The following is a 256986-nucleotide window of genomic DNA, read 5'->3' on the forward strand; positions in this document are numbered from 1 at the left end:
TGATCCCAGGATGAGCTGTATAGCAGAATCACTCTGAGAAAGGGTCAAACACGAACAAAGATTAAGGAGGGAGTTTCAGATTTTACATAAATGAATAAATTCAATCCTGTGTCAGTAGGATGCTGTGTTCCTGTTGCCTCTCACTTTGACTCTGATCAGGTCATTGTAATCAATTGTGCTGCTATTTGTCCATACTGACTTCTCTATTCTATTTCCATCCATAGAAGAAATCATGGACTATGGGAAGGCAAATGGTCACTTTTTCTCAAGTCAGAGCTGACCAGGGTAAATTAGGCAGCCTGTTGCCTACATTGGTCTACCTGCCCTTAACACTGCTCAAGATAGATGGGTTTGCCAAGACAAAGGACTAACACAGGGAGTCAACACATGTGTTGTGATTACTAACACTTTAAAATTTATTCCTGTGCTTTTATGTTATTTTTCCTATTTTTTCAATTTACCCTACCTATTGTTACTGCTCTAACTTTCCTGCCTTTGTATTTTGGATTCATTTTCTTTTTCATTTTTTTACTCTAATAGTTTGGAAAATACACAACCTATTTCCATACTTCTTAAAGTTAACCTTAAATTTTGAAGGAATACCCTTTTTTTTCTTTTCTCATGCAGCATTAATAAAGAAATACAATTTTATTGGCCAAAAGTCTCTCCAGCAGTATCAGTATTTATAACCTTCCCTGCTGGCTACCATCCATTTTACCCCAACACATGTTCTATCATCTGAGGCTTCAGTTCTAGATTGTTAAATCATTTGACTTAATTAATCAACTATTACTTAGACTTAACTATTTTGTTTGACTTGCATTCTTCAACACTATTTCCTGTGCCCATCTCTTCCTTGTCCTTAGACTTCTTTTTTTTACTATTTTATTATTTTTATTTTTGCCTCCTATGTGGTGATAGATTTGTTTTGCAGGAACAAAGTCTCTAATCATTATTCAATAGGAGAAAAATGGAGAACTGGATTTATGATGTCTTCAAATCCAAGTCAGTATGAAAGTCTCACAGATAAGAGATAGGAGATGAGGGCTGTGGGGAAAAAAAATAGATGTCTGTGAAACAAGAAGCTCAGGAACACTGGGAATCAACTGCTTTTTCTTCCCAGAGGATGTGTCCTTGGTAATAATGTCTTTTGGTTAAGAATCAAGAGTCCTAGCACTTATATTTATTTGGAAAAATAAAAAGAATCAAGGCTGGGCACAGTGGCTCACCCCTGTAATCCCAGCACTTTGGGAGGTCGAGGTAGGCAGATCACCTAAGGTCAGGAGTTCAAGACCAGCCTGACCAAAATGGTGAAACCCTGACTCTACTAAAAATACAAAAATTTGCTAGTTGTGGTGTGGTGCACGCCTATAATCCCAGGTACTCGGGAGGCTGAGGCACAGAATTGCTTGAACCCGGGAGGCAAAAGTTGCAGTGAGCAGAGATCGCACCACTGCACTCCAGGCTGGGTGACAGGGTGAGACCCTGTCTCAAGAAAAAACTAAAAAAGGAATCAAGAGAACTTAGTATTTGCTCACACTAATGGAAACACATGGATTAAGTTATTTCTGAATGGTCACCGCAGCCTGAAATATATAAAAGGACAAAAGCTTAGCAAGACTTGAGTTTTCCCACATCCACAGGATCTTGCTCTGGCTGGACAGCATCTCCAGCAGTTATACATCATTAAGAACTAAGGCCAAGGCAGGTGAATCACAAGGTCAGGAAACAGACCATCCCAGCCAACATGATGAAACCTTGTCTCTACTAAAAATACAAAACTTAGCTGCGCGTGGTGGAGTGTGCCTGTAATCCTAGCTACTCAGGGGGCTGATGCAGGAGAATCGCTTAACCCAGGGAAGCAAAGATTGCAGTGAGCCGAGATCATACCACTCAATCCAGCCTGGCAACAAAGTGAAACTTCGTCTCAAAAAAAAACCAAACAAACAAACCTGAAAGCCATGAAAAGATGCACTAAACAGATGCTATTTCAGATCTACTCTGTGTAGTCAACTTATTTGTTGCAACATTTATATCCTTAGTTAGTTAAATCATAAATTTTTAAAATCTTTGCTTAGACAAGGAAGGGAAGGAACATTTCCTACAACCCACATTTCACCTGAAATACCCCATGTGGTAAACTTTAAGGTCTTGCACATCTTTATTTTGCCCTCCCACCTAAATGTTACTTTGGGCATTCTAATTGGTTAAAAAATCATTTTCTTTTCTGTCTTTGAAACTGTTGTTTCATTGCCTGTGAAGATTGTGTTACAGTAAAAGATGTGATTACTTTGTAGACAACCTCTTTTTTTTCTGTCTGAAAGCTTTTGGAATTTTCTCATTATCCTTTGTCTTCTCAAATTTCACCATAATGTATTTAGGTGTAGGCCTTTTATAATTTATTCTACTTCCACTTGATGAATTAGTTCAGTCTGAAGCCTTTTGTCATTTCCAGCTCTAGGAAACTTTTAATTGACTCCTTTATTTCCTCCCTTCCACATCTCATATCTGAAATTCCTATTAGACAAATACTAAATTCCTGAGTCTATATTCCATGTGTCCTTTTTTCTCACCATTTCTAATTTCTTGGTTTTTTCTCTATGTTCTTAAAGGCTTTCACAGCTTACTCTGGCAGTTAATTTCATCTTTGGTTGTATCATTCGGATATTCAGATATTGAGTTCTTCATCTTAATAATTACATTTTTAATTTTCAAGATCTCTGCTTCATAGTCAGGGATGTTACACTGTCAAATCTATGAGAATATGTTTGCTTTAAAATCTTTCTCTGTTTGCTATATTAACTCTGATTTCTCAGTATTAATACTACTATTACTTGAGTTTGGTACTTCTTTTTTCAAGAGATTGATTTCCCTGAAGTATTTGGTGAAACTTGGTAATCCAATCACTTTTTTTTTTTTTTTTTCAGATGGAGTCTCACTCTGTCGCCCAGGCTGGAATGCAGTGGCATGATCTTGGCTCACTGCAACCACCACCTTCCAGGTGATTCTTCTGCCTCAGCCTCCCAAGTAGTTGGGATTACAGGCGCCTGCTACCATACCCCATTAATGTCGGTATTTTTAGCAGAGATGGAGTTTCACAATGTTGGCCAGGCTGGTCACATACTCCTGACTTCAAGTGTTCTGCCCACCTCAGCCTCCCAAAGTGCTGGGATTAAAGGTGTGAGCCACCAAGCCAGGCCTGATCACTTTTTTTAATTAAAAAATTTTTTTGTAGAGATGGGGTCTCCCTGTGTTGCCCAGACTGGTCTCAAACTCCTGGGCTCAAGCAATCTCCCCTACTCAGCCTCCCAAAGTGTTGGGATTACAGTCATAAGCCACTGCATCCAGTACATCACTTCTGTACTTGAGAATTTCTATACTGTGTATTTTAACTGTGACCTGATTCTGATAAATACAGGAGGGGAAGCAGGACATGTGGCACCTATTGGTAGTTGTAAAAGCTTCCCATTTTTTTTTTCTAGAGGACAGTAGCAACTACCTGGAAAAAAATCCCAGGCCCTTTAGCCCCCAATATCCACATTTACAACTTTAGTCAATAAGCCAATGCCAGTGAATTCAATGATATGTGAATTATATCTCAATAAAGTCACTTTTAAAGCCAATGCCACAAACTGAGATCGGGGGAGGGTTTGACATGCTAAACAGCTAAGTATAGTTCCCTTCACAATCCCCCTGAAGATTATCCGAGGCCTCTTTTCCTTTCCTTGTATATGTTGAAACTGAGCCTGGAATTCCCCATATCTAAAACACTCATCTACTGTGACTACTGAGCTATATTTTTCTCCAGATTTTGTTTGGGGGTGGAACATATGTGCCACCTTCTTGATCTAATCTCCCCACCTGCAATCAATTAAGGTAAGACCTAAACTACAATATGGATAAATCTCACGTATATAACATTGACCAAAGGAAGTCAGAGGTAATAGTACATTCTATATTACTACATTTATATTAAAGTTCAAACAGGCAAAACTAACCTATGCTGTTAGAAGTCATGATTGGAATTATCTTTAATAGATAAATAAAATCTTTAATAGATAAAGATTATCTTTAATAGATAAACAGAAGAGGGCACAAGAAGGTCTTTTTGAATCTTGGGAATGTTCTGTTTCTTGCACTGGGAGCTGGTTACATGGGTATACTAACTTTGCGAAATTCATTCAGCCATACACTTATAACTTGTGTACTTGTATTATACTTCAACTACAAAGGTTTTTGTTGTGTGCAAGGGTCTCTTATTTCAGACAAAACAATTTAAAACAGCATGATCACAAATGACAAAGAAAGGCATTACACGGTGATACAAAGTGTTCAGTTCAACAAGAAGACCTAACTATCCTATATACGTATGTACCCAACACTGGAGTATATAAAACAAGTTCAGATTCATAAAACAGATTCATGAAACAAGTTCTTAGAGACCTAAGAAAGAGTCTTAGATAACCACCCAATAACAGTGGGAGACCTCAATACTTCACTGATGGAATTAAACAAATCTTCGAGGCAGAAAACTAACAAAGATGTTTGGGACCTAAACTCGACACCTGACCAAATGAACCTAACAGAAATCCCCAGAACACTTCACCCAACAGCAACAACAGTATATGCATTCTTCCCAGAGGCACACGGCACATACTCTAAACTCAACCACACAATCAGACATAAAGCAATTGTCAACACATTTTTTAAAACCAAAATCTTAACCACACTCTCAGGCCACAGCACTAAAAAAGAAATCAATACCAAGAGCTCTCAGAAATCATATCATTACATGAAAATTAAACAATCTCCTCCTGAATGACTTTTTGGTAAACAATGAAATTAAGGCAGAAATCAAGAAATTCCTTGAAACTGATAAAAACAAAGATACAATGTACCATAATATTTGAGATATAGCTAAAGCAGTGTTAAGAAGAAAGTTTATAACACTAAACACCCACATCAGAAAGTTAGAGCTCATATTAACAACCCAACATCATACTTAAGAGGAACTGGGAAAACAAAAGCAAACCAACCCCAAAGCCAGCAAAAGAAAATAACCAGATAAGAGCCAAGCTTAAGAAAACTGACACACAAAAAGCCATACAAACCAAAAGGTTGTTCTTTGAAAGAATATGATTGATAGACCACTAACTGGAAAAATAAAGAAAAAAACAAAAGACTTAAATAAACACAAGCAGAAACGACAAAGGAGACACTACCACAAACCACAAAGAAAAACAAAATCCCTTAGAAACTATTACAAACACCTCTATGAACACAAACTAGAAAACCTATAAAAAAAAAAAAGTTGATAATTTCCTGGAAACACAACCTCCCAATATCGAGCCAGGAATCAATTGAAACCCTGAACAAACCAAAAACAAGTTCCAAAACTGAATCAGGGACAGGCTCAGTGGCTCACACCAGTAATCCCAGCACTTTGGGAGGCTGAGGTGGGTAGAACACCTTAAGTCAGGAGTTTGAGACTAGCCTGGCGAACATGGCAAAACCTCATCTCTACTAAAAATACAAAAATTAGCCGAGTGTTGTGGCACACACCTGTAATCCTAGGTACTAGGGAGGCTGAGGCAGGAAAATCGCTGGAACCCGGGAGGTGGAGGTTGCAGTGAGCCGAGATTGCGCGATTGCACTCCAGCCTGGGTGACAGAATAAGACTCTATACACCTCCTCAAGAAAAAAAAAAAAAAAAAAAAAAAACTGAATCAGTAATTAAAAAAAAAAACCACCTACCAACAACCATAAGAATCCCTGAACCAGATGGATTCACAGCTGAATTCTACCAGATGTATTAAAGAGAACTGGTACTAATCCTACTGAAACTTTTTTTTTTTTTAATGAGAAGAAAGGACACCTCTGTAACTCATTCTGAGGCCAGTATCATTCTGACACCAAAACTTGGCAAGACATGATGAAAAAAGACAATTCCAGGCCAATATGCCTAATGAACACAGATGCAAAATTCTTCAACCAAACACTACCAAACCAAATCTAGCAGCATATCTGAAAAACTAATCCACCATGATTATGCAAGTTTTGTTCTTGAGATGCAAGGTTGGTTCAATATACACAAGTCAATAAATGTTTTCATCACATAAACAAAACTAAAAAAAAAACCCACAAGATCATTTCAATATACTCAAAAAAGGCTTTTGATAAAATTCAACATCTCTTCATGTTAAAAATCCTCAACAAACTAGGCATTGAAAGAAGATACCTCAAAATAATTACGGTCAATTATTACTAACCTACAGCCAACATCATACTGAATGTGTAAAAGCTTGAAGCATTCCCCTCAAGACCTAGAATAAGACAAGGATGCTCACTCCTACCACTCCTATTTAACACATTTCTGGTAGTCCTAGCCAGAGCAATCAGGCAAGACAAAGAAATAAAAGGCAACCAAAAAGGAAGAGAGAAAGTAAACTATCTTTCTTTATAGATATGATTCTATATCTAGAAAATCTCAGTCTCTGCCCAAAGGCTCCTAGATTTGAGAAACAATATCAACAAAGTTTTAGGTTACAAAAATCAGTAGCATTTCTTTTCTTTTCTTTTACTTTTGAGATAGGGTCTCACTGTGTTGCCCAGGCTGTAGTACTGTAGTCTGAACATGGATCAATGCAGCTTCAACCTCCTGGGCTCAAACAATCCTCCCACCTCAGCCTCACAAGTAACTGAGACCACAGACATATGCCACCATGCCCAGCTAACATTTTTTAAATAGAGATAGGGCTTCAATAAATGGGCCAACGTAACACACCCAAATGAGGAATGTGTTGCCTCCAAAATCCAAATAGGCCCACTAGGGATTGTTCTCCTCCCTTCCCACTAGGCATTGTGCTCCATTCTTTCCACTAGGCATTTCCCTTCCCTCTTCTCCCCTCCCCCCCTCCCCCCTCTTTTTTTCTGAGACAGAGTCACTCTGTCACCCAGGCTGGAGTGCAGTGGCATGATTTCAGCTCACTGCAACCTCCACTTCTTGGGTTCAAATGACTCTCCTACGCATTGTGCTCCTTCCTTCCCTCCTTCCTTCCTTCCTTTTCTCTTTTCTTTCCTCTTCTTTTTTCTGAGACAGATTCTCACTCTGTCACCCAGGCTGAAGTGCAGTGGCATGATTTCAGCTCACTACTACCTCCACCTCTTAAGTTTAAGTGATTCTCCTGCCTCAGCCTCCCCAGTAGCTGGGATTACAGGCATATGCCATCATGCCTGGCTAATTTTTGTATTTTTAGTAGAGGTGGAGTTTCACCATGTTGGCCAGGCTGATCTCGAACTCCTGACCTCAAGTAATCCACCCATCTTGGCCTCCCAAAGTGCTGGGATTACAGGCGTGTGCCACCATGCAGTCTGTGCCTCTTTCTTGGTTGTAGAAGAGGGCAAATACAGCAACCTACCCTTCACCTTAGAAGGACTATCTCAACAGGCCCCACACCACTGGACCCCTAGAAATTTTACAGAGGTAGAAGTTCCCTTAATTGTAGTCAAATTTATTCTCTGGCATGCAAACATCTCACCAATAAGTCCAGTGTGTTTCCTACTTCTTGCTCACTGGACACAATCAGCATAATGTCATCAATGTAATTGACCCGTGTGGTATCTTGAAGAAGCAAAAAGCAATCAAGATCTATCTGAATAAGATTATGACAAAAAGCCAGAAAGTTGATGTACCCCTAAGGTAGGACTGTAAAGGTATATTGCTCTCCTTGCCAGCCGAAGGCAAATTCCTTCTGGTGGGCCTTACAACAAGAATGGAGAAATAGGCATTTGTCAAGTCAATGGCTGCATACCAGATACCAGAAGATGTGTTAATTTGTTCAAGCAATGAAACCACATCTGGTACAGCAGCTGCAATTGGAGTAACTACTTGGTGAAGCGTACAATAATCCACTGTCATTCTCCGAGATCCATCTGTCTTCTGCACAGGTTAAATGGAAGAGTTAAAAGGGGATGTGGAGGGAATCACCACCTCTGTGTCTTTCAAATCTTTGATGGTGGCACTAATCTCAGCAATCACTCCAGGGATGTGATATTGTTTTTTATTTACCATTTTCCTAGGTAGAGGCAGCTTTAATGGCTTCTATTTGACTTTTCCCACCATAATGGCCCTCATCCTACTAGTCGGGGAGCCATTGTGGGTTCTGCCAGCTGCTAAGTATGTCAATGCCAATTATGCATTCTGACACTGGGGAAATGACTACAGGATGAGACCAGAGACCCACTGGACCCACTGTAAGTCAGACCCGAGCTAAAACTCCATTAACTACCTGACTTCCATAAGCCCCTACTTTAACTGGAGGACCACAATGACGTTTTGGGTCCCCTGGAATCAACGTCGGCTCAGAGCCAGTGTCCAGTAGTCCCCAAAATGTCTGATCATTTCCCTTTCCCCAGTGCACAGTTACCCTGTTGAAAGTCCAGAGGTCTCTGTGGGGAAGGATGGGAGAAAGATTAACAGGAGAAATTGTCGGTAGTGTAGTGTCCCATGCCTGTCCTTCCTCAAGGGGACCCGGTCTTCCCTTCATTCAAGGGGTTCTGGGTCTGTAAACTGGCTCAAGTCTGGAAATTAATTGAAGGGCCAAGATTCTCTCTTTTATAATTCAAATTAGTATTTTGTCCATTTAACCTGGAAGTTTTCTGCTTATATAAATTAAGTAGGAATACAGTAGTCTTCCTATCAATTTTACTTCTAGAAATGCCATGATTAATTAGCCAATGCCAGAGCTCTACACAAGTCAGACTATTCTAATTGCTACTTTGCCTCTGCTGTCCATTACAGCAGCTATGACAACCTTGCCTTTGATGACTGAGTGCTGCTACTTGGCCCCTGCCACCTTGGGATCCAATTATTCCATTTTTATTTAAATTATGTAGTTGAGTGACTGCAGTTCCCACTGTATGTCAGATCTAAATCTGACATACAGAGAAGAGCAATTACGGGGCTCTTCAAAGATTCAGGTGCTGCCCTCACAAATCTATTTTGCAAAGCATTGATTAAGGGTATACCTTCTGGAACATCCCAGCTGGGATGAGTAGGTCTAAAGCCACCATCCCAATCTCTCTAAGCCTTGGGATCCCTAAGCCTTGGGATCCTTTCCTCTGCATCAGACCAAGGGAGATCAGGCATTTCCAGCTCACTTGCAGTGGGCCATCTTTTAATCCATATTTCAGCTAACCAAGCAAATAAACTATTAGAATCTTTTTTTTTAAACTCCCTGAATTGCAACATTAAATACAGAATCCCTACTTAGTGGGCCCAAATCAATAAATTCAGCCTGATCCAACTCTATGTTCCTTCCACCGTTATCTCATATCCTTAATATCCATTCCCATGCCTGTTCTCCAGATTTCTGCTTTTATAAAATTAGAAAACTCAAGCAGTTATTTTTGAGTGTAGTGCACCTCTTCATGGGTCATACTCAGAACCTCACTTCTAGGGCCCCACTTTAGTCTAGTTATAGTTGTAGAAGCAAACAACGGTGTTGGGGGATGGCTTCTAAGGAGAATCAACATTATCTTGCCTGGCAACTGTCTCAGAAAGGCCATCACTCTTGCCTCAGGCAGCACAAGGTTTAGCTCCTCAGACTAAGGTGGAAAGGCTGATGGTAGCATGGGTCAGGGAGGGGATGTTGCCTCTACTGGGGATGGGGAAGCTGTTTCTTCTGGGGAAAAAAAAAAAGGTTCATCAGAGTTACAAACTCAGTGTCCCCAGGGATGTGATATTGTTTTTTATTTACTATTTTCCTAGGTAGAGGCAGCTTTAATGGCTTCTATTTGACTTTTCCCACCATCATGGCCCTCATCCTACTAGTCAGGGAGCCAATATGGGTTCTACCAGCTGCTAAGTATGCCATTAAGATCCTCCCACATGTCCCCATTACAAGTTGCAAAGTCCCATTCCTTTTCAATCAATGACCTCACTTTAACAGTAGACACCTGGCGAGGCTGTGTATGCACCTTTCGTTGCAGGTCAGCCACTCACACGGTAAGAGTTTGTGTCTGTTTTTCCACATTTTCAGTTCTTTCTTTATAGGAGATAAGACTCTCATTCAGGGCAATCTTAGCAGATTTGAGGCTCAGGATCTGCTTCTGAAGCTGGCAGGTAGAATCCCTGAGTTCATCATTTTCTTTCATCACTTTGTCCAGTGAACTTAGGAGCAACCAACCAACTTCATTATGTTCCTTGGTTCCACATATAGGCAAAGGTATTATGTATAGAGTCACTAATTTACCTTGCCTCTCATGAGTGGTGAATCAGGAGTGTCAAATGCATTTATCTTGCATAACTCTCTAAACAGTTCATGCCAAGGACTCTCAGTGTTCTCCATACTAATAGAAGTAGTATCCTTAGCATTTTGGGGTCTAATCATATTAAGAAACCAACTCCAGAAATCCTAAAACCAATTAAAGAACTCCATCCTTAATATTCTGTTCCTCTAGAACCACTCCTGGTACCAAAATCTGTATTTGTCAGAGTTTTCTAGAGGGACAGAACTAACTAAGATAGATAGCTAGACAGACAGACAGATAGATAGATAGATAGATAGATAGATAGATAGACAGACAGGATTTTATTAAGTAGCATTAACTCATACATTCACAATGTCCCACAATAGGCCATCTGCAAGCTGAGGAGCAAGGAAGTCAGTCTGAGTCCCAAAGCTAAAGAACTTGGAGTGTGATGTTAGAGGGCAGGAAGCATCCAGCACAGAAAAAAGATGTAGGCTGGGAGGCTAAGTCAATCTAGTCTTTTTACGTTTTGCTGCCTGATTTACATTATAGCCATGCTGACAGCTGATTAGATGGTGCCCACCCAAAGATTAAGGGTGGGTCTGCCTTTCCCAGCCCACTGACTCAAATGTTAATCTCCTTTGGTGACACCCTCACAGACACACCCAGGATTAATACCTTGCACCCTTCAATCCAATAAAGTTGACACTCAGTAACCATCACAATGCCCATCAATGGTGGACTGGATAAAGAAAATGTGGTACATACACACCATGGAATACTATGCAGCCATGAAAACAAAGGAGATCATGTCCTCTCCAGCAACATAGACGAGCTGGAAGCCATTGTCCTATGTGAATTACTACAGGTCCTAAGCGAATTAATGCAGGAGCAGAAAACCAAATACCACATGTTCCCTTTTATAAGGGGGAGTGAAACATTGGGTACACCTGGAAACAAAGAAAGGAACAAGACACACTGGAGCCTACTTTATTGTGAAGGGTGGGAGGAGGGCAAGAATCAAAAAACTTCCTATTGAGTACTACACTTATTACCTGGGTGACAAAATAATCTGTACACCAAAACCTCATGACATTCAATTTTCCCATATTAACAAATCTGCATATGTACTCCCAAACCTAAAATAAATGTTAGGAAAGAAATTTTTAACCTGAATTTAGATTATTTCAAATTCTCCATTCCTCTTATATAAAGAGAGCTATCCATTTGCTTTAACCATAGCTTTAAAAACAGATTATGAGGCCAGGCATGGCAAAAAGAAAGCATTTCAAAATACGAAAAATCAGATCATATAGCAGGTTTACACTTCTGGTAATGGCAGAATGGGTCAGTAAAGCCAGTATTTCTGCTGATCAACTAGACAAATAGAAGAAAATACACAAACATCTCCTTGAAGGTATTGAAGTACTACAAAACACTGAAGACTTAACAGGCCAGAAGCTGGTGAAACACAGAGATCAAAAAGGTAAGCCCTGCATTCAGCAATTCTGGAAGAAGTGACTGAGAAGTGCTTTTGACAGTCTCTTGTGGGTAAGGAAACAGACTGCAGTCCAGAGTCCAAAGAGATCTGTGTTGAGAGAGGAAGCAGGTCAATGGGTGAAACCACTTTGGTTTGGGTTGAGACCTCAAAGGGCTGCAACCTATAAGAGTGACCTAGAAGTGGCTGGGCACTGTGGCTCATGCCTGTACTTTGGGAGGCCAAGGCAAGCAGATCATCTGAGGTCAGGAGTTCAAAGACCAGCCTGGTCAACAAAACACTGTCTCTACTTAAAATACAAAAATTAGCCAGGTGTGGTAGCAGGTGTCTGTAATCCCAGCTACTTGGGAGGCTGAGGCAGAAGAATTGCCTGAACCCAGAAGATGAGGGTTACAGTGAGCCTAGATCACACCACTGCATTCCAGCATGGGCAACAGAACAAGATTCTGCCAAAAAAAAAAAAAAAAAAAAGAGTGTAGACAGATTCTTGAGGAGACCACGTTTATTATAAGAGTAAGCGAGGATGTCTTGGGAACATAGGAGACAGGCAGGTTATCCAAAGGACACATTTAATCTGAGACTTGAGAGAGCAACAGGAGTAAAAATTATCTAAGCCAAAGTTGAAATTGGAGAGGTAAAGGAGGAGATAAGCATTCTAGAGACAGTAGTTATCTATGTAAAGGCTGGAGACAATCTGAAAAACTTGTGCATTAATAGGATAGTGGCATGAAAATATGAGTAGTTGGCTGTAACAAGAGCATAGTTAGGTAGACGGTTAAGAGTTGTTAAGAGGGCCGGGCGCGGTGGCTCAAGCCTATAATCCCAGCACTTTGGGAGGCCGAGGCGGGTGGATCACGAGGCCGAGAGATCGAGACCATCCTGGTCAACATGGTGAAACGCCGTCTCTACTAAAACTACAAAAAATTAGCTGGGTATGGTGGCACGTGCCTGTAATCCCAGCTACTCAGGAGGCTGAGGCAGGAGAATTGCCTGAACCCAGGAGGCGGAGGTTGCGGTGAGCCAAGATCGCGCCATTGCACTCCAGCCTGGGTAACAAGAGCGAAACTCCGTCTCAAAAAAAAAAAAAAAAAAAGACTTCATAAAAAATTAAAAATAAATAAATAAATAAATAAATAAATAAAAAGTTGTTAAGAGATGAAGCTGAATCCGGATGGAAAGAGGTGCTTAATGTAACAGAAGTTAAAAATGTAAAATTATTAAGACTGTAAAATTAGATCAGGTGCAGTGGCTCACGCCTGTAATCCCGGTACTTTGGGAGGCTAAAGCAGGCAGACCACTTGAGGTCAGGAGTTCTAGACCACCCTGGCCAACATGGTGAAACCCCATCTCTACTAAAAATACAAAAAGCCAGTTGTGGTGGCAGACACCTGTAATCCCAGCTACTAGGGGGGCTGAGGCAAGAGAATTGCTTGAACCCAGGAGGAGGAGGTTGCAGTGAGCCAAGGTCGCATCACTGCACTCCAGCTTGGGCGACATGAGCGAAACTCCATCTCAAAAAAAAAAAAAAGACTGCAAAATTAGAGCTATAGTAAAGACAAAGATGGCATCCATGTCTATCTCTAGTGGCTGAACTTCCATACTAGTTTACTTTCGAGATTCAAAGCAAACATGATCTACTTCTCATTATATTTACTTTCATAAGCATAAAGTACTTTAGTTATCTTACCAAAACCAGATCCTAACCTTTTCCTGTTCAAAACCCTTTTCCTGTATAGACTGATTATCTCTTATTCAAAATGCTTAGGGCTGGATGCAGTAGCTCATGCCTGGAATCCCAGCACTTTGGGAGATCAGAGCAGGAGGATTAATTGAGCCCAGAAGATTAAGACCAGTCTGGGCAACATAGCAAGACTCTGTCTCTAAAAAAAATTTTTTTTAATTTCTCAGGCATGGTGGCGCATGCCTGTGGTCCCAGCTTCTCAAGGGACTGAGATGGGAGAATCACTTGAGCCCAGCCAAGGCTTCAGTAAGCAATGATGACACCACTACATTTCAGCCTGGGTGACAGAATAAGACCCTGTCTCAAAAGAAGAAAAATATCTTGGGACCATAAGTGTTTCAGTTTGAATTTTGTTGGATTTTGCAATATTTATATTATACTTATCACTTTAGCATTCCGAGCTAAAAATCCAAAATCTGAAATGCCCTAATGAGCATTTCCTTTGAGCATCATGTCAGCACTCAAAAAGTCTCAGACTTTGAAGCATTTTGGATTTCAGACTTTCGAATTAGATGTACTCAACTTGTACTTACAATAAAACTTTCAACGTCCATAAAACAGTCTCTAAGGATTTGGCTCTCACCTGCCCATCATCATCTTCTCACATCACTTTCCTTCTCACTCAGAACCCTTAAAATTAACATAGCTTTCTTCAATTCTATAAAATGTTCAAGATATTGGTCCCCTCAGGGTATCATATATGATGTTCTTTCTGCCTAAAATTTTAGTTTTCTTCCCCCACTCTTAATCTACTTGTCTTTCAGGTCAACTTAAGTATCATGTTAGTAAACATAACTTACATGAGTCTCTCCTCCCCCAATTTAAGTTAGGTCCCATGGCAATTTTCCACACCCTATTTGTGATTATGTATTTAAGGTTACATATTTGTCTATCTCTTCCTCTAGAGCAAGTTAGGGCACTGACTTTGTCTTTTTGTTTCCTCAGTATGTATCTAGTACCTAGCACAGTGAACAGTGGTGTACAGTAAGTGCCCAAATGTGATCAAAGATTGAATGAATCAATCAATGAACAGGAAGAAGAATAGGTTTGAGGAGAGAAAGATTTCAGGTTTGGATTTTTAAATCCGAAGTGTCTTATACAATATCCAAGAGGAAATGTTAAGCAGATATACATAATTATCTGGATTTCAGGAGAAAGATATGGGAAAGGGTGATTGATATGGGAGTAAACAAGTATACGGTAACTGAAGTTATTCACAGGAATGAGAATATAAAGAAAGAATAAATTTTACAACAGAAAAAAAGAAAATCTAAGACCAAGAAAGAACAATCAAATTCATAGCAGGAAAATAAGCAGTCAAACCACAGTGTGTGATACTATGGCAAAGGTGATTTCAAACAGTTAAAAGGTGCTGAATATGCTGGGCACAGTGCTCATGCCTGTAATCCAAAGCTTTGGGAAGCCAAGGTGGGAAAGTCACTTGAGCCCAGGTGTTTGAAGCTGCAGTGAGCTATGAATGTGCCACTGCACTCCAGCCTGGGCAACAGAGTGAGACACTGTCTTAAAAAAAAAAAAAAAAGTTCCACATGCTACAAAAAAGGTAAAGCTCAGTAAGTAAAAGGAAAAATAGCAGGGTCCAATGGAAAATAAAGAAGTAGAATCCGTCAAGTCAAGGTGTGGTAACAGTGGAATAAGGAAGCTCATCTGACTGAAGGCTAACATCACATATGATTAATTCTCCCAATTGTTGAACCTATCTAAGTATCATACTGTATGTCGATGTTTATATAGTTCATATGTGCATGAACTATATAAACAATTTCCATTTAAAACAGCACTTGATTTATAAGTGTTCTGAGCACATTTAAGGTAGGCTAGGCTAAACTATGATATTCAGGTTAGGTGGATTAATTGTATTTTCAGCTTACAGTACTTTCAACTTACAATGGGTTTATCAGGAGGTAACCCCAATGTTAAGTCCAAGACCGTCTCTATATTGAATAAGGTGTTTTTAAAAAGAAATATACATAAAACAAGTTCTATACTAAGAGGCTGACAAAAATGTTATGACCAGAGGCTCACAGGAACTTAGCCCTGAATTTCCCCTAGAAGTTCAGTATTCACTAATTTGGTGTTCACAGTGCCTTTTCAGAACAAAACCACCCCAAACTAGAATAAACTGTACCCTTTATACATGTAAAATTAACACGACAGGGCAACAGAGTTCATTCATCAGAATAAGTTACCACTTCCCAAAATACAGTATTATTGCATGAGAGTACTCAATAAATAACTAAGTGTCAAACAGTTCAGAATACCAAGTGCTAAAGTTCTATGGAAAAGAGTCCTATAGTTCATTATTCTTCCCCAGCTAGGAGGATAAACCTGTCTTTTGCCATAATTTGGAGCACACTGCCATAATTTGGGCAGACATCAGAAGCCGAAAATACAAAAGTACCCGAGTTAGAGAAGGAAAATGTGAGTTCAAAACTGGCAGCAAAAGCAAGGTCTCACTGAATGCAAGAAATCAGAAGACTGAGGCTGTGTCCCAGTGGGAGTTCACATAAAGGGCCTAGGAACAGGTTTACAACCAGTGAACAGGGAAGGTAGATCTTAAGAAATTGCTAAAACTTTAATTAGCCACTGTGCTCACACATTTAAATTTCAAGGGTATCATCAACCTTTTTCACCCTTTCTCACTCTGAAAAATTATTTTATCCAATTGTGATGGTTAATTTTGTGTCAACTTCGCTAGGCCACAGTTCCCAGGTATTTGGTCAAATACTATTTTAGGTGTTTCTGTGAAGATTGTAAGAGATTAACATTTAAATCGGTAGACCTTGAGTAAAGAAGATAGTCCTCCAAAGAGTAGGTGGACCTCATCGAATCAGTTGGAGGCTTTAAAGACTGGCCTTAACCAAAAAGGGAATTTTGACACAATACTGTCCTCAGACTGGAACTCCAACTCCTCCCTGTGTCTCCCTCCTGCCAGCCTATCCTGCAGATTTTGACCTGCCAGCTTCCACGACCCCGAGCCAATTCCTTAAAACAAACCAATCTCTCTCTCTCCATATATAAATGCATATATATACACATCCTATTTTTTCTCTTTCTATGGAGAACGAACATCATCTAATACATCAATATAAATTTTGAGATAGAAATATAAAATTACTAAAGTAACAAAACATTAGTCCTCTAAAACCTGTAAGCCAAACAAGGAAGGAGTCTATTTTGGGTATACTGACCTCACAAGATACCTGGGCACATCACAGGAATGCAGTATTTGTTGAATGAATGAATATTAGCAAACTTGTAAGTCCTCAAACAATAACTTCTATTTATTATTGACTACTCTGTTTCAGGTACTATGTTGGGAGGTGCTTTATCTTTCTTTGTTCAATGTTTTATTTCCACCACATCCCTTCAAGACGGCAATTTTAAGTCTCCACTACAAAGATAAGGAAATCAAGGCTCAGAGTTAAACTATGTTGTCCATGGTAACAGAATAAACGACAGCTAAGACAGAAAGTTAAAAAATGTGTATGATTCTTCCAACATCACAGATGACCAAGATAATAAAATCATTAAAATAGGAGATGTACTCAATCTTCAAATTGTGAAGTGTAGTCATTTAAATAGGCAACAATAAAATAAGAAAAGATTGTAGTCCTCACAGCAAATGGTGAAGTGTGGCATGGCAGTACTAACAGAACATAAAAACCATTTAGCTAAACTCTTATTACCTCACAGTTGCACACCTAATCTTTTAAGGGTGATATCACCAGATACATTCACTCCCTTACGGTAATACTTAATGTCACTCCCTGAGTCACTAAGTCTGACCTTTCACAGCAGTTCTCAGTAAATTTTCTTTTCTTTTTTTGAGATGGAGTCTCGCTCTTGTTGCCCAGGCTGGAGTGCAATATGATTTTGGCTCACCACAACTTCCACTTATTGGGTTCAAGTGATTCTCCTGCCTCAGCCTCCCGAGTAGCTGGGATCACAGGCGTGGCTTGTTTTGTATTTTTAGTAGAGACAGGATTTCTCCGTATTGGTCAGGCTGGTCTTGAACTCCCTTCTCAGGTGATCCGCCAGCTCAGCCTTCCAAAGTACTGGGATTACAGGCGTGAGCCACCACGCCCAGTGGTTCTTGGTAAATTTTCATCAGCTTCCACGATGTTTAGAAAATAATCTGCACACATATTACCAAGAACGAGTGTTTCGTTTTATTTAGCATTTAAGCAGAACATTTTTGACTATACATCTATATAATGCACAGTACCAAAAAGTGCAAAATATTCAACATAAACATGAGGAAAGTGAATACCACAATGGTTGCATCAACCCAACTAGGTAATTTTGCTCAGTTAAAGACACAGCTTTTTCTGAAAGTTTTTTGGACGTTAACAGCTGCTCAACATCTTCTTCCATCTAGTTCTTTCTGAAATTCTTGATATTGCATAGCACATATAGAGCTGGTGTTAAGAAGGTCGTAAAAAGCAACACAAGTCCAACAGCCATTTCCTGGAAGAGAAGATGACATGTGCTGTTGAGAATGGCTTCCTGGATCAGTGAGTTGCTGCCTAATAAAAACTGCTTAAAAAACATTTTGAGCCTCTAGACCGTTGTCCTAGAAACAGGGGCCTGGTGAAACCTAAAACGCAGACATTCAATTCATGGATCACCTGATTTTTTTTTTTTGTAAATCATTTTTCTAACGGTTCTCCAGTTCCAATCTTCGCACTCTGGAACTTCGATTCGGCCCAGGATATCCACCATTTTATCGAAAATGCTAGATCTTGGCAGTGCTGAGGATGTCCGAGGATGGTAAACCATTTCTCTGAGAAACCACTGCTTCTCCCTCCGGGCCAGGTGCCGGTGAAGGGTAACAACGTAGGAGACTCAAGCCCCGCGCGCTCCTCAGGGTCCCGGGCTTTACACTCCTGCGCCCAACGACGGAGTCCTCCACGCGACCCTGTCCCAGCAACCTCCTCCGACGGCTGCCAAGCCAAAGGCGCCTCCCTAGCGAATCCCGCACACCGTGTCCCCCCTTTCCCCACCAGTCGTGGCGGCCCACCTGGGCCACGCCCTTCCCTCCCGCCCCGGCCGCGCCGCCATGATGGGTGGGCCTCAACTCACCCCGGCAGACACCGGCCGTTGGCTCGGAGGCTCCGAGTGGGCAAAGCGTGGAGCAGGCTGCGGGGCAAGCAGGGCCACGCGGCGGTAGTGGCGGCAGACAGGACAGAGCCTGGGCAGGAGTGGCATAGCGCGTCAGACGAGACAAAGCCAGGCGTGACCAGCGGGACAGCACAATTCAGGTGAAGCCAAGCGGTACGAGCTCCACGGCTGGTGAGGCGGCTGGTTTGCGCAGGCGCCCCAGCCACAAGGAGGCGCTCTGCCCTCGCCCCTGCCCCGCCCCTTCCGCCCAGCTCCTCCTGTTCTGCCCCGCCCCTTCTGCTCAGCACCTCTTGCTATGCACTGCTCTTTCCGCTTAGCACCCCTGCTCTGCCCCACCCCTTCTGCCCAGCACCCCCTTGTTCTGCCCCACCCCTTCCACCCAGCACCTGCTCTTCTGCCGCACCCTTTCCACCCAGCACCCCCTCTTCTGCCCCACCTCTTCTGCCCAGCACCCCCTCTTCTGCCCCACCCCTTCTGCCCAGCACCCCCTGTTCTGACCAGCACCCCCTGTTCTGCCCAGCACCCCCTGTTCTGCCCCACCCTTCTGCCCAGCACCCCCTGTTCTGCCCCACCCCTTCTGTCCAGCACCCCCTGTTCTGTCCCACCCCTTCTGTCCAAGACCCCCTATTCTGCCCCACCCCTTCTGCCTGTTCTGCCCCACCCTTCTGTCCAGCACCCCCTGTTCTGCCCCACCCTTCTGCCCAGCACCCCCTGTTCTGCCCCACCCCTTCTGTCCAGCACCCCCTGTTCTGCCCCACCCCTTCTGTCCAAGACCCCCTGTTCTGCCCCACCCCTTCTGCTCAGCACCCCCTGTTCTGCCCCACCCTTCTGCCCAGCACTCCCTGTTCTTCCCCAGCCCTTCTGTCCAGCACCCCCTGTTCTGCCCCACCCTTCTGCCCAGCACCCCCTGTTCTGCCCCACCCCTTCTGCTCAGCACCCCCTGTTCTGCCCCATCCCTTCTGCTCAGGACCCCCTGTTCTACCCAACCCCTTCTGTCCAAGACCCCCTGTTCTGCCCCACCCCTTCTGCCCAGTATCCCCTGTTCTGCCTCACCCCTTCTGTCTAGCACCCCCTGTTCTGCCCCACCCCTTCTGCCCCCAACCCCCTGTTCTGCCCCACCCCTTCTGCTCAGTAACCCCTGTTCTGCCCCACCCTTTCTGTCCAGCACCCCCTGTTCTGCTCCACCCCTTCTGCCCAGCACCCCCTGTTCTGCTCCACCCCTTCTGCCCAGCACCCCCTGTTCTGCTCCACCCCTTCTGCCCAGCACCCCCTGTCCTGCCCCACCCCTTCTGCTCAGTACTTGTTCTGTACTGCCCTTTCCACTCAGCACCCCCCTTTCTACTCAGTACTCCCCTTTCTGCCCAGCACCCCCTGCTCTGCCCCACCTCTTCCATTCAGCACCCCATGCTCTGCTTCACTCGCTCCATTCAGCACCCCTGCTCTGCCTCACCTTTTCCACTCAGCATCCCCTGCAACTTCCCAGCCCTCATTCACTTCCCTTTCCACCCACGTGTCCTACCCACTCCCAAACTCTCCTGCCACCCTCCCCTGGGCTCCAACCCCACCCCACACTAAGTATCTCTTTTCTGTGGGTAAGGTGAGGGACTGAGCACCCCTACTCCTTCCCTTTGTCTTCTTCTCTACCTATACTCTATATACCTCTTAACATGTCCTGGCATTGGCAGAGTTTATAGCACACTGTTGTCTAATGCAAATTAAATCTTAGATAAAATTTCTATAGGTTAATTCTTAACGATGAAAACCAAGAACAAGTTTTTGTAGTCTGCTGATGTAAAAAATATTCATGGCAGGGTCAAATAGAGTGGATCCAGTAGAGAAGGTGATGTAATTATCTGTCACAGACGCTAAATTCTTTTTTTTTTTTTTTTTTTTTTTTGAGACAGAGTTTCGCTCTTGTTACCCAGGCTGGAGTGCAATGGCACGATCTCGGCTCACTGCAACCTCCGCCTCCTGGGTTCAGGCAATTCTCCTGCCTCAGCCTCCTGAGTATCTGGGATTACAGGCACGCGCCACCATGCCCAGCTAATTTTTTGTATTTTTTTTTTTTAGTAGAGACGGGGTTTCACTATGTTGACCGGGATGGTCTCGATCTCTTGACCTCGTGATCCACCCGCCTCGGCCTCCCAAAGTGCTGGGATTACAGGCTTGAGCCACCGCGCCCGGACTTAATTCTTATTTTTTTTGTAGAGACGGGTCTCACTGTGTCACCCAGGCTGATCTCAAACTCCTGGGCTCAAGCCATCCTCTTGCCTCAGCCTCCCAAAAGATGCCTTTCAAAAATCTCTGAAGGATGGTGATTTTGAGCCTAGAGTTCTATAATCATTCAAATTAGCATTTAAACGGAGAGTAAAATATATATATATTGATTTCCAAGGACTAAGGAAATTTATCACCCACAAACCCTTGCTGAAAGAACTGCTTAAAGATGCAGTACAACAAAATGAAAAGGAATCTAAGAATGAGGGCTCTGTTATTATCTAATTACTTCCCAGAGGCCCTTCCTCTTAACTCTGGGGCATATCTCACCTTGTTGCCCCCGCTGGTCTTGAACTCCTGGCATCAAGATTACAGGCATGGGATTACAGGCATGAGGCATTGTGCCAGCATCTCTTGAAGGAAAAGTAAATATATTGTGATTTTTAAATTTAGTACTGTAGTAAACCTTTATCCACTACAATGATCCCCTGTCTTCATATTATTTCTTTTGGGGGCCTATTGTACAAGGTAACACTAGGATTTCTCTGGATTGCTCTGTTTCTGCAGCCTGGTATCTTCCTCTTTCTTAGATTTATTTTCATTTTGCTGTGTAGTACATCCTTAAGCAGTTCTTTCAGAAAGGGTTTATGGTTGATAAATTTCCTCAGCCCTTAGAAATAAATAGATGAATTTTTTGCTCTCCGTTTAAATGCTAATTTGAATGGTTATAGAACTCTAGGCTCAAAATCATTGTCATTCAGAGATTTTCTATAGGCATTGTTCCTTTCTTTTCCAGCATCTAGTGAACTGATAAAAAATACAATGCCAATATAGTTGTCATTCCTTTGAGTACCCTCTTTTTCCTTTTGGTAATCTTTTAGGCATTCCTTTTTGTCTTTCGAATTGTGAAGTTCCTCCAGGATACTGTTAGATATGGGTATTTTTCCATTCATATGGATTAGCAGTGGGTAAGACTTTCCGTCTGAAGTCATGGTTCTTCAGCTATGGGAGCACTATTCCTATTTATTTACTTCTCTCTGTTTTCTTTGTTCTCAACATAAAATTCTTGTTGATGGATGTTGGACCTTTTTAGTGGGTCTACAACCTTTAGCGGGTCTTTCAACCTTTTTCTCATCAACTTTTTGTCCCTTGTTCTATATTTTGCAAGATTTCCTTGACTTTTCCTTCTAGCGCTTGATTTTTTATTTTAGAATTACAGTTTTAAAATATACTACCTTTTGATTTTACAGTCACCTGCTAGATTTTATAGATGCTATCACTTCAGATTTCTCTCAGAATATTAATCTGAACCTTTAAAAAGTTACCTCTATTCCATTAACTGTGTTTCTTCTAGGGTATGTTGTATTTATTTATTTTGAACCTGCTAGTTTTATTCAATTATCTTATGATCCTTGGTTTTCCTTTCATGCTTATGAATATGAAGAAGCATGTCAGTTACTTTGTTCTTTTCTGTTACTGTCTCAATCTGTTCAGTCTGTTAGAATACAATAGACTGGGTGGCTTATAAATGACAGAAATGTATTTCTTACAGTTCTGAATGCTAGAAATTCAAAATCAAGGTGCTGGTAGATTTGATGTCCAGTGAGGGCCCACTTCCTTGTTCTGGTTGTGTTCTCACATGATGGAAGGAACAAGGTAGCTCTCTGGGGGCTCTCTTATAATTATACTAATCCTATTCATGAGGGTCGTGATATGATCTAATTACTTCCCAGAGGCCCTACCTCCTAACTCTGGGGCACGTCTCACCATGTTGCCCAGGCTGGTCTTGAACTCCTGGCCTCAAGCAAAGCATCCACCTCGGCCTCCCAAAACGTTAGAACTACAAGAGTGAACCACCATGCCCAGCCCATGTTATATTTCCACTGAGCAGTTCTGCTCTGGACTCTTGCCCTAACCAATGAAGGACCTGCATGAACTGTGACTGGCCACCTCCCTAACCTCATCTCCTTGTTTTCAGTCTCCCCTTGGCTCATCCTGCCTAGTCACACCAGGTAAACTCTAATTTTGCCTTAGGCATCCCCAGATAATAATTCGAGCACCACTGGGTTACTTGAGTCCCATAAGAATTGATTTAGTGTGGCCGGGCGTGGTGGCTCACGCCTGTAATCCCAACACTTTGGGAGCCCAAGGCAGGCAGATCATGAGATCAAGAGATCGAGACCATCCTGGCCAACATGGTGAAACCCAGTATCTATTAAAAATACAAAAATTAGCCAGGCGTGGTGGCACGCACCTGTGATCCCAGCTACTCAGGAGGCTGAGGCAGAATTGTTTGAACCCAGGAGGCGGAGGTTGCAGTGAGCCGAGATTGCACCACTGTACTCCAGCCTGGCGACAGAGCAAGACTCTGTCTCAAAAAAAAAAAAAAAAAATTTGATTCAGTGCAGCATTACTCTGCTTCCTGGCCACAGTTGTTACACTACTTGACTCAAGTATTGGACCAAAGAGAGGGCTGGGACCCAGACTGTTGGTTGGGATGAATGTTGTAACTTGGGAGCCATGTTTTTTTCCTACCTAGGAAGAAAGCCGATCCCCAGTGAGTTAATAGTGTAGCCAAGCTGCTCAAAGAACCAGAGATAAGAGCCAGAGGCAAGATCCTGCCTGTGTTCAAAGCCCTGGTTCTCCCTATTCTGAAGTTATGGCACTTTCCTCTCCTTGAGTTCTGGCCCTCTCTTTATATACTTTATGATAAATCCTGCTTTGGGCTTAAAATAGGTGGTGCTGGATTTCTATTGCTAACAAAAGAGGCTTGACAAACATGGTATCAGTGAAGCCTTTTTTCTTTGAGTAATATCCCATTTTTAATTTTTAAAAAGCAACAAAATTCTGAAGTCAACTGAGAAAGAGCTCAATAATAGACAAGCTTGGCTGGTTTAATCCTAATATTGAGAAGTTTAGAACAGAGAGTTCAAGTAAGATTTAAGCATTTTAGGTCTTTCTCTGTGACAAAAGCCTGAAAACACTTTTGACAGTGGTGACTCGCAATTCAGCCACTACACAATTAAGCTCCCTGCTGCCCACCCCTACCCCAGGAGATAGCTTTTTTAGCTGCTCAGATTACCAATATAAACAACATTCCTCAGTTTAATTTCTGCAAGTCACAAAAGACTAGCACTGTTAACTCAAACCTCTACAATATTCAATAAAGGGTTTAGTGGGCCGGGATTCAATGTATTCTCAGTGACCCACAATTGCAAGAACTTCCTTCTGCAGTTATATAAAAGGACTTAATTAGAGCTATAGCCTAGAGATCAGGTTTTCTGAGCCGTATGTACACAATGAAAGAGAAAGACACCCTTGCCCACTTACATTTTTTTAATGTGATTTTTATAAATGCTCATGTTCTAAATAAACTGGTGTTAAGGTTCTAGAACATTATATAATGAATTAAGATTGCACCACCTCAGCCCCAAATAGCTTGAATTCACTCCTCTCTAGTAAAGCATATTTAATTTTTATTCAAGAACCAAAGGCTTCAGAACAAACGTCTCTGAAAAATAGAGGAGAAAAAAAAAGAGCCAAAGGCCTTTGAGAAACAAAGTGCCTCTCTTTGTATTTGTGTCTGTCTTAACAATTGCACGATCTCAATGATAGAGATACTCAGATAAGTAAGCAACAAAAGCAGAAGAGTTGCAAAGGCGGGAAACACATTCAAGTTCTGCAACTGGCAACGTCAGTAACACACTTAAATTGCAAGCACAACAGTAATAGAACATGATACGATATAGTGTCTCACGCCTGTAATCCCAGCACTTTGGGAGGCTGAGGTGAGCCTATGAGGTCAGGAGTTCAAGAGCAGCCTGACCAACATGGACAAACCCCATCTCTAATAAAAATACCAAATTAGCTGGGCATGGTGGCACATGCCTGTAATCCCAGCTACTCAAGAGACTAAGGCAGGAGAAACACTTGAACCCAGGAGGCAGAGGTTGTGGTGAGCTGAGATCACACCACTGCACCCCAGCCTGTGTAACAAGACCAAAACTCCATCTCAAAAAAGAAAAAAAGAAGATATGCCCTTGCTTCTCCTTTGCCTTCCACCATGACTGTAAGTTTGCAGAGGCCTCCCTAGCCATGCAGAACTATGAATCAATTAAAGCTCTTTTCCTTATAAATTGCCCAGTCTCAGATAGTTCTTTGTAGCAGTGTAAAAACAGACTAATACAGAAAGTTGGTAACAGGAGTGGGGTACTGCTATATGGATACCTAAAAATGTGAAGTTGCCCTGGAACTCGGTAATAAGCAGAAGTTGTAACAGTTTGGAGGGCTCAGAAGAAGCAGGAAGATGTGGGAAAGTTTGGAACTTCCTAGAGACTTGTTGAATGGTTTTGACCAAAATGCTGATAGTAATATAGACAATGAAGTCCAGGCTGAGGTAGTCTTAGATGGAGACGAGGAACTTATTGAGAACTAGAACACTCTTGCTATGCCTTAGCAAAGAGACTGGCTGCATTTTGCCCCACCCTAGAGATTAGTGGAAATTTGAACTTGAAAGACATGATTTAGGGTATCTGGCAGAAGAAATTTCCAAGCAGCAAAGCATTCAAGATGTGACCTGGCTTTTTCTGAAAGCATACAGTTATATGTATTCACAAATAGTTGGCCTGAAATTGGAACTTATGCTTAAAACAGAAGCAAAGTATAAACGTTTGGAAAATTTGCAGCCCGACCATGTGGTAGAAAAGAAAAACCCATTTTGTGGGAAGAAATTCAAGCCACTGGCTACAAAAATTTGCATAAGTAAAGAGAAGCCAAATGTTAATCCCCAAGACAATGAGGAAAATGTCTCCAAGGGCATTTGAGAGAGCTTTACAGCATCCCCTCCTATCACAGGCCTAGAGGCCTAGGAGGGAAAAATAGTTTCATGGGCAGGGCCCAGGGCCCTGTTTCTCAGGGCAGCCTCAAGACATGGTGCCCTGTGTCCCAGCCACTTCAGCTCCAGCCATGACTAAAAGGGATCAAGGTACAGCTTGGGTCATTGCTTCAGAGAGCACAAGCCCCAAGACTTGGAAGCTTCCATGTGGTGTTGGTCCTGTGGGTGCACAGAAGACAAGAGTTAAGCTTTGGGAGTCTCTGCCTAGATTTTAGAGGATGTATGGAAACTCCTGGATGTCTTGGCAGAAGTTTGCTACAGGGGCAGAGCCCTCATGGAGAATCTCTACTATAGCAATGCAGAGGGGGAGACACAGGGTTGGAGCCCCTACACAGAGTCTCTACTGGGGCATTGCCTAGTGGAGCTGTGAGAAGAGAGCCACCTGCCTTCGGCACCCAGAATGATAGCTCCACCATCAGTTTGCAACGTGCACCTGGAGAAACCACAGGCACTCAACGCTAGCCTGTGAAAGCAGTCATGGGGCCTGTACCCTGCAGAGCCACAGGGGCAGAACTGCCCAAAGCCTTGGGAGCCCACCTGTTGCATCAGCATGTCCTGGGTGTGAGACATGGAGTCTAAGGAGATTATTTTGGAGCTTTAAGTTTAATGACTGCCCTGTTGGGTTAACTTTGGAATGTCCCTGGCAGAGAGGAGGGGTTTATTTAGATGGTGGGGAAGGCCTTAGAATCTTATTTTTCATTTACATTCACTGCAGCCTTGAACTACTGGATCCAAGCAATCCTCCCACCTCAGCCTCCCAAGTAGGTGGGACCACAGTCATATTCACTATGCCCAGCTAATTTTTTTTTTTAATAGAGATGGGATCTCACAATTTGCCCAGACTGGTGGTCTCAAACTTCTGAGCTCAGCAATCCTCTTGCCTGAGCCTCCCAAAATGCTGGGATTGCAGGCATAAGCTACCAAACCTGGCACCTTTTTCATTTTTAAATTTCACATTCCTCTTCTTTTTCTGAATTACATCCAGATATTCTTCAATGGATCTCTGTTATACTGACATGAAGAGATTGGCATTTGAGGTCCAAAAGATCAAAAGTCAAATCCCAGCACTATCACTTACTAACTATATAGCCTTATGATTAATGTTTTCTGTGACTTGCTTGTCTTTTCTTCCCCAAGACAATGAATATTTTCCAATATTATTTTCTAAAAGCTTTATTAATTTTATTATTTGTTAATTTAATAATTATTAAGCACTTTTTTTTTTTGAGACAGAGTCTCACTCTGTCTCCAAGCTGGAGTGTAGTGGCGTGATCTCAGCTCACTGCAACAGCTGCCTCCCAGGTTCAAGTGATTCCCTTGCCTCAACCTCCCAAGTAGCTGGGACTACAGGCGTGCACCACCACGCCCAGCTAGTTTTTTTGTATTTTAGTAGAGATGGGGTTTCACCATGTTGGCCAGGATGGTCTCAATTTCCTGACCTCATGATTCACCCTCCTTAACCTCCCAAAGTGTTGGGATTACAGGTGTGAGCCACCATGCCCAGCCAAGCACTTCTTATTTAATTAAGCACCTACAAGTTACTTATCACTGTTCTGGGGTTTTCAATCCTCTTCATCTTTTAGACCTCAGGAAATTCCAAAAATATATAAATTTGTCTTTTCTCCTTGATTTCAAAAACCCAGCTTCCATCCTGTATTCCCAGGAAGATGAGTCTGGGAATGGGCTTCAGTGGATGGGTATGTATGGTACAAAAGGGGGTACAAAGGAAGGAAAAGACTGGAGTGATGGAACGTGGACTATACCATGAGATTATTCAGACTTTCAGCATAGATGATTGGGTGGATGGGATGCCACTCACTGATGGAGGGAGTAGAGAAAGGAACAGAACTTAAATTCAGGACCCTTGGTTGCAAACCAAAGAAATTCACTGTTTTTACCCATTTCCAATTAGCTTAAGATAAAAAGAGGTGTTAGGGCAATTTAATGGCTTCTAAAAGTGAAAAGACCAGAGAAGGGTTTGTTTCAGGCCCAGGTTGGCCCAGGTATTCAAATGATGTCATGGCTTCCCTTTCTCTCATTTTGTTTCTCTGTTTGTGGTCTTCCTTCTTTCCTACTGCACATGGCTTTCTCCTCATTGCCAAATGAAGCCAATTTACATGTCCTTTCAAGTCATAATCCCAGAGAAATAGAGTAAGAAAAAACAGCTTCTCTAAGAGTGTGGCAAAAATTTCCAGAAAAGGTTCTGATTGAACTATTTGTGTCATGGCCATCCAGATCTATCTGATTCTAGAACCCATGCTGTTAACCACTACTTAGTACCATCTTAACACTAGACTTTTAAAAAAATGTTTTTCACTCTGTCTTCCTGTTTAGATTCTGAGCTCAAGTACCAAGATCCACTTATTTTTTTTTACCCCTAGCACGTAGTACTGTGCTTGGCACATGGTATTGGATACTTTAAATGTTTGTTGGACTGAACTGAAATAAACATCTAAATTCTCAGTGTGTAAATTGAGTAAATTCAGGATCTCAAAAGTGCAGCTAAATGGTGTAATAAGAAAACACAGTGAATGAATTAAAGGGTAGAAAAAAAGTCATAGATCACCTATATATGCTTTCTAGATCCAAACAGGCTACTAGAAGTCTCCAGCTGTGCAGATGGACTAAAGAACAAGGTGCAACCAGCACACCTTACTTGGCTTTTCAAAAAGCTTTAGCTTTCCACATCAAAGGCTCTTAGAAAGTATTATCCTCAAATTACTTAGATTTCTATTGTTGTGGATATCATTTTAATTTTGTTTTTTAAACTGTGTCTGGGAAATTAAAGTCAAGTAATAAAGGTTAGTAATACATGTAAATAGTGGGGACTGATCTTATTTAACATTTTCATAAATTTCCAACAAGCAGTGTTTACTCACTGCTTTTTAGTTTGCTAATCATAGTTCTTTCAGTTAATGCAATACAGTCATTCACCATATGCTATACACATGGGACTGGTTCCACGACCCACCACATATACCCTAATCTAAGCATACTCAAGTCCCCCTGTCCGCCCCGTGGAAACTCAGTATAAGAAAAGTTGGCCCTCTCAATAGGATGTTTAGAATCCCATGTACCAGGTTACGTTGATTGACCCGCACAGTTCAAACCCATGTTGTTCAAGTGTCAGCTGTATTTAGCAAATGAAGACAAAGGTAAAATGATGGAAAATAATGGTAAGTGACTTGAATTTAGGTAAGGTTCAGTTACCCCTTTAGGGAAGTTTAAATATGTGAAACAAGAGGTGGACACTCAGAGCTAATCATTGGCTCCAATAAGATGGACCGATTTCCTTTCTATTTTCTCACTTTCCCATGCAATTCTTGTTTCTTGCCATGAGGCTGTGTGTTCAACTGAAGTGACCCTCACCATCTAGAGGGGAAATTTCAGGCAAGGGACTGCCACAGCCTCTTCTACAATCTCCAAACCTTCAAGGATTGTGTAAGAGGGTGAAAGGGGTGAGATGGGGAAACAAAATGAACACAAATTGGAAAGAGCTATCCTTTTCAAGGAAGTAAGGTGATAAGGAATGAGGGTGAGAAAAATACAAATCTGAAGAAAGCCCAGAGGAAAAAACAATGATATTCAGTCTCCAACTGAATATGAAAGGCATAACATAATGAAGGATCAAGAGATGGTTAAAAACACATCATAAAATTCCAAATTGCTCTTATCCTTTGAAGCTTAGAGGTGGTTTCAAAACAAACAAAAAAACTGTTAAACAAAACTTGTTTCTCAAACAACCAGTCGAGATTGAAAATACAAATATAATACTTTCTTTTCTTTTTTTTCTTTTTCTTTTTTTTTTTCTTTTTTTTTTTTTGAGATAGGTTCTTGTTGCCCAGGGTAGAGCGCAGTGGCCTGATCTCAGCTCATTGCAACCTCCACCTCACAGGTTCAAGAGATCCTCCTTCCTCAACCTCCCGAGTAGCTGGGACTCGGTGTGTGCCACCATGCCTGGCAAATTTTTGTATTTTTAGTAGAGACGAGGTTTCACAGTGTTGGCCAGGCTGGTCTTGAACTCCTTTGACAGGTTGGGAGGCAGACAATACTGAGCGTTTGATAAAGACCTAGGTAATACGTGCCCCTCAGCCTCCCAGAGTGCTGGGATTGCAGGCGTGAGCCACCATGCCTGGCTGCAAATATAATACTTTCAAATAAATTCCGGAGTTGCTAAGGTCTGAGGACAAGGAGATGTAAGGGTGCCTGGTCACCGGATTCAGAATGCCTGGGTTCTGATCTTGGCTTGTCTACTTGTCGGTATTTCTGAGCCTGTCTGAGGCTGTGAAACAGCGATAAAAACACCTATCCTGACTACCACAAAGAGTGGGGCTTGGCGTTCAAATGAAACCATGTATCTTACAAGTGTTTTGAAAACTACAGTGCCCCATAATTAGAGTGTTCTTGTTACTGCATCGCTGAAATTGCAAACTCCCAAACAAGGGGCATCTAGAGAAAAGCGACTTGGCTCTGCCACTTGGCGACTGTGTTTTCATCAATTTTGCCCTTTGTTTACTGGGGTATCTTGTTAAGGAAAAACTTTCTGGTGTCTTAAAGATTTTTTTTTTTTTAACTTACAAGTAGCAAGGTGATGTCTGTAAAAGTACCATGCAGACAAGTGCTTCCGATAGACAAGTGCTCACTACCAAGAAGCTGCCACCCGAACGCCAGGACCGACAGCAAGGACTTTCCGCGGAAAAGCAGTTCTCTTTGAGAAAGATGCATTCATTGTGTGCGACCACCCGAGGGATGCCAGCGGTCGAACGACAATGTGAATTGGTGGAAATGGCCATCCGGTGACGTAATAGTGACACCGTTCTTAGAATTCTATTCTGATATATTTAATAATGTGTCACAATTCGCTAGACTAAGCAGAATGCTGCCGCGAGCTGCAAACTCCCAGCAACCCGACGCCCAGCTCCCTGCCGACGAGCAAGAATAATGCGCGCGCCCTGGGCTCCCACGGCTCCAGCGAATGGGTGGCCTTCCACGCGGCCCGACGCGCGCGACGACGTCGAGCCACGTGACCCCGAGCGCGACGACGGCAGGGGAGGGCGGGGGCCCTGACCTACTCCGCAGCGCCGCGCAGGCGCCCCAGGGCCGCGCCGAGCCGAACCCCTCCTGCTCTCTCTAGGAGTCAAAATGGCGGCGAGGGGAACCTGGAGCAGTCCTGGAGCCTAAGCCACTGACAGGAGAGGAGAGGGCGGCTGCGGCGGTGGGAGGAGGATGGCTGGGGGTGCTGGCGCTGGTGCGGACGGCGGTGCTGGTGGCGGCGGCGGCGGAGGCGACGGCAGCGGTCCCAGCGGCAGCAGCAGCGGCGGAAGGAGCCTCCGGGGTGAGTGTCCCTCGGTGTCTCTGAGGCTGTGGAGCCGATGCTGTGCCCAGTGTGGCGCGGGGCGTCCCGGCGAGGAAGGGGCAGTTCCTGGGCGTGGGGCGTCTAGGCTGGGGCCGAGCGGCCGCGGGAGGCGCTGGGACGCCGGACAGGGAGGGGCGAGTCTTCCGTCTGGGGCTGAGGCGCGGCGGCGCCGGACTGGCCGGTCCCTGTGCGCTCCGAGGGACTGGCTGGAGCGCGCCACCGTCCCTGGGGCAGGGGCGCTCGGTCGGGGCTCGGGGCGGGGAGACCGGCCCGAGGGAGCCAGCCGCCCGGCTTTGGGCTCCGGGCTCCCAGAGGCGGGACCTGCGGCTCCCAGGACACTGAGAAACCGCTCCCGAGACTAGGGCGCGTGTTTACCTGGCTGCAGGGTTGCGACCGCCAGGGGTGGGCGTGAAAGTGGCCGGCGGGGACTGGGAAGACAGCAGGCCTGTGGACTGCTACTCCCAGGGCAAGTTAGATTGTTCAGGTAAGTGAAAGTTGCGGGATAAACCTGGAATTAAGCTTTGACAGGTTGGGAGGGAGACAATACCAAGTGTTGATGAAGAAGAGAAGACTGTTTGGAGTACTTGAATGGCAAAATGTGTGCATTTTTCAGTACCTTGTCATTTGCACAGTGTTTGCTAGCTTTACCCCAAGGTGAAAACTCTCTCATCGTGTCTGGAGAAACTCCAAGAAGTGTTGTTTCTCTTTTGAACTACAATAGCACTTCTTCACATACCAGCACAGATAATAAGTACTCTGGAGTAGGCCTAATTTACAGAAGCAGTCTTAGTTATCTTTACTAGAGCACTGTTTCCTCTGCGAAGACATCTTACTGTAATGAGAAAATAGACTTTTTTTTTTTTTACTGAATTACTTAGCATTTTCAACTAACAATCGTGTGTGTGTGTGTGTGTGTGTGTGTGTGTGTGTGTGCGTGCGCGCGCGCACGTGTAAATGGAGTCTCGCCCTTTCACCCAGGCTGGAGTACAGTGGCACGATCTCGATCTCGGCTCACTGCAACCTCCACCCCCTAGGTTCGAGCGATTCAGTCAAGTAGCTGGGATTATAGGCCCCTGCCACCACGCCCAGCTAATTTTCGTATTTTTGGGAGAGTCGTGGTTTTCACCATGTTGGCCAGGCTGGTCTTGAACTCCTTACCTCTGGTGATCCACCTGCCTTGGCCTCCTAAAGTGCTGGGATTACCGGCATGAGCCACCGCACCTGGCCTAGTCATCTAACAATCTTTTGTCCCTAATGGCATTTGTTTCCTTTAGATTGCTGAGATGAATTGCTTTCTTCCTGAAATGTGGAAGGACTTGCAGTTGCTTTGTAAGCAGCCGTTATTAGACTTGTCATGGAATTTTGGAGTCAGTAAAACTTTTAGATATCTAAAGGTGTTGACTATCGTTTTAGACCTGGGAAACCAGACCCAGAGAGGCGAGTGACTTGCCATGGGTCCTACAGCTGGCGATGAATTAGACCAAAACTAAGTTGTAAGCCTCTACACCCCATTTAGAGAGCTCGTTTTTACTACACTCCTGAGCTGCTTGTTCTTCATTGATTGCATTTTTTATCATTCACCACGCATCCCTGTCCATAGGTTTTGGTGTAATAAAGTTGAAAGCGAAGATGAGAGGCTCTCACTCATTCTGTCAGCTACTTCAAGTAACTAATGAAGATTTTTTTTTCTGCCCTAACCTGAACTTAATAAAAACAGAGTGATATTTCATTTGGAATTTTCTTAGGCTCATGACACATTTTCACCCAGTTTTAACATGGCTCATTCTTGCATGAATTCAGTAAAACTTATAGGTCAATATTCTTGTCCCACAAAATCTGACTACCGTATTGTGTCCCAGTACCAGCTTTTAAACAAGTTTTTTGTATCAGACTCTGATTTTAGGATTTAAAACGCCTGTGTTGATTTCTAGGATATACTACCTGGTTTCCGTGTATCATCTTGTTGAGTCACAGCATTTTTATTTATAGTGTGTCACAGGTAAACCTTCAGAAGTACAGTAATGCCAAAATGATTCTGATTTCAGATTCTAGTTACTGAAGTTCACACATCCAGAATTATATAGCTGACTGTTGAAGGTCTGATTTTTGTTTTCCATTTTACAAATGATGTGGAAGAAAGGAAAGAAACATAATACTAGGTTGGTGCAAAAGTAACTGCGGTTTTTGCCATTAATATATAGACTTTGCCTTCAAGTTCTTACTGGAAAGATCAAGTGTACAAACATGAGCCTAGAAGACAATCTAGTTAGTTCTGCTAATACAAAGAATACTGCTGGTGTACAGGATGGAGAGAGATGATTGAGGCCTTGGGAGTCCAAAGAACATGGGACACTTTGGATGTGAGCTGGCCCATGAAAGTTTAGATGTATGGAGAGATTGTAGCAATTACTTTGTGAGGGAAAAGCAAGAGTATAAAGCGAAGATTAGCTTAGGGGGAGGGAAATAGAGGGAGACTGGGATGAGCTGACAACTGAATTTCCTGAGGAGAATGTTTTCCTTAGGAAACATTAGTCAGTTGGAAAGCTGTTTGTCTGTAGAAGAGTTTGAGTACTGAATTGAGATTTCTATTTTTATCCTGTTGTGCAAGGTATAGAGAGCCTTTGAAAATTTGGAGGCCAGGGATCAATGTCATAAACCAGCAAGGTAAACAAACTTGTCAGTGATCTACAGGTTGAGTTAGAATGAGGAGAGAATGGAATGAACCAGAGAGGACAGTAGCTGCTGAAGTAATCTGAGTATGAAGAGATCTTAGACCAGGATAAAGTCAGGAGGAAAAGTGGCATAGCATATATCTCTGTGCTTATTGTGGTAAATTACACATAAAATTTACCATCTTAAGCATTTTTAAACTTATAGTTCTGCTGCATTAAGTACATTTACATTGTTGTGCAGCCATCACCACCCTCCATGTAGAATTCTTTCATTTGGAGTTTTCTTAGGCTCATGACTTCATTTTCCTAAGCTGAAACTCTCCATTTTCCCTTACCCTCCAGCCCCTGGCAACTACCAGGGTCTGTCTTTTTAATTTTGACTACTCTAAGTACCACATATAAGTGAAATTATACAGTATTTGTCCTTCTATATCTGGCTTATTTCACTTAATATAATGTCATCAGGGTCCATCCATGTTGTAGGATGTGTCACAATTTGCTTTCTTTTTAAGGCTGAATACCCATTGCGTGTATTTTTACATTTTGTTTATCCATTCATCCATCAATGGACACTTAAGTTGCATCCACATTTTGACTGTTGTGAATAATGCTGCTGTGACCATGGATGTAAAAATATCTGCGTCTTTGCTTTCATTTCTTTTATGTATTTTATATCCAGAAAATTTTACATTCATACCAACAGTGCACAAGGGTTCCAGTTTCTCCACATCCTCAATAATACTTGTTACTTGCTGTTTGGTGTGTTTTGTTGTTGTTGTTGTTTCTTTTCGAATATTCATCCTAATGAGTATGAAGTGGTATTTCATTGTGATTTTGGTTTGCGTTTTTAAAAACTGATTGGTGATGTTAAACGTCTTTTCATGTGGTTATTGGTCTTTTGTATATTTTCTTTGGAAAAATATCTATTCACGTTGTTTCCCTGTTTTCTAATAAGGTTTTTTGTTTTTGTTTTTGAGTTGTGGAAGTTATTTATATATGCTGAATATCAGTCCCTTTTCAGACATAGGATTTGCAAATGTTTTCTCTTACTCTGTAGGCTGCCTTTTCATTTTTTTGGTAGTGTCCTTTGCTGCACACACAGTTTTTAATTTTGATGAAATCTGGCTTATCTAGATTTTCTTTTGTTGCTTGTGCTTTTGATGTCATAGCCAAGAAATCATTATCAAATCCAATGTCAGGAAGATTTTCCCCTATGTTTTCTTTCTTTCTTAATGCCGGGCGCAGTGGCTCATGCCTGTAATCCCAGCACTTTGGGAGGCCGAGACAGGCAGATCACCTGAAGTCAGGAGTTCAAGACCAGCCTGACCAACATGGTGAAACCCTGTCTCTTAAAAAAAAAAAAAGAAAGAAAGAAAGAAGAAATTCATTTGGCCTGGCATGGTGGCTCACGCCTGTAATCCAAGCACTTTGAGGCCAAGGCAGGCCGATCACCTGAGGTCGGGAGTTCAAGACCAGCCTGACCAACATGGTGAAACCCCATTTAAAAAAAAAAAAAAAAAAAAAAAAAAGGACAGGTAGGTTCTTGCCTGATCACCCAGGCTGGAGTGCACCAGTGTGATTATGGCTCACAGTAGTCTTGAACTTGGGGCTCAAACAGTCCTTCCATCTCAGCTTCCCGAATAGCTGGGACTGCAGGTGTGTGCCTACACGCCTGGCTAAGTTTTTAAAATTCTCTGAGGAGAAGGGATCTTACTATGTTCCCTAGGCCAGTCCCAAACTTTTGGACTCAAGTGGTCCTCCCACCTTAGCCCAGGGTGCTGGGATTACAGGCATGAGCCACCGTGCCCAACATTTTTATTTTATTTATTTTAAAAGAATTTTATAGTTCTGGCTCTTACATTTAGGTCTTATGTGTGGATATCCATTACCATATGTGTGGTTTTTCCATTACCATTTGTTGAGAAAACTGTCCTTTTCCCATTAAATGGTCTTGGCACCTTTGTTGAAAATTATTTGACCGTAAGTTTGAGGGTTTACTTCTGGGCTCTGTATTCTATTCTATTGGTCCATACGTTTGTTTTTATGCCAATATCACACTCTTTTAATTATCGTAGCTTTATAGTAACTTTTGAAATCAAGAAATGTGAGACTCCACTTTGTTCTTTTCAAGATTGTTTTGGCTATTTGCGATTCCTTGAGATGCCCTATGAATTTTAGGATGGGTCTTTCTATTTCTTCAAAAAATAGGCTATTGGTATTTTGTTAGGGATTGTATTGAATCTGTAGGTTGCTTTGGGTAATGTTGACTTCTAAATACTGAGTCTTCCAGTTTATGAACATGGAATATCTTTCCATTTATTTGCGTCTTTATTTCAGCAGTGCTTTTTAGTTTTTACTGTAAGAGTCTTTTGTCTCCTTGGCTAGGTTTATTCCTAAATATTTTATTCTTTTTGATGTGATTATAGATAGGATTTTTTCCTTAATTTCTCTTTTGGATTGTTCATTGTTAATGTTTAAGAATGCAACTCATTTTTTTTTTTTTTTTTTTTTGAGACGGAGTTTCGCTCTTGTTACCCAGGCTGGAGTGCAATGGCGCGATCTCGGCTCACCGCAACCTCCGCCTCCTGGGTTCAGGCAATTCTCCTGCCTCAGCCTCCTGAGTAGCTGGGATTACAGGCACGCACCACCATGCCCAGCTATTTTTTTTGTATTTTTAGTAGAGACGGGGTTTCACCATGTTGACCAAGATGGTCTCGATCTCTTGACCTTGTGATCCACCCGCCTCGGCCTCCCAAAGTGCTGGGATTACAGGCTTGAGCCACCGCGCCCGGCCTGCAACTCATTTTTATGTGTTAATTTTGTATCCTACAACTTTACTGAATTTATTAGTTCTAATAGTTTTTTTGTGTGTGTGGAATCTTTTTTTGTGTGATTTTCTATGTATAGGAATATGTCATCTGCAAACAGTTAATTTACTTCTTGCCTTTCAGTTTGGATGCCTTTTAATTTTTCCTTTCCTAATCTGAGCTAGGACTTCTGGTACTGTGTTGACTAGAAGTGGTAAAAGCAGGCATCCTTGACTTGTTCCTGATCTTAAAGGAAAGATTTTCAGTCTTTCCCTGTTGAATATGATATTAACATCAGTTTTTTTACATAAGACCTGTATTATATTCAGATAGTTTCCTTATATTCTTTGTTGAGTGCTTTAACAGGTATGTTTTAAGAGAAGTCATTTGTGGGTGCTGAAAAGAATTTCTAACCTGGTGAGTGAGAGAATTCTGATGTCATTGACAGAGTAATATATTATCATGAAGTTGATGTTTTAGGCATCATCTTTGTACATTTACAGACCTGTTATGGCTGAAGAAAAATAATACTATAGTTATTTAGTGGGGAAGACTGACATTCCTCAAATAATTATGCAGATATATGTCTGTAACTAGACTTACAGTTGTATTCCCAGCATCCGGCACAGTGCATGGCACATGGGTATTCACTTAACTTGCTAATTGAATCAAAAAGCAGAAGACTGATAAAAAACATATTGTTAATTATATAATTTTTAATGAAATATGTTTATTTGTAGCATTTTTTTTTTATTTTCTTGAGACAGAGTCTTACTTTGTCACCAGGCTGAGCACAGTGGTGCAATCACAACTTACTGCTGCCTCGGCTTCCTGGGCTTCAGTAAGCCTCCAGCCTCAGCCTCCCGAGTAGCTGGAACTACAGGCATGCGCCAGCATGCCTGGCTAATTTTTGTTGTTGTGAGAGACAGGGTCTTGCAGTGTTTCCCAGGCTTATTTTTATTTTATTTAAAACCATTTTCCCTGTGAACCCAGTCTTGGTACAATGGTAATAAAGCAAAATCGAACTTCTCCACTCTAGAATTAGACAAATGACTTTTTCTAAAACAGGTACAGTATCATTATTAAAGTGAGGTAACAGTTTTTCTTTCTTTTTCTTTTTTTTCTTCTTGAGATGGAGTCTTGCTCTGTCACCTAGGGTGGAGTGCAATGGCGTGATCCCAGCTCACTACAACTGCCACCTCCCAGGTTCAACCAATTCTCTCCTGCCTCGGCCTCCCAAGTAGTTGGGACTGTAGGTGCGCACTACCACGCCTGACTATGTTTTGTATTTTTAGTAGAGATAGTTTTGTCCTGTTGGCCAGGCTGGTCTCAAACTCCTTACCTAAGGTGATCCACCCACCTTGGCCTCCCAAAGGGCTGGGATTATGGGCGTGAGCCACCATGCCTGGCCCAGTTTTCTTTTTAGGTGAATGCTAGTGGAAGTTAGTTATCAGAATCCAGAATTTCAAAGGGGGGCTTTATTTATTTCATATTTTGTTTTATTTTATTTGTTTTAGACAGGGTCTTGCTCTGTTGCCTAGGCTGCAGTGGTGCAATCATGGCTCACTGCAACTTCAAGTATTGGGCTCACGCAGTCTTCCCACCTCAGCCTCCTGAGCAGCTAAGACTATGGACATGTACCACTATACCACTATACTTGGCTAACTTTTGCACTTTTTGTAGAGATAGGGTTTCACTGTGTTGCTCAGGCTGGTCTCGAACTCCTAGAATCAAGCAGTCCTTCAGCCTTGGCCTCCTAAAATGCTGGGATTATAGGTGTGAACCACCATGCCCAGCTGAGGCATAATTTCAACGAAACATTTAAAGTGCCTGCTGATTCCGGATTTATAATGAAACTCGAACATTCAGCATCTAATTTATTTGCAGAACAAGTTCAAAATTTAAGAACTACCATGCTGTGGTTTTTGTTTTTTTTTTTTTAATTTTAAAATTTTTGTTATTTTGTAAATTTGACATCACAAATTGAGTCTTTTAGATACCCTTACTATTTCAAATAATATAGTAACTTTAGAAACATAATATACTTAGTTTTATAAATTGACATTAAATCCATGTCACTATGTGACATGTGAACATTATAAGATTGAAATAGATGGGGACACTTGGAATAGATAGGAAACACTTTAATCCAATAAATAACATTCTTCAAGTCACAGGATTCAAAACAGTTCTCTTTATATAGCATTGTTGGGGTTTTTAGATATAGTTGTGATATAATAGAACACTGGACTGGAAATCAAGCCTCATTTAGATTCTTAGTTTTATGATCTTAAAGTCACCTAACCCATCTGAAGACTAATTTTCTCATCTATGCTGTCTGTCTTCTATGTATTTTTTTTACTTTTCTTTCCATCTCTATTGCCACTTCCTTATTAGTCTAGACTACTTATTTATTTATATACTTTTTTGAGACAGAGTCTCACTTATTAAACAGCGTACCAGCTAAGTCTCTGCCACTTTTTCTCCCACAGTACCGCTCCATCTCTAGCTATTCTCCGTATTACTATGATAATTAAGTTCTTTAAAAAACAGGCCAGGCACGGTGGCTCACACCTGTAATCCCAGCACTTTGGGAGGCCAAGGTGGGCAGATCGCCTGAGGTCAGGAGTTGGAGACCAGTTTGCCCAACATGGTGAAACCCTGTCTCTACTAAAAATACAAAAATTAGGTCTGGAGCCATTCCTACCACAGGACCTCTCATGATAGATAATTTTCTTAATGTTTCAGACAATTCTTTGGAATTATTTGCCACCAAAAATCTCTGATTCTGTCTCTTTTTATTTATTTTTTATGAGACAGGGTGGTGGCACATGCCTGTAATCCCAGCTGCTTGGAACGCTGAGGCAGGAGAATCGCTTCTATCTAGGAGGCAAAAGTTGCAGTGAACCGAGATCATGCCACTGCACTCCAGCCTGGGTGACAGAGCAAGACTCTACTTCAGCCATGCTGTTTCTTGTTCCCTGTGCCTCTTTGTTCTTTGTGTATTTATCCCATTGCTTGGAGTTCTTACTCTTTGCCTACTCTGTTAGCTGCCCATCTAATGTCTACTTTCCTCTTCTTTCCTAACAGAAATCTGCTTTTCGTGCATGCAGGGGGACTTGGAGAAGCTGATTTGTCACCACCTCCAGTGGTAGATTTCCATTAGTTCAAGCCAGTCAACTCATGGCATTTCCTTGTAAACTGTTACTTGTACCAATCAGATTTAAAGGGAAGTAGACATTCTGTTTGGGGGAGGGGGCGGAGGATTCTTTCCCCTCTTGCATGTGAACAAGGGAACCTAAGCCTCCTGTGGCTACTGACAGCTGTCTTGGGATCACAAGGGATGAAGCATTTTGTGAAGATGGCAGAGCAGAGAGGTAGAAGGAATCTGAATCCTTGGTAATATCATTTAGCCACATATTTTATTGGGTCTGGAGCCATCTCTACCATGGAATTTCTCATGACGGATAATTTTCTTAATGTTTTTGGAGTAATTTGCCATCAAAAATCTCTTGATTCTCTCTCTCTTTTTTTTTGAGACAGGATCTCGCTTTGTCACCCAGGCGGGAGTGCAGTGATGCAATCACAGCTTACTGTAGCCTTGACCTCTTTGGTTCAGCAATCCTCCTGCCTCAGGCTCATAAGAAATAGCCACCACACCTGGCTACTTCTAAAAAATTATTTGTAGAGGTGGGGTCTCTCTATGTTGCCCAGGCATCTCGAACTCCTGGTCTCAAGTGATCCTTTCACCTCAGCCTCCCAAAGTGTTGGGATTACAGGTGTGAACAACTGTACCTGGCACAGAATCTGTTGATTGATACAGTCGTCTTTATTTTTCAAGATCTAATTTTGGGACCTTTACCAATAGTCATACATTCTTTTGGAACTTTGCACAATAGTCTTTTGGAACTTTATGCCTCTCTTTTATCCTTTATTGCCCAGTATTATAATTGCTTGTATGCCTGACTCCCCTACATGACTGTATGTATGTACATGTATGTTTGGTGTGAACCAAAGCATATAGGATGTCACACAATGTCTAATAGTGTCACACAATGAGTAATAGGTATTCAGTAAGTGAGTTGTTAAGATGAAATAATAACATGAAAGAGTGCTTTGTAAGCAATTTTTAGAAGAGTTTCTGCTCTGCTAAATGTAAGCCATTTTTTAAATGAACATGAGATGTGTTGTTGTCTTTAAAGTAAAAATGGAGGCCGGGTGCGGTGGCTCACTCCTGTAATCCCAGCACTTTGGGAGATCAAGGCAGGATTTCAAGACCAGCCTGACCAGCATGGAGAAACCCTATCTCTAGTAAAAACACAAAATTTAGCTGGGCGTGGTGGTGTATGCCTGTAATCCCAGTTACTTGGGAGACTGAGGCAGGAGAATCACTTGAACCTGGGGGGTAGAGGTTGCGGTGAACCGAAATTGTGCCATTGCACTCCAGCCTGGGCAACAAGAGGTAAACTCCATCTCAAAAAAAAAAAAAAAACCCAGTAAGATCAGACATTGTTTTTTGCTTACTCTTCATTATTAACTAGAAATTTTCATTTAGATAAAAACTATGTCAGTCTCCTGGCTATAGTCCCTTATGGAAGGAGCAGTATTACATTTAGGTCTATTTCATCTGGGTTTCATTTTTGAATTATTCTTTAGAGAAGAATTCTATAATATGCTTCATGAGACCCAATTCTTGTCTTCAGACTTGCCCAAAATATTTTTTGCTTGCTTAAGACCAGACATGAGAATTTTCTTGTAAGCAGAAAGCTTTGTGACAGAACTAGATGAGTTTGTAGCGAATGTTAGTAATAGCTTATGACAGAGAAGTCTCATTATAGCCTCAATTACAGAGTCATAGTTCTGTCACATGCTTCAACAATAATGTCTGATAAGGGAGGGAGGGAGGATGGGGAAGAAGAGTTACAATTTACAGACTCTGTATATTTTATTATGTATTGGTTTTGGTCAAATAAATTTCAACATAGTAATGTGTAGAGTTAAAAAATTTTTTTTTCAAGTCATGTTCTTGCTATGTTGCCCAGGCTGGTTCTGAACTCCTCAACTCAAGCGATCTTCCTGCCTCAAGCCTTCCGAGTACCTGAGATGAACATACCCAGCTTTTCAGTATTTGTGTTTTTTTAAGAGACAGGGTACTCAGTCTGTTGCCTAGGCTGAAGTGCAGTGGCCCTGTCATAGCTTACCGCAGCCTCAAACACCTAGGCTCAAGAGATTGTCCCACCTCAACCTGCTGAGTAGCTAGGGCTACAGGCACACGCCATCATGCTCAGCTAATTTTTTAACATTGTTTGTAGTGGTGGGGTCCAACTGTATTGCCCAGGCTGGTCTTGAACTCCTGGCCTCAAGCAGTTCCTTTCATCTTGGCTTGCCAAAGCACTGGAATTATAGGCATGAGTCATATCACCCAGCCTTGTAGTTATTTTTAAAATGAAGATGAGTAATCGAGTATACCTTTAAAAAATATGTGATATAATATATTGGATGATTATGAAAGATATATTTGGCTGTGAAGAGAAACCTTATTGTTTTGATGTCTGGTTGTTAGCTTTTTACTTTACTAAGGACCCAGTTAACTTCCCTGTGCTTTAGTTTCCACAACTGTAAAATTACTTACTTTATTATTTCTCCATCCACTTTGAAAATTAAGTAAATGCTCTTTGGATTTCAACTTTCGATTATTTAAGCCAAGATCTCTCCTTTCGATTATTTAAGCCTAATTCTCTAATTCTCAAGATCTCTCTAATTCTCAAGATCTCTCTAATTCTCAAGATCTCTCTTCTGTATTTTGTATATGTTCTTTATGTCTGTGGGCTTAGTAATTCTTGAATTTAAAAAAATCATTTAAATCAAGCAATAATAATACTATATGTTTACGCATATAGTATATGTTTTTAAAGAAACAAGCAGGCTGGGTTTTAGTGGCTCATGCCTGTAATCCCAACACTATAGGAGGCCAAGGCAAAAGGACTGCTTGAGACCTGGTGGAGTTAAAGACCAGTCTGGGCAACATACCAGGATCACACCTCTACAAGAAAAAAAGTTTAAAAATTAGCCAGGTGTTGTGGCATGTACTTGTAGTTCTTAGCTACTTCGGAGGCTGAGGTGGAAAGATCACTTTAGCCCAGAAATTTGAGGTTACAGTGGGTAGTGATCACCCCACTACACACTCCAGCCTGGTTGACAGAATGAGAACCTGTGTTTAAAAAATGAAAATAGCCGGGCGCGGTGGCTCAAGCCTGTAATCCCAGCACTTTGGGAGGCCGAGGCGGGTGGATCACGAGGTCAAGAGATCGAGACCATCCCGGTCAACACAGTGAAACCCCGTCTCTACTAAAAATACAAAAAATTAGCTGGGCATGGTGGCACGTGCCTGTAATCCCAGCTACTCAGGAGGCTGAGGCAGGAGAATTGCCTGAACCCAGGAGGCGGAGGTTGCGATGAGCCGAGATCGCGCCATTGCACTCCAGCCTGGGTAACAAGAGCAAAATTCTGTCTCAAAAAAAAAAAAAAAAAAAAAAAAAAAAGAAAATAAATAAGCAATAGCATATGTTTTTAAAAAACAGCAAACAACTCTCTTAAGTCTAAACTCCTTTTCAGATCATGTGGCTCATACCTTGCTACTGCCCACTGCACTTTATATAGAAATACTTTTATTTCCTTCATGAACCCAGTTTTGTTCTCTCTGTTGGGCCTTTGAATAGTTAGTTCCCTCTGCTGTTTGGAGCCTTATTTTGGCATTCTTCCCTCTCCTTCCATTATTTTCACCAAGAAAAAGGGAAAGTTCACACTATTTATTGTCAGTCTTAGATATTATCCCAAATGTCACTTTTTCAACAATCCTATAAGATAGACAGTTTTATTATCATCAGACACAAAGAAGATTAAAAAAAAAATTTTCCAAGATCATACAGTTTAGAAATGGCAGAGTCAAATCCAAACTCAGGCAGTTTTGCTCCAGAAGTCTTCATCTCCACTGATTTATGCTTCCCCTATGTTGTAATTGCCTATTTAACAGTTTGCCCCACTATACTTTGATCACCTTTAGGGTGTTTGCTTGCTTGTTTGTGATGGAATCTTGCTCTGTAGTCCAGGCTGGAGTGGTATGGTGTGATCTTGGCTCACTGCAACCACCTCCCAGGTTCAAGCGATTCTTCTGTCTCACCCTCCCGAGTATCTGGATTACAGGCACACACCACCGTGCCTGGCTAATTTTTGTATTTTTAGTAAGACAGGGTTTCACTATTTTGGCCAGACTGGTCTTGAACTCCTGACCTCAAGCAATCCTCCCACCTAGGCCTCCGAAAGTGCTGAGATTACAGGCATGAGCCACTGCCCCCAGCCTTTTAAGCACTTTTGGAAGAAAAATTATGCCTGTCTTATTCAGTGTTATATCCCTATGTATTAAGCACATACTAGGTGCTCAGAAAATATTCAAATGAATGAAAATTCTTACTTGAGAGAGAGAGTGTTTTGAGTAAATTCTTCTCAGTACCTTTCACATAGGGTGGGTGTCAGTAAATACGGTAATGTTTTCATGCCTACTTATTATACAAAGTGAAATTTTTATGATCAAGTTAATTGTGGTTACAAGCTCATGTTTTATAACCTCTCAATTCCTTTTTGCCCAATACTTTATAGCAGTATCACTTTGCAACTGTAAAAACTGGTGTTTTGTAGACCTCTTTCTCATATTATCCCTCTGTGAACTGTTAAAATAGAGATCATTTGTAATTAGTTTCTAAAGGGTATGTAGGAGATTATATGAAATAAAATTATACTAGTAGATGGACTCTGATCATTTATACCAGTTAACCTTTTAACAAATTACAAAGGTGTAATTTCTCTGTGTGTATATTTTTTAAAGTATCCCATATTTTAAACCTTGACTGTATCTCAAAAAAAAAAAAAAGTGGTTTATCTGTATCCAATATTCACATGGTAGATAATGATGTAAGGCATGCACATTGTGTTCGTGTGTTTGTTGGAGAAGTTGAAATGTCAGTATACTTCAATAGACTTTTCAGATTAAAAATCTGAAAGCTACTTCTAGTAATTCTGCTGTAATTCTCAATCAGGTCAGTAGATAGGAAACCAAAAAAGTCTTCCTCCCCTCTGAATGTCCTTGCCTAAAGCTGGCCTCTTTAATCTTTCTTTTCTGTATTCCTTACAGTGTACTACAGGGCTTCTCAACCTTGGCACTTTTGACATTTGGGGCCATGTAATTCTTTGTTGTGGAGGACTGTCCTGTACCTTGTGAAACATTTAGCAGCATCCTCAGCCTCTACCTGTTAGAGGCAAATAGTACTCTTCCCCTTTCCCCTCTCCAGTTGTGGCAATTTAAAATGTCTCCAGACATTGTAAAGTGTGGGGGTTAGGGAGGGTGGAAGGGAAGAATAATCACCCCAGTTGGGAACTACAGCTTTCCTACATCATTCTGTCCACTTACTCATTTGTTTTAGTATCTTCCCTTTTATCTCACACTTAACCTTTTTAGACTTCCACATGCCTCTCTGCTACTTCCTCGCCTCTCTGAACCTTTTTGCAGCCATACTTCTAAAAAAGAATTATTAAACATCTGCTCTCCACAAGTTTCCACTTCCAGTTCAGTTTCCTCTTTTGAATTCTATTGAGACCATGTTTTTTTAGTTTTCCTCTATCTCTGTGGCTGTTCCATTTTTCTCTTCTTTATCAGCTCTACCTAGTTGAACAATGGCATCATCTTTGCCCCTTTCTTTCTTGTTCTCTTTTATCTAATCAACTCTCAAGTCTTCCTTTCTTGCCTGATTTCCTAGTGCTTAATGTTGTCTCTCATATATGTTGTCCTATTCATTCTTACTTAGTTTTTTTGGTAAGAACACAACATGAGATCTACCCTCTTAATATATTTTCAAGTATACATTATTGTTGACTATAGGTAGTGTTTTACAGTAGATCTCTCTAGAGCTTATTCATTTTGTTTAATTGAAACTGTATGCCTGTTGATTAATAAGCCTTCATTTCTCCCTAGCCCCTGACAACCACCATTTCACTCTTTGATTCTTTGAATTTGACTCTTTTAGATACTCACTGATGATTCTAGGTAATGATCAGGCCTAGATAAAGACCTCATGTAAGTGTAATTATGTAGTATTTGTCTTTTTGTGACTGACTTATTTTACTTAGCATAATGTCTTCAAGGTTCTTCCATGTTGTTTGTCACCATATTTCCTTCTTCTTTGAGGCCAAATAGTATTCTGTTTATGTATATGCCACATTTTTTTTTTTTTTTTTTTTTTTTTTTTGCACATCACTCCTTTATTATACTAATCCGGAGAAAGGATTTAGTACGGTTATGCTCAAAGGAACACTGGACCCATGTGGCAGAGCCAAGCAACTAGAACATGATTCAGAAATCAGTGAGACACTTGGACAGGACCAAGAGGCATTTCACTGCCACAAAAGAAAGTGGGGAGGGATTCAGAACCACATAGCAGGAAGCACTCCTGCCCCTCAGAGGTCAAGGAGCTGATCCCATATTGATATGAGGAATAGTTTATATTCTGATGACCATATGTGGTACTATTTCAACCGCCACAAGAAACCCCAAAACGGTTATTGTTTTGTACTATTTACATATACTATACTTTCTTTTTTTAATATAAAAGTAAATGTAACACATAAACTAAATTCAGGATACATCCCACCTTTCTAGAGCCAGCTTCTCTGGGGTCAGGGAGGAAACAGTTGTCACATCACTATGCAGGTTACATTCATCTGCCATTGGAATGAGTAGAACCCCCAGGCAGTGGCCTGACTGCAGACGGGCAGAGGACTGGCTCCTGGGGGTAGACAGGCTCTCTTGCCTCTTTTCATTGGTCACAGCTTAGCATGTTCCTCCCTTCAAGTCCTTAGTAAACAAAGCACTTGCAAAAACCCATCACTACCTTTCAACTCTCTTGGATAAGGGGAGCCTTTCTACAGCTTGTACTGAGAACCTATGCCCTAGAAGTGCAATTCTGACTAAAATTTATGAAGGGAGTGGATACAGGAGACAAAATGGCTAAAATGAAAATGGGAGCCTCCAGTTCCCATCTGCAGCTACAACTCAAGATGTCTACAAGTGAGGTCAGTGTGACATGTGAGGAGGCAGGGTTAGAGGGATGCAACAGGCAGGGAGCGTGCTCCTGGGGCCAGCAGCCTGCCCACTGGCCTTCACTTCTTGGCCTTCCCCTGGGCAGCCACAGCTTCCATGGCTTTACGCACGGTCTCTTCATCCCCCGGGAACTGCGTGGACTTGATGGGTTTCAAATTCTTGTCCAATTCATAGACAATGGAAATACCAGTCGGCAAGTTCAGCTCCATGATAGCCTCTTCAGAGAGACCCTCCAGATGCTTGACAATGCCCCAGAGGCTGTTGCCATGGGCTGCAGTCAGTACCCGTTTTCTCCTCCTTGATCTGGGGAACTATTTCTTGATTCCAGAAGGGCAGAGCTCTAGCAATCGTGTCCTTCAGACTCTCACAGGAGGGTAACTCATCTTCTGTGAGGTCTGCATACTTGCGATCCTTACTGATGTTGCTGTAGAAAGGATGGTCGGGCTCCATCAGAGGTGGTGGGACATCATAGGAGCGCCCCCATATCTTCACCTGGGCCTCACCATGCTGTGCAGCAGTTTCTGCTTTATTGAGACCAATTAGACCCCCATAGTGCCGCTCGTTGAGGCGCCAAGTCCTCACTTATTAAGGGTTCATTATGAGCCAGGCACTCTTTAAGGTCTTTGGACTACATAGTTACTGAAATAAGACACAGTCCCAGTACTCCAAGAATTTCGTCTGTTTGAGGACATGGAAATCTTAATTAATTGCTCTTACAGAGTGATTATGGAAATTGAAGTGTATCCCAAACTTTCTGGTAGCATATAGGAAAGGGGTGGTTTCTTAGTTTGATGTAAACCTCATTCAAGTGCCACTTCTTACATGCAGGCTATCCTGGTCACTACCCCGACTGATTTGTGTTTTTGTATTTTGGTTTACTCAGCTCTCTTTCTTTTCCAGCCTCCAGATCATCAGCATTTCCTATGACTCAACACTTAGCTTTTCATTCTTCTAGATCCTTTTCTTTTAGGAACTGGATTTCGTTTCAAGGGTTCAGCTGAAACTTCAAAATTTGTAATAGGTCCAACAAAACATTGTATTGTGAAGTAATACACATACAAAGTACATTAAATAAATTTAACTTTAAAAAAAAACATTATTTTAAAGCTGACATCATTCTGGTCATGAAATAGAGCACTGTATGCATTCCAAAAGCCCCCTCCCTGCCTCTTCCCAATCATAACCACCTTCTTCCTCCTCTCAAATATTACCGCTATTCCAATTTTTGTGGTAATTTCCTTGCAGATTCTTAAAAATAGCTTTACTCTTGATTACCAGCTGAGTATTTATCCCAAAACAATAGAGTTTCATTTTGGGAGGCCAGAGGACAGTAGAGAAAGACATTTTATCATACCCCATTTTGTGCCTGCGTTGGATCCACAGTATCACCCCCAGTTTTGGTGAGGAGGAAGCACAGGACTATTATAATGTGACTCAGTTAAAAGTTACTACAGCCAAAAAAAAAATACAAAAGAAAATCACAAAGCGAAAATGCCCATGGAGCAGTGTCCAGAGGAAACCAGGCACAAGCTTCAAGAGTCTTATCCCAGTGAAATTGCACAGGATGCATCTGCTTTTAGATGCATGTGCCCATGATTTTTATTGACTTAGTGCCAATGATGTTTATTGGGGTATAATCACATAGGCACCCTCTATCTAGCTTGTACCAAATTCCAAGCTCCCAGAAGGAAAGCAGATATTCAGCATCAACCAAATTGTTTGAACAGTTTAGGCACAGTAAATCACCCTTAAATAGTCAGGGAATTGAGGGAACATTCCCAAAATCCAAGTTCCCAGAGACCTCTGCCAGGACCATCTTTGCATGCAGGCCTTTCTAAGGATAGCAGTCCTAGGCCTGCTATGTTGTCTTTTTGGCATAGTACCTTTCAACGTTTCTCAATTCAAAATTTAAATAAATAAAAAAATCAGTTCTCACATTATGTTACGTTCTTTTTTTCTCCATCTGTTGTTTTCTTTCATAATGTATCAAGTTTAGCTAGGCCTGGTCGTATGTGCCTATAGTCCCAGCTACTTGGGAGGCTAAGGCAGGAGGATCTGTTTAGCCCAGGAGTTCAAAGCTGTAGTGCACAATAATTCCACCTGTGATTAGCCACTGCACTCAACGTGGGCAACATACCAAACCACATTTCTTTTAAAAAAAAAAAAGTATCAGTGCCCAGTGCAAAGGTTGACTACTATAATATGATTGAAAATATGTTCCAGCCAGGCTCAGTGGCTCATGCCTTTAATTCCAGCACTTTGGGAGGCCAAGGCAGGCGGATCACCTGAGGTCACGAGTTTGAGACCACCCTGGCCAACATGGTGAAACCCCATCTCTACTAAACATAAAAAATTAGTCAGGTTTGGTGGCATGTGCCTGTAATCTCAGCTACTCGGGAGGCTGAAGCAGGATAATTGCCTGAACCCAGGAAGTGAAGGTTGCAGTGAGCCGAGATCGTACCACTCCACTCCCATCTTTAGTTATCAGGGTGACGGAGCAAGACTCTGTCTTAAAAAAAAAAAAAAAAAAAGTATGTTTTATGGAACACTGTACATGGCTTATGATTGGTTTTTCTTATGAAGGTTTCTGTGATTAAGTTTAGAAAGGCTAAATTAAACAGATTTCTTAACTGCGGGACTCTTAGCCTTTTCACAGGGATGTGCATGACTTGGCTTCTGCCTACATTTCTGCTTCATCTCTCATTCTTTTCCCTGACCCACTTTGCTTTCTCTGCACTAGATTTAATCTAATACTAAGGATCAAATTACAATCGTCTGTATTACGTGGACATTTTTCAGTTTGCCACAGCAATATTATGATCTCTTTACCATCTTGAATATGAACTGTCCCTCCATCTCTGCTCAATTGCTGTGTCAGAACAAGCAAACATTTTTACTATTTCATTCATACATTCACCAAAATTTGTTGAGCACCTACTATACTTGCCAGACACAGTTCTGGGCACTGGAGATACAACAGTGAATGCAACAGTGAAAAACCTCACCTTATATAGTTTACCTTACAGTGGGGAATGAAAAAGGGAAACAATAATTAAAAATACATGTTAGGTCCAGTACGGTGGCTCACACCTGTAATCCTTAAACATTAAGAGGCCAAGGTGGGAGAATCACTTGAGGCCAGGAGTTCAAGACCAACCTGGGTAATATACCAACACCCCTGTCTCAACAGGAAAAAATTAAAATGGGACCAGGTGTGGTGGCTCATACCTATAACACCAGCACTTTGGGAGGGCAAGGTGGGCTGACCACAAGGTCAGGAATTCGAGACCAGCCTGGCCAACATGGTGAAACCCCATCTTTACTAAGAATACAAAAATTAGCTGGGCATGGTGGTAGGCGCCTATAATCCCAACTACTCGGGAGGCTGAGGCAAGGAGAATCACTTGAATCCAGCAGGCAGAGGTTGTAGTGAGCCAAGATCATGCCACTGCACTTCAGCCTGGGTGACAAAGCAAAACTCTGCCTCAGTAAATAAATAATAAATTAGCTGGGCACAGTGGTACACACTGTGGTCCCAATTACATGGGAGCATAACTTGAGCCCAGGAGTTAGAAGCTATAGTGAGCTGTGATTGTGTCACTGCACTTAATCCCAACATACTCTGGGAGTCCAAAGCCAGAAGATCACCTGAGGTCAGGAGTTCAAGACCAGCCTGGCCAACATGGAGAAACCCTCTCTACTAAAAATCCAAAAAAATTAACCAGACATCTGTAATCCCAACTACTCGGGAGGCTGAGGCAGGAGAATCACTCGAACCCAGGGGGCAGAGGTTGCAGTGAGCCAGGATCACGCCATTGCATTCCAGCCTGGGCAACAAGAGTGACACTCTGTCAAAAAAAAACAAAAAAAAACAAAAAAAAAAAAAACACATTTTACTCCTAAGCATGTACTTAAGAGAAATGGAAATCATGTCCACACAACTTGTACACAAATGTGTGTAACAGCATTCATAATAACCAAAAAATGGAAACAACCCAGATGTTCATCATTGGATGGATGGATGAATGAATGAATAAATGAATAAATCAAATAAAATGTGGTATATCCATACAATGGACTGTTATACAGCAAATAGGAATAAAGAAGTACTGATACATGCTACAATGTGAATGAACCTTGAAAATATGCTATAAAGTGAAAGAAGCCAGTCACAAAAGCCCACATTATTTTTTTTTTTTTTTTTTTTTTTTGAGACGGAGTTTCGCTCTTGTTACCCAGGCTGGAGTGCAATGGCGCGATCTCGGCTCACCGCAACCTCCGCCTCCTGGGTTCAGGCAATTCTCCTGCCTCAGCCTCCTGAGTAGCTGGGATTACAGGCACGCACTACCATGCCCAGCTAATTTTTTGTATTTTTAGTAGAGACGGGGTTTCACCATGTTGACCAGGATGGTCTCGATCTCTTGACCTTGTGATCCACCCGCCTCGGCCTCCCAAAGTGCTGGGATTACAGGCTTGAGCCACCGCGCCCGGCCCCACATTATTATATGATCCCAAAATGTCCAAGATAAGCAAATCAATAGAGACAGAAATTAGATTAGTAGTTGTCTAGGTTTGTGGAATTGAGGTAACATGGAGAGTGGTTGCCAATGGAACTTCTTTGAAGGAGTGATGAAAATGTTCTAGATGTCAGAACCACTGATAGCTGAACAGATGTATCTACAAATAATGGAGAAAGAGCAGTGTCATTTAAGCACAACATTCTCAGGAAATTCAGTGAAAAGTCAAGCCTATTGTTGTACACCTCAGTGACTAACAAAAGCATCCTCCAGTTGTATGGAAAATTTCTCCATCTCTCTTCCCAGCAACAACAGGTAATTGAGTTAGCTTAATACTTAGGATTTAATAAAATTTTACGTACTAATATACCTAATGACTTGAAACAATAATAACTGTGTTGTAAACTCTTAACCTAATGTTAACTTCCTCCCTGATAGAAGAGTATTTACCCACATACTCTGATTTGGAGATTACAACACAAATTGAAAGAACTTTCTCAAATATTGTCCTAATTGCTTATGTATTTATATATGAATTTGCTTTCTGATGGAAAAAGGCAGTAAGAAACAGGAAACACAGAAGTTACAAAGGAAAAGACAGAGTTGTCTATATGAAAAATTTAAACATTTAAGACAAAAGCTGTCATAGTTTTAAAAAGACCATATGAATAATTTCCATTGATTATTTTAATATTAATATAGAAAATGTTGCAAATTACTGAAAAGAATAGCCAAATAGAAAAATGGGCAAAGAATATAAAGCAACATGGGGACTAAGGAATATTGATTTCATTAATAATTTTTAAGAAATTAAAATAGTAATAGTATAATTTTTCCTCCATCAGATTGCAAAGATGAGTAATGTCCAGCATTTTGGATATTTTCATGCAGAGTTGATAGGAGTGTAAATTGCAACTCTTCTGACAACATGACTTCAAATTAGAAACATGTATATCCTTTACCCCAAGAATCTTCTTGAAATTTATTCTGATGATATAATTTAGAGTAGGCAAAGATACATGTAAAAGAATTGCAGTATTATTTATAATACTGAAAAATTAGATATGACCCATACAACACAGTTCTATGTAGGAATTTTTTAAAGGTAAAGTAAAATTTTGTATCTGATGTAAGTGTAAATAGATCGGCTACCAAGATTCAGAATAAGCATTTACTTAATGGCCAGAATATTATACTTTGTTGTTACAGATATGTGAAGTTCGGGAATAATTGCTAGAATGAGAATGGAGAATACCAGCACTGAAATACCTCCTAGTTTGTTAGGGATGGATCATAAGATTGTGTATGCAAACAAAATCCTAGCTTCTTGGGAAACTGGGGAAGGAGGATTGCTTGAGCCCAAGAGTTGGGGCTGCAATGAGCTAAGTACTCTAGCCTAGACCACAGGCCATATTTTTGCATATATTATGAAATGAAAATAATTTTTGATAGAACTGTCACCTGACCAGATTTTGAATTTTGATATGCATATGAATGCATAGTATTTTTCAATTTTAGGATTTAATATAAATTTAGTTTTCATGAATGAGAAAAGATAGTCATATCTACATTTAAAAATTTTTTCTAATAATCGAGTATCTCTTTTAATGATTTCTTCACTGGTTTGGGTTTTTCTATGCCATTCAAGAATGATAATCTGGCCAGGCGTGGTGGCCCACATCTGTAATCCCAGCACTTTGGGAGGCTGAGGCAGGTCACCTGAGGGAGTTCAAGACCAGCCTGACCAACAGGAAGAAACCTTGTCTCTACTAAAAATACAAAATGAGCCGGGTGGGAGTTGGTGGTGCCTGCCTGTAATCCAGCTACTTGGGAGGCTGAGGCAGAAGAATCGCTTGAACCTGGGAGGGGAGGTTGCAGTGAGCCGAGATGGTGCCATTGCATTCCAGCCTGGGCAACAAGAGTGAAACTGTGTCTCAAAAAAAAAAAAAGAATATTAATCTACAAGACTTTTCTAGTGACTATTCCTAGGTTGTTTGTTACTCTGTGGAGATTATGTTTTTAAAATCATTTAAACAGCTAAGAGATAACAAATTTCAGACCATGCTTACTATGCATTTATAGCAGATATTTTATTTAAGAAGTATTTCATAACTAGAAAAACTATAAGAACACTAAGAATATATAGTTTCAGCAGGGTAAGGTGGCTCATGCTTTGTAATCCCAGTGCTCTGCAAAGCTGAGGCAGAAAGATCACTTGAGGCCAGGAATTCAAGACCAGACTTGACAACATAGTGAGACCTTGTCTCTACCCAAAAAAAAAAAAAAATTATTATATGGGCATGCTGGCACACATCTGTAGTCCTAGCTGCTCAGGAGGCTGGGGCAGGAGGATTGCTTAAGCCCAAGAGTTGGAGGCTGCAGTGCACTGTGAGTGAACCACTTTACTCTAGCCTAGACAACAGAGCAAGACTCTGTCTCAAAATAAAATAAATGTGCATATATATGTGTGAGGGGTGTGTGTGTGGTTTCATTTTAGGAGAAGTAAAAAATTCAGTACCTTTCTCTTCACTAGAGTCAAAATTCTAAGAACTGTACTCACCTCATTTCTCTGTATTCTTTTTCTCATTTTCTAGTTTGAAAAATTGTTCTGGTTACATTTAAAAGATTGTTGCATAGATTAGTGGAATGTGATGTACTTTTATATTCTTTTAAAAATGCATTTTTAATGGAGAAAAAGGTATCAGCAGGGGACTGACAGCTGTTTTGAATTATAATAGGTTATATTAGAAAAAAAACCCACATGGCTTAATAAGATTTTCCTAAGAAAACTCTGGCAACTAACTAATCTTCATTTGCAGGAGTGCAATGGAATTTTATAGAAAATGTCAATTTAAGAGATATTTTCTTTTAATATGAATAGAAATGCTTTCTGACTTGACTATTTTTGGTGGTTTTTCCACCAAAAAATAGTCTTCTCTTATCAAAAGGGAAAAGACTATTTTTAACTACAGGTCCACATTCTCTTATTTATAATTTGAAATCTCAAAAGTTCTGAAAACTATTTTGGGGCATTTGAGAGGACTTAATTTGATGGCAAACACTGACATGACCCAGATTGATCTGCCAGCAAAACCGAACCTAAACTAACATAGGTTAGTCTAAATAGTATATTTTACTGCAAAATACTAATTTGTTTGATGTTACAAACAAATCAGGGTGCTGTGCCAAATCTCACGGTAGGGTAGTTATGTAGTATACAGTAAATGTTTGGTATACCATATCATGCCAAACCTCTGTCACTACAGTGGGCATGGCATTAGGTTCAAGAGGCCAAGAAGAGACCCAGAGCCAGCAAAGGAGATGTGGGGTTTTAGAAGAGGGTCCAGTGGCAGTGGGCTGGGCAGAAGAACTACAACTGCTTGCCATAGCATTTCCGCTTAGCACTTCTGCCTAACAACCTCGACGTGGCAATCTTTATTCAACCCAAAACTTGAGACCTCACTCCCCTGTAGGGTTTGTGTTCCATGGGTCAGTTTGGGGGCTCAGATGTCCTTATAGACAAGGAAGGAATCTCTGGGTTGGCTGCTTCTGGATTTTTTAGCTCAGAACACACATTCAGGTGTATCTACTATACAAGGTCATTCTAAGGGTATGCTTAAATTATTGCTGTCAGGTGTGTTTAACCATATTATTTATTTTTGAAAGCAAAGGAAAAAAGTGAATTTTTGAATGTATGTGGCTCCAAAAATTGCTTTTTGGAAAGGAATTGTAGACCTGTATTCTTAACACTTTAATTGACACTTTAAGCTGATGATGATTAAATACATATTTTATTGGTAGAACTAAGACTGGGAATGTATGTAAACACTCTGTAGTTTATAGGTAAAGTTTAGTTTTCAAGAATGTGGGGAGAATATATGAAAAGTAGAGGCCGGGCGCGGTGGCTCAAGCCTGTAATCCCAGCACTTTGGGAGGCCGAGGCGGGTGGATCACGAGGTCAAGAGATCGAGACCATCCTGGTCAACATGGTGAAACCCCGTCTCTACTAAAAATACAAAAAACTAGCTGGGCACGGTGGCGCGTGCCTGTAATCCCAGCTACTCAGGAGGCTGAGGCAGGAGAATTGCCTGAACCCAGGAGGCGGAGGTTGCGGTGAGCCGAGATCGCGCCATTGCACTCCAGCCTGGGTAACAAGAGCGAAACTCCGTCTCAAAAAAAAAAAAAAAAAAAAAAAAAGTAGAATAAACTCACTGGTTATCTATAGATATTCACTGTAAATAAAAATATGTTACTTAAGGCCGGGTACAGTGGCTCATGCCTGTAGTCCCAGCACTTTGGGAGGCCAAGGTGGGCAGATCATGAGGTCAGGAGTTCAAGACCAGCCTGGCCAACATGGCAAAACCCTGTATCTACTAAAAATACAAAAATTAGCCAGACGTTGTGACTAGCGCCTGTAATCCCAACTACTCAAGAGGCTGAGGCAGGAGAATCACTTGAACCCAGAAGGTGGAGGTTGCAGTGAGCCAGGATCGTCCCATTGTGCTCTAGCCTGGGAGATGAGCAAAACTGTCTCAAAAGAGAAAAGATATATATATATATATGACTTAAAATACTGGGGGAGAGACAGGAGAAGGAAGTTACTAACTTAATTTCAGTATTGCTCATAGTAGGACACCAACGGGTAATAGCCAAAAAACAGGGAATGTAAAATGTTCTATAAAGTATAAGTAAAGTTACCTATGGGGCAGGCAGGGACTATAATAGAGCAGACAGGGACAGCTATTCATATTCTTCGGATATATATTATGTTTTTTATTTTAACTTTATACCCACAAATATTTTAAGTAATTATATAACAAAATTAAATTAAAAATGCAATGACTAAAAATCAAAATAAATCTTATAAAGTGCATTTCCAGTTAGTTATATAATCACACAGAAAAAAAACTATTCCAAGTGACTTATATACACAGTCATTTGTAGAATATTCCAATTGGGTATATCCTAAAGGTAAAAAGAATTATAAAAAACAAAATAAAAAGATTTTTGTTTATCATATTGATGATAGTGTTAATATTTTTATTCTCAGGTTGTGTGAATATTTTGTGATAAGCTATTATGTAGGCTGCGTTGAGAATAGAGGGTTTTCGCATGTGAGAGAAGAGAATAGAGGGTTTTCGCATGTGAGAGAAGAGAAATGATATAAGATCAATGAGATTAAGTAAAAACCCTATAAACCTGAATTTGAATTAGAAGCAACAGTATAAACTAATGATAATGTATGTTTATATATCTGTGTACATGTTTATATAGATATGTGTGTATATACTGTCTTAGATCTGCGTACTGAAATGGCATTGAGCATCCCTATTACTGAGATTTTGGTTTCTGAATACCATTTTGCACTAAAAGGAATTAGGGCTTTAAGTAAATGACTGGTTCCAAGTGGAAGGCAAGACAAATATAAGATATGCCTGGAATAAGTTGTAATACCAGAAAGGTAAGGAAGCTCTCGGAGTCAGAGGTTAAGATTATGTCATAAGGTCAGGAACCAATTTGAATTTGTCCAAAGATGGGACAGTTTGAACTTCAATAAGGATAACCACAAAGGATTGAAACCTATCCATAGGTATAAGTTTATGAATTCATAACTTTTAAAACTCACTGATTGTCTTTAAGGATGCTAGGAAGCTGTTACTAATTGTTTTGAAAATTAGTAAACAGAAGTAAAAAATTATTCATTTATTCTGTCCTTTCTACACAGACTGCATCAAGACAACTGAATAGTTGATGAGTTATAGAAATATTCCAGCTAGCAAATAAAGAATGATAGACTATCATATGATCATTTTATAGCCTCCTTAATGGATTGCTCTAGTTGGTGATCATTAATAACTGTTTATATCAAAGAAAGGGAATTCAGTAGACATTTGAACTTACCATCGGAAGTACATACTACCTGCCACCTGTGAAGCAGTCTTGGCAAAAAAAAAAAAAAAAAAAGTGTTTGCTTTGTTTTGTTTATTTGTTTTCAGAAACAGAGTTGGTCTGTTGCCCAGAGTGGAGTGCAGTGGTACTATCTCGGCTCACTGCAACCTCCACCTCCCAGGTTCAAGCAGTTCTTGTGCCTCAGCCTCCAAGTACCTGGGAATACTGATGCGTGCCATCACACCGGCTAATTTTTTGTATTTTAGTAAAGATGTGGTTTCACCATGTTGCCCAGGCTGGTCTGGAACTCCTGAGCCCAGACAATCCAATCCACCCACCTCAGCCTCCCAAAGTGCTAGGATTATAGGCATGAACCACCATGCCTGCTCCCCACCAAAAAAGATTTTAATACAAAAATGATCCTGAATCTGATGAAAGCTCTAGATGTATTTATCAATTTACTGTAAATACAAGAGTCAGAAGAACATATGAAACTACATCATGGTAGTACATTTAGCAGAATCCAAACTATAGGAAACTACCAGGTAACCTGATTTCTTCAACAAAAAAAATTGTAAAGGAGAGGGAACCCATATAAGGAGATTGAAGAGACATAGCCATCCTGTCACAATGGGTAGACCTTATTCAGATCCTGATTCAAACAAAGAAAAAACAATTTGGGAAATGTTAACACTGCCTAGGAGTTTCATATTAAGGAATTAATGTTTCTTTTAGATGTGATAGTTGTACTGTAGTTGCTTTATATACTTCCTTCTAGAGGTAAATAGGGAAATATTTACAGGTGAAATAATATGGTGTCTGATTTGCTTGAAAATAATCTAGAGGAATTGGGTAGATGGTGGACTGGGATATAGTTGATACTTACACCTGTAATTTCAGCACTTTGGGAAGCTGAGGTGGGAGGATCACTTGAGTCCAGGAGTTTGAGGTTGCAGTGAGCTATATTGGTGCCACTGCACCCCAGCCTTGGCAACAGAGCAAGACCCTACTTCTAAACAAAAAACAAAAAACAGCTACAAATTCATAAATGTTGGTTGAAACTTGGCAATGGGTGGAGGTCCATTAACTATTTTCTTTCTTTCTTTCTTTTTTTTTTTTTTTTGAGATGGAGTTTCGCTCTTGTTACCCAGGCTGGAGTGTGCAATGGCACGATCTCGGTTCACCGCAACCTCCGCCTCCTGGGTTCAGACAATTCTCCTGTCTCAGCCTCCTGAGTAGCTGGGATTACAGGCACGCGCCACCATGCCCAGCTAATTTTTTGTATTTTTAGTAGAGACGAGGTTTCACCGTGTTCACCAGGATGGTCTCGATCTCTTGACCTTGTGATCCACCCGCCTTGGCCTCCCAAAGTGCTGGGATTACAGGCTTGAGCCACCGCGCCTGGCCGTTAACTATTTTCTTTACTTTCTAATAGTATATTTTTTCATTTTTATCACAAAAAATTACAAAAGTATCTCCTGCAAAAGAGGGAAAAACAAGTAGTAGGAAGGAATGAGAATAGAGAAACTTAGTCATTTAATTGTCCTTTCTTTGTATTTGAATGCTAGGAGATTTGATGTTTATGGAGTATTAATCACAATCAAGAAATGTTTTACTGTTCAACAATACACAGCACCAGAGAGATTAAGATCTGTCCCTTTACTTCATTTGGGTGATAAAGTGGAAACTAGAGACTTAAGTGTCGAGTAATAAAAACAGCAGTCCAGTGGACACAGAGAAGCATAAGGAAGACGTAGCAGTTTCCTTCAGAAAGGTTGGAATAGGACTGAAGACTTTTGAGATGCTTTCTTGTTTAGCAGAGATGTGGAGTTCGGAGGGTAAGACACATGCTAGATGAGAGATTGAAGGCTTGGCCTTTGGTCTTGGCTTTGCCTTTTTCCTTTTTTTTCTTCCCCCCCCCACCCCCCTTAGAGATGGAGGAGTTTCACTCTTGTCACCCAGGCTGGATCGCAGTGGCGTGATTTCAGGTCACTGCAATCTCCGCCTCCTGAGTTCAGGCAATTCTCCTGGCTCAGCCTCTCAAGTAGCTGGGATTACAGACACCCGCCACCACAGCCAGCTAATTTTTTCTATTTTGAGTAGAGATGGGTTTCACCATGTTGGCCAGGCTAATCTCAAACTCCTGACCTCGGATCCACCCACCTCTGCCTCCCAAAATGCTGGATTTACAGGTGTTAGCAACCACACCTGGCCCATTTTACTATTTGTTTGACTTTGGGTAAGTCACTTTAAAGTCTCTACTTTAATTTCCTCATTCAGAGTATTGAGAATGATGCCTGTCCTGTCTTCATGAAAGTCTTGGTGTGAGCATAAAATGACTTAACACACGAAAAAGCCCTTAGTAAACTATAAATACCCATTCTGATGTGAGATACTCCTTCTACAGTCATTAAAACGAACATGAAGTTGGGGGGAATGTTTAAAAAAGGGAATGAGGAGGGGAAGTATGCCATTGTGTTTCTGTTTTAATGTTTTTGTGGGTTTTTTGCCATTTTTAAAATTGTCGCTTAAAAATATATTTACCATTTTAGCCAGTTCTGAGTGTCTATATGGTTCTGCGACATTAAGTACATTCACATTGGTGTGCAGCCATCACCACCATCCATCTCTAGAACTTTCTCATTTTCCCCAACTGAAACTTTGTACTTATTAAATACTAACTTCCCAGTCCCTGACAACCATCATTCTAATTTCTGTCTCTATGAATTTGATTACTCTAAGTACTTAATATAAGTGGAATCCATGTTTGTCCTTTTGTGACTGACTTATTTCACTTACCATAATGTTATCAAGATTCATCTGTGTTTTAGCATGTGTCAGAATTTCCTTCCTTTTTAAGGCTGAGTAATCCACTCTGTGTATGTACCACATTTTGTTTCTCCATTCATCTGTCTGTGGACACTTGAGTTGCTTCTACCTTTTGGCTATTGTGAATAATGTTCCTATGAACATGGGTGTATACATATCTGTATTGAGGAAGCAGTGTTTTTAAAAATTATTGCTTATGGAAACATCCACAGAGTCATATTTGAGGATATATGTACGCTGTGATCTATGAGGCTTTTTTCTAGGAATTTTTTTGTTTCTGAGTACTAATCCAATCTTCTAAGAGGCTTAGACTGTAAAGGAATATGGATCCCAAGAAATAGTTTTTGGACTCTAAATCTTAAAGAATGATTACAGATAAGGCTTTTCTTACCAAATTTTTCTTTTTTTTTTTTTTTTTAGAGAATTAAATCGTTTATTGATTACACATGATAATGGATGATACACAAGCTTCATTCCCATCTATAATTTTATCTGGTACCATTATTCAATTTAGACATATTGCATAGGATGTGCCAACAATCATCTTTATAACCAATAATTCCATGATTTTGCTTGGGTAATCCCTTTTAATCGTGAACTTCAGGTCACAACAGTAACTATTAGTTCAACTACACCAAGGTTTCTGAAGACAATGGCTTCTCCACCCAAGCAGGTTGTATATAAATTCCAAATAGAAGCTGACATCACCCTGAAGGAATTCTGACTTCACACTGTTGGGGAAATTTACCAAGATGGCTTCAGAGTAGACTAACTTTACACAGCACATTAAAAAAAAAAAAAGACATTTATTCAGTGTCACGATCAGACTATTACATTTAGCAATCAATAGCATGGGTGCAAAAAAAAAAAAAAGAAAAAGAAAAAAATCTACATTAAAACCCTTTGTTGGAATGCTTTACACTTTCCACAGAACAGAAACTAAAATAACCTGTTATACAATTAGTCACAAATACAGTCCTCGAGTTTTTTGCCCATACACATGAGTATTTATCTAAATCATGTCTTCTTTGTAGCAGCTAGGCCCTGCCACCACTGTGCTTGGCTGAGTTCACAAATCTGTTGTAACCTGTAGCTTCCCTGTCACTTCTCTGGCTCTCCTCTCCTGCTAAGCTTTGTTTCCTAATTAAAATCTTCTGCCACTGCCATACATAGCTACTGCTGCTACTGGAACCGCCATAGCCACCTTGGTTTCGTGGTTTGGCAAAGTATTGGCCGCCACCACCACAGGGGCCAGAGCTTCTGCGTCCAAAGTTTCCTCCCTTCATGGGTCCAAAATTTGAAGACTGATTGTTGTAACTGCCAAAATCATTGTAGCTTCCACCACCTCCAAAATTGCCTCCATCGTTACCAAATCCATTATAGCCATCCCCACTGCTACCGTATCCACCACCACCATGGCTGCCACCAAAGCCACCACGACCACTGAAGTTTCCTCCATGACCAAAGTTGCCATTCCCACCAAAACCATCTCCACGACCACCACCAAAGTTTCCAGAACCACCTCGACCTCTTTGGCTGGATGAAGCACTAGCCATCTCTTGCTTTGACAGGGCTTTCCTAACTTCACAGTTGTAGCCATTCACAGTACGGTATTTCTGAATGACAGTCTTATCCACGGAGTCATGTCATCAAAGGTTACAGAGGCGAAGCCCCTTTTCTTGCAACTGCCTCTGTCAGTCATGATTTCAATCACTTCAATTTTTCCATACTGTTGAAAATAATCTTAGGTAATGTTCTTCAGTGTCTTCTTTAATGCCACCAACGAATATTTTTTTCACAGTTAAGTGGGCACGTGGTCTTTGAGAATCCTCTCTTGAGACAGCTCTCTTTGGTTCCACAACTCTTCCATCCACTTTGTGTGGCCTTGCATTCATGGCTGCATCCACCTCCTCCACAGTTGCATGCGTGACGAACCCAAAGCCCCTGGAGCGCTTGGTGTTTGGATCTCTCATTACCACACAGTCTGTGAGCATTCCCTATTGCTCAGAATGGCTCCTCAGGCTCTCATCGGTTGTTTAAAAGCTCAACCCTCCAATGAAGAGCTTCCTCAGCTGTTCCGGCTCTTTAGGAGACTCTGACTTAGACATGATCGCAGGGAGAAGAGAGACTTTAACGATGCTTCTTTGGCAGCGTCCACGGGCAGAAAGGAGCAAACTGATGAACGTATCTCAGTGTTTAATTTTTTTAACTAATTTCATTCAGCAGTTTTCAACTTAATGCCAGGTACTGTATTATGTGGTGAGGATTTAGAGTTGAATAAATGAAATTCAAGTGGTGAAAAGTACTACTGCAAAGAAAACAAACTGAAGAAAAGGAATAATAAATGATGGGATAGCACGTTATTTTATATAGGCTAACCAGGGAAGTCTTCTCTGAGAGGTGGCATTTGATCAAAGACTTCAGTGAAATGAGAATATGAACCATGTGAAGATGTTTCAGAAGAGTGGTACAGGCAAAGGGAAGAGCCCTGAGGTAGGAGCAAGAAATGCTTTTCAAGGAGACAACTCAGGGATCACATGACAGCCTGTCTCGACCAGTATCTTGTACCTGTATGACAAAATCAATTGTTGTGAGGTATCTCTAGGAAGTAAAGTACAGGGCTGGGTGTGCTGGCTTATCCCTGTAATCCCAGCACTTTGGGAGGTCGGGGTAGGAGGACCATTTGAGGCCAAGAGTTCAAGACCAGCCTGGACCACATTAGCGAGACCCCATCTCTACAAAAAAAATTTTTTTTTTTTTAGACGGAGTTTCGCTCTTGTTACCCAGGCTGGAGTGCAATGGTGCCATCTCGGCTCACCGCAACCTCCGCCTCCTGGGTTCAGGCAATTCTCCTGCCTCAGCCTCCCAAGTAGCTGGGATTACAGGCACGCATCACCATGCCCAGCTAATTTTTTGTATTTTTAGTAGAGATGGGTTTTCACCATGTTGACCAGGATGGTCTCGATTTCTTGACCTTGTGATCCACCCGCCTCGGCCTCCCAAAGTGCTGGGATTACAGGCTTGAGCCACCGTGCCCGGCCAAGAAAAATTTTTTAAGTTAGCTGGACGTGGTGACATGCACCTGCCCTAGCTGTTTGGGAGGCTGAAGCTAGAGGATTGCTTGATCTCAGGAATTAGAAGCTGTAATTGTGCCACTGCACTTCAGCCTGGGCAACACAGACTCTGCCTCTTAAAAATAAATAAAAAAGTATAGGAAAACTGAAAATGGGAAAATGATATGGGTAATTTATTTTCATATTCTATTAATGAATCTAGAAAATACTGTATTTGTGCTATGGGGGATGCTGGGAAGATACTAGTGTTGACATGAAATTCCAGTAATGATTATCACATAGAAGACATAACCTTTTCCTCTGAGGTGTTATTTTCTTGGCAGAAGGGCATGTGCAGTGAACCCAAAAGGATATGTTATCATCTGTTCAGGGAAGACAGAATAAGACAAATGGTAAAGAAAATTTGAGTTTTAAGAAATGTCTAAAAATCTTAGATAATAAAATATATTAATAACCAAGTATCTTACTGTTATATATAAGATAATAGTATAGATACATATACTATTAGGAGAACACAGACTCCGATCTTAAGAGAAGTTTGCGATCACTCATATTTTGCTGGGTGCTGTGCAGTACTGTGAAGTTGTGCCAGAAATAACTTTGAGCCTCAAGAAATAAGCACCATTACTTCGTAGACTTTCCATTCATCTTTTTACAAGCATTTATAAGCCATTTATAAATAATATCCTCATTTAAAGATAAATGAATTATCTTGGGAGAATGCTGTATTGTAATACAAGGAATAGTATCTTTAGAAATGAGATATTAGAAAGCTTTTGTTTTTAGACTTCTTTATGTTCTGTTTGAATTGTTTCTTCCTTGTTTATGTCTTTGTTTTTTAAAGAGAGATGGGGTGTTATGTTGCCCAGGCTGGTCTTGAACTCCTGGCCTCAGACAGTCTTCCTTAGCCTCCCATAGTGCTGGGATTACAGGCCTGAGCCACCCTAGCCTTCTTCATAATGTCTTTCTCAGACTTCAAACCCATTACCTTTATCACCCCCAGGGCACCCGTAAATTGCTTCTCCTGTATGTATCTTGGTTCACAGCATTGTAACCACTCATTTATACGAGGTAGAGACCTCAGTAATCGTTTCCTTCTTCCTCTCCACCATCCCCCTTACCAGTTTGGTGAGCATTCTTCACTATGTGTTCTACGATAAGGACCTCATATGTATTATCTTAATTTTTATTATAGATACCTACTATGGTTTGCTGTTCCCCACATTTCATGTGTTGGAAACTTAATCCCCTTTGTATGTCAATTGAACATAGAGCCTTTGGAAAGTAATTAGGATTAGATAAAATCATCAGGGTGGGGGTGTCATAATGGGGCTGGTGTCTTTATAAGAGGAAGAGAGACCTGAGCTGACATGTGTGCTCTTGCCCTCTTGCTATGTGATGCCCTTAGCCATGTTATGGCACAGCAGGAAGGCCCTCAGCAGATACAGTGGTGGTCTTGGACCTCCCACCCTCCAGAACTTTAAGAAATAAATTTCTTTTCTTTTTAAATCACTCAGTTTATGCTATTCTGTTATAGCAACAGAAAACAGACTAAGACAAGATCCTAAACAAATGTAAAATAGTGTTTTAAGAAGCAGACTTGCATTGCCTTAACAAGGCCAAGAATATCTGTTTCATTCTGATATATTTAGGCTGTAATATCCTCTCCTAGTGTTCTGCTACAAGTGGGTAGCACAGGACAAGCAATGGGGTTGAAGAAAAATTATCATAGTTACAAAAAAGTCCTCTAATAATCCTTGTGAGGGTAAGAGTTTTGTCTGGTTTTCTATTTCTCGTTTTTCATAAGAGGCCTTGTTGATGTCTGTTACAGCTGAACATTCTCAAAACTTGTTCATCATCACAACCACTAGTACTTCTTTTACAAGGACCACTATATACAAGATTCTAACTGTAGACTTCAGAAGAAACTCAAGAGGAACACATTTTTCGTTTGACATGCCAACAAAGATTCTTTAAATAGCAGGTATTCTGATGGGCAGGAGCTCATCAGAATGGTCTGAGTAGCCAATATTAAGCCATTATATATAGCTTGTAATTCTTTTTCACTGAAAATTTAAAGTAATGGGTCCCCCACTTCCATATTTATTTAGGCTCTTAGTCTCCATAATGTGAAGAAAAACAGAATTTTACTGTATAAGTACATTCAACTCCTAAGCCATTATATCTTCCTATTTATAAGAATTTGAATAATTCGTAGGGCCATTCACATGCCTATTCCTTTGATTATCTAACAGTTTGGAATTTGAACTGTCTTGGTGAAGACTGCCCTGAGTAAGGAAACCTTTGGGTTTCTGTTTTGTTCTTTGTCCTCCTCTTCTGTCTGTGCAGCCATAGTCTCAGGCTTACTATAGGGTTTACCCAGCATGTTTGCTCATCTCTCCAGCTCTACTAGTGGAACCCACAGTAACTTATCAACAAGAAATATACCCTTCTATTTTTAACATTTGCTAAGTTGGTAACAAAATCTGAATGTTTTGGCTTTGAACGGAATTTAGGAGAAATTGGATTTTTTTTCCTTTAAATTCAGTTTATTTGAATGTATTCTCTGATGTCAGTTCTATTTCTCTTTGCAAATCCTCTTTAAACTCAAATCTAGGCCAGGCGCCATGGCTCACGAATGTAATCCCAGCACTTTTGAGAGGCCAAGGCTGGCGGAACACCAGAGGTCAGGAGTTTGAGACCAGCCTGGCCAATGTGGTGAAACCCTGTCTCTACTAAAAATAAAAAAATTAACCAGGTGTAGGGATGCATGCCTGTAATCCCAGCTACTTTGGGGGCTGAGGCAGAGGAATCGCTTGAACCCGGATGGTGGAAGTCGCAGTGAGCCGAGATCGCACCACTGCCTTCCAGCCTGGGCGACGGCTCAAAAATAAAAATATGTAAGCTCAAATCTAGACTCAGTTTTATCACTGTCTCTAAATCCGGAGTGAACCATCTATCTGTACACTGTCAAGCCAAAAATAAAAACAGTTGTCCCTGACTAGAACAGTGATTTCCTTTGTTCAATCAAATATTGTATGCCTGGCTCAGTGCTTGTTTTCTATATCATAAACACAGAGGCTCTAAATGGCAGGTACCATTACCTATGAAAGTTGATTGGACAAGTTCTACAGTTTATCTTGCAGGACCTCATCATAATTTTTTACCCTCTGCTTATAGGCTATTTTTCCTGGCTTTTGGGGAAAACTTTTCAGGCTCCTTCCAGAGCTACTTCAGTTTTGGGAGATTCTAGCTGCTAGAAGACAACAAAAGTTTTGGGGATGGCCAGGCCAAGGCAGCTTCTGCACTGACTGCTGTAGGCATCACTGCTCAGGTTCTCTGCCAAAGACCCAGATAAGATGAATAAGTGACACCCATTGGCCTAGAGTCAGGCTTCCCTCTGTGCGGCCATTTTCAGCCCTCTAATTCCCATTTTCCATCTATTGCTTCAGGAGGACCTTATTTGAGGTTGTAGGTCAGACTGAAGCATTTTGAGTGTGAGCTCTGAGGTAAAGGTAGCAGAGTGGGAGAGGCCCATTCATGTCATCACAGTGTAGCCACATACATTCTTAACTCACCGCTTTCCAGGAATTGATTCTCTGCTTTAAGTGGCTAGAAACTGAATTTTTTAAAGACTATTTCAACATCTTTAAGATGTAGTTCATCCAGTCCAGGTCAGACCTGGCACAGGCCCAAGTTCCTCAAAAGATTTTTCTTTTCATGGGCTCCTGTTTCTGCTTTCCAAGCGGCAGCCCATATTATCTTTTTTTCTTCTAACTTTTTTTTTTTTTTTTTTAGACACGGGGTCTTGCTATGTTGCCTAGGCTGGTCTCAAACTCCTAAACTCACGCGAGCTGCCTGCCTCAGCCTCCTGAAGTGCCAGCATTACAGGCATGAGTCACCACGCCTGGCCAGCAGTCCATATTATCTTAACTCTTAAAACAACCTTGCAAATTAGGTGTTATTGTATTGTCCCCATTTTAGAGATAAAGCCAGGACTTTATTAACACTTACTTTCCAGGACTATAGCAAGAATCCTCTGACAAGTCTTTCTGCATCGAGCATCTTTTTGTAGATCAAGCATCTTCCAGTAGTCTTTCTATAACAGAAGTATAATGGTTCTGCTTTTCTCCTACTATTCTGTGCTTTGCTCCAGTCGTTCCTCTATTGCAGGCGTCCCCAAACTACGGCCCGCAGCCCCCTGAGGCCATTTATCCGGCCCCCCGCCACACTTCAGGAAGGGGCATCTCTTTCATTGGTGGTCAGTGAGAGGAGCACAGTATGTGGCGGCCCTCCAACGGTCTGAGGGACAGTGAACTGGCCCCCTGTGTAAAAAGTTTGGGGGCGCCTGCTCTGTTGTGTTCGGAACAAAGACCCAATACCTTAGTATGGCATTTGAGACTTTTTTTTTTTTTTTTGAGACAGGATCTTGTTCTGCCTCCTAGACTGCAGTGCACTGGCATGCTCTATAGCTCACTGCAGTTCCTAGGTCTCAAAGGATCCTCTCGCCTCAGCCTCCTGAATAGCTGGGACAACAGGCACACACCACCTCGCCTGGCTAATTGTTGTTTTGTTTTGTTTTTGAAACAGAGTCTCACTCTGTCACCCAGGCTGGAGTGCAGTCATGTGATCTTGGCTTACCACAACCTCCACCTCTTGGATTCAAGAGTTTCTCGTGCCTCAGCCTCCCAAGTAGCTGGGATTACAGGTATATGTACCACCACGCCCAGCTAATTTTTGCATTTTTAGTAGAGACAGTGTTTTGCCGTGTTGGCCAGGCTAGCTGCAAACTCCTGATCCCAAGTGATCCACCTGCCTCAGTGCTGGGATTACAGGTGTGAGCCATTGCAACCAGCCTAATTGTTTTTAGTAGAGACAAGGGCTCACTGTTTTGCCCAGGCTGGCCTTGAACTCCTGGCCTCAAGCTATCCTCCTGCCTCAGCCTCCCAAAGTGTTGAGATTACAGGTGTGAGCCACCGTGCCCAGCCATTTGAGGCTTTTTGATCTAATTCATACCCATACTCAAAACATATGTACCTTTAGGCCTTGGACATGATATTTATCAGCATTCATGATAGTGCTAACATAGATTCATTCAAATACTATATGCTTCGTAGTCTGTGGTGAATGGTAAGGATTCTAAGATCAACAAATGAAATACCTACCCTTGGGAAACTTAAAGTATAATCGAAATGTAAGTAATTATGCTTCAGAATTAGTAGAATAGAGTTGTAGGGTTATGAGAACTGAGAGTGGTACACTAACTGGGACAGGAGTTACTTATGTATCCTGTTGTGTTCCACCTGGCATAACCTATCCTTTTTGTTTGTTTGTTTTTGAGCTCGCTCTGTTGCCCAGGGTAGAGTACAGTGGCATGCAACCTCCACCTGCCAGGTTCAAGTGATTCTTCTGCCTCAGCTTCCTGACTAGCTGGGATTACAGGCACATGCCTGGCTAATTTTTTTTTTTTTTTTTTTTTTGTATTTTTAGTAGAGACAGGGCTTTATCAGGTTGGTCAGGCTGTTCTCAAACTTCTGACCTCATGATCCGCCTGCCTCAGCCTCCTAAAGTGCTGGGATTATAGATGTGAGCTACCATGCCAGGGCAACCTATCCTTTTTTTATTTGACATATTCCAGTTGGTTCTTGAAGCCAGATGGTAGATGGGTGGATGGATGGATGATTGATTAAGCATAACAAAGTGTCATCCTGCCATCAAGGAACATGTAGTCTAGCTGTAAATATTCTGAAAGCCACTTTACTTTTGCTTTGATTTCATATGCTTTCCTTTCGGTTAAGTCATTTTTTGCTCCATGTGAGTGATCGTTTTAAACACAAAAAGTACGCTGTCAGGTGTGTATTCACTTCCCACTTCTGGAGTGGAATTATATTTGTCTACTCTGGACATTTTTCCTTCAAATTTTAGAGAAAAAAATGCAAAGATAAGATTATACATAGATACAAGAAACCGAATTCTAGGCCCACCTCTGCAACTCACTAACTCTGTCTTAATATTTTTAATGGACCATAATTCTTCTTTTCCTTAGTGAGTTGCTGCTGTCTTAAATATTGTTGTTTTATGTCATTGGTATTTTTAGGGTTTTCAGTGCTAGGTGGAGGTCATCTGCCTCTATGTTCAGTGGCTCCAAAGAGACATACTAGCTTGGTTGTGGCTTTCTAAACTCCCCCTCTAGTCTCTTTTTGAAGATACCTTCAAAAGATGGGTTTATTGCTGATTCTGCTTTTGCTTGGTATTCACAGTCTCTTTTTGTCTTGTTGCTCTTGAAATGTAGTCAAGAATAGAACTGAAGTTTTACAAAGAAACAAAGTAATCCTAGCTCTTTGTGACTTTGGGCAAGTTACCAACCTTAGCCCCATCAGTCAAAAAGATACCTACTGGGATAATTAGTTAATACATGTGGAAGCTCTAAGAACAGGCTGACATATAGTAAACTCTCAGTGTTGTTACGTTAAGTAAAACATGATTGGGTATGACAAGGGAAGCCATTTTCTGTTAATTTAGATTTGGTTTTTTTTTCTTTTTAAGAAATTTTATTTATTTTTTAACAGAAACAGGGTCTCACTAGGTTTCCAAGGTTGGTCTTGGAACTCCTGGGCTCAAGTAATCCTCCCACCTCAGCCTCCCAAATTTCTGGGATTACAGGTGTGAGCCACCACACCTAGCCTTCTTTATTTCTTTTAAAACTTTGTTTTATTTCTAAGCTGCTCTGGAAATGTGAGATTTAGCTATAGGTATGACCATTCATCCCACTTTGCCTGCCCAGACCTGGGCCACATGTGTTCTGGCATCCCCTGTGGTATGTACCCCTTTTCACTCTCATGTTTCTTGGTTTGAATAATATATCATATTAAGAACAGAATGGGGATGGGGCCTGGCTTCTGCTCACCCCCACTAGCACTCTTTCGTGCATTTCCACTAATAACAAATCCCACACCACTGCCTCACTGGCACTATACCCACTAATCCCAAGGCTTTAGTCATACAAAGAATATAGCCATTCTTCTGTGCTTTCATAATGTTTAACCATACCTTTTACTTAAAGAACTACAGAAACTGGCCTTAGGAGATCCAAAATTGAACCAAGGTTGCTGAGTGTCTCACCTCTGGAAGGAATGCTGTGCAATTGATTTACAGCCTTGTTTTTGCCAACCAGACCACCAGTTAACCAATATGCAAGATAACCATCACAACCAGCTTTACTAACCTGCATACCCTACCCCTCACATGCTTTGCCCAGCCCGGCCTGCATACCTTACCCATGATGTCAATTCCTGCACTTTGGCTAATAAAAAAATCCTTGGCTCTTTTCAGGGAACCAGCCTCTGTTTCTGTCTCCCTTATGCTCTAGCACAGTAGGACAAGCCTCGAAATAAAAGCTTTGTCTGGGAAATCTGTTTGTCCCTTTGTTAATTTTCATTACATGGGGAGTCCAAATGCCTATGGTCTGTAACAATATTGTTGACAGGATTGAAGTATTAGTATAGTTTTACATTTCTCTTTCATTATGGTTTTTCTTTGGGGTTTTTGTTTTTGTTTTTAAGAAAGTCTCACTCTTTTGCCCAGGCTGGAGTGCAGTTGATATGATCATAGCTCACTGCAGTTTGAACTTCTGGCACAAGCAGTCCTCCTGCCTCAGCCTCCTAAGTAGCTAGGACCATAGGCACGTACCACTACACCTGGCTAATTTTATGTATGCGTGTATATATGTGTAAAAAAAATTTTTTTTGTAAAGATAGGGTTCTACCATGTTGCCCAGGCTGGTCTCTAACTCCTGGCCTCGAGCAGTCCTCCTGCCTCTGTCTCCCAAAGCACTGGGATTATAGGCATGATATAGGCATGAGTCACTGAGCCAGGCCATTAACTTTTATTTATATTCACATTTGCCCCCACATTCCTATCCTATCCCTAAAGTCATACTGAAAGGGAAATATTTTTAAAATGTGAAATTCTGGTGCCTTTTTTTCCCCTCTGTAGATTAACATTTAGTATGGAAATACCTTCCAGCTGGGCACAGTAGCTCACACCTGTATCCCAGGACTTTGGGAGGCCATGAGAGGCAGATCGCTTGAGCTCAGGAGTTCAAGACTAGCCTGGACAACATGACGAAAGCCTATCTCTACCCAAAAAGAAACACACACACACACACACACACACACACACACACACAAACACACACGCAAAAATTAGCTGGGCATGGTGGCACATGCCTGTAGTCCCAGCTACTCAGGAGGCTGAGGTAGGAGGATGGCTTGAGCCCAGGAGGTGGAGGTTGCAGTGAGCTGAGATCACGCCACTGTACTCCAGCCTGGGCAACAGAGCTAGACTGTGTCTCAAAAAAAAGGAAAGAAAGGAAGGGAGGAAGGAGTTCCCTATTCTTATTTTCTAGTGAGCTGTGAACTCCTGCCTGGGCAGCATAGCAAGACCCTGTCTCAAAAAAAGGTGGGGGGTGGGCACAGTGGCTCAGGACTGTAATCCCAGCACTTTAGGAGGCCAAGGTAGGCAGATCATGAGTCAGGAGTTCGAGACCAGCCTCCCTAAACTGGTGAAACCCTGTGTCTATTCAGAATACAAAAATTAGCAGGGCATGGTGGTACATGCCTATAGTCCCAGCTACCTGGGAGGCTGAGGCAGGAGAATAGCTTGAACCTGCGAGGCGGAAGTTGCAGTGAGCTGAGATCACACCACTGCTCTCCAGCCTGGGCAACAGAGTGAGACTCTGTTTCAGAAAAAGAAAAGAAAGGATCTTGCTCCTCTAGCTCTTTCAGTTTTCACGATAGGATGTCGATTTTAGATCTTTCCTTGCTTCTCATGTGGGCATTTATTGCTGTATATTTCCCTCTAGACACTGCTTTAAATGTGTCCCAGAGATTCTGGCATGTTGTGTCTTGGTTCTCATTGGTTTCAAAGAACATCTTTATATCTGCTTTCATTTCATTGTTTATCCAGTCAACATTCAGGAGCCAGTTGTTCAGTTTCCATGAAGCTGTGCAGTTCTGAGTTCGTTTCTGAATTCTGAGTTCTAACTTGATTACACTGTGGTCTGAGAGACTGTAGCAGAATATAAGAAATAACTAAGAGCAGAGCAGAACTGAAGGAGATAGAGACACAAAAAAACCCTTCAAAAAATCAATAAATCCAGGAGCTGGTTTTTTGAAAAGATCAACAAAATAGGCCACTAGCCAGATTAATAAAAAAGAAAAGAGAATAATCAAATAGATGCAATAGAAAACAATAAAGGGGATATCACCAGATTCCACAGAAATACAAACTACCATCAGAGATTATTACAAACAACTCTGCACATAAACTAGTAAACCTGGAAGAAATGGATAAATTCCTAGACAGTTGCATCCTCCCAAGCCTAAACCAGGAAAAAGTTGAAACCCTGAATAGATCCATAGCAAGGGCTGAAGTTGAGGCAGCAATTAATAGACTACCAACCAAAAAAAAGCCCAGGTCCAGATGGGTTCACAGTCGAATTCTACCAAACATACAAAGAGGAGCTGGTACCACTCCTTCTGAAACTATTCCAAACAATCCAAAAAGAGGGAATCCTTCCCAAATCATTTTATGAGACCAACATCATCCTAATAACAAAACCCAGCAGAGACTCAACAAGAAAAGAAAACTTCAGGTCAATATCCATGATGAACATTGATGCAAAAATCTTCAATAAAATACTGGCAAGCCGATTGCAACATCACATCAAAAAGCTTATCGATCACGATCAAGTTGGCTTCATCCCTGGGATACAAGTCTGTTTCAACATACGCAAGTCTATAAACATAGTTCACCAAATAAACAGAGCTGAAGACAAAAACCACGTAATTATCTCAATAGATAGAGAAGGCCTTTGACAAAATTCAACAGCCCTTTATGCTAAAAACTCTCAATAAACTAGATATTGACAGAATGTATCTCAAAATAATAAAAGCTGTTTACGACAAACCTACAGCCAATATCATACTGAATGGGCGAAAACTGGAAGCATTCCCTTTGAAATCTGGCACTAGACAAGGATGCCCTCTCTCACCACTCCTATTCAATATAGTATTGGAAGTTCTAGCAGAGCAATCAGGCAAGAAAAAGAAAGAGTATTAAGTTAGGAAAGGAGGAAGTCAAATTGTTTCTATTTGCAGACAATATCATTGTATATTTATAAGACCCCATCGTCTCAGCCGAAAATCTCCTGAAACTGATAAGCAACTTCAGCGAAGTCTAAGGATATAAAATCAACGTGCAAAAATCACAAGCATTCCTGTACACCAATAACAGACTTAAAGAGAGCCAAATTAAGAACGAACTGCCATTCACAATTCCTACGAAGAGAAAAAAATACCTAGGAATGCAACTAACAAAGAATGTAAAGGATCTCTTCAAGGAGAACTACAAACCACTGTTCAACGACATAAGAGAGGACACAAACAGATGGAGAAACATTCCATGCTCATGGTTAGGAAGAATCAATATCGTGAAGATGGCCGTACTGCTCAAAGTAATTTACAGATTCAATGCTATCCCCATTAAGCTACCAATGACCTTCTTCACAGAACTGGAAAAAAACACCTTATACATCATATGGAACCAAAAGAGAGCCTGCATAGCCAAGTCAATTCTAAGCAAAAAGAACAAAGCTAGAGGCATCACACTACCTGATTTCAAATTATACTACAAGGCTACGGTAATCAAAACAGCATAGTACTGGTACCAAAACAGAGCTATAGACCAAGGGAACAGAACAAAGGCCTTGGAGGCAATGCCACACATCTGCAACCATCTGATCTTTGACAGACCTGACAAAAACAAGCAATGGGGAAAGGATTCCCTGTTTAATAAATGGTGTTGGGAAAAATGGCTAGCCATGTGTAGAAAGCAGAAACTGGACCCCTTCCTGTTACCTTACACTAAAGTTAACTCCAGATGGATTAAAGACTTAGACATAAGACCTAACACCATAAAAACCCTAGAAGAAAATCTAGGCAAAACCGTTCAGGACGTAGGCATAGGCAAGGACTTCATGACTAAAACACCAAAAGCATTGGCAACAAAAGCCAAAATAGACAAATAGGACCTAATCAAACTTCAGAGCTCCTGCACAGCAAAAGAAACAGTCATTAGAGTGAATTGGCAACCAACAGAATGGGAAAAAATTTTTGCAATCTACCCATCTGACAAAGGGCTAATATCCAGAATCTACAAAGAACTAAAACAAATTTTCAAGAAAAAAAAAAACCCATTCAAAGGGGGAGAAGGATATGAACAGACACTTTACAAAGGAGACATATATGAGGCCAATAAACATATGAAAAAATATCATCACTGGTCATTAGAGAAATGCAAATCAAAACTATTGAGATACCATCTCATGCAGTTAGAATGATGATCATTAAAAAATTTGGAGAGGCCGGGTGCGGTGGCTCAAGCCTGTAATCCCAGCACTTTGGGAGGCCGAGGCGGGTGGATCACGAGGTCAAGAGATCGAAACCATCCTGGTCAACATGGTGAAACCCTGTCTCTACTAAAAATACTAAAAATTAGCTGGGCATGGTGGCGTGTGCCTGTAATCCCAGCTACTCAGGAGGCTGAGGCAGGAGAATTGCCTGAACCCAGGAGGCGGAGTTTGCGGTGAGCCAAGATCGCACCATTGCACTCCAGCCTGGGCAACAAGAGCGAAACTCTGTCTCAAAAAAAAAAAAAAAAAAAAAAATCTGGAGACAACAGATGCTGGAGAGGATGTGGAGAAATAGGAACACTTTTGCATTGTTGGTGGGGTGTAAATTAGTTCAGCCATTGTGGAAGACAGTGTGGCAATTCCTCAAGGACCTAGTAGTAGAAATTCCATTTGACCCAGCAATCCCGTTACTGGGTATATATCCAAAGGATTATAAATCATTCTGTTCTAAGGACACATGCACACAAATGTTCATTGCAGCACTGTTAACAATAGCAAAGACTTGGAACCAACCCAAATGCCCATCGATGATACACTGGACAGGGAAAATGTGGCACATATATGCAGCCATCAAAAACGATGAGTTCGTGTCCTTTGTAGGGACATGGGTGAACCTGGAAACCATCATTCTCAGCAAACTGACACGAGCAGAAAATCAAACACCGCATGTTCTCACTCAGAGGCGGTGTTAAACGATGAGAACACATGGACGCAGGGAGGGGAGCATTACACACTGGGGTCTGTTGGGGGGAACTAGGGGAGGGACAGGGAGTGTGGGGAGTTGGGGAGGGATAACATGGGGAGAAATGCCAGATATAGGTGATGGGGAGGAAGGCAGCAAACCACACTGCCATGTGTGTACCTGTGCAGCAGTCTTGCATATTCTTCACATGTACCCCAAAACCTAAAATGCAATAAAATATATATTAAAAATAGAAAAGAAAGGAAGGGAAGGAAGGAGGGGTTCCTCATTCTTATTTCCTAGATTAATAAACCATACAACTTCATTAAATTTTTGGGTTTCTTTTTCAGCACCCTTATTTTACAGATACAGTAACTGAGGCCCATAGATATCACATGTGACATGTCCTACATACATGGTAAATTAGTGACAGAGATAACAGAATCCTAGAAACCTTAATTCCCGCAGTTTTTTCTGTTGCATGAAGCAATAAAAAGTGTAATGGCAAAGATCAGCATTTTCCAGAGTGTGTTATGCAAGTTCATTTATTTATGCTCTATGGGAGCAACAGGGCTTCTTTAGATCATGCTGAATACTCCCTCTTTACAATCAACCTTAGCACTTTAAAAGGTGCTCAGATGTCCTCAAGTAAAGAAACTTGGCTTTGTTTAATTCTACATTTTCTAAATTTTGGGAAAACACTTTGGAAAATGCTGGCCTGGGGCTTTCTTTTTGGGGCTGAGATGCAGGGGGTAGCTTAGAGAGGAGAAAGTTGACTTCTCTTTTTTAAAAAAATGTCTCATAGGGTTGTTTAGTTTCTCTTGCATTCAACGTGATTCCCCACCCCCACCCCACAGTTGGGTCTGCCATGATCACTGGAGTTTGTTTTATTATTTTATTATAAGACAGTCAGCATCATCTGATTGGGACTGATCATGTGCTATTAAGAGGGAGTCCCCCAGAATGGTGATTCTAGAAAAAGGATTCATCAGCCATTTGTGTCTTCTGGGCCTCTCCAAGTCCTGTAGACCTTCTCTCCTCTTCCCTCTCCTTACTCCCCTCTCCTTTACATCATCCAAATATTGGATGTCTGTAGGAGAGAGACCAGCCTTACCTGGAGAGAACACATTGCTGGAGAGATTAGACTGAGACTAGGTCTCATTACCCACATCTAAAAGTAATGGTTTAGATTAAGAAATAAATAACATAATACTCAGTACCATTTGGCATAGGATTTGGTTACCTGAGAAGTAATGAAACTAATCCCTGAATTAATTTTGAGAAGAAATATTGCTGTACTACTAGAACTATAGTCAGGGTTACCCATGAGGCTTTGGAACTGGGGCATATAGGTAGACTCAACTCAAGGGATACATCTGATCCAGGCAGACCTCCCCAACCTCCCTTGGCCTTCTAAGGTCTGTGTTTGTTTTAGTATGTAGAGCTCCAGTAGGATATATGGATGTCCCCAAATCAGTTCATCCTGAAAGGAGTTCCTATTAAGCAGGAGCTACCAGGAAGAGACCTTCCTTAAATCCCAAAAACACTTGTATTTCAGGCCACCTCTCTAAGGCAAAACCCTAGGTCTCCCAGCAGCTACTACTGCTTATTGTAGTCCCAAATGACCAAACATCCTTAGCTCTCAGCCTCTGACTTCCTTTAGTGTTTGCAACTTTTTCTTGTTTCTCCATAGGGGCCATTGATGTTATATAACTCTTGTATAATTGTTTTAGAATATCTAATTGTGCTCATGATAAAATAGAGCTTTTTAAATTTTGTTTTCTTCTTTCTTGGTGTTCTTCCCTTACCAGAGGTTTTTTGTTTTTTTTTTTTTTTTGGTTTGTTTGTTTGTTTTTTTTTTTTTAAGGCATTTTTGACATGGTTTAAGTATTAAACCACTGTAGTACACACTGAGTATTCCTTATCCGAAATGCTTGGAACCAGAAGTGTTTCAGGTTTTGGGATTTTTCCAATTTTGGAATATTTGTGTCTACACAAGATAATAAGATAGATAGTAATAAGATAGCTTGGTAGGGGACCCAGGCCTAAATCCAAAATTCATTTATGGTTCATACACACTTTATAGACATAGCCTGAAGGTAATTTTATACAATATTTTAAATAATATTGTATATGAAACAGTTTATGTACATTGAACCATCAGAAAGCAAAGAAGACAGCTCCAGAATTTTCCACTTGTGGCATCCTCTCAGCACTCAAAAAGTATTGGATTTTGGAGCATTTCAGATTTGGGATTCTCTGATTACATGCTCAACATGTAGCATCCTGAGTCTCTACAAACCATACAAGATTCTCAGATAAAAATAGTAACGTGTGTGCATACATATACGTGTCGTAAAGAGTAGTAAGCTCTTGTCCACTTCTAAAGACGCTTCTGATTTTTCTTCATCCACAGGGAAAGCTGTATTCTTCCTTGTTTTATTTGAACAATTTTGTGCCATAAGCATACTCTGTGCTGTGTTACTGAGTTTACTCTCAGTCAATAGAAATAAAAGAGAGAGAGAGAGAGAAAAAAAAGAAATAATATGGAACTTGAAAGTGAAAAGAGGCCTAGCTATAGGAGTGACACCATGCTGTCTTACCTTTAGAAACACTTCAATATGATTTTCACTATCTCCCATTATACCTGGATTCCAGGTTCATCTTAAAACTCTTTGTCCCACCTTCATTTTAGTAAAGGCTTTTTATTTTGCATAATAGTTTTATTCTAGGCCCAGAGAAATGGCTCACACTTGTAATCCCAGCACTTTGGGAGGCCAAGGCAAGCAGATAACTTGAGGTCAAGAGTTCAAGACCAGCCTGACCAATATGGAGAAACTGAGTCTCTACTAAAAATATAAAATTAGCCAGGCATGATGGCACATGCCTATAATCTCAGCTGAGGGCGGCTGAGGCAGGAGAATCGCTTGAACCCAGGAGGCAGAGGTTGCAGTGGGCTGAGATTACACCATTGCACTCCAGCCTGGGCAACAAGAGCAGAACTCCCGTCTCACAAAAGGCAAAGTTTTCTTCTGTATTTTTGTTAATATATTTTAAACTTTTTTGAGAAAGGATTGTTTGTGCTGTTTTTTGTGTTTTAAATGTAAACCCTTAGTGAGTGAGATTAGGATTTGACCTATAAGTGAGGCCACAAACTTGGCCTTCAGAGGCCCTTATTTTCTTTGAAAGAACTCCTATAAAAAGCCTGATAGGATCTTGAAGCTTCTGTGGAGCTCAGCTTTAAAACCAAGATTTGTTTTACTTAACCGGTGTTTAAGTTTGAAGTGGAATTAATACAGGTAATTTTAGTACCTTTCTTTGCAAAAATTGACAACATTCAAAAACCATTCAGTATAGCTGCAACAGTCTTTTTTTAATTCCCCAAATATTTTCTTCCCCACCCCCTCCCAAATATTTTCAGTCTGCCGTTGGTTGAACTATAGGTGCAGAACCCATGGAATACAAAGGGCAGACTATGTATTAAACCCTTTAGAATCCTTGCTGTGTAGTTTTAGTTCTTACAGAATGTACTGTCTGTGTATCTGGCTACCCACAGCCTTTCTTACTTCCAGTAGTATGCACTGAAGTAAAGTCTAATGGCACTGTTCTTATAGGTAGGTAGATAAGTTTCAAATAGGAAATTTGCTTATATAAGTATATGATTTGATTAGAGTTACTGCTACTTTTCGTAATATCTATATCTAGTTAGTAAGTTTCTCAGTCTTATCCTGAACACTGTAAGTGGTAATTGTATGTTTAGATAAATAAATTTTCATGGCTGGCACAGTGGCTCACATCTATAATCCCATCACTTTGGGAGGCCAAGGAGGGTGGATCACTTGGGACCAGGAGTTCAAGACCAGCCTGGCCAACATGGTGAAACCCCATCTCTACTAAAAATACAAATATTAGCCAGACACGGTGGCACTCACCAGTAGTCCCAGCTACTCAGGAGGCTGAGGCAGGAGAATCGCTTGAACCCAGGAGGCGGAGGTTAAAGTGAGCCAAGATTGCATGACTGCACTCCAGCCTGAGTGCCAGAGCGAGACTGTCTAAATAAGTAATTAATTAATTAGTTTTCATATAAATATAGTCTATAAAAGATTATAGGAAAACACAGATGTTAACAGCAATATTCTTAAACATGAATTCATAAGGTTATGCTTTATCACTAGCAAATGAAAATAAATTCCAAGCATCTTGACACAGTTCTGTTTCTAGCAGGGTTTTTGTGATAATTTGTGTACGTGTTTTTCACTGTATTTGTTGAAACACTTCATTCTTCATTATGAGGCTAGGTTAACTGCCTACTGGTTGGTTTCTTAATTCCAATAATAGATTTTAAATTGTGTTTTCTCTTTTTAAACTGTTACCCCATTTAGTCAAGTAAATTTTATGTATCCAGATGGTGTAAAGATTTAGAAGTATTTCTATTAGTGCTGTTCTCTCTTAGAATTTCTTTTTTGCATACATCTCTTGCTAGCAGCTCTCAGAGTTAAGGTTCCATGTTCAGAATTTAATCTATAATTATTAGAATTGCCATTTACTGCTACTGCCCTATTCGTTTAAATCTTCATATCAGATAATAGAAAGCAGTATTTTTGTTTCAGGGCCTTATGGAGTGGATAGATAAAATTTTTTGTTTCGTGTCTTTTGCCATGTGTATAATAACTTCTTTCAAAATTACCATAGAGCAAGTAGCCTACATATATTTAGCTTTAATTGTTCACCTTTCCTCCTCCCTCTTTTAGTAAAATGCCTAATTATACAGATTAAAAATTTATTTTCAGCAACTTTATTTTAAGGCAGAGAAACAACAAACTGATGAATTATGTGTTCTTTGTACAAGCAGTACTGGTGTTGACCTCTTAAACATTTGTAAACTGCTTACAATGTTAGATAATAATGAATGGTGGTTATCTCTGAGGATTTAAAACATTTATTTTCAGTCCAAATTCTTTTCCCTGTGTTTTGAAATATTATTCCTGTAACTATATATTTAAGTTGGTCTGATATGTTACTTTTTACTGGCTTAGAAAATATATAATTGGTACATTTTATGGCTCAAAATTGCAGCTAACACAGATTGATAATTAAAGCTTAAAGATTTATTTACATTTTATGAAAATTTAACATGTGAATTTGACAACATGTTATTTGTGAAAGAAACCAGTTTTCAGTAGCTTTAAAAAAAAACAACAACTGTGATTTGAGATACACTTGAAAAAATGAATTAAATTATTTTTGTTTCATATCAAGAAATGGATGAAAAGAGGCTGCTGGATCCAGGGTTGAAGGTTCATAAAGGCCTCTGGGATTATGCTCTGAAGAACCAGCAGACGGAATGCCTGAGTGACTGAAGAAAATGGGTGCTAATGCATCTAATTATCCTCATTCATGTTCCCCGAGGGTAGGGGGAAATTCACAGGCCCAACAGACTTTTATAGGTAACTTTCAGTTTTCCTAACTTCATTTTCTTTTGTGACTATAAATAGAATTGTGTTTTCGGTAGTCTCTTCGGACGACAAGAGAAGTGAGCTGTAGTTATTATAATAATTCTGCAGCATCTAGATTTTTTCCCCAACAAATGTAAATCTTAAATCTGGCTTGTATGATTTTTATCCTAAACAAACCGCTTGTAGCACAGTTGAGCTTTTCTGTGTTTTAACCATAATTGCCAGTTAACCTAGGCAAATTAGCAATCTCCATTGGTGTGAAAACAGCAAAGTACATATGTCCCGTTTCATTTATTTTGCCCATACAAATGCAGACTTGTATAATTAAGAAAAAGAAACATTTCACAATTATATACAAGTAATATTCTTAATTTACAACTCTGCCTACTTTTCATTTCCTAAAAAAACCCATGATTGAGATCTATATGTTCTTTGATAGCCAGGGGATGAAAGACTTTTTCTAAAAAAAATTGGACTAATTTGCTCTGTTTGTCCCTATTTCTTATTTAATATAAAAAAATGTAGACTGATCACTGTGGCTTGCTTATACCTGTAATCCCAACACTTTAGGAGGCCAAGGCAGGAAGATTACATGGGGCTAGGACAGGAGTTCAAGACCAGCCTGGGCAATATAAGTGAGACCCTATCTCTACCAAAAAAAAAAAAAAAAGGTGTTTTTTTTGTTTTTTTTTTTTTAATTAGCCAGGCATGGTGACACGCGCCTTACTCCTAGCTACTGGGGAAGCTGAAGTTAGGGAGAATCCCATGGGCCCGGAAGTTTGAGGCTGCAGTGAACTATGATCTTGCCATTGTACTCCAGCCTGGGCAACAGAGTGAGACTCCATTTCTAAAAATTAAATTGAAAACTAAAATGAGTTATTTGAACTTTTTCTTTATACAAAACAAATGCAATTTTGAGTGGTTCAGTAATGTCTGCTTGCAAATTTTTCAGCATGAAAAATGTTCGATGTTAAAAATGAATGTTAAGAAAAAAGAAACAAATTTTCATTTGTTTAATTTTCTTCTTAGGGACATCATCCTATTCTCAGCAAGGCTATGGTTGCGAATCAAAATTGTATAGCCTTGACCATGGCCATGAGAAACCACAAGACAAAAAAAAGAGAACCTCTGGCCTTGCCACCCTCAAAAAGAAGTTTATTAAGCGTCGAAAATCTAATAGGTCTGCCGATCATGCCAAGCAGATGCGAGAACTCCTCTCTGGGTGGGATGTTAGAGATGTCAATGCATTAGTGGAGGAATATGAGGGAACGTCAGCATTAAAGGAGCTTTCTCTACAAGCCAGTTTGGCTAGACCAGAAGCCCGGACATTGCAGAAAGATATGGCTGATCTTTATGAGTACAAGTATTGTACTGATGTAGACTTAATATTTCAAGAAACTTGTTTTCCTGTTCATCGTGCCATTTTGGCAGCAAGATGTCCATTTTTTAAAACACTGCTTTCTTCCTCACCTGAGTATGGGGCAGAGATAATAATGGACATCAATACAGCTGGTATTGATATGCCCATGTTTTCTGCTTTGTTACACTACCTTTATACAGGAGAGTTTGGAATGGAGGACTCAAGGTTTCAAAACGTCGATATCCTTGTTCAGCTTAGTGAAGAATTTGGAACACCAAATTCCCTTGATGTAGATATGCGTGGACTCTTTGATTACATGTGCTATTATGATGTCGTCCTTAGTTTTTCGTCAGACTCTGAACTGGTTGAAGCTTTTGGTGGAAATCAGAACTGTTTAGATGAAGAGCTCAAAGCCCACAAGGCTGTTATTTCTGCACGGTCCCCATTTTTTCGAAATTTATTGCAAAGGAGGATACGAACTGGTGAAGAAATCACAGACCGAACTTTGAGGACTCCCACAAGAATTATATTAGATGAGTCGATTATACCAAAAAAATATGCAAAAGTGATATTACACTGTATGTATACCGACGTGGTGGACCTCTCTGTTTTGCACTGTAGCCCCTCTGTTGGGAGTCTCAGTGAAGTTCAGGCTCTCGTCGCAGGAAAGCCAAACATGACCAGGGCAGAAGAAGCCATGGAACTTTACCACATAGCACTGTTCTTGGAATTTAACATGCTTGCACAAGGTATGAAGTTCTGATTTTTAATTTTGATTTCTAGAATTATCTATTTCTCTTCCAAATTGAAAACACGACTAGTATAGAATGATGGTGGGGCCGGGCGTGGTGGCTCAAGCCTGTAATCCCAGCACTTTGGGAGGCCAAGGCGGGTGGATCATGAGGTCAAGAGATCGAGACCATCCTGGTCAACTTGGTGAAACCCCGTCTCTACTAAAAATACGAAAAATTAGCTGGGCATGGTGGCACATGCCTGTAATCCCAGCTACTCAGAAGGCTGAGGCAGGAGAATTGCCTGAACCCAGGAGGCAGAGGTTGTGGTGAGCCGAGATCACACCATTGCACTCCAGCCTGAGTAACAAGAGTGAAACTCCGTCTCAAAAAAAAAAAAAAAAAATGATGGTTTCAGTGTTTGGGATGTTACAGAGTCAGTTTTTTTGAACCTTCAGTTAAGACATCTGAGAAAGATTGAGGGTCAATAATTATGTGGTTCTTTATTTACTATTAAAATCAAGCATTCAATACTAGTGACTAAGAGCATTAAATGAGACTTGAGGTACTTTCTTCCCTAATGTAAGACGGTAGGTGTGGGAATATATAATTACTAATCTACACCCTCTCCACCTCAGCTTTGAAAGAGCTCAGTTTCCCATATTTTAAGGTTAAAGTCTCATATTTATGTTCAGTACCTTGTTGATGTTTAAAAGTTTGGGTAAGAATAAAAATTCATTACAAAAATGAAGATAGTCGCATTTAGATACAAATTTAGTTAATCAGAATTGGGCAGGGCTTCAGATTTAAATTTTAAAGTATTTCATATCTTATTTTTAGATTCAACTTGTACATCAAGCAACAGCCTACAGCATGTAAAGAACAGTTAGTGCTAGACTCATGTGCCTTCTTCATTTAATTTAAACTAAAACTTTTAAATTAGGACAGCACATTTTTTTGTGTTATAGGCAAACAAATTCATGAAAGTTACGTTAGAAGTATATATTTGTTGGTAAATGTTAGAATCGTAAATATTTCTGAACTGGAGAGAGACCTTTTGTAGGAAAGCAAAGACAATTTGCTGTTTTGACAGAGTGCATTCTTAGCTTTCTGTGACCATATGTTAAAAGAAAATGTATGACACGAGACTACTTGAGAAATTTAATTTAGCTAATGTATATTAGCTAAAAGAATATTAGAAGTTGCCAGTTAGAAGAGAATATTAATGGTTTGGGTAAGAGACATGAATTTAAATAAGGAAGCTAAGTACCAAACTTGAAAATAATATGTATTATATGGTTAAGTCAGCCTATGAATCCGGCTTTGAGAAATTGACAGATAACCCCAGTAAAATAACATCAAGCAGTCTCAGTGGTGTGTGGTTGTTGTTCCATCTACTTGGGAGGCTGAGGCAGGAAGATTGCTTGAGATCAGGAGTTCAGGGCCACATCAAATTGTGATCATACCTGTGACTAGCTACTGCACTCTACTCTGGGCAATACAATGAGAACTCAGCTCTATTTTTTAAAAATCTCAGTAACAAAATGGGAAGTTATATAGAAAAAGGCATTGATAAACATGAGTGAGAAAATGTTGAGATTTCTTTTATATAAAGAATCTTTTAAAAATCTTATTTTGCCATGATCCTTTTATAATGTATGTTTTATTACAACAATCAAAATGTCATTAAAACATTTTATTAGTTTAAAATAAGAATCATGTATCAATAGTAGACTATTTAGATTTCAAACTATAAGAAAAATATGTTATCAAAAATATTATAGCAGTTTAAGCTACTATTCATTTTTTCTGTAAAACCAAATTTATCAGACATTGCTTCTATGAAAAATTTGAAGTTTGCAACATTACCAAAAAGATATAATCATCTCTATTTTCTCAAAATTTTTTATTTCTGATGTCTTTTAATAAGAAACCAAATAATGTATACTTTGTATGAGAAAGCATTCCTTAATATGTGTTTTTTCAGGGGGGGGTGTGTGTGTGTGTGTGTGTGTGTGTGTGTGTGGTTTTTTTTGTTGTTGTATTAAAGGCAAAGTCTTGCTCTTGTTGCCCAGCCTGGAGGGCAGTGGCATGATTTCGGCTCACTGCAACCTCTGCCTCCTGGGTTGAAGTAATTCTTCTGTCTCAGCCTCCAGAGTAGCTGGTATTAAAGACACCTGCCACCACGCCCAACTAATTTTTGTATTTTTAGTAGAGGCGGAGTTTCACCATGTTGGTCAGCTGATCTCAATCTCCTGACCTCAGGTGATCCACCCCCTTTGGCTGCCCAAAGTGCTGAGACTGCTGGCGTGAACCACCACACCCAGCCGGTTTTTTAAATTTTATATGCAAAGTAAAATTGTCAGCCAGCTCTTAGATCTTTGGTAATACTTAATTATTTATCTAGAGTTTAGCTTGAGTTATTTTTTTTTTAGTGTTTAGCATAAAGTTATATTTTATTCAGTGTATTTAAAGATATAAAATAATACTTTTTGCATTACCTAATCTGGTAACTTAAAATTTGCATTACCTAATCTGGTAAGCAAAAAAAATCTTGTGTATAAATGTTCCCTTAAATGTGGGTATACATGCTCTTCTTTTTCCCTTTGTTACTCAAAATAGAGTTTGAGTTATTTTTGTTTTGCTTTTTGTAACCCATGTGGGGCTTATCTTTCCCCCATACCCATGAAATATTCATATTAGGGTTTATAAGAGACCATAATGGTAACATAATTTTTACTTCATTTCTGAAGGAAGAAGAATATTAAGTCACTTGAGGTAGGATTTTATACCATAAAGCTCAAGAGTTCAAGTTCTAGAACCAGATAGACTAAGTTTGAATTCCTGTCTACCATGTCTTAGTTTGACCTTAACCAGGTCACATTGCCTAAGCCCCTCTTTTCTCATTTGTAAAATAAGGATAGTAAACACTATAAATTATGATGATTAAATGAAATAACATATGTTAAATGATCTCAGTAGCACCTGTTACATAGTAAACATTCATTAAATGTTAGCTGCTAAATTATAATAATCACCACAACATATGTCTTTCACTACCACATAGTTTTTTTTTTTTTTTTTAATAACTTATGTTTAAAAAATAATTTTACTAGGCCCCGTGTGGTGGCTCACACCTGTAATCCCAACACTTTGGGAGGCTGAGACAGGAGGATCATTTGAGCCCAAGAGTTTGAGACAGCTTGGGCAATATAGTGAGACCTCGTCTCTACAAAAAAAAAAAAAAAAAACTTAGGCCAGGCACAGTGGCTCATACCTGTAATCCCAGCACTTTGGGAGGCTGAGATGGATGGATAACTTGAGGCCAGGAATTTGAGAGCAGCTTGACCAATATGGTGAAACCCCATCTCTACCAAAAAAATATAAAAATTAGCCAGGCATGGTGGTACACACTTCTAGTCCCAGCTACTCGAGAAGCTGAGGCAGAATTGTTTGAACCTGGGAGGCAGAGGTTGCAGTGAGCTGAGATTGCACCACTGCACTCCAGCCTGGAAGACAGAGCAAGTCTCCATCTCAAAAAATAATAATAATATAAAAATACAAAAAAATTATCTGAGTATGGTGGCACACATCTGTAATCCCAGCTACTTGGGAGGCTGAGGCACAAGAATCACTTGAACCTAGGAGGTGGAAGTTGGAGTGAGCCAAGGTTGCACCACTGCACTCCAGCCTGGGTGATAGAGTGAGACTTTGTCTTAAGAAAATGAAAAAAAAAAAAAGACAGTATAAGCAGACAGCTAGAGTAGTTTGGCAAGTGGGTAAAAGAAAGGATTCTTGGGGCCTAGTACAGTGGCTCAAATGCCTGTAGTTCCATGGAGGCCAAGGCAGTCAGATCACCTGAGGTCAGGGATTCGAGTCCAGCCTGACCAACATGGTGAAACCCCATCTCTACTAAAAGAAACAAAAATTAGCTGGGCGTAGTGATGCATACCTGTAGTCACAGCTACTTGGGAGGCTAAGGCACAAGAATTGCTCGAACCCAGGAGGCGGAAGTTGCAGTAACCCAAAATCGTGCCAGTGAACCCCAAGCCTGGGCAACTGAGTGAGATTCTGTCTCAAAAAAATAAGCCAGGATGGTTGGAGTTCTTGGCCTACACAGAGAATGTGTTTTATACAAGTAGGGAAAAGCAGGCAGTTGGTAATCTCAAGTAGATAATGGAGCCTCAACTTACAGGCCTGGCATTTAGGACCAGATTTAACTTCCCTTGATTTTCCTTTAAACATAACAAATTGAATATGTTTAATTTTATTTCCTTCAGAGCCCTAATATTATAATAAAGGAATAGAACAAATGTAAACTCTCAAGGACAAAGAGACAGAGATACCTAAGAAGAAAACAACAATGAGAAAGAGGATGTAGAAATTTTTGGAATATGGAAAGCAGAGAGAGACCTGATTACTGGCTTAACAGAGGAGCAGCCTGTAATTCTAGATGCTGTAAAAGGGGCTACTGAGGAGAAGGGAGAGAGCTCTGGCATGGCTCAGACTAGGAGGAATGAAGTACTCTGGAAAGAACGGATACGTATAGTGTAAAACTGAAAAGAGAGTTGACTTTAAGACTGAATACTGAGTGATCAGACCCTTTCCCCCACCCCAGAATTCATCTTTATGTATGGTATTAGAAAAGGATGGTTTTGTTCTCCATATAGTTAGCCAAGTACTCTCTACTAAAAAATCCATTTCCCTTCCTGATTTGTGCCGCTCTTAAAGCTCCCATGTGGCCAGGTGTGGTGACTCACACTTGTAATCTCAACATTTACAGAGGCCGAGGTGGGCAGATCACATGAGGTCAGGAGTTCAAGACCAGCGTGACCAATGTGGAGAAACCCCATCTTTACTAAAAATACAAAAAATTAGCCGGGCATAGTGGTACATGCCTGTAATCCCAGCTACTCGGGAGGTAGAGGTTGTGGTGAGCCCAGATCGCGCCACTGCACTCCAGCTTGGGCAACAAGAGCAAAACTCCATCCCCCCTCCCCCCCCCAAAAAAAAAGGCTACCATGTACGCACGGATTGTATTCATACATCAGTACTCAGTTTCCATTTTGTCCCAGTGGTCTTGCATTACTATCAGTGGTGGCAAGCCCTTGTACCTGCCCCCTCAATTCGCCTCTCTGTTACTGCTCCCACAACAAAACACAAGAGACCTGAGATTTTCTAAAATTTTCTGAATTTTCTAAAGAAATTAGAGATTCCAAATCTGGAAATAGCTACAGAGGAGGGTAGGAATGAAGCACTGAGTTTTACTATAATTATGTGAAACCCTATGGTGAAATCACCTACTTTGTTACCTCTGCTGTAATACATCCAGGCAGATATAAGAAGAAATTGGAGTCCTGGAAATGGTGAGCAGCTCAAAAGTATATACACTTACAGATACTGATGTTTTGGATTTCCACAATGAAATTACACTCAGGGGTTACACAGTGAAAAAGCCAGCTTGCCTTCCATTTGTTGTACAGAAGAGACTACAGTCAGCAAGCCTGCCTGTGCAGCAGAGCTTTCAAACAGCTGTTTACTGCCTCTGTCTTACATATGAAAACCTATCCAAGGATAACTGGACATTTGAGGAAAGCTTCCAAATTGAGACAGAGATCAGAGCAAAAAGAACAAAGTCCTAGAGAAAACAGACAATGAAGGGAGCAGAAGAAAACTTCATAGAGTCAAAATATCCTTATATAAAATAACTTTTTATGTAATCAGTGAGACATAGTAGGATCCTATTAAAGTGAAAGCAGGAGCTCTTGGAAATAAGATAGCAGAAATGAAAGATGTAATGGAAGCATTGAAAGGTAAAGTTGAGGAAATCTAGAAAGTAAATAATAAAGAGATGAGGAGACAAGAAAACTAGAGTATTTCTCCTCTAACAAATAGTGGCTTTAGGAATATATACCAGTGAAAAGTGAAGAGAAGACAGTATCTAAGGAGTAATATAAGAAATATTTCCAAAACTAAAGGAATTTCTATATAAAAAGTTTCTTTTTCAGAACACTAGGGGAAAAGAGACAATTTTAAAATGTTGCAGAGAGGAGAAAAATTAGTTTTCATGTAAAGAAATAGGAATCAGATGGTATTGAAATTTTCAGTAGCAACAACTGAATACCACAATATACAGTGAAGTGGTGCCTTCCAAAAGCTGATAGAAAATTACTTTAAACACAAAATCTTATATTTAGCCAAATAGTCAATCAAATGTAAGGCTAAATAAAGGCATTTTTCAGTCATACCTCAAAAAACTGCCTGACTAGGGCTATTTCCCCTGCTTCCCATTCAGGCAGCTGCTAAGCACGTGTTCCACCAAATGAGGAAGCAAACCAAGAACAAAGAAGTGAAGAATCTAGAAAATGGAGTCAACATGGGAAGGAAGCAAAGGGAGATCCCAACCATCAGCCACGCAGTAGGTCTAGTAGGCATTCAGTCTAGCCCAGACCAGGACGGCGAAAGGCTCCAAGGAACGTGGTGTCCAGGAAGAAATAAATTACTTTCAATGTTTGAACATTAAATAGCAAATGACAAAGCTCTTTTGGTGCATTTATGAAGAATTAGCGATAGGTTAATAGAAAATGAAGCAAACAGAAAAAAAATGAATATTTTCAAGATAAATTTAACATTACATATGAAAGAATATATAATTTTAGTACACAGCATGCCTCAGTGGTAAGCACTAATTATAATGTAAACACTGAATATTGATTTAATAAAAATTGTAATATAGAGAGGTAAATACTAGAAGAAAGAGCTAAAGAATTGAGAGTAGTTACCTCTGGGGAGCAGAACTGGAATTGGAAAGGATGTAGGATAGGGTTTTTTGTTTGTTTGTTTTTTGTTTTTTAGGGTTAGCATTGTGTTACTACTAGACTTTTTAAATGATGAGCATATACTACTTTGATTACAAAATTAACTTTTAAAATATAAAGATACGATATCTGTGCCCATAAGAACCAGAGAGACCAAGAGAAGGCCACAGCCCTAAAGAACTGGAGACTATCATATCTTTGAGGGCTGTTAACTAATGAGCTCATGCTTATAACTTCAGTGTACAGAGGGCTGTTACTTATCTCCATTGGTCAACCTGTCAGCCTGTGAATGTGGTGGGGCTCAGAGATTATTAACTAGCCTTTTCCCAGGTTTGGAAGTCATGAAGCCGTAACTCCTACTAGCTCTTCTGACTCCAGGCCCAGGAATTTGGTCATGGTAGGAGAAGGGAGAAATGTGAGACCTAATTTCCAGGGATGAAGGTGTGAGACTTCAACTTGTAGGAGCCTCAGCTATGAGCCCGATTTGTTGCTGAACAACAAATCATTACCGCCGACTTGGGTTGGGGTAATGTGGGCTCAGCTAGGAGGTTTAAAACCATGGGGTCAGCGATCTGGGTCGCTCACTCAAACTTTGCTTCAGAGCACTTAGCCAGAGAACAGGGGCTTTGTACTGTTGCCGCCATTATTTCCTGATTAGATAGCATTCGTCATTTGACTTTTCTGACTGCCTGGTGTTAGGACCTTCTTCCTAGTATCACTGTGTAGGTCTTCCTAGAAGGCAGAGCCCACCTCCCAGGAGAAAAGCCTTAAAGGTCATGTACTTTCTTAAGCCTTTCTGGTCAGGGTTAGTGGTAGTGGTACAGAAAAGCAGGGACCGTAGAGAATTCTTTCTGGAAGCAGAGTGGGGCAGCAACATCTAGTGGAAAAGGAGAGAAGGCCATGGCAGTGGTGCCATTGATGATAGTCACCTTCCAGGGACAGAATGTGAGAGTTTTACTGGGTGGCCAGGTTCCCAGGGCAACTCAGGGTCTTCACGGCTTCCATGTAGTGGAGTCCTCATTCTGCAGCCCTCCTAAGTCCATGTTTACTGAGCTGGGTCTCAGCTTTTCCAACAACACTGTGGATTAACAGTGTCCTTTCAGATAAATTCCTTTTCTCTTTAAGCCAACTAGAGTTGTTTTCTGCTTTTGTAGTGTAAGAAGCCTGATTGGTTGCAGTACCTATTTAAAAGACTAGCATTTAAAATTCCAAAAGAGATGACTAGATTGGAAGAGTTTCAAAAGAAGGACCACATGTTTGATCACTTTGATTTTTTCATAATGACCTTAGCATATGCTGGGTAAACAACTCTGAAAATGTTGAGGAACAGCAAGAGTGTACCATTCATTGGTAATTTTTTGAGGAAAAGTTCATTGTTTAGGAGAACTATAGATTTACTCATGTACTTCAATCATCCTTATCATAAATACTGTTGACCTCAGAGCAGAATAGCCTAGAATTAGCACCAACATCTACATGCATATTTCCAGTGCAAGACATTTTACTGTAGACTTCAAACTGTAGATTTTGTTTTTTCATCTTGATCACAAATGCATAAATACTGTTGACCTCAGAGCAGAATAGCCTAGAATTAGCACCAACATCTACATGCATATTTCCAGTGCAAGACATTTCTCTATAGACTTCAAACTGTGGGTTTTGTTTTTTCATCTTGATCACAAATGCATAAATACTGTTGACCTCAGAGCAGAATAGCCTAGAATTAGCACCACCATCTACATGTATATTTCCAGTGCAAGACATTTTACTGTAGACTTCAAACTGTAGATTTTGTTTTTTCATGTTGATCACAAATGCATAAATACTGTCGACCTCAGAGCAAAATAGCCGAGAATTAGTACCAACACTTTTACCTTACAGTAAAGTAAGTGCAAGACATTTTACTGTAGATTTCAAACTGTAGGTTTTGTTTTTTCATCTTGATCACAAATGCATTTTTCAGTTTTACAATATGAAATTTATTTATAATTTTGGTTCTAAAATGGACTCTGTAATACATTTGCCCATATTTTTAGTCATAATGGATGTGATTATATTTTATTGAATTAAAAACCTAACAGAGAAGCAACTGAAAGCAATGACCTCATTTTTTCCCTTAGCAACTTGGTCGCTTTCCAAGAGTGTGTCGCTTGAAACAAATGCAAAATAGCAAAGACTTACTGTCCCCATTCGCTCATCCATTTTTCCCTCTCCCCAACCTCTGTTGTCTACATATTGACAGTCTTCCCTCTGTCTCAGTTCTGTTGAGCTGGCATTTTATTTTACTTCTGTCTGTAATTGTTTCCCCTGAAGCAAATTTCTGAGTGTACTTCCTAGAGAAGAATGGGGCTGAGCTAAAGACCATTATTGACAGATCAGAGTAGTAAATGCAGGTTTCAGTTAAGCATGCAACACAAATGAAAAGTTAATCTCAGTTTCATGAATGGCAGTTCAAGTGACTCTGAAGTTGCTGTAGATCTCTAATCATAATAAAATATAGCATTTGAAAAATATTACTAAAAATTATGAGTAGAACTCTGAAGTATATTATGTAGGCCAGGCACAGTGTCTCATGCCTGTAATTCCAGCAGTTGGGGTGGCTGAGGCCAGTGGTTTGCTTGAGTCCAGGAGTTCAAGATCAGCCAGGACAAAATTGTAAGACCCCTGTCTCTACACACACACAAAAATTAAAAAATAAAAAATAGACCAGGCACAGTGGCTGACACCTGTAATCCCAGTACTTTGGGAGGCTGAGATGGGCAGATCACATGAGTCTAGGAGTATGAGACCAGCCTGGACAACATGGTGAAACCCTGTCTCCACAAAAAATACAAAAATTAGCTGAGTGTGGTGGCTCACACCTGTAGTCCATAGTAGGTGTGAGCCTACACACGTGTGTAGGCTCACACCTACTCAGGAGGCTGAGATAGGAGGACCTCTTGAGCCCACGAGGTAAGTCTGCAATAAACCAAGACCATGCCACTGCACTGCAGCCAGGGTAACAAGAGTGAGACCCTGTCTCAAAAACAAAAAGTTAAAAATTAAAAAACAAAATATAATATTTAATTACATATTTGTTTTAAAACTTAAATCATTTTTTATATAGACTACAAACTCTTTGCCTCTTACCCTCTGTTCTCACTTTTCATTTGGGGTATCTTTGTCTTTTATCATTAAATGTCCAAATTCTAACCTTTAAGAGTGAACTCACATGCTACTTTCCTTGTTTTGCTTAGCCATTCCAAGTCTAAAGTGCTTTCTACATCCTGAGAATTTCTAAAACACTTTTTATTGTTCTTAGGGTTTTATATCTTCTAACTAGTTTTGAAATTACCTAGGTACTTGTCTCATTTCTTCTGTCACCTAGTGTGTTATATTCTCCCTAAGTTGTATATCAAAATCTTGGTCATTTTTTAATAACCTAAGAAACTAGCACACTGCTTTGCTCTTAGTATACTGTCAGCTACATATTTTGAATTATTTTTAATACCTTTGAAAGCTGAGTAACCTTTTCTTTAAAAAAACGGTGGGTAGGAGATAGTAGGGGCTGTAATAAATTGTATCCCTAGGAGTTGCAAACAAAGTGAAAGCACTTAACCCCAGTATAGGAACAAAATATAAAGTATTATTTATAAAAGTTTAGATATGGTCTAAATGATATAATTCTCTACCATTCAATTCATGGTTTAAGTTTAATATTTGAAAACCTGTCTCATCAACTGTTTACTTGTCAGTTCATTGATTTAAAATAGAGTATCAGTTGAATTTAGAAAATTCTCCAAAGCCAGTTTAATGCTGTTAATCTTTTGAAGCCAAAAAGAAGTTTAATCCAGAGGCAGTCTTTCCTTCTGCACTAATTTATAATTTAGATCAAAGAACTAATTACATATCTAAAATTTAATAAAAATTTATAGTAATAATGAGATTATGGTAAATTATATAACTCAGAATGTTAAGGTAACTTGAAAATTCTTAATCTAAATTAAGCATCTTTTTACTTCTTACTTGTGGATTTATTAAGGGAAAATAAATTTTAAGGAGTTGCTAGTATTCGTCTATTGAAAGCAGAATGTTATTTACCCTTATTTGTATGCTTAAAAGACATTGTATTGGCCTGGTGCAGTGGCTCCTGCCTGTAATCCCAGCACTTTCGGAGGCTGAAGCAGGCAGATCACTTAAGGCCAGGAGTTTGAGACCAACCTAACAAACGTAGTGAAACCCCATCTCTACTAAAAATGCAAAAATTAGCCAGGCATGGTGGCGCACACCTGTAATCCCAGTTACTCTGGTAGCTGAGGCATGAGAACTGCTTGAACCGGGACGCAGAGATTACGTTGAGCTGAGATGGTGCTATATACTTCAGCCTGGGTGACAGAGCAAGAGACTCTGTCTCAAAACCAAACCAAAACAGTGTATATAAATAAATATTATTTATTATAATTTTTAAAATGTAAACATGTATCAAGTCCTTTGTAGCTATAACAAGAAATGTTACCTCTCAAATATTCACTGTTCATCTGTAGTAGAATCCATTAAATGTCTAAATTTATTTTTATTTAAAATAATGCAGAATTTGGCTGGGCACGGTGGCTCACTCCTGTAATCCCAACACTTTGGGAGGCCATGGTGGGCGGATAACTTGAGCTCAGGAGTTCAAGACAAGCCTGGCAACATGGCAAAGCCACATCTCTTAAAAAAAAAATTAGCCAGGTGTGGTGGCATGTGCTTATAGTCTCAGCTCCTCAGGAGGCTGAGGTGGGAGGATAGCTTGAGCCCCAGAGGCAGAGGTTTCAGTGAGCTGAGATTGTACCACTTCCAACCTGGGTGACAGAGCCAGACCATGTCTCAAAACAAACAAACAACAACAACAAAAATTATACAAAGTTTAGTTAGAAGCTTTCTCAACAAACAAGTCCTTTTCTCTAATAATAAAATTCGAAGGATGAAGGGAAAAGGCAAAATATCAGACTTTGTAAACTTACGGCAGCACGTTTGCTTTGAATTATTGAGATATATGTTCTTCACTACACCTTGCACGTATCACCATTTATATATGACTTTCAAAGTAAAATACAGTAATTAACATCAATCAAGGCCAGGTATGGTGCCTTCTGCCACCAAGGAATGCAAAATGAATGGAGGCTAAGATATAAGTGATTTGTTACAAGGAAATAAGACTGAGGAGGAGGGGTTTACTCACTAAAGAGGGAAAATGACAGAAGGAAGGAAGAACCTTTGCATTGTACAAATATCCTGGCTTTTCAAACTCACAATTGAGATAGAGTTGAAGCTTTTGTCTTAAAACCAAGCATAGGCCGGGCACAGTGGCTCACGCCTGTCATCCCAGCACTTTGGGAGGCCAAAGCGGGCAGATCACGAGACCAGGAGTTTAAAAAGAGCCTGGCCAACATGGTGAAACCCCGTCTCTACTAAAAGTATAAAAATTAGCTAGGTGTGATAGTGGGCGCCTGTAGTCCCAGCAACTCAGGACGCTGAGGCAGAAGAATTGCTTGAACCTGGGAGGCAGAGGTTGCAGTGAGCTGAGACTACACCACTGTACTCCAGCCTGGGCAACAGAGCAAGACTCCGTCTCAAAAAAAATAAAACAAGCATTGGTCTTATCTCCTTAAATATCCAGAGGAAGACTGTCACCAGATGTAAGAATTTTGTTTACCTCTAGTTGTAGAAGTGAAAAACTATTTCAAGAATGAAGATAGATTGATAATATTACTTTGCTGTTACTGTGTGAAAAGCACTGTATTAAGCCTTTTTTATGGAATCCTGCACTTAATCTTTACAGTAACTTGTTTGGTAACTGCTATCATGCTTCCGTAATAGAAATGAGGTAACAAATCCTAAATTGCTACCTCTCCAAGGCTACTTCAGCAGATCAAAAGATGAACTTCAAGAATGTATTGAGCACATACTCTACACTCAGTAACCAAGCTTCATGTATACTTTGTACTTCAGCAGACTTTAGATAATACACTTGGTAACATTCATAATAAACCATGTCCTGTAACAACTCTGTGGTAAAACTTTACATCTGAATTAATTCCTTTCAAAAACAGTTCATGCTCATTGCTGGGGGAAAAAAGAAATGATACAGAAACATAGCAGAAAGTGAATTTTCACCTACTACCAATGCTTTTTCCAAATCCTTATTAGTGACTTACTGTGAACAGTTTGATGGTTTTTTCCTTTCAAATTGTTATATGTGTATGCATACCTGTGTGTGTATTTGACGTACATATCTTATTCTGTTGTAATAGCATCACACTATATTACTGGTTTTTTCATATGTAATAAACCTTTCATATGTCGGGAAAATGTTTATGTCAGTATATAGTTTACTTTTAATAAGTGATATTTTTTAAGTTACTGTCTAAAAATATAATAGTTGCACTAATGTCCAGCTAGTCAGATAACACAGGTAATACTTAAAGTGTTTAAAAACCATAAAGTCTCACTCTTGTGATAACTGCTGTCAACAAAAACTACCTTTTGGAGCTGGGTGCAGTGGCTCACACCTGTAATCCCAGCATTTTGGGAAGCCGAGGCGGGTAGATCACCTGAGGTCGGGAGTTTGAGACCAGCCTGACCAACATAGAGAAACCCCGTCTCTATTAAAAATACAAAACTAGCCAGGCATGGTGATCCATGCCTGTAACCCCAGCTACTCTGGAGACTGAGTCAGGAGAATCTGTTGAACCCGGGAGGTAGAGGTTGTGGTGAGCTGAGATTGAGTCATTGCACTCCAGCCTGGGCAACAAGAGCAAAACTCCATCTCAAAAAAAAAAAAAAAAAAAAAAAAAGTACCTTTTGGTCTAGGTGAGGTAGCTCATGCCTGTAATCCCACCACTTTGGGAGGCTGAGGTGAGTGGATCACTTGAGTCCAGGAGTTTGAGACCAGCCTGGGCAACATGGTAAAACTCTCTCTACTGAAAAATACAAAAATTAGGGCACAGTGGCTCTTGCCTGTAATCCTAGTTTTTTAGGAGGCCGAGGCAGGCAGATCGCTTGACTCCAGGAGTTTGAGATCAGCATGGATAACATGGTGAAACCTCATCTCTACAAAAAATAAAAAATAAAATAAAATAAAATAAAGAAATTAGCCAGGCATACTGGCGCACACCTGTTGTCCCAGCTATTCAGGAAGCTGAGGTGGGAGGATCACCTGAGCCCAAGAGGTGGAGGTTGCGGTAAGCTGAGACTGTGTCACTGCACTCCAGCCTGAGTGACAGAGTAAGACCCTGTCTCAAAAACAAAAACAAAAATTAGCTGGGCATGGTGGTGGATGCCTATAATCCCCGCTACTCAGATGGCCAAGATGAGAGGATTGCTTGAGTCCACTGAGGTCGAGGCTACAGTGAACTGTGATTGTACTGCTGTGTTTCAGCCTGGATGACAGAACAAGATGTTTTAAAAACAAAAGTGTTGGGATTATGGGCGTGAGCCACCACACCCAGCCAAAAGGTACGTTATTATAAGTATCTTCAAAGGACCGAGTCTTGGTTCAGAGTATACATATGATGGGACTGCTAAAACTCTCAGTGAATATAAACTGTCCAGAAACTGCTTGGCTTCAACCGTTTTTTCATATATTTGGTCTCTATTGTAAATTAACATGGGCTGGCCTTATTAAATATGTCTCCACAAGGGGATTATTTGATACAGTAAAAGAATTTGAGCTCTGATTCTTTGCACTAAAACATTTTTATTATATCTCATAGTTATTGACATGTTTATGTTTATAAAATTCTGATAAATGTTATTTATACATGTCATGAAATTTAAGGGTGAAATATACATACATCTAAAAGTAGTGCCAAAAAAATCAAAATACATTTGTACGCTTAAATTTCTTTGTTTCTAGCAATATTCATTTTCAACCGTAATAGCCTTTTCTGAAGTGATTTGTTTGTTTTTTGTATAAGGTTTGTTTTTTTTTGTTTTTTTTTTTTTGAGGCGGAGTTTCGCTCTTGTTACCCAGGCTGGAGTGCAATGGCGCGATCTCGGCTCACCGCAACCTCCGCCTCCTGGGTTCAGGCAATTTTCTCCTGCCTCAGCCTCCTGAGTAGCTGCGATTACAGGCATGTGCCACCATGCCCAGCTAATTTTTTGTATTTTTAGTAGAGACGGGGTTTCACCATGTTGACCAGGATGGTCTCGATCTCTCGACCTCGTGATCCACCCGCCTCGGCCTCCCAAAGTGCTGGGATTACAGGCTTGAGCCACCGCGTCCGGCTTGTATAAGGTTTTCATTGTCAATGTTCCTTTCTAATTGAAGGTTACATTGCTTACATTGAAGAACAATGCTGAACTTTGAAACTAATTCACTAAAATATCTCTGGAAAATACATGGGCATTACCTTGTTTTTCTAAATTTTTTGATATCTGAGCTTGTATCTAATGAGCAGTCAGAAATTTTTCTAAGCTAAACTGCGTGATTAGTGGTTATTCTTATGCCTCATCTTAAACCCTAGATTGATAGTTTTTGTTTATAAGTGTGAACACTAAAAATACTAAGAAGCTAAAGTCTTCAGTGGTGTGAGCACCACCTTTAAATTTTGATATGAAATTTTTTAGAGGCAGTATATTAAATAAAATAGATGGATACAGTGTTATAAATCTGATCATCACATTGGGTCTATCTAGTTGAGAGAATAGCTGCTGTCCTAGTTTTCAAGCAAATAAAGGTAAAAATGGGACATTATTGGGGCTAAAAATGATATAGCCTATCAACTCAAATAAGCCCCTTGTTACAGAATTAGCACCGTGATTCCTGTTCTCATTTAACAAACATTTATTGAGCTCTTACTGTGTGCCAGACTCTGAGATTAAAGTAATGAAAATGATAGTCCACCAGCCTAGCCAACATGGTGAAACCCTGTCTCCACAAAAAATACAAAAATTAGCTGGGTGTGGTGTTCGGCCCCTGTAATCCCAGCTGCTAGGGAGGCCGAGGCAGGAGAATCACTTGAACCCAGGAAGCAGAGGTTGCAGTGAGCTGCAGTTATGCCACTGCACTCCATCCTAGGCAACAGAGCAAGACTCTGTCTCAAAAAGGAAAAAGAAAATGATAGTCCAGTGTTAAGTACCAATAGGCAGTTACAGCATGAGTGCCCTAATGGAACAAAGCACTGGATACTGGGGGAGTACCTAGGAGGAAAAGAAGCCCCAGACCCCAATGTGGAAGGGGAGGACAGGAGGACATTATCAAAATTTCCCAGATAATGAGTAGGAGTTAAGTAAAGACTAGAGATGAAAGGGAGCATTATCAGGCAGCAGGAACTGGCCTAGAGATAAATGAGGGCTAGGCATTTTTGGCTGGAGAGGCTGGAGTTGCAAAGATAAGAGAGGTGTGGCAAGAAGTGAGGCAAACAGGCAAACAGGGCTGTATGATAAAGAATTCATTATGCTAAACTGAGACAATCAGCTTTATCCTGACTCTCTTAAATCTTACGGCCTGATGACATTTGTGTTTCTGAAAGCTCTCTGGCTGCAACATACAAAGACTGTAAGAAATGTACTAGAAATAGTGGGAGTTTTTAAAGTATATAACATTCTGCTGTAAGTAGATGAAATCTATAAATTGTATATCAAAATTACTAATTCTTTTTAAAAGCTTTATACTCTAGTCATTTATTCGACAGAAATTGTGGAGCACCTGTTCTTTATCAGGCACTGTGTCAAGCACTTTACTCACATCCTCTATGGTAGGTTTTTCCTCCATTTACAGCCAAATGGAGATTAAAAATACTGTCTTGGCCACCATGTGTGGCCAAGACTATTAAAAGAGACAGAAACTTGAAATATATGCTTCTCTGTGGATAAATAGTCATGTACCACATAATGATGTTTCGGTCAACAGCAGACCACATGTACAGTGGTGTTCCTGTAAGGTATAAAATACTTACTTTTGGCCAGGCGCAGTGGCTCAATGCCTGTAATCCAAGCACTTTGGGAGGCTGAGGCAGGTGGATCGCCTGAGGTCAGGAGTTTGAGACCAGCCTGGCCAACATGGTGAAACCCCATTTCTACTAAAAATTCAAAGATTCGCCAGGTGTGGTGGTAGGCTCCTATAATCCTAGCTACTCAGGAGGCTGAGGCAGGAGAATTGCTTGAACCTAGGAGGCAGAGGTTGCAGTGAGCTGAGATGGTGCCATTGCACTCCAGCCTAGAGGACAAGAGTGAGCCTTCGTCTCAAAATAAAAAAAAAAAGAATGTACTTTCACTGTACCTTTTTAATGTTTAAATGTATCTAGATGAACAAATAGTTACCATTGCATTACCATGTTACAGCTAGAAAGTATTAAGGCCAAGATTTAAATCCTGGTCCTTGTCATTCCAGAGCTGTTCTTCCCCAGGATGGGGAAGAGGGATATGATCTCTGAGAAGAAATCATCTATGAAGTATACTGTTTTGAAGGGTACACATGATCATAATTTTATGAAAAACTTTTTTTTTTTTTTTTCTGATTCAGAGTTTCGTTCTTGTTGCCCAGACTGGAGTGCAATGGTGTGATCTCAGCTCACTGCAACCTCCGCCTCCTGGGTTCAAGCGATTCTCCTGCCTCAATCTCCCAAGTAGCTGGGGTTACAGGCACCTGCCACCACACCCGGCCAATTTTTTGTATTTTTAGTAGAGATGAGGTTTCACCGTGTTGGCCAGGCTGGTCTCAAACTCCACCCGCCTCAGCCTCCCAGAGTGCTGGAATTTACAGGTGCGAGCCATGATACCCAGCTGGAAAACATAATTACATGGCTGTACCCCAAAAGCTTTGGTTTTTCCCTTCATTGATATTCTCAATCCCATTATAATAATTTACTCTTCATTACTAGTGGGATATGGTCTAAAGATAGTAAACAAAGTACAGATATAAATGGCTAGCTTTTAGTTTTAGATAAAGAGGTGTGAGCACTGAGTTTTTCACCTACTGAGTAGGAGGATTGTTTTTATTTAACATCTTACTAAATCTATGACAGGAAATTACACATTTGGGTTGTCACTGTTTCTGTTCTCATTACAGGTCTTTGATTTGCTTCTGCTCTCTTCAGACTACGCTCCCTCCCTTCCCCCTTGCACACCCTGCAAATCCTGTGTTTGCTTTGGTAGTAGAATACATCAATACAGTGGGTACCTTTATTATAGTAATAGCTATCATTCATTTAACATTTACCCTAAGGTAAGGAATGGACTAAGGGTTGTGTGTAATTTAATCCTCAAAGCAACCCCATAGGGTAGATGGTATTAGCCACATTTTTTTTTTTTTTTTTTTTTTTTTTTGAGATAGGGTTTCACTCCTGTTTCCCAGGCTGGAGTGCAATGGAGAGATCTCAGCTCACCACAGCCTCCACCTTCCGGGTTCACACAATTCTGCCTCAGCCTCCCGAGTAGCTGGAATTACAGGCATGTACCACCACGCCCAGCTAATTTTGTATTTTTAGTAGAAATGGGGTTTCTCTATGTTGGTCAGGCTGGTCTCGAACTCCCATCTTCAGATGGTCTGCCTGCTTCAGCCTCCCAAAGTGTTGGTATTACAGTCCTGGCCCTAGCCACATTTTTCAGATAAGGAAACAGGCAAAATTTTCACACGTCACACAGCTAAAGAGAGTTGGAATTGGGTTTCTAGTCAGTCCAACTCTAGTGGTATATCCTTTATCTCTTTTCCAGCAAGATACCTGCATATAAGAATTTGTTCAATTTCAGAGAATTCAGGCATCCTGTAGGTCCCAGAGTTAGCCTCCCCTGCATCATAGTAGAGGGCTTTATGTGGTATCTTTTTGCAGAGAACTGACATCCCCATGAATGCTTTCCCTTTGTTATGCTGTTCTCATTACCCCCAACACACACACTTAAATGTAAACATTTTAAATGCCATATTAGATAACACTAATTTATGAAGTAAACATTAAAGAAATGTCAATCTAGTCAATTAAGTAGCTTAAGAATTACTAATTTGGGCCTGGCACGGTGGCTCATACCTTTAATTCCAGCACCTTTGGAGGCCAAGGCAGTCAGATCACCTGAGGTCATGAGTTCAAGACCAGCTTGGCCAATATGGTGAAACCCCGTCTACTAAAAATACAAAAATTCTTTGAGCGTGGTGGTGCATGCCTGTAATCCCACCTACTTGGGAAGCTGAGGTGAGAGATTTGCTTGAACCTGGAAAATGGAGGTTGCAGTGAGCTGAGATGATGCCACTGCACTCCAGCCTGAACAAGAGTGAGATTCCGTCTCAAAAAAAAAAGACGTGTGTGTGTGTGTGTGTGTGTGTGTGTGTGTGTGTGTGTGTTTCATGGCTTGAAATAAATCATTGTGCTTTTGCCGCCTCTACTAAGTTAGTAAAGTTATTCCCTAAAAGTTTTCAGCTGCTTTTCCATCTTTGTCTGCTTTTGTCTTACACACAACTTGTCAGAATCTGTAAGAAGAAAGAATATAAACATTGTGTACCTATCACACACAAGCACCATGAATCTCAGTGATTGCTACTTTCTCATTAGAAAGGATTAATGTTCTCCAGGTAGGCATTCTTCTCATTTCCTTTCCAATAGTCACTTGGTTTTATAGTCAGTGATTAATTTTTTTACAGAGCACTAAGGGAAGGAACTCCTGGCAGCTTCCATAGCCTGGTGGTACTTTTTAAAAATTTAACTTGTAATAGGTTATACATACACATGGAACAGAATTCAGCAGGATATTCAGTGAAGAGTCCCATGCCCTTCCAGCTTTGTTCCCCAGCCACTTGGTTGCCCTTGACAGATTGCCTCAACAGATCCCTGTGTACCCTTCCAGATAATCCAGATTGTCTCAGAACATATCCTAAAATGTATTGAAAGAGAACATAAAAAGATATTTAGATTGGAAGTATAGTATTAGTAATGCCTAACTGACATTTAGCTCTTGCAGGAAAGTCTTATAAATTTTTTTTGAGGAAAGGTCTTGCTCTGTTGCCCAGGCTGGTGTGTTGCAGTAGCATGACCACAGCTCACTACAACCTTGACCTCCCAAGCACAATCAATTCTCCCACCTCAGCTTCCCAAGTAGCTGGGACTACAGGCATATGCCACTGTGCTTGGCTAATTTTAAAATTTGTTTTTAGAGACAAGGTCTCACTGTGTTGCCCAGGCTGGTTTTAGACTCCTGGGCTCAAGAGTTATGCCCCCGTCTAAGCCTCCCAAAGCACTGGGATTACATGAATGAGCCACCATGCATGGCCAAGACTATTAAAATGGACAGAGACTTGAAAGATACACTTCTTTGTGGGTAAATGGTCATGTACCACATAATGGTGATTCAGTCAACAGCAGACCACATGTACAACAGTGGTCCTATAAGGTCATATAATATGTACTTTCACAGTACCTTTTTAATGTTTAAATGTGTTTCAGTGAACAAATGCTTACCATTGCATTACAGCTGCCTACAGCATTCAATACAGTGACATACTGTACAGGTTTGTAGCCTATGAGTAGTGGAGTATATACCATGTAGCCTACGTGTGTAATAGGCCTTATACCATCTAGGTTTGTATATGTACACTCTGTTTGCACAATGTATGTATACAAACATACACTGTGTTGATGATTAAATTGCTTAACAATGCTTTTCTCGGATCATATTCCTGTTAAGTGACCATTTTTAAGCAACTTTAAGACTTATGCCTTTTTACCTAACAAGGACAATCAAATTCCAAATATTAGCTACAAGGATATGAGACACAAAACACAGAAAAGTTCAACTTTTAAAAAATTCTTGCCAAACTATAATGCATCCTTGCCTGAAATGTAAATTATATTCTTCCTACTCTTCAGAGAAGTGGTAAAGTTAGGTGTGTTCTGAGAAAAGAAAACGGAAGTAGATAAAAGGAATAGGGGTTACAAAGAGCAAACTAAAGTGATTAGGATTGTCCAGTCTGTCAGAAAGGATATTGCTGAGGTGGTCATAAATACATTGCAACAAGGAGACCCTAAGGTGAACCCTAATGATCTCCATTTCCTGGTATTCACACAGTAGAGGGTGATATATAGGTTCTACCCCTTGCCATTCTCTCTCCACCTGAGAATTTAGATAGCCCCCCATTGTGTACTCATAGCCTTTTGTACACCCCTTTCGTAGTACTTACTACATAGAGGTGAGATTGCCTACTTCCTCTTCTACCTCTTCAGTACATTGTTAGCTTCTTGAGATAAAGAGCTTTATTAGTTATCATTGGATCCCTCACATATAGTACAGAGCCTGCACAAAGCTCAATAATTTCATTTTAAATGGAAGTCTAGAAAGGTAACCTGGAATCCAGGGCTGCATGGCCCATGGGTTTGACCAAAATCTAGAGTGGCAATTAAAAATGACATTACTTCTTGTAGACCAGTGTTAAGACTGGAGATTTTTGTATTTGTTTTCTTAGCCTGGGTTCCTTCCAAAAAAGTAAAGCTTAATATGAGGACTTGTATGCAAATAGTTTATTTTGGGAAATTCTACCAGAGAATAGGAGTGAGTGACTGAAGAGAGAAATGGAATGAGAGCAAGCCAATACAAGTATGTATTCTGAACTGATCACTGCTGTGGTCAGTAGGGTATAATTGTACTGGAACTCACTAATGAGCCACATAGAATGTACTTCAGGATTGTCTACCAGAGGGAAAAAAGAGGGGACATTTACCTACCAGCTTCCATCCCTCCATTGGAAAAGTGTTTCCTATAGGGTGTTCACTCTCTTGCATCTCATGGTTTGTATATGGACAGGTGCCTAACAGATTCCCAGAGGTGCTGACTCCAAGGATCAGAATTTCCACAGCAGAAAACAAAGGATGCAAAGGTATGGCTGAGGCAGGGTGCTGTAATTGGGCTGAAAAGCAGAGAGATTGTGAGGTGGGCACAAGAGTTGTTTAATGTAGTCTACTTCTTGCATCACTCAGATCAGTTTGTATGCTCCATTATCACCGAATCTTCAAGATGGTGGCGAGTCACACCTCTGCAAAAGACTCAAATCAGGGAAGAGGATGGGATTAGTCACAGGCTAGCTGCTACAGCTGGCTGGAAGTTTTATCTGATATTCTCATCATAACTCATCCAGGTTCAATCAGGGAAGCTGAGCAACTCTAACTTACAGGATAAGGGAATTATTCTAGGAATTGGACCTTAAACAATTGTAGAAGAAACTAGGGAAGTGAGTACAAAAGGGAGAATAGGATCTAGAGGAGTTACCAGCTAGTCAACCTGAGAAGCCAAGCACATCCAGCCACCAGAGTGGTACTGCAGAGGGCAAGCTCATGGGGAATGGCTATTGTGTCTGGGTTTGCAGCCACGCATCTGGGGGTGAGCACAGGGCCAGTGTTGGTCAGCAAGGCTACAGTGAAAAGAGCTGGACACAGAGCAGAGGAAAAACTAGGGCCCCGTGGCACCTCTGCAACTAGCAGTCACCACATCTAGCTTCAGTGACTTTTAGAGAATAATGGACACTGCCTCATGTCTGACTTCCAAATTTCACACATCTTTAGCCAACTCTTAACTTGGAACCATAGAGGGATGGAGATGGTGGGGAAACAATTCTCAGTGTAGTGTCCTTGTTCCCCACCCAAACTAGATTTTCATCATTCTTTGCCTACTTCAGTAGGCCTAGGCAGCCTACCAGGTGTGATCCAGACCTTGATCCCAGAGGTATTTGAGCTCTTAGTTTCTTTATCAGTAGTTGCTACAATCACTAGGTCTCTGTTATTCCCTCAGTAAAGAAGCACCCGAAGATGCTGCAGTGAATCCCCTGGGTTCTGAATGAACTGCTATTGTATTGCCACAGACCTTGCGCCCTGATCCAGCACAGTCAAGATCCACTTCTACAAGTGTACCTTCAGGACCTGCCAGTGCACATAGGCAGGTCTTATAAATCTTTGGGAGTCTACACTCTTTACTCCCAGAACAGAGACTATATTTTCCCAATCAGACTGTGCTGGGAGCATGCTCCTCATTATTGGTTTGGAGATAGAGAGGGCAGGAACATATCTTAAAAGAGGAAAAGAATTATCGTTTCAGGTACCTGCAGGGTCTCCAGCTGAAAGAGGCTGCTGCTCTCTAGAAAGGAGTTGGGGAAGCTGCTTCTCCTAGCCCAGAAAATTGAGGTAAATCTTGGGGTTTAATATTCTCAGCTAAGCCACCCAAATATCCCCATTCCGGCTTTCTGTGTCCAAGTGTTCCTACCAGGACCAGATTGTATCATAGAACACTTGTCAAGGCTTTCATTTATATCTCCTAGGTAGTTCTGATATCCTTAAAATTAAATCTTGAGCCTGAATTTTGGCAGTCTGCCCTGCAGCTGCAAGAAACAGGGTCTTTTAAGACACTGACCTGAAAGTCTTCAGACTTTGAAGAATGCCTAGATTAAGAGTTGGCTAACCTGAGCCTATCATTCTCTTTGTTCATGGTTCTAAAGCTGTTAATGCAGGCAGCTTCTAAGCCTTATAGTCACTAATGTTTCCATTCCATTCAAGTGCCACCATGATTGGTGATCTGATACTTTACCTTCCACATATACCTCATTTTAATCTGTTCCTGGTATTGTCATGCTACTATATGCAGGGGTTATCACCATGCCACCTACCTGTAGGAATGGGATAGGATACCTTTTGCCATTTGGTCAGTGAGTAAACTAAATCTAGAATCTCCTTCAAGAACATTGTTTTCTAGGGCCATTTCTGTTACTAGCTGTCTTTGCTGGGTGTCTTCTCCCATTTCCCGCAATCCCTGCTGAAAGCACAGCCCAAATCATAGGCTTACATGCAGATCACTTATTAAGTATCCCATGAACAGGAGTGAGGGGGAGCAGTACAAGATTGGGTCATGGAGCTGGTTAGCACTGCAGGCACCTGGATTTAGACTCTTCTTCACAATTGTCCTCCTGAGAAATAGTAGAGAGGAGCATTCATTCAACCAGCTCAGAGTCACAGCATCTAAGGACCAACAGCGGAGAACACTGAGACACAGGTTGATTTGTCTTCTCACCCTTGTAGCTGACTCTCATTTTTTGCTTTGGATCAGGAATTCCTGGTTGCCTTTTAAAAATAGATTTGTAGGTATGATGTGATGATAATGCTGTTTTAGAAAACTTAAACCTTTCAGCAGTGTGCTCTGTATGCGTTGGAATCCTGGATGGAGGGAGACAGTAGGAAGCTTTTCAGTAATTGGTATGTGAGATGCTAAGGATTTGAGCAAAGGTGGTGTTACAGTAGGAATGGTAGAGAGGCTAGTTGAAGGGTGTTCTGAAGGACGAATCTGTAGTTTACAGATTGTAAACATCGACTGGCTAAATAATGAGGTCAAAGGAGGGCAGAAAGGCAGAATAGAAATTTAAGATTTCTGGCTAGAAAAGATTTCTGGGATATTGTATAGTTACATTACTCCCCAATTTCCAGCATAATCCTTAGAACTTTGATGGATTCTTTCGGCTGACATGAGAAAATAAGACAAGATGTAGTTTTCTTTGTTTTGTTTTGTTTTGAGATGGGGTCTCATTCTGTCATTCAAGCTAGAGTACAGTGGCGTGATCTTGGCTCACTGCAACCTCTAACTCCCAGACTCAAGCAATCCTCCCACCTCAGCCTCCTGAGTAGCTGGGACTACAGGCATGCACCACTACACCCAGCTAATTTTTGTATTTTTGTAGAGATGGGGTTTTGCCATATTGCCCAGGCTGGTCTCAAACTCCTGATCCCAAACCATCTATCCATCTTGGCCTCCGAAAATGCTGGGATTATAGGTGTGAGCAACCGCACCCAGACAGGACGTGTTTTAATCTGGCAGAGGCTAAGTGAGAGAGTCAAGAATTAGTGATATAGCTGCCTGAGTTTAAAACTCATGGTCTTTTACTTCCTGCCACACTCATTTCCTTTATTCCTTAATTCCTGTTCTCAGGATTCAGAATCAGTTACATACTGGTTAGTAAGAAAGAATTGAAGCAACTTTTCTTTCAATCCTGTTTGTACTTCAAGTCTTATTTCTAATTCTGGTGCCTCTGAAGAGTCAGCATGCCAAGTCTAAGGCCAGCTCTGCTCTAAACTTATGACCTTGTTTTATGTTGTATGGCAAGCTGTAATCTCCCTGTTCCTTTCTCCTTTCCCCCTTGCCTGTTCCTCCTTCCTCTTTCCACTCCAACCGCAATGTGAATCTGGAAGCTGTTATACATGTCCTGATGGACATGAGCCATTGAAAATGTTTCCCAGAGGTATTGGTGAAACAAGTAGGTGGCATTCTAGGAATAATAAATAAGGGGGAAACAAAGACAGATCCTGACACTGTATTAGAACTGTCAACACTGAGGCTTTTTTTAGTTACCAAAGGAACAAACATGAAGAGAAGAAACAAAAATTGGTAATGAAAACAGAAAGTGATCCTATTTAACATACAGCAGTATAGTCATTTGTGTTACTGAATTTCAAATTTATTTGTTAGCTCTTTTTGTCTCAGCCTTGGTCATTCATTCATATTGGTTATGTGGCTCAACTTTTTGAGGGAAGGTATTTTTGCCTACAGTAAGATTAGAAAGAAAATATCCTGGTAAAAGACAATAGAGGAAAGGATTAAATAAATTGGAGATGGATCTGTAAAAGTGTGGTTATCACACAAGCAACAGAAATTTCAAGAAGTTGACTTTGTACTACCAGCCAGCCTCCCAACAGCATCATTGAAACTCTGCCTGAGCATAATGTATTGGTACCTCTTATCTGTTAAATGCCTTGGCTACAGGTGGAATTTTTCTGTTACGAGGAAATTGTTAATAAAAGCTTTTTTTTTTTTTTTTTTTTTTTTTTGAGACAGCGTCTTGCTCTGTTGCCCAGGCTGGAGTGCAGAGGTGTGATCTCGGCTCACTGTAACCTCTGCCTCCCTGATTCAATTCTCCTACCTCAGCCTCCTGAGTAGGTGGGACTACAGGTGCCCGCCATCATGCTCAGCTAATGTTTGTATTTTTAGTAGAGATAGGGTTTCACCATGTTGGCCAGGCTGATCTCCAACTCCTGACTTCAGGTGATCTACCCACCACAGCATGAGCCACTATGCCTGTCCAAAAAGTTTTATTAACAGCTGGGCGTGGTGGTGGGTGCCTGTAATCCCAGCACTTTGAGAGTCTGAGGTGGACAGATCACCTGAGGTTGACAGATCACCTGAGGTCAGGAGTTTGAGACCAACCTGGCCAACATGACAAAACCCCGTGTCTATTAAAAATACAAAAAAATTAGCCAGTCATGGTGGCAGGCACATGTAATCTCAGCTACTCAAGAGGCTAAGGCTAGAGAATCACTTGAACCCAGATGGCTGAGGTTGCAGTGAGCCGGGATCACCCCACTATACTCCAGCCTGGGCAACAAAAGTGAAACTCTATCTAAAAAAAAATTAAAATAAAAGCTTTTGTGTTCATTTAAAAAGCTAAATGGGGGCCGGGCACGGTGGCTCACGCCTGTAATCCCAGCACTTTGGAAGGCGGAGGCGGTGGATCACGAGGTCAAGAGATCGAGACCATCCTGGTCCACATGGTGAAACCCCGTCTCTACTAAAAATACAAAAAATTAGCTGGGCATGGTGGTACGTGCCTGTAATCCCAGCTACTCAGGAGGCTGAGGCAGGAGAACTACCTGAACCCAGGAGGCGGAGGTTGTGGTGAGCCAAGATCGCGCCGTTGCACTCCAGCCTGGGTAACAAGAACGAAACTCCGTCTCAAAAAAAAAGCTAAATGGTTTTTAGTCAACCACTGCTGTGTAACAACCAGCTTGAGAACTTCAGTGGTGTAACATTTATTTCTCAAAAGGGTTAGGTGGGGCATTTGTGCTTCAGTTTGCAGCAGCTGGGGCCTCTCTGGTTGCCACTGTGGGTCAGCAGGGGTGGCTCTGTTCCCAGTGCTGCTCATTCTCCTCCTGGTTCCAACAAGCTAGTCACAGCATGTTCTTCACATGGTAGGAGGCAAGAAGGCAAGCCCAGTTCCCAAAAGTGGGAATGGACTCTAGACAGAGCAGTACTGTTCAAAGTATGTCGGCAGTGACTGAGATAGTTACAGAAATTCACAGTAACCATTTAGAAACTTTAAACAATGGCCACAATATTCAAGCAGTATTTTTGCCAAATTTTACTAAAGTATTGGTCCACGACACATTGGAAATTTTAAAAGGAAGAAAAAACCATAGCATGACTTGCAATAGTTTGTGAAGTGCTGAGAGAAAATACATGACATTCTGCTCCCTAGAACTGAATCCCTGTGCTGCTCATAAGTAAGCATTCTGATCTGTGTGTGTGTCTTAGGTTTGTGTTAGGATCTCTTTGTCACCAAGAGTCTGACCATCTCTGAGTGTGCTGATGGTTTTGGATCTACAGGACTTGTCCAGAATTTACCAAGGATGTGGCACCATGTGAAACCTCTCAGCACCCACTTGTTGGCCTTTACCTGCCAACATACCTTCTGCCTTGCTGCTGTGTTTACATTTTCATTCCAATGTTGATAACCCTGACAAAGTCGTATTATCACTAATTGAAATCCTTTACCATCATATGAAAACATTAATTTTGACATCATAAGTCTCTTTATACCAACATTCCAGTTTTTTACTTGTCTTCCTTTTACATTTTTTAGTTAATATCACCATGTTTGATATGTTTGTAAGGTGCTTTCTGTTCATGAGAAAAGTAGTTCTAAGTAAGTAGGTTCTAATGAGCATTGATTAGTAAAAGTCCTAAGTTAGGGCCGGGTGCGGTGGCCCACACCTGTAATCCTAGCAGTTTGGGAGGCTGAGGTGGGTGGTTTATCTGACTTCAGGAGTTCAAGACCAGCCTGGCCAACATGGTGAAACCTCATCTCTATAAAATACAAAAAATTAGCTGGACGTGATGGTGGGGGCCTGTAATCCCAGCTATTCGGGCAGCTGAGGCAAGAGAATCACTTGAACCTGGGAGATGGTGGTTGCAGTGAGCTGAGATCGCACCACTGCACTCCATCCTGGACAGCTGAGTGAAACTTCATCTCAAAAAAAAAAAAAAAAAAAAAAAAAAAAAAAAAAAAAGTCCTAAAAAGGAGGAAGGAGGAACTTTTGGGAGGGGAAGGAATAATATGTTTACGTAGGACTTGTCTTCTTCCTAGCTGTATAACCTTGGGTAACATATTTAATCTTTGTGAGTCTTAGTTTTCTCATCTATAAAATGGAGATAATAATAATGGTAATAATAATACAACCTTCTTTGAGAAGAAGTGCTAAAATTAAATATTCTAAAGTAAGCAATTAGCACAGAGCCTGGTACCTATACCTAATAAATTTTCAAGAATGTTAGCTATTGTTTGCTTTTAGTTAATTACTAGGTGCCAGACATTATAGAATTAGGTAAGATGGAACCTTTACCAAAAAGGAGCTTAGTCTGATGGAAGAGTCAGACATGTTATATATATAAGAAAGATGTAGTAGTATGAGAGTTTTGTGCTGTTACAGACAAAAACAGGGTAGAGAAACTTAGGTAGGAGGAACACCCGACCTAAGGCTTTGAGGAGCAGGATCAAAGTAGGCTCGTAAAAGAGGCAGTATCTAAGCTGAGACTTAAACATGCAGAGGAGTTAAGAAAAGAGTTAGCAACATTTCAGAAAAGTGGAACAACATACACAAAAGCCTGGAGGTATGAGCGTTTGGTGGAATTCTGGGTAATTGGAAGGGATGCAGTATGACTGGGGTGTAGAGTATGTGCAGGGATGGGGCTGGGGAGTAGGTAGGTGCCAGATCCTTAAGGGAGATGTAGCTTGGACTTTATCTTGAAATTTGTGGCATAAGCTGTTGAATAATTTGCTAAAGAGGCATATATAATTTACATTTTAAAAGATCATCTGGCAACAGTACAGAGAGCAGATTAGAAGGGGAAAGACTGGAGGTGGGAATTTTTTTAAAGGCTGTTTCAATAATGCAGGGGGAAAGTATCAGGTTCTGTAAAGGAGATGGTATAAATTCAATGGAGAGTCTGTGGAGGGGTTGGCTTTAAAAGAAGAATGAACTGCCTCTGGTGATAGATTGGATATGGGCTTCCGGAGAAGGACCCAATAATAGTACTCAGATCTCTGGCTTTGGTGACTGAGGAGAACCAGATTTCCCAGAGAAAGTGAATTGACTTTGGCATTTAAGATGTCTGTTCAAAATCCATGTGAAAATAAGATGTGACTGGGAGTCAGCTCAGGCTTGGAGTCATCAACTGGGAAGTCAGTAAAATGAGGTGAAGGCATTGGGACAAGTGACATCGCCAGGCAGTGAAAAGAGCTGGGTATTCATGGTACTCGGCTTAGGTACTCCAGACTGCTTGAACAAACGTAAAGTGTCAAGAGTATGGTCTCATTTAAATCCCTTAACAACTCTGTGATGTAAGAAACAGTCTCAGCTTTGCAGATGAGAACATTTCAGACTCTTAAAAGTTAAGTGATTTGCCCAAAGTGATTTTGCTACTGAGTGGCAGAGCTAGGATTTCGAATCCAATCTGTCTGATTGTAAAGCCCTTTTTTTCCCTATTGTATCCTACTTCTTTGTGAACCTCAGCAGTTTAAATAGCTGTGATCATTGAACCTTATTTTTCTTTACCTGTTCCAGCACCCTGGTTTAGTAGGATTGTGACACATCATTTTAAATAACCAGCTTTTCACTCATTTCCCCTGCTTCACTCCCAAACACATCTATGAGATTGCCCGTCCTATCAGATTGACGCATCCCAGTCAATTCTATTCCAACATCCACTTTAAAACAACAGACCAATGGAAGTCCTCCACTCACCACTAAATGAGGTCTGTCCTTCTCAGCTTGGCATTCAAGGCTCAAAGGCTCATCATAAAATGAAGACTGTTGAAACCTTTTCCATATTTCCAACTTCTCATCAGCACGTATTCATGCCTTTGGGTGTCATCTATATGTGGATATAAATGCAGTGGTCTCATTGTGTTCCTTATACTATTTTATTATAGTGCTTATTATTTTAGTGCTTAGAGTAAATCTTTTTTATTTGCCCTGTATCATCTTTATAAAAATGGTTTTGTCTTTGTGATGGAATCAACTTGGATGTCTTCTGACCTTAGTTCCCTTTCCAGCATAAGGGTTCATTATACTCTGTCCCTAATGTGACGAGCCAGCCTCTGCTCTGACACTTTCTAGAGGGATCCTTTTTTTGAGGGGAGAAGAGGATGGAAATTCTAATTGTTAGAAACTTCTTATCATTGAGTCAAAGCCTCCCTTCTTTTAACATCTATTTGTTTCCTAGGAGCAACAGATCAGTGAGTTATTTCTCCTCTGCCTCATGAACAGGCATTTAAACACAGCTTTTATGTCTCGCCTCAGGTTTCTCTTACATAACCCAAATAATCTCTTGCTTGGAGCTTTTCTCCTGTGATAACTGGCAAACTTTACTCTCCACTATTCCCTTGCCCTCCTGAGAATCTTGCAGTTTGGTCAGTGCTCATCCAAAGCACAGGGCATAAAACAGCACAGCACTCCACAGAAAGCAGTACAACATTAGTTCTTTGATTACGGCTTGATGATTGTACCTGAAAAGCCTGAGAGTGCTTCAGATCTATAGCAGATGTGTCACATTTTGCATTCATTCCGTTAAAAAAAAAAAAAAAAAAAAACCCAGATATTATTTTGTATAGTTCCATTTAAGCCAACCATCATCTGCTGTGCAGTTGATTTTCTTTAAATGCAGAACCAATTCTCCTAGTTATATTTCAACTTCATTTTGATTGTTTTTTTTTTTTTTTTTGAGATGGAGTCTCACTCTGTCGCCCACACTGGAGTGCAGCGGCGCTATCTCAGCCCACTGCAACCTCTGCTTCCTAGGTTGAAGTGATTCTCCTGCCTCAACCTCCCAAATAGCTGGGATTACAAGCATGTGACACCACACCCAGCTGATTTTCCTATTTTTAGTAGAGACAGGGTTTCACCATGTTGGCCAAGCTGGTCTCAAACTCCTGACCTCAGGTGATCCACCCACCTCGGCCTTCCAAAGTGCTGGGATTACAGGCACGCACCAGCGTGCCCGGTCCCAAGTTCCTGGTGAAAATGTCAAACACCAACTTCCCACTCCACCCATCAAGTTAATCAGTGCTATTTATGAATGGTTCTGTTAACCACTGTTCTGTCTTCCCATCTCCTGTCTCTTCGTCTTATCTGCAGAGATCTCATTTGTACATACAACACATTTTTATTTAGCACAGGTTTAGCACATGTGCAAGAAGGTGCTAGGAATGAATTGAAGATAGTAGTTGCTATCTTGTGGTGCTAATAGTTTAGCAGCATCATGAAGTATTTTCTAAATGCTTTATGGAAATCAAGTTACACAGTTATCTATGATATTTCTCCTTACCTGGTACCATATCAGAAAAGGGAATGAGTGATTACTTTTTGTAGATTCCATATTGCTACTCATTATCTTCTGTCACTTAAAATTGGGATTCACTCCTTTTGTCTTTACACCTTTCATGGTTTCACAGTTAGCTTTGAATTTTAGAAGTCTCTGGAGTTCATTTGTGCCCTTTTTGTGTAGCCATATTTTTGGTGGTGTTTATTTTTTTATTTTTATTTTTTGAGATGGAGTCTCACTTTGTTGCCCAGGCTGGATTGTAGTGGCATGATCTTGGCTCAGTACTACCTATGCCTTTCAAGTTCAAATGATCCTCCCGCCTCAGCCTCTTGACTAGCTGGGATTACAGGTGCCCACCACCACGCCCAGCTAATTTTTATATTTTTAGTAGAGACTGGGTTTCACCATGCTGGCCAGACTGGTCTCAAACCCTCAATTTCAGGTGATCCACCTGCCTCAGCCTCCCAAAGTGCTGAGATTACAGCTGTGAACCACAGCACCCAGCTTAGTGGTTATATTTAAACACCTGTTTTTCCTTTTCACATTATCAGGATTGTTTTTTGTTTTATAGTAAACTTAACAAAAAATTTCTGTTCACGCATAGCCATTTTCACTCCCCTCATCTTTGTCATTCAGATTTTTACTTATATTTTCAAATGATCTTTCCTAAAGAGGAGAATTGAGTCTCTTTAGGTTTTCTTTTCTTTCTTGAGTTCTTAAAATGCCATAGTTGATTTCTCCAGGATCCTGGTCCTTTTCACTTCCTTCTTTTTAAGTTTGCCAGAATTAAGCTCAGATGAACATAAAACTTTGACATTTTGTCTGTTCTTTTTCTTCTTCTTCTTCTTCTTCTTTTTTGAGACAGAGTCTCACTCTGTTGCCAGGCTGGAGTGCAGTGGCATGATCTCAGTTCACTGCAACCTCCGCCTCGTGGCTGAAGCAATTCTCAGCCTCCCAAGTGGCTGGGACTATAGCACACATCACCACGCCCAGCTAACTTTTGTTTTTTTAGTAAAGACAGGGTTTCACCATGTTAACCGGGATAGTTCCAAACTCCCTACCTCAGGTGATCCGCCCACCTCAGCTCCCAAAGTGCTAGGATTACAGGTATGAGCCACCACACCTGGCCCATGGTTTATCTATTTTCTGAGGGATTAAACTGTCAACAGTGCAGCGTGTTATGTTTTCATACAAAGAGCATCTGCATAGTCGGCAACCCGCCTACCTTATTCTGAGGTGTGCGTTCTCTCATCAGTCAGGTGTCATCCACATTCTTCTTCTAGCTAGTCTCCACCACTGTGGCCTTTTTGCCTGCTCTTCTTTCCCCTTTGGTCCATTGCCTTCCTCTATACTGTCTTACTCACATTATTGGATTTGCACATGGATGTTTGTTATCTTGAACTTGGGAGGATTCTCTGCCTTTTTCTGTAGATGCATCTCTGTAAGGCAGCAGATTTTCTATAGATGCCATAGTCTATTGTTTACCCATCCCACCAAGTCTTGGCAATTTTCATGAGATTTTATTTCTCTCCTTTAGTTCTTTTTTACTATTGTGACTTTTAAATATAGTGCCGAGCACACTAATGTTCAATAAGTAATATTTATGATTAATCTCAAGAAGTATTTGCCTTCTCTTTTAGGCTGTGAGGATATCATTGCTGAGAGCATCTCATTAGATACCTTAATTGCCATCCTCAAGTGGAGCTCTCATCCATATGGCTCTAAATGGGTGCACCGACAAGCTTTACATTTCCTCTGTGAGGAATTTTCCCAGGTCATGACTTCGGATGTTTTTTATGAACTCAGCAAAGACCATCTGCTTACTGCTATCCAGTCTGACTACCTACAGGTAATCATTTAAACACCTCTCAAATTCATTGTCATTCATGTGTACACCAAGAAATCCATCTGTGCTCTATTATTCTTCCACCTAGGGTAGGACAGGGGAAGAGAAATAGGCTGTGATCAAACCACCCAGGACTGCCCTCTTCATAGCTGTACAACAGAAGCCTTCTGTCTCACTGGTTCTTTATGTACACTACTACCATGACTCAACACTGAACAAGCCCAGGTCCCAGCCAAATGCACCAAAAAGAGATTGAGGCAGTAGGCAAGGTCAGAAGCACATCCCAACAGTGATTTTCTTGACTTCTGTTAATGTAGCTTCTCTATAGTGGTTTCTTACTTTTGGTAGAGTATCACATACTTAGATTGTAGACAGTAGCTTCAGCAGCACCAAATAAAATTAATATTTAATTTCTGATCTGCTCAACTGGTTATCAAAACTCAGTGCATGTATTCTTCCAAAGTATGATAGTGTTTTCAACTATTTATGTTTAACCAGAAGTAGTTCTTAGCAAATTCTTGTGTTCTTGACTTAAATGTCAATTTAATTAGGAAATTTAAATTAATAATAGATTTTATATATTACAGAAGTAAATACTTGCAGGCCAAATATATTCAAGCTTAATTTTTTTTTGCATTGGCTGTATGAATGTTATACGAAAAACTGTACAACTGTTTTAATGCTATTGAAGACATAAACCCATTGAGCCACTTCCTATTTCTTTGTATTTGTACTAGAAAATGATAAAAATGCTACTATTTCAGTCAGAAATGCAGTGGAGAGTTAAATAATCCACTCAGCATCTGTGCTTTTCCTTTGTGTGTTGCTTTGATTGCAGTACAGATGTCACACTTGGGCTTGATTTACAAAGATGGAAAATCTTTGTTCATTAACCTGTGTCATTGTCCTGATCAAGACTAGATGCTTTATGTTTGTGTTAGAAGCTGTTAGTTCTCTTAGATTATTGTCTAGGAGCTTTATATTCCTTCTTAGAAAGTAAAGCAAAACAAAACAAAAAACTTGGAGAGCAGCCTAGATTTGCTCTAAGATTTTAAGTAAAACACAAAGAAATGAGGGATACATTATCATTTCACAGATTGCACTTCACCAACCAGTAGAATACCTTGTAGAGATTGTGGTTTCTTCTGCCAAAACAAGTTGACTGACTTGTTTTTCCCGTCCCTCCAGCAGATAGTAGTCACTCTGTGTATACTCTATACTTACACTTTCATTTACTTATCTCTATCTTGTTCCAAAAGAGAATTTAACACAGCTACATAGAAACCACATAGTAAGATAAATTTGAAATAGGAAGTGGGTTGCTTGAGGCCAGAAGTGTGAGACCAGCCTCGGCAACAGGTGAGACCCCATCTCTACAAAAAAATTTTAAAAATTAGCTGGATGTGGTGGCACACACTTGTAGTCCCAGCTGCTCAGAAGGCTTAGGCGGTGAGAATCCCTTGAGCCCAGGAGGTTGAGGCTGTAGGGAGCCATGATGGCACTACTGCACTCCAGCCTGGGCAATAGAGTGCAACCCCGTCTCAAAAGGAAAACCTAAAATGAAAAAATAAAATAAGGGAGCAGATTACAAAAAAAGAAGATAGAAATGAGATTTTAAAATTAGTTGGAGCCAAGAGTGGGGTTACTGGATAAAATATATGTAATGCAGTCTTGTGTATTTCCTGTTGGTGGACCACAGATTTAACACTAAAACTTCAAACAGCCAATGGAAAGAGTGAAACATGTTAAGTTGCATGCTGTATTTACATTATGACCTACGAAAAGTTCTTAATGAAATTAACCACTTATCTAATTTCACTAAAATAAATATAACCCACTTTTTATTATAGGCAAGTGAACAAGATATCCTTAAATATCTGATTAAATGGGGAGAGCATCAGTTGATGAAAAGAATAGCAGATAGAGGTAAGCTCAGAAAATTAGCTTGCACTAGTTACCTTGTATAAATTTTTGGTGGTTCTTATATTCCCAGAAACTTATAGAAATGCATGCCGCACATCAGTCTTGAAAATTGACACTGTTGCTTGGTAAAAATAGAAGTTTTTATGATCAGTAAAATCCTTTAGTAGACAGAGTATAGTTTATTAAACATATCAGAAAGTCTTATTTTGCGGCTTTAAAATAATTTTTATGTTCTTAGGTGCTTAATACATGTTGACTGATTCATGGAAGTATTAGAATGAAAAAGTTCATATAATTTCATATAATGACCAAAGTATTACAAAAGCATAGTGTTGGTAAAAATGTGGAATTAGTGTTGATGGTTGCACAACAATATGAGTATAGAAAGAGGATTGAATTGTATGCTTTAAAGTGTTTTAAATAAATTCTGTTACGTGAATTTTAACCTCAATTTAAAAATACGAGTACAGGCTGACCTGAGGTCAGGAGTTTGAGACCAGCCTGGCCAACATGACAGAACCCCACCTCTACTAAAAATAGAAAAATTAGTGGGAAGTGGTGGCACATGCCTGTACTCCCAACTACCCTGGAAGCTGAGGCATGAGAATCACTTGAGCCTGAAAGGCAGAAGTTGCAGCGAGCCCAGATTGCGCCACTGCACTCCAACTTGAGTGACAGAGCGAGACTTCGTCTCAAAAAAAAAAAAAAAAAAAAAGGCCAGACACGGTGGCTCACGCCTGTAATCCAAACACTTTAGGAGGCCAAGGCAGGTGGATAACCTTAGGTAGGGAATTCAAGACCAGCCTGACAAACATGGAGAAACCCCATCTCTACTGAAAATAAAATTAGCCGGGCATGGTGCCACATGCCTGTAATCCCAGCTACTCTGGAGGCTGAGGCAGGAGAATCACTTGAACTTGGGAAGTGGAGGTTGCAGTGAGCCAAGACTGCTCCAGTTCACTCCAGCCTGGGCAACAAGAGTGAGACTCTGTCTCAAAAAAAGAAAGAAAGTTGTGGAAGGTAAAAGAGAAATAAATAATACTTCTGAATGGCTTCCTAGTGGAGTCACTGCAAAAGAGAAGAAGGAAGCATTATATGTCAAAGACTGGGCTTTCAACTTTAGAAATGTATGATTCTACAGCAGTCTTTTGTTTGTGTCTAGGGTTAGCCCACCCACCTGTCCTCCTTCCCTCAAACATAGTTGACTTCCTTTATATACTGAACCCAAATTTAGAATTTTTAATTAGAAAAATTAAATACAGATTTCCCTTTCCTGTCACCTTTCGATAGCTTTATTTAGATATAATTTACATATCTTAAAGTTCACCAGCTTAAAGTGTTCAAGTCAGTGGATTTTAGTACATTTATAGAATTGTTCTGTTACATTTTTAAATATAAAAAATGTTGTGCTAAACCTGCCTTCAAGCTTTTTATGGTGTTTCTTTAATATGCTACTATCTAAGCTCTAGGAAACAAAAGCAGTCCTTCTATTTTATTTCTCCAAATTTATTTTCTGTGGCTGGCAAAAGCCTTTATCAATTTTCAGATTTGAATTTTTTTTTTATTTTACTGTATTTCGAAGAGCAGCAAAGTTATGGTTTTGTTTTTGTTTTTGTTTTTGTTTTTTGAGATGGAGTCTTACTCTGTCTCGCAGGCTTGAGTACAGTGGTGTGATCCTGGCTCACTGCAACCTCTGCCCGCTGGGTTCAAGCGATTCTCCTGCCTCAGCCTCCCAAGTAGCTGGGACTACAGGCATGTGCCACCACGCCCGGCTAATTTTGGTTTCTTTAGTAGAGACAGGGTTTTGCCATGTTGGCCAGGCTGGTCTTGAACTCCTGACCTCAGGTGATCAGCCTGCCTCAGCCTCCCAAAGTGCTGGGATTACAGGTGTGAGCCACCATGCCTGGTGAGTTATGTGTTTTTTGAAATATGCAAACCATAAAGTTGATTTAGAAAGTTTTTTAAATGCCAGTATACAATCAGTTTTCATTCATAGCTTTTATATTTGTCAACTTACCTAAGTCACCAAAATGTATTTATATCCCCAGAATCAATACTCGTGGTACTTTCACGGTCATTCCTGGACATGCACAGAGTAGCCAAAAGCTTGGTCTCTCAACAAGCACATTCGGCTGAGTTCTAACAAGACAGAGACACTCTACCTTCTTGTTTCAGATCTCCTGCTGTAATCAAGTGTCCTTTCCACAGTCTACCAAGTGCCATATTTTTTATATTTTTATTTTTTTGTGATCTCACTGTTTGAGATGACCACCAGGTGTAGTACTGAAGTGCTGTCTAGTGTTCCTGAGAACAGGAAGGCTGTGGTGTACCTTACAGAGAAAATACATGTATTAGATAAACTTCATTCAAGCCTGAGTTATAGTACTGTTGATCATGAGGTTAGTGTTGATGAAGCAGCCACATACATTAAATAAAGTGTCTTTAAACAGAAACACATAAAACAAAGATCTGTCAGCCATGCATGGTGGCTCATGCCTGTAATCCTAGCACTTTAGGAGGCCAAGGCAGGCGGATCGCCTGAGGTCAGGAGTTCGAGACCGGCTTTGCCAACATGGTGAAACTCCGTCTCTATAAAAAACACAAAAATTAGCCGGGCATGGTGACAGGTACTTTTAATCCCAGCTATTCAGGAGGCTGAGGCAGGAGAATTGCTTGAACCCAGGAGGCGAAGGTTGCAGTAAGCCGAGATCACATCACTGCACTCTACCTTGGGCAACATAACAAGACTTTGTCTTAAAAAAATAAAATAAAATAAAGGTAATTTCCAAACCAGGTTAGAGTGGAAGGTTCTCCTGCAGGGTTAAGAAGGAAATTAAGTAAACTAGGCCATAGCTTTGTTTCAGTCAGTTTTATATGTAAGGATTTTATATATAAGGATTCTGCACTTACCTGTCACATATTGGTGGGTTTCATGTAGGATTTTTATATGAAAACAGGATGCCACTACTTTAAGAAAAACATTTTGAAAAGCAAAATTCCTTAAATAAGTACGAAGCTAAATCATAGATAAGCAAAGGGAGAAAAAGAAAAAAAAAAAAAAAACTCTTTTCTACACAGTTCACAACAGTTTTATTCTGAATTAATCTAGAAAAAACTTAGCTTCTCAGAAACAATCAGTTCTCTCTCTCTTTCTCTCCCTTTCTCTTTCTCTTTTTGTCACACACACACGCGCACGCACACACACACACACACACACACGATTTAAGGAAGATAACAGTTTTCCTACAGAATATTTGAAAAAAAAATCCAGCATTTATATTCATTAATAATAAAGATTTTGGGCCGGGCGCGGTGGCTCAAGCCTGTAATCCCAGCACTTTGGGAGGCCGAGGCGGGTGGATCACGAGGTCAAGAGATCGAGACCATCCCGGTCAACATGGTGAAACCCCGTCTCTACTAAAAATAAAAAAAAATTAGCTGGGCATGGTGGCACGTGCCTGTAATCCCAGCTACTCAGGAGGCTGAGGCAGGAGAATTGCCTGAACCCAGGAGGCGGAGGTTGCGGTGAGCCGAGATTGCGCCATTGCACTCCAGCCTGGGTAACAAAAGCAAAACTCCGTCTCAAAAAAAAAAAAAATAAATAAAAAAAAAAAATAATAATAATAAAGATTTTATTCTGTGTTAATTTTCTTAAGAAAAAAATTACAGGTCCCTAGATTAAAGACATGATTAAAGATTTCCAAAATTAATGTAATTTTTCTTCTCACATCAATATTATAAGCATATATATATTTCAGATTGTCTTTAACTAATGCACCATGAAGAAAACATTCTCTGCTCTGGACAATGGACGTATATTACATGTCAAAGATCAGAGCGTCTACTTTTATGTAGTAACATTCCCATATTGTAGAAATTTGGGAGATTTTCATAAGAATCTTTAAATAAAGAACATTAGGCTTTGCTGCCTCAAACACCAAGTGATTAACATGTTGTTAAATTGCTGTTACACTTATGTAGGCTAATGAGCATACTGATAACCTGCAGTGACCAGAAATAGCATATGCCCTGAAGTGACCTTATAATACTAAAACTGTTAGAAAGCTTTTTAAAAGCCCCTGGTAAAACTAGATTTTAATAGATTGTCATCTTTTCTCTTTGAGTTTGTCTACAGAAAGGAATCCTTTATTCTATACTGTAGAGCAGTGATAAAAGAATGTTACTGTATTGTTGATACCATGCTTTTCCTTTATCCAAGAACATTCCTATTAAACAAACATCTTATGACAGAAAAATAATTGATTTATAACCCTTTTTAAAGCAGAGGCACATAAGTCTATTGAGTGGTCCTGTGAGTGTATGTACTAGAGAACAAAGCAAACCTCTCTTCAGAACATTTGGATTTGGTTGGAAACTTTTCATTTTCTGTCTCGTAGAGCCAAACATACTGAGTGGCACTGCCCATAGTGTGAACAAAAGAGGTGTAAAAAGACGAGACCTGGACATGGAAGAGCTCAGAGAGATCCTTTCTTCTCTCTTACCTTTCGTGCGAATTGAACACATCTTACCTATAAACAGTGAAGTCTTAAGTGATGCAGTAAGTGTTTTTCTCCATGTATTCCTTTCATGAAAAGAAAAATGCCAGGCTTATGTTTTTATTCATTGTAAATAATTTCTCTTACTAACAGAGTATTGTGAAGCTGTAAATTCTATGAGGACAGAGACAGATGTCTATTATGTGCAATGTGTCCCCAGTACAGTTTGTACATAGTACAAATGTCTGTCACATAGTACAGTTCAAATGTTCGTTGAATGAGAGTTGAGTGGGTACATCAGTCTTACTCGTGCAAGAGCATTCTTTCTAGCAGAGTTAATACACTCATTTAAGTGTAGATCAAGTAGACCCTTATTCAAAAAGGAAATGGTAGAAACTGCCTTTGGAGACTCTTCAAGAACAGCAGTGAATCAGAGAGCAGTGGAGTGGAGGGACTGGTTCAATATAAAAAGAATGAATGGACCTGAAAACTATAGAGCTGATCTTGTTACTTTCATAACTTTTTAAACAGTGAGTTTTTTTTTTTTTTTTTAATTAATAGAATTGGCCGGGCACAGTAGCTCACGCTTGTAATCCCAGCACTTTGGGAGGCCAAGGCTGGTGGGTCACCTGAGGTCAGGAGTTTGAGACCAGCCTGGCCAACACAGTGAAACCCCATCTCTACTAAACATACAAAAAGAAGCTGGGCATGGTGGCGGGCACCTGTAATTCCAGCTACTCAGGAGGCTGAGGTGGGAGAATTGCATGAACCTGGAAGATGGAGATTGCAGTGAGCGGAGATTGCACTACTGCACTCCAGCCTGACTCTATCTTTAAAAAAACAAATTGATAGAATTGCTTAAATTCATGGATGGGAAAAATAAACAAAATTAGTTCTTCACCCATTGATTTATAAACTTAATGTAGTGCATAACATCATAATAGTTTTTTAAATGCACAGGAACATTATAAAAGTCATCTGGAAAAAGAACTGATAAGAAATTTTTTAAACTTCTTTTAAAAGGACATAAGGGCCAGGCATGGTGGCTCACGCCTTAATCCCAAAACTTTGGGAGGCTGAGGCGAGCAGATCATGAGGTCAAGAGACCAAGACCATCCTGGCCAACATGGTGAAACACCGTCTCTAATAAAAATACAAAAGTTAGTTAGGTGTGGTGGTGTGTGCCTGTAGTCCCAGCTACTCAGGAGGCTGAGGCAGGAGAATCACCACTCAAGAGGAGGTTGCAGTGAGCCGAGGTTGCTCCTCTGCACTCTAACCTGATGACAGAGCAAGACTCTGTCTCTAAATAAATAAATAAATAAATAAAGACATAAGGGATAACTTCTAAAACATAAAACGTTTTAAATGCTAATATTTTATCAATATGCTAATATTTTATCTGTGATGCTAACATAGGAGACAAAATTGTCAAGAAAAATGTCTTAGTTAATACAAGAATTTAAACAGGATGGGCACGGTGGCTTATGTTTGTAATCCCAGCATTCTAGGAGACCAAAGCGGACAGATCACTTTAGCCCAGGAGTTCAGCATCAGCCTGAGCAACATAGCAAGACCTCATCTCTATAAAAAAATTTTAAACAATTTAGCTGGGTGTGGTGGTGTGTGCCTGTAGTCCCGTCTACTTGGGAGGCTGGGTAGGAGGATCACTTGAGCATGGGAGGTCAAGGCTGCATTGAGCCATAATCAGGCAACAGAGTGAGACTCCGTCTCAAAGAACAAAAAGAAAAAAAAAAAAACAGAAACTATAATAATAAACTATCACAGATCAATGTAGTGCTATATTAACTGATATTAACTGATTACCATAAGACGAAATTCATTGAAAGTTAAACCATTATTTCACTGGCACACAAAATTAATCCTTGTTAGATTGAAAAATTAAATACTAAATTGAAACATGGAAGAACTAGAAGAAAACAATATTGTTTTCAAGAAATATTTATGGGCTACTCTGGGCATACTGCCTGTGGGGTAGCCCTGCTCCATAGGGAGCAGCGATAAAAATAAATAAAATTAAAACTTAGACCAGGCGTAGTGGCTCATGCCTGTAATCCTAGCACTTTGGGAGGCCAAGGCGGTTGGCTCACAAGTTTAGGAGATTGAGACCATCCTGGCTAACACAGTGAAACCCAGTCTGTACAAAATATTAGCCAGATGTGGTGGCATGCGCCTGTAGTTCCGGCTACTCAGGAGGCTGAGGCAGGAGAATCGCTTGAATGTGGGAGACGGAGGTTGCAGTGAGCTGAGACTGCACCACTGTACTCCAGCCTGGGCGATAGAGCAAGACTCTGTCTCAATAATAATAATAATAATAATAATAATAATAATTTATAATAGAAATATTTGTGAACTCTCATTAGAAAAGAAGGTTCAGCCTCACTAATTGCACACACACCCACGAAAGCAAAATAAAATAGTAAGTTATTTTTTCACCTATTAAGGTAGTAGCTATGGTACCACTACACAATGGAATATTTTGCTACCTTGAGCAGCTGTTATAAAGACTATATAATGGCCAGGCGTGGTGGCTTATACCTGTAATCCCAGGACTTTGGGAGGCCGAGGCAGGTGGATCACCTGAGGTCAAGAGTTCAAGACCAGCCTAGCCAACATGGTGAAACCCCATCTCTACTAAAAAATACAAATATTAGCCAGGCATGGTGGTGCACACTATTAATCCCAGCTACTCGGGAGGCTGAGGCATGAGAATCTCTTGAACCCAGAGGCAAGCCACGATTGTGCCACTGCACTCCAGCCTGGGTGACAGAGCAAGACTATCAAAAAAAAAAAAAAAAAGAAGACAAACCAGCCATGGTGGCTCACGCCTGTAATCCCAGCACTTTGGGCGGTGGAGGCAGGTGGATCACCTGAGATCAGGAGTTCAAGACCAGCATGGTCAACATGGTGAAACCCCATCTCTACTAAAAATACAAAAAATTAGCTGGGCATGGTGGCACACACCTACAATCCCAGCTGCTCTGGGGGGCTGAGGCAGGAGAATCGCTTGAACCCAGGAGGTGGAGGTTATGGTGAGCAGAGATTGTGTTATTGTACTCTAGCCTGGGAAACAAAAGTGAAACTCCATCTCAAAAAAAAAAAAAAGGAGAAGAGAAGGATGATATAAAGTATGTATTTTTATGAATTCTCAAATTCATCTATGTAAAAATTCATTTGGAAAAGACTCATCCAGGCTCCTGTAATCCCAACACTTTTGGAGACCAAGGCAGGTGGATTGAGTTCAGGAGTTGGAGACTGACCTGGTCTGCATGGTGAAACCCTGTATCCACCAAAAAATACGAAAATTAGCTAGGCATGGTGGTGTGCACCTGTAGTGCCAGCTACTTGAGAAACTGAGGTGAGCAAATTGCTTGAACCCAGGAGGTGGAGGTTGCAGTGAGCCAAGATCTCGCCACTGCCCTCCAGCCTGGGCAACCGAGTGAGACCTTGTCTCAAAAAAAAAGGAAAGGAAAAGACTGGAAGGAAATATATCAACATTACAGTTGTGATCAGAGTATTGACTTTTTTTTCTTTTCTCTCTTTTCTAAATACTAGGTAATGCTGTATTTTACTAGTTAAAAGTAATTTTAACTAATGCAGCTGTTTATTATATTTAATGAGAGTAATATTGGAGAAACAATTTTTTGGTTTTGTTTAAAACCTGGGACTCAAATCATATTGAACCCTGTATATAGCTTAGAAAAGTATTTTAGAACTTTGGTTAGGAAACACATACCTCTGCCTTTTTTTTTTTTTTTTTTTTTTTTTTTTTTTTTTGAGATGAAGCCTCACTCTCTTGTCTAAGCTGGCGTGGTACATTAGAGTGAGTGACCCAATCTTGGCTCACTGCAACCTCCACCTCCTGGGTTCAAGCAATTCTCCTGCCTCAGCCTCCTGAGTAGCTGGGACTACAGGCGTGTGCCACTATGCCTGGCTAATTTTTTTGTATTTTTTAGTAGAGACGGGGTTTGACTATATTGGCCAGACTGGTCTTGAACTCCTGACCTCAGGTGATCCACCCGCCTCAGCCTCCCAAAGTGCTGGGATTACAGGTGTGAGCCACCATGCCTGGCCTATACCTCTGCTCTTAATTCTGTGCCTAATACAGTCTAAGTCCCCAGTAAAAGTTTGCCAATAATGGCTCTTAACTTTCATGTTCTCTTAGTATGTGCTAAGCACTGTGGCAGGTGCTTTCATCTGTATTACCTTCATTTAATCCTCACACCACCTTAGGAAGTAAAGGTACTTGATGTAGATTCTCCTAGCATCAATCAGGAAACAACAGGGATACCTCATTCAGTTAGTTGTGCACTGCCTTACCTCCAGGGCCATACGGTAACCCTTAAAGTGAGGCCCAGGTAACATAGATGTCCCTGGTCACATGGCTGTTAAATGTGGGAGTTGAAGTTTGAGCTATGTCTGCCTTGCCCCAGAGCCTGTATTGCTAAGCACTGTGCTCGCCTTCCTGTATCCCTGCGCTGTGCATTCAGGCCCATGTCAGTGTTCTTGTTTTGTCTTGGGGAGTTGGGTGGGTACTAAATTTGTTCCTAGATGAGTAAGGAAGAAAGAAAATTGGTTTTCATTAAGAGTTCTGATGTTTATCCAACTTACCACATTTCAATTAATGTGTCTGTTTTTAAAAATACTATTCCTCTATTTAGAGAAAAATGGGAAATTATGATATTTCTATTGCAGAATCTTTTAAATATTATTAAAATGTGAATTTCTAAATTTCACATATATTTCTAAATTTTTATTTAAATGATAAAGTTTGCATATTTTTGTTTACAGTTATAAATATTTTTATCTATCTTAGTAGTATTTGTAGCACTACACAGATTTCTATCTAAAAAAAAATTTTTTTTTAGCTGAAAAGAGGCTTGATTAGTACTCCTCCATCAGATATGCTTCCTACAACAGAAGGTGGGAAGTCAAATGCCTGGTTACGGCAAAAAAATGCTGGCATCTATGTTCGTCCTCGACTCTTCTCTCCCTATGTGGAAGAAGCAAAGGTAATGAAAACCGTTTGAAGATAGTAGACTGCTTTATTACAAACTGTGTGCACAAAGTGGTTTGTTTTAGTGTTATTTAAATATTTCAAAATAACCTGTATTTTCAACAGTAGGGAAAATGAAAGTAAATTCCAGTTTGACTACTCAACAGAATAATTTTCTAAAATGTTTAATTTTAATTAAGCATGTTTTTAAAACTTTGGTTATATTAAAATGTGTTTTATGTTTTTCTCATTTTAGTTGCCTTGCAAATTGTTACCACTTACTGAAAATGGTTGTCTATTTTGTGATCTTGAGGATGGGGGAGATGTTCTGAAAGAAAATTGCCCACATTTTGTCTTTCTTCATAAATTAAAGGAATGCTTCGACCTCTTATAATGTAATTCTGTAATAGCTGACTGTTGGGAATTATGTTTTGTTTTAGAATAAATGCACAAACTAAGAATAAATGTCAGGCCCATTAAGTAAATAGTTGGCATTATGTGTATTGTATGTAACATATAAAGAACTATCCAAGAAAATACAGTAATGTGAAAATGAAACATCTAATTTTTCTCTTTTTTTTTTTTTCATTTTCTTCTTCTTTTTTTTTAAGATGGGGTTTCACCGTGTTGGTCAGGCTGGTCTTGAACTCCCGACCTCAGGTGATCCGCCCATCTTGGCCTCCAAAGTGCTTGGATTACAGGCGTGAGCCACCACACCCGGCCAGAAGCATCTAATTTTTATTAGATGTATTCAACCATAAGAACTTTTGGGGATCCATCCTGGGCAACATGTTAAAACCCCCATCTCTACCAAAAACTAAAAAATTCAGTCAGTTATGGTGGCGTGCACTCTGATTTCTGCTACTCAGAAGGCTGATGTAGGAGGATCACCTGAGCCTGGGAGGCAGAGGTTGTAGTGAGCCATGATTGTGCCACTGCACGCCAGCCTGGGTGACAGAGTAAAACCCTGTCTTCAAAAAAAAAAAAAAAACTTTAAGTAACCTTTTGAGGAGCTGACAGTCTTTGAAAGTAAGAAATCACCATTAAGCTTTCTGAAATAAATTTATCAGATCAAACAGTTTGTATACTCTATACAATCAAGTTGCCTCAAAATGTTTCTCATTTTTAGACCAGATGTGATGGTTCATGCCTGTAATCTCAGCACTTAGGGAGGCTGAAGCAGGAGGATCACTTGAGTCCAGGAGTTCAAGACCAACCTGGGCAACCTATTGATACCCTGTCTCTAATAAAAAAATAAATAATAAATAGCCAGGCATGGTGGTGTGCTCTTGTAGTCCCAGCTACTCAGGAGGCTTGAAGTGGGAAGGTTGCTTGAGCCTGGGAGATCAAGACTGCAGTGAGTGAGCCATGATGCTACCATTCTACTCCAGCCTGGGCAACGTTTTTCTTTTTTCTTCAAAAAAGAAAAATTGGTTTATTTATCAGACTCTTGAGTTGATTATGAATCTTTGGGTTTTTTTGTTTGTTTGTTTTTTAAGATGGAGTTTCGCTCTTGTCACAAAGGCTAGAGTACAGTTGTGAGCTCTTGGCACACTGCAACCTTCTCCCAAGTTCAAGCGATTCTCCTGCCTCAGCCTCCCGAGTAGCTGGGATTACAGGCTCCTGCCACCATATCCAGCTAATTTTTGTATGTTTAGTAGAGACGGGGTTTCACTGTGTTGGCCAGGCTGGTCTTGAATTCCTGATCTCAGGTATCTGCCCACCTCAGCCTCCCAGAGTGCTGGGATTACAGGCGTGAGTCACCACAACCGGCCCTGATTATCAATCTTTAGTATTTTTTATTTTGAGCACTTCGTTGGATTTGTTATTTAGCACATGTATACATTGTTTTCTTTATTATACTATTGTGTGTAATGTAGTTCTGATTAATTTTATATCCTTCTTTCACATTTCAAGTACTTCTAATTAAAAGCAGACTTTTCAAAAGATGGTTATGTCTTTTCAAAGATGCTCCAAAGAGTCTTTAAGTTAAAATGGCAGGGGTACTTTCTTTCACCACTAATACTAACATTTATAAAATAGAAATACATTAATTCCCTTTTTGTTTGATGAAAGTAATAATCTTCCTTCAAATGTGATTTAACACAGAGGAGGGTTGACTGGTTTGTTAATACTGAATGATTATTTCAGTCAGTGCTAGATGAGATGATGGTGGAACAAACAGATCTTGTGCGCTTGCGAATGGTTAGAATGTCCAATGTGCCAGACACACTCTACATGGTCAATAATGCCGTGCCACAGTGTTGTCACATGATCAGCCACCAGCAGATCAGCAGCAACCAGTCAAGCCCTCCTTCAGTTGTGGCCAATGAAATTCCAGGTAAGGCAGTATGTTGGGTGTTTATATTTAAATGAATAATCTTATTATTTTTTGAAATTGCTGATGTTTGAACCCCTCTGTATATGCTAATTATCTCCACATTTCAATACCCATTATGCTTTGTTCTTCTTAAAGAATAAATACTCGGCCGGGCGCGGTGGCTCAGCCTGTAATCCCAGCACTTTGGGAGGCCGAGGCGGGTGGATCACGAGGTCGAGAGATCGAGACCATCCTGGTCAACATAGTGAAACCCCGTCTCTACTAAAAATACAAAAAACTAGCTGGGCGTGGTGGCGCGTGCCTGTAATCCCAGCTACTTAGGAGGCTGAGGCAGGAGAATTGCCTGAGCCCAGGAGGCAGAGGTTGCGGTGAGCCGAGATCACGCCATTGCACTCCAGCCTGGGTAACAAGAGCGAAACTCTGTCTCAAAAAAAAAAAAAAGAATAAATACTTATGGGAGATGGCAGGTTAGGGGAGGGATAGCATTGGGAGAGATACCTAATGTAGATGACGGGTTGATGGGTGCAGCAAACCACCATGGCACAGGTATACCTGTGTAACAAACCTGCATGTTCTGCACATGTATCTCAGAACTTAGAGTATAATTAACAATAAGAAATACTTATAAGCCAAAACTTTTGCTTTATATTTTATTTTATATTACTAAGTATATACAGGTTATCAGTTTACCCTTGAGTTTCTCAGCCTTTGTCTTATTGACATTTGGGGCTGGATTATTCTGTTAATAGAGAGCTGTCCTGTGCTTTGTAGGGTGTTCAGCTGCATCCCTGGCCTTTACTCCCTAAATGCTAGGAGCACATATGTGCATGCACACACACCTTTGTGGAAACCTTTTGGAAACATTTTTATATTTCTAGACATTGCCAGTTGTGCCCTGTGGGACAAAGACACCCATTTTGAGAACCACTGGTTTAGAGAAATTCAGACTTTTTGACCACCATAGGGTATTTCTCAGGTTATAAGACCCTTTGGGAGGGTCATACGCGCTTATTTTACCTTTTAGTCCATGGCCTTCCAAAATGTGATCACTCTGGGTTTCCTAGAGATCCAGTTTCCCAGAGACCCAGTTTCCCAAGTTCTGCTCTGTGAAGTTTACTGTAGCACAGGTTTGTATGTTGTATGACTTTAGGGGAATTGGCCATCAATCAGGGTATAACTGTCATGTCCAAAAACGTTTAAGCATTAGTTAATGTTGACTTCAACCAAAGAAAAAAAAGCAACAGACCGAAAAAACCAACAGTGATCTGGTGGTCAGAAACTTGTAGCACTTGCTAATTGCCGTTGCAAGATTCAAAATCAGCAAACTATAGCAGTGGAACTAGCACTTATTTATTTCTGCTTATAAATGTCTATTATAATTAAAGATGAATGAAAGACAGTGACAGAACTTTTAAGTGAATATTTTATTCTAGAGCTAATGACTTTCTTCACTTGTTACCTTATCAAATTTGGCCACTAGTTGAAATACACATTAGTTGACAACATGAAATATTTCTTTAGCTGATTTATGCAGATTTTGAAGCTTTGCTAATTATCACGGCTTTTTAGGCTTGAGTTAATGCAGTTGAATATCAGCATAATTTAGAACTCGGTCTCAAAAGTCTAGACAGTCTCAAGTATGCTCAGAAAGATAAGACTTGTCTCTCTGTTGTTTGGCTAATGAGGTATGGCCCTATTCTGGTATCATCCTGGGTTCTTCTCACTTCCTTGCCCACCACATTCATGAAAGGATAGCTATCTTGTTCCAGAGGATTAGGGGGCTCATATCCTGGCTCTGTTACTTTGTATGACTTTGGACAAGGTATTAATATTTTCTTTCCCAAACATTAATTTCCTCATCCATGAATTGGGGCTAATACCTTCTTTCTAGAGTTGTGAGGATTTAATGAAGCACTGCAAATAATATGCAGAGGAGTTTGCCTGGCTTAGAGAAAGCACTCAGTAAACGCTAGTCCCTTTTATCCCTAAAAAACAATAATCACTGCTCTAGTCAGTTTCTCTCATAAATATTTATAGACTCCATCCCCTCTCCAACCCTACAGCTACAGCCCTAGTTCAGGTTTGTAAACAGTGTTCCTGCCTCTTATCTTACTCAAAATTCTGTTCTTTACACCAGTGGTCGGCCAACATACTTTTTCGAGAAGGGGCCAGATGATAAATACTTTGGTTTCTGTATGCCATACAGTCTCTGTTCTATCTATCTACCCAACTCCCATACAACAGCCATAGACAGTACCTAAATGAATGGATACAGTTACATTCCAGTAAAACTTTATTTACAAAGGCAGACAGCAAGCTTGACTTAGCCTACCAGCCACAGCATGCCTGCCCATTTTACACCAGCATCAGAGTGCACTTGTTCACAGCTCTGATCCTGTCATCCTCCTGCACAAGTCACTGCCTGTTCTGCACAGGATACAATTTAAATTCTTTATCCATGATCTGCCAGTAGCCATCTTTCTGCCTTCTCTCTTCACACTCCTCCTGCTTATAGCTCTGAACCCTAAGTTCTGCTGGCCATGCCAACCACTTCTGCCAGGCTCTCTCTTACTGCATGTTTTACACATACCCAGTCCTTCTGCTCAGAAAGCTTTTCTTTTCCCCTGTCTGGTTTCCCTTCATTCTTCAAGAATCTGCTCTGTGTACACCTTGAAGCCTTTCTTGTCTGCCCTCACTCTGGCTAGGTGCCCTTCCTCCCAGTCCTTCAGTTCTCTCCATGAGCATTTATGACCCTATATTGTATTGTTTACTTCCGGTTTAGTTTATATCATCAAGCCAGAACCTTTTGAGGAGAGTAATCATGTGTTTCATTCTGTGTACCCTAATATCCAAGTCCAATTTCTGGTGCATAGTTAGGACTCAAAAAATTATTTGAACAAAAAAATTAATATATTTAAAGACTTCTGAAATATCTTGAGATTCAGATGAGAATACATGCAAGTAAAATTATATTTGAACTGTAAACTAAAATAATACAACTCAGGGGCTGTTCAGTATGATCAAGAGCCTTTTGGGCATAGTGAAATTTTAAAACCTTGAAAAATAATTAGAGGTATATAAATTAGTATGTTCCTAGAAAATTAAAATACTATCTAAAAAATATATAAGATTCTGGTATGGGCCGGGTGCGGTGGCTCAAGCCTGTAATCCCAGCACTTTGGGAGGCCGAGGCGGGTGGATCATGAGGTCAAGAGATCGAGACCATCCCGGTCAACATGGTGAAACCCCGTCTCTACTAAAAATACAAAAAATTAGCTAGGCGTGGTGGCGCGTGCCTGTAATCCCAGCTACTCAGGAGGCTGAGGCAGGAGAATTGCCTGAACCCGGGAGGCGGAGGTTGCGGTGAGCCAAGATCGCGCCATTGCACTCCAGCCTGGGTAACAAAAGCAAAACTCCGTCTCAAAAAAAAAAAAAAAAAAAAAAGATTCTGGTATGAAACGTGCTTTTTTCCCTTGGGCTCACAGGGTCGTCTTCTGTGTAGCTCAGGAATTTTTCTTGCCCACTGTTTTTCTCCTTCCAGTTCCTCGTCTCCTCATTATGAAAGACATGGTCAGACGACTGCAGGAGCTGCGGCACACGGAGCAGGTGCAGAGGGCCTATGCGCTGAACTGCGGGGAGGGCGCCACCGTCAGCTATGAAATTCAGATTCGAGTGCTGAGAGAGTTTGGTCTTGCAGATGCTGCTGCAGAGCTCTTGCAGGTAGGAAATGACATTAAACTGTTTAAAATAGGGAGCCTCACAGGCAGTGTTGTAGACATCCTGATGAGCCTTCAGCTTGCTTCCTTTTCTTTGTATGTGCTTTTTCACTGCCTTTGGTTGTCTTTGATAACCTGCAAGTCCCTCCTGGTGAGAGGCCGTGTCATGAAGTGAACTGAGCAGAGGTCCAGAATGAGAACTGGGTTTAGATCCCAGCTCTGTTGCTTACTAGTTGGTTAACTTGGAGTTACTTAACCACCTTGGGCATCAGCTCTTTTACCTGTAAAACAGATCGTTTTGAAGATCCAGATTGCTACTGTACAGCAGCTATATATCTGGTATGTAGCAAGCATACAAATGGCGACTGCTAAAAAAATTCATAGTGTGCATGCCCAGCAGAGATGGCCTGGAAATAGAAGATTCTGAACTTCCACTGCTCTCTCTTCCTCGTTTGGTCACTAGGTTTCAGGTTTGGTCTAATACCATGCTTACACATCTTCCATGTACCCCCTTTTGTTTCTCTCTTCCATCTTATAAGAAATTTTTTCCATGAGGGTTCAAACCCAAACATGAGAATCAAAGAATAAGTGCTTTCTTTTTTAACCTACCAGGAAAAAAGAAAAAACTCATTTCTAGTAATTATTAGATTAAAAGCAATAGCATTGGTTTTACAATTAAGTTAGAATTTGTAAAGTAGTCTGATCACAGCCACTAAATCAGAGCCTTAAATAAAATTTAATTTCATCTGGTCAAGTGATTGATTTTCTTGCTACTAACTCCAAACCCCTTTAATCCTTACCCTTCAAAAGGATAGGATGTGGCTGGGTGCAGTGGCTCATGGCTATAAACCCAGCTCTTAAGGAGGACAAGGTGGATGGATCACCTGAGGTCACGAGTTCAAGACCAGCCTGGCCAACATGGTGAAACCCCGTCTCTACTGAAAATGTAAACATTAGCCAGATGTGGTAGCACAGGCCTGTAGTCCCAGCCTCGAGAGGCTGAGGCAAGAGAATTGCTTGCACCCAGGAGGCAGAGTTTGCTGTGAGCCTCCAAGATTGCTCCACTGCACTCCAACCTGAGCGACAGAACAAGACTCTATCTCAAAAAAAAAAAAGAATAGGCTGGACGCAATGGCTCACACCTGTAATCCCAGCACTTTGGGAGGCCAAGGCGGGCAAATTGCTTGAGCTCAAGTTCAAGACTGGCCTGGACAATATGGCAAAAATCCTATCTCTACAAAAAATATAGTAAATTAGCCAGGCATAGTGAGTGGTATGCACCTGTAGTCCTGGTTCCTCAGGAGGCTTAGGTAGGAAGATCACTTGAACCCAGGAGGTCAGGGCTGCAGTGAGCCATAATTGTATCACTGCACTCCAGCCTGAGCCACAGACTGAGACCCTGTCTTAAAACAATAAGTAAATGAATGAATGGATAGATAAGCGTGGTACAGGGTTCTTCAGCAAGTCAGCAAACTATTTTTAGATTCTTTTTTTCCCCCTGCTTGCCTAATTTTCTACTGAACATTTTTAGGCTCTTGTTTTAGGTTGTTGATTTTCATTTTTTTGCTACAGTTTTTCTTCTTAAAATATATGGTCTGGTTTTCTACTCATTTATTTTCCTTTTGCCATTCTAAATTGTGTCTGAATTTGATATCTTAAATTGCATGAAGTATTCTTTTATAATGTTTACCAAAATATTAATCAAACTTAGTCATAGATAATGGGTGAGGAGTAGTATTTTGTAGTTTTATTTCAGGCAGAGCAGGCACAGATGTTTTGTCAGAAAGTTTCTAGAGCATCCTCAGTTGTATTCCTTTCTTCCTTTGGCATTTAATGCTAATCTCTTAGCAAAGACATGTTTGAGTTTGGGTTTATTACCTGTTTTTGCATTATCACATAATTTTGCAAGACATGACTGACCTGCTTGCTGGAGCATTTAGTCAAGCAGCTTTCTTTGATGGCTGTGTCCTAGGTAGTACTCTGTGCTGTTATACTATAACTAAGGTGATTTTTTTTCTTGGGCTTCTGGCCTAGAAGAATATATTATGCTTTTTATTCTTGCTGACTGTGGTTTTCTTAAGTACCTCACTTAATTCTCTCAGCTTATAAATTTCCATTTATGAAATATGCTAATAAATGTCCTTTTTTTTTTTTTTAATCTTAGAATCCTCACAAATTCTTTCCTGATGAACGTTTTGGGGATGAAAGTCCTCTCTTGACAATGAGACAGCCTGGGAGATGTCGTGTAAACAGTACCCCTCCTGCAGAAACCATGTTTACAGATCTGGACTCTTTTGTGGCCTTCCATCCACCCTTGCCTCCTCCACCACCTCCCTACCACCCCCCAGCTACCCCAATCCATAACCAGCTCAAAGCAGGCTGGAAACAAAGACCTCCCAGTCAGCACCCTTCACGTTCATTTTCTTATCCCTGTAATCATTCGCTGTTCCACTCCAGAACAGCTCCTAAAGCTGGCCCTCCCCCAGTCTACTTGCCAAGTGTTAAAGCAGCGCCTCCTGATTGTACCAGCACTGCAGGACTGAGCAGACAGACGGTGGCTGCCGCCGCCACCACCACCACCCCAACAGCAGCAGCAGCAGCATCTGAGAAGCAAGTGGTAAGTCAACACTTCAGTAACTTGCTTCAGATTCAGTTTATGGACTATTAGAAGCAATTTCCTTGGCCCCAAGAGCTCCACTGAGACTCAGCAGTGCCCAGAGGATTGCTGACAAGCGGAAGGCATAGACTTGAGGGGTATGGAAAAGAGGGAGAAACGCTAACGTACATGAATGAGAAAAGATAGGAGAGAGACCAGAGATGTATATGGAGGAACTGAGTGTCTTCTTATCTTTGTGTTCATTTGCCAGGATTTTTGCCAGGATTAGGAAGGAGTGGGGTTACTGAGCAGTATAAAGGAATATACCATTTTCATGTTCTATTCAAGCACGGGTCTAGAATTTGTCCCTAACTTCTACTATTCTGTAAAATCCACTATTGTACTACATGCTTTAATGGGACAAGAAGCAAGAGCAACTTATAGCTAAGTACAATATACCACCAGGAATAATGTGGAAAAAACTTTTCTTTTTGAAACAGCCTCACTCTGTCGTCCCAGCTGCAGGGCAGTGGTGTGTAATCATAGCTCACTGCAACCTCAACAACCTCCTAGGCTCAAGTGATCCTCCCACCTCAGCTCCATGAGTAGCTAGGACTACAGGAATGTAGTCCTAGCTACATTCAGAAGATGGGCAGAAAATGAGGCCTCAAGCATGCCTCTGCCTCTGAAGCTCATCATCAGAGCCCCCACTTCACTTAGAATCACAGTAGCTAGGGCTGGTAGGTAGTAAATTGGTAGAGGATTCTTTGCTTGATTTTGCATGGCATTAGAGATTTTATATAATACACTTGAAAAAAATAGTAATTTTTTTTTGGGGGGGTCAGGTGCCATGGCTCACATCTCTAATTCCAACACTATAAGAGGCTGAAGGGGGAGGATCACTTGAGCCCAGGAGTTCAGAACCAGCCTAGGAAACGTAGTGAGACCCCGATTCTAACAAATAAATAAACGAATTAGCCAGGTGTGGTAGCACATGCCTGTAGTCCCAGCTACTCATGGGGCTGAGGTGGGAGGATCACTTGAGCCTAGGAGGTTGTTGAGGCTGCAGTGAGCTATGATTACACCACTGCCCTGCAGCCAGGATAACAGAGTGAGATTGTCTCCAAAAAAAAAAAAAAAAATTGATTTTTAAGTCTTCCTATTCAGTCATGTGCTATCAGTAGCAAGTTAGAAGAAAAGATTTACCTATTAGTTCAGGGAAGCTTCGTTAAAATATGGCTTATTGGAACCTGTGGACTAGTATATATCCCTGAGTCAAATTATGATCCTTTCTCAACTTTTCTTTTTAACATAACCTTAAGAATGTATCATCTTCGCAGTGAAACAAAAGATGATGCTTAGAACTGGATCAGTTGTCCCTCTCTCTTATCTTCTCCAGGTTCAGCATGCTTGCATCTCTTAATAGCTAGTATTCTCTTAGATCTGCAGTTGAGCTCAGCACTCAAGCTTCAGCACAATCTTCTTTGTAGTTTTCATCTTTTCCTGGAAAATTGGCCTAGTCTGCCCACCATAGTCACTCCGCTTCCTATCATGCTGCTTTCCCTGGACATACAAAGAATCCTTGCCCTTATTCTACTGTGTCACTTTGTGGGATTAGTGTTTGCCATACTTGTGACAGAAAGTCCAGTGGGTTTTAGGAAGGCTCACCATGTTTGCAGGAGCACTGTTAGCACAGAAAGCCTTTCTCACCTTCTTATACCTCTCTACCTCTTCTACCTGCTTCCCCCACCCCAGAAGAGCGAAGGTCAGTAGTGTTTGATAAACCAGATTTCCATTCTGTTGGCCTGGGCCCTCAGTTCTACAATCACAGAAGTTCTACAACTTTATATTTTAAGTAAAACTCCTTTTAAAGGTAATTTATTTATATATTCATTGCAGTCTTGACTATAGTAATGAAAAATTGGAAACAACCTAAATGTCCAATAGTAGCTGAGTGGTTAAGTCGTGGTTCATCAATACATTGACAGAATTATGTATGTGCTAAATTTTGTAAAAATTAATAAATAGCAAAGGAGAAAAACATAAAAAGAAAGACCTCAAAATGCTAACAGTGATATTTCTGTTCAAAAGATTGCAGTGATTTTTTTTGCCTTTATAGCTTTCTGTATTTTTATATTTCTTAAATATTCAGCACACGTGTTACTTTTATAATTGGGAAACAAAATCGGTGGACATCATTTTTACAGAGGATGGGTCCTTTTCTTTAACCCCCCCCCACCATTTGTTCTCTGTCTGCAGCGAACACAACCTGTGCTGAACGATCTGATGCCAGACATCGCTGTGGGTGTGTCCACACTGTCACTCAAGGACAGGAGGCTTCCAGAGCTTGCTGTAGACACAGAATTAAGCCAGTCAGTTTCTGAAGCAGGACCGGGGCCTCCCCAGCATCTGTCATGTATTCCACAGAGGCATACACACACTTCTCGGAAAAAACACACACTAGAGCAAAAAACAGATGCCAGAGAAAATCCACAGGAATATCCGGATTTCTATGACTTCTCAAATGCTGCTTGCAGACCTTCTACTCCTGCTCCCGGCAGACACACCCCTTCCCCTTCACAAGGTGGATATTTTGGTCCCGATTTGTACAGCCACAGTAAGGCATCACCAAGTGGCTTAAAGTCAGCCTACCTACCTGGCCAGACGTCTCCTAAAAAACAGGAAGAAGCTAGGAGAGAATATCCACTTTCCCCTGACGGGCATCTACACAGACAAAAGAATGAGCCGATACACCTGGACGTCGTCGAGCAGCCTCCCCAGAGGTCAGACTTTCCTTTGGCAGCGCCAGAAAATGCTAGTACCGGTCCAGCCCATGTCAGGGGACGAACCACAGTAGAAACTGACTTGACTTTTGGGCTGACTCCTAACAGACCTTCACTTTCTGCATGTAGCTCTGAAGCTCCTGAAGAGAGATCCAGTAGAAGACTGGCAGACAGTGAGTCCCTGGGCCATGGAGCTCAGAGAAATACAGATTTGGAAAGGGAAGATTCAATAAGCAGAGGAAGGAGGTCACCAAGCAAGCCAGACTTCCTCTACAAAAAATCTGCCCTCTGAGAGCAACCTCCAAGTCGTCTGTGCCTGAGATGTGAAACATCCCATTTTATGATGTAACCCAACAACTTACAGACCAGTTTATCAACGCCAGCTGACAACTCAGTTTCACATTATTTTGGTCTAGTTTTTATGTATATATGTGTTAGACATGGCATGCTAAGGAGGTTTTGTTTTTTTTTTTTAAATGTTGCATCTGTCTAATTTGTGTTTGAACAATTACGTCGGGAAGCATTTTTAAGAGCGAGCAAGCTGGCACTTTTTATTTCTCTTTACAAATGATGGAATTTTTTGCACTTGTACATTTATTTTCTCTGTATTGATTTTATATTAGTATGTTAAACTTTATTGCCACATTTAAAGGACTGTATTTTCATACTTTTTTGCATTTTACCTTTCATCTACCAATCCATTTGCATTGGATTGCACACTAAGATGTATTTTCTTATTAAATAATTCTGTGTTTATTTTTTAATTATAGAAATTCCAAAGAACAGCACATCAGAATGCTCCTCTCTTTTCAGTAATTGTTTCAGTTCAGAAATCTTCCCGCCCAGTCTCCATAAATCTAATGTCTTTTTTTTTTTCTTTTTTTTTTTTTTTAACAAGTCCTGGAAGCTGGGCTTCATTCCTCCAGCGAGAGTCCAGTCAGGGTCCTGAAGTTTGCTGGTTTAGGAAAGAACAGGAAGGAGAAAAGCCTTCTGTGCCCAGGCTGAAGCTGTTCCATTTCCACAGTGTGGATGCAGCCAGAATCCCTGTACATTCTGGTCAGAAGGATTAGAGTATCACCAGAAGAGGCTCTAAGGAGATCGGATCCCTCGGAATTAGAAAGCAGTGGAGATGGGGCACAGTTGCTCACACTTGTGATCGGCACTTTGGGAGGCCGAGGTGGGCAGATCACTTGAACTCAGGAGTTCAGGACTGGCCTGGGCAACATGGTGAAACTCCATTTCTATAAAAAATGAAAAAAAAAAAAAAAAAAAACCTTAGCCGGGTGTGGTGGTGTGCATCTGTAGTCCCAGCTACTTGGGGAGCTGAGGTGGGAGGATCACTTGAGCCCAGGAGGTTGAGAATGCAGTGAGCCAAGATTGTACTACACCACAGCACTCCCGCCTGGGCAACATTGAGACCCTGTCTCAAAAAAGAAAAAAGGGGCAGTGGAAATAGTGAAATAACTTAAAGGTCACACTGACAGTTTCTAGTTCTGAGCGTCAACTCTCCAGTTGCTTGCAATGGGGGAACTGACTGCTCGCTGCCTTTAATTGTCTTGCTCTCTATGGGAAAAAAAAAAAAAAAAAAAGGGCTTCAGTCTTATAGATGTTATTTGGTGTTTGTAAACATATGCTTTCTTTTAAATGATTTTCAAAGTATGTCTAAATTTTGGTGTCCTATAAAACGTTGTTGTATAATGCATAGTGCTTTCTCACCAACAGAAAAAAAGGAAAAAAATTGTTTTCAGTTCAACACTACATGTCCTACTTGAACTCCACTGGGATGCTGGTTTGGCATTTCCTAAACCACTGAGCACATGGGGTCTTTCAGGATCCTCTCCCTTGGAAGGGCAATGTGTGAGCTAAGGACTGTTTTTTTCTTACTCTCCAATGTAAATATATTAGTATTTGAGTTTTTAAATCACTTCAACATTATTTGAGCATTTACTTTGTATTTTTACAAACACATAAACACACAGCCGTAGCACTTAGAAGAAAAGGGGCTTTCTAAACATTCCTTCATCTGTAGGATATTTGGGAGCCTCTTTTTTATGTATGTATATATATAAAAAACTATGACTCACTCACACTCACTCTAAAACTATGCAGGGCTAGGGAGCCTTTACGAGCTACCAGATAAATGAATTACATGCACTTTGAAGTAAATAGGTTTTCTATTGGATGTCAACAACTCTGTTTTCTCCCAAAACTATAAGTTTCTCTTACGCTCTTTTCCTCCTTTACCCTGTGGATATACACTCAGGAATAATCTGACATTTTAGAAAACCCTGACAGTAGATAGTCTCCAAGATGGGAAACATACTGTGTGTCTGCACGCACCGGTGGCAAACTGCCGCCAGTTGCTCTGCTGCCTGACTGGTTAGCCGCTGTGCTGGTGCACGCAGGGATGCGGTGGTTGTACAAGCTCCCAAGCTCCCGGAGTTAACACTAATCTGCAGGTCGGCTGTGCGTCGCATTCGAGCCTCCTCTTTTAAAGAGAAAAACATAGGTCTCTGTTCTCACTTGTTAAAGGTTTGACTCATAATAGACGATAGTGTCTTTTGAAGCCCAGTCTGTCTTCAGAAACAAAAGTGAAGGCCATCATATTCCTTAATGTGTGTTCCTCTTATCACGTATGTATGTTGACATGTTCATGTTTTGATAGTTTTATGTTTCTATTCTGAATCAGACTGTACCGTGCCAGTACTGGAAGGAGGAATCAGTAGACCTAATTTGGATGCGGAGAAAAAGTCTTATCTCTGACCTGTTTTATTCTTTTTTCCCAAATGTTAAACCAGAGCTGTTGATCCCACACATTCATTTTTCTGAAAATTTATGAACTATTCTCATATCCCTGAAATATAATTATAAAAATAGGTGGCCACTATTCTTAAGATTATTTAGTTTATGAAGTTTGCTTTTAATCATACAGTAGCTTACCTGGCTAAACTATGTGTTTAAAGGGAAAACTTGCTTTAATCCATGGGATTTCAGACCGATGTGACTTGCGAAGGTAAACAGGTGTGGGTTTTGTGTGTGTTAGGTTAGGTGTTAGGAAGCTTTTAATGTATCTGGTGAAGTATGGTTACTAGGGCAGGTTGAGGAGCTGTGTGCCTCTGGCTTTCCAACCCATCTAGTAAATCTTTTTTAATGCTGTACTAAGATAAATGTGAAATCTGAGTAAGGTTGCTTTCAGAAGAAAAAAGCATATATGTATAATACAAAATTTAGGCCATGGGAACTGTCATTTTACTTGGTATAGGATTTTAATGAGAACCAAATCACAAAAATAAAAGATCTCCTTTTGAGGTCATGGACAATCAGGCCGTTTGGACAATCACCACTTCCAGTGTCTGCTGTGCGTTGAGGTTAGAGAACTACCATTTACATGCTAGGGCCAAGAGAGGACATTCGAGTTTCTTAAAGATGCTGTTGGTCTTTTTCTTATGTTATTGTTTTAGTTTTGTGATTTTGATGAATAATTTAAGTTCAGAGTCACTGGTGGCTCTTAAGAAAACAACAGCAGCATGAAAGGCAAAAAGTATTTGAAACATAGTTGTGTGAATTTTCCACGCCCATTCTTTAGCTCACATGCGCCCTTTAGCTTTATTTCTGGGAACATGTCCTTAGACCTCAGCTAGCCTGACACTGCAATAACCCGTTAGGCTTTAAGGCTTTTCAGTGAATTCTTGACATTTCAGTGTTCTTATAGAATTCTTTATGAAACCTTACCTAAGTCTTGTTTTTGCTTTCTCAGAAACTTATTACACCTGCCATCCTTCATTGGATTTTTCTTTTGTTTTGTTGTTGCCGTCGTAGCAATGAGCTTAGTCCTTGTACATCTGCATGAAGATGTCGATGCCGAAGGCGAAGCGGAAGCACGTGCCGCGGCAGTGGGGCTCACAGCCAGTGTACATCGTTCTTTAGAGTTGAAAGGATTGACATGTCTCAGTAACTACCCAGCAGAATACGTATTTTCATAATGTTGAATTTGCCTTTTAGAAAAGAAAAATGTTTCATGAAACACTTGTAAGATACTTATCTTGAAATTAACTACAAGGCATTCATGTTTTTAGGACTGAATTCAAAGGGAAATGCTTCTTTGACTTTTTTTCATTGTTCAGTTGACTTTCAGCTTTCTGTACTGACTATTAAAGCAGCAGTGATGGGTGCTATTCCCGGTTCTGCAGTGGTTTACTTTGTCTATTAAGTGATTTACTTTTAAACCTCATTACCGATAATCTTACTGAAAGACTTAACATGCACACTGCTAAAAGGTGTTTTACTGTTTTCCATAACAGTGTTGTATGAGCAATGTTTGGTGACATGTTGTCTCTTTGTCCTGTAGATTGTCATATCTGTTATGTAGCTATCGTATTGGCAAGTCCTTTGCTTTTTTTTCCTCTAGAAAATCCTCAGACTGTCAGTCTTTCATATTCTGAATATTATAATGCTGTGGCCGTTTCTATAGAAAGGTGACCTGCAAGTGTGCGTCTTGAAAATAACTTACTGTGTTTGTGTGTTTGTAAGAGGTCAGATAAGCTCTGGAAGCTTCATTGTCTACCTGCACATGACTCTGTATCTGGGTTACATGGGCAGGCAGCACCAGGTCCTGCTCTTAGATGGGGTGGCTGACAGATAAAGATTCCTGAACTCTGCTTGCTGTGTCTGCACCACATCTGTACACAGAGAGTTGGAAAACCATCTACAACACTGCATTTCTTGTCGTTGTGCTGTTACTGGTATAAAGTCAAGTGCCTTCAATGCTAAAGGCTCAGAAATTTTTCTTAAACTGATTTCATGTCCTATGCAAGTGTTTTCTACAACCTGCATAACCAGTACTTTGTAAAACTTGTTTACGCTTCAATTGTACATAGTGATTTTTAAAGAAATATATAGTATTTTTATTTAGGTACCTCCAAACTTGAATTCGTCTGTGTGAAGCATTGTAAAATACATTTCTCTTTTGAGTACCATTACAGTTGTACAGAGGTTTTCACTGCTTCTATTTTTCTACTGTTACTGATGAGCATGTAACACTGACTTTATCCTACATATAGTTGGCATTTCAAATAAATGGCTTGTATAGAATCTGCTGAGTTGGATACAGTCTGTTTTAGCAGTTAGCATATAGTCTTCAATTATAGAAGTGATTGCACCCCTGGACGGTAGAAGTGGGCGGTTTTCTAGGTTGATTTTCTCTGTTTCTAGAATTTCAGTCATTCAGAGGCATTTATCATCATCATAGTTTTCTTGGAAATCACACATTTTATTCAGAATCATCAGATTCATTATTTTCTATTAATTTATTGAGACATTTCTGAGAAATTTTATTTTGCAAATTTGAGCGAAAAGTTCCGCACAGGGGTCTGTACAGGATGGCAGTAAGCTCAGCCTGGCGCCCATGTGAACCAGGCACCTGGATGTGTCCTGCTCTTCAGGGGCCTTCAAGGGTCTGAGACCTGGCCTAGATTCTGAGCTTGCTTTTGCGCTCACACTCAGGCTCAGTAATATTTTTCTTTTTAAAAAGAAAATGAAATCATGGTCTTGAGTCTAGGATTCTGAAATTTAAAAAGGCTATGCAAAATGGAAAGTTTTCTCATTTCCATTTTTTAAAATTGCTACAAAAGAACTCTTATTTTTTATTTTTGAGACAATGTCTTGCTCTGTCACCCAGGCTGGAGTGCAGTGGTGCAATCACAGCTGACTACAGCCTTGATCTCTCAGGCTCAAATGATCCTCCCACCTCAGCCTCCCGAGTAGCCAGGGCTACAGGTGGCACACCACTATGCCCAGCTAATTTTTTAAAAAATTGTAGAGATAGGGATCTCACTGTGTTGCCTAGGATGGTCTCAAACCCCTGGGCTCAAGTGATGCTCCCACATCAGCCTCCCAAAGTGTTGGGATTATAGGCATGAGCCACTGCATCCAGAGAGCTGTTACTTTAAAATGTTTTTATCATTTCAGCACTAAATTCTGTCCCAGCCTCACACTCTTCATGCCTCACTAACGAGTTACTGCTTTATAGTTTGTAACCATCTTAGGTTTAACAGAAGGGTATCAAGATAAAATCTAAGGTTTCTGTGGGTGAGCTTCTGAAATCTAACAAGAAAATTGAATAAATCAGTGTTCATTTCTGTACTTGTGGATTATTCCTGAAAAAATGAACTCAGGCTAGCTTCCCTAGCCACTTTAGGCTTTACCTTTCCTTAGTCCATTAGGGAATATTTCTTGAATCCACTCCTCCCAGAGTCTGGCAATATGGAACAGCAGACCAAACAGACAGGATCCCCAGTCTCAGACCCTTTCACTTATGGCTGGAAATGACTTGTCCTAAAAACAAAATAAGGCCAGGTGCAGTGGCTCACACCTGTAAACCCAGCACTTTGGGAGGCCAAGGCAGGTGGATCACAAGGTCAGAAGATCAAGACGATCCTGGCCAAATAGTGAAATCCCATCTCTACTAAAAATATAAAAATTATCTGGGCACAGTGGCACACACCTGTAGTCTCAGCTACTCGGGAGGCTGAGAAAGGAGAATTGCTTGAACTCAGAAGGTGGAGGTTGCAGTGAGCCGAGATCATACCACTGCTCTCTAGCCTGGTGAGAGAGTGAGACTCCATCTAAAAAAAAAAAAAAAAACAGGGCAGTTTTCACAGCTAAAGGGAAGACCAGTTTGAAATGGCCCAGGAATGAATGAACAGGAAGAGAAATGCTGGATGCTGCACCGAACAGTGTAATTTTTTTCTAGTCCCTCACTGAGTTAGAAACTCTTTCCTTTGATCCTCTGTGCATTAAGTACTAGTATTTGGCCGGGCGCGGTGGCTCAAGCCTGTAATCCCAGCACTTTGGGAGGCTGAGGCGGGTGGATCACGAGGTCAAGAGAGCGAGACCATCCTGGTCAACAAGGTGAAACCCCGTCTCTACTAAAAACACAAAAAATCAGCTGGGCATGGTGGCGCGTGCCTGTAATCCCAGCTACTCAGGAGGCTGAGGCAGGAGAATCGCCTGAACCCAGGAGCGGAGGTTGCGGTGAGCCAAGATCGCGCCATTGCACTCCAGCCTGGGTAACAAAAGCAAAACTCCGTCTCAAAAAAAAAAAAGTACTAGTATTTGTGCCATTTTACAAAAGAGAAAAGCCGGGAAATACTGACCAAGATCACACAGCTAGAAAGTTGGCCAAGCTTGGGCTCAAACCTGGGCAGTCTGGCCCCAGAACCCAAGCCCTCATCCATCATGCTGTTCTGTACACCAGGAAGTCCAGTGGTGCAGGCGGGGGAATCTAATGTGCAGAAGCTGGGCGCAGGTTCAAGGATGCCATTCATTTGTTCATCCGGTCCGTTTTTCCGGACATTGCTAGATGCTGAGGCAGCAGTCCTGCACAAAACAGTCACAGTCCCCCTCGAGACATTTGTGAGTTTCCAAGAAGAAAAGACACTGAAGAACTACAGAGCTAAAGCTTGATGTCTAACTGGTCCCAGGGATGGGTAGGCTTCATGTGGGAGTGACCTTGAAGGTGCAGGTGAAAGATGAGTCAGGGCAAAAGGGCGAGGAGTGGGGAGGGAGGGCTCCATGGAGAGACAGAGCCTGGACTCAGCACAGGGGAGTGAGAGGGGGTGTGGGACCCTCCAGCAGGGTGAGGCTTCTGGAGTTGGTTACAATGGCAACGGGAAAGCTGCTAGGGTATTGTACGCTGGGGCATGGTTCACTAGGTTTACATGTTCCAAATCACTCTGGCTATCGTGTGAGAAGTGGTTGGAGAGAAGCAGGAGTAGATTGAGAGATCCAGACAGGAGGCTGGCATAGCCATCCAGGGAAGAGCTGCGAGCAGCCAATGAAGAGAATGGATTCAGAATCTGCTGATGGTGCCATGTCTGCATGACTTGGTGCCTGGTCAGTGTGGAAAGGAGGGGGAGCCAGATCTGGGGGAAGACGGAGTTAGCGTTGGTCATGTTGATTTGGGAATGATTGCCAGGCAGCCAACTACAAGGTGGCGATTAGATGTCAGCTGGGAGTCAGAGGAAAGGATTCCAGCTGGAGGCTGTGTGGAGGTTGTCCACGTATATGGGTGGCACAGCCTTGGGAGTGGATGGAGTGATTAGGGGAAAGGTTTGAGGGAAGATGAAAGAGGGCTTGTATGATGAACTAGGAGGAACTCCAACCTTTCCAAGCCAGCTGGAGAGAGTTGCTGGCCAAGGGCAGCCTAGCAGACAGAAAGAAAACCAGCAGAGTGTGCTGCTCAGAGACCAAGCAGGGACAACTTGAGAAGAGAGGGAATGTGATCCTTAGAATACGTGAAGTGAAAGAAGGAATATACAAAATACTGCATCCGTATGCTTCCATTCGGAGAGAAGACAAGGAGAAGAAAATGAATGCAGATGCATAAACATTTCTGTGGCCAGGCACAGTGGCTCGAGCCTGTAACCCTAGTACTTTGGGAGGCCGAGGCAGGTGGATCATTTGAGTTCAGGAGTTCGAGACCAGCCTGGCCAATGTGGTGAAAACCCATCTCTACTAAAAATACAAAAATTAGCCAGGCGTAGTGGCAGGCCTGTAATCCCAGCTACTCCAGAGGCTGAAGCAGGAGAATCACTTGAACTCAGGAAGTGGAGACTACAGTGAGCTGAGATCGCACCACTGCACTCCAGCCTGGGTAATAGAATGATACTCTGTCACAAAACAAACAAAAACATTTCTGCAGGAATCTACAAGGATGTGCACAGATCTGCCTCTGGAGAGAGACGCTGGCAATACCTGCAACTACCAGTTAATGGTCTCCTTTTTGTACTGGCTGAGTGTTTAAATGATATGCAGGTATTACTTTTTCAAGTTAATTAAAGATAAGAGATAAAGGCTCAATTCCACCCCTCCCCAAAAGTTAACCCTGAGGCTGCTGTTCATAGATTTTGGAAGATCAGGCCCCTAAGGTGCATTTGGTCAGCCACAGGGAGAAGGTGTGGGATTGGAAGAGCGGATTGGTGGCAGCTGGAGAGAGAAGCCAGGTGGGGCAGGTGCGAGTCTGAGTGGGAGGTGAGAAGGTGAAGGTGATCCTTGTAGATAGCCTTTTGTGAAGAGGAGGGAAACTGAAGGGGTTGTAAGGTTCGAGATGACCAAGCTGTGGCTGGAAGTAGGGTGGGGTCATCATTACCGTCATCTTGTGGGCCAGTCATGAGAGACCCTGTCACACACGTAGGCTTCCCTCATCCCCCGGGAAGCTGGTTGACTTGTCAACAGGAGGAGGAGGTCGGCCCCATATCATTTATTCTTTTATATGTATATGTATATATATATATATATATATATATATATACACACATATATATATATAGCTCTGGGGTACATGTGCAGAACGTGCAGGTTTGTTACATAGGTATACACATGCCATGGTGGTTTGCTGCACGCATCAACCCATCATCTACATTAGACATTTTTCCTACTGTTATCCCTCCCCCAGCCCCCCGGCCCCCAAAAGGCCCCTGTGATGTTCCCCTTCCTGTGTCCATATGTTCTCATTGTTCAACTCCCACTTATGAGTGAGAACATGCAGTGATTGGTTTTCTGTTCCTGTGTTAGTTTGCTGAGAATGATGGTTTCCATCTTCATCCATGTCCATGCAAAGGACATGAACGTTTTTATGGCTGCATAGTATTTCATGCTGTATATGTACCACATTTTCTTTATCCAGTCTATCATTGATGGGCATTGGGTCACATCATTTGTTCTTTTTTTTTTTTTTTTTTTTTTTTTTTTTTGGAGAGGGAGTTTCGCTCTTGTTGCCCAGTCTGGAGTGCAATGGCGCGATCTCGGCTCACCACAACCTCCGCCTCCTGGGTTCAGGTAATTCTCTTGCCTCAGCCTCCTGAGTAGCTGGGATTACAGGCACATGCCACCATGCCCAACTAATTGTTAGTATTTTTAGTAGAGACGGGGTTTCACCATGTTGACCAGGATGGTCTCGATCTCTTGACCTCGTGATCCACCCGCCTCGGCCTCCCAAAGTGCTGGGATTACAGGCTTGAGCCACCGCACCTGGCTCACATCATTTGTTCTTAAGGACGCCTCACTTTCTACTTGCAGCTCCTCTCTCCGGGTGTTCAGAAATCATTCCATGGTAGCTGCTAGTTTGTTTTAGAAGCCTTTGGGGGACACCCGTCAGGTAACCAGTCCATAGTTTCCAGAATCTACCATCCCCTACCTAAAAGTACAAAAGCCAATGAACTGAGACATTTGGGCGTTTGGGCCCCCACCCCTTTCTCCGTGGTCCTGCCTAGATTTCCCGCAGCCTGCTATAAATTGTTCCCGGGTCACGCCCGCAGGGCCTCCTGGCTCCTTCTAGCTGGCCATGCTCGCTCCGGCTTGTCAGGTTCCAGGCTATCTTCTCAGGAAAAGGGTGGAAGCGAGTCACGTGTTTCCAGCTCCCTGTCATCAGCTAACCCGGCACTAACTGTCCTTGCTCCACACCTGGCTTTATACAGGCCACTAACGGTGTTGTGGTTTCTCACGGGCGTCACCCCAGTCTGGAGTTTAGCTCCATGGCCCACCCAACAGGTCCATCCGTCTCCAAGCCTCTTGCCCGCGGACGCTTTTTTATTCTGTCTCTGAAACCCAGAGCTCACCAGTTTGGTTTCCGCCAGCGCCAGACGGTGCCTTTCCCCCGGCCGGCCGGGACTAACGTGTGCCCCCGGGAGAGAGCTTGCTGCTGCCTTGAGCCTCATTTCACAGAGCCTCGGATTCGGGTTGTCATGCCTTGACTCCAAGCTTTGGGGACTGCTCTTGTGCCCGCCGCTGGCTTGTGGCGGGCCTTCGGAGAGGGTGAGGAGGCACAGCCAGGAAAGCCTGCCTGCGAAGAGGGAGGAAGGCGGGAGGAAGGCCTGCGTGAGCTGGGGGATCCGCGGGAGCGGGGGTGGATGGGGACTGGGCCTGCCTCTGCCACTTCCTGGCTATGGAGCCTGGGGCAAAGCGCCTAACCCTGCCTCCTTATCCTTAAACTGGAGACGATGCGAGGGCACTTCTTGAGCGCTGGCCGCAGACTTCCCATGTCTGACTCGCCATCCTCCAGTCACCCTGTGCAATAGTTGTGTTTTTTTTCCTTTTGAGAAGGAGTCTCGCTCTGTCACCCAGGCTGAAGTGCAGTGGTAAGATCTGGGCTCACTGCAACCTCCGCCTCCTGGGTTCAAGCGATTCTCCTGCCTCAGCCTCCTGAGTAGTTGGGATTACAGGCATGCGCCACCATGCCCAGCTAATTTTTGTATTTTTCGTAGAGTTGGGGTTTCATCATGTTGGCCAGGCTGGTCTCAAACTCCTGACCTCGCGATCCGCCTGCTTCAGCCTCCCAAAGGATAACGAGTCACCGGGCCTGGCCAATAGTGCCTCTCCTCAGGCTCAGGTGAAGAAACTCCTCCTTAATAGCCGCCTTGCAGAGCTGCTGCCGGGTCCTGTGGGCACCTGGTGAGCTTGCATTCTCCTGGAATTCCTCGCCCTTAATCTCACTAGCTCCACAAATATTCTCCATCTCTGGAATCTTCTAGTACAGCTGTCACCAACCCTTTTGGCACCAGGCACCGGTTTCATGGAAGACAATTTTTCCACGGATGGGGTAGGGGGATGGTTTGGGGATGATTCAAGGGCTTTACTTTTTTTTTTTTTTTTTTTTTTTTTGATACCGAGTCTCGCTCTGTCCCCAAGCTGGAGTGCAGTGGTGCAATCTCGGCTCACTGCAACCTCCCGGGTTCAAGCGATTTTCCTGCCTCAGCCTCCTGAGTAGCTGGGATTACAGGTGCCTGCCACCACGCCCGGATAATTTTTGTGTTTTTAGTAGAGATGGGGTTTCACCATGTTGGCCAGACTGGTCTGGAACTCCTGACCTCGTGATCCGCCTGCCTCAGCCTACTAAGGTGCTGGAATTACAGGCGTGAGCCACTGTGCCCGCCCAAGCGCATTACTTTTAGCATTAGTTCTCTCAAGGAGCAGCAACCTGGATCCCTGGCATGCAGAGTTCACAGTAGTCCTCCTGTGAGAATCTAATGCTGCCGCGAATCTAACAGGAGGCGGAGCTCAGGTGTAACACTCATTCGCTGCGCAGCTCCTGCTGTGCGGCACAGATCCTAACCTGCCACGGACAGCACGGTGGGACCCCTGTTCTTGCAGATGCACCATAAATGCCTCCCTGCCCTCTGGAAGAGCAGTTGCTCTTCCCACCTCTCCATGTTCCAACGGACCCACTGAAATCCTGGGGGAGTCCCTGGGAAGTCCAACTGTAAGTGACCCAACAGACCTCAGTGCCTGCAACATCCCACCATTCCCAGGGCTGCAGGGACTGGGTTCTGTGCAGAGTTGCAGTCAGGTGGCCCCTGTGCCTGCCGCTTCTGCTCTCCAGTCATTCACCAGCCCTCTTACTACAGAAGTCCCCCAATCGCACCCAGGTTTGCTCCTTACCCTGGTCAGGTGTCCTCCCTGGCCCCAGTGACAACGTCCTCACACTCCTACGTCTCCTCTCCTGTCTCCTGCCCTGGATGCCCTTCTAGATCCTCTTCATCCACTGAGCCCTCTCCTAGGACATGGGCTCCTCCTCGCCCTTTCCACAGACTCTGGATCAGGAAGGACTGCGGGTGACGTCTCTCTAACACCCCAGCACCTCTCCACCCCCCACTGTCCAGTGTCCAGCTCCCACCCTTGCAGCTGCCACTCCCAGTCACTCCTTTCCTATCCTGAGGGCTTTGGGTCCATCCTTACTATCATCCTCTCCCTCCAAGCCCTGGTGTCATCCTGGTAGCAGCCTAGACCGTCTCCAGCCACCTGTCCATGACACAGCTCTCCCATCCCCAGAAGGGCTCCACCTTTGAAATCCTAACCTCACTCCCTGCTCTCAGGCCAGATCGCCTCCTACCCAGAGCCTCTCCCTGGTCCTCCTCTCAACTGTGGCCTCCTTGCTCCCCCTCCGGGATGGCCCAGCTCCCATAGGTGGCAGCCATCTCACTGTGGCCATGTGACCCTTCCTCTCTGCCCAACTCAACCCATACACAATGTGTCCATCTCCAGTTTTGGGAGCCTGAAGACAGCCATGCCCCCATGGCGCCAGAGGTCCCCAGCCTCTCATGGCTCCGGTGTGCCTGTGTATCTGGGTCCTGTGGGTCAGCCTCCACGTGTTCTCCTGAGGCCGCTTTCCACCCCGCTCCTCCTCTCACCTGAGTCGTCCTCCAGCTCACTGCGCCCTCCCACCTCCCAGGAGAATGGAGGCTGCCAATGGAACTCGCTCAACTTGGGGGCCTCATTCCAACACCCTCACCTGCAACCCACCCCTTACCCCCACCCCCCTGCTCTGAACTTCAACAAGTGACTCCCTGGACTGGCCTGCAGCCGTGCCCTCTCCTTGTCCCCTCACAGTGGTGCCAACTGTGGCCTGTTCTTGTAGCCCACACCCCACCCTCTGCAATCTGGCCTCTACCCGCCACTCGTGGAAACTGCTGTAGCCAAGGTCACCTGCTGGCGACCTTCATCACTAAACTCAGTGGATGCTGTCAGGGCCCCTGGAGAACCCCTCATTTCCCTTCTACCCGGGAGCACTGCTGCCCCCCACCCCTTCACTCTCCTCTGGCCTGCCCGATGCCAAGGCTCTGTCCTGTCTTGGTCCTTCCCCTTCCTCTCTCCTTGGGAACCAACTGCTCAACCAGGACGTTAGCTTTGGAGTGTCATCAACCCACGATGGGGGCTTAGCATGAAGGACCCTGCTTGCTGTGTGGATGGTACCTGCCCTTGGGCCAGCCTACCTCCTGGAGTATAGGCCCAGGGGCCCAAGCAACCACAGACAAGACCACGTTACCCCAAATCAGCTTTACCAGGAATAAGACAGGGGTGGGCATCTGTCTTATTTCTAAGTTGGCTTAGAACCTAAAATCTCGACGGATCCTTTTGCTCTAAGCTGACTTAGCCGCAGAGGCGCCCAGACTTCTGTAACATGGGCTTCTGGCCTCGCCCACCCGCAGGCTGCTCTTCTCAACCTGCACCGCAGCCTTGGCCTTCATGGCCTGCCTTTCAGTGCTGGTGTCCCTGGCACCTGCCCGAGGCTCCCTTTCCTCCTCACTTTTCCTTTATCTCCCTGGAGAAGAGCTCATTCATTTCCATGGCGCCAGTGACTGTGGGTGCTGATCACTCCTAAAGCTCATCCCCAGCCTTTGCTCCTGGACATCACACCCATTTACACAGCAACCCTTTCAAATGCCCAGCAGGCAGCTCCAAGCCACTCAGCACCCCTGTATTCTCCCCTACCCTAGGCTGTGCCTCGACAAAACCATTTGTTGCTCCCTATGTCTTCCCTCTGAAAAAGCCTCCACCTGTGGAAAAGCAGATGCCAGTGCCATGCAGCCTGTAGAACCGTGAGCCAAAATAAACCTCTTCTTTATAAATCACCTAGTCTGTTTTGTTTTGGTTTTTTTTTTTTTTGTTTTGTTTTGTTTTGTTTTGTTTTTTTTTTTTGAGACGGAGTTTCGCTCTTGTTACCCAGGCTGGAGTGCAATGGCGCGATCTCGGCTCACCGCAACCTCCGCTTCCTGGGTTCAGGCAATTCTCCTGCCTCAGCCTCCTGAGTAGCTGGGATTACAGGCATGCGCCACCATGCCCAGCTAATTTTTTGTATTTTTAGTAGAGACGGGGTTTCACCATGTTGACCGGGATGGTCTTGATCTCTCGACCTCGTGATCCACCCGCCTCGGCCTCCCAAAGTGCTGGGATTACAGGCTTGAGCCACCGCGCCCGGCCTTTGTTTTGGTTTTTAAACAGGGTCTCACTCTCACCTAGGCTGGAGTGCAGTGCAGTGACATGACGACAGCTCATTGCAGCCTTAACCTCCCAGGTACATGTGATCCTCCCACCTCAGCCTCCCAAATAGCTGGGACTACAGGTGTGCACCACCACATTTAGCTAATTTTTGTATTTTTTGTAGACACAGGGTTTTGCCATGTTACCCAGGCTGGTCTTGAACTCCTGGACTCAAGTAATTCTCCTACCTTGGCCCCCCAAAGTGTTGGGATTACAGCTGTGAGCCGCTGCACCTAGCCTAGCCTCAGCTGTTTATGGCAACGCAAAAAAGGGATTAACACAGTGATCCAAATGGGATGTGGCCTTACTGGCTCCTGGGAGGTCTGCCAGGTTGGTTTCCTGTACTTCCCAAGTTCCCCAGATGGCAATGACCTTCAACAGGGGCTGGGCCAGGCCGCTTCCTGGTCCTGTAACCATGTGGACTGATCTTTCCATTTCCATTTTCTTCTGCTCCACTGATGCCTTTCAAGGGAGCTGGAAGAACTGCAGTCTTCAGGCATTGTAGAGTTGTCTCTTTTTAGCTTGTAAGCAACTCCAGGACTATAGAGAACACTTCACCCACCACAGTTTAACTCGCCATGGTGATGACCACAAGTCCACATCCAAGGTAGCAGAAGTTGGGAGGAGGCCAAAGATGGGCTACTACAGTGGCTTTTGGGTTCTTTTTATGCTTACTTTGAAATAATGGCTAGTGTCGGGTAGACCTCACGTTTTTCCTCAGGCTGTGGGCTCCAGCCCTCTCTCCCTCTGCACACAGCAGGACCTGAACACTGTGACTGGTCATAGGCCAGCCCATTGCTTTGTTCTGCTGTTCATCTAGACCCCAGTTATTAGAGCCCGGGAGGTACGGTGAAGTTGGGGGATGAAGCAGCTGTGCTCAGGAGACCTCGGATCAGGCTGCGTTTTACAGAATAGCAGGAGAATCATGAACTACCCCATGTCGTGAACAGTCCCTCTGCTTTGAGAGCAGGACCCCAGGGTAGGAAGAGCTGTTAGAATATACTATTATGTTTTTTCTTAAGAGATGAGGTCTCGCTCTGTTGCCCAGGCTGGAGTGCAGTGAGTATCTATTCACAGGTGCAACCATGGCACTCTATAGCCTCCAACTCTTGGGCTCAAGCAATCCTCCTGCATCAGCGTCCCAAGTAGCTGGGACTACAGGCGTGAACCACCGTGTCTGGATATATACATTTTCTTATAACCTGCAGAGGAGGCTTTATAGACTTAAATATGACTAAAAACAATCTGAAAGGCAACTATTTTGTATTGGTTTTATTAAATTTTACAGAAACCTGATCGGAGTTAAGTATGTAATTGTAAGTCCAGTAACAATTTCTACAAAAATGCACATACAATGCCAGAATTCCTTAAAAGCAACTAATATCATATTTGTGTTTTGCATAAAACATGCATTAATATGTTGGCCAAAATCAGTCTCTACAAGAAGAGATGGTCCAATATAGTCAATAAGAAAACTAGTTGTGAATAACAGGTAAAAAAAAAGAGGTTTCCAGTTAATGTGAAAGATGGAATAGTACCTTTCATAAAACGAGCCCTTCAGCACTGGGATAACTGATTGGTACTATTGTGCTGCATGTAACGTTAATGCATCACCTCCAAGACTTGGTCCTGATTGATCATAAGAAGTAAGGGTCTTTCTGGTAGTCACATCAGATATTTGAGAAGATTAAAAACTTCCAGGATGTGATGGTATACTAATAGTGCAACATTGCAGAAAGGGTTCGAAACATGCTCAGACTTGGAAGAGTTCCTAAGCTTGATAAACAATCTCAAAGACACCTGAGCCTTTGAACAGAACCCTCTGCAGAAGGCCAGCTCAGGGCTCACCAGCATGTCCTGTGGCTACAGGACCTTCCAGTTACACATACCACCCTTCGTGAGGATCTGTTATTAGAGACTGTATGCCAGAGAACATGGTTGTATCACTTCTTTGAGGCTTTGACTTTCTGTAAGGCATAGTTCATCTCGTCCAGGGATTGGGCACTCAAATAAATACATGAATGCTGGACACAAAAGGAATATTAATATACATGGGTGGGCCCACAGCCTCAAATGCTTTTGTTAACATACATCAAGGTGTGTCTCCTACTGTTCCTCCAGAGGGAGAGAGAAGCTGAGGTTCTATAGATCACAAGGTGTTTTCCACATAGACTGAGGGGCGTCTCATATTGATAATAAGGGAGGTGTCACATCAACTGAAATGACTACCCCTCAAATGTGGGGCTCTATACAACCTTCCATGAGGATCTTAAAAAAAAACAAATCTCATAGTTGTTAGGGAAGCCGTGGTGTACATTAACATTATATACATAAAACTCATCATTCGTGCAGCCTTGGGCCTTGTTTGGAATCTCTTCCAGTCTGTCTCTTCCAAAACAGAGCTCACTGTCCTGCTTATTACACGTAAGCTAACTCAGGATCGGTTTTCTTCAGCACAGATTCAAGGGGAAAAAATAATTTATTGGAGTTCTAATAACATTTTCATAACAGAATATCAAAATAGGTCCATTTTTGATATATGCTTATGAATATCCCTGATAATATCAAGAAATCCAGAGGACTTCGTAAACCACCAAGATTTCACAGGGGTGAGACCCGGTCTGTTTTCTAGGCAGCAGAAAAGGGACTAGTATACTGGCAAATGTTCTCCAGGAAGCCCTGGGAGCGCTACAGTACTGAAATTCTATTTCTAGTGCCAGTGGAATCGTGAAAGAAAATTTCACTTTAAATGTATTAGTAAAATTCGTAACAAAGGTTTGCTTCCTCAACACTGTCATTCATTAATTTCCCACCTGTGACGGACATCCAGACCAGAAAACCATCAGTCCTGGCTACTCTGGAGGCTGGGCCCAGAGAAAACAAGTTCTAAGATCCTTTCTAAGCTATGACCAAACCTCAGAAAGCAGGGATGTGAAAGAAGGGGCAGACCAGGCGTGAGGAAGCTTTGACCCAAGGCACCACGATCATAGGGGTGAGGGGACCCGTTTAGGTTCTAGGTGACATGAAGAGAGCCTTCTATGATGCCTGCAGAGGAGGTCCTAGAAGGCAACAGCTCTGTGGCAAAACACACACATCGGGGAGTGAAATAACAGATCATTAAACAAGAAACCACTTTGCTTTCTCAAAACCAAATCAAACTTTTAAAAATGTATGCAAATAACCCTGGGTGCACTGGAGTAGGTGTACACTGGAGAAGTCTGTGGAATGAGCTGCATTAGCTAAGTCACAAAGGATGCTGGCTGTGAAGTCAGCATCCACACTGTGGCTACTGCAGCTAAGGAGAACGAAGGGAGCGTGAGGCCTCTCCACACAGAGGACGGAAAGGGGGCCAAATGCGAACCACACCTCTTTTATTATTCCAAGAATAGGAAGCGGCATTTTCATTGGCCTGAATGAGAAAGCTTCACTCTCCACTCTAGCTGCAGTAATACTGCATCCCGTCCACTCTTCTTCTCTTTTTTGACTGAAACTCTTCAAAGAACTGCTGAATGTCCTCTCTCTTAACAACCTATTGATGAAAAGCAAAGATTATGAAAGGGAACTAACAGAATCGCATTACAAGGCCATAGTATTCACAAACAAGTCAAATGATACTGCTAAGAATTATGTTAATGTGCAGTTAATGAGACCATCTCCATTTTCTAGAAGGGATACTCAGGCTCACAGGGCTGACCTACACAGAGCCGCACAGCTGGCCACAGCAGCAGAATGGTTCAAAGCTTGGTGACCCCTACCGCAGTTTCCCTTTAAAAAACGAGACAAAAGCAGCACCTACCCAGCAGGGTCAACTGAAGATCGGATGAGCGACAATGCCCATAAAACACTACCTGGAATGTGGCAAGTTCTCAAGATGAGCTGAAAAGTGGCAGGGCCAGCACACAAACTGAGAACCCCAAGCCCTCCTCAGACCACTGCCCACACCCTCTTACCACAGCTGTGTTTCTGAATGTCCTCCAGCTCTGCAAAAGCACCCACAGAAAACAAAATGTACTATGCTGTGAGACTGTGCTTTCCTGACCAGTAACAGAGGTTTTAAGAAAAAGGAACTAAAAAACCTTTCCGTCTTTGTCACTGATAAAAAAACAAACTTAGAATCAAAAATTAAAGATGTTTGCTATAGTCACAGAAAACTAATTGGGAAAAAAACCCAAACTATAGAAGCAGCACTTTAAGTAAATAAATCCAGCTTATGCAATAAAAACGGGAAATTTGGCTGGGCACAGTGGCTCACGCCTGTAATCCCAGCACTTGGAAGGCCAAGGTGGGCGAATCATGAGGTCAGGAGTTCGAGACCAGCTTGGCCAACATGGTGAAACCTCCATCTCCACTAAAAATATAAAATTTTGCCAGATGTGGCGGCGAGTGCCTGTAATCCCAGCTACTAGGGAGGCTGAGGCAGAAGAATCACTTGAACCTGGGAGGCAGAGGTTGCAGTGAGCCAAGACCACACCATTACACTCCAGCCTAGGTAACGGAATGAGACTCTGTCTCAAAAAAAAAAAAAAAAAAAAAGAAAAAAAATAATAAAGGGAAATTTATCTATTTTATTGGAAAAAGGATTCAGTGCTCCATACAAAGGTATTTATGATATTAGCAAAATAAAATATTACAAATAACAAAATAAGACAAAGGAAAATTACAAATAAAAAAACAAACTGGCCTAGGTATAGTGGCTGCACACCTGTAATCCCAGCACTTTAGGGGCTGAGGCAGGTGGATCACCTGAGGTCAGGAGTTCAAGACCAGACTGGCCAACATGGCAAAACCCCGTCTCTACTAAAAATACAAAAATTATCAGGGCATGGTGGCAGGCACCTGTAATCTCAGCTACTCGGGAGGCTGAGGCACGAGAATTGCTTGAACCCGAGAGGTGGAGGCAGTGAGCTGAGATCACGCCACTACATTCCAGCTTAGGCAACAGAGTGAGACTCCAACTCAAAACAAACAAAAAAGCCAACTGGGACAACCCAGCAGTCCCCGCTCACCCCAACAGTGAATGAGTGCCAACTGATCCAATTGAAAGCTGTGTAATGGCCATCACAAGAAACAAGTTTGTTTATTTTTCGAGACAGAGTCTCCCTCTGCTGCCCAGACTGAGTGCAGTGGCACAATCACAGTTCACTGCAGCCTCAAGTCCACGCTGGTCCAAACTTCTGAGCTCAAATGATCCTCCACCTCTCCCTCCTGGAATGCTGGGATTACAGGTGTGAGCCATAACACCCAGTATGTTTATTTTTATTTATTTATTTTTTTTTTTTGAGACAGAGTTTCGCTCTTGTTACCCAGGCTGGAGTGCAATGGCGCGATCTCGGCTCACCGCAACCTCCGCCTCCTGGGTTCAGGCAATTCTCCTGCCTCAGCCTCCCGAGTAGCTGGGATTACAGGCACGTGCCACTATGCCCAGCTAATTTTTTGTATTTTTAGTAGAGACGGGGTTTCACTATGTTGACCGGGATGGTCTCGATCTCTCGACCTCGTGATCCACCCGCCTCGGCCTCCCAAAGTGCTGGGATTACAGGCTTGAGCCACCGCGCCCGGCCCAGTATGTTTATTTTTTAATAAGGTAACATATGCTTACGGTTAGGAAGGAAGGACAGTGAGACAGGGAGAGTAAAGGAATGAGAAGAACACGTGAATGCATGTGAGCAAAAGGGGAAAGAGATACAGAGAAAGTAAGAAAGAGGGGTATAAAGTGAAAACTGCCCTTTCATTCCCTGGGGTAAGTGCTACTAAAATACTCAAAACGGCAATGCTAACTTGCAATAACTTTGTCAAACCACAGCTGATACACCAGTTTCATAAGCACCAAGAGTAATACTGCTGCTCAACCAGTGAGGAATCTGAACCCCTAACATATTCAGGATGCAGAGGCTGAACACATCCTGAAATGACTGCAGCTCAAAATTCTAATGTACTTGGCTAAATGCCATAGGAATTTACACTTACAAATGCTAACAAATACGATACTTGCAAGTTGCAAAATGAAGGATGTGTCCCTACCTTGGATTACAAACATTAACCACTGAAAGGCCGTAAGTAAAAGGAAATAGTATCTCTAGCAAGGATACTGTAGGAGACCTAACAACAGACAAACCAGACTGTGCAGCTTTTGGTTTCCAGATATCCTCAAATGGTCACAGCCAGTATGCACAGTAGAAATGCTAGTGAATACTTGGGTTCAATAACAAATCAGTTTTTTAATTTGCTTCACAAAATTTGTAGTTTCTAAGTATTATTATTATTGATTTTCAGAGACAGGGTCTTGCTCTGTCACCTAGGCTGGAGTGCACAGGTGTGATCATAGCTCACTGGAGCCTCAAACTCCTGGGCTCAAGCAATCCTCCCATCTTATCCTCCCAAGTAGCTGGGACAACAGGCACAAGTCACATGCCTGGCTAATTTTTTTCTTGTAGAGGCTGGGTATCATCATCTTGCCCAGGCTAGTCTTAAACTCATAGGCTCAAGCAATCCTCTCACCTTAGCCTCCAAAAGTACTGGGATTACAGGCAGGAGCCACTGTGCCCAGCCTGTTTCTTTTTTTATCAGATAAAAACATTAAATAAAAAGTAGTCCATCATCTAAGAACATCTAGAATTTAATATTATCCCTATGGACAAATACAACCAAAGCAGATAAGCTTTAGGGCAACCTGAGGTTTTTGTTTCTTTTTCTGTGAAGATCTGGTTAGTAATGTCATGGAATAAACCACAAAAATATCACATTTTTCTGACCTTTTAAACTATTGGGTCAGATAAAAAATTCTCTCCTCAAGACTGGCTCTACGGCTGGGCACAGTGGCTTATGCTTTAGTTCCAGCACTTTGGGAGGCCAAGGTGGACGGATCACAAGGTCAGGAGTTCGAGACCAGCCTGGCCAATATGGTGAAACCCCATCTCTACTAAAAATACAAAAATTAGCCGGGTGTGGTGGTGGGCACCTGTAGTTCCAGCTACTCAGAAGGCTGAGGCAGGAGAATCACTTGAACTGCGAGGCGGAGGTTTCAGTGAGCCAAGATCACGCCACTGCACTCTGGCCTGGGCGACAGAGCAAGACTCCATCTCAAAAAAAAAAAAAAAGTGGCTCTAGTGACTACAAGGACCCAGATGCTGAAGATACCTGTGAAGACTTTGAGTAAAAGTCTCCAGTGTGCGTGAAAAGAGAATATACCTATTTTTTTCTTTTATGTAATTTTAAGTAATATGTGTGATCAACTGAATAAAGAACACTGACCACAAAGGAGTGGAGGTGCAACAGCACCAGCATCAAGACAGCATGCCTGCACACTATTAGAAACACCTCGAATGTCCATTGACAGTTCAGAGGTTACCACACTGAGGCAGAGTGCTCCATTACACCCATGAACATTCCTAAGTTCTAGTATGAGAGAAACTTGAGTCTATATTAACCAGAAGACAGTCTTTATAACAGAAACAAGAATAACTGCGCGGTGGGGAGGTGGGGAGAGATAGCATGGGGAGAAATGCCAGATATAGGTGAAGGGGAGGAAGGCAGCAAATCACACAGCCATGTGTGTACCTATGCAACAATCTTGCATGTTCTTCACATGTACCCCAAAACCTAAAATGCAATAAAAATAAAAAAACTAAAAAATAAAAATAAAAAAAGAATAACTACATTAAGTTTTAACAACTGTGGGAAAGGAAGAAGTATTCCCAGTGATGGGGAAGAAAAGTCTCTAAAAAATGAGAAAACCATTTAGGAGAAGGCTCTTTTAACTTCTAACTTTACAATTCATTTTGCAGAAAGGCAGCAGGCAGCACTGTGACCCCGTCCAGAAATTCAGGCAGTTAAATGTTCTTCCCACATTTATGAGATAGTAAAAAACAACCTAAAGTAGGTAGGCAGAGATGACATCTTCTAAGAAAGCAGGGCTCAACCAGCTTCCTGAGTGGCTGACAGGAACAAGCCACCATGCCCAGTTTCTTTCTTTTTTTTTTTTTTTTTGAGACGGCATCTCAGTCTGTCACTCAGGCTAGAGTGCAATAGCATGATCTCAGCTCACTGCAACCTCCACCTCCTAGGTTCAAGCGATTCTCCTGTCTCAGCCTCTGGAGTAGCTGGGATTACAGGCACCCGCCCTCATACCCAGCTAATTTTTGTATTTTTGTAGAGACAGGGTTTCACCATGTTGGCCTGGTCTTGAACCCCTGACCTCTGTATGCCTCAGCCTCCCAAAGTGCTTGGATTACAAGAGTAAGCGACCATGCCCAGCCACCATGCCCAGTTTCTATTCTAAACTAAGGAACACAGAATCCCAGAAAATGGGTATGGTGTTCATTTTTCCTGCCCAGTCATTTTCCCCTCTCCCTCCCAAAGATGCATGCTTGAAGGTCAGGATCAGCAGAATTAGTACAGCGGATTCTTTCCAATGACCTTCTGCTCAGCTACAACTACTGTCTCAGAGGCCATGGGACTGCTCCCTCCCATCATTCTTCCTGGCCTAGCTGGGGTGAGTAAGGACTCCCAGTGTGACTCTGGTGTTTCACTACCTCTTAGTGATTTCCCTTAGCCTGACAATATGCATAAATATAGTCCCTGCATTCAACTCTCAAGTACCCATTTAAGTCATAGTCATTTTTATTTTATTTTTGAGATGAAGTATCACTTTGTCACCCAGGCTGGAGTAAAATAACGCAATCTCACAATCTCAGCTCACTGCAACCTCTGCCTCCCAAGTAGCTGGAACTATAGGCACCCGCCACCACACCTAGCTAATTTTTGTATTTTTACTAGAGACGAGATTTCACCATATTGGCCAGGCTGGTCTCAAACTGCTGACCTTGTGATCCACCCACCTCGGCCTCCCAAAGTGCTGAAATTACAGGCCGGAGAGACCCCGCCTGGCCAGTTGAAGTAGTTTTTATCATCAAAGAAAATAAATACTTCATTCAAATCTTACAGGGCTATGATTAGAATTGTTTAACTCAACATACCGTGCCTTCATCAGCAAATCTCTTGAGATAATCTTTAAGTTCAGTCTTCAAATCATTGTATTCTAAATCAAAACCATAAAAGTACTTAAATTTAGATAGACCATTTGCTTTCAAAAACAAAATATTCTTTGTCATTGACACTTGAGTCTGTTAATACTGCAATTTAAAATTTTCTTCAGTAAAGCTGCATAGAAACTCATTCCCGATTTCTCCCAAATTCCCAACACTTCCTCCATGTTAATATCTGAGACCTTTTTCATTAAAAAGTAAAAAGCAAAATTTTTTAAAAAGCAGAGCTATCCTAACTCCCATAAAGATTAACTAAGAATTTTTAAAAGGGCTTCCTATTTCTCTGGAATTCTAGTAGCTGAAATAAGCTTGGACTTGTCAAATATTCATTCATTCATTCAGAGACAGAGTCTCGCTCTGTTGCCCAGGCAAGAGTGCAGTGGCACAATCTCATCTCATTGCAACCTCTGCCTCCTAGGTTCAAGCGATTCTGCCTCAGCCTTCCGAGTAGGTGGGATTACAGGTGCACACCACCACACCCGGCTAATTTTTGTATTTTTAATAGAGACAGGGTTTCACCGTGTTGGCCAGACTGGTCTTGAACTCCTGATCTTGTGATCCACCCACCTCGGCCTCCCAAAGTGCTAGGATTACAGGCGTGAGCCACCGCACCCGACTAACTAACTATCCATCCATCCATCCAACCATTTATTTATTTATTTATTTATTTATTGAGACAGAGTCTCACTCTGTCACCCAGGCTGGAGTGCAGTGGTGTGATCTCGGCTCACTACAACCTCTGCCTCCCAGGTTCAAGCAATTCTCTTGCCTCAGCCTCCCGAGTAGCTGGGATTACAGGTGCCCACCATCATGCCTAGCTACTTTTTTGTATTTTTTACTAGAGACAGGGTTTCACCATGTCTGCCAGGCTGGTCTGAATTCCTGACTTCAGGTGATCTACCTACCTCAGCCTCTCAAAGTGCTAGAATTATAGGCGTGAGCCACCATGTCTATTTTATTGATTGATTGAGATGGAGTCTCACTCTGTCACCCAGGCTGAAGTGCAGTGACATGATCTAGGCTCACTGCAACCTCTGCCTCCCAGGTTCAAAAGATTCTCCTACCTCAGCCTCCTGAGTACCTGGGATTACAGGCACCAAAGTGTTGGGATTACAGGCTTGAGCCACCACGCTCAGCCCAAACATTGTTTTAAAACTGATTCACGGCCGGGCGCGGTGGCTCAAGCCTGTAATCCCGCACTTTGGGAGGCCGAGGCGGGTGGATCACGAGGTCGAAAGATCAAGACCATCCTGGTCAACATGGTGAAACCCCGTCTCTACTAAAAATACAAAAAAACTAGCTGGGCGTGGTGGCGCGTGCCTGTAATCCCAGCTACTCAGGAGGCTGAGGCAGGAGAATTGCCTGAACCCAAGAGGCGGAGGTTGCGGTGAGCCGAGATCGCGCCATTGCACTCCAGCCTGGGTAACAAGAGCGAAACTCCGTCTCAAAAAAAAAAAAAAAAAAAAAAAACTGATTCACTTAACAGTTTGTATTATATACAAGATACCTTGAGGGCTACAAAAATCTTTTAGGTGCAGCCTCTATCCTTAAAACATTTTTACTCTAATAAAGGCAAAAATAAATTAATAGTTATAGATAAAAGACAAGGCTGGGTACAGTGGGTCACATCTGTAATCCCAGCACTCGGCGAGCCCAAGGCAGGTGGATCACCTGAGCTCAGGAGTTCAAGTCCAGCTGGGGTGACATGGAGAAACCCTGTCTCTACTAAAAATAAAAATATTAGTGGGGGCTGGGCACAGTGGCTCATGCCTGTAATCCCAACACTTTGGGAAGCCGAGGTGGATGGATGACCTGAGGTCAGGAGTTCAAGACCAGCTTGATTGACCTGGTAAAACCCTGTCTCTACTAAAAATACAATTAGACGGGTGTGGTGGCAGGTGCCTTTAATCCAGCTACTTGGGAAGCTGAGGCAGGAGAACTGCTTGAACCCAAGAGGCGGAGTTGCAGTGATTGCGCCACTGCATTCCAGCCTGGCAACAGTGTAAGATTCCGTCCCAAAAAAAAAAAAAAAAAAAAAGGCCAGGCTTGGTGGCTCACACCTATAATCCCAGCACTTCAGGGGGCTAAAGTGGGCAGATCATCTGAGGTTGAGAGTTTGAGATCAACCTGACCAAAGTGGAGAAACCCCATCCCTACTAAAAATACAAAATTAGCCAGGTGTGGTGGCGCATGCCTAATTCCAGCTACTCGGGAGGCTGAGGCAAGAGAATTACTTGAACCTGGCAGGCAGAGGTTGCAGTGAGCTGAGATTGTGCCATTGCACCACAGCCTGGGCAAAAAAGAGTGAAATTCTGACTAAAAAAAAAAAAAAGATATATTAGTGGGGCACAGTGGCATGCGCCTGTAGTCCTAGCTACTCAGGAGGCTGAGGCAGGAGAATCACTTGAGCTCGGGAGGCAGAGGTTGCAGTGATCTGAGAATGCACCATTGCACTCCAGCCTGGGCGACAGGGCAAGAACCCTGTCTCAAAATAAATAAAGAATAAAAGACAGAAATGACTGATGCCATAAAAGTGACGTAAAAGTGGTAGCATCAAGTGGAAATGGCTGGGATAGAAATCACTGAAATAAGTTTGGCATGCTGCAGCTGGCTGGTGGGTGGGGATATAAAAGCCTGCAATTTAGGGGTTTGGGAGTATTTTCTCCTCTAGTGGTTTCCTGTGAACCACTGAAGCAACCTCGGGAACTGTCAAAACGGTGACATGCCTTGCTCAAAAAGATGACAGATAATGCTCAGAAAATTGTTTTGATGGATGGAAAATTTTTATTCATCCATCTACCCTGAATCAGAATAGCATATGTTGTGGTTTCTCAAGCATGAAATTATTCTAGCATGTAACTCTGATTCAATGATAACAGCAGCTGAAAACCCAGCGATATGAAAATCAAGCTACTGGCTACAATTCAAGATTTTAATTCTTTGTATTATATTAAAAATATAGGTATTTACTGGCCTCTTCATATTTTTTTACATAGTGAAGGAAGCTTCATGAATTTTCACACACACACACACACACACACACACACACACACAGTATTTACCACAAATGAGTTCCACTTGTTGGACTCTGTTCATGCTGCTAAGCGTGTCCATTAGAGGATCTCTCCTGTCAGTGGCCTGCTCAATCTTGCCTTTGTTTTCATAAGCCAGAACTGTGTCGTATTCATCTGTCAGGAACAAGACATCTAGATCTCCATACATTTTCTTTAGGGAAAAAAAAAGTTTCCCCATTAGAACTGTTTATCATTCTCAGAAAGTCAATTTCATAAGAACAACTAAAAATTTAATTTTTTTATATTAAGACCTAGAAAAACTGGAGCCTCTTAGCATAGAATTGCTAGAAGGATTTACTCTTTTTGCCCAAATTTCTTTCAGAAATCTCCCAATTTCCAGATGTCATATGGTCTATGAGATCTTTATTTAAAAAACATTGATTTACTGTACCTTTTTTTTTTTTTTTGAGATAGAGTTTTGCTCTTGTTGTCCAGGCTAGAGTGCAAGGGCATGATATTGGCTCATTGCAACCTCCGCCTCCTGGGTTCAAGCGATTCTCCTCCCTCAGCCTCCCAAGTAGCTGTGATTATAGGCATGTGCGACCACACCCAGCTAATTTTATATTTTTAGTGCAGACAGGATTTCACCATGTTGATCAGGTTGGTCTTGAACTCCTGACCTCACGCAATCTACCCACCTTGGCCTCCCAAAGTGCTGGGATTACAGGCATAAGGCACCTAACCCAGTGGATTTACTCTAACTTTTAAGCAACATTTCCAAGCAACTTTTTGATATAACAAAGAACTGCTATTTGCCACTAAAATTAAGATTAAAATACTGCATAATTATCAATTTATTCCACAAACATTCCAACCGTAAGTACTATGTCATAAATTTGCTTAATGTAAAATTTTTGAGGGTCTCCTAAACTACATTAATTCCATAAATATATTTTTCAGGTGTTCTGTTCTCTTTTTTATGTTTTTTTATTTTCCTTTCTTCCTCTTGTACAAAAATTGAATTTTTTTCCCAGGTGTTATTTTGGGGCACCAGTACACAAACCATGCTAACGCTGAACTTAATCAGATACTTACCATACAGTCTTGGCAGGTGCACAACTTGCTCCGCCAGTTCAGGGGCCAATAGGTGGCAGTGTCTTTTTTTATAAACTGCTTAGCTTTAAGCTCCTGAAGTCTGCAGCCAGATTTTGATTCTGCGTTGAGGCTTTCATTCTTAAATACTGTCTGAAATAAAATTAAATTTTGAAGCATATTTTTTAAAACTACCACAGTTTTCATAGTTTAGATTTTGTATAAAATTGTTTAGGCAAAGTATAAAATTGAAATCCAAAGCCATAAGTTTACAGAATTAATTCTGCTTTGCTTTTATTTCTTTTCGAGACAGAGTCAGTCTTGTTCTGTCGCCCAGGCTGGAGTGCAGTGGCATGATCTCAGCTCACTGTAACCTTCATCTCCTAGGTTCAAGCAATTCTCCTGCCTCAGCCTCCAGAGTAGCTGGGATTACAGGCATGCACCACCACACCGGCTGATTTCTGTATTTTAGTAGAGATGAGGTCTAACCACGTTGCCAAGGCTGGTCTCGAATTCGTGACCTCAGGTGATCTGCCCACCTCAGCCTCCCAAAGTGCTGGGATTACAGGTGTGAACCACTGTGCCGAGCCCAGTTTTATTTCTTGATGGTTTATACTTTACACATTACCTGGAGATCAGATTCAGAACTAGAGCTAGCACATGGTTCACTGTTCTCTGCTTTAACCTCCTGGACATCCTTTCCCTGTTCTGGAACATCCTCTTTGAGGGTACTATCTTGATGCTCTCCATTTTCAGGTTTAATAACTTCCTGATCACCTATTCCACCAATATTCCGCATCAATCCATCATCCTCAGTGGATAGTTTGGTTACTGTGGGTTCAAAGAAAAAAAAAAACACATACATACATATCTAACAGACAATAAAATCCCAACAGACAATAAAATCACTTCTATTTCTTTCTTTTGAGACAGACTCTCACTCTGTCACCCACATTGGAGTGCAGTAGCATGGTCTTGGCTCACTGCAACCTCCATCTCCCAGGTTCAAGCAATTCTCATGCCTTAGCCTCCCAAGTAGCTGGGACTATAGGTGTGTGCCACCATGACTAGCTAATTTTTTGTACTTTTAGCAGAGACTGGGTTTCACCATGTTGGCCAGGCTGGTCTCGAATGCCTGATGTCAGGTGATCTGCCTGCCTCAGCCTCCCAAAGTGCTGAGATTACAGGTGTGAACCACCATGTCTGGAGTACAGTGGCATGATCTCAGAAAAAACAGCTTTTTCTTTTTTTTTCTGAGAAGAAGTTTCACTCTGGTTGCCCAGGCTGGAGTGCAATGGTGCAATCTTGGCTCACTGCAACCTCTGCCTCCCAGGCTCAGGAGATTCTCCTGCCTCAACCTCCCAAATAGCTGGGATTACAGGCATGCATCACCATGCCTGGCTAATTTTGTATCAACTCTACTGAAAAGTAGAGTTGAGGTTTCTCCATGTTGGTCAGGCTGGTCTCGAACTTCCAACCTTAGGTGATCTGTCCGCCTCAGCCTCCCAAAGTGCTGGGATTACAGACATGAGCCACCATGCCTGGCCCTTTTTTTTTTTTCAGACGGAGATTCACTCTTGTCGCCCAGGCTGGAATGCAATGATGCGATCTTGGCTCACTGCAACCTCACCTTCCCAGCCTCCAGAACAGTGACAAATACATATCTATTGTTTATAAAATACCCAGCCTAAGGTATTCTGTTCTAGCATCCCAGACAGACTAAGACACCAACTCCTCCTCAACCAATACCATGTGTTATAATTAACCACTTATTTCAGTTCCATTTATCTTTCAAAATCCTATTCAAAAACTGCATTCTCCATTTTCTCTAACTCTGGTGTCATCAATACTCTGCATTGTATCATTTAAATATAAATTTGTTCTTGGTAGTATCCCAACCAATCTATGCACCTTGTAGAAGAAGAACATTTACAATATATTTCTTTTGTTTTTTTTTTTTGAGACGGAGTGTCTTTCTGTCACCCAGGTTGGAGTGCAGTGGTGGGATCTCAGCTCATTGCAACCTCCACCTCCTCGGTTCAAGCAATTCTCCTGTCTCAGTCTCCCAATAGCTGGGATTACAGGCACACGCCATGACATCTGGGTAATTTTTGTATTTTTAATAGAAACAGGGTTTTGCCATGTTGGCCAGGCTGGTCTTGAACTCCTGACCTCAGGTGACTCACCCGCCTCAGCCTCCCAAAGTGTTGGGATTACAGGTGTGAACCACTGCACCTGGCCAGAATATATACTATTTTATATGCCACAGAGTCCAGTTAAAAATCGTTGCTAAAAATTCTGAATTGAACATACAAATTTCACAAACACAAGATGGTGGCACACCAACTTCACAAAGATACCTACCTGCCAATTGCGCAGCATAAGCCCACAAGAAAGAACAACGTTTCATGCAGGCCTGGCATACCATCTCTTGAAAATCCCCACTCTCAGGAGGAATAGCACCAAGATGCTGTGAATATAGGAAACCAAATATTTTCCTTGTGATTGCCAAATTGTCCAGAATGTCCATTATTTCATTTATACTGTAATAATACACTGATCATATTGTTGGAATTTATTTTTAGGTTTTTTTTTTTTTTAATTTTATTTTTGAGATAAAGTATCCCTTTGTTGCCTAGGCTGGAATGCAATGGTGCAATCTTGCTTATTGCAACCTCCACCTCCCGGGTTCAAGCAATTCTCCTTCCTCAGCCTCACAATTAGTTGGGATTACAGGCGTGCACCACCCATGCCCAGCTAATTTTTGTATTTCTAGTAGAGACAGGGTTTCACCATGTTGGTTGGCTGGTATCGAACTTCTAATCTCAGGTGATCCTCCTGCCTCAGCCTCCCTAAGTGCTGGGATTACAGGTGTGAGCCACTGCACCTGGCCTTAGAATTTATTTTTAGAAGAGTAATTATAATATAAAATATAACCTTTATCTTTTTGTGAAGACAATGGTTTCAAAAGGTGGAACATTTTTCTTACCCTTCCGTGGAACCAGTCTTCACAGACTACACACTGGATCATCTCATCTGGAATCTAACAGAGAAAAGCAGTTTGTTAAGAATTACACTGAATGCGGGAACATGGAAGTAACCCTGGCACACAGTAGAATAAGATACGAAATATTTGTTCTACATGAACTGGTGTTCCAAAAGCTTACATTGAGATAAAATACTTTACAAACATCTCAAAGCTCTTTCACATCAGTTACTTAATATCTGATTCTCACAAAACTGTACAGACAAGGAAGGCATTCCCAGTTTATATATAAACTCAGCCCCAGGCAAGTAATGTGAGTGGACCAATGCAGACAGTGAAACTGGGACTTTTTTGTGCACCATCCTTTAGGAATAGTATACTCAGTTGTATTACTGTGTAAGGATGTTCACTCTAGCCTTCTATATAATATTGAAAAATTAGACAATGCCTTTCTGCTGCAGAAAAACCATCCTGCCAAGTAAACTGAAAAGTAAATGTTATGAAAAACCCCTTGAGAGGTAACTCCTCTAATTTGAATAAATAATTAAATGCTGGCCCTAGAAAAATAATATACCAAAGGACAAAGACTATTTTGGGGATGAGTTTCTTTTATTCCCAGGCTCTCATAACTACTAATTAACATCCCAGTGTTGTTCTGTCCTATTGCTATTGTGGCTTCTTAAAGCGAAAAAAAGAGCACATATTGTGGAATGAGAGGAGCTATAACACTTTACCACATATCTTAAAATATCCAAGTTTAAGCTTTTATTTTTGTTAACTCAGAGACCTTCAATCTGTCCATCTATATAATTTGGTTCAATAACTATAGTTCCAAGGCAATTAGAAAGCAAGGAAGAAGCAGAAGGCTAATATCTCTAAAGACAAAAGGCACTCTTTCAAATCCGTAAATACCCAAACAAAACCCAAACCAGTCAAAACATGGGCTGAGGATAATAAAGGACAATTCAGGATGTTGAATGAACTCATGAGAAGATGCATAACCTCACTTATGATCAGGGAAAGAAAAAAAATTTTAAGATACCATTCTTCATTTATCAGAACAGCAAAATCTTCAAAAATTGTTAATATGCAGCATTGACAAAAGTGTTGGGGAAAAAACACTATCATATACTGTTGGTGGTTCAATTTTTTTGGCAGATATGATCACAATTTTATTTGATTATTTATTATTATTATTTGATACAGGGTCTCACTCTGTTACCCAGGCTGGACTGCAGTGCCACAATCCCAGCTCACTGCAACCTCTGCCCCATGGGTTCAAGTGATTCTTGTGTCTCAGCCTCCCAAGTAGCCAGGACTACAGGCATAAGCCACCATGCCTGGCCAATCACAATTTTAAATACCACAAATACACTTCGATCTGTTAATTCTACTGATCCATTCTACATAAATACTTGGAGTATACTCAGTTGTATTACTGTATAAGGATGTTCACTCTAGCTTTCTTTATAATATTGAAAAATTAGACAATGACATTCTGCTACAGAAGAACAATTAGGTTGACTAACTTATGGCATGTGAAGTTATAGGATACTCTGCAGCAGTTAGAACAGGGTAAGTGTGTTTTGTTGACATGAAAGAATGTCTATGATACACTGGTGAGAAAAGCCAGTTGCAGAAATGAGTGTACAAAATTTCACCTATGTTAATAGAAAGGAAACTACACACTGAAATACACGTTCACTCAAACACTTTTATGTGCACAGAAAAAGGCCTAAACATACACACACCAAGTGTTAACGTGGTTATGCCTGGGAGATAAGAAGTACAGGAGTAAGGAAGAACTCATTTTGAATTTTGCATATACCTCTCATTGTCATTTTTAAGAGGACACTGTTTGTATACCCTATTTCTTAAAGAGACACCAGAAATTGAAAGCCATTTCTTAGAAAGTGTTTGGGGGCTGGGAGGCAGTCAGGGAAGGAGAGGAAGGAAAAGAAGCTCCGGCTTGGGAAAGTCCTCTCCAGTATTTCATCTCATGATGTAAAAAATGAATAGTTATGGTCCGATTATGGATCCAACCCAGATTCATAAGAAAAGACAAATCTAGAACCCTTTCACCATCCCACACTCTCTCCCGAAGAGCCAGACAGAAGCATGCACATGACAAGAGGTTGAGTCCCAGGTTTTAACCTCCAATTCTCTTACCTCGTCTTCAGGATCAGGATAAGGTCTCTTGCAAATGCAGTACAATCCAAAAAAGTTGTCATTGTACTTATTGCCAGAATTTACCTTTGCTTTGTCCTGAAATATAATATTGACTTCAATAATAATATGGTCTAATTTTAAGTATAATTTCACACATTATAAAATTTATGCATTCAATACATTTTCACATTATTTCCCCAAGAGGCTCATCTTTAATTTTCAAAGGAGAAAAAACTCACTACTACTAAAGGGATACTTTTTTCAGGGTGAAGGGAAGAAATAAAATTTTTTTGTACTTTTTTGTAGTAATTAGGAAAGATTAAATATACATATTCAATAAAGTGGAGATAAAAGTTAATCATAATTATCAACCTATGTGAACTGATATTGGCCTGGAATTTCAAAGTACTTCTTTTCTCTTTTTGATAGAGATGGGGTCTCACTATGTTGCCTCGGCTGGTCTGGGTTTAAGCCATCCACCCACCTTGGCCTCCCAAAGTGTTAGGATTACAGGTGTGAGACACCATCCCCAGCCTTATTTATTTATTTATTTATTTTTGAGGTGGAGTCTTGGTCTGTCGCCCAGGCTGGAGTGCGGTATCATGATCTTGGCTCCCCATAAGCTCCACCTCCTGGGTTCAAGCGATTCTCCTGTCTCAGCCTCCGGAGTAGCTGGGATAACAGGCGCGTACCAGCATGCCCAGCTAATTTTTTGTATTTTTAGTAGAGACGGGGTTTCACCATGACAGCCAAGGTGGTTTTGAATTCCTGACCTCAAGTGATCTGTCTGCCTCGGCCTCCCAAAGTGCTGGGATTACAGGTGTAAGCCACTGGGCCCAGCCTATTTATTGTTTTTAAGTCCTATCCTTCGCTTCGAAAGCCTCAGAGCATAAGCACAACCAATACAATTAAACCTGAATTACTTTCAAGTACATCTCTCCCCTAGACCTTTCACATTAACTACCATCTATCTTGTAGGCTCTCGGCAGTTTATAGTTTTTTCCAACTTAGTAAAAAATGAAATCCCCATCTGCAAAGAATAAGAACTTCTTTTTTGGAAAATACAGATATTTGTTTTTTCCCACTCTGGCAAATATCAACCTCGCCTGCTCTAACTACATTTATAGTTATAGTGCTTACTTACAGGAAATAATTTGCATTCCAAATTTTTAAACTTGCTGTTTCCACAATCACAACGAAAATTTCTGAAAAAAGGAGAAAAGGCCAATTTTATTTTTATTCTTACAAAATCCAATTTAAAATTTCTTCAAGCATTCAAGCACATAATAAGACTACAATTCTGGAAATTAGTATACACAAAAGCAAACAAAAGCAAATATTTATATCACATACATACAAACACACACAAGTAAAACGATGGCAGAGAAAGATGGTTAGTTTGAGTTTGTACCATATGTTTTTAAAGGCTCTAGAAACAACTCTTTCCAATTATATTATATAAAATAATTATATTAAATTTCACTAGTGTACAACTGCTTTGCAGGAAAAAACAAGATTAGGAATAAAGTGTAGATGGAAAAGAATGCATACATTTAGAAAGTATTTAATAACAACCTCTGACTATGTTTACCTTTTTGTGTATAGCTCAAATAGTTTGTGACTTCCATGACATTCGTAACTGCAAGCTAAACAAATTCCTGCTGGTTCTTCTCCCTCTGGGGTGCAGGTACTACAGGCATATAGTGCTTGTCTCTTTACTGAGCCCTAAAAGACAGACCAAAAATGGAAAAGAGAATTAATGTAATAGCATGGTTTACATAATACTCACACTAGGAACTGAAAAATAATTAAAATCAGATTATCTGTGGTCAAGATCATTCTGTAAAAACCATTAAGACAAAGAAGTTTACACAACAGAGCATCAACCAAAACACAGTTGCACATTTCACATCTATGCTAGCGATTTTCTCATGCAAGCACTTTTTTCTTTCTTTCTAATTTATTTTTTGCAGAGATGAGGTCTTGCTATGTTGCCCAGGCTGATCTCAAACTCCTGGGCTCAAGCAATTCTCCGCCTTGGCCTTCCAAAGTGCTGGGATTACAAGCATTAGCCGCAATGCAAACCAACATTTCCTAAAGTGATAGGAAGTCTGAATTTATCCGCCAGCTGTGAATAAATCAATGTTTAATCATTTTAACATGTGAAAACATAGGAGCATATGTATAGGTTTATACAATATCATACTTTCATCCTGGAAAATGTTTGTAAATCTACCAAAGAGATAATCAACACATGCAAAGAATCCCTTTGATTTTCAGGAGATGCATGCTTACGTATTTAGAGGTACAGTGCCATCAGGTGTGCAACTTTTTAAATAGTTCAAAAATTTAAAACGACAAACTGTAAATAGAAAAGGAGCTAAAACAATATGACAAAATGTTAAAAGTGAATATGTATGCCGAGTGCAGTGGCTTACGCCTATAATCCTAGCACCTTGGGAGGCTGAGGCGGGGTGGGGGGGGGAATCACCTGAGGTCAGGAGTTTAAGACCAGTCTAGTCAACGTGGTGAAATCCCATCTCTACTAAAAATACAAAATTAGCTGGTCATAGTGGTGGGCACCTGTAATCCCAGCTACTCGGGAAGCTGAGACAGGAGAATCATTTAAACCCTGGGAGGTGGAGGTTGAGGTTGCAGTGAGCCAAGATTGCCCCATTGTACTCCAGCCTGGGTGACAACAGTGAAATTTTATCTCAAAAAAAAAAAAAAAAGTGAATATGAATAAAAGGTATACAAGTGTTCATAATATTATTATCTCAATTTATCTGCAGATTAAAAATGCTTCAGGCCAGGTGGGGTCACTCAGGCCTGTAATCCAAGTACTTTGGGAGGCCCAGGTGGGCAGATCACCTGGGGTTGGGAATTCAAGACCAGCCTGACCAACACGGAGAAACCCTGTCTCTACTAAAAATACAAAACTAGCCAGGCATGGTGGCGCATGCCTGTAATCCCAGCTACTCAGGAGGCTGAGGCAGAAGAATTGCTTGAACTCAGGAGGCAGAGGCTGTGGTAAGCTGAGATCGTGCCATTGCACACCAGCCTGGGCAACGAGAGCAAAACTGTCTCAAAAAGAAGCAAAACTTTCATAAATCTTAACAATGTTAAAAAACAAACAAAGCTTCAAAATAAAAAGCTTAAAGAAAAATAGGCAAAACTTTCATAAATCTTAACAACGTTACCTTCCTCTAGGGAAGGAAGAAGACAGACAAGGAGGCTTCTGGGATGCCAGTAAGATTCTATTTCTTTTCTTTTTTTAAAATTCTATTCCAATAAGCCTTTTGCACTCCTAATGCTCTAGTTATTGAACTGGGTGGTGAGAACATGCACACTTTCCTTTCAAGCTGTGTACATGATTTGTGCAAATTTCCATATTTTTAAACCACAATAAAAAGAAAATATTAAGGAAATCCATTTTATAAAGGTAACTACACTTCAAAAATAGTTTACATGTAGATTTAGAACTTTCTTTTCCTTTTTTTAAAGGAAAGCAGGGGGAAAATTGTTTCAGTGGTGAGCAAAGGCTTTAAAATACCTGGGGCTATGTGTGGATATCAGGTTTATTCAACACTTTGCCGTCTAAACTAAACCTGGTCAACCATGACAACAGGTATTATGATCTCAGTTCATATCACATAATGAATGCCAAGTCTCTCCCCTCATCTCTCCAGTGTTCCAGTTCACCCCTCTGCCTAGGTAACACTTCTTCCTACCAATACTCATCCTTTGTCAGTTTTCTTCCTACCCATCCTTTTCCATTTTTGTACCTCGAGGTATAGGGTGAGTCACTAAACACCACGTCACACCCCCTCAAACACTTGCTCACTCACAATGCCTTCCAAATGCCAAACAGATCCTTTTCTCCTTTCTCCCCTCCCTTGCCAGAGTCCCTTGCTGTTCTGTTTCCGGTCTATTTCCAGGGGAGGGAACAGACTGCAAATAGACATGGGTACTTGCTTCATTTTGCCAAAAAAGAAAGAAAGAAAAAGTACTAGCTACCACTTGTCAAACTAAATTGCAGAGGAACAAGCTGTCAAGGAGCTCACCGCAAATCCCTATGGATGTGAAAATCTCTTTAACCTGACTCTCCCCATTCAGTTCCCTGATAAATAAATAAATATTAGGATGGGAAGAACAAGGACAAAGATGTCTGGACCTGAGAGGTCACGGGGTGGTTTCGTGAGAAGCAGTGGGGCACCAAGAAGCAGCTGGAGGGGAGGGACAGCGGCTCCAGGACCCAACCAGGCGGGCCGGGCGGAGTTAGAGACAGGGGAGAGAGGGGCCCCTGCTGGACACAGGCTGAAGGGGGCCCAGGAGGCTGCGGATAAAAGGGCAGAGTGGGCTTGGGGTGAGGAAGCGGCAGACGAACGGCGGCCCCGGACCGCCACTGAGGACACGACTGCGGCAGGCGGGAATAGGGACAGCCCAGCCGCGAAGGGGAGGCTCGGCGGGAGCCGGGGGAGACGAGGCCCGGGCCGCACGCCCACCTGCGAGTAGGAGCATTTCTCGGAGTCGCTGCCGCCCAGGACGGCGCACGCCTCATTCTCCAGCTCCTCGTCCTCCTCAAGGACGTCGACCAACGATACGACGGGCTCCAGCTCCGACTGCCGCCCAGCGGCGCCCTCAGCTCCGGCCATCCTCAACTGTCACCCGAACAGCGGCTCGGCCCCGGCGGAGGCGGGAAAAGCGGCCGTGAGGGGCGTAGCCGGAGGAGGCGGGGCCCGAGCGCCAGAAACCAATGACAAAGAAAAAAAGCGAAGGAAGGGGGAGGAGCGACTTCCGACAAACGGAAGTCACTCCCCTCCCTTCTCCCGCCTTCGCTGGTCGGCGGCTGATTTCCGCCTCCGGGTGGCGCTTTCCGTTGTCGCGTTCTGGAAGCTTAGCGGTCGCCATGGAGCTGCTGGGAGAGTACGTCGGGCAGGAAGGGAAGCCGCAGAAGTTGCGGGTGTCCTGTGAGGCGCCGGGTGGCGGCGACCCTTTTCAGGGCCTATTGTCTGGCGTGGCCCAGATGAAGGAGCGGGTAACGGAATTATTCGGCCCCCTGGTACGGGGGGAAGTGCAGCACCGGGTGGCGGCGGCTCCAGACGAGGCCTTGGACGGTGAGCTCTGACTGTGCCGCAACGACAGGAGGGCGGGGCGGGCGCCCGGGGGAAATCGGCTTGGGGAGCCTGTGTAGAGTGACTGACTTGGACAAAGTAAGCCTCGAGGAAAGAAGAATTGCATCTAAAAATTTTTGGTGGGTCGGGGCAGCTGGCGTAAGCCTGTAATCCTAACACTTTGAGAGGCCGTGGAAGGAGGATCACTTGAGGTCAGGAGTTCTAGAAAAGCCTGGGCAACATATCGAGACCCCATTTATATTACTATTTTAAGAATAAATTTAAAAAATAAAAATTGTTGGCATTTTCAACATAATTATTTGGACAGCTTCTACTCAAGCATTTCCACGACTTTTACCACTTTTTGATTTATATCACACAAAAAGGAAGTGCCAAATGCCTACTATCATGTGCCAAACCCTGAGCTGAGCCCTGGAGGAAGAATGAGGTGAATGTGACTGAGTTTCTGCCCTCGTTAAACACAGGGGATTAGACAGGCAGACACTCTTATTAAGCGTGAAAGTGATTCTATGGCCATCTGTAACTATTGCAAACCCAGAGACCCCAGGAAGGCTTCAGAGAGGACAAGACTTTTGAGCTGGGTGTTGAAGAAAACAAAGTTTTACCAGGTATGAAACTACAAATATGTTTGGAAGAGTGCAGTCTTTCGTAGGAACAGGTTCCAAAGATTGAGACAGATTTAATTTTAACACAAATTGACTCCCAGGGACTGTCTTGCTATATTCCAGTTTTGTAGGTGCAGTTTGAAAGTAGAAACATGAAGTTTAACTACATTAATGTTTTTAAATTATCTCGAATGCAAAACTAGACAGGTTCAGAACTAACTGTTCTGAAGTGAAAAACCCAAGAACTAGATATTGGAGTCAAGATTTACAATTCTTTAAGAAAAGCTTAAACTGTACTTTCCTTCCATCTTGGGAATTACATCTTGATTATATGGCTATACTCAAAAAGAACAACAAGAAGTGTTGGCTGGAATGTGAAGAAATTGTACATTGTTGGTGGAAATGTAAAATAGTGTAACCACTGGGAAATAGAGTTCGGTAGCTCCTCAAAAAGTTGACCTCAAGTTACCACATGACCCAGCAGTTCCACTGATAGCCCTCTCAAGAGAACTGGAAACATGTTCACCCAAAAATTTACACATGAATATTCATAGCAGCATTATTTATAGTGGCTAAAATGTGGAAACAACAGTTGGCTGGGCTTGGCGTTGCACCTTTAGGAGGTGGGAGGACCACGTGCACCCAAGAGTTTAAAGCTGCAGTGGGCTGATTGCTCCACTGCACTCCAGCCTGGAGGACAAAGTGAGGCCACATCTCTAAAAATAATGATAATTTTAAAAAACAGGAATAATGCAAATATCTATCAACTGATGAGTGCATTAACAAAATGTAGTATATCTCTACAATGGAATATTACTAGCAATAACATGTAATGATGTATTATATATGCTACAACATGAATGAACCTTGAAAACATTATGCTAAGTGAAAGCCAGACACAAAAGGGTACATGTTATATGATTTTGTTTATATGAATGTACAGAACGGGCAAATCCATAGAGATCAGGTGCAGTGGTGGGCACCTGCAGTCCCAACTACTCTAGAGGCTGAGGCAGGAGGATCACTTGAACCTGGGAGTTTGAGTCTAGCCTGGGCAACATAGCAAGACCCTGTCTCTAATAAAAATTAAGGGGAAAAAAGGTAGGTTAGTGGTTGCCAAAGGCTGAGGGGAATGGAAAGTGACTGCTCATGGGCATATCATTTATCTTTGGAGTGATGAAAGTATTCTAGAATTAGATAGTGGTGATGGTTGCACAAGCCTAGTGAATATACTAAAAACCACTAGGCTGTACACTTTAAAAGAGTGGATTTTAGGCCGGGCGCGGTGGCTCACGCCTGTAATCCCAGCACTTTGGGAGGCCGAGGCGGGTGGATCACGAGGTCAAGAGATCGAGACCATCATGGTCAACATGGTGAAACCCCATCTCTACTAAAAATACAAAAAAAAAAATTTAGCTGGGCATGGTGGTGCGTGCCTGTAATCCCAGCTACTCAAGAGGCTGAGGCAGTAGAATTGCCTGAACCCAGGAGGCGGAGGTTGCAGTGAGCCGAGATCGCGCCATTGCACTCCAGCCTGGGTAACAAGAGCGAAACTCCGTCTCAAAAAAAAAAAAAAAAAAAAAAAAGAGAGAGAGAGTTGATTTTATGATGAATGAGCTGATATCTCCAAAAAGAAAAGTGATAGAAAATAAAGATTTTGAACACTGAAATTCTCAAAATCATAGTGGATTTTATGATGCATGAATTTACCTCCAAAGAGGAAAGTGATAGAAAATAAACATTTTAAACACTGAAATTCTCAAAATCATTTTAATCTAAAATGTGTATGGTTTTATTAGTCCCTAAAGTGAAATGGTTTTACTCTCAGCCACTTTAGCTATATATATTTCTTTCAACCACAGAACATATTGTCATACAACAAATATTTATTTTAAAAGGTGACGATGAAGATGATGCAGAAGATGAAAATAACATTGATAACATAACTAACTTCGATGGACCATCTGCAAAACGGCCAAAACCACCATCTTAACAGTAGCCTTTATGACATTTAAAAGACTGCTCTTCTATCCTAATTGTCACACTGGGACATTTAAGGAAGACTTATGCTCTAATTTGGAAAAGTATTTGTGTTCTTCTCCTGGGACAATTTTGTTGAAGAGAAAACTAGTTTTTCTGTTTCTGGCAAAGATAGTAAAGGTTTAGAAATAAAATCCATTTTCTTGAGAAATAATTTCAGACCATGGAAAATAGAACATAATGTATAAAATCCTCTAAGTTGGCAACTGAATTTTTACCATTGTTTTCTATTTTTAAAATAACCATTGAATTGTGTGATGTCTACATCTTTTAACCTGTGCTTCTGTTACAAAGAGTACATGTCACAGTTCATAGGCAGTAACATTTCAGAGAACTGACATGAGCAAGTGGTGAAAATTGGGCATTAAATGTAAAAGTAACAGTTCTTCATAAATAGAAGGAAAATGAGGAAATAGAAATACTGAAGAGAGTCCTTGAAAGAGACCCAAGGAAACCCTCAATTCACACCCATGTCCAGTATACAGATATGATGCCACTTAATGAATGTGCATTAATCTGATGTATTATGTACCTTCAGAGAGGCAGATGGGGTGGGTTATGTTTTTGTGCTGTGATATGGTATGGACACAGGTACAAATATAAGGCCTTAATTAACCAATCTGTGTTGACTACAATTTAGATCTTTCCTCTCCTTCTGTAGCCATACTTTGATTTTGCTTTAAAAAGACTATTTAGCCAGGCTAATTTTGATTTTGCTTTAAAAAGGTTATTTAGCCGGGCCTGGTGCCATACACCTATAATCCAGCACTTTGGGAGGCCAAGGCAGATGGATCACCAGAGGTCAAGAGTTTAAAGACCAGCCTGACCAACATGGTGAAACCCTGGCTCTCATAAACAAAAAATTAGCTGGGTGTGGTGGTGCATGTCTGTAATCCCAACTGCTTGGGAGGAAGAGGCAAGAGAATCACTTGCAAATGGGAGGTGGAGGGGTTTCCTCCCATCTCAAGATCAAAAAGGTTGACAGGCGGGTCGAGTCTAAGAATCTGGCGATGAAGAAGGGAAGAAGCACAGCAGCGGCATCATGGCTGACCTCAGTGAACAGAGCCTGAAGGATGGGGAGGAGGACCCAGAAGAAGAACACGAGCTGCCTGTGGACATGGAAACCATCAACCTGGACAGAGATGCAGAGGATGTTGATTTGAATCACTACCGCATTGGGAAGATTGAAGGATTTGAGGTACTGAAGAAAGTGAAGACTCTCTGCCTCTGCCAAAATTTAATTAAAGGCATTGAGAATCTGGAGGAGCTACAGAGTCTTCGAGAGCTGGATCTTTACAACAACCAGATCAAGAAGATTGAGAATCTGAAGGCAATAACAGCGCTGGAGATTCTAGATATTTCTTTTAATCTTCGGAGAAACATCGAAGGTGTTGACAAGTTGACACAACTGCAAAAACTCTTGGTCAACAATAAAATCAGTAAAATTGAAAATTTAAGCAACTTACATCAACTACAGATGCTAGAGCTGGGATCTAACCACATCCAGGCAATCGAAAATACTGATACATTAACCAATCTGGAGAGTTTGTTTTTGGGGAAAAACAAAATTACTAAACTTCAGAACCTGGATGCACTCACCAACCTACGGTCCTCAGTATGCAGAGCAACCGGCTGACCCAAGATCGAGGGTCTGCAGAACCTGGTGAACCTGCGGGAGCTGTACCTCAGCCACAACAGCATCGAGGTCATCAAGGGCCTGGAGAACAATAACAAACGCATCATGTTGGACATTGCATAAAATAGAATCAAAAAAGATTGAAAGGCTGGGCGCGGTGGCTCAAGCCTGTAATCCCAGCACTTTGGGAGGCCGAGACGGGTGGATCACGAGGTCAAGAGATCGAGACCATCCTGGTCAACATGGTGAAACCCCATCTCTACTAAAAATACTAAAAATTAGCTGGGCATGGTGGCGTGTACCTGTAATCCCAGCTACTCAGGAGGCTGAGGCAGGAGAATTGCCTGAACCCAGGAGGCGGAGGTTGCGGTGAGCCAAGTTCGTGCCATTGCACTCCAGCCTGGGCAACAAGAGCGAAACTCTGTCTCAAAAAAAAAAAAAAAAAAAAAAAAAGATTGAAAACATCAGCCATCTAACAGAGCTGCAAGAATTCTGGATGAATGACAATCTTCTTGAGAGCTGGAGTGACCTTGACGAGCTGAAGGGAGCCTGGAGACGGTGTACCTGGAGCGGAACCCCCTGCAGAAGGACCCCCAGTACTGGAGAAAGGTCATGCTCGCCCTCCCCCCTGTGCGGCAGATCGATGCCACGTTCATCAGGTTCTGAATCCTCCTTGCTCCTCACGGGGTCCCTGTCCTCGAAAGAACTGCCCAACCACAGTTTTTTAACCCACCTGTTGCTCCTGAGGTCATCACTGTATCAACAGTCACAAACCCAGTGGCAATAAAGGCACTGACAATAGCTGACGCATGATGCCACGCACTTTTTCAGATGCCATTGCAATTAAACCTTGCCACACAGTCCTCCTGAGTGAGTGTTGACAGTTACTGTAGCCACACAGAGAATGCTGGACACGTCACGTTCATTTACTAGAAATTCCTTTATTTCCTCCTCTCAGAAGGCGGTCACAGGCTCCACCTGATCCGTGTGAAACACAGGGCCTGAGAGTGCTTGATGATATTCAGGTGCAGTTTGGGTGGTGCTCAGGGGCTGCCCCGGCTGGCCCCAGTCCTGGTTAGCAGGGTTCAGGCAGGCCTGACCTGCAACAGCTGAGGTTTTTTAGTTTTTTAAATCAGACAAGGCCAATTATTAAAAATTATGTAAGTTAAAAAAGCATGGGTAAAAGCTGCCTCAGGCCTGTGTGCTGTGTTCCTTAGAGCTCTCCTTTAACAAGTGCTGGGCAGGCCGACTGCTTTCACGTGTGCCCGTCAGTTCTCGCCACAGCTCAGGTGAGTGTAGGTGAAAGCTCAGGTGTGGGAAGGGTGCCCCGTGTCCACGCAGTCTGTGCTGCTGCCAGAATGCGAGCCCAGTAAGTCTCCAAAGATGGCCCCCAAGAATCTGAACTCTTGGCCACTTCTGTAGTGGCTTCTTGTTCTCACCCCATTGTTTTGGCTTTTTTTTTTTTTTTTTTTTTTTTTTTTTAAGACGGAGTTTTGCTCTTCTTACCCAGTCTGGAGTGCAATGGCACGATCTCGGCTCACTGCAACCTCCGCCTCCTGGGTTCAGGCAATTCTCCTGCCTCAGCCTCCTGAGTAGCTGGGATTACAGGCACGCGCCACCACGCCCAGCTAGTCTTTTGTATTTTTAGTAGAGACGGGGTTTCACCATGTTGACCAGGATGGTCTCGATCTCTCGACCTCGTGATCCACCCGCCTCAGCCTCCCAAAGTGCTGGGATTACAGGCTTGAGCCACCGCGCCCGGCTTGTTTTGGCTTTTTAAATAGAAAATGTACATTGACAGACAAAAAAAAAAAAAAAGAAAATGGGAGGCAGAGGTTGCACTGCACTCCAGCCCGGGCAACAAGAGTGAAACTCTGTCAAAAAAAAAAAAAAAAAAAAATTATTGAATCCTTTTAAAAATATATATTCCTAAAATATGTATGTGTGTGTTTCTTTTCTGCTTGTCAGTGGGACTAAGGAATTTTATTTACTATGCATCTTTCCTGATTTAGATAGCTACAATGCAAAGAAATCAGGTAGCGTGTATTTAGTAAAATACAAATAGTCATGAAATTTTAGAGTTGGAAGTAACCTTACAAATTATGTGATTTATCTCAGAGATAAATCTCAGGATAGGTATTTGCCCTCAGATTACAGAGCTAATCATTGACAAACTGGGTTATATAAGTAGCCCTTAGTTGTTTGTTTGTTTTTTTAATTTTAATAGAGACAGAATTTCACCATGTTGGTCAGGCTGGTCTCGAACTCCTGACCTCAAGTGATCCACCTGCCATAGCCTCCCAAAGTGCTGGGATTACAGGTGTGAGCCACTGCGCCCAGCCTAGATATTTTTTTTTTTTTTTTTTTTTTTTGAGACGGAGTTTCACCCTTGTTACCCAGGCTGGAGTGCAATGGCGCGATCTCGGCTCACCGCAACCTCTGCCTCCTGGGCTCAGGCAATTCTCCTGCCTCAGCCTCCTGAGTAGCTGGGATTACAGGCACGCACCACCATGCCCAGCTAATTTTTTGTATTTTTGGTAGAGACGGGGTTTCACCATGTTGACCAGGATGGTCTCGATCTCTTGACCTCGTGATCCACCCGCCTCGGCCTCCCAAAGTGCTGGGATTACAGGCTTGAGCCACCGCGCCCGGCGCCTAGATATTTTTAAAGCTGATAAAAGGTCAGAGAAATCATTAATCAACTTTGTGGTTTTTCTCTTTTTAGACAGGGTTTCACTCTGTCACCCAGGTGAAGTGCAGTGGCACAATCTTGGCTCAGTCACTGCAGCATCCTCATCCCAGGCTCAGGTGATCCTTGCACCTCAGCCTCTCAAATAGCTGGGACCACAGGCATGCACCAGCACACCTGGCTAATTTTTTGTATTCTTCATAGAGACAGTTTTACCACATTACCCAAGCTGATCTAGAACTCCTGGACTCAAAGGATCTGCCCACCTCAGCCTCCCAAAGTGCTGGGATTACAGGCGTGAGCCACTGTGCCCAGCCTAGTCAACTTTTATGAATCACTTTTATTATTAAAACTTTTAAGTGAAATTCAATGTACACACCTTTTCTTATCCTTGAAATATTGTTTCACTTGGAACAGCAGGCTTCCATTAAGTACTCTTAGGCAATCAAAACAATGCCAACTAGAAAAAGTTATAGATGTTCCTGGACCTAAGACAAAAAAAAAGGTTATAGATGGTCAGAAATTATCTTTGTTTAGTTTATGATATTTCTAATATTTAACTTATTTATTATAGTACTATTATCTCTATACGATCATTAAAGAAAAAAACTGGCTGGATGTGGGGGCTCATACCTGTAATCCCAGGACTTTGGGAGGCCAAGGCGGGCAGATCACCTGAGGTCAGGAGTTCGAGACCAGCCTGACCAACATGGAGAAACTCTGTCTCTACTAAAAATACAAAATTAGCTGGGTGTGTTGGCACATGCCTGTAATCCCAACTACTCGGGCAGCTGAGGCAGGAGAATCACTTGAACCAGGGAGGCAGTGGTTGCGGTGAGGTGAGCCAGGATCACCCCATTGCACTCTAGCCTGGGCCACAAGAGTAAAACTCTGTCTCAAAAAAAAAAAAAAAAAAAAATTTACCTGTGTATATTGAAAATAGATCACATTGTTAAATTGGTATCTGAACCTTTTCGCTGAACATTTTATGTTTCCTTCTTTGGAAAATGTGTTTATAAAGAAGCAATTTCAAGATAATATTTTTGTTTGTGGCCCAGTGTTTTTAATTTCTGATTTATAAGGTTGGTCTTTTAATTAATTTTTTAATACTGATTTCAATTCTAATACTGTCTTCTTCATAAGTAGGCTACATGTTTGACAAAGATGGGCCAGTATAGAAGAAATGCCAAGTTTTCTAATCTGCCGCTGCCCTTGGGTCTCACTCTGTCACCCAGGCTGGAGTACACTGGCACAGTTAGCTCACTGCAGCCTGGAATTCCTGGGCTCAGGTGAGCCTCCCACTACAGCCTCCCAAGCAGCCAAGCACTAGGTGTGTGCTAACATGTGGGGCTAATTTGTTTTTTTTTTGTTTTTTGTTTTTTTTGAGATGGAGTTTCACTCTTTTTGCCCAGGCTGGGTGAAATGGCATGGTCTCAGCTCACTGCAACCTCCACTTCCTGGGTCCAAGCAGTTCTCCTGCCTCAGCTTCCCAAGTAGCTGGGCTATAAACACCCACCACCACGCTCAGCTAATTTTTGAATTTTTAGTAGAGACGAGGTTTCACCATGTTGGCCAAGCTGGTCTTGAACTCCTGACCTTAGGTGATCCATTAACCTTGGCCTCCCAAAGTGCTGAGATTACAGGCATGAGCCACCATGCCCAGCGGCCAGGCTAATTTTTTAATTTTTTGTAGAGACAGGGTCTTGTTTTGTAGCCCTGGGTGATCTCAAAACTCCTGGCTTCAAGTGATCCTCCTGTCCTGGCCTCCCAAAGTGCTAGGATTACAGGCATGAGACACCGCACCTGGCAAATTTGCTTTCTATGGTACAAACAGCCACAGGCAAGCAGAATAAAGTTACCCTTTGAAACAGCTCCAACTTTACTTTTGAACAGGAAAGTCAGCAGCACAATCCTGCCTAAAAATAAGCTTGACATTAGACTTAGATAAATCTTTTAAAATGTGAAACATATGGAATTTATGCAAGATAGATGTGTTTTCTAAAAGTAAGTCCTTTTGCGTCACAGTAAGAAATGTTTATTTTAATAATAGAATTCTGTGGACAAGGGCAAGAACTTTTACTCTCATAGTAAGTTGTGGTTGCTTGGCTATAGTATTAGTTGGTGCAAAAGTAATTTTAGGACATTTAAACATTTTTTTTTTTTTTTTTTTTTTTGAGAATGGATCTCAGCCCACTACAGCTTCCGCCTCCTGGGTTCAGGTGATTCTCCTGCCTCAGTCCCTTGAGTAGCTGGGATTACAGGCGAGTACCACCACACTTGGCTAATTTTTGTATTTTTAGTAGAGACAGTTTCACCATGTTGGTCAGGCTGGTCTCAAACTCCTGACCTTGTGATCCATCCTCCTTGCCCTCCCAAAGTCTTGGGATTACGGGTATGAGCCACCGCACTCGCTCATTGAAACCTTTTTGGGAAGAAAAAGTATGGGAGGAAATCAATTCCCCCCACCTTCCTGTTTAGAAATGGGCATTCAGCATCAGAGAATTTTTTTTTCTTTTTTTTTTGAGATAGTCTCTGTCACTCAGGCTGGACTGCAGTGTCATGATCATAGCTTACTGCAAATTTGAACTCTTTAAGGGCTCAAGCAGTCTTGAGTTCAATAGCTCAAGATTTTTGAGGGTTCAAGCAATCTTCCCAGTTAGCCTCTAGAATACCCAGGACTACAGCTGCATGCAACCATGCTTGGCTAATTTTTTTTTATTTTTATAGAGACGGTTGTGGGGGAGGCCTCAATTACATTGCCTAGGCTGGTCTCGAACTCCTGGCTTCAAGTGATCCTCCTGCCTCACCCCAAGAGCTTGGATTATAGGCCTGAGCTTAGACAGAGGATTTATGCTTCTGCCACTAGTTGCCTTTTAAATTGTGGGCTAAGTGACCTCCTTTGTCTACTTCTTATCCTTTAGGTTTCAGTTTAAACATTTGCTGTAGGAGAACTTTTAAATTTGTTTTAATTGAGAAGGTCTGTACTTTAAAAGAAATAAAGTTTATGTTTTCTTCCAAATGAGAAAAATCAGTTGGAGATGTCTGTGGCCCTCAATTTATTATGTAGTACTTTTATCTAGTTTCTATTTAACCTAAAGATACAACTACTTCTCGGTGAAGTTGTTCAATCAATTTAAGTGTAGATTATCATTTCTTATACTGCAATAAGATCCATACATAAGACAACCTGAGGCCGGGTGCAGTGGCTTACGCCTGTAATCGCAGCACTTTGGGAGGCCAAGATGGGCAGATCACCTGAGGTCAGGATTTCGAGACCAGCCTGGCCAACATGGCAAAAACCTGTCTCTGCTAAAAATACAAAAAGTTAGCTAGGCATTGTGGTGTGCATCTGTAATCCCAGCTAGTAGGATGGCTGAGGCAGCAGAATCACTTGAGCCTGGGAAGCAGAGGTTGCAGGGAGCCAAGATCATGGCCACTGCACTCCAGCCAGGGTGACAGCAAGACTTCGTCTCCAAAAAAAAAGACAACTTGAAAACCTAAACTTTTTTACTCAGTTGTCAACCTCTATGTGTTATGACAAACTCTTTATAAGCAATTCCTTGTTTGAACTATTGTGATTGGTAGTTGAGAACCACACAGTTGAAAACTATATCCATACTGGTGATGGGTGCAGATAAACATGTTTGGGGAAATTAATAACATTACAATGTAAAAGTCCAGAAACCACAGTAGAAAAGATTAGTAGGCCATGCGTGGTGGCTCACGCCTGTAATTCAAGCACTTTGGAGTCCAAGGCGGGCAGATCACCTGAGGTCGGGAGTTCAAGACCAGCCTGACCAACATGGTGAAACCCCATCTTAAAAAAGAAAAGAAAAGAAAAGATTAGTATATGTGATTCATAAGAACTAAAATTTCTGAACATTCTGTAAATGTGGTCAAAATAGAAACAGGGAAAAAGTAGTATTTTTGAACCAATGACTAAGAATCAATTCTTTTATGTGGATCTCTTATGTACGAGTCAGGAAAATACAACAGAAAAATAGGCAAAGGAAGAGATCCACAACATTACAGAAGAAATACACATGGCTTTTCAGTGAAAAAAAGAGCACTTCAAAGAAGTTGTAATACCCCCATGTAATACTATTTTTTACTTTTCAGACTAAAAAATCAACCGTTTTGATGCAGTATTGCACTAGAAAGGATGTGAGGGCTATAATATATTGATGGTGAGAGTGTAAGTGCTATAAACTCTTAGTCAAGTTGACAATTCTGGTTAGAATGTTAAATGTACATGCTCTTTGACTCAGCAATTTCCTTTATAGAAATTCGTCCTACAGAGTAACACACATTCACAAAGATCTATTTGTAAGACTCTTTGTCACAGCATTATTAGTAACAAAAGGCTAGAAACAACCTAAACGTTGGTCAGAAGACCATAATTAGATAAAAATAGAGGAATCTTAGTACAACGATATTGTGCAGCCATGAAGAAAACTAAGGTATAGTTCTATATGCTGTTAAGGACCAATCTCTAGACACATTAAATAAAAACTAGCAAGATAGCCGGGCGCGGTGGCTCAAGCCTGTAATCCCAGCACTTTGGGAGGCCGAGGCGGGTGGATCACGAGGTCAAGAGATCGAGACCATCCCGGTCAACATAGTGAAACCCCGTCTCTACTAAAAATACAAAAAATTAGCTGGGCATGGTGGCACATGCCTGTAATCCCAGCTACTCAGGAGGCTGAGGCAGGAGAATTGCCTGAACCCAGGAGGCGGAGGTTGCGGTGAGCCGAGATCACGCCATTGCACTCCAGCCTGGGTAACAAGAGTGAAACTCTGTCTCAAAAAAAAAAAAAAAAAAAAAAAAAAAAAAAAAAAGACTCCGTCTCAAAAATACAAGCAAAAAGCCACCACTGTCATGTTAGTAATTCGGGGAAAAAAATAACCAGTTCAAACTTTAAAAGCAAAGCAAAAAAAAAAAAAAAAAAAAAAATCCACATTTTCCATTCAACTGCTTCATCAGAAGAAGGAGGAAAAGCCCAGTGTGGTGTCTCACACCGGTGATCCCAGCACTTTGGGAGGTGGAGCTGGGAGGATCCCTTTAGCCCAAGAGTTCGAAACAAGCCTGGACAACAGAGCGAGACCTTGTCTCAAAAAAGAAAAAGAATAATAATGCAGCTTCCAAAGAGTAAGAGCTGGGCTAAATATGAAATAAGATACCATAAAAAAAGAGAAGAGGTGTTTCTAAAACCAATGTGCCTGACCTTGAAAAAAATGGTCCTATAGCCAGTATATTATTTTCAAAGTATAAAATGAATTTCACAATGTTGCTGTAAGTATTCCACTTCTCAGGTGACCTTTGAGATCAGAATCACTCTATTTAAAGACATGGCCCAGGAAACTGAAGTTAGACAGCTTCTATTTAAATCTTTTAAAAAGCAGCAGCTGACATTGGGATAGTAACAGGCCATTGGGGTGCAGTTTTAAATAGAGATTTATTCCAATGCCAAAAATTCTACTGGGGATGGAAGTACCTTCTAGAAACAGTAGTTTAAATGAGTGCTTTACAGGTCCAACATATTGAACACCAGAGTACTGGAATTCTATACTTTAGCTCTAAGAGTTGTGACACAGCTGGGCGCAGTGGCTCATGCCTGTAGTCCCACCACCTTGGGAGGCCAAGGCAGGCCAATCACCTGAGGTCAGGAGTTCAAGACAAACCTGACCAATATGGAGAAACTCCATCTCTACTAAAAATACAAAAAGCTGGGCATGGTGGCCCATGCCTGTAATCCCAGCTACTCGGAAGGCTAAAGCAGGAGAATCACTTGAACCCGGGAGGCGGAGATCGTGGTGGGCGAAGATCGTGGTGAGCTGAGATCATGGCACTCCACTCCAGCCTGGGCAACAAGAACTAAACTCCGTCTCAAAAAAAAAAAAAAGTTGTGACATTTGGCCAGGCACAGTGGCTCATACCTGTAATGCCACCACCTTGGGAGGCTGAGGCAGGAGGATTGTTCGAGCCCAGGAGCTTGAGACTAGCCTGGGCAACGTAGCAAGACTCCATCTCTTTTTTTTTGAGATGGAGTTTCACTCTTGTTGCCCAGGCTGGAGTGCAGTGGATCACCCCACTGGAGATGTCGGATCACCCCAACCTCTGCCTCCCAGGTTCAAGCAATTATCCTGCCTCAGCCTCCCAAGTAGTTGGGATTACAGGCATGCACCATCACGCTTGGCTATTTTTTTATTTTTAATAGAGGCAGGGTTTCTCCACGTTGGTCAGGCTGGTCTCGAACTCCTAACTTCAGGTGATCAGCCCACCTCAGCCTCCCAAAGTGATGGGATTGCAGGTTTGAGCCACCATGCCCAGCCAGATGTTAACTTTTAACCTTTATTCTATCTGGACAGTGAACTAGGTTGTTTTGGAGTCTAGCAAGAGAAGTGTTCCGTGGCAACAAGAATTACTCATTCAATAAAAAGTTACTGAGCAACTACTATATGCTAGGCACCATCCTAGGCATAGGGCCTGTAGCAGTACACAGAGACAAAATTTCTGCTCTCATAGAGTTTAGATTCTGACAAAATGTATAACAGTACATAATGATAAGTGCTGTGGAGAAAAACAGGTAAAGTGGATGCTTAATTTTAAATAAGGGTCATCAGAGGCACCCTCACTAAAGTGACATTTCAGCAGGCCAGAGTGAAGCATCCAGGTAAAAGACACACTGAGTGTAGAGGCCCTGAATCAAGATCGGCAGGAAGACCATTGTGGCTGCAGTGGAGTCAGAGGCAGAGGGATTAGTAGAAAATGAAGTCAAGGGCTGGTTGTGGTGGCTCATGCCTGTAATCCTAGCACTTTGGGAGGCCGAGGCAGGTGATCATGAGGTCAAGAGATTGAGACCATCCTGGCCAACATGGGGAAACCCCTTCTCTACTAAAAATATAAAAATTAGATGGGCGTGGTGGCACACATCTGCAGTTCCAGCTACTTGGGAGGCTGAGGCAGGAGAATCACTTGAACCCAGGAGGTGGAGGTTGCAGTTAGCTGAGATCACGCTACTGCATTCCAGCCTGATGACAGAGCAAGATACCATCTAAAAAAAAAAAAAAAAAAAAAAAAATTAGATCAAGGGCAGGGCAGGACCGCTTTTGGACTGCCAGGACTTCCCATGTCAAGGACTTTGCCTTTCATTCTGAGAAGGGAAGCTATAGGAGGACTTTCTTTTTTTTGAGACGGAGTTTCGCTCTTACTGCCCAGGCTGGGGTGCAACGGCACAATCTTGGCTCCCTGCAACCTCTACCTCCCAGGTTCAAGTGATTCTCTTGCCTCAAGATTTTTGAGAGGAGTAACATTTTAAAAGGATCCCCCTGGCCAAAGGAATGATAATAGACTCGTAGGAAACTCAAGGAACAGATTTTGGTGAGTAGAAAGATCGGCAACTTAGATTTGCATAGGTTCAATTTCATGTACCTGGTAGGACATCTTACCAAGCACCATGTCAAGCCCTGTCAGGCAATTGGATAGTCAAGTCTGGAGCACAGAAGAGGGATCCAAGGTAGAGACATAAATTCATATATTTATTTATTTTGAGACAGGCTCTCATTCTGTCACCCAGGCTGGAGTGCAGTGGTGCAGTCTCCACTCACGGCAACCTCCACTTCCCAGGCTCAAGTGATCCTCCCACATATGCCTCCCAAGTAGCTGGAATCACAGAGACGCGCCACCATGCTCAACTAATTTTTGTATTTTCATTTATTTATTTATTTTGAGACGGAGTCTTGCTCTGTTGCCAAGTCTGGAGTGCAGTGGTACGATCTCTACTCACTGCCACTTCCACCTCCCAGGTTCAAGCAATTCTCCTGCCTCAGCCTCTCGAGTAGCTGGGACTACAGGCTCATGTCACCATGCCCGGCAAATTTTTTATATTTTTAGTAGAGACCATGTTAGCCAGGATGGTCTCGTGCTCCTGGCCTCAAGTGATCTGCCCACCTCGCCCTCCCAAATTGCTGGGATTATAGGCATGAGCCATCTCACCTGGCCAATTAGTATACTGAAAGCCATGAGCCATGGATGAGATGTCCAAAGGAGTATACACGAAAAAAGAACTAGGGCACACCGTTTTTTTTTAATTGCATTTTAGGTTTTGGGGTACATGTGAAGAACATGCAAGATTGCTGCATAGGTACACACATGGCAGTGTGGTTTGCTGCCTTCCTTCCCCTCACCTGTATCTGTTATTTCTCCCCATGCTATCTCTTCCCACCTCCCCACCCCCCATCCCTCCCCCATTTCCCCCCAACGGACCCCAGTGTGTGATGCTCCCCTCCCGGTGTCCATGTGTTCTCATTGTTCAACACCCGCCTATGAGTGAGAACATGTGGTGTTTGATTTTCTGCTCTTGTGTCAGTTTGCTGAGAATGATGGTTTCCAGGTTCATCCATGTCCCTACAAAGGACACGAACTCATCGTTTTTGATGGCTGTATAATATTCCATGGTGTATATGTATCACATTTTCCCTATCCAGTCTATCATCAATGGGCATTTCTCCAGGTCTTTGCTATTGTAAACAGTGCTGCAATGAACATTTGTGTGCATGTGTCCTTATAGTAGAATGATTTATAATCCTTTGGATATATACCCAGTAATGGGATTGCTGGGTCAAATGGGATTTCTATTTTTAGATCATTGAGGAATCACCACACTGTCTTCCACAATGGTTGAATTAATTTACACTCCCACCAACAGTGTAAAAGTGTTCCTATTTCTCCACATCCCTCTCCAGCATCTGTTGTCTCCAGATTTTTTAATGATCGCCACTCTAACTGGTGTGAGATGGTATCTCAATGTGGTTTTGATTTGCATTTCTCTAATGACCAGTGATGATGAGCATTTTTTCATATGTTTGTTGGCCTCCTGTATGTCTTCTTTTGTAAAGTGTCTGTTCATATCCTTCACTCATTTTTGAATGGGCTTGTTTTTTTCTTGTAGATCTGTTTTAGTTCTTTGTAAATTCTGGATATCAGCCCCTTGTCAGATGGGTAGACTGCAGAAATTTTTTCCTATTCTGTTGGTTGCCGATTCACTCTACTGACTGTTTCTTTTGCCGTGCAGAAGCTGTGGAGTTTGATTAGATCCCATTTGTCTATTTTGGCTTTTGTTGCTATTGCTTTTGGCGTTTTGGTCATGAAGTCCTTGCCTACGCCTATGTCCTGAATGGTTTTGCCTAGATTTTCTTCTAGGGTTTTTATGGTGTTAGGTCTGATGTTTAAGTCTTTAATCCATCTGGAGTTAATTTTGGTGTAAGGTGTCAGGAAGGAGTCCTGTTTCTGCTTTCTGCACATGGCTAGCCAGTTTTCCCAACACCATTTATTAAACAGGGAATCCTTTCCCCATTGCTTGTTTTTGTCAGGTTTGTCGAAGATCGGATCGTTGTAGATATGTTGTATTTCCTCTGAGGCCTCTGTTCTGTTCCATTGGTCTATATCTCTGTTTTGGTACCAGTATCATGCTCTTTTGATTACTGTAGCCTTGTAGTATAGTTTGAAGTCCGGTAGTGTGATGCCTCCTGCTTTGTTCTTTTTGCTTAGAGGGGCACACCAACATTTAGAGGTTGGGTTTAGTATACCCGCAGATGCGGGGGTATCATGAGTTCAGGAGATTGAGACCATCCTGGCCAACTTGGTGAAGCCCCGTCTCTACTAAATAAAAAAAAATTAGCTGGGTGTGATGGTGTGCGCCTGTAGTCCCAGCTACTCTGGAGGCTGAGGCAGGGGAATCGCTTGAAGCCAGGAGGCAGAAATTGCAGTAAGCTGAGATCACGCCACTGCACTCCAGCCTGGCGACAGAGTGAGACTCCATCTCAAAAGAAAACAACAAAAAAACTGCTAATAGTAATTTGAGGACTGAGACCTGACCATTGGATTTGGTTATGTGTAAGTGACCAGCAACTTCCTGACAGGACAGCAGTTTTGGTAGAGTGGGAGGCAAAAGCCTGACAAGTATCTTCAGGACAAACTGGAGGAGAGAACTTGACATCAAGAGGCGACTCTGAAGATGTGCAATCAGGACGGCTAGGGTGAATTTAACTGCAATGTATTTGTCGAAGCTGTTCCAAACATAAGCACAACTCTCTTAACAGTTGAGTTTTTGCTAAATGGCACATAAAAACCCCATGGACCAGTGATTTGCAACCCTGAGAGAATCATTTGAAGATTGCTTGGGGTCCATTCCAGAGATATAACTGGTTGGAAAGGGATGCTGGCATTGTTTAAATGTAAGTAAGTTTTCCTTGGGAAATTCTAATGTACACACAGCCACAGTCCAAGACCTACTCACTGCCTTAGACCAAAGCATAAATACGAATGCATGATAATTCCCAATCATGGTCCAAAATTATATTGAACTTCTTATATCGGAAAATTTATTAAATGATGGCACATATTTGATGCAAAGATGAGACATGGCATTGCAGTAAGTTTTTCTGACAGTGTTTTGGAGACTGAGAATGTTAAATCCATCAAATGGAAATCAACACTAGATAATCTTTTTTTTTTGAGACGGAGTTTCACTCTTGTTACCCAGGCTGGAGTGCAATGGCACAATCTCAGCTCACTGCAACCTCCGCCTCCTGGGTTCAAGCAATTCTCCTGCCTCAGCCTACTGAGTAGCTGGGATTACAGGCATGTGCCACCATACCCACCTAGTTTTGCATTTTTAGTAGAGACAGGGTTTCTCCATGTTGGTCAGACCAGTCTCAAACTCTACACCTCAGATGATCTGTCCGCCTCAGCCTCCCAAAGTGCTGGAATTACAGGCATGACCACCACGACCTGCCAATAATCTTAAAAAAAAATAAAAAGACTAACCCTATTCACCATGAACAAATGTGCTGGTTTCATTTCTTTGTGGGTAGAGTTACTCATAGGAGCATTTTATCTGATGACTCAACTTCCCCAAAGGAAAGCTTTCTGTTAACTGTAAAAACTTTGAAATAGAATCAGATTCTAACTTTTAGGGAATCACAACTTTTAGTCTAAAACTGGTATTATAAGCAATTTAATATTAAAAAAGAGACAACTTAAAAACTGGTAGCATCTTTAAAACCAGAAAATTTACATGGGGACTAAAGTCCCATGAATTACATGTTTCTGCAATTCCGTTTTCTATTCCCTATACTGGCACTTTTGAAAAAATAAAATGTCTGGCATATTACAGTGAAAAGTCTCAACAGGATTACTTATAGTTGCAAATAAAATCACCTATAAAATCATTGTAGGATATAGTTCTGTTTTTCTCATCTCTGGAAGTTTGAGTGTTTACTAGTTATGAATCCTTAGAATGTTTGTCCCCTCTTTAAAATCCCTGAAGCACTTACTATATTTGCCATTCATCTCACTAAGTAATCCTGTACTCACTGCTTTTTGTACTGTGACATGAATATGAAATAAATGGGATGGGTGCGGTGGCTCACACCTGTCATCCCAGCACTTTGGGAGGCCGAGGCAGGTGGATCACCTGAGGTCAGGAATTCAAGACCAGCCTGGCCAACATGCGAAACCCCGTATCTACTGAAAATACAAAAATTAACCAGGTGTGGTGGCGTATGCCTGTAATCCTAGCTACTCAGGAGACTGAGGCAGGAAAATCACTTGAACCCAGGAGGTGGAGATTGCAGTGAGCTCAGACCACGTCATTGCACTCCAGCCCAGGCAACAGAGCAAGACTGCCACTCTGTCTCAAAAAAGAAAAAAAAAAAAGAGAAAATGAAAAAAGAAAAGAAAAAAAATGATGATCTGCTATCATATATAGATCTCCTAGCCATCAATTTCAACCTCTTCCTCAGTCTAAGTGCTAACAGATTAAAAACTATATTTCACTTTTCCCTCTTTACCTAAAAAATGCTTTGAACTATTAAATAGCCACAAATTAGAAATAATCCACAATTTGGATACATAGTTCCTAAATAATCAAAAAGCAGATTAAACCTGCAATCTGAAATTTGGTAATTACATCTGGAAACACTAAATTTACTACATTAATCCTACTCTAATTATTTTAATATTTCTACTATCAAGGCAAAAGGCAATATAATCTTCAAAGACAGAGATGGACTGAACATTTGCTTACCAAATCCCAAAATACGAGAATTTGAAGTATAAAAAGAGATGATTCTACTTCATTAAAAAGGAATTACTACTTTACAATACCAGTGGCAAACTCACAACTTTGCATTACATAAAGCATTCTTTTGGAGGGGGATGGAATTTTGCTCTGTTTCCCAGGCTGGAGTGCAGTGGCACAATCTCAGCTCACTGCAGTGTCTCCCTCCCGAGTTCAAGTGATTCTCCTTCCTCAGCCTCCCAAGTGCTAGGATCATAGGCACACACCACCAGCCCTGGCTAATTTTTGTATTTTTAGTAGATACGGGGTTTCACCATGTTGGCCAGGCTGGTCTCAAACTCCTGGCCTCTAGTGATCTGCCCACCTCAGCCTCCCAAAGTGCTGGGAGTAGCATGAGGCACCCCTTTTTAATAGAAATGGGGTCTCACCATGTTGCTCAGGCTCGTCATGAACTCCGGGGCTCAGGCAGTCCTCCCATCTCTGCCTCCCAAAGTGCCGGGATTACAAGTGTAAGCCATCACACCCAGCCTACATAAAGCATTTATAAAACAAACAAACAAACAAAAACCCTGAAATAATTTTCTTAAATCACTGCCTCAAGACTAATAAAACTGGAAATTCTCAATGATTTTCCTCAAATTACTTTTTTGAGAAGCAGTATAGGATGATAAGCTGGAGATCAGAAGCTGACATCCTGGGTTCAAACCTTGGCTCTTCCACTTCCTGGCTGTGTGACTGTGGACAAGTTATTCCTATGTGTTTCAGGTTCCTTCTTCTGTAAATACTGCTAGTAGCAATATAATACCTGCCTCACAGGACTGTTGTGAAGAATAAATGTAAAGTACTCAAAAGATGCAAGTGATTTTGTCATGTCATCTGACCCTCACAGAAACAGGTATTTCAAACTGCTGCTTACTTTGAGAATTCCATGTATTGTATCAAAAGATGTATCATTTCAGTAACTAGACCTTTGGAGGCAATGAGATAAATGGGACCAATTTATCTGAAGGATCTGATCTGCTACTTTGCATCACAAAGGTACCTGCTTTATTTTTTAAGTAAAAGCTTATAATGGAATACTCAGCCTTCCTTTCTGGTTCAGTCAGATGGAATAGAAAAAGATGAGGTTGCTAGGAAACTTTCAGATTTCTAGTAGACAGTTGAAGAAAAACTTGTCAATAATATTGCCATTTCTATTCTTTGGCATAACTAGGCAAACAGTACCCAGTGCTAAAACATTTGTCATTTGTGAAAAGCACTGTGCCTCTGTGGTTAGTAATGAAGGCATGAGAAGGCCTGGTTATAACCCTGGCTCTGCTACTCGCTGTGACCTTTGGCAAGTGACTTGACTTCTTTGCCTGTTTCCTTATCTGTGAAATTTGGATAATAATAGACATCTCCTAGGGTTATTGGGAGGATTAAATGAGTTCATTTCCATAATGCTCTTAGAATAGGGCCCAACAGAATAAGCACGAAAGTGTTAAGATTATTAAAAGCATAAAATGTTTTCCAGTATTAATGACATAACTATATAAAAATATATCTTGGGCTGGGTGCAGTGGCTTTTACCTGTAATCCCAGCACTTTAGGAGGCTGAGGTGTGCAGATCACAAGGTCAAGAGATTGAGACCATCCTGGCCAACATGGTGAAACCTGTCTCTACTAAAAACACAAACATTAGCTGCCATGGTGGTGCACGCCTGTAGTCCCAGCTACTCGGGAGGCTGAGGCAGAAGAATCGCTTGAACCCGGGAGGCAGAGGTTGCAGTGAGCCAAAATTGCACCACTGTACTCCAGCCTGGCAACAGAGCGAGACTGTCTCAAAAAATATATATATACACATGTACATATACACACAGATACATATATATATACATATATACACACATATATTGATCTTACACAGAAAGAATCAATTCTACTGTGTCCATGTATTAAGTTATTTGTATTAGTACCAGATGTGAGGCAGTACAAACGCAAAGGAGAAGGTACAAGGATCACATCTTCATGTAATTAATCTCCTGCCTGAAGACCTGACTTTGGGCCAGAAAAGAAAATCAGAAAGATTGACTTGATAGTATATTTAGAGGGATCTCATGCATCGGATAAGGACTGGATGAAATTACCTGCTATAGTCTGGGCGTGGTGGCTCATGCCTGTTATCCTAGTACTTTGGGAGGCCGAGGTGGATCACTTGAAGTCAGGAGTTCAAAAACAGCTACTAAAAAATACAAAAATTAGCCGGGCATGGTGGTAGGTACCTGTAATCCCAACTACCTAGGAGGCTGAGGCAGAAGAGTAACATGAACCTGGGAGGCGGACGTTGCAGTGAGGCAAGATTACGCCACTACACTCCAGCCTGGGCGACAGAGCAAGGCTCTGTCTCAAAATAAATAAATAAATAAAATTAAATGAACACCGCTGGGCATGATGGCTCACACCTATGATCACAGCACTTTGGGAGGCTGATGCAAGCGGATCACCTTAGGTGCGGAGTTTGAGAACAGCCTGGCCAACACGGTGTAAACCCATCTCTGCTAAAAATACAAAAATTAGCCAGGCATGGTGGCAGTTGCTTGTAATCCCAGCTACTTGGGAGGCTGAGGCAAGAGAATCACTTGAATCGGGATGTGGAAGTTGCAGTGAGCCACTGCACTCCATCTTGGGCGAGAGCAAGGCTCCATCTCTAAATAAATAAACAAACAAACAAACAGCTATATTCTCATTGAACACATTGTTTCCATCTTCTAAGTTATTTTAAGCGTTTCAACATTTAACAGTCTCTTCCCAAATATTTTTTTTTTGAGATGGAGTTTTGTTCTTGTTGCCCAGGCTGGAGTGCAAAGGCGTGATCTCAACTCACCACAACCTCCGCCTCCCAGATTCAAGTGATCCTCCTGCCTCAGCCTCCCGAGTAGCTGGTATTACAGAAGACTGCAATGAGCCTGGCAAATTCTGTATTTTTAGTAGAGACGGGTCTCTTCCATGTTGGTCAGGCTGGTCTCGAACTCCTGACCTCAGGTGATCCACCCACTGCAGCCTCCCAAAGTGCTGGGATTACAGGGGTGAGCCACCGTGCCCAGCCTCCCCAAATAGTTTTCTAAATCAGTAGCATTGGGGCACATGTTCTCAGGGCCTCCTGAGACTGTCACAAGTCATGGAAAAAAAAATTTTTTTAATTAAAAATAGCTGAGTATGAGAGCTTACACCTGAAATCCCAACGCTTAGGGAGCCAGAGCAGGGAGGAAAGCTTGAGCCCAGGAGTTTGAGATCAGCCTGGGCAATACAGCGAGACCTCATTCTCCACTAAAATAAAAAATATATAAAAAATAAAACCTGTAGCATTAATAATAATTTAGCTAGCTATTACCAAGAGGAAGAATGAATTCTGCTTATCAAGACAGCCAACACCTCAGTAACTTTAAGCAATTCCTCAAGCTGATACCAAGTATAAACAGTTGGCTTAGCTACAACAGAATGAATTGGTGTTTTAGTGTGAAGAATTTTAAAGCAAGCCAAGTAATTGTATAAAATTTAAATTTTATGATCATATCTGGACCTTTTTACACATAACACAATGGAAATGTTCATAGTCATTTTTTTCCCCAAAGGAAAAATTTCTGAATCATCACTATGTTAAACAGTAAAATAGAAATATGAATTCAGGTACTTAGTCAAGTTTCTAAAGAATGCAAATAACAGGTAAGATTTAACTTCCAAAGTCTGAAGTCATCAACATGATTTTGTAGTACTCTATCTCAGGCTTTACCTAAAAATTCATTATTCAGATAAAGATAGCCCCCTAATCACATGTTTTTAAAAAGCCTCTGCCCCACCACAACTTCCTGAGATCTGTGAAGAAACTGCAGTCTTGTGATCAGACTCCATATAGTACTGGCAGTTTTGTAATCATAGGGAAAAAACGGTGACTGATTTTATGTGTCAATCAGTTGTAGTCTGCTGATCTGATTAGATGCCTTGACAAATGCCTGGTGGCGATTGCAAATAACTGCCAAACAGATAGGGATGATACAGTAGCCCACTGTTTTGGGATCAGCTCTTGTACAAGAGTAAAGGAACAAAAACATCTGTAAGTAAGGTACCAGAAAAATAATTGTCCACAGCCAAAAAGGCAAGGAGAGTAATCGAGCTTTCAAGGAGTGTGTCCATGTGGTTCCTTCAAGGGGCTCCTCAGGGTGCTGTTGAATGTGTTCCAATGCCAGCCTGTTGTAAGTCTCATTAATTTCAAAAACATAGTAAAATGCTGCTGCACTGGCTAACAGATACAATCCCACTCCAATCCATCCCATCCGCTGACGGAAGTTCATCATTCTCCATGCTCTGTGCCTTCAAATTAAAAAAAAAAAAAATACAATTAGGGTCTAGTAATGCTGTCACGGCAACTATTCCAAATGTGCTTGCTTTATCTCCAAGAATTCTAAAATATTCCACTAACACACTTAAGATTTAAAATAATTAAATGTAACACCTATTAAGAAATGTAAAACTTGCAGGTTGTTTTATGTAATAGTTACAAGCAAGTGGAAAAAAATATTTCAGTATATATTCTTTTTTTTTTTTTTTTTTTTGAGAGTCTCGCTCTGTTGCCCAGGCTAGAGTACGGTGGCACGATCTCGGCTCACTGCAACCTCCATCTCCCGGGTTCAAGCAATTCTCCTACCTCATCCTGCCGAGTAGCTGGTATTACAGGTGCCCGCCCCCACGCCCAGCTAATTTTTGTAATTTTAGTAAAGACGGGGTTTCAACACGTTGGCCAGGCTGGTCTGAAACTCTTGACCTCAGGTGATTCTCCCGCCTCGGACTCCCAAAGTGCTGAGATTAAAGGCATGAGCCGAGTTCTGCTTTTTAATGGGAATCCCACAGAATAAACCACTGCATCCTACTTAAACAGGTTCAGAATACCCGCCCTCCAGAAACTGGAATTAAGCTAGTTTCCCACAGCGCATTTCACTTTGACAGATGAAATACTTTCTGGCTTAACAGTACTGCTTCAGACGTGAACACGGGTGCTACAAGTCAAGACCCCGAGTTAAGACAATAACTCCTAAGCACTTACAATGGTCCCGAAAATCTTCCTGTTCCCACGGCAAGCGTTAAAGAGTCATTCAGCTCTGAATAATCGGGTGGCTTTGGCATTTCAGAGAAAGCCACCATAAAAATAAATCCCCTGGGTCACCCGGCTCAGAGAGAGGTGAGCGCCGCCAGCCTGAAGCACCAGCTACTAGTGATTAAGAACAGCGTGACTGCGGCGGGTCACGCGCTGCCCGGTCCCCGTCGCCGCCGCCGGGGACCCACTCTGGGAACCCGACCGGGCCGGGAGGCGCCCCAGTCACCTGGGCCTCCCGGCGGCCGGCCCCGCCCCCTACCGAGCTGCAGCACCGGCACGCAGCGACTAGGGCTGTGCAGGCAGCGCCAGGCCTCGGCCTCGCCTTCCTGCAGCGCCGCGAGTCCAGCGCCAGTCAGCGGCCGCCGGCAGAGCCTGCCTGCAAAGCTGAGATCCCGGATCTCACCTTCCTGTCCCGGGTGGCCAGCCCGCCCGCCGTCCCGGATACCGCCGCAGTCGGGACTTCCGGCTCGGGCCGGAAGCGTACGCGCCCCGCCCCCAGAGGCCCGCCCCACTCATGACGTCAGAGTGCCGCTGCCCACCGCGCAGCTTCTCTGAGTGAGAACAAAGCGGCCGGAATAGGGGCTGGATCCCCGGCTCTGGCGTTGCAGGTGCCAGCGCGTCCCTTCAGGTTGGCGGTTGTCTGGGCCTGGCGACTCAGCGATCCTCAGCCTTGCCCTCTGGTGCCCGCTCGTGACTATCATCGCCCCATCACTCCTTGCTGCGGAGAGCATCGCAGGGACTTGGAGGACCAGCATCGGTCGCTTTGGCCCCCGATTGTCTGTCCGAGCCTAGGGGAGCCCGCCCTCCCGCGCCTTCTCTGGGCCTGGCCTGGCACTTTGCCCACCGGCGCACGGACGCGAGCACGGAGCACTAGATCACGGTGAGGGGAAGCGGGCCCGGTGCGGCCCTGTAGGTACGACAACCGCTACGCAGTTGGGCTGGGAGGGGGAGGGGCGCGCGCCGCAATGCGGCAGACATGGCGTCGCCGCGGGGTGCAGGATGCTCCGGGCTTAAGGCCTGCACGTGTGCCCTGGACGTTGGCACCTTTGACTAACCTGTCTCCTCTGTCTTGCAGGCTGCTGGACCTCGCCACGTTGACGAGATTTCTCTGGGGTACCGCGGAGGAATACTTTGAATTGCGGTGGCTGCCTGTGGTCTGGAATATTTATTTAGAACTTAAGTCTGTTATTTCGGTCACCATGACTTTGAGGCTGTTAGAAGACTGGTGCAGGGGGATGGACATGAGCCCTCGGAAAGCGCTGTTGATTGCCGGCATCCCCGAGAGCTGCAGTGTGGCAGAAATCGAGGAGGCTCTGCAGGCTGGTTTAGCTCCCCTAGGGGAGTACAGGCTGCTTGGAAGGATGTTCAGGAGGGATGAGAACTGCAAAGTAGCCCTAGTAGGGCTTGCTGCGGAGACTAGTCGTGCACTGGTCCCTAAGGAGATACCGGGAAAGGGGGGTATCTGGAGAGTGATCTTTAAGACCCCCGACCCAGATAATGATTTTCTAAGCAGATTAAATGAATTTTTAGAGGGAGAGGGCATGACAATGGGTGAGTTGACCAGAGCTCTTAGATACGAAAATGGCTCCTTAGACCTAGGGCAGGGCATGATCCCAGAAATGTGGGCCCCTATGTTGGCACAGGCATTAAATGAGGCTCTTGAGCCTGCCCTGCAGTACTTCTACTATAAAAAGCTGAGCGTGTTCTCAGGCAGTGATTCTCCAGAACCGGAAGAAGAAGAATTTGAACCCTGGCTGTTTCATACTACTCAGATGTTAAAGGTGTGGGAGGTGTCAGATGAAGAGAAGAGAAGGCGAGTGCTAGAGAGCCTTCGAGGCCCAGCACTTGATGTTATTCGTGTCCTCAAGATAAACAATCCTTTAATTACTGTCGATGAATGCCTGCAGGCTCTTGAGCAGGTATTTGGGGTTACAGATAGTCCTAGAGAGTTGCATGACAAATTTCTAACCACTTACCAGAAGGAGGAAGAAAAGTTGTCGGATTATGTACTAAGGCTGGAGCCTTTGTTACAGAAGCTGGTACAAAAAGGAGCAATTGAGAGAGATGCTGTGAATCAGGCCCGCCTAGACCAAGTCATTGCTGGTGCAGTCCACAGAACAGTTCGCAGAGAGCTTAATCTGCCAGAGGATGGCCCAGCCCCTAGTTTATTGCAGTTACTGGTACTAATAAAGGATTATGAAGCAGTTGAGGAGGAGGAGGCCCTTCTCCAGGCAATATTAGACCGTCATTTCACCTGAATCTCAGGGAATCACGAAGGGATATGGCAGTGAGCAGAGCATGAAAGTAGAACAGTCTGTATACTCTTGTACAAGACACATAAATTCCTTACCTTGTACTGCCAAGTTACTCGGTATACGCCCTTTGTTATTTCTGTGCCTATTTAAGATCTAAAGGTGTCATTGACTAGGAAGGATGTAGTTCTACACTGCTATTTACCTACTTAAATTCATCCCTGTGAATATCTTGTTTGTTGTCGTTGAGACCAAGTCTTGCTCTGTCGCCCAGGCTGGAGTGCAGTGACGTGATCTTGACTCACTGCACCCTCCACCTCTTGGGTTTAAGTGATTCTCCTGCCCCAGTCTCCCTAGTAGCTGGGACTACAAGTGTGTGCTGCCACACCCAGCTAATTTTTGTATTTTCAGTAGACACGGGGTTTCACCATGTTGGCCAGGCTGGTCTCGAACTCCTGACCTCAAGTGATCCACCTGCCTCGGCCTCCCAAAGTGCTGGGATTATAGGTGTGAGCCACTGTGCCTATCCTCATCCCTGTGAATTTCTTATTGTATAAAAGTTCTTTAACTACTTGTGTACAGTGCTCTGAGGGGACAGACAAGGCTCAGGTGCATATGCTGATCAGATCTCATTAAACTGTCAGCTTGTTTGGTACCAAGTGCAAGTGTGCCATGTCACATGTGACCGTGTTGGATCATTAACAATTTTTAGGTGTGTACTGACCTACATTTATGGTGAAGATTATGAGCATTTTATGAGAAGCGTTTTATGAGAAGTTAAGATACTAAGTTATTATCTGTATGAATCAGAATTTTATTGATTCTGTACAAAAGCAAAAGGCAGAATTGAATGCTGATTAAAGTTTGCAGTGACCATCTTTAACCACAGATTTCTGCTATGTATTATCAAAATATCTAGTTCTCAGTATCATTTTCACAATTGTTATGAAATTATAGGTGTGAACTTCTAAAATAAAAAAATGCTAATAAAATGATTTTGTCTGTTTTGTTTATACCAGGGTTCCAAGAGAGATTTCATTTGAATAAAGAGTTCCCAAAGCATTAATCTGCAAACCACTGAACCTACAGAGACTTAGTTCCTTGGATTCCTTCCTCTTTGTGCTGAGGGGTGGGAAATTGTTTTCTAAGTGAGATTGCTGAGGGGACCTTCTGCTGAAGCAGTAAAACAATTGTATTACTGCTTCTACTGTAATATTAGCTGGCATATGGACTCCGAATAGAGTAGAAGGTGTAATTCTGATCTTGTTTATATATGTGTAGTCATTTGGAGCATGCAAGGCACTGTGACACGGGCCGCTCACTTCCCCCTCAGTAGTGGGAAGCAGACATGGTGAGTTCGTGCACAAACAGGTGTTAAGATGTGTTGCACCTCTCCATATGTGAGGCACTGAGCTGAAGGCTTAAGACTGCGTCATTACGTTTAGACTACAGTCCCTGCGCTGGAGGTCTATTCAGGGTGAGTGATGATCACTGTGTTGAACACCAGATACGGAGCACCAGTAAACATGTTTGGTCCCCCCACAAGCTCAGTCTTATTTTCCCCAGTGTATGGAAGAGACTGAGAAGCTAAGTAACTTGCCCAGGGTTTCACAGCTAGTGAGTGGCAAGGCTCAGATACTTCCAGAGTTCTTGATCTTAATGTATTCTGTGCTGCCTTATTCAGAAACCGATCAGAAACCTACTGTTTCCCCATTTTACAGATGAGAAGCTTGAGGCTCAGAAAGATTCAATGCCAGGGGCAAGGGCTCATAGTCTGATTCCAGGAAGCTGTTCTTTTTTTTTTTTTTTTTTTTTTTTTTTTTTTTTTTTTTTTTTTTTTAAGATGAGGTTTCTCCATGATGGCCAGGCTGGTCTTCAACTCCTGACCTCAGGTCATCCACCCACCTTGGCCTCCCAAAGTGCTAGGATTACAGGCGTGAGCCACCACGCCCAGCAGAAAGCCGTTCTTAAGGTGTTCTGACATGTATCTGGTTAAAAAAACTGCATAATTTTTGTTTATGGAATCATGTAAAATAAAATATACTCCCCTTAATAGCTATGTTTCAACTGGGCGTGGTGGCTCACACCTGTAATCCCAACAGTTTGGGAGGCCAAGGTAAGTGAATCACCTGAGGTCAGGAGTTTGAGACCAGCCTGGCCAACATGATGAAACCCCGTCTCTACGAAAAATACAAAAATTAGACCGGGCGCGGTGGCTCAAGCCTGTAATCCCAGCACTTTGGGAGGCCGAGGCGGGTGGATCACGAGGTCGAGAGATCGAGACCAACCTGGTCAACATGGTGAAACCCCGTCTCTACTAAAAATACAAAAAATTAGCTGGGCATGGTGGTGCGTGCCTATAATCCCAGCTACTCAGGAGGCTGAGGCAGGAGAATTGCCTGAACCCAGGAGGCGGAGGTTGCGGTGAGCCGAGATCGCGCCATTGCACTCCAGCCTGGGTAACAAGAGCGAAACTCCGTCTCAAAAAAAAAAAATACAAAAATTAGCTGGGCATAGTGGCGTGTGCCTTTAATCCAACCTACTTGGGAGGCTGAGGCAGGAGAATTGCCTGAGCCCAGGAGGTAGAGGTTGCAGTAAGCCGATCTTGTGCCACTGCACTCCAGCCTGGGTGACAGAGCGAGACTCCACCTCAAAAAGAAAAAAGAAAGGAAACCATCGCAGATCACAGACTAGAAACTAAGGATAGAGGTGGCGAACTATATGTAATGTGTCCCAGAAGGGATCTTGGAACAGATAAAGGGCATGAGTGGAAGAGTGGGACCCAGGTATAGTTAGGAAGTCAGAGTTAACAGTAATGTGCCAGTGTTAGTTTCCTGGAGGAGCCAAATGTACCATGGAAATGTGAAATAACAATCGGGGAAAGTAGGTGAGAATACAGGCGCTCTCTGCACTCTTTGTAACTTATCTGTAAGCCTAAAACTGCTATAAATAAATAAAATGTTCATTGAAATACATACATGTCTTGGGTTCCTAGATGTTTCAGCAAAAAGAGTAAAAAATAAAATTTAAAAAAGAATGGCTGGGTGTGTTGGCTTACACCTATAATCCCAGCACTTTGGGAGGCTGGGGCAGGTGGATCATTTGAGCCCAGGAGTTCAAGGCTGACCAGACCAACACAGTGAAACCCCGTCTCTACAAAACCACACGTGATGGCACGTGTTTGTGGTCCCAACTACTTGGGGGACTGAGGTGGGAGGAGCTCTTGAGGTGGGAAGTTGAGGCTGCAGTGAGCCAAGATCACACCACTGCACCATCCAGCCTGAGCGACAGAGCAAGACCCTGTTTCAAAACAAAAATAAAAATTAAAAAATCTATGTAGATATATACACACATATGGACAGATGCATGCTAATAGCAAATGACCTGGGATGCCAACCGGTAAAATAAGTTGTTTCATTCGTTGAAACACCACTAGGTGGCAGTTAGCACAAAGGGCAGGCCCCAGCCAAGCCAAAGCAGGGAAAGGGATGCTTATGTAAATAGGGTCATATCTAACCCTGGACAACTAGAACATTACTCAAGCTTTTATGCAGAAAAATATTTTTCAGTACTCAGTCTAGGACAATGACTTCTCTCTAAGGCTCTAAGGTCCATGGCACTTTTAGAATTTTCTTTTTTTTTGTTTTTTTTTGAGACGGAGTTTCGCTCTTGTTACCCAGGCTGGAGTGCAATGGCACGATCTCGGCTCACCGCAACCTCCGCCTCCTGGGTTCAGGCAATTCTCCTGCCTCAGCCTCCTGAGTAGCTGGGATTACAGGCACGCGCCACCATGCCCAGCTAATTTTTTTGTATTTTTAGTAGAGACGGGGTTTCGCCATGTTGACCAGGATGGTCTTGATCTCCTGACCTCGTGATCCACCCACCTCAGCCTCCCAAAGTGCTGGGATTACAGGCTTGAGCCACCGTGCCTGGCCCACTTTTAGAATTTTCTAATTCACTGGTAAGAGAGGCCTGGCCTCAGCAAATGGATTGATCACTGTCAGTTTAAGTGAGAACATTCTTCGTGATTCCATTTCACTCTCAGCTACAGCTTCTCTCAACACTGGAAACCAGATCAACTTCTGAAAGTCACTTATTTTAAAGACAATGAAATTGAGGTTCAAAGCACTACCAAGCTATGGTGGGTTCCCACAGGCTCTCCTTCTGCCATGGCCAGCCAGCTTCACTCAGCTTTTAGAGGTGTCAGGTTTTTGTTGTTTTTTTGAGACCAAGTCTTACTCTGTCACCCAGGCTGGAATGCAGTAGCGCAATCTTGGCTCACTGCAACCTCTGCCTCCTGGGTTCAAGCAATTCTCCTGCCTCAGCCTCCCAAGTAGCTGGGATTACAGGTACCCGCCATCATTCCTGGCTAATTTTTGTATGTCTGTAGAGACAAGTTTTCACTGTGCTGGCCAGGCTGGTCCTGAACTCCTTACCTCAGGTGATCTGCCCACCTCAGCCTCCCAAAGTGCTGATTACAGGCATAAGCCACCACCCCCAGCCTGTGCTCTCTTTTAGCTCTAAAACTCTGGGACTCAGAGGATTATTTTGAGTAACTTTAAACTATAAACTGGGCCGGGTGCAGAGGCGCACACCTGTAATCCCAGCACTTTGGGAGGCCTAGGCAGGCAGATTGCTTGAGCTCATGAGTTTGACACCGGCCAGGCCAACGAGGTGAAACCCCATTTCTACTGAAAATACAAAAAATTAGTTGGAAGTGGTGGTGCATGCCTGTAATCCCAGCTACTCAGGAGGCTGAGGCGGGAGAATTGCTTGAACCGGGGAGGCAGAGGTTGCAGGGAGCCGAGATCACACCAGTGTACTCCAGCCTGGGTGACAGCAGGACTCTTGTCTCAAAAAAATAAATAAGTAAACTATAAACTGATTCTAAGTTCTTAATATTTGTCATTTGATATGCATTTCTAAATATTATCAGCATATCTTTTCATGAGTATCCCTTTTAACTCTCCAACTAGATTCTATGCTCCTCTTCAAGGAGTATCATATCCCCAGATAAATCCAATACACTTGGAAGGTCATCAATATTTCTTCTTTTTTTTTTTTTTTTTTAGACATGGTTTTGCTCTGTTGCCCAGAGCTGGAGTGCAGTGGTACAAACACAGCCCCCTGAAACCTCGAACTCTTTTTTTTTTTTTTTTTTTTTTTTTTGAGACGGAGTTTCGCTCTTGTTACCCAGGCTGGAGTGCAATGGCGCGATCTCGGCTCACCGCAACCTCCATCTCCCGGGTTCAGGCAATTCTCCTGCCTCAGCCTCCTGAGTAGCTGGGATTACAGGCACACGCCACCATGCTCAGCTAATGTTTTGTATTTTTAGTAGAGACGGGGTTTCACCATGTTGACCAGGATGGTCTCGATCTGTTGACCTTGTGATCCACCCGCCTCGGCCTCCCAAAGTGCTGGGATTACAGGCGTGAGCCACCGCGCCCGGCCTTTTTTTTTTTTTTTTTTTTTTTTTTTTGAGACAGAGGCTCGCTGTATTGCCAGGCTGGAGTGCAGTGGCACGATCCCGACTCAATGCAACTTCCGTTTTCCAGTTTCAAGCAATTCTCCCGCTTCAGCCTCCCGAGTAGCTGGACAACAGGCATGTACCACCACGCCCAGCTAATTTTTTGTACTTTTAGTAGAGACAGGGTTTCACCATGTTGATCAGGATGGTTTCGATCTCCTGACCTCGTGATCCACCCGCCTCGGCCTCCCAAAGTGCTGGGATTACAGGCGTGAGCCACCGTGCCGGGCCTCATTTTTTTTTTTTTTTTTTTTTTTTTGAGATGGAGTCTTGTTCTGTCGCCCAGGCTGGAGTGTAGTGGTGCCATCTTGGCTCACTGTCACCTCCTGGGTTCAAACAATTCTCTTGCCTCAGCCTCCCAAGTAGCTGGAATTACAGGTGTGCACCACCATGCCTGGCTAATTTTTCGTATTTTTAGTAGAGCTTGAGTTTCACCGTGTTGGCCAAGCTGGTCTCTAACTCCTCACTTCAAGTGATCTGCCCACCTCAGCCTCCCAAAGTGCTGGGATTACAGGCATGAGCCACTGCAACCAGCTCTTTCTTTTTTTCTTTTTGAGACAGGGTCTCACTCTGTCACCCAGGGTGGCGTGCAGTGCCAGGATCCTGTTTCACTGCAGCCTTGATGTCCCGAGCTCATACAGTCCTCCCACCTTAGCCTCCGGAGTAGCTGGGACCACAGGCATGTACCACCATGCCCAGCTAATTTTTTGTCACTGTAGAGTCAGGTTTCACCATACTGCCCAGGCTGCTCTCAAACTCTTGAGTTCAAGAAAGCCACCCACCTTGGCAAGAGCAGGCATGAGGAAATGAATATAATCATTGGTGAACCTGTTTCTGCCCTTATAACCAAAACCCAATACATTCCCTTTCTTCTCTGTCTCCCTCCAATAATAACAGTAATAATACAGCCTAACTTGTGCTACAGAAGTAACAACGCAGTTCGCTACCACCCAGCACAACAACTATTAACGCTTTTCCTCTTTTGTAATTAAGATTTGTTCACCCAATTTACAGAACTGTTAATGTCAGAGGAAGCTCAGCCTCTCCCTAGCCCTAACAGGGAAAGTGGGTGATAAATCTTTTTTTGTTGTTGTTTTTGTTTTATTTCAGAGATTGGGCCTCACTCTGTAGCCCATGCTGGAACGCAGTGGTGCAATCATAGGTCACTGTAGCCTCGAACTCCTGGGCTCAAGTGATCCTCCTGCCTCAGGCTCCCGAGAGAGTGGTAAATCTGTTAAGTTGAAATGACTTGGTATCCTTTGCCAAACTGCTTGCTATAGGCAAGGACAAATAATGCAAGTCTAGCCAGTGAACTATGAGCAGCTATTTTTTAACCTGTATTATAGGAGCATAGACTCTGGTGCCAGATTGTCCCAGGTCAGATCCTAGCTTCAGGCCAGGCACAATGGCTCACACCTATAGTCTCAGCACTTTGAGAGGCCAAGGTGGGTAGATCATGAGGTCAGGAGTTTGAGACCAGCATGGCCAACATGGTGAAACCTTGTCTCTACTACAAATATAAAAAAATTAGCTGGGTGTGGTGGTGTATGCCTGTAATCCCAGCTACTTCGGAGGCTGAGGCAGGAGAATAGCTTGAACCTGGGAGGCGGAGGTTGCAGTGAGCTGAGATTGTGCCACTGTACTCCAGCCTGCGCAACAGAGTAAGACTCCATCTCCAAAAGAAAAAAAAACAGGTTCCAGCTTCACCATTTTCTAACTCTGTGACCTTGGGCAAGTTTATTAACCCTGCCTGGGGGCTCAGTTTCCTCAACTGAAAATGGGGATAGTAATAAAACTCATTGACCTTGTCATTGTGAGGACCCAATGAATCTGTACCTGTAAAGTGCTGTCAGCCACTGCACAGTGAATACTCGGTAGATAGCTCTTGTCTCTGTTCACCACTGCTGTGTCATAAATTAACCCAAAACTTGTGTCTGAAAGCAGTGATGGTTTAACAGCTGTTATCTCACAGTTTCCGCAGATCAGGAATCTGGGAGCAACTGAAATGGATGGTTCTGGCTTTCACGGACTACAGCAGAGCAGCCAGCTGGGCCTGCAGCCGTGACTTAGATGATCGTCTCTCACACTCACCCACGTGGGCCTGTCCACCGGGCTGGCTCATGACATGGGGCTGACTTCCCCTGGAAACAAGTGATCCAGGAAAGAGTGGGAGAGAACACCCAAATGGAAGCCACCATCTTTTAATCATCTTATCTCAAAAGTGACATCCCATTGCTGTGTCATATTCTTTTTTCTTTTTCTTGAGAAGGAGTCCTATTCAGTCACCCAGGCTGGAGTGCAATGGCACAATCTCAGATTACTGCAACCTCTGCCTCCTGGGTTCAAGCAATTCTCCAGTCTCAGCCTCCTGAGTAGCTGGGATTACAGGCATCTGCCACCATGCCTGGCTAATTTTTTGTATTTTTAGTAGAGATGGGGTTTCACCATGTTGGCCAGGCTGGTCTCTAACTCCTGACCTCATAATCTTCCTACCTTGGCCTCCCAAAGGGCTGGGATTACAGGCATAAACTGCCACAACCAGCCTTCATATTCTTTTGTTTTGTTTTGTTTTGTTTTGTTTTTGAGATGGAGTCTCACTCTTGTTGCTAGGCTGGAGTGCAGTGGCACGATCTCGGCTCACACAATCTCTGCCTCCTGGGTTCAAGCAATTCTCCTGCTTCAGCCGGCCGAGTAGCTGGGATTACAGGCATGTGCCACCACAGCCTGCTAATTTTGTATTTTTAGTAGAGACAGAGTTTCTCCATGTTTGTCAGGCTGGTCTTGAACTCCCAACCTCAGATGATTTGCCCGCCTTGGCCTCCCAAAGTGCTGAGACTACAGGCCTGAGCCACTGCACCCAGCCTTTGTGGTGTCATATTCTATTCATTAGAAGCAAGTCAGCAATCCAGCTTATACTCAAGGGGAGGAGATTCCACACGGCTGTGGATTCCAGGAGGTGGGAATCACTGGGGCTGTCTTAGAGGCCGCTTCTAACAGCTATTAGTTTTACCTACGCAGAGAAAAAGCCTATGTTTTTGTTACTTTTACTTTATATTTTACCTACGAATGACCAAATTCTTCTATTAGAACTATGTTAAATGGTGAAACCCCGTCTCTACTAAAAATAACAAAAATTAGCTGGGTGTGGTGGCGGGTGCCTGTAATCCTAACTACTGGGTAGGCTGAGGCAGGAGAATCGCTTGAACCCAGGAGGCAGAGATTGCAGTGAGCTGAGATCGTGCCATTGCATTCCAGCCTGGGTGACAGTGAGACTCCACATAAAAAAAAAAAAAAAAAAAAAAGAACTAGGTTAAAAGAGAAAAAATCCTCCATACATTCCTTTATGTATCTGAGTAATAAGCACAGAATTGCCCTGTGTCCATTCTAAAGGTTGCTAGAGGCCATTTGAAGTTCACTGGTGAATAGCCAGCATATGTTCACCTTTTTGTCGTACAAGCATTAAGTGCCTCCTAAATCTTCCCTACTCCAAGCCGTAATGCCTGGCTGCTTCTCCGCTTTCTCCATTCCCTTCTGATCTCACTTCCCTGCCTTCTGAGTGTCCTTTAACAAGAAGCAGTAACCTGCTTGGCCCCTGACACTCTCACACCTCTTTAGGAGTAGGAAAAAGACTTACCTCGTACCAACCAGCTTCCGGATTCTAAGCAAATGTACACTCACTATTCAACAAAAGATTTTATTTTTATTTTTATTTTTTGAGGCTGTTTTGTCTCACTCTTTTGCACAGGCTGGTATACAGTGGCACTATCACAGCTCACTGCAGCATTGACCTCCCAGGCTCAAGCGATCCTCCCACCTCAGCTTCCTGAGTAGCTGGGACTACAGGTGCATGCCATCACGCTTGGCCATTTTATTTTATTTTATTTGTTTGTTTATTTAGAGATGGAGTCTGACTCTGTTTCCAGGCTGGAATGCAGTGGTGCAATCTCAGCTCATTGCAACCTCTTCCTCCTGGTTACAAGTGATTCTCCTGTCTCAGCCTCCTGAGTAGCTGGGACTACAGGTGTGTGCCACCATGCCCGGCAAATTTTTGTATTTTAGTAGAGATGGGGTTTCACCATGTTGGCCAGGATGGTCTCGATCTCTTGACCTCATGATCCTACTGCCTCAGCTTCCCAAAGTGCTGGGATTACAGGTGCGAGCCACTGCACCTGGCCATTTTATTTGTATAAAGATGGAGTCTTGCCATGTTGCCCAGGCTTATCTCGAACTTCTGGGCTCAAAGCGATCCTCCTGCCTCAGCCTCCCTTAGGCTTACAAGCATGAGCCACCATGCCCAGCAACAAAAGCTATTGAAATGTGCATTCCTTTTATCTAACATAGAAATGTTTCCCAATAAACTAAATAAAGATGTCTACAAAGAATGGTTTTCATTGCAATATATATATATATTTTTTATAAAGATGGGTTTTCACCATTATGGCCAGGCTGGTCTTGAACTCCTGACCTCAGGTGATCCACCCATCTCAGCCTCCCAAAGTGCTAGGATTACAGGCATGAGCCACTGTGCCTGGCCTTCATTGCAATATTTTTATAATTTGTATTAAAAATTGGAAACCATATAAACATCCAATAATAACCGTAATATTGAATAAATTATGCAATGTTCAAAGGACTATAAACTCAGTAGCCATTTAAAAATTTTGTACTGAGGGCTGAGCACGGTGGCTCATGCCTATTATCCAGCACTTTGGGAAGGTGAAGTAGGAGGGTTGCTTGAGCCCAGTAGTTGGAGACTAGCCAGGCAACGTAGTGAGACCCCATCTCTATGAAAAATAAAAAAAATTAGCTAGGTGTGGTGGTGTGCACTTGTGGTCCCTGCTACTTGGGAAGTTGAGATGGAAGGATCACTTGAGCCTAGGAGGTCAAGGTTGCTGTGAGCTACGATCAAGCCACTGCACTCCAGCCTGGGCAGTATAGCAAGATCCTGTCACTATATTTAAAAAAAAAAAACAAAAAACTGACATTGAATTGCAATGTATCGCAGTTGCTGTTTTTGTAGGTCAAAACTATTTGAATTTGGGTAATTTCACGTTTCAACCTAATAGAAGGATTTTTTTTTTTTTTTTTTTTTGCATACAAATAGGTTTACAACCTACCATGAAGTGAAAAAAAGGCTGGGCGGGGTGGCTCACACCCGTAATCTCAGCACTTCGGGAGGCTGAGGTGGGTGGATAACCTGAGATCAGGAGTTCGAGACCAGCCTGGCTAAGATGGCGTCCCATCTCTACTAAAAATACAAAAAGTAGCTGGGTGTGGTGGTGGGCACCTGTAATCCCAGCTACTTGAAAGGCTGGGGCAGGAGAATCCCTTGAACCTGGGAGGCAGAGTTTGCAGTGAACTGAGATTGTGCCATTGCACTACAGGCTGGGCAACAAGAGGGAAAATCCATCTCAAAAAAAAAAAAAAGGAAAGGAAAAAAAGAAAAAAAGCACAGTACAAGAGTATTTATGGAACAGTTTTTTGTATTGGCAAATACATATAAATTATTTGTAATGAAAAAAGTCTGGAGAGGCATATGCCAAAATGTTAACAGTAGTTATCTGTGGGTAGCAGAATTATGAGCAATTTTAACCTTTTAAAAAATGAAGTTCCTGCTTTTCTCCAATGAATACTTCCTATTTGTATAATGTTTACAGATTCTTGAATAAACGAAACAAAATAAACCACAAGAGATAGATTGCAAGCTGGAGTCTGGGAGGTCAAGGCTGCAGTGAGCTATGATCACGCCACTTGGACTTCAGCCTGGGCGACAAAGCAAGACCCTTTCTCAAACAAAACAAAACAGATTCTTTAACTTTAAAAATATCTGCTGTTGGCTGGGCGTGGTGGCTCATGCCTGTAATCCCAGCACTTTGGGAGGCTGAGGCGGGTGAATCATGAGGTCAGGAATTCAAGACCAGCCTGGCCAAGGTGAAACCCTGTCTCTACTAAAAATACAAAAATTAGTGGGGTGTGGTGGCAGGCACCTGTAATCCCAGCTAGTCGGGATCCTGAGGCAGAGAACTACTTGAACCTGGGAAGCGGAGGTTGCAGCGAGCTGAGATTGCACCACTGCACTCCAGCCTGGGGGACAGAGTGAGACTCCATCTCAAAAAAAAAAAAAAAAAAAAAAAAAAAAATCTGCTGTTAATTCTTGTTGACCATAGGAGGAAAAAAAATCTGCAAGTATTCTTTTTTTTCCTTTTCTTTATTTTTTTTATTTTTATTTATTTATTTATTTATTTATTTATTTTTTGAGACGGAGTTTCGCTCTTGTTACCCAGGCTGGAGTGCAATGGCGCGATCTCGGCTCACCGCAACCTCCGCCTCCTGGGCTCAGGCAATTCTCCTGCCTCAGCCTCCTAAGTAGCTGGGATTACAGGCACGCGCCACCACGCCCAGCTAGTTTTTTGTATTTTTAGTAGAGACGGGGTTTCACCATGTTGCCCAGGATGGTCTCGATCTCTTGACCTCGTGATCCACCCGCCTCGGCCTCCCAAAGTGCTGGGATTACAGGTTTGAGCCACCGCGCCCGGCCCCTTTTCTTTATTTTATTTAGTTATTTTTTTTAGGTCGAGTCTTGCTCTGTCACTGAGGCTGGAGTGCATTGGCTCGATCTCAGCTCACTGCAATCACTGCTTCCCGAGTTCAAGCAATTCTCCTGCCTCAGCCTCCTGAGTAGCTGGGATTACAAGCTCGTGCCACCACACCCAGCTAATTTTTTTTTGTATTTTTAGTAGAGATGATTTTCACCATGTTGGTCAGGCTGGTCTCGATCTCCTGACCTCGTGATCCTCCCGCTTCGGCCTCCCAAAGTGGGAGGCATGGGTTGCAGGCATGAGCCACTGTGCCTGGCCTCTTTTTTTTTTTTTCTTGAGACAGAATCTCACTCTACTGCCCAGGCTGTAGCGCAGTGGTGCAGTCTCAGCTTGCTGCAACCTCCACCTCCTGGGTTCAAGCAATTCTCCTGCCCCAGCCTCATGAGTAGCTGGGATTACAGGCAATAGCCACCACTACTGGCTAATTTTTGTATTTTTGGTAGAGACGAGGTTTCACCAAGTTGGCCAGGCTGGTCTCTAACTCCTGACCTCAAGTGATCCATCTGCCTTGGCCTCCCAAAGTGCTGGGATTACAGGCATGAAGCACTGCACCCAGTTTTTTTTTTTTTTTTTTTTTTTCCTTTCACTCTACACTTTCTTCTGGGACCTTTTTCTTTTCTTTTCTTTTCTTTTCTTTTTTTTTTTTTTTTGAGATGGAGTTTCACTCTTGTTATCCAGGCTGGAGTGCAATGGCGCGATCTCGGCTCACCGCAACCTCCGCCTCCTGGGTTCAGGCAATTCTCCTGCCTCAGCCTCCTGAGTAGCTGGGATTACAGGCACGTGCCACCATGCCCAGCTAATTTTTTGTATTTTTAGTAGAGACAGGGTTTCACTATTTTGACCAGGATGGTCTCGATCTTTTGACCTTGTGATCCACGCACCTCGGCCTCCCAAAGTGCTGGGATTACAGACTTGAGCCACCGCGCCCAGCCGACCTTTTTCTTTTTAAATTTTAACTTGTTTATTTAAGACAGGGCCTTGCTCTGTCTCCCAGGCTGGAGTTCAGTGGCACAATTATAGCTCACTGCAGCCTTGACCTCCCATGCTCACGCGATTCTCTCACCTCAGCCTCCCGAGTAGCTGGAAGGCTTCCTTCCTTCTTTCCTTCTTTCCTTCCTTCCCTCCTTCTTCCCCTCCTTCCTCCCTCCCTCTGTTCCTCCCTCTCTCCCCTTCTCCCTCCTTCTTCCCTTTTCTTTTTCTTATTTTTGAGATGGGGTCTTGCTTGGTCACCCAGGCACTGGGATGTGGTGGTACGATCACAGCTCACTGTAGCCTTAAACTCTTGGGCTCAAGTGACCTTCCCACCACAACCTCCCAAGTAGCTAGAACTACAGGCCTGCACCACTGCACCTGACTAATTTTTATTTTTGTGTAGATGAGCTCTCCCTATGTTGGATAGGCTGATCTCGAACTCCTGGTCTCAAGCAATTCTCATTCCCTACACTTCTTCAGCCTCCCAAAGGGTTGGGATTACAGGCAGGAACCACTGTGCCGGGCCCAAAGACCCTTTTCCAGTCACAGTAGCATTTACAGGTTCCAGACATTAGGCCCTGCTATCTTTGAGGGCCATTCTTCAACCTGTGACTCCCTCTGCTTTCAGACCTATGGTGTGTGGCTGTGTCCTATGGTGTGTCCATCCTGCTGCCCTCATGTTGTGGAAGTTCTGTGGGGGGAGATGTGCTTTCAGTTGGTAGCCCCCTCTGCAGGGACTATTCCTTCAACAGTTGTCCAGGCCAGGCACGGTGGCTCATGCCTGTAATCCAGCACTTTGGGAGGCCAAGGTGGGTGGATTGCTTGAGGTCAGGAGTTCAAGACTGGCCTGACCAACATGGTGAAACCCCATCTCTACTAAAAATGCAAAAAAAGAAAAAAAAATTAGCCGGGGCTGTGTGCAGTGGCTCATGCCTGTAATCCCAGCATTTTAGGAGGCCAAGCTAGGCAGATTACCTGAGGTTCAGAGTTCAAAATCAGCCTGACCAATATGGAGAAATCCTGTCTCTTCTAAAAGTGTAAAATTAGCCAGGCATGGTGGTGGGCACCTGTAATCCCAGCTACTTGGGAGGCTAAGGCAGGAGAATCCCTTGAACCCGGGAGGCAGAAGTTGTAGTGAGCCAAGATTGTGCCATTGCACTCCAGCCTGGGCAACAACAGCGAAACTCTGTGTCAAAAAAAAAAAAAAAAAATTAGCCAGGCATGGTGGTGGGCACCTGTGGTGGGCACTTGTAAACCCAGCTACTCAAGAGGCTGAGGCAGAAGAATTGCTTGAACTCAGGAGATGGAGGTTGCAGTGAGCTGAGATCGTGCCATTGCACTCCAGCCCGGGTGACACAGCAAGACTCCGTCTCAAAAACAAAACAAAACAAAAACAGCTGTCCATATTCCAAAACGTATTGATGTCTCTCCTCAGCAGTCGATACACCCACTTCTCCTTGTTCTTGTGGGTTTATATTTGTTTTTGTCCTTGACTGTCATTTTGGATGAGTTTCAGGTAGAAACAAAGATAACATGTGCATTCAATATACAGTATTTACCCAAATGTTTCTCCACAGGCTTTAAATATTTTTGTGACTAGCTTTATTACTTCTCCCATTTGTTAAAATATTATCTGTTTGTTTTCAAAATATTCTCATACCAAGGACAAATAGACAAGTTACTAGAAATCACATCTCTTGATCAGGTACAGTAGCTCATGCCTGTAACCCCAGCACTTTGGGAGGCTAAGGCTGGAGGATTACTTGAGCCCAAGAATTTGAGACCAGCCTGGGCAACTTAGTGAGACCCAATCTTTATAAAAAATAATGAAAATAAATAAAAATTAAAAAAAGAAATCATGGGCACAGTGACTCACGCTTGTACTCCCAGCACTTTGAGAGGTTGAGGCGAGCCGATCACTTGAGGTCAGGAGTTCGAGACAAGCCTGGCCAACATGGTGTCACCCTGTCTGTACTAAAAAAAAAAAAAAAAAAAAAAAAAAAAAAAAAAAAAAATTAGCCAGGCATGGTGGCGGGTGCCTGTAGTCCCAGCTACTTAGGAGGCAGACACAAGAGAATTGCTTAGACCTGGGAAGTAGAGGTTGCAGTGAGCCAAGATCACGCCACTGCACCCCGGCCTGGGTGACAGAGAGAGACTCTCAGAAAACAAAACAAAACAAAAAAACAACAAAGAAATCATACCTCTTACCCAAAAGTAATGGTTAAAATTTGGGTCTACTGTGACATTTCTTTAGAGACGGAGTTCACTCTATTGCCCAGGTGTGATCTCAGCTCACTGCAATCTCTGCCTCCTGGGTTCAAGCTATTCTCCTGCCTCAGACTCTTGAGTAGCTGAAACCCCAGGTATCTGCCACCATGCCCGGCTCATTTTTTGTATTTTTAGTAGAGATGGAGTTTCACCATGTTGGCCAGGCCAGTCTTGAACTCCTGACCTCAGGTGATCTGCCTGCCTCGGCCTCCCAAAGTGTGGGATTACAGGTGTGAGACACTGCACCCAGCCCCCATTATAATATTTTTAAAACATATCCCAAACATTATAGTATTTTTCCCCTACATGTTTCAGCATGTACTTCTTAAAATATAGACCTTTTGTTTTGTTTTCTTTTTTTTTTTTTTAAGATGGGGTTTCACCATGATGGCCAGGCTGGTCTTGAACAGCTGTCCTCAGGTGATCTACCCACCTCGGCCTTCCAAAGTGCTAGGATTACAGGCGTGAGCCACTGCGCACGGCCAGACCTTTTCTTATGATACCTATAGCGCACCTGACAAAATTATCAGAATGACTTAGTATCGTTCAATACCCAGGTCATATTAAAATTTCCCCAGTTATGTTAAAAATATCTACTTACCAAAATAAAAAAGTATCTTCTTACAGTTGGTTTATGGGAATCGGGATTCAAAATAAGAGCCATGTATGACCGATGGTCGCTATGCCTTAGAAGTGTCTTTTTTTTTTTTTTTTTTTTTTTTGAGATGAAGTCTCACTCTGCTGCCAGGCTGGAGCACAGTGGCGTGATCTTAGCTCACTGCAACCTCTGCCTCCCGGGTTTAAGCGATTCTCCTGCCTCAGCCTCCCAAGTAGCTGGGATTACAGGCACCTGCCACAACGCCCAGCTAATTTTTGTATTTTTAGTAGAGATGGGGTTTCACCACGTTCGCCAAGATAGTCTCTATCTCCTGACGTTGTGATCTGCTCACTTTGGCCTCCCAAATTACAGGCGTGAGCCACCATGCTCAGCCAGAAGTGTCTTACTTAAAGCAGTCCCTGCCTTGTCTCTATGCCATTACCTTGTTGAACTTCAATTTTATGTTTTATTTATTTATTTTTGAGTGGGAGTCGCACTATGTTGACCAGGCTGGAGTGCAGTAGCACAATCTCAGCTCACTGCAGCTTCTGCCTCCAAGGGTCAAGCAATTCTCCTGCTTCAGCCTCCTGAGTAGCTGGGATTACAGGTATGTGCCACCATGGCTGGCTAATTTTTGTATTTTCAGCAGAGATGGGGTTTCACCATGCTGGCCAGGCTGTTCTCCAGCTCCTGACCTCAAGTGATGCACTCTCCTTGGTCTCCCAACGTGCTGGGATTACAAGCATGAGCCACCTCGACCAGCCCGTGTTTTTTTTTTTTTGTTTGTTTTTTTTGTTTTTTTTGTTTTTTGTTTTAAGAGACAAGGTCTCACTATATTGCCCAGGCTGGTCTTGAACTCCCGGGCTCAAACAAGCCTCCTGCCTTGGCTTCCCAAAGTGCTGAGATTACAGATGTGAACCATCACACCTGGCTTTTTTTTTTTTTTTAATGTATGGGGTCTCGGGCCAGGCGTGGTGGCTCATGCCTGTAATCCAAGCACTTTGGAGGCCAAGGTGGGTGGATCACCTGAGGTCAGGAGTTCAAGACCAGCCTGACCAACATGGTGAAACCCCGTCTTTATATTAAAAATAAAAATAATAATAAACATATGGGGTCTCACGCTGTTGCCCAGGCTGGAGTACAGTGGTACAATCATAGCTCTCTGTAACCTCAAACTCCTGGTCTCAAGCAATCCTCTGGCCTCAGCCTGCCCAGTTGCTGCGATTACAGTCATGCACCACCAAACTCAGCTAATTTTTAAAAATGTTTTGTAGAGATGGGGTTATGCTATGTTGCCCAGGCTGGAGTGCAATGGTATGATCATGGCTTACTTACTATAGCCTCAAACTCCTGAGATCAAATGATCCTCCCATGTTAGCTTCCTGAGTAGCTAAGACTACAGGCATGTGCCACCAGGCCCAGCTACTATGATAAAGTTTAATGCATAAATTAGGTACAGCAAAAGATTGACAACAATAGACAACATAAAATAGAACAATTATAACAATATACTGTAATAAAAGTTATGTAAATGTGGTCTGGCTCTCTCTCCTCTCTCTGTCAGAATATCTTTTTTTTTTTTTTTTTTTTTTTGAGACAGAGTTTCGCTCTTGTTACCCAGGCTGGAGTGCAATGGCACGATCTCGGCTCACCGCAACCTCTGCCTCCTGGGTTCAGGCAATTCTCCTGCCTCAGCCTCCTGTGTAGCTGAGATTACAGGCACGTGCCACCATGCCCAGCTAATTTTTTGTATTTTTAGTAGAGACGGGGTTTCACCATGTTGACCAGGATGGTCTCGATCTCTCGACCTCGTGATCCACCCGCCTCGGCCTCCCAAAGTGCTGGGATTACAGGCTTGAGCCACTGCGCCCGGCCTCTGTCAGAATATCTTATTGTGCTGGGCGCGGTGGCCCAAGCCTGTAATCCCAGCACTTTGGGAGGCCGAGGTGGGTGGATCATGAGGTCGAGAGATCGAGACCATCCTAGTCAACATGGTGAAACCCCGCCTCTACTAAAAATACAAAAAATTAGCTGGGCATGGTGGCGCGTGCCTGTAATCCCAGCTACTCAGGAGGCTGAGGCAGGAGAATTGCCTGAACCCAGGAGGCAGAGGTTGCGGTGAGCCGAGATCACGCCATTGCACCCCAGCCTGGGTAAAAAGAGTGAAACTCCGTCTCAAAAAAAAAAAAAAAAAAAAAGAATATCTTATTGTGTGTAATATTTTCAGACCTCAGTTGACCACAGGTAACTGAAAGCAGAGCAAGTGAAACAGTAGTCCTGTAAGACAGGACTGTATTTACAGCTCCCACATTGTTCCTAAATGGTTTTGAGATAGTCCAACAGGGTGCACTGTTTTATTATGTTAAGATTTGTGAATGTGACTTGTGCTAAGGAATCAGCTTAGGTCTTGCTCAGATGTCAAACTCCAGCCCTAGGCATTCTGTCCCCAGAGCAGCTCCTGTACTCTGAAATTCAAACTTTTTCAAAAGACACCTGTTTTTCTTTCTTTCTTTTTCTTTTCTTTTCTTTTTTTTTTTTTAAAAAATACACAAGCCAGTTATCCCTGTGGTAACTTTTCTGACCCCTCCTGCTTAAAACCCAAAAGGTCAGAAGGATCGTGAGGCCCCACTGTCACGGTCTGTATTCGTACTGAAAATCAAGCTCAAGCGAGCTTTTGCCCTTCTGCTCCACGGGAGATTTCTGTCCTCCCTGAGCTCGCCTTAGGACACCTGTTTTTCACTGGGAGCTCTCTAACACCATATCCAGGCAAAATTACCTTTGAATGAGATGGGATCTAGGAAAAGGCAGAGACCCCAAATGCCAAACTCCTACCACAGAGGCTACAGTGCCCAGGGGATGCTGTAGCTACATTTCTTCAAGTTCGTGCACAGACAGCTTCAATTTTTTATCTTCATTCTTATTTATTTATTTATTTATTTAGACGGAGTCTTGCTCTGTTGCCCAGGCTGGAGTGCAGTGTCACAATCTCAGCTCACAGCAAACTCCACCTCCCGGGTTCAAGCAATTCTTGTGCCTCAGCCTCCCAAGTAGCTGACACTACAAGTGTGTGCCACCGTACCTGGCTAATCTTTTTTTTTTTTTTTTTTTTTTTTTTTTTTTTTTTTTTTGGTAAAGATGGAGTTTTGCCTTGTTGGCCAGACTGGTCTCAAACTCCTGACCTCAAGTGATCCACCTGCCTCAGCCTCCCAAGCTGCTGGGATTATAGGCATGAACCGCTGCACCTGGACCAATTTTTAACTTTTTTCAGAGACAGAGTCTTGCTGTCATCCAGGCTAGAGTGCAGTGGTGCGATCATAGCTCAAGGTAGCCTCAAATTCCTGGGCTCAAGTGATCCTCCTGCCTCAGCCTCCCAAATTGCTGGGATTATAGGGGCATGCCTCCACCTGCTTTAAAGGAAGAAGCAGACTGCTTTAAAAGAAGAAACATCCAAGAGTCCTTTTCTTGAATTACTGTTTCAGAATATTACTGAAATATGCATAGAAAAAGAAAACTTTTTCATAGGGGTAAAGAGATGACTTCTTTTTTTTTTTTTTTTTGAGACGGAGTTTTTGCTCTTGTTACCCAGGCTGGAGTGCAATGGTGCGATCTCGGCTCACCGCAACCTCCGCCTCCTGGGTTCAGGCAATTCTCCTGCCTCAGCCTCCTGAGTAGCTGGGATTACAGGCACGTGCCACCATGCCCAGCTAATTTTCGTATTTTTAGTAAAGACAGGTTTCACCATGTTGACTAGCACGGTCTCGATCTCTTGACCTCGTGATCCACCCGCCTCAGCCTCCCAAAGTGCTGGGATTACAGGCTTGAGCCACTGCGCCCGGCCAGGGATGACTTCTAATTGTCACCTCCTTCCTATATTTGAGGATCTGCCCACTGTATTCATTCCCGGGGCTGCCATCACAAAGCACCCTGAACTGGGTGGCGTGAAGCAACAGAATACGAATCTCTCATGGTTCTGGAGGTTATAAGTCTAAACTTCAGGTGTCAGCAGGGCCATGCGCTCGCTCAAGGCTCTAGGAAGTCTCTGTCCCATGCTTCTCCCCGCTTCTGGTGGGTGCCAGCAATCCTCGGCGTCCCTTGGCTGGGAAACATCACTCCAGTCTCTGCCTCTGTGATCATGCGGCCTTCTCCCTTTGTATCTCTCTGTGTCTCTGTGTCTCTGTTTTCTCTTTTTTTTTTCTTTGCTTTTTTTTTTTTTTCCCAGCACCAACTTACTGTATGTTTTCTCTTCTTATAAGGACATCAGTTATTGGATTAGGGCCTACCCTAATTCAGTATGACCTCATTTTAACTTAACTAATTACATCTGCAAAGGCCCTGCTTCCAAATAAGGTCACATTCTGAGGTTTTGGGCAGACATGAATTCCTGGAGGACGCCATTCAGCCCCGTCCATCCACCCCATGATTCTCACTGGGACAGGGAGTGAGGCAGCCCACCCACTTCTACAGAGAATGAAAACACTCAATACACACTTTCTCAGTCTCCCTGCAGGTGCCTCACAGGTGCATGACCTGGGTTTGGCCAGCGGGGTACAGCCACGTAGGAGATTGTATCTGGAGACAGGGATGCAAAGCAGCAGGAGTAGGAGAGATTCTTTTTTCTTTTTTTTCTTCAAGATGGAGTCTTGCTCTGTCGCCCAGGCTGGAGTGCAGCAGCACGATCTCAGCTCACTGCAACCTACACCTCCCAGGTTCAAGCGATTATCCTGCCTTGGCCTCCCATGTAGCTGGGATTACAGGTGTGCACCACCACAACTGGCTAATTTTTGTATTTTTATTTTATTTTTAATTTTTGGAGAGAGAATTTCACTCTATCTGCCAGGCTGGAGTGCAGTGGTGGGATCTCGGCTCACTGCAACCTCCGCCTGGGTTCAAGTGATTCTCCTGCCTCAGCCTCCCCAGTAGTTGAGATTACAGGAGTGTGTCACCACGCCCGGCTAGTTTTTGTATTTTTATTTTATTTTTAATTTTTTTGGGAGACGTTGTCTCCCTCTGTCCCCCAGGCTGGACTACAGTGGTGCAATCTCAGCTCACTGCAACCTCCACCTCTTCTGCCTCAGCCTGCTGAATAGCTGGGATTATAGTCATGCACCACTACGCCCAGCTAATTTTGGTATCTTTTTTTTTTTTTTTTTTTTTTTTTTTTTTGAGACAGAGTTTCGCTCTTGTTACCCAGGCTGGAGTGCAATGGCGCGATCTCGGCTCACCGCAACCTCCGCCTCCTGGGTTCAGGCAATTCTCCTGCCTCAGCCTCCTGAGTAGCTAGGATTACAGGCACGTGCCACCATGCCCAGCTAGTTTTTTGTATTTTTAGTAGAGACGGGGTTTCACCATGTTGACCAGGATGGTCTCTATCTCTTGACCTTGTGATCCACCCGCCTCGGCCTCCCAAAGTGCTGGGATTACAGGCTTGAGCCACCGCGCCCGGCCCTAATTTTGGTATCTTTACTAGAGACAGGATTTCGCCATGTTGGCCAGGCTGATCTTGAACTCCTGGACTCAAGTGATCCTCACACCTCAGCCTCCTGAAGTGCTGAGATTACAGGTGTGAGCTACTACACCTGGCCTGGAGAGAGTCTTAAAGCTGGTCACGTGTATTTTTTGTATTGTCTGTCAGCTTTTGTTGTAGTAGCAAACACCCCCAAATCTCAGGGGCTTCCAACAAGAAGCATGCATGTCTCACAGTTCTGAGCATCTGTTTTGGGTGGGCAACTGATGGGTGGCTTCTACTGGACTCTGACGATCTGGGCTACAGACTGTAGTTTGGGTTCAGGTGTGATCCACATGTCTTATTCCAGAACCCAGGCTGGAGGAGCAGCCAGCTACCTGGGGTATGCTCTTCTCATGCAAGACAGCGGGAGTGCAAGCACAGGGGAAGGAACCCAGGATGCCTCATGGGCTCTCTGCTCAGAACAGGCACAAGGTCTTTCACTTTGCCCATCACCCATCTGTATGTGCAAATCACATGGCCAACCCAAAGTTGGGGGGTCAGGGCTATATACTCCACTCACAGGGAAACACGAAGTGGGTGAGAGAAGGAATCCTCTCTGGAAAATAACTGCGGTGGCTCAAGCCTGTAATCCCAGCACTTTGGGAGGCCGAGGCGGGTGGATCACAAGGTCGAGAGATCGAGACCATCCTGGTCAACATGGTGAAACCCCGTCTCTACTAAAGATACAAAAAAATTAGCTGGGCATGGTGGCGTGTGCCTGTAATCCCAGCTACTCAGGAGGCTGAGGCAGGAGACTTGCCTGAACCCAGGAGGCGGAGGTTGCGGTGAGCCGAGATCGTGCCATTGCACTCCAGCCTGGGTAACAAGGGAGAAACTCCGTCTCAAAAAAAAAAAAAAAAAAAAAAAAAGAATCTGCCACACCACGGCAGCAACAGCTAGATGGCAGTGGTGTTCTTACTGGTCTGGATCTGGGCTGTGGTTCCAGCCTAATTTATCTTATTTTTGTAGAAATGTGTGTGTTTGAGGGGGGGTGTCTTGTTATATTGCCCAGCCTGGCCTTGAACTCCCAGCCACAAGCAATCCTCCTGTCTTGGTCTCCCAAAGTATCATGATTACAGGCAGGAGCCACTGTTGTGCTCAGCCACCTAATACCTGATCTGGTTTCTTTTCTTTTCCCTTTCCTTTTCTTTTAATTTCTTTCTTTCTTCTTTTTTTTTTTTTTTAGATGGAGTCTTGCTCTGTCTATCTCCCAGGCTGCTGGGCTGGAGTTCAGTGGTGCAGCCTCCACCTCCTGGGTTCAAGTGATTCTCCTGCCTCAGCCTCCCAAGTAAGCTGGGACTACAGGCACATGCCACCACGCTTGGCTAATTTTTGCATTTTAGTATTTTATCTATCTATCTATCTATCTATCTATCTATCTATCTATCTATCTATCTATTTATTTTAGACAGAGTCTGGCTCTGTTGCCCAGGTTGGAGTGCAGTGGCACAATCTCAACTCACTGCAAACTCCACCTCCTGGGTTCAAGCGATTCTCCTGCCTCAGCCTCCCAAGTAGCTGGGATTACAGGCACCCACCACCACACCTGGCTAATTTTTTGTATTTTTGGTAGAGACAGGGTTTCATCAAGATGGCCAGGCTGGTCTCCAACTCCTGACCTCAATTGATCTGCCTGCCCTGGACTCCCAAAGTGCTGAGAATGCAAGGGTGAGCCACTATACCCAGCAATTTTTGTATGTTTAGTTGAGATGTGGTTTCACCATGTTGGTCAGGGTGGTCTTGAACCCCTGACCTCAGGTTATCTGCCCACCTCGGCCTCCCAAAGTGCTGAGATGACAGGCCTGAGCCACTACACCCAGCCCTTCTTTTTTAAATTTTATTTTATGATTTTTTACTCTTTTTGCGGAAACATCTGTTTCAATGAACATTTTATTTTATAGTAGTTTTAGGCTTACAGATAAGATATAAAAGATCAGCTGGAGCTGGAGTAGACAGGTCGTCATCTGCCTAGTGTCTCTTAGCCCAGGTCCACCTGTCTACTTGCTCTGGGGCTTGGACTATGAAAACCACATTCCAGACGTCTTGGCCAGCTGGCTTTCTGGCGGGGTTAGCCCATCTAGAGGAAGACTGGCAGGAGGAAGAGAGAAGGGGCAGCCTCCCTGATGCTCATGCCCTGTCTGTGCCTTCTTAGCAACAGCAGGCAGTCCCAGCCTCCAGATTCTCCCAGCACCTCACACCTGCTCCATCGCACACTCTCACATGTACCTGCAGCCACTGGGCAGTGCCTTCCACTCACGGTTTTTCTGGCTGGGTCCTCCCTAATCACTGTCTCAGCCTGGGGCCTCCAGATTGAACATAGCATCCCCCAGTGAGTGCAGCCACGGGGCCTCCTTCTGTCCCCATCACTGGGTAGCCAGACATACCCTCGAGGCTCTCAGGGATCCTGGAATATTTCAAAGAAGAGTCCATACTTTGGAGTCAGATGGGACAGGACTTTTAATAGAGATAAAGTCTCATTATGTTGCCCAGGCTGGTCACAAACTCCTGGCCTCAAATAATCCTCTTGCCTAAGCCCATAGTATTGGGATTACAGGCGTGAGCCACTGTGCCCAGCCTTTACTAGTTTTCCATCTACCTTGTATTGCTAGCTGTTACCCCTGCTGGGCAGTCCCTGGTGAGAACCTGACTCCATTCAGTGTGCAGACCAAGAGGTGTTACTCCCAGGGTCTCCGGAAGCTGGTGTGGCTCTCAACAGTGCCTCTCGAAGTCCCTCCCTCTTCCCTTCTTCCTCATTCACACAAAGGCCTGACTCTCTTTTCTTTCCTGATGGCCCAATAAAACTGAGCATCATTACCCATTGGAAACTGGTTTCCCTTCCCCTAGGGCTGGAGGGACTCCTTCTTCAATGCTACTGGAAAGGGAAGGGAAATATTTACACCACTGTGTGACTGGGATGGGAGGCAGCAAGGGTGTGGGGGATTCCCTACAAGGGATTCCCTTGAATCCTACCAATGCAATGAAGAGAAGGAAGAAAAATGAAACTGTTAAACTTCCGTATTTTAAAAGTTCCCATTCTGGCTGGGCGCAATGGCTCACACCTGTAATCCCAGCACTTTGGAAGACCCAGGTGGGCGGATCACTGAGCCCAAGAGTTTGAGACCAACCTAGCCAACATGGTAAAACCCCGTCTCTACTAAAAATCAAAAAATTAGGGGTGTGTGCCTGTAGTCCCAGCAACTTGGAAGGCTGAGGCACGACAATTGCTTGCACCCGGGAGGCAGAGGTTGTAGTGAACTGAGATGGGGCCACTGCACTCCAGCCTGGGCAGCAGAGCAAGACTCTGTCTCCAAAAAAAAAAAAAAAAAAAAAGTTCATATTCTGCCTCAACTTTTAAACTAGAATAAACTTAAAAACACAAACAAAAAGTCAAAAAGTCACGAACTTTAAGTTAACAACATTAAATCAACCTGATGGTTGGGTGATGTTTTACTAAAATGGAATCACTCTGAATCACTGATGTGTGGTTTAATGGAAGAAAGATGTGTTTTCAACTTGATTTTTCTCAGTTTTTTTTTCTTTTGGATAATGGATCATTATTTGAGTCACTGATATAATCACTGTTATTTTTTTTTCTGGATTGTGAACAATAAACTCTTTTTCAACCACCTATCTATCATTTTAATGAGCCATTCAATTGAATCATATACTCCCAAAATATAGTGCAGAAAATATTAGAGGAAATTTCTTTGCTGTTTATTTACCACCACACTGACTACTAATGCAGAGTGTAATTTGGGTGGGAAGAAGCTGGAAGTTGCAAAATTCATCTCACAGGACCACACAGCTCTCTTGCCATTTTGTTTTGTATTTGAATTCTGCTGAAATGTTTGCCTTTAGTGATACTGCACACTGACTCATCTGCCGTGAATAGTATCTTAGCCCGAATGGAAAAGCAGGTTTTAAAATCGTGAGCACTTATGGGAAGGATACAATAAAATAAAATAAAATAAAATTGTGCAGGCTGGGTGTGGTGGCTCACACCCATAATCCCAGCACTTTGAGAGGCCAAGACATGTGGATCACTTGAGGTCAGGAGTTCAAGACCAGCCTGGCTAACATGGTGAAACTGTCTCTACTAAAAATACCAAAATTGGCTGCGTGTGGCAGCACATGCCTGTAATCCCAGCTACTTGGGAGGCTGAGGCAGGAGGACCGCTTGAACCCAGGAGGTGGAGGTTGCAGTGAGCCAAGCTGACTCCATGCCAGGGTGACAAAGGGAGAATCAGTCTTTAAAAAAAAAGAAAGAAAGAAAGAAAAGAAAAAAAAAATATACAACACAGAGATTTCTAGGATAATAATCCAGATAATCCAAAAATGAAAACACAACATTCAAAACTGCTGGCAGAACTTGTAGATCCCCAGGAATATGACTGCTCATCACATTTGGAAAAGCACCACCCTGAGTTACTTGGGGAGGGAATTAGGATGAAAAGAGAGATTGCTCCGGGGCCACACGCATAGGCCTTGGAAATACCCACTGTTGAACTGCAGAAGCAGCTTGGGAAGACCCTAGTAGATGAAAGGAACTGGGGGTGGATTTCCAAGGACAAGTGTAGGCCCCTAATTTACATGTGAGGAAGTGGGCCTCCTCTAGGAAGCCTGGGGCAAACCTGGCCAGAGTTGGGCTCTTTCTGAAAGCAAACCCCATAAGATGTACAACTGCCTTTCTTTTTTAAAAAAGTATTTATTGGCCGGGCGCGGCAGCTCATGCCTGTAATCCCAGCACTTTGGGAGGCTAAGGCAGGTGGATTACCTGAGGTCAGGAGTTCAGGACCAGCCTGGCCAAGATGGTGAAACCCCCGTCTCTACTTAAAATACAAAAATTGGCCAGGCATGGTGGCAGGTGTCTGTAATCCTAGCTACTTGGGAGGCTGAGGCAGGAGAATCGCTTGAACCCAGGGGGCAGAGGTTGCAGTGAGCCGAGATCATGCCATTGCACTCCAGCCTGGGCGACAAGAATAAAACTCCAACTAAAAAAAGAAAAGAAAGAAAAGAAAAGAAAGCCTGGATGCAGTGGCTCACGCCTGTAATCCTAGCACTTTGGGAGGCCTAGGCAGGCGGATCATGAGGTCAGGAGTTCAAGACCACCCTGGCCAACATAGTGAAATCCCGTCTCTACTGAAATTCAAAAAATTAGCCAGGCATGGTGGTATATGGCTATAGTCTCAGCTACTTGGGACGCTGAGGCAGGGGAATTGCTTGAACCCAGGAGGCAGAGATGACAGTGAGCCAAGATCATACCACTGCACTCCAGCCTGGGCAACAGAGCAAAACTCCACTCAAATATATATATATGTATATTTATTTATTTATTTATTTATTTTTGAGAGGGAGTCTTACTGCAGCCTTGGACTCCTGGGCTCAAGTGTTCCTCCCGTCTCAGCCTCCTGAGTAGCTGGAATTACAGGTGTGCACCACCACACCTGACTCTTTTTTTTTTGAGACGGAGTTTCACTCTTGTTACCCAGGCTGGAGTGCAATGGCGCGATCTCGGCTCACCACAACCTCCGCCTCCCGAGTTCAGGCAATTCTCCTGCCTCAGCCTCCTGAGTAGCTGGGACTACAGGCATGCGCCACCATGCCCAGCGAATTTTTTGTATTTTTAGTAGAGACAGGGTTTCACCATGTTGACCAGGGTGGTCTCGATCTCTTGGCCTCGTGATCCACCCGCCTCAGCCTCCTAAAGTGCTGGGATTACAGGCTTGAGCCACTGCGCCTGGCCTTTTTGTTTTTTTTTTAAAGTAAAGATGAGGTCTTTCTATGTTGCTCAAGCTGGTCTGGAACTCTTGGGCTCAAGTGATCCTCCCGCCTCAGCCTCCCAAAATATTGGGATTACAGGAGTGAGCCGCTGCGTCCGGCCTGTAGGATTGCCTTTCCACTGCTTCCTCTTGAAGCATGAGCTGCAAACTTCTTTAAAAATACTAAAGTGAGCCGGGCGCGGTGGCTCAAGCCTGTAATCCCAGCACTTTGGGAGGCCGAGGCGGGTGGATCACAAGGTCAAGGGATCGAGACCATCCTGGTCAACATGGTGAAACCCCGTCTCTACTAAAAATACAAAAAATTAGCTGGGCATGGTGGCGTGTGCCTGTAATCCCAGCTACTCAGGAGGCTGAGGCAGGAGAATTGCCTGAACCCAGGAGGCGGAGGTTGCGGTGAGCCGAGATCGCGCCATTGCACTCCAGCCTGGGTAACAAGAGCGGAAAAAAAAAAAAAAAAAAAAAAAAAAAAAAGAGTAAAGTGAGTATGGTCTGGAAGAAAAAAAAGAGAGAGAGAGGAAAGAAAGAAACTGTTAACAATGGTTACCTCTAGAAAGTAGAGAGGAGGTGGTCAGGGGACTTGGTTTCCATGCCAGCAAACTTTATGCATTTTTAACACAAGTACATGTAATTTATTTTATGATAACTCAGTTAAAGAATAAAGAATGCCCCCACTTTCCAAGACCGATACTGTAGCAGAGTAAGTGGTAGCCACGCATCTAGGATTTTCAGGCCCAGCACCCAAGTCTGGTCTTCTGGTAAAGCGTCATCCCCTTTGCTTGTGAATGTAGTCAAATTCCTCATAGAACATTACAAAAATACAGGAAAGTGGGTAGGAACCAAATTCCCACCCCTCTGAGACAATCACCGTTAACATTTGTAAGTTTCTTCACTTTTTTTTCTGGAAAGCATAACTAAGTGGCACTCCACTACTTTTCTGAGGTATAAATTTCCTTTCCTTGATTGAGTGCAGTGGCTCACACCTGTAACCCCAGCACTTTGGGAGGCCAAGTGGGCAGATCACTTGAGGTCAGGTGTTCGAGACCAGCCTGGCCAACATGATGAAACCCCATCTCTACTAAAAATGTAAATATTAGCTGGGCATGGTGGCACATGCTTGTAGTCCCAGCTACTTGGGAGGATGAGGCAGGAGAATGACTTGAACCTGGAAGGAAGAGGTTGCAGTAAGCAGAGATGGCACCATTGCGCTCCAGCCTGGGCAACAAGAATGAGACTCTGCCTCAAAAAAAAAAAAAAAAAAAAAATCAATCAATCAATAATCCTTTCATTTCAAAACTGACGGGAGTCCCATTGTACACTGTTCGCGATGGTCCCACGGGGTGGCACTTCTGTTTACCACTCTAGCGGGTAAACAGAAATACACATTTTTTTTCCATTTTTTTTTCCAAAGACAGGGTTTTACCATGTTGGTCAGGCTGGTCTTGAACTCCTGACCTTGGGTGATCCGCCCACCTTGGCCTCCAAAGTGCTTGGATTACAGGCATGAGCCACCACGCCCGGCCAGAAATACACATCTTATCCCAAGTCAGCCACCGGGAACTGCGGCACCCAGGCGTGCCAGGACTCAGGCATGCTGGGATTCAGGCCTGCCGGAGCTTCACTGAGTGGTCTTGGACATGCTCCAGCTGACAATCACATCATCAGTGTTATCATCACTTCTGCAGAATGGTTAGCTGAGATAAAGTGCTGCGAGGAAGGCTGATCCCTATGAGAGCACTTGTAATTTATGTGCGAGCATTTTGCAAAATACTAGCAGTGATGCAGAGAGCAAAGGCTCAGTGAAAGCACAGTACCTCAATGGCTGTAGAATTTGTGTTCTGAGGATCATGCCCCAACTTTAGAGTTATGCTTACTGGAAATTATTCTTGAGTTTTTGAGATGTAAATGATACAAGTCTTCAGAAACATTCTTATGAGATGTGTTTGACTCCATCAAACTCTGATCCCTAGGAGATGACCTCAGCTGGGAAGGAGGTACTGCTCTCCCAGCTTTTCCCACATAACCCAATACACTGCAGAATACAGGAGAAGAAACTAACCATTTTTTATGCTTACCCACCTTCTCCAATTTATTTATTTTGTTTTGAGAAGGATTCTTGCTCTCTTGCCCAGGCTGGAGTGGTCTGATCTTGGCTCACTGTAACCTTCGCCTCCCCGGTTCAAGTGATTCTCCTGCCTCAGCCTCCAAAGGAGCTGGAATCAGGGAGGTGTGCCACCACATCTCGCTAATTTTTGTATTTTTAGTAGAGGCAGTGGTTCGCCATGTTGGCCAGGCTGGTCTCAAACTCCTGACTGTGGGTGATCCACCCACTTCCGTCTCCCAAAGTGCTGGGATTGCAGGCAAGAACCGTCATGCCGGCTTTACCTTCTTCCATTTAACCCTTGCAGCCCCACCTGATTCCATCGTCCCCTCCACCCACCATTCATCTCTTGTCGGTGCTGTTGTTTTTTCCCTTCAACAGATGAGGAAACTGAAGCTCTGGTAGGTCAAGTTGCCCAACACCCCACAGCTGGCCGTCAGTAGAACTGGGTTTTGAACCTAGCTCATCTTGACGCCAAAGCACCCTGATGTTGTCATCTCCATCATAAAAAAACTTGGCAGGAGGGCCAGGCATGGTGGCTCACGCTTGTAATCCCAGCACTTTGGGAGGCCGGGGTGGGAGGATCACTCAGAGCCAGGATTCGGAGGCTAGTCTGGGGCAGCATAGAAGGATTCCATCTGTACCAAAAAAAGGAGCTGGGCATGGTGGCGCATTCCTGTAGTCCCGCCTACTTGGGAGGTTGAGGTGGGAGGATCACTTGAGTCCGGGAGGTTGAGGTTGCAGTGAGCTGTGATCATATCACTACACTCCAGCCTGTGTAACAGAGCAAGATCCTCTCTAAATATATATATATATATATATATATAAAACAAAAACAAAAAAACCAAAAAACATAAAAACAGGAATAAACAGGTGTCTGCCTGTGGTGAGGGTGGAGGGAAGGTATTTCTCAATAAGATATCATTATTCTTTCATAAGTTATTCAAACATTATGACGCACCTTGGAAGGGATGATTTTGAAGATTGTATAAGTGGAAAAGATCACCTTCTCTCCAGACATAATGTCACTGTCATGTGGCTAACTTGGCAATGGCATATCAATCAGCAAACTCAATCAGTGATTCACTTGCAAGATTTTATTTTAGTGCGTCAGCAGACTTTTCATTTCTTGGAGTCAAGGAGAGGTTGATGCAGTCAGGGCAGGAAATTGCAACACAGGGGCCAGGCGTGGTGGCTCAGGCCTGGAATCCCAGCACTTTGGGAGGCCCAGGCAGGCAGATCACTTGAGGAGAGGAGTTCCAAACCAGCCTGGCCAACACGGCGAAACCCCATCTCTACTAAAAACACAGAAATTAGCCAGGCATGATGGTGCACGCCTGTAATCCAAGCTACTTGGGAGGCTGAGACACGAGAATCGCTTGAACCTGGGAGGCAGAGTTTGCAGTGAGCCAAGATTGCGCCACTGCACCCCAGCCTGGGCAACAGCTTGAGACTCTATCTCAGGAAAAAAGAAAAGAAAAGAAAATTGCAACACAGTCTGCAAGGGCAAACCGTCAAATGCTTCCTGATTCTCTGGGAAACTGCAAGGTTATTTATCTATCCACTCACTGAACACAAAGGATGAAATAAAAGCATGAGGACCTGGATAATCTCCCCATTGCCAGATTACAGACCAGCACTGCCTTTAAAAAAATTTATTTTTGGCCGGGCGCGGTGGCTCAAGCCTGTAATCCCAGCACTTTGGGAGGCCGAGGCGGGTGGATCACAAGGTCAAGAGATCAAGACCATCCTGGTCAACATGGTGAAACCCCGTCTCTACTAACAATACAAAACATTAGCTGGGCATAGTGGCGTGTGCCTGTAATCCCAGCTACTCAGGAGGTTGAGGCAGGAGAATTGCCTGAACCCAGGAGGCGGAGGTTGCGGTGAGCCGAGATCGCGCCATTGCACTCCAGCCTGGGCAACAAGAGTGAAACTCTGCCTCAAAAAAAAAATAAATAAATAAATAAAAAATATTTTTATTTTTATTTTTTTTTTTAGAAAAAGACGGGGTTTCACCATGTTGGTCAGGCTGGTTTTGAACTCCCAACCTCAAGTGATCCACCCGCCTTGGCCTCCAAAGTGCTTGGATTACAGGCGTGAGCCACCACGCCAGGCACAGCACTGCCTTATAAAAGAATATCATTCTGAAGGTGAAGTGTCTGTGTTCTCTATTAAATTGAAAGTAGAAATGCAACTGAATCTCCTAAGTATATTTCTAGGGGACTTACACAATACATTTTTCTTTTTGAAATCTTTTTACATCTGTTATCTTAATTTATCTCTGCATAAGCTCCCTGCTTTGGACAAACTTTTATTATAGCACTTATCACCCTGTGGTTAATGTTTAGTGTATATGTCTGTCTCTCCATTGGTTTATGACCTTCTTCAGGGCAGAAACCCTGCCGTATTTCTGCATCTATAAAGCCCTAGCAGTTGGCAAGGTATGAGTTAGGACTTGTTAGGAAACCTACAGAAGCCCACTGGATGCAGTTTAAGCAACAAGGGAGCGTTGTTTCAAGGAGCTCCAGGGCGGGGGTGCAGCCACGTCTAGGATGACGGAGTACCAGGCTCTCTCACAGTTCCTCATCTCCATGCTGGCCTCATTAACACCGCTGTAGAAGTGTCTTTCATCGCTTCTTGGTCCTCTGGCAACCTGGCTGCCAACATCTCCTGAGTCGATGTGCAACTTGCCCAGCCCTGCACCGACAGCCTCAATCTCTGTCTGGGCCCTGACCTCCCCAATCTCCACAGGCCTAGGCTCTGATTGTCCCGCCTCGGTGAGGTGTTCACCTCTCGTTCAGTCAGCAGTGGCCAGAGGGGTGTGGTCCACTTGTAGGAACAAGGCTGTTCCTATGGTAACCATGTGCCAGGGCAGGAAGGAAGAAGGCACAGTTCTCAGAAAGAAAGGGAGAAAGGCAGGGTAGCTCAAATAATAGGTGGCCACGTCCGCATGTATACACTTGGCGCTCTATAACTGCTCACTGTGATCTGTCTTGCTCTAAATGCTGCTGCAATGCTGGCCTTCTTTCAGTTCTGCAAACACTGTGCTCTTTGTGGCCTCAAGGGTCCCCACATTGGTTTTCTACTTCCCCCTGGCTGGCTGACACCTCTTTTTCCTTTGGGTCAGCATCTGGACATGCCAACTCTTCAGAAGGCCTTTCCTAACCTGCACCCAGAATACCCTGTGCCTTTTCTTCCTTCCTTCCTTCCTTCCCTCTCTCTCTCTCTTTCTATCTTCTTTTTTTTTTTTTTTTTTTTTTTTTTGAGACGGAGTTTCGCTCTCGTTACCCAGGCTGGAGTGCAATGGCACGATCTCGGCTCACCGCAACCTCCGCCTCCCGGGCTCAGGCAATTCTCCTGCCTCAGCCTACTGAGTAGCTGGGATTACAGGCACGTGCCACCATGCCCAGCTAATTTTTTTTTTGCACTTTTTTAGTAGAGACGGGGTTTCACCATGTTGACCAGGACGGTCTCGATCTCTCAACCTCGTGATCCACCCGCCTCGGCCTCCCAAAGTGCTGGGATTACAGGCTTGAGCCACCGCGCCCGGCTTTTTTTTCTTTTTCTTGGAGACAGTCTCACTTTGGCACCCAGGCTGGAGTGCAGTGGCACGATCTCTGCTCACTGCAATCTCCATCTCCTGGACTCAAGCGATTCTCCTGTCTCAATCTCCCAGGAACTGGGACTACAGGCATGCACCACTACGCCTGACTAATTTTTGTATTTTAAATAAAGACAGGGTTTCACCTTGTTGGCCAAGGCTGGTCTCGAACCTCTCACCTTAAATGATCTGCCACCCTTGGCCTCCCAAAGTGCTGGGATTATAGGCATGAGCCACCACCTCTGGCCACCCTGTGCTATTCCTTCCAAACCCTCACCACCTTATAGTGACTTGTTTAATTCCTGCCTGTAGTTCCAGGGCTGCCAGTGATCTCTGCAAACGAATTAGCCTGTAACCTGCAGGGGTGAGGGTGGCAGGGAGTTCATGTGCCATGAAGCAAACCTTTGACTGATGGGAAAGTGGATACATTCTGGCCCTTTTCATCCTCAATGGACTTTCGAGAAGAGAAGCCTCATAGCCACTGTGGTTCCTTCCCTCCTCTCTCTCCCGGCCTCTCCTCGCTGCTCTCTGCGATGGTCCTCCCCTATAGAGTAGGAGCAAACAGGCATTTCCCTCAAGCTCTGCTTTCTGGGAACCCAGGCCAAGTTACCAATTCTGGCTGGCATAAGTAGAAACTTCCACGTACGAAGCACAGTGCCGAAGCAATGCATGAGGAGGCCCTTCCGCCCACCTCCAGGCTTTGCTATCACACTAAGCAGCCTCCCCCTCCGTGGAGGCAGTTTGCCACCAGCAGCTCCGGCCTGCACCTAAGTGCAAAGCATGTTCCTTTCCCACAGTCTCAGCCTAAATCCTGGGCTCTGCCTCGCAGATTCTGATTGGTCCATAGAGGGGCATGTGTTCTCCTCCACCCAATAGCTGTGGGGGGTGAGCATGGAGCTTGGTCTCCAGGTGGGCTCTTCTCAAGTGTCAGGAGCAGTGGTACCAGGAAGAGGGGGCAGATGAGGCCCAGGAATTGTTAACAGGGTGTGGTATGGGAGAAAGGACCGACACAGAAGGCAAGGATCCCTGGGGCCATCTTGGAGGCTGCCTCTTACAGCTCTCTGTTGAGTCCTCTGGGGATCAGCCCTATCTACATACTTATCGCAGAACTTTTTCCGTGTTGTGTTGTGGCTGCTTTACCTTACTTCTAGATTGAAAACTCTTTGAGGGCAGTGACCAAAGTTTATTCATCTTTCCCTTCACTTTTAGCCCCACAGAATTTCTAATATAGAATATATATTCATGGCACACACCTATAGTCCCAGCTACTCGGAGGCTGAGTCAGGACGATCACTTGAACCTGGGAGGCAGAGGTTGCAGTGAGCAGAGATCGCGCCACTGCATTCCAGCTTGGCGATAGAGTGAGACTCTGTCTTTTTAAAAAAAAAAAAAGACCAGGCACGGTGGCTCACACCTGTAATCTCAGCACCTTGGGAGGCTGACGTGGGCAGATCACAAGGTCAGGAGTTCGAGACCAGCCTGGCCAATATGGTGAAACCTCATCTCTACTGAAAATACAGAAATTAGCTGTAATCCCAGCTACTTCGGAGGCTGAGGCAGGAGACTTGCTTGAACCCAGGAGGCAGAGGTTGCAGTGAGCTGAGATTGTGCCACTGCACTCCAGCGTGGGCAACAGAGGGAGACTCCATCTCAAATATGTATATATACACACACACACACATATACACACACACACACACACACACACACACATATATATATATATATATATATATATATATATACATATATATATATATATATATATATACATATATTCAATAAATGTCAAAATAGGCTGGGTGCAGTGGCTCACACCTGTAATCCCAGCACTTTGGGAGGCCAGTGTGGGAGGATTGCTTCAGCTTAGGAGTTTGACACCAGCCTGGGCAACAAAGTGAGACCCCATCTCCACAAAAGATTAAAAAATTAGCGGGGCGCCAGGCGCAATGGCTCATGCTTGTAATCCTAGCACTTTGGGAGGCCAAGGTGAGTGGATCACCTGAGGTCAGGAGTTCAAGACCAGCCTGGCCATCACGGTGAAACCCCATCTTTGAGAAAAAAAAATTTTTTTCTATTTTTAAATTTTAATATAAAAAAAATTAGCGGGGCATAGTAGTGTGTGCCTGTGGTCCCAGTTACCCAGGAGGCTGAATCAGGAGGATGGATTGAGCCCAGGAGATTGAGGCTGCCATGCGCTATGCTTATGCCACTTTACTCTAGCCTGAGTGACAAAGTGAGGCCCTGTCTCAAACAGATATTAAAAAATAGTCAAATTAATACTGAATGTATTCTTGAATGAATGCATTAGATAAGTGAATGAATTAGTGACTACCTGGATGAATAGTTCAAAAGACTAGAGGAGACACTGTGAAATATTATACGATTAATTTCCCCCATTTTCTGCTGGCCAGATCCCTAATGAGTTGGTTACTCAGATCTTGCTTCTTTTTTCTCTGATTACTTCCCACTTCCCTGCCCCCCACCCCCACCCTGTGGTTATAGAACCCAAGGTCTTGGTGGCCATAATGGAATAACATCCAGCCCCTTAGTCACAGCTGATTGGACACCTGCCCCAGGCTGCGCCAATGGGCTTCTTCTTAGCGAATTTGAAGTTGGGACTAAAAGAGGCCAAGCTTCGGTCTGGCTTCTTTTTTCTCAGGAGAGACATGAAAACCTGGATAGTGTTAGCAATAGTAATTCTTTGCTCTATGGACAGAGAAAGTGCATTTGCCAGAACAGGAGACAGAATGACCACAGAGGAATGCGAATACGTAAAGAGAGAGAGAAAGATGGCCCAGGGCTGCTGAAACACACCAGTTCCTGCTTCCAGTCCAGTCCTGAGATCCAGCGGCATCTCCAGTCTTGGTTCCTTATGAGACCAAGATTCTTCGTTTTTGTTGTTGTTACTGTTGTTTTCTTCGAGATAGGGTCTCACTCTGTCACCCAGGCTAGGGTACAGTGACATGATCATAGCCCACTGCAACCTCCATCTCCCAGGCTCAAGTGATCCACCTCCTTCGGCCTCCTGAGTAGCTGGGACTACGGGCACATACCACCACACCTGGCTAATTTTTTAAAAAATGTTTTGTAGAGACAGGGATTTCACTATGTTGCCCAGGCTGGTTTCAAACTCCTGGGCTCAGGCAATCCTTTCGCCTCGACCTCCCAAAATTTTGGGATTACAGGCGTGAGCCATGACGTCCAGCTGAGATCAAGATTCTTTCAGTCAATGGGGCTGAAGTGGTGGTGTGCTAGAGCCACTCACCGTGCCCATGGGAGCCAATTGGGCTTACTTCTTCAGTGACATCACATTGGTAGCTTGAAATTGGCCATGGTGGGGCCGGGCACGGTGGCTCATGCTTGTAAACCCAGCACTTTGGGAGGCCGAGGTAGGTGGATCACATTAGGTCAGGAGTTTGAGACCAGCCTGGCCAACATGGCAAAAACCCATCTCTACTAAAAATACAAAAATTAGCCGGGCTTGGTGGTGTGTGCCTGTAATCTCAGCTACTCGGGAGGCTGAGGCAGGAGAATCGCTCAAACCCAGGAGACAAAGATTGCAATGAGCCAAGATGGCACCACTGCACTCCAGAAATCATGCCATTGCATTCCAGCCTAGGCGACAGAGCAAGAGTCAGTCTCAATTAAAAAAAGAAAAGAAAAGAGGCCGGGCATAGTGGCTCATGCCTGTAATCCAAGTACTTTGGAGGCCAAGATGGGCAGATCACCTGAGGTCGGGAGTTCAAGACCAGCCTGACCAACATGGTGAAACCCCATCTTAAAAAAAAAGAGAAAAGAAAGAAAGAAACTGGCCATGGTGGCAGTATTTACACCACAGAAATTGGTAATTGCTACTAATCAGGTACCCCTCCCTAACAGCTGGTTATTAAACATTTACAGGCATACCACAGGACTGAAGGCAGTTCTGGGGAATTTCTGTAACTTACAGCGCAGAGTCTTTCTGATTAAAACATTTGCTGGGGCCGGGCGCGGTGGCTCAAGCCTGTAATCCCAGCACTTTGGGAGGCCGAGGCGGGTGGATCACGAGGTCGAGAGATCGAGACCATCCTGGTCAACATGGTGAAACCCCGTCTCTACTAAAAATACAAAAAATTAGCTGGGCATGGTGGCACGTGCCTGTAATCCCAGCTACTCAGGAGGCTGAGGCAGGAGAATTGCCTGAACCCAGGAGGTGGAGGTTGCGGTGAGCCGAGATCGCGCCATTGCACTCCAGCCTAGGTAACAAGAGCAAAACTCCGTCTCAAAAAAAAAAACAAAAAAAAAAAACAAAAAAAAAAAACCAAATATTTTCTGGGCAAATTCCTCTTCCTGCTTTGAGACCCAGTAGATCACATGTGAGAAGGCTCCCCTGATGTTTGTAGGAAGCTAGTTCTTGGCATATTCATGATGTCCCTTAGGCGTGATTAGATGGACCAGAATTCTGAGGGTCATATGACACAGGCCATGGGTAAAACCAAGACCCCACCTAGGCAATAATTATCTATTGCCCTAAGAGTGACATCTGTGCTCTTCTGAGCAGTGGCCCTTGTTCTCCCTATACCTCCAGACCCTTTCATGCCACCTTGTCCCCACATCCTGGCCCCTTAGCCTTCTCAACCTCTGGCCCAGACTCTGCTTGATGAGCTGTCGATCGTTTGGAGAATGTGATAATGATCATGGACTTTCCCCTGTAAGAAACACACAGACACAAAAACATTTGCATGCTGTTTCAAGATATTCATGGACCAGCTAGGTGCCGTGCTCACGCCTGTAATCCCAATACTTTGGGAGGCTAAGGCAGGTGGATCACCTGAGGTCAGGAGTTCAAGACCACCCTATCCAATACAGTGAAACCCCATCGCTACTAAAAATACAAAAAATTAGCCAGGCGTGGTGTTGGATGCCTATAATACCAGCTACTCAGGAGGCTGAGGAAGAAGAATTAACTTGAACCCGGAAGGCAGAGGTTGCGGTGAGCCGAGATCGTGCCGTTGCATTCAGCCTGGGCAACAAGAGCAAAACTCTGTCTCAAAAAATAAGATAAAATAAAATAAAAAATATATTTATAGACCAAATATCTTTTTTACTCAGAAGTCTTTCCTGTATCCTATGTGTCCCACTCTACCCCACGCATGTTTCTATATCAGGATTTAGCATTTTCAATGTATATTGATTTTGAAGTCTTTGACTACACTGGAGCTTCTCAGGGGAGGCATCTCTTACTGTCTTATTTATGACTACAAGGATGACTGCGGTGCATTCCAGCAACTAATTTCTAATCATGAGATCGGGGTGTAGCTTCAGCCACAGCCCAGCTGTCTAAGCACAAAGGTGTGCCATTGAGGATGGCATTAGCATTGGTAAGGGGCAAACATGCCACCCAAAGATAGGCCTGGCACACGCAGAAGAGGGGGAGCAGGAGTCACCATGGCCAGGATATTCTCTGCACCCATGGGATGAAGGGGCTCAGGATGTGGGAAGGTGCTTTGGGCAAAGGAGGAAGAGCACCTCAAATGTGGTATCGGGGGAAGAACCTGTACTTTGGGGTCTCAGAGATCGAGGTTCCTATTCGTGCTCCATCCCCTATGGCTTGTGACTGAGCAAGTCACTTTGTCTCTCTGAGACTTAATTTTCTCACCTGTCAAAACATACTTTATTGGCCAGGCACAGTGGCTCATGCCTGTGATCCCAGCACTTTGGGAGGCTGAGGCGGGCGGATCACAAGGTCAAGAGATCGGTGGCCAATATGTAAAACCCCATCTCTACTAAAAATACAAAAATTAGCTGGGCATGGTGGCACGTGCCCGTAGTTACAGCTACTCTGGAGGGTGAGGCAGGAGAATCGCTTGAACCTGGGAGGCGGAGGTTGCAGTGAACTGAGATCGCAACACTGCACTCCAGGCTGGGTGGCAGAGCAAGATGCTGTCTCAAAAACTTGTTTTAAAATAAAATAGTCTTGGCCAGGCATGGTGGCTCATTACTGTAATCCAAGCACTTTGGAGGCCAAGGTGGGCGGATCACCTGAGGTCGGGAGTTCAAGACCAGCCTGACCAACATGGTGAAACCGTGTCTTAAAAAATAATAATAAAATAAAATAAAATAGTCTCAACCCCTCTGCTCCCCCTGCCCATCACATAGCCTCCTCCTTACCATTTAGCCTCCTCCTTACAGTTTTCCATTTAGCCTGCTTATAGGAGCAATATGAACTGACCTCCTGGAGAAAACACTGGGCCTCAGGGAAGAGGGAATGTTGGATTTGTGTCCTGCCTGTAGGAAGAAGGTAATGGAAGAGATGAACTGCAGGACACCTTTGAAGAAAGCTGAAGTACGAAACCTGAAAGCTCCTCCAACACCTCCTGGGTGGGGGTCCAACCACTTCTAGGGTGTCTGACGCTAAGGTACCTACTCTTCAAGAGCATCTGACTGACCCCCTTCTTTTTGCTTTGTTTTGTTTTGTTTGAGACAGAGGAGTTTCGCTCTTGTTACTCAGGCTGGAGTGCAATGGCTAGATCTCAGCTCACTGCAATCTCTGCCTCCTGGGTTCAAAGATTCTCCTGCCTCAGTCTCCCGAGTAGCTGGGATTACAGGTACCCCTACCACACCCAGCTAATTTTTGTATTTTTAGTAAAGATGGGGTTTCACCATGTTGGCCAGGCTGGTCTTGAACTCCTGACCTCAGGTGATCTATCCCTTTTGGCGTCCCAAAGTACTGGGATTAGAGGCGTGAGCCACCGTGCCTGGCAACCCCCTCCATCCTCTAAACAACTGCAGTGACAAAAGGAATGTCTTCCACCTTGAACTACCAGGCATTGGGTGACAGGCTTTGTGTATATGATCTTTTTTTTTTTTTTTCCTAAGACAGGGTCTCATTCTGTCAACCAGGCTGAAGTGCAATGGTGTGATCATGGTTCATTGCAGCCTCAGCCATCCAGGCTCAAGTGATTCCCCCACCTCAGCCTCCCAAGTGGCTGGAACCACAGGTGTGTGCCACCACACCTGGTTAATTTTGGTATTTTTTTTGTAGAGATGGAGTTTCACCATGTTATTCAGGCTAGTCTTGAATTCCTGGGCTCAAGTGGCCCTCCCACTTTAGCCCCTCTAGTAGTTGGGAGCAGAGGTGTGCACCACCATGCCTGGCTAATTTTGTTTATTTAATTAAGCTGGGCGCGGTGGCTCACGCCTGTAATCCCAGCACTTTGGCATCCCCGAGGCAGGCAGATCACGAGGTCAGGAGGTAGAGATCAGCCTGGCCAACATAGTGAATATACTAAAAATACAAAAATTAACCCAGCATGGTGGCAAGCACCTATAGTCCTAGCTACTCAGGAGGCTGAGACAGGAGAATGGCTTGAACCTGGGAGGTGGAGGTTGTGGTTAGCTGAGATCGAGCCACTGCATTCCAGCCTGGGCAACAGAGTGAGACGCTACCTCAAAAAAAAAAAAAAAAAAAAGAAAAAAAAAGAAAAAGAAAAAGAAATTAGCCGGGCATAGTGGCTCATGCCTGTAATCCCAGCTCTTTTTTTTTTTTTTTTTTTTTTAGGCGGAGTTTCACTCTTGTTACCCAGGCTGGAGTGCAATGGCGCGATCTCGGCTCACCGCAACCTCCACCTCCTGGGTTCAGGCAATTCTCCTGCCTCAGCCTCCTGAGTAGCTGGGATTACAGGCACACGCCGTCATGCCCAGCAAATTTTTTTTTTGTATTTTTAGTAGAGACGGGGTTTCACCATGTTGACCAGGATGGTCTCTATCTCTTGACCTTGTGATCCACCCGCCTCGACCTCCCAAAGTGCTGGGATTACAGGCTTGAGCCACCGCGCCCGGCCAATCCCAGCTCTTTGGGAGGCAGAGGTGGGTAGATCACCTAAGGTCAGGAGTTCGAGACCAGCCTGGCCAACATGGTGAAACCCCATCTCTACTAAAAATACAAAAAATTAGCCAGATGTAATCCCAGCTGCTTGGGAGGTTGAGGCAGAAGAATCACATGAACCCAGGAGGCAGAGGTTGCAGTGAGCTGAGATCACACCGTTGTACTCCAACCTGAGCAACAAGAACGAAACTCCATCTCAAAACATAAATAAAAGGCCGGGCGCGGTGGCTCACGCCTGTAATCCCAGCACTTTGGGAGGCCGAGGCGGGTGGATCACGAGGTCAAGAGATCGAGGCCGGGCACGGTGGCTCAAGCCTGTAATCCCAGCACTTTGGGAGGCCGAGGCGGGTGGATCACGAGGTCAAGAGATCGAGACCATCCTGGTCAACATGGTGAAACCCCGTCTCTACTAAAAATACAAAACATTAGCTGGGCATGGTGGTGCGTGCCTGTAATCCCAGCTACTCAGGAGGCTGAGGCAGGAGAATTGCCTGAGCCCAGGAGGCGGAGGTTGTGGTGAGCCGAGATCGCGCCATTGCACTCCAGCCTGGGTAACAAGAGCGAAACTCCGTCTCAAAAAAAAAAAAAAAAAAAAGATCGAGACCATCCTGGTCAACATGGTGAAACCCCGTCTCTACTAAAAATACAAAAATTAGCTGGTCATGGTGGAGCACGCCTGTAGTCCCAGCTACTCGGGAGGCTGAGGCAGGAGAATTGCCTGAACCCAGGAGGCGGAGGTTGAAGTGAGCCAAGATCGCGCCATTGCACTCCAGCCTGGGTAACAAGAGTGAAACTCCGTCTCTAAATAAATAAATAAATAAATAAGGAAATCAAGAGCTAGGTGTGGTGGCTTATACTTGTAATCCCAGCACCTTGGAAGGCTAAGGCAGGAGGATTGCTTGAGCCCGGGAGTTTGAGACCAGCCTGGGCAACATAGCAAGACTTCGTCTCTACCAAAAACATGAAATTAGCCAGGCATGGTGGTGAGCGCCTGTGGTTCCAGCTACTTAGGAGGCTGAGATGGGAGAATTGCTTGAACCCAGGAGATCAAGGCTACAGTGAGCTGTGATTGTGTCACTGCATTCCAGCCAGGGCGACAGAGCGAGACCCTGTTTCAAAAAAAAAAGGACATCAAATTATGTCTCTCCCTGCTTGGTCCTGACCCTGGGGCATGCCTGTCCTGCTAGTTCAACCCAGCATCCTCCGTACTGACCAAGGAGATGGGAACAGAGCTCATGGTCTTGCTACAGCTGACAAGGCTCTGCAGGGCTTCCCTCTCTCCCTGCACAATGATGTGCTGATACTCACTGTTCCCTTTTTCCAGGAGCCTTTCCCAGATATGCTCATGGTTCATGCCTTCCTCTAGTTGCCTCTGCCCATTGGCACATCTGCCCTGACCTCTGGCCTGCTTGACCCCCTTCCACTCCCCTGGTTCTAAGCCCCAGCGCCAGTGAGATCAAATATGCCCTTTTTTATAACACATTATCATGTGCTCTCTCCTTTACAAGCATGAAATAAATTCACAGTCAATAAAACCCACCTAAGCATACACTTTAAAAAAATCAATAGGATGTAGTATAATTTATGAAAGAAAGAAAAGGAAATTAACTTTTTAAATTTTATTTATTTATTTTTGAGACAGAGTCTCGCTCTGTTCTGTGGGCTGAAATGCAGTGGCGTGATCTCAGCTCATTGCAACCTCTGCCTCCTAGATCCAAGCAATTCTCCTGTCTCAGCCTCTTGAGTATATGGGACTACAGACGCATCATCACGCCCAGCTAATTTCTGTATTTTTAGTAGAGACGGGGTTTCACCATATTGGTCAGGCTGGTCTCAAACTCCTGACCTCAGGTGATCCACCTGTCTTAGCCTCCCAAAGTGCTGGGATTACAGGTGTGAGCCACTGCGCCCAGTCAGGAAATTAACTTTTATTTTGGGATGGAGTCTCACTGTGTCACCCAGGCTGAAGTGCAGTGGCACGATCTCAGCTCACTGCAACCTCCACCTCCCAGGTTCAAAAAATTCTCCTGCCTCAGCCTCCCGAGTAGCTGGGATTACAGGTGTGCACCACCACACCCACCTAATTTTTGTATTTTTAGTGGAGATGGGGTTTTGCCGTGTTGGCCAGGCTGGTCTCGAACTCCTGACCTCAGGTTATCCATCAGCACTGGCCTCCCAAAGTGCTGGGATTACAGACATGAGTCACCGTGCCCGATGGAAATTAACTTTTAATAATTGAATACACACTTCACTAAATGAATACCCTGGTGGCTGTTGCAAATATACCTAGACTGATGGAGATAGTGAGATGTTGACTTGAAATCGGCAGAGATATGATTTCCTAAAACAGCAAACAACTCTTGGTGGAGTCCCAAACAAAACGAATTACAACCTTCCCTCCAAGTACAAGGTTCTTGCATTCCTGGAAAGTCAGTGAGCAATAAATCTGTGTACAAAATACTTCGTGCTTGATTATAAAACAAAGGGGGATTCTATGCTCAAATACTTATAAATGGAATTTTCACATGCATAGATGTCTGTTGCAACCTTCTAAAGTCACGTGAGGAGATCAGTTTTCATCCCCTCACCTCTCCAACTATCTTGTGCATCACAGCATGTCTGCTGTGTGTGACTCCAGCCAGCTGAGAGCCTGCTGTGCCCCCATCAATGGGACAACTAGGAAAAAAAAAAAAAAACCTATAGAAATTCCAAAAAATGTCCGCTAGGCGGCGCTGCCACCCTGGGCGAAAACCACATCTAGGTCCTCCTTTTATTGTTTCTCCGCACCCACCACCTGCCACGTGAGACTGCAGTCTGTATTTTTTGCTTTTGTATGGCTTGTGTCCAAGACTAGAGTGCGGGCTGCAGGAGGGCAAGGCTTTGTTTCTTTCTTTTTAAAAATGATATGTGGGTCAGGTGTGGTGGCTCACGCCTGTAATCTCAGCACTTTGGGATGCCAAGGGGAGTGGATCATTTGAGGTCAGGAGTTCGATACCAGCCAGGCCAACGTGGTGAAACCCTGTCTTTACTAAAAAAATACAAAAAATTAGCCGGGTGTGGTGGCGGGTGCCTGTGGTCCCAGCTACTCGGGAGGTTGAGGCAGGAGAATCGCTTGAACCTGGGAGGTGGAGGTTGCAGTGAGCTGAGATTGAGCCACTGCACTCCAGCCTGGGCAACAGGGTGAGACTCTGTCTTAAAAAAGAAAAAAAAAAAATGATGTGTGTGTGTATGTGTGTGTGTATGCATGTATATATATATATATATATATATATATATATATATATATGTACTTTAAAATATATATAAATATAGGCTGGATGTAGTGGCTCATGCCTGTAATCCCAGCACTTTGGGAGGCCGAGGTGGGTGGATCACCTGAGGTCAGGAGTTCAAGACCAGCCTGGCCATCATGGTGAAACCCATCTTTAAAAAAATAAAAAAAATAAGGTCGGGCACAGTGGCTCACACCTGTAATCTCAGCATTTTGGGAGGCCGAGGCGGGTGGATCACCTGAGGTCAGGAGTTCGAGACCAGCCTGGCCAACATGGTGAAACCCCGTCTCCTTAAAAAATAAAAATTAGGGCCGGGCGCGGTGGCTCAAGCCTGTAATCCCAGCACTTTGGGAGGCCGAGGCGGGTGGATCACGAGGTCAAGAGATCGAGACCAGCCTGGTCAACATGGTGAAACCCCGTCTCTACTAAAAATACAAAAAATTAGCTGGGCGTGGTGACGCGTGCCTGTAATCCCAGCTACTCAGGAGGCTGAGGCAGGAGAATTGCCTGAACCCAGGAGACGGAGGTTGCGGTGAGCCGAGATCGTGCCATTGCACTCCAGCCTGGGTTAACAAGAGCGAAACTCCGTCTCAAAAAAAAAAATAAATAAATAAAAATAAAAAATAAATAAAATAAAAAATACATATATATACACAAATATAAATATAAAATAAATATACATACATTTGTACTTTAAATGTCTATCTATTTATTATTACTAAGATTTTTGAGATCAAGTTTCTCTCTGGTTGCCCAGGATGGAAAGCAATGGCGCGATCTTAGCTCACCGAAACCTCCGCCTCCTGGATTCAAGCTATTCTCCAGCCTCAGCCTCCTGAGTAGCTGGGATTGTAGGCGTGTACCACCACACCAGGCTAATTTTTGTATTTTTAGTAGAGACGGAGTTTCACCATGTTGGTCAGGCTGTTCTCAAACTCCTGACCTCAGGTGATCCGCTTGCCTTGGCCTGGGCCTCCCAAAGTGCTGAGGTTACAGGCGTAAGTCATGGCCTCACACTATATTAGAATTCGATCTCACACTGACAACAGCCATGCCTGGCCTCACATTGTATTTGAATTGGATCTTACACTGACAGTGATTCCTGCCAGGCGCTGCGCCAGGACTGCACACACATCCTCTCATTCCATCCTCCAGAAACTCCCTTCGGTTAGGTGCTGCCATTATCCCCACTTGACAAATAAGGAAACTGAGGCTCAGTAGAGAGGTTGGGCAACTTTCTCAATGTCACACCCACTGGGTGCAAGGCCTAGACCAGGCGTGCCCAAACTTTTTACACAGGGGGCCAGTTCACTGTCCCTCAGACCGTTGGAGGGCCGCCACATACTGTGCTCCTCTCACTGACCACCAATGAAAGAGGTGCCCCTTCCTGAAGTGCGGCAGGGGGCCAGATAAATGGCCTCAGGGGGCCACATGTGGCCCGCGGGCCGTAGTTTGGGGACGCCTGGCCTAGACTTTGAACCCCAGGCCCTCGCTGTCCACGCCCAGAGCCACTGGGCTATACATCCCTCTGGACGCTCTTCGGGCAGATCCATGTGTTACAGTAGAGAGAAGTCTAGTCTAGGAGCCAGAAGACCTCGGTTCAAGGTATTAATTCTGCCACCGGCCAGCTGTGCGATTTTGGGTAGCCCCTTACCCTCAGCTTCCTAGCTTCCTCATCTACCAGGTGAGTAAGGAAGAACAAGCCAAGGCCAGGTGCGGTGGCTCATGGCTGTAATCCCAGCATTTCGGGAGGCCGAAGCAGGAGGATCACTGAGGTCAGGAGTTCGAGACCAGCCTGGCCAATATGGTGAAACCCCATCTCTACTAAAAATTCAAAAATTAGCTGGGCATGGTGGTGCATGTCTGTAATCCCAGCTACTCGGAAGGCTGAGGTGGGAGAATCTCTTGAATCCAGGAGGCAGAGGTTGCAGTGAGCTGAGGTCATGCCACTGCATTCCAGCAAAAAAAAAAAAAAAAAAAGGCAGAACCAGCCAAAAAAGCCAGCTGGACCCAAGATTGCTGTCTGCTTCCTCTGGAGGGAATTCAGCTCTGCTCTGAGCCAGCCAGGGGGCCAGGTATGCCCAGGATGGCCTGGTGAAGGCTCCGAGGACATCAGCCACATGGCGAAAGGGGCTTCCACTGGAGGGACAGGGGGCTGGTCTGGCCTGGAGAGAGAAGACCAGGGAGTGGGCGGGTGGGAAGAGGATCTTCCGAGGGAGGAGAGTTCACAGGTTTTCCACATGTCCTGACACAACCCAGCACTCCTGAACAGCAGCCAGAGGCAGGAATGGAGGTCAATGTTCACACTCCTCAGGGCAGCCTCCGTCTTAGGTTAGAAGATAAAAAGGTCTGATGCCGCCCTACGGGAATCAAAGGCTAGACAGAAAGGAAGGGAGAAGTTTCTGTAAGCCAGGGGCAGGGGTATGGATGCCACATGGGGGTGCTGTGGTGGAGGAGAGCGCGCTGAGTGAGTAGAGGATGTCGGGAGAATTGTCCAGAAGCTTCCAGCAGGGCTTTCCAACATGAAGATGCTATTTGCATATAACCTATGCCCCTCCACATACACACACACAAGACCAAGAGGCCTGTCCCTTCTCTTCCAACTAGACCTTAATAATCCTGCAGGGACTTCCCTGAGCACAGCACGGAGGAAGCTGCTGTGATCTATTCCACCAACCCTGCTGGGCCAGGCCTGCCTGGATATTTCTGGCCCTCTCTAAAGAAAACAAACCTTTACCCACTAATGTAAGCAGGCAAAATCTTTACCCAACAAAATAAACAAACCAGCTCCTGGAGGCCATGGCCGGCTTTCCTAATATGGCATCGGGTTGGTACCCTTGGCACCGATCGACATGGATTGTCCTGCTCCCAGGAGAGGAGAAGGGGGAATGGACGACAGATGGCAGATAAAGGTCACATTCACATCGAGGTGGCTTCAAATTTGGACAGGGCACTTCAGGGGTAGGGGTGCCAGATAAAATACAGAAGGTCCAGTTACATTTTAATCTCCCATAAAAAGCAAATATTTTTCAAAAATAGGCTAGGTGTGGTGGTGCATACCTGTAATCCTAGTACCTTGGGAGGTTGAGGTGAGAGGATCGCTTGAGCCTAAGAGTTCAAGAGCAGCCTGGGCAACAGGGTGAGACCTTGTCTCTAAAAAAAATAAAAAAAACGTTAACTGAGCATAGTGGTGCATGCCTGTGGTCTCAGCCACTCAGAATGCTGAGGTGGGAGAATCACTTGAAACTGGATGGCTGAGGCGTTAGTGATAGCCACGCCTTGCACTCCAGCCTGCGTGACATTGCTAAAAGAAAAAAAAAAGAAAAAGAAAAAACATATGCAAAAGCTCATTGGGGACACATTTAGACTATAAAAATTACTCATTGTTGGCTGGGCATGGTGGCTCATGCCTGTAATCCCAGCACTTTGAGAGGCCGAGGCAGGGGGAATCTCTTGAGGTCACGAGTTCCAGACTAGCCTGCGCAGCAAAACAAGACCCTGTCTCTGCAAAAAATGACTAAAATTAGTTGGGCGAGGTTAAAGTGAGCTATGATGGCGTTACAGCCCTCCAGGCTGGGTGACAGAAGGCGACCCCATCTCCAGATAATAATAATAATAATAATGAGGATAATAGTAATTCATTGTTTATCAGAGATTCAAATTTAACCAGGTCTCTTATATTTTTATTTGCAACCTTCTTGGTTGCACATAAATATGGTAAACAGGCGACATCTGTAATCCCATCACTTTGGGAGGTTGAGTTGGGAGTATCACTTGAGGTCATGAGTTTGAGACCAGCCTGGCCAACATGGTGAAACCCCGTCTCTACTAAACATACAAAATTAGCTGGGTGTGGTGGCTCAGCTCTGTAATCCCAGTTACTTGGGAGGCTGAGGCGGGAGAATCGGTTGAACTTGGGAGGCAGAGGTTGGAGTGAGCCGAGATCGTGCCACTGCACTCTAGCCTGGACAACAGAGCAAGACCCTGTCTCTAAATAAATAAATAAATATGGTAAACAACACAGGCCAGGCTGACAGGGGGGTCTTTAAAGGGAGTACCTGTCATAGGGGGACTTTGTGCTAGTAATTCAGGGCTTTTGTTACATAGGAAAACGCAGTCCCTTTTGCACTAAAGACAATGAAAGTGGAAATAGCTGCTCCTGAACGGGTATCACCGTTTTAAAAGCTACCCTAGAAGTTAAAGTCAGTTTTAGCCTTTAGGAAATAACTTTGACTTCTTGTTACTGAAGGAGTTAGACCCGTTATTCACCTATGATGGATAGTTTCCAAGTACATACTCATAAGCAAGCTTTAGAGATAAAGTCATTCATCCAGGACTATCTACCATCGTCGCTAGCACGTCCCTGGCAGTGCCATACTTGAGCAAATTGCTTGAGCAATAATCCTCAAAACAAGCTTAAAATAACTCAAGTGCTCAATATCAGGGGATTAGTGAAGTGAGTTGACGGTGCAGGTAACCGCTAGGCAGAATACCAGACAGTCATTACAACGAATGATTATGAAGGCTGGTGTGTGAGGAGAGAGGGAAACCTATAAATATAAATTAAAAACATGTTGCGCCGGGTGCGGTGGCTCAAGCCTGTAATCCCAGCACTTTGGGAGGCCGAGGCGGGCGGATCACGAGGTCAAGAGATCGAGACCATCCTGGTCAACATGGTGAAACCCCGTCTCTACTAAAAATACAAAAGTTAGCTGGGCATGGTGGCATGTGCCTGTAATCCCAGCTACTCAAGAGGCTGAGGCAGGAGAATTGCCTGAACCCAGGGGCGGAGGTTGCGGTGAGCCGAGATCGCGCCATTGCACTCCAGCCTGGGTAACAAGAGCGAAACTCCGTCTCAGAAAAAAAAAAAAAAAAACAAACATGTTGCCTATGTACAGGAAAGAAATGCATGCTAACTGTGATTATGTTGGGTAATTTTTTCTTTCACAGTTTCTTTTTTTCCAAAGTCCTTTAAAGAGTGTATATTAGGCCGGGCGTGGTGGCTCAAGCCTGTAATCCCAGCACTTTGGGAGGCCGAGGCGGGTGGATCACGAGGTCAAGAGATCAAGACCATCCTGGTCAACATGGTGAAACCCCGTCTCTACTAAAAATACAAAAAAATTAGCTGGGCATGGTGGCGCGTGCCTGTAATCCCAGCTACTCAGGAGGCTGAGGCAGGAGAATTGTCGGAGCCCAGGAGGCGGAGGTTGCGGTGAGCCGAGATCGCGCCATTGCACTCCAGCCTGGGTAACAAGAGCGAAACTCCGTCTCAAAAAAAGAAAAAGAGTGTATATTAATGTCACTGAAAAAAAACAAAAAAAACTGCAAAGGCTTTAAGAATTGTTCCTTTCTTTCCAGACAGCCAGATGGAATCCAGAATATACCACAGGTTGTCACACGGAGGCCTACCCTGCTATTTTCTCATCTTCCCTCCCCACTTTCCAGTGAATTAAAAATAATGTTTAACAAGTGCCTCTTAGCTGCCAGCACCTGTAACCAAGAGCAGGTGGGACATGGGGCTAAGAAACGCACAAATCCTGTCCTCAAGGGTCTTATGGCCACAGCACTTTTCTTTTCTTCTTTTTTCCTTCCTTCCTTCTTTTTTTTTTTTTTTCCTTTTGAGACACGGTTCCACTCTGTTACCAGGGCTGGAGTGCAGTGGCATAATCTTGGCTCACTGTAAACTTCACCTCCCGGGCTCAAGCGATCCTCCCACCTCAGCCTCCCACATAGCCTGATCGCAGGCTACCACACCTGGCTAATTTTTGTATTTTGCGTAAAAATGGGTTTCACTATGTTGCCCAGGCTGGTCTCCAACTCCTGTGCTCAAGCAATCTACCAGCTTTGGCCTCCCAAAATGCTGGGATTACAGGTGTGAGCCACCATGGCTGGTCTATTTTTTTTCTTTTTGAGACAGAGTCTTGCTCTGTCACCAGGCTGGAGTGCCGTGGCATGATCTCGGCTGACTGCAACCTCCACCTCCCAGGTTCAAGAGATTTTCGTGCTTCAGCCTCCCGAGTAGCTGAGACTACAGGCATGCACCACCACGCCCAGCTAATATTTGTAGTAGAGATTGGGTTTCACCATGTTGGTCAGGCTGGTCTCGATCTCTTGATCTCGTGATCTGCCCACCTCGGCCTCCCGAAGCGCTGGGATTACAGGCATGAGCCACAGCACCCAGCCTATTTAAAAAAAAAAAAATTTTTTTTAAGAGATGGGTCTTACTATGTTGACCAGGCTAGTCTTGAACTCCTAGGCTCAAGTGATCCTTCTGCCTTGGCCTCCCAAAGTGCTGGGATTACAGGCATGAGCCACCATGCCTGGCCAGCACTTTACATAACACCTGCTAATGCTTATTCACTGTTCTAAATTCAACTTCCCCAGGATGTCTTCCAGGATGCCCTCTCCTCATGGTCTTAGATGGTTTTATACACACTTACCTGATTTTCCACTAGTCCATGAGCTTCTTGGGGCCAAACACAGTGCCTCTTTTCTCTTTAATTACATTAAAAATTAAAACATGCTGGGCACAGTGGCTCATGACTGCAATCCCAGCGGTTTGGGAGGCCGAGATATGTGAATCATTTTGAGATCAGGAGTTCAAGACCAGTCTGGCCAACATGGTGAAACCTCATCTCTACTAAAAATACAAAAATTAGCCAGGTGGTGGTGGTGCACCTATAATCACAGTTACTAGGGAGGCTGTGGCAGGAGAACTGCATGAACCCAGGAGGTGGAGGTTGCAGTGAGCCAAGATTGCGCCACTGCACTCCAGCCTGGATGACAGAGTGAGACCCAATGTCAAAAAAAAAAAAAAAAAAAATTAAAAAAAAATTTTTTTAAACAAACGGTCTTGCTCTGTCTTCCAAGCTAGAGTGTGGTGGTAAAATCATAGCTTTCTGCAGCCTAGAACTAGAACTCCTGGGCTCAACTGATCTCCTGCCTCAGCCTCTCAAGCTGGGACTTCAAGAGTGAACCGGTACACCTAGCTGCCTCTTTCCTCTCTGGCTCTGCAGCGTGTATAATTGGCCTCAACAGATGTTTGCTAAATAAATGCTTCATCTGTCCTACTAACAAATGGCAAAACTTGGGGGCAGGGGTACCTCACTGTCTTCAGCTTGTCATTTTGATTTTCTTAGTTTGCCTTTTTCAGGCCTGGCCGGGACTCCAGGAGAACTAGCAGTCGTTACATGCGTGAGAAAGCTGAGGCTCTAAGACCTTCCTGTGTTGTCAATGTCTTCGTGGCTTCACACATCCTAACGCTCAATAGGCTTGCATCTACAGATTTGAATCCTTCTACCAGTACCAGAAATCTTGGACAAGTTTAGCCAGGTGGTGGTGGATGATTATAATTGTAGTCCCAGCTACTGAGGAGGCTGAGGCAGGAGAATCGCTTGAACCCAGGAGGCAGAGGTTGCAGTGAGCTGAAATTGTGTCATTGCACTGCAGCCTGGACAACAGAGTGATACTCTGTATCAAACAAAACAAAGCTATCATTTTTTTTTTTTTTAGACGGAGTCTCACTCTGTCCCCAGGCTGGAGTGCAGTGGCACCATCTCAGCTCACTGCAACCCCGCTTTCTGGGTTCAAGCGATTCTCCTGCTCAGCTTCCTGAGTAGCTAGGACTACAGACGCTTGTTGCCTTGCCTGGCTAATTTCGTAGAGACGGGGTTGACCATGTTGGCCAGGATGGTCTTGATCTCCTGACCTTGTGATCCACCTGCCTCGGCCTCCCAAAGTGTTGGATTACAGGCGTGAGCCCTGCACCTGGCCAAAACTATCACTCTTTAAATAAAAACAAGGAAGAAATCTTGGCCAAGCAACCAATTGGTTTATGTAAACCAACTCTATAAAAGCAACTACATACACGTTCAAATTTAGCACAGTGTTGGGGTAAGAAGAGTACTCATTTGAGTGTAAAAAAAAAGAAGAGTGGAGAATTTGTAAACAGTGAAACCATTTCGAGCAGGGTTCAGGAAACCTTTTCCGGCAAGGGCCAGATGTAAGTATTTTAGGCTTTGCAGGCCATACGTTCTGTCGCAACTACTCAGCTCTGTCTTTTCAGCAGGAAAGGAGCCATAAGCAAGATTTAAAGGAATGGGTGTGATTGTGTTCCAACACAACTTGGAAATGGATGCTGAAATCTGAATTTCATATCGTTTTCTTTTCTTTTTCTTTTTTTTTTTTTTTAAGACGGGGTTTCACCATGTTGGCCAGGATGGTCTTGATCTCTTGACCTTGTGATCCATCTGCCTCGGCCTCCCAAAGTGCTGGGATTACAGGCATGAGCCACCTTGCCCGGCTTTTTTTTTTTTTTTTTTTTATACAGAGTCTCACTCTGTCGCCAGGCTGGACTGTAGTGGTGCGAGCTTAGCTCACTGCAACCTCTGCCTCCCAGGTTCAGGTGATTCTCCTGCCTCACTCAGCCTCCCGAGCAGCTGGGACTACAGGCTTGCGCCACCACACCCAGCTAATTTTTGTATTTTTAGTAAAGATGGGGTTTCACCATGTTGGCCAGGATGGTCTCCATCTGTTGATCTTGTGATCTGCCCACCTTGGCCTCCCAAAGTGCTGGGATTACAGGCATGCGCCACCACACCCGGCTCATATCATTTTCACTTGTCATGAACTATTATCTTCTTTTAGGACATTGTCTTGCTCTGTCACCTGGGCTAGAGTGCAGTGGCACGATCTTGGCTCACTGCAACCTCAACCTCCCAGGTTCAAGTGATTCTCCTGCCTCAGCCTCCCAAGTAGCTGGGATTACAGTCACATGCCACCATGCCCAGGTAATTTTTGTATTTTTAGTAGAGACAAGGTTTCACCATGTTGGTCAGGCTGGTCTTGAACTCTTGACCTCAAGTGATCCACCTGCTTTGGCATCCCAAAGTGCTGGAATTATTCCTAACTACTTAAAGGTGTTAAAAATGGTAACATCGGCCGGGCGCGGTGGCTCAAGCCTGTAATCCCAGCACTTTGGGAGGCCGAGGCGGGTGGATCACGAGGTCAAGAGATCGAGACCATCCTGGTCAACATGGTGAAACCCCGTCTCTACTAAAAATACAAAAAACTAGCTGGGCGTGGTGGCGCACGCCTGTAATCCCAGCTACTCCGGAGGCTGAGGCAGGAGAATTGCCTGAGCCCAGGAGGCGGAGGTTGCGGTGAGCCGAGATCGCGCCATTGCACTCCAACCTGGGTAACAAGAGCGAAACTCCGTCTCAAAAAAAAAAAAAAAAAAAAAAAAAAAAATGGTAACATCTATTTAAAGATGTTACTAGTAACTACTTTAAAATATTAGTAGTAAAAAAGTAGTAACTACTTAAAGATGTTAAAAGTATCCCTAACTACTTAAAGTAGTTAGGCTGTGATTATCCTTAACTACTTAAAGATGTTAAAACCATTCTTAGCCCAAGGGCTTTATAAAAATGGGTGGTTGCTTCTCTCCCCTCGTCCCCACCCAAGCCCCCATATCAAAAACAAACACAAAACAAAAGGGTGATTAGTAGGGTTTGGTCTGGCTGTTGGTTGTTGAACCCATGGGCTCAGAGCTGGCCCTGCCTTAGGCTCTGGCCTCAACATTCA

General features: G+C 42.8%; 6 protein-coding genes and 3 pseudogenes across 11 annotated transcripts; 4 read left to right on the forward strand and 5 right to left on the reverse strand.

Annotated features, from left to right (window-relative positions):
- Positions 1-17657: 17657 nt before the first annotated feature.
- On the reverse strand, positions 17658-18814 carry COX8C (cytochrome c oxidase subunit 8C). Its single transcript, XM_003939834.2, has 2 exons — positions 18594-18814; positions 17658-17978 (listed from the first exon to the last, which is right to left on the reverse strand). Exons 1-2 carry the CDS (start codon positions 18717-18719, stop codon positions 17886-17888), a joined length of 219 nt encoding a protein of 72 aa, XP_003939883.1. The 5' UTR covers positions 18720-18814; the 3' UTR covers positions 17658-17885.
- Positions 18815-30824: 12010 nt separating this feature from the next.
- BTBD7 (BTB domain containing 7) lies at positions 30825-143714 on the forward strand. 4 transcript variants are annotated; one of them, XM_074393447.1, is made up of 11 exons: positions 30825-31078; positions 80452-80639; positions 81678-82757; positions 115549-115757; positions 117605-117680; positions 122075-122235; positions 127060-127203; positions 129339-129528; positions 133070-133248; positions 135409-135861; positions 138100-143714. In XM_074393447.1, the coding sequence occupies exons 2-11, from the start codon at positions 80558-80560 to the stop codon at positions 138913-138915; spliced, it is 3390 nt and encodes a 1129-aa protein (XP_074249548.1). In that variant the 5' UTR covers positions 30825-31078; positions 80452-80557; the 3' UTR covers positions 138916-143714. The 4 variants fall into 4 exon arrangements, with proteins under 4 accessions (XP_074249548.1, XP_074249549.1, XP_010348851.1 ...); XM_010350547.3 differs by lacking the exon at positions 30825-31078 and adding an exon at positions 31364-31583; XM_074393448.1 differs by lacking the exons at positions 133070-133248; positions 135409-135861; positions 138100-143714 and having other exon boundaries at positions 30831-31078; positions 129339-129828.
- On the reverse strand, positions 46759-47247 carry LOC101035424 (phosphoglycerate mutase 1 pseudogene; annotated as a pseudogene).
- Positions 60523-62143, reverse strand: LOC120363963 (heterogeneous nuclear ribonucleoprotein A1-like; annotated as a pseudogene).
- Positions 143715-154694: 10980 nt separating the features above from the next.
- On the reverse strand, positions 154695-176450 carry UBR7 (ubiquitin protein ligase E3 component n-recognin 7). Its single transcript, XM_003939836.4, has 11 exons — positions 176248-176450; positions 173334-173467; positions 172887-172947; positions 171743-171838; positions 169577-169630; positions 168952-169057; positions 167216-167418; positions 166591-166740; positions 165544-165706; positions 162413-162474; positions 154695-156966 (listed from the first exon to the last, which is right to left on the reverse strand). The coding sequence occupies exons 1-11, from the start codon at positions 176395-176397 to the stop codon at positions 156874-156876; spliced, it is 1272 nt and encodes a 423-aa protein (XP_003939885.1). The 5' UTR covers positions 176398-176450; the 3' UTR covers positions 154695-156873.
- Positions 176451-176579: 129 nt separating this feature from the next.
- On the forward strand, positions 176580-179676 carry GON7 (GON7 subunit of KEOPS complex). The gene is made up of 2 exons (XM_010350550.3): positions 176580-176859; positions 179381-179676. Exons 1-2 carry the CDS (start codon positions 176652-176654, stop codon positions 179473-179475), a joined length of 303 nt encoding a protein of 100 aa, XP_010348852.3. The 5' UTR covers positions 176580-176651; the 3' UTR covers positions 179476-179676.
- A 36-nt stretch (positions 179677-179712) lies between these two features.
- On the forward strand, positions 179713-190932 carry LOC104653183 (protein phosphatase 1 regulatory subunit 7-like; annotated as a pseudogene).
- Positions 190933-199453: 8521 nt separating this feature from the next.
- LYSET (lysosomal enzyme trafficking factor) lies at positions 199454-201522 on the reverse strand. Of its 2 annotated transcripts, none has more exons than XM_003939840.4 (2): positions 201462-201522; positions 199454-200277 (listed from the first exon to the last, which is right to left on the reverse strand). In XM_003939840.4, exon 2 carries the CDS (start codon positions 200259-200261, stop codon positions 199866-199868), a length of 396 nt encoding a protein of 131 aa, XP_003939889.3. In that variant the 5' UTR covers positions 200262-200277; positions 201462-201522; the 3' UTR covers positions 199454-199865. The 2 variants fall into 2 exon arrangements, with proteins under 2 accessions (XP_003939889.3, XP_003939888.1); XM_003939839.4 differs by lacking the exon at positions 201462-201522 and adding an exon at positions 201008-201455.
- A 34-nt stretch (positions 201523-201556) lies between these two features.
- MOAP1 (modulator of apoptosis 1) lies at positions 201557-204302 on the forward strand. Of its 2 annotated transcripts, none has more exons than XM_010350551.3 (2): positions 201557-201971; positions 202134-204302. In XM_010350551.3, exon 2 carries the CDS (start codon positions 202258-202260, stop codon positions 203314-203316), a length of 1059 nt encoding a protein of 352 aa, XP_010348853.1. In that variant the 5' UTR covers positions 201557-201971; positions 202134-202257; the 3' UTR covers positions 203317-204302. The 2 variants fall into 2 exon arrangements, with proteins under 2 accessions (XP_010348853.1, XP_003939886.1); XM_003939837.4 differs by having other exon boundaries at positions 201557-201938.
- Positions 204303-256986: the final 52684 nt, after the last annotated feature.

This window comes from Saimiri boliviensis, chromosome 2 (assembly GCF_048565385.1).
Source record: "Saimiri boliviensis isolate mSaiBol1 chromosome 2, mSaiBol1.pri, whole genome shotgun sequence".
NCBI classification, from domain to species: Eukaryota; Metazoa; Chordata; class Mammalia; order Primates; family Cebidae; genus Saimiri; species Saimiri boliviensis.

Coding starts and splice junctions, on each gene's coding strand:
- MOAP1 (XM_010350551.3), top strand. CDS start 202,258: ATGACTTTGAGGCTGTTAGAAGACTGGTGCAGGGGGATGGACATGAGC.
- LYSET (XM_003939839.4), bottom strand. CDS start 201,105: ATGGTGGCTTTCTCTGAAATGCCAAAGCCACCCGATTATTCAGAGCTG. Junction 200,278..201,007: donor GGAAGATTTTCGGGACCATT/GTAAGTGCTTAG, acceptor TTTAATTTGAAG/GCACAGAGCATGGAGAATGA.
- COX8C (XM_003939834.2), bottom strand. CDS start 18,719: ATGCCACTCCTGCCCAGGCTCTGTCCTGTCTGCCGCCACTACCGCCGC. Junction 17,979..18,593: donor AACGGCCGGTGTCTGCCGGG/GTGAGTTGAGGC, acceptor CTTCTCTTCCAG/GAAATGGCTGTTGGACTTGT.
- UBR7 (XM_003939836.4), bottom strand. CDS start 176,397: ATGGCCGGAGCTGAGGGCGCCGCTGGGCGGCAGTCGGAGCTGGAGCCC. Junction 166,741..167,215: donor GTTCTGAATCTGATCTCCAG/GTAATGTGTAAA, acceptor ATTTTATTTCAG/ACAGTATTTAAGAATGAAAG. Junction 165,707..166,590: donor GCACCTGCCAAGACTGTATG/GTAAGTATCTGA, acceptor TTTTCCCTAAAG/AAAATGTATGGAGATCTAGA.
- GON7 (XM_010350550.3), top strand. CDS start 176,652: ATGGAGCTGCTGGGAGAGTACGTCGGGCAGGAAGGGAAGCCGCAGAAG. Junction 176,860..179,380: donor TCCAGACGAGGCCTTGGACG/GTGAGCTCTGAC, acceptor TTATTTTAAAAG/GTGACGATGAAGATGATGCA.
- BTBD7 (XM_074393447.1), top strand. CDS start 80,558: ATGGGTGCTAATGCATCTAATTATCCTCATTCATGTTCCCCGAGGGTA. Junction 133,249..135,408: donor CTGCTGCAGAGCTCTTGCAG/GTAGGAAATGAC, acceptor TTTTAATCTTAG/AATCCTCACAAATTCTTTCC. Junction 135,862..138,099: donor CAGCATCTGAGAAGCAAGTG/GTAAGTCAACAC, acceptor CTCTGTCTGCAG/CGAACACAACCTGTGCTGAA.